The sequence below is a fragment of the Microplitis demolitor genome, chromosome 1 (assembly GCF_026212275.2).
Source record: "Microplitis demolitor isolate Queensland-Clemson2020A chromosome 1, iyMicDemo2.1a, whole genome shotgun sequence".
NCBI lineage: Eukaryota > Metazoa > Arthropoda > Insecta > Hymenoptera > Braconidae > Microplitis > Microplitis demolitor.
The window spans coordinates 21886903-22127808 of NC_068545.1; the positions used below are offsets into that span (position 1 = coordinate 21886903).

Sequence of the window (240906 nt, forward strand, 5' to 3'; positions counted from 1 at the left end):
CATTAATATTCTGCGATGAACAGCAATATAACCGCGAATGCAAACATTACTAATTTGCTCAGTATTCACTCAACCGAAATCAATTCAGAGTGTCAGACAAGACTGGAATTTTTTAAAAATCATTTTTAACGAAAATTATCTTCATTCTTAATTTTTATAAATATGTAATATAGTAAAGTTATACTGTAGGAATAAGTAAATAAAATAACCATACATTCAATTTTTATGAAGTTATGAACTTCATATAATTTATAATTAATATTTTATATAAATCAGTATTTTATATTTTAACACTTATCCTCTATACGCAGAGCAGTATTTAAATGTACATATGCAACATGTACATATACTACATACAAATAAATAATGAATATGAAGATATTTATAGAAATGAAAAGAAAATTGAATAAATAGTTCAAGGTAATTTGTTTATAATCCTCCATTGTTATTGTTTTTTTTTAAATTAACGTGTGAATAATCATAATGATTTTCCTTTCGAATAATTTTGACAAAATTAAATGTATTAACTTTCGATAACACATTACTGTATTACGGCAGTAAAATACACATTCCAATTCGTCAAGATAGCGGTCATTTTACTACTTACCAGTAAGTTACTGGCAGTAACCCAGGGAACACCGTGACTCGAATGTAACCTTTCCACACGTAACGAATTAAAAATTGCGTATTTTCTAGCCATTGGCTCTCGATAGAATTAAAATAGAATATTCCAAAGTGATTTCACTACACCTATCAAACGATAGATGACTTAATATTTATTTAACTCTCAATAATATCAAATTTAAGATTTTATTAAATATATGAACTTGTAAATGTTATAGAACAACTAATTCGATTTGAAAGACGTCAAAGTCATTATCGTTCTTGTGGAAAACGAGTTTATACCCCAAAGGTAAGACTTAATATATCGGCAGACGACGATATTTTAAAATTGAAATATCTTTAATATAAAATTATAATTATTAATTATAGTTTTTTTTTTTTAGATCACATTGACAGCTAGATCAAAAATCTTAATAATATATATTATTAAGAGAATAAGGAAAATTTTGTTCCAGCCATATCTATATATTAGATTTAGTTAATGTTATTAAATTTGGTATCGTTAAAGAGGTCTTGGCATGAATTTGTGCCTTTTCATGGCTTAAGCTCTTTTTTATTGTCAAGTGTTGAGATAAATCTCTTTATCTATATCATTCGAATCACATTTAAATTACGCGGGAAAATAAGACGATCGTATTTATTATTTTTTAAATAAATCAATATTTTAATTATTGTCACTAAAATGACTGAATATATATATATATATACATATAATTAAGAGAGAATAAAATAAATTTAATTTGATATCATTGAAAATAAAAGTTATTAAACGACTAATAAAAAAAAATTTTACCATGTGTAGATTTTTTCAAGAATTCTATGGTCATACAATCATTGAAATCAATAAGTTTGCGAGTTAATGATGAGATTTGTCTCACTAAATTCCAATCATAGTGGAAATAAACAAAAGATTCTAGAATAGATTTTAGAGTAGAAATTTTAATAAACAAAGAAATTCAAATTAAATCTATAATAAATTTGGCGGCAATATAATTCTCGCGCAGTCACGTAGTGACTGTGGTTTGCTCGCATATATTGTGTAAAATAGTTTGACGAAATTGAATACAATTAATCAACTTCATGTCGTCGAACAGTCTCATGTAACCTATTGTACGTTCTCTGTATTGATCAAGTACTCTATAAGATTGTCTGCTAAGTCTCGCCTTTTTATCTGGGTTTTTTATGTATATTCTGTTAGCTAAGTGAGATTGTTCCGATTGTATTGGAACATGTAGTGGGTACACTTTAATAGATGACTTACAATTAGCGAATGAGTAAGTTTGCTTTTATTTTTGTGTGTTGGGTTAAAGTTCACTATTTTATTGGTCCCTGTTAATTAATTAATACTAAGTACCGTCTCCCAAACATCTGCTTTGACAGAGTACTGACTAAGCCTTGCTCTACAAAATGATCTACTTGAATTCAATATATTTGTCATATGAGGTGATATTTCTAATTATGTTTATACAAAAAAAAAACTAAATCGTTATTTATTTATTTATTTATTTATTTTTTAAAATTTTTTATAAAAAACATTTCTACTATTGCTGGTTTTGTTTTGCATACTGGCGCTTTCAGTTTTTCAATAAAATAAAATTGAGGTTCGGTGAAATGGACAAAAAGAAATTATGACGTGAAATAATTTTTTCCAGTCGAAATAATTTTTCTACTCTATTGCTTTTTATAAAATAATGTCAATTATTAATTTTAAAATTAAAGAATAAGTTTTAAAAAAGGCGGGAAAAGTAAACGTTTCACGATTCATTGATACGTTACTTCTTTAGGTCGTATAAATGTATTCAAATTTTTTATTTATTTTTTTTTCTTTCTCCTTTCAATCAGAGATATTATAAAAATTTTTCCAACAGAATTACGATATTTTATTTTTTCTTCTTTTAACCTGATAGAGATTTTCATCTCCCCTTTATGATTTTTTTGTGGCTTTGATACACGGTAAAAAAATTATTCTCTATTAATATCGATTTTTATGATTATTTTATTTTATTTACAAGCTTTCAAATGCTTTATTTTCAATTATCAATATAAATTAAAATCAATTAATCATCACTGATTAAAATTTTAAAAAACTTTTCCAATAAAAAAAATTAATTGAATAACCCTACACAAAGTAGTGAATAAATTTTAACAGCGTCTATCAAGTATGTCAAAAACGATTTTATGTAAAATAAATATGAAACGGCAGAATAAAAAACAACAAAAAAAATATGATAAAATGATGAGCATTAAAATCACAATAACATTTAATTACTTTTATCTGGAATCTCCACATAGAATTTTAATTTATGACATGACAATTATAAGCCCAATCATTCGTTAGTTTATGCACAAATGCACGTGTGCAATGAGACCATTGAAACAGTAAGAAAAAATGCAGATTAAACAGGTTCCTTTGTCTCTACTAATTACTCTGTTTTAATTTTTAATCACCATAATTTTTTTTTTCTGCTTAAATTTTTTTTCTTTTCTTTGGTGCGACGTCAAGCTCAAAGAAACGACAAAAAATGTTTGTTTTATAATAAATTTAAAATTAATAATACAAATATTTACTTACCAAATAAACAGTATCATAAAACACAAAAAGTTTTTAAATAAAATTATTTTCATTTCAATCACATTATAAATTTAATTTATGAAAATTAATTATTAATGATCGAAAGGTAATTTAAAATAATTAAAATTTTTTAAAAATGATTTAATAACACACGTGAGAGACGCAATAGAAAATCAGGGATTTAAATCATAAGGGATTACTGGTGAATAAGAGCTTGTGAACACGTCGAAGCGCACGCGGCGACTGCAGTTCACCCTTTCATATTTCGAGAGAATTTTCTCTAACCCCTTTCCATCCCTCAAATGATATATATACGGGTAGTCTACCCGCAGTCGCACACTCTTACTCATGCCCACCAATCACTTACTTTTCTATTTCTCTTCACCCCCCACGTGCTGAATTATATTTATTTGGAATATATATGTATATATATATTAAGATACTCCTACAACTCTTCATTTTAATATGTATCTTTTTTTCTGTTCACTGATTTACTAAGTAAATTTTTTTTATTTTTTTTTCTTGAATACCTTACACGTGTGATAATACACATGTCTATTTGAGTGACATCTTGAAATTGATCTGCAAGAAAATTGAAAATTATTATTGTACTCATAATAAATATAATAAAGTAATGTGTTGAGAAAAAATGATACTTTAACGGCAAAAAAGCTCTGTTATACATTTCACTTTTTTTCTAAAAGTGAATTAGCGAAAATCACTAGCAAATAGTAAATATTCACCAATTTTGACTAATTAAGTTTTAAAGTGTATTAATAGGTACAACTAATATTTTTTAATAAGTATGATCTTCCTGTATAATAACCCTGTTAAGCATGTGTTATTTTTTAAAAATGACTAGAAGTTGCTTATTTTTCGCCTTATAATCGAATAATATTTAGAAACAGGAAAGTTAATATTCATTTTGGCATTAGCCTATTCCAAAACTATGAAGTCAAATTTAATATATAATATTGCTTCTGTCTAGTAGTAACTTAAATAAATAGAAAACAATTTGAAGCAATATTGGGTCCTTTTAGAAGTCCCTATTGGAATGTCCATCCTTCCCCGACGTCTCTTTTGATCCTCATCTATCGCGGTCGAACGTCACAGGATAAGGGTAAGTGCTGGCGTCAGAGGCATTGGGGCTCAAATATTGAACAAGCAACGGGCTGGACAATAAGGATAGAGTAGCTTACATAAGTTACCAATCATGTTTGATTGAGGGTTAATTTATTAATAATTATAGATAAAGTCCGAAAATTGATGCTTTAAATATATAGTAAAATATATGTATGAAGAAGTGAATATATATTATTACAAAATATTATATAAGCACGAGCTTCACGGCCTTGGTTATTAAATATATAAATAAACTTTTGAACCAACGGTATTTTTGGAACCTATTCGAAAAATTATAATAGACTATAGCGAAATTATTTTAAAATTCCACCATTAATACCTAGATTTTATGAAATCTACTGAAAAATGTTTTATAACGTAATAATAGTATCAATAAAGATGTCATAATTAACATTATATTTAAATATACACAGAAAAAAACTATTGAGTCATTAAATTTATATACCTAGTAATCGATTATCGGAAATGTTATGGATGTTATTTACAAAATCTTCAAGTTACAAATGGAAAAAAAATGTGAACTCGATTCAGTTTACTCAAGCAAACCATCTTTTGCTTAAATATTTGATGAATTCGTTGGATCAACGATTGCTTGAATGAATGGACTAAATCTTGTTTGCAACATAGATTTTTTTTTACAACATTTATTCTAATGGATTTAGAAAATGAAAAAGAAAAGTTTTCCACAAACTAGTTCAAATTTTTCTATCGTTTTATAAAATTAAAGATAAAGTATTTTGAGACATTAATCATCAAGTCAAAATAACGATACAAAAAATCATGTTTCCACATTCAAAAATCCCGGGTAATTTTCCCATGAACCCGTATAAGATTGTCTGTCACATTTTTTTAGTCACGAATAATTTGTATAACAATTTTGATATTTTTACCAATTAACGTAATAATATAATTATTTTCTAAATAAACAAAAATTTAATAAATTTTTGTTTTTTTTTTCTCAATAAAATTGAGTATTATAAATAATAATAAATGATTTCACAAGGTTCACAAATATATATATAAATACACGATTTGAATTTATGTCTCTTGTTTAAAACAATACTTGAAAGGGTATAATAGATTTCTCGATATTCAACAGTACAGAGTACGTCTAAATTACGTAATAAGCCTCGAGGTACTGAATGAACTATCGGAAAGGGTAATATGAATAAATAAAAGAACCGATTGATTTATATATTAAGAAAACGAGATATTGATCAGCTGTAAATATCATTTGTTCAGAAATTAATTTTCAAGATATATTTAATTGACACTTTAAAATATATATTTCTATCGTGAATAGTTTGTTTGCTGAACTATAATTTAAATTAAATTTATTTTTTCAATATAGCTGAAGTATTGATTACAACTAACGATAACTTATTAAATAATACAAATAATTACCCAATAATGTGTGTTTGACAGTGTTTAATTATTGTAAATATTGAGCTACCAATTCGTCTGTTATTAATTATAATTGATAATACTGTCAGATTCACAGTGTTTATGGGACGCGACAATAATATTTGTAGTATTACGTAAACTGGAAAAGAAACACATAATCCAAGTCACGTGGCAATGTATCAGTTACATAATTCGTACTTTAACCAATGAAAAAATATTTTTTATGAGTTTTAAACAAACTCATTTTAACAATGTTATATTATTATCAATAAAGTTTCATTGATCGTTCAAAAAAGATAGCATCTATTCTTTTTTCGCTTGTAATTATTCATTATTAATGAAAAAATCGAATTTTCTTTGTTGCTATTTAAATGCTTGATTGAAAATTCTCATTTAATCTAATAACAACATCGAAATTACGATTAATTTTAAAAGGCAACTGAATGAGAATCAATTAGAAATTTAATATTTTCATATAAAAAAAAAAGGATTTTTTGGCAGAAGAAAATTTTTCATTATGAAATGAAGACAAAAATTTTCTTATTTCTTGCACTAAGAATATTTTTTCTCGCCCCAAGAAAATTTTCGTATTCAATTTTTAATCTAAATAATTTCTGAGAGCCGTAAAAATTTTCTTGAGGTGAGTAAAAATGTTTCGCGCCAAAAAAAACCTTTTTTTCTGTAGATATGATTGAATGATAATTTTTTAAATTTTTCGCAGATGTCCTCATTGGATCAAAATTTTTAAGTGGTTTTTACTAAAAAATTACTTATTTGTAATTTATAATATATCCCAAGTCGAAGAATTGATTCTCTGTTAATATTTTTGATTCTCTCCTATTTTTCATAATTGAAGAGAACCAAAAGAAATTTATACGAGATACGACGTCCTCATTTAACGTCATGTAATTTTGATTGTATTCTGGTACTCCGCTGATGATACTATTTCCCGTTTTACACGTCAAAAATATCAAAAGAGAATCAAATACAAGATTTCCTAGATTCTCTTTTGACCCTCATTCATTCTCTTTTATTAAAGTTAATTTTTTTAAAAATTAAATATAAAATTTTCAGTAAATATTAAATATTAAAAATATATCCAAATTATGAGTATAACGGATATATTATTAGAATCATACCAAAAATATACTGAAATCATCTTTAGTACCAAGTTTAGATATTTTTTCTGTATAAACGAATTGTCTAGGGTACTCATATAATGATGCTCTATTGAAGCCAAGTGAAGTAAGTAGTCGGCAAACACAAACATTAATACTTTTTTTTTTGTACATGTCGTCGGCAGATGCTCTTGAAAGCGATTAGCAGATTTTTAATAAATTGATTTTTGATTAATCAAGATTTTAAACCTTCATTAATCTTGAGAACGAAGAAGAGTCAAAAGAGAATCATCGCACATAAATTTCTATTCAGAACAATTGTTAGCTCATAGATAACTAGAAAAAAAACGCGAAGAACATCAAAAGAAATGTAAGGAGAATGCAAGAGAATCAAAAATATAATTTCGAGAACTTGAGAGAACCAGAAAAAAACTCAAACTTCAACTCTGAATAATCAGATATAATTATGCAATCATGTTTTATAAAAAATTATATTTTTCTCTTTGCTTGTTGTTATTATTATTAATTTTATAACATAAAGCTGAAGCTAGCGGCCGTAATAAGTAGCGGCCAGGCAAAAAATTTCTGGCCGCTACTTATTACGGCTACTAGCTTCGGGTTCACATTTTGTACCCCCTTTTCGTGTATTTAATTGAATATTAAAAAATAATGAGCTTATGATAAATTAATAAACTATTAATTTTTTCGACACAGTAAACATCACATCGAAAATTATAATTTAAACATTAAATTAAATTAAAAGTTTATTTATAAATTTTCAAACAAAAAAATTTTTATTAAAAAAATAAATTGACATTTATAATCTATATATGTACTATGTACACAGTATTCATAGAATGAATTGATCAAAGTTATTATTTGAGTTTTATTCATTAAATTCCATCTATTTTTATATTGTTATATATTTTAATTTATCTATATATGCATAATAATTGTTATTAAAAGTAAATGCATAAAAATACCTACAATTTATTGATATAATAAAACAAACTAAATATTATGCTAGAGAATGCAGCAGGTAACTGCCAATTATTATTTTTAAATAAAAAATTTCAATTCTGACAGGAAAAAAAAACCTTTTAAAAATCTCTATGTGTATTTTTGAATAATACATTTAACAGTTTGTAACTATTATGAAAATAAAAAAAATAACCAGACGTCTGCTATTTTCAGCTTCATTAAATATTACTCTGTCTATATTATTCGAATACATATATCTATACAATTGAAACTTTATTAATATCCCGAGCTTTTAGAAGACAATAAAAAGTTTAGTACTCATATAAATAATAACCAACTGACCAGCTATTACATACACAACTAAATAATAACTTTTTCAATGTCACATCCACATTACAGATGATACTTACTCCTGTTAACAATATATCCTATATAGCAACCCAATAGATTCTGATAAATAAATTTATATCGAAATTAAGCGGCAAATTTAATTTTTAAATTTAATTTCTGTAACAACATAAATATGTTCTCATAGAGTAGAGGTATTGTTTTTCCCACTTAAGGGCCGGTTTTGAATACTTCAAAAATTTAAATAATATTGATTTTTACCAAGTATGTGTTTTAAATATTTTTTTTGTATGAACGAATTCGCTGGGTTCTGATGTAATGATGCTGTATTGAAACCAAGTAAATTATGTAGCCTGCAAACACAAACATTAATACTTTTTTTTTGGGTACGTGCCGTTGGCCAATGCTCTTGAAAACGATTGTCAGATTTTTAATAAAATCATTTTTGATTAATGAAAATTTTTAAATTTATTTTTTGAGAACGAAAGAGAATTAAAAGCGAATCATCGTACATAATTTTTTATTTCGGGAATTAAAAACTTCGGATAGAGAGCTCAGAACGGCTTATAGAGAACTACAAAAAGCAAAAAAGAAAAAACGGGAAACAAATGTAAGAGCATGAAAAAAAATGTAAGGAGGATGAAGGAGAATCAAAATCATAATTTTGAAAACTTCAGCGCATAGGTCCCAATCGTGTCGTGTGCGCATACCGTTTACTATGGGACACTTGTAAATTTTGTACCAGTTTTCTTATGGTCCGGTGTTACAATGCACCCATAGTAAAATTTAATGGAAATTTTTCACAGTGTAGTCTTATAACGAATTCCGACTGTATAATTATTTAATGTAACGAGACCAAGTCTGCCTACTTTTTACAGGAGACCATTTCCTTAATCTTTTGGGTATACACGCGAACATATAAAATTTATATTATAAATTTTAAAGGATTTTGTCCTGTTGCTGTAACATGAAAATCCTGCCGCTGCAACAGGATTTGGTCTTGTTGCAACTCCTTGTTTTTTTTTTTTTCGTGCACTAGTGTTTACCTAACTCAAAATTATGCCGCCACTTTCTCCAAACAGAAATTAAAAAAAAGATTATACATATTTACCTCAAATACATATTAGTTAATAATTAATTTCAATTTACTTATTACATAACTTGATAATTAATTCCCTTAATTATTTAATTTGACTCTGAATTATCGCATAATGGATTATAATTATCAAGGTTATATTATTTTACGTCCACACATGCATACATGCAAACATAGGTATAAGTATAAAGTAAACAATATTCAACCATTGGATTAAAGGCTTACTATTGGCTACATTCACACCAATGACCGATTTTCATTCTATCTAGTATTTGTACTAGTGTTAAAATAATAATAACAATAATAATGACAGAATGTGTAGTGAAAGAACAAACACATACATAATTTTTGTTGGGTAGTTGGGTCTGTATTGGTATCAGTGACAAGCTGCCACCAACCACCCATTTCAAGTTTTAGTTTTAGTGTTTTACTTGTACTGTACATCGGTGATTTTTAGTCTTTGGTTGTGAAATTTTCTCTTATTTTTTAAGCCACAAAAAAAAATATATATCATATTAAAAATTAATAATAATAACAATGTCTCATCAAACAGGAATAAAAGGTAATTATTGTATTTTTCATTATACGTTTATTGACATTGCTACGTACTCGATAAACTTAACCTCGAATACGCCCATAAAAATTTACTTTATCTAGTATGAACAATTAATCAATTAATTAATGATAAAATAAAATTAATAATTACAGCTAATGATGCTTTAAAAAAATTATTTGCCAAGTGTCGTGATGGGAAAATACGTGTGTTAAAAGTATCTATAGAAAATGGTATGAAAATATATTTTTTTTAACGAATAATAATGATGCTAAATTTAGCCGTCTAATAATTTTTGGATTTTTGATAAACGATAAATTATAAAAAAAAAATCAATACTACAAAAAATTGCACCTACAGTTTTTTAAATTTTCTACGTGTGCATATTTTTATTTTGAATTGAATTCCTAAAAAAAAAAAATCCAAAAATTTTAAACTGCTAATTTCAGGATCATATAATAATAATTAATAAGTGTGAATGTAGCAGACATCAGAGAAATTTAAAATTATAAATAATTTAAAAAAATGCACTTATTAATTTCAAAATTTTCAAAAAGCGCATTTTTTAAAAATTTTATTTTATTAATTATTTATTCTAGTTATTAATAATTTTAAATTTGATGTCTGCTACATTCACACTCATTAATAATTGAATAATTGTTGATAAATAAATTTTTTCAGAGGAATTAACACCATCGACGTCATCAAAACCCGTTGGTAAATGGCAAGATGACTATAATAAATTAGTAAAACCCCTTATTGCTGAGAATCAACCAGCATATATATTATTTAGACTGGATACAAAATCACCAGACTCTGGGTACGACTGGCTTTTTATTTCATGGTCACCCGACAATGCGCCAGTACGTCAAAAAATGTTGTACGCATCAACAAAAGCCACTTTGAAACAAGAGTTTGGTACTGCATCAATAAAAGATGAATTGCACGGTACGGTACTGGAAGATGTTACTTTGGAAGGTTATAATAGACATAAAAAGAATGACGCCGCGCCAGCCCCATTGACTTCCGCTGAAGAAGAATTAGTCGAATTAAAAAAAACAGCAATACATACTGACTACAATGTTGAAACAAGACATCAGACGCTTAGTGGTGTCGCATTTCCTGTTACCGATGAAGCTAAACAAGCAATAACTGATATGGGAAAGGGAATACACGAATATGTTCAATTGAAAATTGATTTAGATGAAGAAAAAATTCATTTAGTTATGACTGGTGATGTTTCATTAGACAAATTGCCTACTAAGGTACCTGCTGATTCTGCTAGATATCATTTATATAATTTTAAACATACACATGAGGGCGATTACACTGAAGCAATAGGTATTTTTTTTTTAATTTAATATTCTATTAAATAAAAGGCAACGTTATATTTTATTTTGATTAATATTTATTATTGTTGTAGTTTTTATCTACAGTATGCCGGGGTACAGTTGCAGCATCAAAGAACGAATGCTTTATTCATCATGCAAGGCACCATTGCTCGATCTCATTCAATCATTAGGTGTGACAATCGCCAAAAAGGTCAGTATTTAAATATTTATTATCTTTTTGGGTTTAATTGGTTAATAATAGTAATTATTTTATTGTATTTAATACAACACAATAGTATTCGTATAAAAAAAAAATTACTAGCCGAAAAGTCGACGAAATTAAATCTGTAGACAATTTTTATTGAAGACTTGAAGTTCGATATAGTAGTAATTTAAAATAAAATAGTAGGGTTTTATTTCTATAATTTTGTTATGGTAAAAAATTATTAGTAAGTAGGGGTGTGCGAATCGTATTCTATTCGAAATTCAAATCGATTAATTTAATAAAGTCGAATAATTAGAGAATATCCGAATTACTTGCAACTTTGCAAATTACTAAATTTTAATCGACAAAATTCTGATCAGCTTTCAAATATTTAATTTTTATTTAATGGAGTGCTTAGTTTTTAAATGAATTTTACGAAAAAAAAACAAATGATAACTGAAAAAAAATGTTTTTTACAAAATTTCCAACAAAAACATCAAAAATATGTATTTTTGAAATTCATAAGTTGAATTTACTCATAGAAAATCAAATTTTCACAAAATAATGAATGTATATCCTTAAATGCGCCGAAGAGTATTTTAAAATGGAATATTTATTATATAGAATTAAATATTAGAGTAGAATATTTTCAAAAAAAAAAAAGTTTAAAAATATGAATTTCGATTTTTTATGGCCAAAAATAGATGGAGCCATAATTGTAAACAATTACCAAAATTTGAATTATTGGAAAAAATATCCCTATTCATTTCCTTGAATTTTTCATCAAATGTCCGTCAACTTCGGGCTCTTCCATTTTTGACGACAATTTGCCAACCGAATTAGAATGCAAATTCACTTCAAAAGTTATATATAAATTGCCGTCAAAAACGGAAAATATCGTAGTTAACGGACATTTGACGAGGAATTTAAGGAAACTACTATTAGGGGTTTTTTCTAGTAAAAAAAAGGTTACCTCTAAATTGAGGAAAAATTAACCTCAAATTTCTCTTTCTACCTTTTGCTGTCAAATTGTCAGCAAATTCGAGCAGCAAATTTCGGTAATTTCAATTGTCAAACTATTGTCAATTTCAAGCTAAAGTAGCTATTAGGTATTTAAATTTTAAGTAGTTCAAAAGAAAATTTTGAAATCATTCGGAAAACGTCGAATCTTTCGAAAATTTACAAATAATTCGAGTTCGGATCGAATACTTCGATTCGATTCGATACGAAGAATTCGCAAATTCGAAGTATTCGCACACCCCTATTAGTAATCTCTAAGATCAGTTGATTTTTTTTTTATATAAATATAAATGTGACGTTGAATACGGCGGTAGCATTTTGTAATATTGCATATAATGCTTTAGTAATTAATATTTAAATTAAATTATATAAAACAATAAGTAAAGCGATTATGATAATGGTTGCATGTGAAATTATTAATTAATATATCACGTAATATACAATACTAATGATAACAATATCATATGGATATATTATGTAATTGGTACATAGGCGTTTTAATGAAATAATAAATATATTAATGACTTATAACGACAAACGGATTATAAATGCAGTTGGAGGTAAATAGTGGAGAAGAGTTAGCAGACATGCTGGAAGATCCTCCTACGATAAATGAAAAAAGCATCGTCTCGACCCCCGTTACCCCGACGACCAATATCCCGCAAGTTTTAACTGAGAAAAAATCTAAACAAAAACGCTCATGTGTTTTAAGTTAACAGGTTCGATTAACTGTTATCACATTCCATACTATACTTGGTATTTAAAAGATTTGAAATGCGATTTTCTTTTGGGTTTATGAAATATAAATATATATATTAAATTTAATTTAATTTTACAAGCTATGACGCACATAGATTTTTGTGATTTGTAACGTGTAACATGCAGTAATTATTTTTAAAAAATCTGGGCAACGGTTGGCCCTGCGGGCCGTCCCAACAACTTCCCGCTGTTTTCGAGCTCAAAAATACTCTTGCATGCAAATGCTTTTTATGAGCTTTTCAAGCTCAAACAAGTTACGTTTTAAGTTAGACTTTAAAAATTTAAGAATCAGAAATAATTAATGAATAAGCGTTTTTTAAATTCTTATTCATAATTATGTTCAATAAAATTAATGTATTCAGGCAGAAATCAATGTAAGTGATCAAAAAAAGAATTCAAATGAGTTTTAACTCAGATCAGAACGTTAATTTATAAAGTATCCGAGAAAAAATTAAAAAACCGATGTTTCTTTAATTTTTTTGTTGATAATATCATTTAAATTAAACAACGTATGGTTTTTGGGCTATTTGGTCAATTATATTCTGATCTATCCGGGAAAAACGAGATAAATTGTTATTTTTTAAATTTTTCAACGTCCATACCTATTGAACTAATTAACTGATTTCGACGTTCAATGTGGCAACCGGCGCGTTTTATTGAGTTCTAGAACTGATTAGATTTTAAAATCGATTGATTGAGCCGTTTCTGAAAAATAAAAAAAAAACGGCGGGAAAAGAGCGGGAAGTTTTTGGGCTGGCCTGCAGGGTCAACCGACAGACCGATGTTTTTTTATATATAAAATATTTAGCAAATTTTCCTTTTGTTATAGATTTAAAAATTTTACTCATGATATAAACAAAATTTTAATTAAAAGAAGAAGAATAAGAAATTAAAAGTAATTTATAAAAAATATCTAATGGATCACTGATTGTCCAACGTGATATGTATATTTGTTTAGCAAGAATAGGATCAATCGTGTATTTTTCTAAATTATCTTACAAAAAGAAAATTTAACGAAATTGTAAACACAATTTTTCGCTTTAAAACAGCAGCTTAAAAAGTTAAAGTTTGACGTTTCTGTGTTAATCAAATTATTCCATAATAATAATAATTTTTATTATTATTATATATATATTAATATCTATTAATTTTATTTTAAAATTTTTTGTTTTCTTAATTATAGTCAAAATTATAATTTTTGTTTTTTCAATAGTATATTACGAGTTGATGCATTTTATTCTGAGATTAATATTAGAGAGACGTAATTTCGTCTAGTCGGAAATGAATTTCAAGTCACGTCTCTAATGATTATTTTTTTATTTTTTATTACCATAATTTTAAAAAGTTTTTTCTACTCATGACTCATTTGAGATTTAAAATCTAATTGCTCACAAATAATTAAAATTTAATTGTTTATTTAACATCTGATTGTTTTGTTGCAAAAAAAAAACCTCAATGGCAGCACAAATATTTTTTATTTAATTTACATAAGGAAATTTAAAAAAATTATCTAAACTAATAAAAAATAAATTGTTATAAGATAATATAAATATTTTATTAAAAAGCAACAAAATGATCTTTATAAAATGAATGAATTTTTATTGTATAATTAATAAGAGATTAATAGGGGAGTTTATTCCTATAAGTTTGTTCATATCAATTATTAATTACTGTAACGTACAAAATAAACAAAAGACGTGGCTTTGAAATTCAAATCAGGCATTATATTAAACGATATAATTTATCGTTACATAAAAAATGATAAATTTTAACTGCAGTATATTTGGCTGTTTGGCCATTTGTGATTATTAGAGAGTTAGGAAAATTCCATAGGCTTTATCTCATATTAATTTAAATGCCACTCGCCTAACTTCTCTATTACGTATTTCATTATTATAACATATTAATTAAATAGTTGAATATATAAATATATATTAAAATTAAATATAGCAACAACGATGCAAGCCTGTTTTTAAATTATTACTCATTATTTTTATTTTATCTGACACATTGTTTTAAAAACAATAAAAAAAAAAAAAAATTTAACTGCTTTTATAATTTATAAATCAAATTGCGATTTATAATAAAATTATCAAAGCTTAGTATGATGTGAAACATATAAATTTGCGCTAAAAAAAACTACTAATACGTAAAACAAAATTAATTCATATTATTATGTATTTTAAGACTGATAAATAAGTATCATTGACTAAAAATTTGATAAAGTTCCGTTTTAATAATTTGAAAATATGAATCTCAATTTAGTACACTGAACTAACGATTTCCTGACTCAAGAAAAATTTTGAATTATGAAATGAAAACAATAATTTTTTTTCTTGCCCCAAGAAAATTTCCATTTTTAATTCATATCTGTGTAAAAATAATTCATTCCAAAATTCTGAACTTTAAGTTGAACATTTTTGGAACTTTAATTAAAAGTGTGAAAAATTTTCAACTAATGTGGACTTTTCTTGTGGATTTCTATTTTTTCTTTGAAATTTTTTAAACAAAATTAATTTGAATCGACAATTCTGTAAGTTCATAATTAGTTCCAATCACTCATTTTTTGAACTATTTTGGAACAAGCCAAAAAATGAAACAGAAACTGACCTTCCCAAAAAAAGTTCTAATAAAAGTCAAGAAATGTTCATAATTATTTTCAAACCACTTTTATTTTTTTTCCGCATACCGGAATCATTCTGATAAGAGCAGTAAATTTTCATAATTCCTGATTAATCCGTTTTTTTTTCTTTCTTCAAACCCAAAAAATTATTAATTAATAAAATAAAAGAACTAAAATCCGCAGGAAAAGTCTAAAGTTGAAAATCGTTCACTTTCTAATTTGTTCAAAGTTCCAAAAATGATCAACTTAAAAATCAGAATTGTCTCAATTTTGAAAGTTCACTTTCATGAACTTTTTTGGAACAATTTTTTTTTACATGGTTAAAAAAAAAATCTCTTGTGGAAAGAAAATTTTTTTGAAAAGAAATCCTTTAAGAAATCCTTTTTTTTTGGTGTATGAATAAATTTTAAAAATAATCTAAATTATTTCGATAAAAATATATTTTCTTCAGTATACAATAAATAAAAATTATTAATAATAAAATAGTTGTCTTAGAAAGAACAAAATACAAGAACAAAAAAAATAAAAATTAATAAACAGAAGGCATTATATTTTTCGTGATGTATTTTTTTAAATCGCGTAGATTTTTATAAAAATTAAAAATCATCCCTTTGACAAAAAAAAAACAAAGTAAATACTAAAACATCACAACTAACATATTAACAAACTTTTAGGCCTAATAGTTGTTAATAAAAATATAATTTTTTGTAACTAATATATAAAAAACAGTCTGATTTTTTTTAAATTTACAAATTAATTTAAAAAGTATAAAATCATGATAAAAGGCCAATTAATTATAAATTATAATTACTATTAATTGATTATTAATCAGCAATGCTCAAAAAAATATATACATATATCAAATTGTGTTCTTAATTATAATATTGTTCATTAATATAATGAATGCATGAATTTTTAAATTAACGTTCTTTAAAATTTTGTATTAATCATCGGCCTATTCTGTAAGTTTTTATTTTAATCATAATCAAATCAATTATTTTTATCTAATTATAAATTTATTTAAATCAGTTTAAAATGTTGAAAATAATTGTATACCTTGCCAATATTATTATTAATGATGCTATATGTATAATAAAATACTATGCAATTTAAATTTATCAAGTGTCTAACAATTATTATAAATAATCCACCGTTAATTAAAACGATCGTCATCTTTATTAATTTAATTAATATAATAGATAAAATTAGATGTTTATTTATTAGGTTCCAAGCGCACATGGCAATGGTTAATCATCAAATTGGTATGTAATTAGTAGTATTAATATAATAATTGCTTACAGAATAGGCCTGACACAAATTATAGTTTTAAATCCTTTTTTTTGTTTTATTATAATTATTATTGTTATTTATTTTATTTTTATTCATTTTTTTTTAGTTCATACTAATGGTGACCGAAGATTTTTGAAACTAAAATTCCCTGACTTTTCCAGATATCCCAGTCAAATAATTAGCAAATTTCCTGACCATATGTGGTTATATTAATTCTTAATTCTTTAATTCTGACTACTTCATTTTTTCGCTATTGAAATCAATTTCTGCTAATTTTTTTTCAAGACGGTATTCAAATCGCATTCGTGCCGCGCCACTTTTTGAACAATTTTGACAGAAAAAAAAATTTATCGAATTTTTTCAGTCAAAAAAAATAAAGTAAAAATTTTTTCAGTATTGTAACGAAATTCCCTGACTTCCTTGATTTTTCCAGTATATTTATAATTCTCTGACATTTCCAGGTTTTCCAAAAATGTGGTCACCATAGTATTTTTAATAATTTACGTATTAAATAAATAATTTACGTAATTTAAATAAATAAAAATATTATTCAATTAATACCGTAGAATAATTTATTTGGAATTTCTTGAATGTGTAGCTAGAGATAGATGATGCAAAGGAATTAACCGAAGGATTTTTACAAGAGGAACTGCATCCAAAAGTCAATTTACATCGGCCGAAATTTGCTAAACCAAAAGGACCTCCTGGCAGAGGCGCTAAACGCATTACCAAGGTCCAGGATTTAGATAAACAAGAAGACTAGTAACTTGTTTTTTTTTTTTTGTCTGTGTTTTTTTTTTCTTTTATTTATTTTTTGTTTATCGTAATATCAAACAGGGTGGTAGGGACTGCAGTCTTATGACTATATGAGATTATAGTGCATTTTATTTTTACTTATAAATTTATTATTTATTTAATCAATTTGAATATTTACTATTTTGACTATAGTATTAAATTTATATTCACTTACTGAGTATTTAATCAGGCCTATTCTAAAAGCAGGATTGTTTGCTATTGCAAATATTAATATTTTTTTTTTTTTAATAATGAAAAATATATAATTATGTAAATGTCAATGTATTATTACATACAATAAGGTAGGTAATGTTATATTATAAATTTATTGACAATTATCTGAATCAAATCATATTTTCATGGCCTACTTGTAGTTTTTAAATAGTGTAGCAATAATTGAAAATATCAAATGCCGTTACAAGAGGAAAAATTTTTTTTTTTTGTAAATTATAAATGATTTTATGGCTAATTAGTAGAAATAAAAAAGTATACCAGTATAGTTTTGTTGTCTCATTTTTTTTATTTCAATAATTAAAGTAATCTATCGATAAAAATTAACAAAAAACTAATATGTACAAAAAAAACTGCATTAATTATATTATTTATTGTCTTCTTTTTTTTTTCCCTGATCAACTGCCAGTGGGTCTTCCATAATTTCATGTTGCAGTTTAGCATACTCTTTACTCATTTGTTCGTCCCTTTTTTTTTGTATCGCTCTAGTAAGAAAAAAAAAATTTATTATTAAATGTTAGGCAGTGTTACATGCCTACTCACAACATATCTACTCAAGGGAAATGATTATAATTCTACTCACTTACTTCTTTACTCAGTCTTAACTCTACTTAAATATTTTTTAACTCAACTTTAACTCTATTCGGTTATATCTTTGCTCATCGTCAACTGGACAGCTAAAACTTTACTCAGCTAAAAATCTACTCGGTAAGCAGGAAAATGCTTACTTTTTCTCAAAAGGTTGGGTAAAGTTGTCTTGAAATGATGTAATGGAGTAAAGAAATCTTAAAATCAAGCAATTTTCCAGCTAAGCTATTATGGCTAACGATTTTTGAATAAACTTGGTACGAGGTAGTGAGGATCTGAGTAGACATGGCAATCTGCTTCATTTTTCCACCTAAAACATGTCTATCGCAAAATAAAACTATTCTTGAACTGATTACTTCAAAACATCTCCATCCAGAATAACTCTCCTCAACCTCAAGCTTTACTCCGAAACTTTTCTACTCAATGCCAAGACTCCGAAATAACACTATTCATTATTAACTCAGATAAAAAATCATCGGTAACTGAAAAAACACGTGAATTTTCATGTTAACTGACATGTTTTCTCACGTATTGATAATTTTCAAGTTAAATCGATAACTAATAGTTATTTCAGATAGTCTTGACATTGAATAGAAGTTTTGAAGTAAAGCTGGAATTCAAGGATAGTTTTATTTTATGATAGACATATTTCAAGAAGAGAAATGCTATAGTCTGAGCATAGAGAGGTTTTGGAGCGAGTCGTCAGAATGCTTAAAATACGTGAATAGAATTTTAGCTGAGTAAAGTTGTTGCTGAGTCTAGGTGAAGATGAGTAAAGATATAACTGAGTAGAGTTACGGCTGAGTAAGGAAGTAAATGAATAAAGTTATAATCATTTCCCTTGAGTAGAGATGTAACTGCCAAATTGTAAATCACGGATATTATGACTAAAAAACAACAATAAAATTATAAACTGTGAAAAAATTCCTTAACATACGGCCGTGCTAAACTCAGAAGTAGTAACATTGTGGTATTTATGTACAAATTACCACTTCTATGCTTAGCATGGCAGTGTCTCAACGCTTCATTCTTAACTTAAATTTTTTAAAAGATCCAAAGTCGTTATTCAATATGTCAACGTAAATTACAGTACAGTCTGGTTATGAGCACCGTTTCAGTCTATACTCTTGTTAGTCCTTGTATGCGGAAAATAAAAAATGACATCTCTTGTTAATAAATGAAAAGATATAATTATCAATTGAAGTAACATACTCTTCACGAAGTTCATAAATTTTCTTCTGTGTTTCTTGTAAAGATTGCATGGATGTACCAGTTATCCAAAAAATACTATCAAAAAAAAATCCAGTTAATGAACCAACAAAAGCACCAACTACTGTACCAGCTATAAATCCTTTCAACCCCATGTTCATTTTGAATGCTCCACCAGCAGTTATACCAGCTATTACATATTCTAGTATACCATTTTCACCTCTCCATGCAGCTACTACTGTACTTGTTGTTCTGCAATAAATAAATTAAATTATTTTAAATAAATGAGTCCGAATAATTAACTTTAATAATAATTATTGTATGCTTCGATTATCGGTGATTAGTTATAAATAAATAATATAGTTTGGACTAACTGATATTTATAGACTGTTTTTTTTATTTAATAAGTCATGATACGGCGTTTCGATGACAGTAAGCCTGTGGTCAATAAAAAATTTTCAAATTTATTAATGTACTCTTATTGTGGCTTAGAGAATACTGAAGTATTTATTCATAAATTCGCTTCGCGCTCAAGGCATGCAATAATTCGACGTTCTAATTAGTAAATTGTCTAACTCCATTTCAGAAAATCTTCCATTTATGAGAAAAAAAAGTAATCTAAAAATTTTTTTTTCATTTACAAGTAAATTCCATATCTAGTGTATAACATTTTTGCCTAGGTTACTCAAATAATATTTTTTTGGCTATTAGTATCTGAAAATTGCACAGAATCACCTACTAAAAAATATTGAGTTAGACAATTTGCTAATTAGAACGTCGAATTATGACATAATAATAACTATCAAGTAAATTTAAATTATGTACTGTAATAAACAAGACTGTAATAATAACTTTCTGTTTTATATTTGTTATTAGTAGGAGTTTCCAATATTCTGACGTCAGAAAAAACCCTGGTTAAAAATACTGATTGAAAATAATTGAGAAGCGGTCACAATTATTGAAAAGAATTCGAATTTCATCATTTTTAATTTTTTTTCAATCAATATTTCTAAACATGGAAGTTTCGACGTCGGAAAATAATCATGGTAATGAAATTCTATGATTGCTCCCTTTCATCAATAATAAATATTCTATTTCCTTGTTTAAAAATATTAATTTCTTGATAAACAAAATTGTTAATTTACTTATTAATATTTCACATAAAATATCTGAAGATACCACGAGCTCACTGTTGGTGAAACGTCGTACCATGACTTATTACATAAAAAACAGTCTTTAAATATCGGCTGGCCCTAACTAAATTATTTATTTATTAATTTTAATATTTGTGTTAATATTGAATTGTCTTACAAGAAAATTGTTGAAAACATTCCAACTCGGAAGCCCCATTTCCACGCTCCTTTACCTAGACTCAAGGTAACAGTATGTTGTAACATCCGTTTAGCTTCTAGATGATTAGCGAACTTAGTCGCATCATTGGTTTCAATAAATCTAAGGAAAGCAGAACGTGCGTTCACTGTTGCTCCGTACATTGCTCCTAATAAAGCGCTACTAGTTGTCATGGTTACTAATGTTACTAATTCTGGTGATAATTCTCCATATTTTCTGTTAAAATAAAAATAATTATAATCATACAACCATCAATTTTTTTTGCTAAATTATTCAACTATTTTTTGTTATTGCAATTGTAATAATTACGATGGCCAAAAGACACGACGAATTCCGTCCATTCCTTTTTTCGGTTCATCAAAATCATCGGGATCATAACCTGATGATGTTGTTACTACATCATAGTTTGTTTCTCCTTGTGTAAATAAACCAACAAAAGCTAACCTTTCGATTCGTACTCGACGAAAAAAACGTGACATTATATATTTTTCTTCACTAACTTATTAATTAGTATATTAATATATTTTTAGTATAATTATAAAAAAATATCACATGGACAGAAAGAAAACTTATTTACTAATTACTTTGTCATTTTTGACATCAGGTGGCGTTGTGTTATTTTTTTTTTTTTTACTTCCCTATTTGCTTAGCAAAAGTTTTCTTTAATTTTCCGTCAAATTCAGGCTTTTCAATTTTTGACGACAATTTGTATACAACTTGCTATACAATTTGACGTAAATTTACTTCCCGAATCAGAATGCAAATTCACTTCAAAAGTTGTGTACAAATTGCTGTCAAAACCGGAAAAAGCCGAAATTGACGGACAATTAACGAAAAATTCAAAGAAACTTTTTTTAGGGTTTTTTTCTAGTTAAAAAAATTACCTCTAAATCAAGGAAAAATTAACCGCAAATTTCCCTTATCGATGTCTGTTTCTTTCAGTATCATGTTTTGAAGGAGGGAAAAGAGACCGGAAAATTTATTCTACTTACCTTATTTTAAAAAAATTTTATTTATAAAATAAATAAAAAGGCTGAGAATCAGATCAAGTACTTCAGATGCTAATTGTTTCATAAATTTAATTTCATAATAACTATAATTCCTGATAGAATATGATAGAAAAATATTTTTGAAATAAAAAAAAAACACTTGAGTGTTTGAACAAACCTTGGTGGGAAAATAATATGCAGAAGGGTGTCCTAATACACCTGGAGATTTGAATTAAATTGCTCCAAGTGTATTCCAGCTAAAAAACGTCACTTAACTGCTATTTCCCACCAGACGATGCCAGATGATTTTGATCAGGAACTTGGAAGTTACCAGCATCAGCAATCAGTAACACTTTACACTAGCACTGAACACTTAACACCTTTCACTAACACTGAACACTCAATTACACTACAGATACTTTGCACAATTAATATTAAGAAAAGATAAATTTTATAATCACTGCACAATTTTACACGGTGCCACTATAATACTGTGTCTCAATTCAAATGTTAAGAACAAAGAAGGATCTGGACTACTACTGAAGTTGTCGATGATACTGACTGACGCTATTGGACCGCCAGTTGATATAAAATAATCGATTTTGCGATTCTCTCGCCCCCCACATAGTCAACATTTGACCGTTGAAATAACGACGCACAGTAGCGCCAACTTGGCGCGAAATTTCAAAATTAAAATTTACTAATTTTATAGAAATATATATTTATCAATAATTATATTAATTAGTCTACAAAATATACTCGAAAATTTTTATTTTCATCAATAATTTATTAAATATTCTCATTACTAACGGGGTAAATTTAAATATTTGAAAAATAAATTATTAAATATTAGAGAAAACTAAAAATCGTATGTCAAAATAAAATAGCGGCAGAATATTATAGAAAAATATTTAAAAAATAAAAAAAAACACTTGAGTGTTTGAACAAACCTTGGCGGAGAAATAATATGCAGAAGGGTGTCCTAATACACCTGGAGATTTGAGTTAAATTGCTCCAAGTGTATTCCAGCTAAAAAACGTCACTTAACTGCTATTTTCCCACCAGACGATGCCAGATGATTTTGCTCAGGAACTTGGAAGTTACCAGCATCAGCCATCAGCAACACTTTACACTAGCACTGAACACTCAAAATTTAACGACACCATAAACACTTTGCACAATTTAAATTAACAAAAGATAAATTTTATAATCACTGCACAACTTTACACGACAACTGCAATACTGTGTTTCGATTCAAACGTAAAAAACAAAGGAGGATCTGAACTATCCCTGATAGCACGAGTTGATCGTGAAAAAGTTGGTCATTCATTAGTTTCCGACCAACTTGACGACAAGTTGTCAACAACTTTAGATTTTGCAACTTTTGGCTACAAGTTACCGCCAACTTTCTCAGAAAGTTGGCGCCAGTATGGAGCCGCAACTGGAATGCATGATTTTGAGGAAATTGAAAGTAAACTTACCGTCAACTCATGATCACCAACTTTTGCAAGCAACTTTTGCCACCAACTTTCTCAGAAAATGTCTATCAACTATTGGAGGTACCAACTGTTGGTGGTCAACTTAGTGTCCAGTTGCGGCTGCAAGTTTCTCGTCAGTTTCTCGCCAACTTGGCTATCAGGGATACTACTGCCATTATTAAAGATACTGACTGCCGCTATCGAACCGTCAGTTGCTTACAAAGCAATCGATTCTGCGATTCATCAACCGCCCCCACTTTAGCAAAAATTTGACCGTTAAATACAACGACGCACAGTAGCGCCATCTTGGCGCGAAATTTCAAAATTCAAATTTAATAATTTTATTAAAATTTATTGATGTCAATAATTATATTAATTAGACTAAAAAGTATACTCGAAATTTTGTATTTTCATCAATAATTTATTAATTATTTTTATTACTTGCGCGGTAAATTTAAATATTTGAAAATTAACTTATTAAAAATGGGAGAAAAATCGTAAATCAAAATAAAATGGCGGCAGAATATTATATGAATATTTAAATTATTCAGAGTATTTTATGATTGGTCAGCAAATCACGGGCATGCTCTATCACGATTGGATTTAGAAATCAGTAAAGAAAATAGAAAAACTCATTATATTAATTTATTATAATTTTCTTTAGGATAATAATCAATTAACTTTATACAAAATTTATAAATATATAGTACTTATTTTTCAGTTCGTTATACTTGTCATTACATGGAGCAAAAATTATAGTAATTTTTATTCATACTAAAATTAAAAATTAAATATTAATTAAAATTAAAAATTAGATTTACTACTTAGTTAAATATTAACTAAGTAGTAAATATTGCTTCAATTTTTTTTTCAGTGTAGTCATTAGTCATCACTATTATTGTATACCGTACTCACGTCTTCATCGCATTTAATTGTTATTTTACGAACACAGACAAATTATTGTTTGTTTGTTTTTGAGCTAAGCTCAAAGTAAAGTTATTAGAAAACACGTAGTAGTGAAAATTTTGTAAAATTATTGATATTAGTATATATATCTGGATAGCAAGTAATAAATTTAATATTTCTCCTATTGTGATCTCGGTATTATTTGTAACTTGGTTTTTATGGCAACTAATTTTTAAAGTTAAATTGCAGTAAAGTTTTTAAGTGAAAAAAAAAATGGAAGATGAAACATATAAAAAAACAAAAGAACAAGAGGAAATTGTAAATTTATTAATAAGTATTAATCTAGACAGTGTAAATGAGGTATTCAATAAAATTGCTATTGAATCGTTAGCTACAACAGTGCCGGTATGGAGTTATAGTTTTTAAAATTTTTATAAATTTAAAAAATAAAATTTATTTCTTTATTATTATTTTTGAAATTTATTATTTAAATATATTTGATTATGATTATATTATTAAATCACTTTTTAGCACGTAAGTCTTTTAAAAGATTTGTTAAGTAGCATTAAAACTAAAGGAAAAATTCGAAACCATTGTGTAAGAGTAAGAAAAAACTTTATTAACTCTGAATTAATTGACGAATTTAAATATAAACCTCATTATCTTTTTGCACGTATTTGGCGATGGCCTAACTTGGAAAAGTTTGAATTGGAAGCCATTTCGACCTGTAAATTTCAAATAACTACACACAGTAAACAAGTATTTTGTATTAATCCTTATCATTATAAACGTCATGTGCTATCTAGCAGCGAAGGTATGTTTTTTTTTTGAATAAATACTTTAAATTTATGCTTAATTTGATTAATTGTATGATAGATGATGAAATACTAGATGATGTAATAGAAGATAGGAAACTAGAAAAAGAACCACAAGGAGAAATAGTACAGAAACGAGAAAAAGACTCACAACAAGAAAAAGATCTACGACAAAAACTAATACTGAAACGAGCAAAAGACCCACGACGAAAAATAGTACCACAAGAAAAAGACTCACAACCAGAAAAAGATCTACGAGAAGAACTAATACTGAAACGAGCAAAAGATCCACGACGAGAAATAGTACCACAAGAAAAAGACTCACAACAAGAAAAAGATCTACGAGAAGAACTAATACTGAAACGAGCAAAAGATCCACGACGAGAAATAGTACCACAAGAAAAAGACTCACAACAAGAAAAAGATCTACGAGAAGAACTAATACTGAAACGAGCAAAAGATCCACGACGAGAAATAGTACCACAAGAAAAAGACTCACAACAAGAAAAAGATCTACGAGAAGAACTAATACTGAAACGAGCAAAAGACCCACGACGAGAAATAGTACCGAAAGAAGAACGACGAGAAAAAGTACCAGGACGAGAAATAGAATCACAACGAGAAAAAGAACCACGAAAAGAAAATGACCCACGAAAAAAAAAAGATCCACGACGAGAAAAAAATCCACGACGAGAAAAAGACTCACCACAAGAGTTAGTACTGAAACTCGAAAAAGACTCACAACCAGAAATAGTAACACAACAAGAAAAAAAAACACGGCAAGAAAAAAAAATACGGTGGGAAAATGACACACGACGAGAGTCAGTACTAGAAATAGAAAAAGATTCACAACGAGAAAAAATACCACATAGAGAAAAAGACTCACGACAAGAAAAACTACTAGAACTAAAAAAAGATCCAAGACGAGAAAATGACCCACGAAAAGAAAAGGTACTCCCACAAGAAAAACTACTAGAACTAAAAAAAGACCCAAGACGAGAAAATGACCCACGAAAAGAAAAGGTACTCCCACAAGAAAAACTACTAGAACTAAAAAAAGACCCAAGACGAGAAAATGACCCACGAAAAGAAAAGGTACTCCCACAAGAAAAACTACTAGAACTAAAAAAAGACCCAAGACGAGAAAATGACCCACGAAAAGAAAAGGTACCACATAGAGGAAAAGATCCATATAGAGAAAATGACCCACAGAAAGAAAAGGTACCACCACAAGAAAAACTACTAGAACTAGAAAAAGACCCACGACGAGAAAATGACCCACGAAAAGAAAAGGTACTCCCACAAGAAAAACTACTAGAACTAAAAAAAGACCCAAGACGAGAAAATGACCCACGAAAAGAAAAGGTACCACATAGAGGAAAAGATCCATATAGAGAAAATGACCCACAAAAAGAAAAGGTACCACCACAAGAAAAACTACTAGAACTAGAAAAAGATCCACGACGAGAAAATGATCTACGAAAAGAAAATGTACCACATAGAGGAAAAGACCCACAAGAAAACGTACCACGTGGAAAAAAAGACCCACGCCGAGAAAACGTGACACAACACAAAAAAAGCCCACGACAAAAAATGGAGACGGAAATAGAGTTACATGAGCTGAAAGATAATTTGGAAGAAAAAAGGCAGCGATTAAAACAAACACCGTCACAATCACAATCTACAGATATCTATAATTCCAACGGGTGTTTATCGAAAAATTCAAACCTAGGAAAATCATTGCGCCAATTTCGCTCCATTGATACATCAACGTTTGTATTCAATCCACTAAATGCAGAGGTCAGATCTTCAATAGGAGTAAAAAGTAAGTTTCATAATACACTTATAACTAGTAATTGATTATTTGTAATATTTTAAATTCTAAAAAATCTCTTAAAACCGTTGATTCCCATAAGACATATGGTACAATCGAAATTTTGCAGCATCCGAGTAATCTATAATCAATAAAACTTATTTATACATTAAAATTTATCGATACCGAAAATAGTAAAAGTCAAAAATTTTTTTGTCTTTATTAACACAGTATATACTATCAGATAAAATTATTTAAAAATTTGCTTATAAAGATTTTAAAAAGCCCTTTGAATATTTAAAAAAAGTTATTTAAATTGATATTGAATTCGTTTATTAAAAATAAATAGTATTTTGCAATACACGTGGCAAGGGATGATTACCAAGACTATATAAGGCGAAAGTGAACTTGGTTCGGCCGACCACCCAAAGTCTGAAATCGTGTTTTTACAATAGGTCAATAAATTTTAGTCTGCAAAATTTCGAATTATTAAATTAACATGAAGATTTAACTGGAATTTATTAACCAAATTTCGTTCAACTCCTAATTGATAACAACGTCGTCCTATTTTTAATTAATTAATTTATTCTCTATCACACTCAAGTCGACGAATGATATTATTCTTGTTGCACTTGCGCAAGAAATTAAAATTTTATCCACGTTTTTCTCTTAAACAAATGAGCATTTTTAAAAAATGAGAACGTAAATTGTTAGATTATAGTCCTAGTAACACGTGTTTGAACAACATTCTGGAGTAAGTATCTTGACCAAACTCCTAGCTGCTAGTGTGTTTTTCTACTCATGTGCCTTTCGCAAAATCGTGTATCAAGAAACCTACGTTCAGATTCGTGTCTTGCTCATGGTATTGTACGCAAGAATATTGAAGTTATTTTGAATATGATGCAATAAAAAAGTGTATGACGCATTTCTTGCACCAGTAACGTACAGTAGGTACTTACGTATGGCTTGCTCAAGCTCTGCTCAAGGCTCAAGGTCATTCAGAGCCTTGAGCAAGTCATGCGCAACTATTTTCAACTATAGCCTTCCAAAAATGAATTATAATTTGGTACGAATTTTTTGTGTAAGGCTTGCATTAGGCTTGAAATTTAAATCTGGTCAGATACGAAGAAAAAGACACTAGCACTTATCGACCTTGAGAGGAGACTCGCTCAAGAATTAAAAAAGATTGTTAGATGGAAGAGAAATGCATCGAGCTTCGTTCTTAATTTCGTGTTCAGAGATTTTCTTTGAGAGAAAAACGGACAAATTTTAATTAATTGATTGAATTTGAATACGGTTATGACAACTTAAGGTCATTGAATATTTTTAAAAAGGGGAAGTCACTGTCTGAGAATACCCTTAATATGATTTAGTAGTTAAGATAAATTATTAAATTTATATTTTAGGTGGTACTAATCAAGTTGAAGATCATGTAACTCGATTGTTGGGCATGCGTGAAGCATTTGAGGATTGGTGCTCTATTACTTATTATGAATTCGATACTCAAGTAGGTGAAGTATTTGAATTAAGAACTTTCTCTTACATAGTTAATGTTAATGGCTGCAAAGATTTAAAAGATGGTCATAAGTTTAGCTTGGGTGATTTAATTAATAATCCACATCCTGCTCAAATACGAAAGAAAATAGGTAGGTTAAATTTCTTGATCTCAATCTCAATTGTGTCTTTTTCTATTAATCCAGTGAATTTTTATTTTTTGCGATAATTCAGGTTCTGGTATCGTTCTGAATTTGGAAACTAATGGTGATGTTTGGTTGAGACGAGCCTGTGATACTGATATTTTTGTACAATCAAAATATCTTGACAGCCAAGAACTACAAAAAAATGTTAAGTTTGTTCACCGAATTGATTTATGGAATTATATTCACGTGTTCCGTTTGAGACCATATTATGAAGAAATAAAGCGACGAATCGCTGCTAAAATTAGAAAAGGAAAAACGATTAATAGTAGTGATTTTAAAGAATTTTATAGTCTACGCATGAGTTTTGCTGATGAATGGGGACCAAGCAGTACACGAAAAAATATTGAAGAAACGCCTTGCTGGATAAATGTAAGGATATTATTTATAAATTTTAAAAACTAAATAATCCTATATTTAAATAAAATTTCCATGTAAAAGGAAATCGAATTCTTTAATACGAAAATTTACTTACAAATCATAAATTTAATTATTGTTTGTTTTTTTTTAATTTTCATTAGATAATGATACGCCCAGCATTGATACTACTCAATATGGTACTTGACGAATTACCCTACTCTCTATACTAAATCTGAAGCAGTGAATAATCACTGTTTCAAATTTAGAGAGTAATTAGTTAAAAGAAAATGGTTGCTTACAAAAAAACAAAAATTTATTCTCAAAATATTCACTGGAGAAGAAATTTTTTACAAACGAGATCAACGAGACGACAGGGTCTAAGTAACTAAAAGTGATTGAGTTAAAAGAAGAATTCAATCATCGAGAAGAGACTGATAAGATATAAACAAAAATTATGTTAACTCATTTACCAGGTAACTATTCCTGAAATTAGACGTGACCCGATTTCTGACCTTTTTACAATTTTTTTAAAATTTTTAAAATATAGATTTTACATCAACAACTAAATTGTAAATTTTATCATTAATATTTGTTTAATAAAAATTGACAGACTATCTTAGTTTTTAGTTTAATCATTTTTGTTTTAGTAATAATTTGCATTAAAAACTGTATCATTTACCGGCATTTGATTAAATTTGAGGAACAGTACATAGCTAAGTATTTACACGAAAAAAATGAGTGGAAAAGTTATATGGATATCCAAGATTTATTACAGTTTCAAATATCAACAAAGTCCCTCTATAACAAACTGTAAAAATTACTTTACTTCTGACTTCTAAGACGTAGCAATTATTACAGTTTCATATAAGACTTTTTTCAGTCCTTAATAGCAAACAGGTTTTCAATCTTCAAATTTCATAGCAAAAATTAATATCTCACATTGTAATTTTTTCTATAAATTCATTTTACCTCGGCTTACATTCTCAATAGTTGAATTTACTATTTCATATTAGCAGCATTTTAAATAAACTCGAGCAACAGAGTTTAAAAATTACAGTTTAAGATGTAATAATTCACTAAATAATTATCATTCGTGAGAATTAGTAGCTCATACTGTAAATTTTATTAATTAATAAAAGATTACATTTATTTCATATAACAATAAATACACTACCCATAACCCTAGTGGCAATATTGGTCAATTCTGGAGCAAATCTTAAGCAAGTCAAAGAGATTACAGCGAAATATATCTATATTTCAAGATCTTGACTAAGCTACTAGAGAAATGGCAATTTTTACAGTTTCTTATGTCAACTATAAATTTTTCATTTAAAAACAATTGAAAAATAAGTAAAATAAAAGACCTAGTACTCGATCACTCCATGTATTTGTATAGATATATTTAATAAAATTTAGTATATATAGATATACAAATACATGAGTGATTTGGTACTAGTTCTCTGATCAGGTACTGGGTCTCTTACCTTAACTGACATTTTTAAGTTTCATTCAACTAAAAATACATTAGAAACTGAAAATTCGGTATTTATATTTGTAATTACAATGCAAATTATGAAACTTTCATTTTTTTATACCAGGGCAATGCTTTTGCACTAAAAACTGATTTTTCCACTGCTCTTTTTTCCGTGTAAAGGGTCGGAAACTTAAGCAAGTTTATTTTCGAGTCACAAACTGACCCTTTTTTGAAAATAAATGAAAATTATTTATTTATGTTCAACGATAATAAAACTCATTAAAAATTTATCGTAAAATATGAATGATCTTGAAGTTGGTAGACAATTTTAAATTTTTAAATTTTATTTTTAATAAATTGTCTACAACAAAAAGAAAAACTAAAAATATGTTCATGTAAAAAATTTAAAAAACTGTAAGTACAATTTTTTCAAATACTTTTTTTTTTAATCGTTTTTAAAGAAATCCAAAAATTATTAGACGTCGGCTAACTTCAGTATTATAAATATTTAACTATGTACTGAAACACTAGATTTTGTATAATTTACATTATTCAATCATATATATATTTTTTGTAAAACGTCACTCGTAATCTTTAAAAATTTAGAAACTGGGTCACTTCTCATCCAATTTCTTACAATTATTTGAAATTAAAAAACTTTTTTGTTACAGAAAAAATGATTTTTAATTTTCAAACGAGCGACTTAATTATTAATATAAATTGCAGTTCTGTATATTTTTGCCACATAATTTTTTTTATTATCAGATTTTAAAATTATCAATTTATTTGAACATAATTTTATAAATAATTTTAAACAACGTGACTAAATCTATTAATTAATGGAGAAACACGACATAATTTTATAAATTCAAGATGCATTATTTTACTCCATTTATTTATTTAATTTTTAATTTTTTTTTTTATTGGAAACCTTCATTATAACAAAGTCGCCAAGTCGCCATTATTCAAAACAGTTCATTGCTTGTACATGTGGAGTTCATAAACGCGCGCTTTCTTATTCCGCCCATTTTATGTATTTTTCTAAGTAATAATTATAATTAAACATTAATAATTAAATAAATAAGTTGTTCATTTTTTTTTAAATTAGAAAAAAAGTAATTATTAATAAATTATAAATCGTAAAGATTATTTTACATGTTCATGTTTATTTAAGTTATTGAATTTTTTGAGGTTATATCAATCAAAACAGCAAACAATTTTTTAAATATTATTATTGTAATAACATAAAAATGTCATCAACAAATGAAATAAATCACGAGTCCAAGTGCGATGACAAGGGAAAAAATAAATCTAAAATATATTGCCAATTTTGTCCATCAATTATTTTAAATCCAAGAGTCGGCACTTTTGTTTCTCGTGAGGTAAATATAATTTTTTTCATTTATTTAATTTTAAGTGAAGTATTTAATGACAAGACAAATTTTTCATATGCATTTTTTAAAATTATTGCCTGCCAGTATTTACTTTACTTATTTTAAATAGATGAATCTTTTGAATGACTGCTACTTTCAATATCATAATATTAATTTATTTAAATAATAATGATCATAAAGTTAAAAGACAATTAACAGTTTTTAGATTTTTTAGTCAACAATTCAATAAAAAGAAACTAAAAAAATGCACATGTAGAAATTAAAAAAAACTATAAGTGCAATGTTTTTGAATGACTGTGAATGTAGCAGACATATGACAATTTATAAATTTTAAGAGAATGAAACAGGTGATTTTCAAATGAACCGTTTTCATAGATAAAGGCCCAAATAATTAAATAAAATATGTCATTCGATGCGTAAAGTTATTATTTATCGAATGAAATGCTTCTCGTTTGGAAATTTCAGTTTATATCTGAAAATGGCTCATTTGAAATTTTCAATTGCTAATGTAAGTGCAACAAGGACCGTTTCGTTTGTTCACATGTGTGTGAGAAAGAAAATAGATGGCAAACCCTCTTTATTGCTAATTGTTAGCTACGTTGACACTCATTTTTTAAAAAATTTTTTTAAACATAATTTATCGTTTTGAAATAAATCCAAAAATTATTAAATGTTGGCTAACTTTCATATCATAAAAAATAATAATATTTTTTTTTTTAGTTTTCATTGCCACTTATACACAAGAAAAAAAATGTCAATGATAAAAATACTGATGATCAACCTGAAAATGTAACAAAGTCATCATCTATTGAAGTTGAAAATCTGAATGATTATTGGCAAGTTGATGATATGTTTCAATTTGAAAACATAAGTGTCACACAGACAGTTGATCAAATAAAATATTTAGCGTGTGCTGATTGTGAATTAGGTCCAGTTGGATATCATGATATTGCTACCAAAATTTCTTATATTGCTTTATCACGAGTAATGTATAAAGATTGATGATGAAACTCAATGATTTTTTTATACTGGATATTTTTTTAACTTTTCACTAAAAAAATTGTCAATTTTTTAAAATCAATTCTAATAAATAAAAACAAAAAGCAAATATTTGAATTGCAATTCAGAACAAGGTAAATGAACATACAATCAAGTAAAATAATTTTTTAAAACTAGAATAATGATATTTTAACCATAGATTAAAGTCTAAGATTTTAATTCTGACAATCTCTTATTACTGAAAGTTTAAAAAAATTTTCAAACGAATTCGGTTATTTTATTATTTACAGAAGAGATTGATACTGTTAATTGACAATTAAATACTTATAGATGTATGATGGAAAAAATATCTTAACTATATTTATAAATACTTTTTATACTGTAAAACTTCAATGAATAAAATATTTACTTTTATTAGATGTGTAATTAAATTTATAATTAAATAGAGTAGAGTTATTTCGTCCGCAAATTCAGTTTAAATACTTAAAGATAAACTCAAATAATGCCTTCCACTTTTTGAAAATATGCAGTGACTTTCAAATGTCATAACCGTATTCAAATTATTTGAATTTATGAAAAAAAAATGAAAACCTCAATTGAAAAAGAGACAACGTAGTCGTAATTTCACCAAGATATAGAGTTTTAAAAAAATTACTCACAGCTGTTATCAATTAGGCGTTGAACAAAATTTCGTCCAACTGCCAATGGATATTAACTGTAAGTTATTTTTTTTTTAAAATCAATATCGTTCTTTTAAATCAATATCTCAACATAATTGCAAATTCGCTGTCTTTTTTTTCAATTAGTACTGTAATTTTTTTAAATTGATTGATAAAATTTTGATACACTCATGACAGCTAAAAGTCATTGAAAATTTTTTAAAAGTGGGAGGAGCTGAGAACGGGGTCAATAAAATAGAGTGAAACGAGTTATGAACTGAAATGATAATAAACTATGTCGCAGTTTCATAATTCGAATATCGAAAAATTTTTTGAAAATTAGAAAAAAATACCGCCCCCGGGTGGGCTCGAACCACCAACCTTTCGGTTAACAGCCGAACGCGCTAGCCCATTGCGCCACGGAGGCTGTGTTAAAGAAACTCAATTAAGTGAGTTTCATTCTTCACTGCGCTCGCTAGTTCATACTCCATTATTTCAATAATTCAATTACGAATACTATCAACCAAACATTTAAACATTAAAATTTTAAATTCAAATACAATTGATTTTTTTCTGTCAACCAAATAAAACTACTTAATCATTCCATGTAAAGTAGAACTAATGGTCCGAACATTGATAGTTTATAAGATGGTTTATTTATCTGCTGCACGAAATGATCACTGAATTTTCCGACGTATTCAAAGATACTTTGATTTCACTTTTTATAGCAAAGATATTTTGTATATACCCCATATATTGTAATAAATATAAATATAAGCTGTCCATAAACTGTGTGATGTCCGAAACTGGTGTTTCTTTATCGCTATTAAATTAGTGCCGCATTTTGATATTTATTAATAATTGATGTACCAAAAAACTGTTCTTAAAATGCTCTTTTAAAATCCACAATTGCTTCAGTCATAAAATTAATATTTAATTAATTATTTGCAATTTAATATACAAAACTATTTTTTGTAAATAACTCAATAAATAAATTTTATTTTTAATATTCATCGCTGTCATTAAATTTCTCTTCTTTCTTTCTGTCAACATCAATGATTTATTTAGCAAATTATATGAATTTCATGCTAATAAATTGAAATTATAATTGCAATGGAAATTTTAATTAAACTGACGTCACATGTGGATGGAGGGGAAGGGGGCGGCGGTCGTTTACATGAGTACGAATATACTCTATTTTTAAATTGTTGATGTCGATATTAAAGATATTCTGTAATTAAATGAATTATTTATTTTATAATTAAATTTTGTTAATAAATAATCGGCCTTTTCATTTTCAGTGCGCATGTCTCAATACCCGCCATGTTTTATACGGCTAAGTGTATGTGTGCTCAGCAATTTGTATGAATCCAAGTATACTTGGCTCTATATATAAGATATCAGTTTTGAGGCTGTTTTTTGACATATCAATGAGGCACTAAAATGTTGACAAAACGATCAGAAATTTATATCACCGAAAAAATGTCTACTTAAAAGACTTAACAAAAGTGACAACGAAAAGTAAATTACAAATAGTGGTAAAATAAATTATCCAAATGATTTTTTAATTGAAATGTCCTTTTAAAGATAGGAAAAATAACATGAGGGTAAATGTAGCAGACATAAGACAATTTATAAATTTTAAATAAGTAAATAAATAAATTAAAATAATTAAATTTGAAAAAACGCGCGTATTAATTTTTCATTTATCTAAATACGCATTTTTTAATTTTTACTTATGTTATATTTATATAAACTGTGAATGTAGCAGACATCAGACAAATTTAAAATTAGCAATGAATAGAATAAATAATTAATAAAATGAAATTAAAAATAATGCGCATTTAACAAATTTTGAAATTAACAAGTGCATTTTTTATAAATATTTTTTTTTTATTATTTACTCTATTTATTTATCATTTTAAACTTGTCTGATGTCTGCTACAATCACACTCATTTTATTTATTTATTCAAAAATTTTAAAAATTGCCATTTGTCAGTTACCTTCACACTCATACAAATAACACAAATATTCTGTCTCCTAAGACTCACACCTGTAATGTTTTATTTATATAAAAAAACTTGACTTTAAGACAAAAAAAAATTTGTCCTATTAAAAGAAATCTTGAAGTTGTCTCTTGTCTCTCTGCTACTTGGGAAGTGTCTGAAACTTTTAAATTGCCGCCTTCACAATATGGCGGATGCGCTTGCGCTGAAGTTGTCGTAAAAAGACCTAATCCTTAATAATTTGTTGTGATATGTGGAATTCCAAGTTATAAATTATAACCTAAAACAACAAATATATATAAAATATTTTATGTAAATATTTTTTATCAATAATGCGTCCCAAAAAATTTTCAATACCATGGAATCAGGAGGAATCGCCGGTATCAGGAAAAGTGATAATTGTTTCTATAATTGGAAAATCACAATATCGTGCAAAAGGGTGTAAATCAGAGATGATCGGTACCAATCTTCTGGTAGATCTTCTTGATCACCCCACTGTTAATGATGACACGATGGTATTTACATAAATAAAAATAAATAATGAATTTTACATAAATAATATATTTACTAAATTTTATTTTTACAGTCGGAAATTGAAGGTTATCATGATGAAAAAGAAAGAGTTATTTATTTACATTTGCGAGGGTTGCTGGACAGTCACACGTTGGTGTCACAATATGACAGTTTTATAGAAAAATCAGGGTGCAAAGATTTTTTGAGCGCGTGGGCATGTATGAGAGAAAAATACGCCAAAGCTCTGCTAGTTCTTTTTCACATTTCTCATATCGTTATTGTCAGTCATCCAACTCATGCTTTTGATTACAGTTATTTGCATCTATTTCGAGCTCTTGATAAAATTAGGTAATTAATAATGATACTGAATTTAGCCATAAGTGTAAATGTAGCAGACATACGACAATTATTTAATTACATATAAAAAAATTAAATTAAAATAATAAAATTCAAAAAAATGCATGTACTGAATTTTGAATTGTCTAAACATGTATTTTTTTATTTTTATTTTATAAACATTTTAATTTATTATTCCAAAGCTTTAAAAATTGTCAGATGTTCGTTAACTTTTACATCATAATGTAGCCTAGGTCTAATAATTTTTTATTTTTTTTTTAAAAATGATAAATTTTAAAGAAAAAAATATTTTAAATAATTGCACTTATAGTTTTTTTAATTTTCTACATGTGCATATTTTTAGTCGTTTTTTTTAACTGTTGAAAAAAAAGAATCCGAAAATCATTATTAATTTAAATTAATAATATTTGTATTAAAAAATTCAAACTCAATTTTTTTTAGACAAAAAGTATCAACACAATTGTCTAGTTTACTTGGTACCATATCAGGACTACCAAAAAACTGGGTAACTAATTGCAGACCTTGTCCTCCCCGCGTCTTATTTTATTTTGAAACTGGTCCAGTTGAATTGAAGCAAACACCAGAAAATTTACCAAATATAAAACAACTGGAGCACTCGATGGAAGATCAAATTTATGATATTCTCAAAGAAAATCATGTCGTACATAATATAAGCTCCTATTGTCTCTTTGCTATTCCAGCAAATCAAGAATTTGTTTATATTCACACTGGATCCACTGAGTCTCGTGACATGTATGGTTACATGATGGGAAAATTAATAGAAAGCTGTAAAATCAGTTCAAATGGGTCAAAAAATAATAAAAATAATAATAACAACAACAATAATTATAATAAGAGTGATAAAAGCGAAGGAATTTTTAATTTTGGACTGACCAACGAGCTACGATCATTCAAAACGTTTTTACATCAGCACGTTAATCTAGCATTTAGTAAAGGTTTCGATGATAACAGTAAAGTTGGACGTCATCCAGTTCCTTCATATTTTGAAATACCATCAGTCTCGTTATTTACAAAAGTTGCCAATGTAGTTTATGAATTTTTTATGCACAGTACTGACAAAGAGCTGTCAACTTTACACGGTCTGCTAAACACAGACGTAAAATTTAGTAAAAGTAGATGTAGTAAAATATTACCACGTGCATTGCAAACTTATCAAGATAATTTACCGCAGCATTATGGCCGCGCTTATCATGAAAGTAAGCTGGCTCATGCGATGGCGGTATTTGAAATGCACGCACGTGGTCCGCTTTATGATGAATTCAGTGAAAAATTACAGATGGAGTGTGACAAACATTGGCGAACTGGTAAACAAATGTGTGAAGTTTTGTCATTGACAGGTAATCCATGCACCAATCCGTTGCATAAAGGTGGCAGTGAAGGTGCAGGTGGCGGTGAACTTGGTGATAAACGTGAGGATGACAATGAGTTACCAATTATGGAGCATTGCAGTGGAGTCAGATATGTTTGCGCTTGTAATTGCGGGCAATGTCAAGGACCAAGAGAAGATCCTTTTAATTTACGACACGCTAATTATGATTGGTTTCAATTGATGGCTAAACAATGTGGCTGTTCGCAGTTAGAAAAAATTGAATTCCCTGTTTTTCAACCTAGTACTCATAATTTTAGGTGGATTATTATTTTTTTATTTTATTTATTTTACAAGGTGGCCACAAACCGGGAAAGTTGGAAATTATCAGAATTTTAGAACCGGGAAATATAGAAATGTCAAGAAATTTCGAAAAGTATTGCGGAATTTTATTGCGACAGTTGAAAATTTTTTAATTTGTCAATAATAGACTAGATACAAAAATTGAAGGATATTAAAAAATTTGAAAAACTTCACTAAAAACCGGAAAATATCAGGGAATTTTCAAATCATTTCTTTGTGGCCACCCTGCTTTATTTATTGTAAGTAATAATTATCGTAATTTATTTAATTTATTGCAGGCCAGCACAACTTATTCCAGATGTCCCTAGAAAAGATTCCTGTAGTCGAGTCGATATTTCAACCTCGCAAAATCAAACACTTGCGTGTGGATCAACCGACAGTCATTTGCGTGGTATTAGTAGTTACTTTTATTTATTTAATTTACATGAGATTTGTTTGAAATCGTAGTTAATTTTTCAACAATTAAATTATTAATTAATAGATAATATTGAAGAATATGAAAGTGGTGGACAATCGCAATTGGGAAGTGATTCTGAGGGTGAAGAGACTCGAGAGCTTGATAATAAAATTAATCTTACACAAAGTGAAGCTCATAAAGTTGTAATACAAGTAACTGACACTGACTCAGAGAATACCAAAGGTAGAGAATAAAAATTTTATATTTATAATGTTGTTAATTAAATTATTTGAATAAATATTTTTGTTTTATAGAAAAATCGTTAGTGAGACAACCATCAACAACTGAATATCTACCAGGAATGCTGCATACTGAGTCTCCAGCTGGTCTTTTACCTCAATTTTCAAGCTGGTCGCTCGTTTGTCTAGGTCCCAGTAGTTTGTACTCGCACAATCTTGGCCTTCAACATCAAACTGGTATTCTGGCTACATCAGCATTTTTACTGCCTTGGGATGTAACAGTCAGACTTGAGCATCAGAAAGAGAAAGGATCGTTTTGGCCTATGGTTGGCGACAATCATTCCTCTTACAATTACAATAGTCGAGGAAAAAATTATCAAAACTCAAATGCACTCAAGTGTAGAAAATCTAAAGGCGGAAAAGAATTTGTTGTTAAAATATTCGTGGGTGTAGAGTACGAGTGTCCACGTGGTCATCGGTTTATGGCTTCTGCTCCTGATAAAGTTCTCAAAGCAACTGGAAGTGGAATTGTTAAAGACAGTGGAAACAAAGTAACTTCAAATACTGCCGATATGCCACTATATTTTCCTTGTCCTTGCAGGTTTGTTATTATCTATATTTATCAAATAAGACACTTGGCTTTGTGACATCTCTAAGATATCAATTTTGAGGCTTTTTTTTGATATCAAAGTGTTGACAAAACAATCAAAAATTAATGTCATCAGAAAAAAATCAGCTTAAAAGACTTGACACAAATGGCGGCTCGGGATATATTTATAATACTAAAATCTTAATGTTTCTATTTTAGGCAACCAAAACCATTGATCGCTCAGTTAATGAGAATTCATGTCGTAACACCCAAAGCTCCAGTTCATGTTACACTTAATCCTAGAGTACAACCAGGACCACCACCTTGTCCTATTTTTGTAACTGGTGCTGAAGAACCAATCAAATTATCACAAAGCGCTTATTGGGTTTTACGATTGCCGTATCCTTTTTATTTATTCATTTATTTTTTAAATAATACAACAATATTTTTTAAATAATTTAATTCCTTAGCTGAAGTTTAGGTATGTTTATATGGGGGAAAAAGGACCTTACCTTGTACCAAAAGAACCAGTTTCCATTTCTCATGGAAGATTACTTGCTGGAATGTATGGAATCAGTGAAGTTGTTCCAGAAAAAAAACTTAATGTATAATATAGGTAGTAATAAATTTTTTTTCATTAATTTAATCATTGTGTTAATATATATAACATATAATTCCGCAAAAGATAACAATACATACATATCCCTGCATATCCATACAGCCCCCACCCCTTAAGAAACTTTTTTTGTCTTTTAGTTTAATTTATAATAATAAGAAAATTAATAATTATCGGTCTTAAAATTAATTTATTAATTAAAAACACGGGGGCTGGTAGGGAACTGGCAGTCAGGTATCTAATAGTACACTTCGTTTTGTGATATCTAAAAGACGGCAATTTTTTCACGCAGATATTTATTCGGTGAAATAAATTTCTGATTGTTTTGTTGACATTTTTGTACCTTATCGATGTCAAAAAACAGCCTCAAATTTCTATCTTATAGACATCATAAAGCCAAGTGTCCTACTTGTGTACTTGAGTATAGTATTTTGAGTAATTTTATATTTTTCGCGGGTAACCTTGCGCATGCGCATTACATAAAATTTGAATTTCTCCAATTGGTCAATAATTTGAAATCTAACCTTACCTTCAATGCTTCTGATTGGTTGATCGTGTCATTAAATTCTTAACCGAGACCTTCAAAAATCAAGCCGTTAAACGTTTGTAAACAGGAATGAACTTGTCGCATTGAATTTATACTCCAAAGATAATTTTATGAATTAATTAAAATTAATACATACTCCAATCATAAAAATATACCTGGAAAAAATAGAAACACATCATTGTAATACGATAACATAAAAACAAAACATCAATACTAGTAATTTAAAAAAATTTCTGTGAGTAAACGTCAAATTGCATTGGTTAAGTAATTTTACATAAACATATTTATAAATATCTATTTTTAATCATAAATTATTACGTATTACGTAAAAATTACTTCTAAACTAATTGATCTGTCAAAAAAATTAAAATTAAAATGCATAATTAATCACAATTTTATTTTAGAAATATTTTTGTGGTTTGGGTGCTGATATAATTTAAAAAATGAAGCACCTGATAATTGTAATGCCGCTGATACTGTCCTGCGTCAGTGGATCATCACTTCTGAGTTGGTTTTGGGACAAACCATCAGATAACACCAATGTACTTGTAACTGATGGCATTCCATTGGTAGCGATACCTTATGAAGCAATGACTGAAGATGAAAAATTTCTTCAAGAAGCTGCTAAAATAACTGATATTCAATTGTCATCGCCATTAGAAACTTGTCAGCACAAAGTTGTTATGAAAATAAGAACTTCTTGTAGTGGAATGACTGAAGAAGAGTTGGCTAAGCTAAGTGTTAATTTACTTAACTGTCAGTCAAGTGTTGAAGGACGTAAAATTTTTCCATGTACTGAAGAAATGGTGAGAAATAAATATTATTTTATTTAGCAGTTAAAATCACTGGTGATTAGACGAAACTGCCAACTGTATTTAATTAATTTAATTTAATGTGTTTTTTTTTGAATTCCATGAGTAAAATTATAAAAATCAATAAGTTTGTGAATTAATGACAAGCCTTACCTTTTTAAACTTCAATGGTAATAAAAATATTTGAAAGTAAATTGATAAAGCTTCAATAAACAATTAAATTTAAATTATATCTAATAAACATAACAGTGATACTGGGCAGTCATATAGTGACTGCAGGTCGTTGTTATTATTATTTAAAACAAAATGTAAAAAATTTTAATTACCTGGGATCTTGTTTACTGTCAACACCTGGTGAAAGCGAGAAATATGTCAAATGATTTAATTTATTGTATACTGATTATATTTTATTTTCAATCCTCGAGATAATTATAATAATTCTTTGTTGGATAACTGATTTAATGCAAAGATATATGACAAATATTGAGTACATGGTATATAATAAGCAAGCTCGGGGTTGTATATTTAAGTGCGAGTAAAAAAGGAGTATCTACTAGTAAATTTTAAAGGAGAGGGGTGACTCATGCAAGTCTGAACTTGTATATATATACTCAATGTGATTGGTAGAAATAAGACCCCCTCAAAGGATTTGGGTCCAAGCCCATTTTTTATTTTTTAAAAATGTCACTTCAAACTTATAATTTGAATACTACTGAATTTAATTAGTTTATTTTATAAAATAGTTTTTTTAAACCGATTGTTATTAATAATGTGGATTATTCCAGTCATTGAAACAATGTACTACAGATATGGACGCAGATATGTGGAATGCTTATCACTTGATGAGCAATCGTGCAAGAGCTGTATGCTATACAGCACGTAGTACACAATTTCGTGCACTTACTGAACTGACTGTAAATAAATTAATGCAGAGTGCTCGTTCACAAGTAGATGCGTTGGCTCATTTGAAGGTAAATTACATTTTTTTTATTTACTTACTCCTTATAAATCGCTGCTATCCGTCCTGGTCCCCCGAACATGTTCTGGATTTCGCGGTATCCGAGGCAGTCAGTAGATTTTTTTTTGTTCGAATTTTTTTAACGTTGACTTCAAATATTTAATAATATAATAATTTTCATGATTTTATTTGATACAAAATTTAATTTCTTTAACTTTATTATTATAAATTATATTTTTATTTTTTGTAATTTATTGTATGTATCTACAGTGTTAAATAGTGATGTTAAAAATGGACTCAATTTAATAACGCGCGGTGTTCAAATGAAATAACACCAGTGTAATTTTGCGGTATGTGACTGTAGTGATCGAGTAAGTCAAAATATTTTAACACCGGGAAATTTTTTTAACACCAGTAAAGAATATTTACACCGGTGGCCGTGTTATTTTTACACCGCTTTTGGTGTTGAAATTTAACATCGAAAATTTTAACACTTACACCTCTGGACTTACCCCGGTTTTTTTTTTTACAGTGTATATAAAAATATAAGTATAAAATTTGTGACTAATAAAAAAAAAATTACTAGCAAAAAATTGATAATAATTATAAAAATTAAAGTCTGTTTATATAAGAAAAAAAGTATATTTATTCTATCACAATATTTAAATTTTTTAGTTCGGGTTTTTCAAAAAATTTTTAGACTTGATTTTTGATACCCAGATTTAAAAAAAGAAGTTGTTTTGGTAATTTTAGTGGGTCCTTATTAGTAATGTTAGAAACTTTTTACTTATTTATCTTAAGTGCTGATCTATAAATTATCAGCAATTTTAAGATACAGTGTCGTCAGACTTTACCTCCAGCATGACAAAAGGTTCACCTCCCACTAAGCGTCGAGAATGACAAATTTAAAGCACTGACTAATTACTGAGTAAAAAAACACTTATGCCACGAGAACGTCTTTAGAAAAACGAGTGTTTTATATTTTATAATTATTTATAAACGTTCAGTAAAAAAATATCATTGATACATATTTTAATTAGGAAAGTCACGAAAAGTTGGAAGATAAAACACTCGAAGCTTTGTCTTCACTGTCGCAAGGAAATAAAATTTTATTAGAGCAGCAGCAGTATCTCAAGAACGCTCAGTCTTTGGCTCATAAATTTGTTGCCAATAATATTCGTGAATTAACCAACGAAAAGGCTTTGATACGAACTGGTCACCTACAATTAGCAACCATGACTGAAGATATAAAAAAAAAATTAGGTAAAAAAATAAAATTAAATAAAATTTAATTATTTCTTTATTTCTCATGTATTATTAACGATAACTTTTTTTAAACAGAGAAAGCAAGTGAACAGCTGCTGTCCCAAGCATCAGAACGTCAAGAAAATCACAAGGAATTGTTGGAAGATTTGGAAAATATTCAGCAACAAGCCCAATTAATTTGGGATAAAATAGAATCAAGTACAAATCGCATCGTCCAACAGAATGCCGAAGCAGCTGCACAGTTTGAACAAACTCTTGAGAAATTGGAAAAGATTAATGATACTATTCATTTTATTTGGAATTTAACTGAGTCAATGCGGACGGAAGTTGAAGAAAAATTGAGTTGGATCACTGATTACATTGGAAATACCGGTATATTTATATTTTTACTTAATATATCACTTTTTATATATTTAATTAATTTATGATTTATTTAATGCAGGTGAACAGTTGCAAAAAGTTTATCAAATATCCCTGCACATTGTTTATTTACTTGGAGCAATGATTATCGCGGCATTTTTAAATGCACCATTTTTAACGAGAGCATCAATAATGGGATTGATTCCGATGAATCTAGTGTCATTTTTAAAACATGGAATGAATGCATGCTTAGATTTTACTTCACTTACCATGTTAATATTTTTAATAACCGGAAGTAAGTATTTATATGTTGTAAATTGTTATCAATATATCAAAGATTTTTAATATATAATTAAAATATTTAAAATGCAACTCAAAAATTTGAAAAACGGTTGATCCAGTGGGCCAACTCCAAAACTTCTCGCTGTTACCGAGTTTAAAGAATTCGAAAATCTTACTCTTCGGATTAACAAAACGCTTGTACCAAAAAAAAAAATCTACTTCACTGAAAAAATGGAATTTTTGTCCGATGAAAAAAAAAATTGAACGATTTGTGGCAATCTAAAGTATTTTTTGAGAGCTTTGATTGAATTTTAAAAGAAATCGGTCATCTTCTACGAACAAACTTCAAAAAATTAATTTTTTTTTTCGTATAACTCGAAAGCTACTCGACTGACCGACTTTAAAATCAAATCAGATCTAAATCTTGATAAACCCTTTCAATTGTCACCAAGTAAATTCAAATCGGTTAATTTGTTCCTAAGATATCGTACGACAAAAATTAGTTCACAAGCATACGCGCGCGCGCGTCCACCCGGAAATAGAATAGTTTTCTAGGACTTCAAAACATCGAGATCTGATAAAAACTCGATTTTCGAAAATCGTACCGAAACCAATAATTTCCTTTTTTTTTTAAACTTTCATAGAGGTAAAATATGTCGATAATTAAAAGATAATTTGGTAAATTAAAGAGCTCAAATTTCCGGAAGCGTAATATTATTTTATCGTACTGATTATTATGTTTATTAAATATTTATGTAACAGACTAATATCGTATTGATAATTTAAAACTGAAATGACTCATTTGTTTATATTATTATAAATAATTTATATAATTTAATTATTTATTTCTTTCAGTGCATTTTATTATGGTTGGTATTCATGCAATCTTTGGTGTTGCTCGAGATAGAAAAACAAGAATAGAAAAATTATCTGGAGAATTTAATAATAAAAGTAATGGTCATTTACCATCACAGCCATCCCCGCTTCCGACTCCTGTAGCGCGAAAATATTTTAAAACCAATTTTGTTACTCGTCTGTCCAATACGTTACAAGATACTTATAAATTCATTGTAAAACAACTATCGCGTTGCAAAGGTACAACTGAATATTACCAGACACTTCAATTCCAGGAGTTTTATTATTTTTAATTAATTTTACTATACAGTCATAATTATTATTATAGGCAGTGTCATAAATTTGTGGCAATATATGACAGTGTGGTATGGACAGCATAATTTGCCAATGGAAGAGCTCTCATGTTCATACTTGCCCTCAAAAAAAAGCCGTGAAGATGTTATCGAAGATTATGCGCGCGAGCATCCAACAGTATCAGAAGATGACAGTGACTTTGATCGTTCTTTAAATAATGAAAATATAATTGATGCTTCTGAATTGAGATATCGATGGAATCATAATGAACGTCTTACACCTGCCAGTACTTACTCTGCTCAATCATCGCCATCGCGAAGGTAATTTACTAAATTTACTAATTTTTAAAATAAAAATTTTCTAAACTAATTGCAAATATTTTTTAGTGTTTCGCCAAATTTAGTGTCATCACCAAAAATCTTATGCTCAGCGTTCACTAAAACCGGCGCTAAATGTCGCAGTCGCGCTCAGCAAGGTCGATATTTTTGTAGTCGACACAGTCAAGGTTCGTCTATCTTAGGAGATTAAAATTGTCACGCGTAATTACGGGTGGCGTTTTTAGCGTTAATGTAATTAATTAATATTTATATTTTTTAAAGCAAGTAAGAATTTTTTTTTGTAACTAACATTGATGGCCTATGTGATGAATTTTATTTATTAAGCAATTGTAAAATAATTTTTTAAAATGATATTTATTATTTTTTGTTTATTTAATCAAATTAACCATGACATTATGATACTTAAAAATAATTGTCTAATTTATAAATTTAAATAAAATGTAGATAAACTTTTTATTTATTCATTTTTTTATTTCACACCCTCGGAAATTTTACAAAAGAAATTACAAATGTAATACTAAGTGTAAAGCATTTGCTACATTAATAACTCAATCTATAGTGTAAAGAATCGGGAGTGAATTCGGAGGAATTACGGATTTTATTTGAAAATGAATTCACTAGGAGTTCCGGAGTTTTAGAAAAAATTACTCTGTATATGGAGTAAATAGAGAGTTTGTTTTTCCAACAGAGTAATTTTGGAGTGATCTGGATTTTATTTAAGTAATAATTAACCCTCAGAGTACACACCTCCGAACAGACCTTCGGAGTACACACGGGGTCAAATTGACCCCATCACTTTTGAAGAGTTATATCTCAAAAACTATGCATTTTATCGGAATGCAAGTCATGACGTTTTTTATAGGTAAAACAATGCTCTTTCGAATACTACTATCATTATTTCGAATTAACTAATTTTTAACGGTGAAAAAAATTAATTAAAACCAAACCTAACTTGAGAATTATTTTAGGATAAAAATAATTCTGAGGTCAAAATGTTCCCCAGTGTACTCTGAGGGTTAAAAGACTATTACAAAGTAATCAAAGATAGAAAATCAAACATTAAGGGAGGAAAAGGGTCTGAGATACAAAAAAAAAGAGCATATTTTTTATTTTTTTTTTCAGAGTACCTTCTTAATTAAAATTTTTTAAATTTCTGACACTATTAAGCATCATTCCAAGAATATCCTGCTAAATTTTCATAAAAAACAATTGAAAAATAAGCCAGTGGTAGTGGGGAGAGATGAATCTCCTCAAAAAAAAATCTCCATGCGCTAGTTAGGATAGCTTATGACTGCTTCATCTGAAAACAAAAAACCAAAAAGATTTCTTTAGTACATAAGTTTATCTTACATTTGGACGAAGAATTTTTTTTTTCAATAACTCCTTATTTTTTAATTAAACAAAACGAGCAATTATTGGCAAAAATAAAATTTTTTTGATTGGACCGTTACCAAAAATTCAAAAATGAATATTTTGTTCAGTCCTTCGTTCAAATCCAAGATAAACTTATATATTAAAGAAATCTTTTTGGTTTTTTGCTTTCAAATGAAGCAGTCATGAGTTATTCTGCTTATGGCATGGAGACTTTTTTTTGAGGAGATTCGTCTCTCCCCACTACCACTGGCTTGTTTTTAAATATTTTTTTATGAAAATTTAACAGAACATTCTAGGAATAATAATTAATAATGTCACAAATTTTAAGAATTTTAATTAAGAAAGTACTCTGAAAAAAAAATCGAAAAAATATGCTCTTTCTTTCGTATCTCAGACACTTTCCCCCTTGATAACAGTTGATAATCCATTTGCGATGGAGAGAGAAAAAAAAGGAAATATAAAAATCACTATGATCATTAATTATCACCAAACATATCAGTTTTTACACTGCAAAATATATTTATACTGTAAAATATATTTAAATACTTGTGGAAGTTCCTTGTCATTCGTTACTCTGCGTAAAGATGTACCTAGCGGTTTAGTTCAGTACAAAGTATAAAATATCCACATACGTTTGCATACATTGGTGCATGGCTGTCAAGAAGCCTGTCAGTATCACATCGCGATGTGTATACGTAAAGATATGAACAAAAAAAAAGAAACACAAAATCAGTAGCATCAACAGTAATCCTACTTGTATTGCTTGTATGTCGTCGGCAGAGAATGAAGAAGAGTATGTAGAAGAATACAAGATGAGAAAAGTCAGCATCAGCAGAACGCATGACGGGGTATAGTGGTTTGTCGTTCCGTCACGTCGTCACGCTATTTCTTCTTTAACTTCTTAAACTTCCTTTCTCTTCTTTACTGCCATACTCTTATGTACCTCCTAACTCTTTCTCCCTCTCTATCTAAATTCTCTCTGTGACTATTTTTGTCTCAAGATATTATAACTGCAAAAAAATTCCGTCTGATGTTCCCATGAGAATTAAAAATCGTCATAGTCTTCAAGGGGACTTTTTATATTTTTTTTAAAAAATAATAAAACAAAACTGCAGTGGGAAAAAAAAATTTATGTCTTGGTGAGTTTTTTTTTGTTTACTTTTTTATTTTATAAATGTTCAGTAATTTTTAAAAAAATAATTATTATTAATAAGAATCGATTGCAGATAATATTAAATAAGCGTTAAAAGCTTGACAAATACCACAAACCAATCCGGACACTTGACGCCTGGCGATCTTTTTGTCGGCAACTTCAAACCTGGATCCAGTAGAGTCTGCGATCTTTCGGCAACTTGAGAGCCCCAGGAGTTTCGGGTATAAAAAATAATACCAAATACATGGTATATATAATAGTAGTATAGCAGACAACTTACAGGGAGGATCAATTCCGCGAATGTGGGTCAGTTGAGTATAGTAATGAATGAATGAAGCCAGTGTTTTTCTTACAACACTACGTTTGCTAATGTTATCTTTGTTAATTTTTAAGTATTTTTTTTTCTATATATGTTAATCTTATGTACAGAAAGTAGCCTATACCTAATTTTAAAATTATAATTGCTGAGCCAGTGGATTACGTATTTAACTGGGGCGTACATTAATTATCATGGGTATAAACATATCATGAGTATTATGAATAAGATTGTGGGAAGTGGGATTTGTAGATGGTCCGTAAGATGAGGACAAAAAACAGATAGTGTAATGTAGTATGTAGTTATACTTTGAAGGCGTGAAGATTTCTGTGTGTATTAATGTGTGTCGGAAGAAGATTCGAGTCACAATTCAAACTTAAACTACATCTATAATATATATATGTGTATAAAATAAACTGAAGAGACTTGTAAGGTCTAAAGCATGTTATGTGAACCGGATTCTACCTCGTACTTGTACTACTCAGCAGCTGCAGAACTTGACAACACTCGGCAATAGATCGTATACTTGTTGCAACACACACTGCACACCCTTAAAGACATCTCAGTCATAATAATCATTCATTTCTCGGGTTTACCAAACGTCGACGTTCATCACCGTCTTCGTTTTTATTTTATGTGTGTAAACGTAAATACATTTATTATAAATTGTTTTAAAAAGCTCGTATATATATAGACAAATACATTTGAATTGAGAAAGAGAAACAAAACCAGAAGATGGTTCTACGAATCAGGGACGCCGGAAAGGAAATGTCATCGACAATTTTAACGGTTTGGGAGACCACCGAGAGATACTTGGACCGTATCTCCAGGGGACGATACGTTTTTTTTTTATTAAAATTTTTTTTATTTAATTCTGGCAATAAACACTTAATTTTAAGATTCAAATAAGATGTTAAAAACTTACACTTATTTTTTGATGAACAAAGGAAATAATAATAAGCAAGGTAATGGTCTAGAACTGAGGCTGCTTCATATACTTTTGGTCATAATTTATAAAAATACTTGTATCAGGAATTTTTAAATTTTATTTTTTTTAAATTGTTCTACTCCTTTCTGCAATATCCTTTCTTTTATATAGTTGAAAAATATAAAAATAACAGAGGAAGTTGTCGCAAATGAAATGATTCGTACTTCCTTCTCTGGTTAATTAAAAAAATATATAGGCGCCTGTTGGTAGTCAATTTCCGTTTCTTTCTGTCCAGCCTTACTTCGGTAATATTAATTTTTCTCTTCACATTCGAGTAGCATGACCCCCTAAAAAGATTTCTCATAAAAAGATGGACCGAGGTTTAGTTTCTTATTTTTTTTTTTTTTTTTTTTTAAATAAAAAGTATATTCTGTTGACAACGCCTACTCGTCATCAATCATAGGCCAGCTGTCCAATGTATGCTCGAGTATTAAATGTTTATTGGTGTGATCTCTCTAGACTCGTGATTGCTAGACGTTAAATTAAAAATAAGAGTACAGAACGTGAGCATCAAGAAGGTGGAGTTCATAATTCCATTAACGCAACGTTTTAGGATGTGCCAGAACGTGCCTTATTTTAAAAGCCCGGAGCTTCTATTCACCCAAAGCACTAACTATTATCAGCGGCGTGTTCGTCTCTTCTGCTTATACTGCTCTCTACAATAATCGTTAAAATCCTTATGACATATCTTTGGTGTAACATTTTACAAATTTTATCTCACACATCTTTTACGACCAAGATAATGTGATGTACACTAGATTTAAAGTGCGTCTTTCAATACAAGAAGAATATGAATGTTAAAAATTAAAAAAAAAAAAATTTAACAGCTTGCTACTCTCGATTTATATTTCAATAGCTGATAAAAAATGATGACCACTCTGCATTCTGATGGCTGTGCATACATATACTATAAATATGTATATTTTATATCCATGTATTTGTATACGAGAGATGGAAAAAAATCTATTTTTGACGTTGCTATACTGCTCAATACATTAACATGAGTCGCGTCTTATATTATAACGGTTAGTACATACTACGTAAAGAGAGATTTATGAAGAACGGAAGAGAACACACTTCTGTATATACCTATCCTTATATATTATTTTTTAAAAATTTTTTATTAGTTTTTTTAAAACATACTTTAATGGTTATCCTTTTAACTAACGTTTCACCATCAATACACAACACCATTAACCATTTCCACGTCTTTACACCGATCATATTTTATTTAAATTACTCAATTTAATGATCTTAATTATACTGTAAAAAAAAACCGGGGTAAGTCCAAGTGGATGTCGGTGTTAAATTTTAACACCGAAACCGGGGTTAAAATATTTTTTAATGTTGAAAATATTTTACTTTATGAATATTTTTCTTTACTCGATCACTAGAATTAACACAGTCTTTTTTATTAATTAATAAAATTATTGGTGATTGAAATAGTGGATGCAAAATTGTGTAATTTTTAAATAAATTACGTATAACATAAATAATTATTTAAGTAAGTAGGTTAGGGAGGGGCAAATCGGGTACTTAAGGAAATACCAAAATTTCGAGGACTCAAATACACTAAATCTTTTTTTTTTAATGATATTTTAAGTAATTAGGAAAAATTTTCAGTTACCATTAAAAAAAAATTTTTTCATTTTTTCGGGCAAAATGGGGTACCCCCTAAAAAAAATAAAAAACAAAAATTTCTGGATTTCAAATGAATTTGATTAAGTTGAAATTTTTGGCAAGTAATTTACCAATAAAATTTTGGCAAATAAAATTCAAAATAACGCTCAATTATATTCACAAAAGTGATTTTGGCAGGGTTAAAAATCATTTAAAATATAAAATTTTTTTTCACAAAATTTTGGGGGTACCCCATTTTGTCTACCCTACCCCCTCTTACCCCTTCCCTTTTTCCCTATATATCAAAATTGAAATTTCCTCCAGATAATGTTCATTAAATTTTTATATTTTTTTTTTTTCTAATTCCTATACGTGGAATTTTTTTTTACACCGATATTTTTTCAGTGTATTAGCGTAATAATAAATAATTAAAATAAGCTGAGATCATTGAAGATGCGGTGTGAGAAGTGTCGGATAATTAATATAATATATGGGATTTGTAACGCTTTAAATCAACGTAACGTTAAAGAAGACAAAAAAAATGTAAAAATTACTGGGATATAAGTACGTGTACAAGATACGGATAGAATCGAGCCGGAAGTACGCTACAAAGTCGGGCAATGTAAAAAGACTAAGGTCAAAGTTATATAGACCGAGTTTTTCGTACCGCCTTTTTCTTATTTAAGTCTCGGGTCTTCTTGAATCTACGCAAGAATAATGACTGAAAAAAACGCCCTTAACTGATTAGACTCAAGTGAGACTTCTTTACTGAGTTGTGTATGTCTATATATGTGTCTATACCAATCATAACTATAGACAGCACGTGTAGTGGTCCATAAAGACGGAGGATGCAGTATTTTATGTTTGCCGGTTACCAGCAGCCATACCTGTCTTTTACCTGTGCGTCGTTGATTTTAAATCTACCAATAGCAACAGGTGTTTCTCTGATTCGTCGACAGACACTTGTTTGTTGGACTGGTCTTCATTTTAAAATTTTTTTAAATGGCGGTTACCTTTAAACATCAAGAAATATAATATCATTTATTAAAAGCATTCATAGACAACATCCCTCCCCCCTCCTCCCTCCCACTTTTTTAAAATTTTCAATGACTCTCAGCTGTGATAATTGTATTGAAATTTTATTAATTAATTTAAAAAAAATTGGAGCATTAATTCACTGTAAAAAATTTGCGAAGTGAACGCGGATTAAATCCGGAGTGAATGTAAACCAGATTACTTTGTTTTTAATTAATTTTCTATGAATGAAATTCACAATGAAGGAGAGTTTATTTTAATATGGAAACTCCGGATCGGGGTAAATGCGGATTTAAATAAAATCCGGAATCACTCCAAATTCACTCTTGATTTTTTACAGTGTGGAAAAATGGACAACGGAGTTGCAATTCCACTGAACAATGTATTTTTAAAAAAATTAGTTGAAATTGTCATCAATTAGGAGTCAAACGAAATTCGTTAAATAAATTTCAGTAAAATCATGACAGTTTTCTAATTCGAATTTTTAAACTTATAGGCTAAAGTTTATTTAACAAATTTCGTTTGACTCCGAATTGATAACAACTGTAAGTATTTTTTTTTAAACCGATTTCTCAGCGGCATTGCAACTCCGTTGTCTTTTTTTCCAATTAATACTTTCATAAAATTTTGATAGTTATGACAGTTCAAGATTATCGAATTTTTTCTTATAATGCAAGAGGAGACTATTGTCTAAGAATGTCGTCAAATTCTTCATGTCAATATTAAAATTCGAAGTGTCAAATTTCGGGTGCTAAAATTTATTTACCAAATTTCGCTTAGCTCCCAATTGATAACAACTTTAAGCAATTTTTTTTTAAAATCGATATTTCAGCGCAATTGTCTCTCCATTGTCCTTTGTTTCAATTAATGTTTTAATTTTTTTTTTAACAATTAATAAAATTCGAATACACTTATGACAGTTCAAGATCATCGAATATTTTAAAAAAAGTGAGGGATATTATCTGAGAATTCCTTCAAAATAAATAAATAAAATTAAAAAAAAAGTCATCAAAATACTTTTTTTTTGCAAATAACAAGTAATAAATTTATATTTGTCCTTAACTCCCATGTTGCAACTACATAAGGAGTATTTTGAGCCATAGAGTGTGAGACCAATGTATAGGAATGCCGATTGTGATGTTATGGGGAATAGATCCTTGAAGCTCGACTGTTCCGACCCTCAGAGGGACATCCACGCAAAGCTGTTGGACAAGGCTCCATATTCCTGATGACGTTCTCCGCTGCTACATACATGCTAGGGTGTACTGAGTGACGTACGTAACAAATGTCGAGAAGAAGAGATAGAAAAAAGGGCCTCACGGATCGCCGTTGAGGCCCCATCGTGCCTTTTCTCAGCGGGGGCCACCAGCTCTTGTTTTTATTCTGCAGCATCTCTTTTGCTTCTTAATTTTTTTTCTTATTTCCCTTTTTTTATGTTTAACTTAGCATAATTTTTTTAAAATCGTACGTCACATACTTTTTTATCTTGTAACCCACAGTATTTGATATATTTATTTTGTTATTACTGTAAGATAAATGGAAGTTGGCGGGTGTGATGAGCTAAAATATATAAGATGAAATACCAACCAACAATAACCTTGCGTACATCAGGTCAATTCTAAGAAATTTTCGAGTAGGTATATAAAAACACATGTGTTCCATGTTTTATTATCTCTGTAATGCTGGTCCAAGTTTCCCAAGTTCAAATCAATTGTTTTTTTCTTGACAGACACACTTGGAGTCTTCCGGTCCCCAATATATAATTTTTTTTCTACTTAATTTTTTTTTGCGATTCTCTTTAAGGTCCAGCCGTTGAAATTCAGTTTTTCTCATCCAATCCAACAAGCCTGGGATGTTAGAGGGTGTAATAAAAATCACGTGTTGGCTGACATAGAATAACTATAAGTACTTCAGGTAATAAATGGTACGGTAGGTTTAACTGCATGACAGAAAATGTGTTTGCTGAGGAACCATTGACGAAACCGGTGGCCAACACGTGTCGTTTGATAAACTTTGTCTTGTCAATAGGTATGTCCACATGTTGAGCAATAAACGCAACAACAACACTGACAACTACAGCTACAACCAGCTAGGTATGCATGGATGGAATAACACTCAGTTATTTTACTATTTTTACTTCAAACATCAGTTTATGGCATAGGTATATCCTTCGGTGTTTGTCACGTACATTTTTCCACGGTTTTTACACCACCATGTGTTTGGATGTTAGCTTTGTTTTGCTTTACATTTACTTTAAAACTTAACTTTTATGTTATTTTTCAGAGATACGAAATAAATTAACAAGATTTGTTATGATATTTTATTTGTTTCAAATATTTACAAATATCTATACGTGATCTATGTACTTTTAAATTATATATTTTCAAACAGGAAAAAAAAAAGTTTTACTTTAAACTGTGAAAACCGGGAGCGAATTCCCGCGTAAAAAAAATTCCTTCAAAAAAGATTCTAAGAAAGTTCTGCACGTGGAACTTCTACATGAGACAGATTAGAACTTCGAATGGAACTTTTGCGGAACGTTTGTAATTTTAATGTTAAAAAAAACGTTTTTATGAGCAAATTTAAAGTCAAAAAAGGACATTGCAAAAATTCAAAAGTAGTGATTTTGGAATGCGTTTGGAACGTCTTTTTTAGTTCTTTCTTATCTAAATTTGCTCATAAAAACTTTTTTTTACTATCAATATTACTAAAGTTCCAAAAAAGTTCCATTCGAAGTTCTAATCTGTCTCATGTTTAGAAGTTTCACATGCGGAACTTTTTTGGAATCTTTTTTAAACGAACTGTTTTTACACGGACTCGGAAGATTCGGATTTTATTTCAATCAGAATTCATTCCGCCATTCAAAGTTCCGGAGTTTAAAAAAATTACTCTGCATAAGGAGTAAATAAGGAGTTTGTTTTTTTAGCGAAGTGATTTTGGAGAAATTTGGGTTATATTCAAATTCAAATTTACTGATTTGGAGTTTTAATATTTGAATAAATTTTCCTTTGGAGTGAATTTCACTTCGAAGGGGTTCAATAAATAGTCATCCGCTTTGCAATCACTCCGGATTTAATCCACATTCACTTCAAAAATTTTTTAGTGAAATTACAATACTTAGAATAAAATTCAGTAATTTTTTTTTTCTTTCCTACTGTTTAAAATGAATTATTCACATACTGAGAAAGTGGTCGATTTATAATGTGCACAAGTGAGCACATATATAGTATTGAAACAATATACAAATCCATGAATGACAGAGGAAGTCGTCGGTGAAAGCTCTACTGAAAAGCTTCCCGACTATGTTTGTTTCACTTCATGTCTTCTCTTATTTCACTTTATCTTTTTCTTATTGAAAAAAAAAAATAAAAAAAGGAAAAAAAAAGATTGAAGATCTAGACCACCCTGATCGTATCTTCATATACATATATATTTATATATTATTTGCAACTGTAAATGGAAATACAATTAATTTAATTATTTAAATGAAATAAATAAATTATCAGGATCATTATAAAGATCAAGTCAATTTCATTTTGTAATTTTGATGATTTTTCATTTCACTTTTTTTCATAATATTTTAGTATATACCAAAAATTTGACATTAATCTTTGCCATTGATATTTGTATGACTTTTATAAAATATTTTATGGCCCGGTTAATAAATTAACGATTCATTAACATGAGTATTTTTCTTTGATATTATATTAATTAAAAATTAAAATCTAGCATAGAAATTTCTATAACAGCATTTTTTACTTTATTTTGCCCAAATGAGAACTTGTTTTTATTATTTTGTTTTTCATTGTGTTCCTATCCTGTGAAGATGAATAAGTGAATATTCACTTATTCATGTTTAGAGAGTATCAAAGTAACATTTACGTCATTGATGGTGTGATCGTTCTAATTCACGCAGTCAAAAGTTGAACAGCGCGCTTCTTGAAATTTTCACACCAGTGGTGTTAAAAATTTTCACACGAAATCATTCATACTACAGCGCGAAATTTTTTAGTGTAAAAATATATAGACCTATAAAAGCACATGAATCAGAATTTTTTCATTCGGGCCTCATTTGATTCCCTTATTTTTTCTGGTGAATTCACAGAAAAAAACATTTCTTGGCGCAAGAAGTTTTTATTTACCCTAAGAATTTTTTGGCATTATATATGACTTGAAAATAAAAATTTTCCTGGGGCGAAAAATAGAATTCATGCGCCAAGAAATTCTTTGTTATCAATTTATAATCCGAATAAAATTTTCGCGCCAAGAAATCTTTTTTTTTTCTGTTTAATTGATTTCATGGAAAATTTTAATTTTTATTTTTATTTTAAACGTTTACATAATCGTAAATTTGACATATTGTAAGGAGTAATAATAATAATTGGTGATGTCCTAGGTTCTATAGTGTTTGGGTACAGGCCACCAGTAAAATACAATAAAGGTGGCAACAACTGAATTTAAATATTTTTGAGAGGTGAGAATTGTGCTGGTAGTTGTACCTTTGTAAAATAAGAATAATAAATAAAATGACATTGGGATATACGACCGACTCTTTGGGATTTTCCCTCGGGGAATTCCCTTATTTTATTGCTAATAATTTTCTCACCTATATTTTATTTATAAACATATTTTTGAATATTTATGCTCTTCAACTTTAACCCAATTAATTTTTTTCCAATAATAAATTTTATATACAAAATTGTTGTCGTTAAAATTATAAAATAAAATTTCCATTTACACTAAAATTTGTTTAAGCTCCTGACTTTCTTAAACAAAAATTTTTTTTTAAAATATACACTATGTATAAAATTATAACTAATATATGATTAAAAATATACTAAAATTATAAAGTGATAGAAATTGATGGTCTATGCCACAATTGTGAAAATACTACGCCCGCATTTGTCCTCGTCTCAGGATTACAAGTAGCCAGTAAAATTTCCATAATCCCTACTCTAAGAGCCTTGGGGATTTTCAACTGGTGGCCAGGTATTCATTTATGGTTTGAGCACGAGCCATCAAAAGCACCCGCTGCCATGATTTTTTTTCCAAATTACCAAATTATCCTTTTGTCCTTTTTTAATTGTTATGTACACAGAAAATTTTTTGTAGAAAAGTACTTCAAGTATTGTAAAATGTATTCCTTTATATTTATATATATTTTTATATTTTTATATAATTAAAAAAATATAATATTAAAAAAAAAAAATGACAATTGCTATTTTATTTTTTAAATTATTAAAACTCTTATAACTCGGAAACTATGGACTTTAGCGACTTGAGTCATAGGACTTTTTTTGAAGGGAATAAAATTTCCTATAAAATTCTCCTTTACATTTTTGGTGTGCATTCATTGGTTTACGTTCTACAAACCAATAAAGGACAATTTGATACGAAAAATGACTTCCTCAGCGGACATCAGTGAACCAGCTGGAATTACAGCTAAGTTGCTATGGGCACTTTTGAAGAACACCAAATGCCCTACAGTTTGCGACCAAAACCGCGTCGATATTATAAAACGCAGCTGAGTATTAGAAAGTTAAAAAAAAAGTAATTTAATTTACGTGTATTTTAAATGGGAAATTTTGGAAATCAAATGGAAGGGACTTAGGATTGAAACTAAGAGCTCAAACTTGGCAGGAATTTTTGTTTTAGCATAAAAAACAATTTTTAGCTTGATAAGTAACAAAAAAAAATACTTTTGCCGGAAACGAAGTACCCTAATATATATATTTTTTTATAACACAGAAATATAATAAATAAATATTTTAAATTGGTGACAATATGGATGGAATCTCATTAAATGTAGACCTGGATATACTATTTTGCCACATGTTTGTAACACATGTTTGCTAAATTTTTCCACGGTAGGCCATTTACTGAAGGACGCAGGTATGGTACACATGTGTTGGAGCCAAAGTCGTGCGAACCAAAATATATCTATACACATATATTTGTTCATCTCTTAAAACACTATGACTTTTGCTCTTATCACAAGTATTGAAATGGATATCATTTTTTTTTTAATATAATAGTAATTATTAATTACTTTTTTTATTGTTTTGCTCATAAAACAATTATTTGAATATAATCATAAATTTTTTTTTAATATATTCGGTATTTGACATTAAAGTTTGATTTAAAAGTTGACTCTGTACTCTGTCAAGTGATCCTTTGTTGAATACATATGACAAACATATGAGAGAAGCTACTAGAAAAACGCTTCCAAACAAGTCAATGTCAAATCCACGTCAGGTATTTATGATAATAACAAATATTTACACTATTATTATTTAAATAATAATTTTTAAACTCTACTCAGAAATAAAGGATTTTTTGGCGCGAAAAATTTTTTGCATTATTAATTGAATGAAAATTTTCTGTGGACGAGAAAAAATATAGCGCCAAAAAAAAATTTTTGTTTTCATTTCACAATGCAAAAATTTTCTTGGAGTAAGTAAAAATTTCTTACACCAAAAAACTTTATTTTTTCTGTGTGCAACATAATGTCATTGATTTAAAAGTACTGTTGATGGAAACTTATTTTGAAACTCTTCTAGCTATCGTGCGGGCTATAATTATTGTAAAAATTGGGAGTAATTATGGGCTTTATTTATTTATATCCAAATTTACTCCGTCACGAAGTTTTGGAGTTTTTCAAAAATGACTTTGCATGGACAGAAAAAAAGGATTTTTTGGTGCAAAAAAAAATGAAAAAAAAAATTTCTGAGGACTAGAAAAAATTTTTCGGCGCAAGAAATTATTTCTCATTGCAAAAATTTTTTTCTTAGCCCAAGAAAATTTCGTATTGATTCATAAAATTTTTTATAAGAAATTTGAATTTTTACTTGTCCTATAAGACAACTCAAAATTTACTCGGCGCGAGTTAAATTTTTTTGCACCAAGAAATCCTTTTTTTCCTCGCAGAGCTGAAAAAATGTAAATTGTTAGCGTTAATAAAAGTTTGAGCAATAAAATTTTAGTGTGAAGGTAGTATATAATGGCAAAAACATATGTTTGGAAAGTAGCGAAGCTTTGCAAGTGGCAGACACGTTGTTGCAGCGCTGCCGTAAGCTAAATAATATTTAAGATGAGTGTCTAATAGTCAGAGCCTGTAGCTTGCTTATTCACATCATATACGCTGAATATGTATACAGTAAAGTAATATAAATGAAGTATGTACAGTCCCACGGTTGCATTGCTCCGTATGTTCAACACATGCTGGTACCGTAAAGGTATAGGAAACATTGGCGCAAAATGTCTTTGAGTCCTCAATCATAAATCATGCTTTGGTAAACAAAACATACTATTATATATATATTTTTTATTTTGCAATAAACATCAAGTACTAGATTATAAAAATAATTATAAACTTATATTTATGTGACAATTATTTTTTTTTTATTTATTTATTATATTTCAGCCTGGTAGCTTTGAAATAGTATTCGTTGCATTACATGGATTTTACATATATTAAATATATCGACTTTCGAATTAGCAAATCGTCTAGCTGATTATTTTTTCTAGGTGCTTCTGTGCAATATTTAGATACTAATAGTCGGAGAAAAAATCATTTAAGTAACCTTGACAAAAATACTATACATATCCTTGATATGGAATTGATTTTTAGATGAAAAAAAATTTTTAACTTCCTATTTTTCGCATAAGTGGAAGATTTTCTGAAATGGAGTTAGACCATTTGCTAATTAGAACTTCGATATATGAATATACTTCAATCAACTACTAATATAGTCTATTAAATTGTATTTGTCTATAAATTTATATTTTTTTAAGCTTTAAATTATTTAATATATGAGTAGTTCTTAACTCAATTTTTTTTTTTTTTTAGATGAAATACTAAGCAGTGAGATAAAAGTTTATGTACCCAGGTAAATATATTTAAATCTATTTAATTACTGGGAGTTCCCAGATCCTGCAGACTCCAGACTTAAGCCTAAAAGATCATTGGGGTTTTCCGGGCAATAAACCCAACCCGGATTGTCACCAGTAGTAGTAAAAGTAAATATAATGTAGCTGCTTTCTTTGACACTCAACATTTTGACTATTCACCTGGAACCTTGAGCTACACCAGGTACCTAAATAAGAACATAATAACTTTACTGGTGGCCACTCAAAATTTTTCTGCATATATTTATGTCTTTTATTTTCTGATAATTTGGAATCAGACCTGATTGACGAATGGATGCCAGATAAATTTTAATGAAAATTTCTGGAGCGCGATTCACAATGAGGTGAAAAATAAATTTTTTATTATCACTGAAAATATAAAATTAGCTGAGTATCAAAGTAAATGACAGTAATCATTATTATGATATCAAAGTGACATGGCTGGTAAATTTTATAAATATCTCTATAGTATATTATAGTTACTCTACGGATGAGATGATACGATGATGCGGTGATGATGATGACGGGCAAATGAGACGAAATCCACGCTAGTCTTGGCTTTAATCCAATATTTAATCTTTAATCATCCAGGAGATAAATAATCATCATTATTATTACCGTGATCAAAGAAAATCTTCGTCATTTATTAAAATCAACTGGCACAAAAAATATCTGAAAAAAAAAAATATATCAACATATAAATAAATAAACAAATAATTTAAAAATTATAAAAATTAAATTAAAAAAAAAAAAATAAATAAATAATAATAAATATGTTGAAGTCCAACTAATTGGATTCTTCAACTATGATATAAATATTCAGACTCCCTTCTTCCAATACCATTGGCATGACGAAGGCATCATCATCACAGATCTTATTCTACATTAGCTGGTCTCGATGCTGCAGACTTAGCTCTGGACCCCGAGGTTCCAAACTGGCGTGTGTGGGTGGGGACAACTGACAGCAAGTTGGGATCGTCGGGATAAAAGAAAATGTTCGGGGTGGGGCTAAAATATGAGTGAGAGAGAAGATGGAGGCGGGCTTGTTCAGCTAACTGACATCTCCTGAACTGAAGATTCTGGCGTCAGTTTGCTAGACCGCCAGACGAATCAAGACACGAGTCGAGACGAGACACAAAGATCTTAGCGAGCTTATTGTCCATTTGTGTTTTACGACGTCAAGTACTTACACTTGTTTTTACAACTTTAGCCACACGTTTTCTAGTTTGAACAAGTAAAAGCTTAAGTGTATCAGCAGGTGTAGTAGCAAGTGGTGATCAAGTGTTTTTATAACAAATTTAATTCAAGTGTTACAATTTAGATAAATATTAAATTAGTACCAATGATGCAAGCACAGCAACTGGTGGCTTTACAAACTCCAAAGCCTGTTCCAAATCTTTACTATCTCGTAGATTCCTCTGGTGTTCCTCATAATGGAGGAGTTCTACAAAGCGCAGGGATTCCACACAGCGCGGGAAGTTCTGCAAGCAACTCACCCGTACAATTCGAACGATTTTCACCGCCAAATCATTTGGTAGACTTGAGTAGTCCTCAGGAGCATCGAATGCAACCAGAATATCATCCTCATCATCATCACCATCATCATCTTCATAATCCTCATCATCAGCATCAACTACAACAGCAGCAGCAACAGCATCATCATCATCATCACCTTCATCAAGTATATCAATCTGCGACGCCTAATTTTTATAATTACTATGATTCTTATGAAGATGAAAAAAGATCACAGGATTTATCACAATCTCAGCTTGATTACGATCGACATGATTCACCAGGATTTATTTCAGATCACAGTCCAGAACATGATCAAATGTATGTACCAAACTCATCATCTCCTTTGCAAATGTATAATTCACCCGACGGTGCTGGTAGCAGTGGAGCTGGAGATGAAATTTCTTCAGGATCACCTCAACTTCAAGATTTTAATAATTCACAGAATGATATTGTCGAATATAAACCAGTGATAGGAAATAAAAAAGTACCATTAGATATTATAAATGTAACAAAACGTAAAATAGTAATGGAAGAAGCTTCATCATCTTCGAAAAATTTTGATCGTATTAGTGAAGTTAAAAACGCGGGTGGTTTAAAAAGAAAAAGAAAAGTAAGTGTCAATGATGAATCTGAAAATGAAAGTATTGCCTCTTCATCAGGATCAAAAAGAAAAATTCGACGTAAAAGTGGTGCTAGCTATGAAGAAATTCAAAATCAACGAGTTATGGCAAATGTGCGTGAAAGACAAAGGACACAGAGTCTAAATGAGGCATTTACTTCTTTAAGAAAAATAATTCCAACTTTACCAAGTGATAAATTAAGCAAAATTCAAACATTAAAACTTGCAACAAGATACATTGATTTTTTATATCACGTATTGCACGGCGTAGATAATTCGGATAATGGCAATTGTCCTGATGACAATGATGGTAAGATTCAAAATGTAAGCTTTTACATATTTTTTAATTATTTATTTATTAAGTTCATATGCCAAGGCAATAAAAATATAAAATACATTGTGAGGAATAGTTTAAACATAAATTTAGCAATACAATAGAATAAACAAGCTTAGTAACTACTATTTTATTGAAGATCTAGGAAAAAATTTAACGCTTTAATTTGTTATTAGGGTAACCCTTGCCATAGACGAATAGCCGATACTTATAATAATAGTACTAATATAATATACAACATATAAGAATTGGAATAATAGTACACAGAAAAAAAAGTATTTACTGAAAGTAAATATTCATGATCCAAGAAATTTTTTTTTAAAACCTCAATGTTATCGAATAAAGTATAAATTTCCTCTGATTGAAACAAGTTCTCTTATTCAAAAAAATCTTTACTGGGTTCCCAAAAATGTTTGTCTTCAAAAATATTTTCTTGACTCAGAAAAAGACAACTTTTTTTTCTGTGTAATAACAAGCACGCAAAAAAAAATAGGAATAAATAACTAGAACATAAAAGACTTGATTGATAAATGTTTACCTTGGATATAACAAAGAATTTACTTTACCGGGTTATTAAATCATGGCTCAGTGAGTCAGATGAGTACGGCGGTTGACGCGTGTAAAATGCAACCAAGACAGGCGCCAATGCTCAACAAACGTCTTCATAACTTCATGTGACTGATAATAGACATATATATGATATTTTAAAAGCGCCATTTTTTTATACTAGTTTTAATATCAACGCAGCGGTAGTAAAATTACGAGACAAAAAGATTCCCGAGTTTTGATGAGTTACTGTCGCTTGATTTATGAAAATCTCTGGATATTGAAATATATATTAAAACATATAAATAAAAGGTTATAAATTATATATTATTATATTGCTATACTTATGTATTTTACTGTGGCCCTGTTATTGGCCATCTGGCTGTTGGGTCTTATTATAAATAAATAAATAAACATATTATTAATAATACATTTACTTATTTCTTTAGGTCACGTGAGTCCGAGAAATCCAATTTTGGAGGCTCGAGAAATAGCAGCGTCTACCCCGTGCACATATATGGCACACCAGAAATTATCAGATGCATTCAGATTTTGGCGAATGGAAAGTGATTGGCATCCAAATTAATTTTTAAAAAATTGTGCTAAAAATAGTTATTTTAAGTACATTCTTTATTATTTTTTGTTTTTCTATTGCGTATATCGGCTTATTTCCTATTTTCGCTGGACCGAAAATACTGTGAAATGCCAAAAGAAGATTTATTTGCGTATAAATGGACAATGGACGGAAATTTTCATTGTTCAACAGAAAGGTTACTGGGTATAATGCCATTGGCAACAATGGCGGATTATTACTATTGGATTTTCCAAAGTACCTTTCTTATAATATCATATACAACTTTAGACTAACCTTAAAATCTGAAGATTGGTTTTATTTGATTTTAAAATTTATTATGTTTAGATTAGGGTCTTAAAAATTTTCGTGGGAAAAGGCAAATTAGTGTATAGTGTATATTGCATTGGGGATATTCCCCGACAACTTTTGTTTTAAAAAGTTTTAATATAAACAGAGGAAAAAAAATGAAAGAAAAAAATAATTATGAGGGGAGATATATGTGGTAGCTGTCGTCGTTGGCCGCTAGTGGCCCGGAAAAATATTATTTTTTCTTAAGATGACTCTGTACTGGATGGATGGATGGATGGATAGATGGATAGATGGATGGATGGTGGAGCCTTGCTGAGTATGCAGCCGGCTAGACATGCGTATAGTTTATATATATGTATTAACTTCTTCTCGTTCTTGTTCTTTAACTTCTTCTTGCTCTTGTTCTAAATCTTCTTTATCTTATTTTGCTTGTATGCTTGGTTAGGTGGCTAAGCCACTAATACACAACATATATATAATATAACACAGAGTAGCAGCAGCAAAGTCAACTCTTAACTTCTTTCTTTATATTCATACAGCAGTCGCGTCAATTTCTCTCTCGGGGGGCCCACGAGACCGACCCCGTATCGTGTGAATATTTTGGATAGCTTTCGTGGTTATTTTAAAACCACGGCCAAACCAAAACTCACAACTAAACGCGGTTTACAGTTTTGCGGTATGAGTATTAACAGATCTACGATTTACGTTGTTTTTATTATAATTACAAACATTTATTACTTTTATTCACCAAACGTCATAATTTATTTATTTTTTTTTTTTTTATTTAAATCACATGAACACTCTATCAATTATTTTAGAAATTTTTTAAAATATAATTATGATTAATATTTTTTAAAAATTAAACTAAAATAAGACGTTTTAAAATTAGCTCATTAATATGTAAATTAATGATTAATAATTACCCAGTAAATTTTATATACTTAGTTGGAAAAAAATTAAAAAAAAAAAAAAAAAAAAAAGAATACATAAGTTTTTTGTCAGCAGATAGTGAGTTTGCTGACCATAAATCTCGTTGAATTCAATTAAAAAAGACAACTCTAGTGAGACAGAAAGTCTCCTGCAGACTACCAGTGACGTTTTTGGGGAGTGAAGCTATGCTATAAAAACAAACTTAATAAATACAGATTTTTTTTTTTAACGCCACATTTTATAAACTGGTATGACAACTAAAGCTACCAGATTTAATTTTTATTTCCTACATTTATTTTTATTTCATTTCATTTCATTTATTATCTAACACTTTTTAATCATTTAAATTTTTCTCCACTTAAGATTTAGTTGACGTAATTTAGGTAAATAATTTATAAAAATAAAATTGAAAACAAACAATATGACGTTTAATTCACTCTGATAAATATATAGTTAAATAATTAATTATAAATCTATAGTAAAAAAAAATATCGCGCGCACTAACACTGCTGCGATCATGCAGTTATCAATCACCAAAGATTCAATATTATAGATAAATAAAAAATCCAACGATCATTTCAATTTAAAATGTAATGTATATAAGTAATTAATTTAGTCTTGACTCTAATTGATGTAAATTATTTTTAAATTTATTATAACTATTATTAAAAATTATTTTAAACATAAGCTGCACTTATAGTTATCTATAGTGTAATAAAGAATAATGTATATATATTTATTATCATGATGATAAACCGTCGCTATTTTAAATTACATAATTTTACAATAGTAAAATTATTATGCAGCCGGTTGATGCAATAATTTATTAATTAATATATTTATATACTTACTATTACTGCAAATGATTCAATCACTATGATATGTCTATTAATATATATTTATATATATATATATATATATTAATTAATTGTAAATAAACATTTTATACGTACTATTAATATTAATCTGTAAATATTTTGCATAGTATATATATATTTTTTTTAATTATTATAATTAAGTGTAAAATAAAAATGTCATTCCTTAATTCGTATGCTATGTCAGCAGTCGATACTCCACTATATTTATAATGTAATGCCCAGTATTTTTGTAACTAATAGAAATAATAAATTTTAATAAATAATCTTTTAATAAATTTAATTATTTTTTATTTTTTTATTGTAAAAAATTTGTGTAGTCATTGCGGAGTAAATCCGCAGAAGTGATGCAGAGTGATTATTTTTTACACAGAGAAAAAAGATTTCTTGGCACAAAAAAAATTTTGTATTATGAAATGAAAATAAAAATTTCCTTAGGATTAGAAAAATTTTCTGGGCCTTCGAAATTTTTTTCTTATCCTAAAGAATTTCTTAGGGCAAGTAAAAACTTTTTACGCCAAAAAATACTTTTTTTCTGTATACGAATTTCAATTCGCGAGTTTGAAAATATTAACTTCTTACCAAATATTTGTGAGCTTGGAGTGTTCAAAAGTAGTAGTATGAACAAGATTTCAATTCCAAAACCCGAAAAGCTCAAAAATATTCTCAAAGTAAATAAATTTCACTCAGAAAAGGAGTTTTAGAAAATATTAATTGTAATAAAATTCCGCAGAATAAAATCGTAATAAAAACTAATTAATTTTTTATTCAAATAATTATATTTCTGATTAAAAAGTTATTTAAATAAAATATATATTCAAGAATATATGAATTCAAGTGTTAAAAATCCAGACCGGCGCGAATGCGAATTGAAATAAAATCTGCGTCGTTCTGAAATCCCTCCGCTGAGAAAAAACCTCCTTATTTACTCCACATGCGCAGTTTTGTTAACTCCGGAACTCCAAGTATCGGAGTGAATCCGAATTGAAATAAAATCCGTATTCACTCCCTATTTTTTACAAGAAAATTTTATTCATTCAGATTTTAATTATTTTATCAAGGATGAATATTAAGAAAAAGGTAAATAATTTATGAGAGACTATACTTCTAGTATGTGTTTTAATATATGGCTTTAATAAACATCTTATATCTCCGCCCAGTTAGCGATGCAGTTGGCTTAAAAGATGTCAACTGCATCCAATAGTTAAGCTTCCATTTGCTTCAAGGCGGTACGTTTTTATATTATTTTTTTTTATCATCTTCTCTATGACTAAGACAGAATATTACATACAATACCGTTTTAAAAAAGTGCAATAATTATCATAAAATAATATTTAACGTAGATAAAAAATTAATTTTGACTTTAAATTAATTTAATTATTTTATCAAAGATCAAAGTGATGAAATAATATAAATTTTTGTGTTAAAAGTAAAGTAAGCGATAAGAAATAAAAATTAAAATTAATGATGATTAATAATGACGTTAATGCGATGTCGCTGATTAAATTTAGAGGAAATAAGAAAAATATGTCATATACATATGTATACGGAAATCAATTATTTTAATTGTTTTTCGAGCATTTTAAGATATCAATGACCTTAAAATGTGTTTGTATGAATTGTGTACTAGGACATAGAAGCAATAACTGTTGTTTAATAGATTTATATACTTCAGATTATATTTAGATATTTTTAGAATTTATACGTTAATGAAAATAAAAATTGAGTATTAACATTTTCGCATAAAAATTTACCACTTTGTCATTATCTGGTTCGATCAGATTTAATAAATTTATTTTCTAATACAAAAATATTATTTTATAAATAATTAATATCTTTTAAATGTTACTGTCAAATCAACACTTAATATTCCAACATTTACTTGTATTGCTTTCAAAATTTATGTGTCTAACTTTTTTACACATCGATGTACGTTAAAATAATATCTAAATGAGTGCAGTTTCACTGTATGTTCAATTAAATTTCAAAGCTACTTGATTTTGTTTATAAATATCAGAATAAATAAATGAATGCCAGAATATCGATGTTATAATGATGACTTACTGCATGCTTTGTTACCAATTTTCTAGCTTCACTGCACTGTATGTTATGTATAAAGATCTAAAAGTCACGTAAATTGTGAAGACTATATGGATTTTAAACGATCATATACTTGAAGTAAAGCACAAAATACGAACTTGCAGACCTCCTCTTTCGTCACTACCCCTTACATTTAGATCGTAAAACAGTTTCATATAGTAGCTTTTTGGTAGCTAAAGAGACCTGTTTCGTTTGCCTATACGTCTCTACTTTAACGCATTTAAATATTTTAGAGAATCAACACTAAAACTAAACATAGATTTTATTTAAGTTTAAAAGCCAATGCACCAGTTATTTATGTAAAATGATAAAATTTTTTATATTGTTTTAAACATATATAAACTTCGTTTTTTATTGTCTCCAACGATTTTTTTATAAAACATTTTATGATAGAATTTAAGCAATAAATTTTTTATGGTTATTTCATACAAGGGACGTTGGAAAAACCTTCGTTGTTTTTTTTTTTTCTCATTTTCTAAAACGTCTAGACAAGAGTATTTATGAAAGCTTATTAAAGCCAGTAATGAGCTTGTCTCATAGACTAATTATCTTGGGCCGCCATACCAAATCAGGGATTGAGCAGGATAATGTGACATTTAAACACATGTGACGTAAAGGGATTCCTAGAAAACATTTTGAAATATTGATAACTCCTTTTGCTTAACAACAACCAAATGGACAGTTATAAATATTTTTTTGTAAACATCAAAATTTGTAAAACGATTGACCATTGCTCGTCACTAATAATGACGTATCGATGCCACGAATTTTAAGATTTTTATACACTATCAAATTAATCAGTAGATAAAAAAATGTTCTGAACTTAAATTTGAAATGAATTTTTTTTTAAAGTTTGAAAATAATCCAATATAATCATTCATAAATAACTAAACTAATATTAATGTAAATTACTTAAATAATGTTGTTAAGCAGAAAAGTATGTGTTCATCCACACATACGGGAACATATACGTGAAACGTTCCACACTTTCGTATTGTGGGAAAGGAGAATGAAGATAGTAAGGGATTGGGCAGGATAAGGAAGAAACCTTTTCAACGAAAAATTTATAAATAAATTGAGAAAAATATAGATAGTACGAACTGGGAATTGAACAGAGACCAGTCGGCTACGCACGAAGTAGGTACTCTTCCAGTTGAGATATCCGAGCCTATGCCATATTCTGTTTAATTTATCTGTTTCCAAAACAATAAAATAATCAAGTGTTAAAAGTCAATTTTCTGAAAAATTTATTTATTAGCTTTTAAGATGAAATAAAGTAATAACCAATTGTTTGTTGATTTCTTAGAAAACCCATTTTGCCCCAAATTTTAATTTTTTATTTTTGGAGCATATTGATTACGATTACATGGTAGAAGACTAGAAAGAGAGGTTAAAAAAATTCAAATATTAAAACTTTTTTTTGGGAGGCCTCCCATTTTACCCCAAATTTAAAGATTTTTAATTTTAAATAGACGCGGCGTATTGAGACCAAATACATGGTAAGAGGCTGGAAAAAAGTAAAATAAATAAGAACAACTTTTATTAAAGGGCCCATTTTGCCTCTCCCTCCCCTATATCAATTAGAAAATTATAATAATACAAAATATGTAGTAACAGCTGATATTAGCAAAATAGTAAGCAACTGGGAGCTATGACTGGATGCACTATTGTAATGATCATATTTCGGATTCATTATTCCGGCGAACGAAATCCTTTTAGCATTGGTATCGTTACGGTCACGAGTTCCAAGGAGTACTTCTTCGATGATGAGTTTCTTCTGAGTCGTATCTTCTGATGTACTTGGTGGAATCGTAGGCTTGGTTTCAGGTGCTTCAGTCGTATCTTCCTTTGGTGGTAACGTAGGCTTGGTTTCAAGTGCTTCAGTCGTATCTTCCTTTGGTGGTAACGTAGGCTTGGTTTCAAGTGCTTCAGTCGTATCTTCCTTTGGTGGTAACGTAGGCTTGGTTTCAGGTGCTTCAGTCGTATCTTCCTTTGGTGGTAACGTAGGCTTGGTTTCAGGTGCTTCAGTCGTATCTTTCTTTGGTGGTATCGTAGGCTTGGTTTCAGGTGCTTCAGTCGTATCTTTCTTTGGTGGAATCGTAGGCTTGGTTTCAGGTGCTTCAGTCGTATCTTTCTTTGGTGGTATCGTAGGCTTGGTTTCAGGTGCTTCAGTCGTATCTTTCTTTGGTGGAATCGTAGGCTTGGTTTCAGGTGCGTCAGTCGTATCTTTCTTTGGTGGTATCGTAGGCTTGGTTTCAGGTGCTTCAGTCGTATCTTTCTTTGGTGGTATCGTAGGCTTGGTTTCAGGTGCTTCAATCGTATCTTTAAATTTACTTGCTTGCGTTTTTACCGCAGGATCTAAACACAATTGTTTTCCGTCAGCCTGTGGCGCACTGAATAGTTTACATTTTCCTGGTGTGCCTTCACTTTTACCAGTTTTTGCATAAAGTACGCACACGCCATTATCGTCGAATACGACACACGGTTGTTCTGCAAATACCCCTGGAAAATAAATGTATTTTTTCTTAATTGGTTACGATAATTTGGCTTAGAAAATATTGAATACTTTAAACAGTGATCTATTAACTAATATTTCAATTACATTTTATCAATTATTTACAAAAGGGAATACTTATAGGGACATAATTAAAAATTGTTTTTTACTATCTCTTTCCATATTTAAATAAAATTTAAATTGAATAATAATAAGTCGCAGACTTTAAACCGTAAATTCACACCAAGCAAGCCGTACAAAGTCTTCGGGCATCATTCTCACACCTAAAACTCTTTACGGCGTAAGACATTTTTTGCTAAGTCAGATTTTATATGCTTAATAAATACATTATAAGGTAAAAGCCCCTATACCCGCTCAATTTTTATTGGAGTGAGATTAAATCACTCAATATAAATGATTAAATAAAATGAAAAACCATATTTTTTTTATAGTTATTTTTTGAAGTTTCAAGTTTTAGAATATAGTTTTAGTTTGAAGAATAATGTTGATAATTAATTATTATTAATTTTTTAAATAAATTTCTTGAGGGTATACCCATAGTCTTTCACTAAAAGTTGTCATGTACCATTACTTGATCAACACATCCTTATAGTGGCTCAAAGACAGTATCAATTAAACTATGATAAGTTTATTGATTTGGAAAAAAATTTATAGATTTTACTACTTTATTCTTTCATAATATAAAATTTGATCAATTTTAAAAACGTATTTAATAAGTTATAGTTATAACAATTCTTAAAAAATTTGATGTAACCTCAATTTAATCTAACGAATGAACGTTAAAGTAAAAAATGCCCGGCTGAGCTCGATTTTGAAAACAGTCACTTAATTTAAATTTATAATCCATTATAAAATAATTTGATACATGATATTTTAATATATTTAGATTCTCAAATAATTATTTATCAATAATAATTTTTTTAGTTGAAATTTTTTTTTTATAAAAATTATAAAAAACACATTAAACAGTTAAATTGAGCGACGAATAGTCTCTGAGCGGGTATAGAGGCTTTTACCTTATGTGATTCTTCATAGATTTTTCGATTGGATTTGTTGTTAAAATCGTAAATAAGACAGTGTATTGCACGCAGATAAATTTTTAGTAAAAATCACCCAAAAAGTCTGTTACTGTGAGGACTTGTAGTAAATATATAAATTTTTCCCATGCACATTGTAAAATATACTACTCGATAGCATGTAAATGAAGTGCGATTTCTACTAACATCATAGTCAAAATTTAGTTACTGGTTAGATGCCCATTTAAATGTCACTAAATAAATGAATTAATAACACGCAATTTTTTTCTATACACAGTAAAAAAGGTATTTCTTGGCGCAAGAAATATTTTGCATTATAAATTTTCTTAATAGAAAAAATTTCTTGGCGCAAGATTTTTTTTTCTCACCCCAAGCAAATTTCAGTTTTTAATTAGCAATGAAAAAAATTTATTGGGGCGAGTAAAAATTTTTTGCGTCAAAAAATACTTTTTTTTCTGCGTAATACCTGATTTACATACTTGTATATACTACTAATTAAAGCCTGAATTTGTAATGATGAATAAATCTTATGTAATAATCTACGGAATACTTTTACCCTGATAGAAGGATTTGTTTAGGAGTAATAAATTGATTTATTAAATTTATCTCAACTGACTTTTTTGGATTTAACAAATATTTAGTAATTATTAACAATATTTATTATAATGAAATAAGTAACTTCTTTATTATTAAGAAATATTTTTAACGCTAACAAAGTCTTATTAACATAAAAGAAATATTTGTTAGCACCAAACAAGGCTTGTTAATATTTAATAAATATTTCTTAGACGAATTTGTCGGTAGAGGGCTACACACGAGCCTGTAGTGGTGTACATGTATTAAAAGAGCTATATGTGTGTGTCGTTGCGACGTCATATTTTTTACTCCGTTCTAGCTTGCATTGTTGGTTAAACGTAACCTACAACTGAAGCTCTCATATACTTAAATAATATTTATATCAGAAGTGTTTTGTAAATTGTCATCCATATTATAAATATGAAAATATGGAAGCCTTGTTAATTATATTCAGTTCAATTTTAATCAAATATAAAACCATTAAAAACACATGTACTATCAAACGGATTTTATGTTATTTCTCAGCGTAGTTTAATATAAGAAATTTTAATTTGTTTATTCTAGTTATAGTGTTAATTACTATGAAATTGTATTTTGAAATTAAAAGAACAGAAAATTTTATACGATGGTTGTTTTAGTTATTTTTGTTTATAAATATAAATATTAATGAATGTGTGTAGCTGCATGCAAAAACATATATAGATATATATTCTTGAACTGTGTGATTTTATGAATTAAATTTTAATAAATAAGTTAATAGATAATTTCTTAAATATAAAAAAAAAATTTGTTCAAATAATAAAAAATATATTAAATATAAAATATTCATTTATTAATTATTAAAAAGTGATTCATTAAATGTTAAAAAGTGATTTATTAAATACTAATAAATCATTTTTTAAATGGAAAGAAATCGTTTATTAAATATTAACAAATCGTTTATTAGATGCTAAGAAATATTTATTAAATACAAAAAAATGATGTTTAAGAAATGATTTGTTAAATATTAATAAATATTTCTTAAATCAAGCTCCGTTAAGAAATAATTTGTTAAATATTAACAAATCTTTTTTAATACTAAGAAATCCTTCTATCAGTGTAGGTGGGTGTAAAATGTCAAGACATCAAAATTTTTTTATACTTTATCAAATAACAAATTTTTATTTCTACTTACTTTGATTAATACTAAGAATCACTAAAGTACTAAATACTACTAATAAATTTGTATCCATCAGCCTTAAAATCATTTTAAAAACTATGTATTTTATTTAATATGTTATATTCTTCCACTGCACTAGAGTAGACTACGTGGATTTTTTTATTAATGTCTTATTATATACATTGCTATGATAACCACTAAAATACCGATAACATTTCGATTCCATTAACGTTGGAATTTCTTAACATTAAGATCCATAAAATTAATTAATACCTTGACTTACTTTATCTTTTTACTACTAATTGATATTTTTTTATTACATTCGAGATCTTAGTTAGAATTGGATCATCAAAATGCTTTTAACTGTAAAAAAATGAGTCAAATGTTATATTTCTATATAAATATATATACATATATTAGTTTAAAAGTATTGAAAACTTATAGTTGTATGGGAAAAAAATTGATTGCCCCTAAAACGGTGATTCTCCGAGCACTTAGCACATAAAATATAATGTGTTATATCAATTAAATTCTATTAATTCAATTAATTAATATCATTATCTGAAAAAAATTTTTATTCTCTATAAAAATAAATTAATAACTAAATTTATTTTATTTCGAATTAAATTTATTAATTATTTATAAAATAAATAATATTTTATAGTTTCGCATTTGATGAATTTTCACATAATTCAGACTGTAAAAAATTTACAGTGAACGCAGATTAAATCCGGAGTAAATGCGGAGCGGATGACTTTTTTATTTAATCCCCTCGTAGTGAAATTTACTCCGAAGGGTAGTGATTTATTATTAAAACTCCGAATCGGAGTCAATGCGGATTTAAATAAAATCCAGATCATTCTACTCGAAAGATAAACTCTCTATTGCATCTGTATGCGAAATAAATTTTTTAACAACTCCGAGACTCTGAATGACGGAGTGAAGTCAACTGATCCCAACAAATTTATCCCATCGACATCTAATCTCATCAACAATTAATAGTCAATTAATTTTTATCAACAACTAATTAAACTTTTTATGTTGATAAAAGTGAATTTTAATAACTCATGTCACAGTAATTAATTAATTATTTTGTGACATCGTCTGTGGGATCAATTGTCTAGGATCAGTTGTCATGAAACCTCAAGTGTCGAAGTGAACTTGGATTTAAATAAAATCCATAATAACTCTGAATTCACTCCCGATTTTTTACGGTATAAAAGATATTTTCGATCTATAATTGTTGTTATTTAAAAATAAAAAATCTTAATCGCAAGAAATGAGTACTTGTTAAAATATTACATTATTATTGTTATTTTTATCAATATTTTTTTTTTTTTCTTAAATAAATAATGTTCAAATGAAATTTACATTAATAATAAATTGTACGCAAATATTTTTTGTTGTTCAATAATGCAGAAAAATTCAAAAATTCTTTGGTAGACAAACTTTATAAACCTGAATAGTGTTGGAAGTATATTAACAAGTAATTATAACATTAATGTGAACGAAAAAAAAAATATATATATATGTATATATATTTTTTATAAACTTTTGTACTGAAATAATTGATTGTTTTAATTTGTAAATATGTAAATTGCATCTTAATGTTAATATTATTTATTTACAAATATTTCTACCGATGGCCTCATTTATATTTACTAAGTTAAAATTTTATACCTATATTCCGTTGACCATTGGTAATATAAGTGACAATAAAGTGATTATGATCGTAAAACTTAAAAATACATATGAAGCAATAAAATATCTTATCAAGTTATTTCTCGGTTTAAAAACTAACAATGAAAAAAAACTGACAAATAATATTTTTTCATATTAACTATATTATTTTTTGAATAAAATTTTTAATAACCTAAATCATTAAGAAAAATATATATATTTTTAATAAACATTAATTAATGTTAATTTTTTTTCTCTGATAAATAAAGGAGAGTGGGCAAAATGGGCTTATATTTATATTGAATATAAGCCTTTTTTTTAAGGGGTCCATTTTGCCTCACTAGCCCTACCTAATTTAATAATTTCATAATTTTTATTTTAATTATTTGAATTTGAATTTTTTCGTTTTTAGTAAAAATTATTTTATTGCAAACTGATTTTAGTTTTTATTAATTAAATAAGCAAAAAAAATTTATGGTATTTAATGGGCCACCATTGAATAAACTTTATTCATAATAATTTATATATATATATATATATATATTAGACTGATTCAAAAAAATCAACTATTTTTTTTTTTTTTAAATTATACAGAAAATATTGTTCGCGATGACGAAAAAAAAAAATACTGTTAAAGTTCGAGTTATTCATTAACATTAAAATTATTTGCATCATCGCAATTTTCGATTTTCCATTTAAATATCATGGGAAAATATTTTTTAGAAGTTTGGTATTTTATCACTCATCAGGGAAACAGTAGGTCAGAAAAACCAATAGATATTTTTTTTTAAATTGAACGCTCTACAAAAAAGGTCTGTTATTATTTTTCGATAAATTTAATTTTTAAAAAGTTATTCGAAGTCAAAATTTAATACATAGTAAATTTTAATATTATTTGACTTTTCCGGAGAAACTATTAGACTTATCTTGAAATGTTATGAGACATTTTTTGTAGATTATTTCATTTCCTACAACTTATTCTATACAAAGCTTTCTAAATTCCTGAAAGCTCTTTAGTTATATGCATTTAAACGTCGAATTGTTCTAAGAAATCGTATTCTGGCCGATATTAATCATTTACTTGTAAATACAAATAACTAAAGAATTTTCGAAAATTTCGGAAACTTTATGAAAGATAATTTGTCGGAAATGAAATGATCTACAAAAAATGTCTTATAACATTTTAGAGACCTTTTTATACAGCGTTCAATTTTCAACAAAAACGTATCAATTTTTCCGATACACTGATATGCTTATCAGTAATAAGATTCCACTTTCAAAAAAATTTTTCCTGTTATTTAAATGAGATATCGAAAATTTCGATGTCAGTTGTTAGTTTTAGTATTAACAGCTCAAAATTTCACAGTTTTTTTTTTCGTCATGAACAATATTTTCCGTATAATTTTTGCAAAAAAATAGTCGATTTTTTTTAATCAGTCTAATATATATATATATATATATATATATATATATATATATATATATATATATATATTCACAATAAAATTAAAACTTTATGAATGTTAGTAAATTAATGCATCGTTATCTACTTCACAACGCGTAAATATCAATTTCATTAAATTTATAACTGCAGCAACTTTAAGTAACCCTTCTTGAATATTTTTGTAATTTTTAAATGAGTTATCTTGCACCAATCAATCGACTTAAGGTTATTTATTTAATTATGATTTATGATATTTTAATCACCAAATTATGTTTTTTTTTAAAAACTTTTTTTTTCTCTAAGATAATTTATTACCTTAATAATTTTATTTACTTTTTTTAATATCACTCATTCCATCGCAATACTTCTTAGTACATATTTGACAGTATAAGCAAATGCAGCAAATCCTACAATAACTGCTAAATTTGTTAATGCACTATGAATAGGACTTTGTTCTCTATTTAATTGATTACGAATTAATGAGGATACTTCAGATGTTGTAGATTGATGTCTTGTTTGCATTTCTCGTTCCTTTCGGCTTTCCAATTCGCTGTTTATCTCCTAAACAAAATTTATTTATTTATTCATTAATATTCAACTAAATAAATATAATATATAAGACAGATATTATATAAGACTCTCAAATTATTTATAAAATCTTAATAATATATAATTATAATTATGAAATATTATAATTATAAATTTTATATACAGATTAATAAAAAATTTTTAATATTAAATTTCATTCAGCTCAAGATCTCGAAAACGTTATTATTAGTAAACTTTTGAGCTCAATTTTTGAAAATCCGATCGAAACCAATAACTCAAAACTTCCCTTTTTTTCAAAGATTTTCAATTTTCACAGTGAGAAATTTAAAAAAAACTTATAATAAATATAAATATTATCTGGTGTAATAAATAAAATAAAATATTTATAGTTACCGTAACTGTGTCCGGAAATAATTCACAAAACGTTTTGTCTTTTAGATTAAACTCTAAACTTTGATATGCCCATTGTTTTTTTTCCCAGTCGGATGTATTTATACTACCAAGAGTAGGACTTTTTTCAATCTATAACAACAAATTATTTGTGTCTATAAATAATTTGTATAATTTTATATGAAAAATTCATTTCTTAATAATATTATACTTTAAATCATTCGTGATTACAATTTATTGACCTGTTAAATTAAAATTTTAATACACAACAACGTTTTGGTTTTTATGATCTAAACTATTACTAGATCTGTAATATTTTTTCTATCAAAATATTTTCTCAATATTTAAATTATCAAAATTTTCTTTATAATTCGCGCCCTTGATAAATTATGAATTATTGATTCTTAGGAAGAAGGACTTCTTATAAATATTGGAATTTAGTTTCAATTTCCGTTGAACGTTTCGTCGACTTTATCGCGACTTCCTTAGTAACGACAGTAAATCAATACATAAAACAATAAAGCAGATGTAGTAAATTTTATTCTTTTATGTATTTATTTAAAGTAGTTGCCGAGGAAGTCGTAATAAAGTCACTGCAACATTCAATAGGAAGTAAAACTAAGTTTTAATGTTTAGAAGTCCTCCTTAAGAATCGTTAATTCATAATATTAATTATGATGTAATCTATTACACAATCACTAAGTTTTGAGTTTAGATTTTATGTCTTATGTGTAAACATAAAATACTATAATAAAAAAAGTATTACAAACCTGAAAAATTTTTTAAAAATCTAAGCAAAAGCGTTGTCATGTATTAAAATTTTGTCTTAATACATCAATAAGTTGTAATTATAAAACGTTTGGATTGAAATAAATTATAAATAATAATTATAGTAACACGTGTAAAAAAAATTAGCATTAAAAATAAATAAATGTTTAGATTTAAAATAAATGTACCATAAAACTTAAAAGACCCGTAAGAATAGTTGATACACTCCAAGCAGGATTCCACGTATCAGGATGAAAGTCAGATATCGATAAGCACAATCGTGTATTGACTTTAAATCTACCGTTTGGTGTTGTCATATATATACTTGGTGGTTGAAATGGAAATTCACCAGGAAATACTAATTTACCATGATAATAACCACCTTCATATGGTGTATTTTCTGGTCCTTTTACGACATAGTGCCTGAAATAAAAATTATATTAACTAGCAACACATAAAAAAAAATATTCTGAAGTAAGTCACCGTCTAATAATTTTTTGATGTGCTCTAACTTCAGGATGATAAAAAATATGGGTGTAAATGAATAAAATTAGTGGAATCAAAATTAAAAAACGCGTATTTAGATAAATTAAAGATCAGACCGCGCGTTTTTTTAAATTTCATTATTTTAACATGGTGACCACAGATTTTTGAAACTGACATTCCCAGACTTTTTGAGGTATCCCAGTCAAATAATTAAAAAAACTCCCTGACCATATGTAGTAATATTAAATCATTGGTATTACTTATTTAATTCAAAATAAAATGGTATAAGTCAGTTCAATAAATAATCAATCGTTGTCATTAAATGAAACTTTACTTAATTATGAGTCAATGATCATAGGTTTTTTTTATTTATTAAATAAATATTTTTTTATTTTTTATTTTAAATCTATGTTTTTAAATAACTTACTCTATAATAAAATATAAATTAATTTTTCATTTTCACTAAAATAAATTTCATTAATAATAACGTTTTATAGAATATTAATAAAATATTAATCAAGTACGCGAATAATAAATATAGTGAAACTTCTTAGTTCAATACTTATGTATATTTTTAATGATTTTGGATTTTTAACTTGTCAATATGCATGTTAATAGCTTCAAAAACCTGACGATTGGTTTCTACTGAGACTTTTTTTTCTAACAGCCTTTTTAATTCTGACTGCTTCATTTTTTCGCTATTGGAATCAATTTCTGCTAATTTTTTTTCAAGACGGTATTCAAATCGCATTCGCGCCGCGCCACTTTTTGAGCAATTTTGACAGAAAAAAAAATTTATCGGATTTTTTAAGTCAAAAAAAAAAAAAAGAAAGTAAAAATTTTTTCAGTATTGTAACGAAATTCCCTGACTTCCTTGATTTTCCCAGTATATTTATAATTCCCTGACATTTTCAAGTTTTCCAGAAATGTGGCCACCATGTTTAATTAATTAATTTATTTATTTAAAATTTATAAATTATCTTATGTATACTACATTAACACTCATAAAAAATAAATAATAAACAATTTTTCATTTACCATTCGAGAATATTTGAAGGAACTGGTTCTGCAACAACATAAGGTACTGGATCTTTTTTTAATCTCAAATAATCTTGTTTTAATCTAGCGGTTGCACTGTTAGTCTTTCTCGCCATTATGATTATCTATTGAAGACCTTAAAAATAAATCACAAGTCACTACATTACGATCATTTAAATTGTACAACAATATTTCATTAATCATCTCAATTGATAAATTTTATTTCACTCCGTTACTATTATTATTATTATTATTATACACAAATGTCAATGTCAACATCAATCATTGATAATTTTCCTTCTACATGACAATTAATAATTTGAATAATAATAAAAAAAAGGAAATAAGTAGGTAATAAACTTTAAATATTAATAATAATAATAAATATATGAAATAAAATAGGAATTGAGTAAATAAAAAATATTAATTATAAGTTAACAGCACGAACTAATAAATATTATTGTATTGTTAATATGAATATTTAAATATATACTTACATAAAGTATAAATAGTAATTTATTTTTAAAATATTTGTTAATATTATGATAATAATATTAAATAGTAATTAATTGGTGAAATACCATATATTTGACAGAACGTATTTGTGCGAGACACAAAACATATGACGATGAAATCGTTTTGACAAACACGTTCTGCCCTCTGTTATGTAATTATTTAGTTAATTAATTGTCGATGTATTGTAAAAATTATCTTAAATAAATATTTTTATTATTAAAAAATGATTACTGAATATGGTAATTATTTTTTTTTTTTCATTTTTTAATAAAAAGACTTTTTTTTAATTATAAAATATTTATGATACTGAAGTTAGCCGACGTCTGATAATTTTTTTTTTTAAACGATGAATTGAAACAAAAAAAATATTTTAGAAAAAAACTGAATTTGCCAGAAGGAAAAAATCATAATTATTGTGTATATTTAATATTCTTACTTCATAAATTATTTTCTTAGATTGTAAAATTAATTTTGACGAAATTAAAAAAAAATGATTTATTTTTAATTTTTAAATTTCGCGCCAAGTTGGCGCTACTGCGCGTTGCTGTGTTCGACGCTCAAACTTTGCTAAAGTGGGGGGCGTTCGATGAATCGCAAAATCGATTGCTTCCTATCAACTGGCGGTCCAATAGCATCAGTCAGTATCATCGACAACGGCAGTAGTAGTTCAGATCCTTCTTTGTTCTTTACGTTTGAATTGAAACACAGTATTACCGTGGTGTCGTGTAAAATTGTGCAGTGATTATAAAATTTATCTTTTGTTAATATTAATTGTGCAAAGTATCCGTGGTGTAGCTAAGTGTTGAGTGTTCAGTGCTAGTGTAAAGTGTTGCTGATGGCTGATGCTGATAACTTCCAAGTTCCTGAGCAAAATCATATGGCATCGTCTGGTGGGAAATAGCAGTTAAGTGACGTTTTTTTAGCAGCAATACACTTGGAGCAATTTAACTCAAATCTCCAAGTGTATTAGGACACCCTTCTGCATATTATTTCCCCACCAAGGTTTGTTCAAACACTCAAGTGTTTTTTTTTTATTTTTTGAATATTTTTCTATTATATTCTGCCGCCATTTTATTTTGACGTACGATTTTTATTTTCCTTCAATTTCTAATAATTTATTTTTCGAATATTTAAATTTACCGCGCGAGTAATAAGAATAATCAACAAATTATTAACAAAAAATGAAAAATTTCGAGCATATTTTTTGGTCAAATTAATGTGATTATTGATACATATGAACTTTAATGAAATTATTAAATTTTAATTTTTAAATTTCGCGCTAAGTTGGCGCTACTGTGCGTTGCTGTGTTCGACGCTCAAATATTTGCTAAAGTAGGGGGCGGTCGATGAATCGCAAAATCGATTGCTTCCTATCAACTGGCGGTCCAATAGCGTCAGTCAGTATCATCGACAACGGCAGTAATAGTCCATATCCTTCTTTGTTCTTTACGTTTGAATTGAAACACAGTATTACAGTGGCGTCGTGTAAAATTGTGCAGTGATTATAAAATTTATCTTTTGTTAATATTAATTGTGCAAAGTATCCGTGGTGTAGCTAAGTGTTGAGTGTTCAGTGCTAGTGTAAAGTGTTGCTGATGGCTGATGCTGATAACTTCCAAGTTCCTGAGCAAAATCATATGGCATCGTCTGGCGCATATTATTTCCCCACCAAGGTTTGTTCAAACACTCAGGTGTTTTTTTTTTTTTTTTTTTCTCAATATTTTTTTTATCATATACTGCCGCCATTTTATGCTAACATATGAATTTTAATTTGTCTCCATTTTTTAATAATTTATTTTTCAAATATTTAAATTTACCGCCCAAGTAATAATAATGATTAATAAATTAATTACTTCGAGTGCATTCGGAAATCCTGTAGCTCTAGCCAAGCGTTGCCATATAGCGAGAGCTAGAACTAGATCATTTCTTTATGCACCCTCAACATCATAAATAATTCTAGATAATTTAAAAGTTTAAATCTCCGATTATTCCATTTTTTTTTCTTTACTCTTCTCTTTTCTACTCTACTCTACTCTACTCTACCAACATTTTTCTTTACACTTATTCAAAAATTGAAAATTTTTCCCGCCGCTGACAACCATATTGTAAATTTTCATTTGCCAACAACTGTTCTCCATACGGTGGCGCCGCCATTTTATTGTGCTGTTGATAAGTAGAATCAGACGTGAAAAGTCAGACAGACAGCGTGTTAGCAATCTTGTGAATCGTGTAAAATGTTACTTGTGTTTTTGTCAGTTCAATGATAAATAATGTTAGCCTGTAACATTTTTTAAATAAATGTATTTAGATCGTAGGTTATTAGTCAAAAAAATACATTTTTTTTTTTGTTCCATTTTTTTTTTCTTTTTATTTTTTTTTATTCACAACAATAACAAAAACGGTGAAAGTAAATATAAATATGAAAATGCGTAACAGACTTAGTGTTCTTGTGTAAAAAAAAAAAAGTCAACCGGCTCCGGATGTTTCATCTTCAAAACAATAAAATCTCGCGTTGTAATACGAGCCTGAAGAATAATAAACAATAATTGAGATCATCAGCGACAATAGAGTCAGTACGACTGCTCCAAGGCCACATCATCAATAAGATTCATCTCATCATCTTGCTGACTCTGGACCTCGAGCATGGACGGGTGAGACTGTGTACCCGTGGAGTAATTTATCGACGACGAGTGTGGGTGTATATGTTGTCTGTGTATACATATATATACATATATATATATATACATCTATACATAAATGTATATATATGGTCCGACGTATACATGTATGTAAGAAACGAGCACATGGGTACTGAAGTACGTATGAGTGTAACGTAATGTAAAAGTAGGGGCTTGTTATTATTTTTAATTTTTAATTTTGAGAAAAATTATTATTTAATAGATAACCAGCACACTGATAATGAGAAAGAGAGAACAGAGGCTTAAATGAAGGAAGAAAAAAAATTTAACAGTTATTGACGTCTTTAATCACTTGAATTTTAAAAAAAATTTATTGTCAAGTCATCACGAAATATAATTTTATTTTTATTATTTTTCGTTGCCTAGTATCGAAACAATTAAGAAAGCAATTAATAATACAAGAGAGATAAAATAACTGAGAAAACAAATTTAATCAATAGATATTATTTAAAATTTATTGCGGACTGTTGTATTAATTGAGAGAGCGACAGTGAAGATAAAGAAAATATGTGTATTTAGCGAGTGAAAGAGATGGAAAATTCAAGTTTATCATGAGTGTGGTACTGCCCCCGGGGCGGCAATTACCCGGTATTCATAGTGAACGTTACGTATCATATTCCTCTTCTCTTTTTAAACTTTACCCGAAAAACATAATTACGTTGTCATGCGCCTCAGGCTTATAATAACGATTCAATCGGGTTGTTTTAGAATATTCAATAGCTTTTAATATATTGTTTTTTATTTTATGTTATTGTTTTATTTGAATTCGAAATTTTTATACGATATTATTCATTTACGTTCGTATAAATATTTTTCGTTTATTTAGTTAGTTATTTAAAAGCTCGAATATTATGGCGTCATCACGAGAGCTCAGAGGATGGAGAGAAACAAAGAGACTATCAGCGGGATTAGTCGGGGGAGTTTTATCAACAAATGTTACCTCTCACCCTCGGCTATATGAGATCATTAATTAAATCCACGTTAATATTATATACTACATCCATAAACTTCATTTTTTTATTTAGTTTCACTGTTTATTTTTTCTTATGGCGGAAGTAATAATAATAATGATGATAATAATTTTATTTTAATATACTTCAATCTCAAGTCTCTATTTATACAGAAATAATATTAAAAAATTCACAACGTTTCTGTAGTAATTGCATTTTCAAGTGGATCTCTTTGAACGATACTCATTTATTTATATTCCGTATCTTGGATTATGTCATTTTTTATTATTATTGTTATTATTGTTATCATTATTACTATGATTATTATTATTTTTCACTAATGTCAGCGTAAAATATTTTAAGCTCGGAACTCTGACAGCTATGGATACTTTTAGCTCTTAAAGTATATTTTAATAATATATATATTGTTATGATTTAATGTAGAGATGATAATGATAACGATTTTGATGAGGATGATGATGATAACGATAATGATAATATCATAGAATTGAATGTTTTACCAAAAAGCTATTGGTTGTGCATTAGCATCAAACAAGAGTTTAATTCTAAAAAGCGGCATCCTCATTTATATATATATATATATAAATTCACGTGCACATAATACTTGATCTATATAAATAGATTTACCATAGAATAACATTAGTAATTTGGTATAAAATGTATAAGTGTATATACATATGCAGAGGTATTTGTAAATGTTAAAATCGAGAAATGACAGAATCGACAATTGAGAACGACAATATGCAATAAACGTAATTAGTAGTTCAATACCCGTGACTGACATTATTATTACTGCTATAGTATTAATGCTTAACCGCTCCAATTATAAATTAATTTAAAGGAAATTCATTGACTAAAATTTTCTCTTTGTTAGCATTTAATTACACAAAATTGTTTGGTTACATTTTCTCTATTGATTTTGTATTAAAACAACAAAAAAAAAAAAAAAAAACAGCAAGAACTGGGAAATGGATTCTGGTGCAGTATACATGCATCAGCAATAACAACAGAGGAAATTAAAAATAAATGTTGTATAAACACTTTTATAGCGGTGGTGAAAATAAAAATTTCGAACGAGCTTGTATTTTATAAAGCTCTCTTTTCTCATTTTAAAATAGTAGGGGTGAGCACCTAAAACTCCACCTGATGAATCCAGATCCCGGTTTACTGTTATATATAACAGTGGTAGCATCAGCAGCAACAACAACAACCGCCACTACTATCACCAACCCGGGGTGTAGAGTGTAGCGCTTAAGCTTCTATATAACGTTTACGTGAACGCTACTTTTCTCTAGCCCCCTTTTAACGGATGCTTCAACAAATTCCAATCATTCTATAACCGTTTGTTATCGATCGATAATCCTGGCTTGCTCGTCGATCGCAACTAGTGTTGAAACCACCGCCGCGGCAACCCAGTATTTGTACAAAACTACCGCACACCCAACGGCAATACCCGACTCTGATCCTCCTACGGGGGTTAAACTCTAACCAACCAGACTCAACTATATTTATATATATACATCCATATACAAATGTATATTTATATACCTATATATATAGAGATATAATGTAGTATACTATAGTAGTTCCTCGGAGATGGTGCCGCGGGCAATGCGTTTGACTTACGAAGACTTTGAAAAGTTAATTTATGTTTAGATCAATGATAACTTTAGAGAGAAGGTTCCACAAGTTACTTGTCTTTACTAATTAAAGTAAAAAATGACGGACAGAGTAACGAGACGATACAATTAAGACAATTTCGTGAGTTATTGTTAATAAACTTGTTTCAGTTCCAATTGTTGTAGTTGTTGCTGTTGTTGTGGTGCTTTAGTTTATGCTTATATTTATGTATATAGTTTGCATTTGTGTAGGCGGTATATCTATGCATGGATTTGTATATAATTGTGCGAAACGTGAAACAAGTAAACCTCCGGCCTCTTTCAATATACAGTCGTATTTCCAACTGTCCATTCCCAGGCTGGTAATCCTGACACGGTTTCCGGCCCGTACGATGTCCCACGGCCTTCATTTCGCCCTTTCCACCCCCTTTAGTTACCACCACGGGCAGCCCGTTACGATAATCCGATTTAGTCCTCCCAGTCGTTCAATTCCAATAACATAATAAATTGGAAATTTCGTCCTATTGGATATTACTTGAGCCATCTTCATCAATCATCCGTCCGAGTTTCGAATATGTCTTAATCTTAACAAGAGACTATTACTTTCTATAAATAATAACGTCTATTTCAACTATATAAATATATTTTCATTAATGATTGTTCAATAAAACGTTGATTAAAAAAATTTATTATGAAATTTGTCTTTCTCTGAAGGGTAAAATAACTTTTTGTTAGAAAAATCCCTCAAGTAAATGTTTGAATCAATTTAACTTTTAAACTTTTGAACTCATTCATTTTTAAATTCAGTAGTTGCTATCATGTAATAAAACTATGTAATATATTTATAAATCTATTAACAAAACTAAAATCAAAGATTTAAATAGATCATTTCGCTGACTGAGGTATGACCTAGTTCGTAGTTTGTTCTTGTACTATACATTTTCACTGTAAAAAATCACTGTAAGAATTCACTTCGTCATTCGGAATTACGGAGTCGAAGTAAATAGGGAATTTTTTTTTTCAAAGGAGTGATCTGGTTTTTATGTAAATCTGCATTCACTCCGAAGAGATTAAATACATAAACAGTTATCAGTTTTTCATTTACTCCGAATTTTATCCACGTTCATTCCGAAAATTTTTTACAGTGCATAGATATATTAGACTGGGCCAAAAAAATGATTTGTACATGGAAGATAGTTGAATGTGCTAATGACCGTAATTTTCGGACAATTTATCGTTCCCCCGAAGCCAGGAAATAATTATTGGCACATGTCGCCGACACATCACATGTGTGTTGGCATCCTCGCAGAATATACGCAACCAAGTTGCTGCTGCTAATGTAGCCGTTGTAGAAACGAAATTGCTGTTTCGTGTCACTCACTACTCCCGAGGGCGCCTTTATATCTACTATCTCTTCATTGCCTTATATATAACACGACTATTCGTCAGTCAGGCATAGTCATAAGTATAGAAATTATAGCCTATAGTTATTGTAGATATATCAGACCTGCTGTGCGGTTGATGACATACTTTAGCTGCAGGGATCAAGTTTTTTAAACAGAAAAAAAAAATTTCACTGTCGTGAAAAAAGTGATAATGAGTAATAAGCAATGCTATTTTAATTTTAGTACCGATAAATTGTTTAAGTTAAATTCTTTGAGCGACAAAGTGTCTCGATCCCGTAATTTAAATCGTATGAATTTTTAATTTAATTTAACTAAGAATGCAGAGGATTTTTATTTAAATTTTTATTGGAATTGCGGTTTATGAAATTAACGAGTATCTTTAGCATCTTAAATATTTAATGGAATCAGTATAAATGAATATTCTCTGTTAGATAATTTATTGAATGTCTCGATAGAAATGATACTCAACCATCTGTAAAATCGATTTACGTTTTACATATGTATATAGATTCCACTAGAATATATAATATACATATATATATATATATATATATATATATATATATTCAATATTTCTTATGCTCTGTACATTACGATTGAAAAAGCAACGATGAAATAAAATATTTAAGATGCAATTTAGTAATGCACCTCGAGTTGAAATAGATATATAAAAATAGATGAGTTATTTTTCTTTAAGACATTGATAAAAGACTTGACTTGTTATATTAATTCATTGACATTCAAATACTACTTAATAAAAATTTATTTTTGATAAAAAGAAGTTTTATTTAATTTTATAAATTAAAAACTTATATAAAATAAATTATAAAACTAAAATTAAAATTAAAATAATTTCCGTTTGCGAGTCTTGTTAAAACAAATTGCAATGCACAACAAAAAATAAAATATAAATAAGCATCAAAGAAATTTTAAAAAATAAATAAATTTGATGTCGGAATTTTTATTTTTATTTTTTTTTGAAAAAGCCAACGATTTTTATCTTATATAAATAAATTAAAAAAGTTGAAAAATATGTGACATATATACATGTATGCATTTATGATTCGGAGCGTAGTATTTATAGGATAAGATAAAATGCAGGTTTAATTTATTGAATTCATCCATAAAATGTCAGTTTAAACTAAATCTTTTTTTATTTAAACATTGAGTGAGCATATGAAGTAAATTATGAATCAACGTAAAATTAAATAGTATTAAGTTTTAGTTTTCTCTATAATTTTGCGGTTTTCAAAAAAATTTCTTACTCATCCTCATTTTTCGAGAGAGTTTATTTTTTTTTTTAAACAGTGAAATTTGAAAATTTTCATACTCGATTAAATAAATCTTTTCGCTACCTTAGTATACAATTTAGTGTAGTCTGTTTGTAAAGCGAATTAAAATTAGCCAGATGAGAGAAGAGAAATGTGAATTTTATAAGGGATAAAGAAGTCTAGAGGAAGGGCTTTAGTTGTGTTCTTTTGTTGTTTACGGATTATATAAATGATGCATCTGTTAAATCTTTTGTTTATTCATGTACTATTATCATTATTATTATTATTATTATTATTATTATTATTATTATTATTATTATTATTATTATTATTATTATTATTATTATTATTATTATTATTATTATTATTATTATTATTATTATTATTATTATTATTATTATTATTATTATTATTATTATTATTATTATTATTATTATTATTATTATTATTATTATTATTATTATTATTATTATTATTATTATTATTATTATTATTATTATTATTATTATTATTATTATTATTATTATTATTATTATTATTATTATTATTATTACATTAGAATAATTGTGGTTAAATTATAATAAAACAATATGTAATTATATGAAGATATAATTACGTTTGCGGTTAACCAATTGTTTTTGTCAATTATAGCCGGTGGCAAAGGTAAATTTGAATGTGCAGTTGTGAGTATATTGAATATATAGGCCACGTAACGACTAACAACGCCTGTAGGGCCGCAAAATTGATGATCTTTGAGGATGAGTCGCGTGGCGATTCGATCGATCAAATCAACAGTTACAATTGCTTTCACTGGTGGGTTTAATGGGTCTGTAAATGTTTGTCGACAAAGATCAAACGGAATATCACGTGATCGTTTCACTGTACTATTGTATTTCCCCAATCTCATGATAATTACGTTTCGTTGATTTATCAGTAAATAATTCAATTATAAAAAAACTTTTCTTTCAAATTCTCGGATTAGGAAAGTAAATTTTTAAATTTATATAACATATATATAGTTCGCCTTTTCGTGTTAATTTAATTAATCACATAGATGTTTGTTTATTTATTGTACATTTTGGACTCTATTGTGTTTATGGCATTCGAATAGACCAACAGAAAAAAATTTAATTCATAATTATATTTTATATTTTGACTTTGATGGTAAAGTCAATCAACTTGATATTGCATGAATGATGTTTATTACAATGTTCTCTAATAATGTACACGGAGAGAATTGTTGAGCAAATATTTATTTAGTACTGATGAAAATTAACTTGATTTTGGCAAACATGAAATGTAATTACTTGTAATTCTCTTGTTTTCAAACATACTCATATAGAAAGAATTTTTCTTTTTTTTTTTTTAATAAATGACTAAAAATCGTATCGGAAATTTACCACTCGTTTTAAGTCAGCTGTCCCGAGATTACTTTAAATGACAGGATAATTTCTACTAAAAAATTATCCCCGCGTATTTTTAATACTATTCAATTACTCCATATTATGTATGATTTAAAGTGAATACGAGTTAGAGGCGAGGGAAAAAATTTTTAAACAAAAGAAAAAAAAATTAATTCATATGTGAAATAGTTTTAAATTCAAAGGTTATTTTAATTTAAGTTATACCACAGTAGGCATTGTACATGGAGTGCATATTTTTATATATGTCAGGTATATTGAATATATATCTTCATATCATTATCCATATCATGGAAAATAGTAAAAAGTATATGATGTGTATGTCAGAGTGCGTATGCATCGTCGGTGTAGAGATTGAGATCACGAGTGTGTGGTACACTGACAGACAGATACACAGTACGATATGATATGATATGTATATAAATATATGTATGTATGGATGTATGCATCCACGGACGTAGGATGCATATAGGGTGTATGTTGTGTGTAGAGAGACGGTACTCTGGTACAGAGAGTATAGAGAAAAGCAACGAGCGAATCCGCAACATCCTCGTAGGAAGCCTCAGGCTAGTCTGTACCTGACGTACTTACGGTGCACTTGCAAATCCCGTGATGCGCGTCTTTCGCCTCAAGCTTCTCATGCTTCTCCGTACCACCATGTCTGTGCTATCTTTTTCATTTATGTTTTATTTTTTCAGTTTTTTATTTTTTTTCACTATTATTATTTTTATTTTTTCGTTGGATTTTTTTTTACTATACGCACTATGGAAACTTTTCCTTTAGCTTGTCTCATTTTACGTCACTAGCATATATTATCCTTCGGCATATAATATGTATATATATTTTTGTTAATTTTTTCCATATAATTAATAGTTATCATTTTTAATTTCTTCATTTTATTTTTTTTTATCTTCGCTATTACTTTTCTCGTAAGTAAAGTGAATTTGTTTTAATGCAACAACCAAATTAACTTCAGAACAAGTAATTTGCGGTTGTATTTTCCAGGCATATGCCAATTTTATAACATTCTATTTTTATTTTTTTTTTTTTTACTCGTATTTTATTATTATGAAATTAATTAACGCATTGCCATAGGATATTTTGAATCAATACATTTTGATTACGTATACAATAGAAACAATAAACTGAATATTTTGTAAAATAATATATTGTATGATACAAGTATTGTTCGAATTGGTGAATTTGATATGGATATTTCATTATAAATAGCAAAGGAGGCAAACGAAAATATCAAATCAGTTTTATTGTATTTTTTTACAAACATGAAATTATAGTATTTACAAACAATAGACAATTAAAATTTATACTGCTAACTAGAGTCTATTATTTTACCTAACGAAGGATCAATTAGAGATAGACAAATGGAAGGTAAAAATATGAAGAAACAAAAAATGGTAAAAAAAAAAAAAAAAAGTATTTCGGGGTGAAATTTTCCATCGTAGATTTTTCACAATGAACCTAAATCTATCATACCCTCAAAATCCCTATATTCGAACCGTGATTTTTCATTTTGTTTTTATAAAACTTTTTTTTATGATTTTTTCTTTTTTTTTTTACTTTATTTTATTACCACTTTTTTTATCTCCGTAACTCCCGAACTCTTCGTGTTCTTCGCCACTCTGTCCTCTGTCTATTCACCTCACTCTCGATCTTCCCCATCTCTACACTGGCTCGCTGGTTGGTGGTTGGTTGCTTGGTTGTTAATTTGCATTCACGATAGAAAAGTTGAGCTCGACTCATTAACGAGATAACCGAGCTTGGGATCCGTCAACGACACAGACGACTATTACGAGACGCGAGAACCAGGCTACATTTAATTTTAAACTCGAATATTGACAAATCAAATTGTATCCGATAAAAAGTTATAATCGTTTATATAGATTTTCTCAAGAGATCTATATATTATTTTATTATAAAGTAAAAAATCAGTTAGTTTCTTTCATCAAAACAGACTTTTACCATATTATATTATAAAACTTTAGCTTCATCTCTTTAACAATCATCAAACTCATTTATTACCGCACCACTGAAAATACAGTGTAAAAAAGTGGGAGTGAATCCGGAGTGAATACACTGATAGAAGTATTTATTTGATATTAATAAATGCATTTATTTGAAACAGATTTGCAGCCTTATTTGGGTGAAATAAGCATTTATTTGCCTCAAATATGGATTTATTAATAGTTAATAAATCTCATATTTTAGTGAACATCACTGTGATTTTTTACTAAAGCGCCACTTTCTGTTTACAATACCTTTCAGTATACTGTCTAGTGTAACAAATTCAAAATATAAGCAACTAAATATTGTTTTATAAATAAAAAAAATCGGTCTGTCGGTTGAGCCTGCGGGCCAGCTCTTCGAGCTCGAAAATACTTTGGTATGCCTTTGTTTTCGAAAGAAAACGTTTTTTACTATTTTTTTTCAAATGATATCTCTCGAATAAACCGATTGAGACGTTCAAGGCGGCGATTGACGCGTTTTATTGAGTTTTACAACTGATCAGATTTTTAAATTGATTCATTAATTCGTTCTTGAAAAATTTTCAAAATACTAAAAATAATTTTTTCTTTAAATTCTTTCGACAACGGTTTCTCTTGAAAGAATTAACCGATTTTGATGTTTGAGGTGACACTCAACGCGGCTTAAAATTAATATTCTCCGAAATTCCCCTTCGGAGTGAAATTCACTCCAAGGAAATTGAATAAATAAAAAATCATCCACCCCGCGTTTACTCCGAAAATTTTTTACACTATCTATTTTATTTTTTATAAATCAATACCTTCTTCATCCACCATTACACTGCTTACGATTTTTTTTCTATTTATTATATAGATTAAAAAAAATATTTTCAATCACACAAAGTAATATTAATAGACGTATGACGAGTAATCAATTGTCCATGACGATATTAGTTCATTATAGATTGCATGGTCTTATAACTAGTGGTGCATGAATGCATTAGATCGGTGGTCAAGCATCCAAGCCAGGCATATAACCTTGCCAGGCAGGTGCTTAATAACCGGCTAATTGAACTGTTCGAGATATTGGCAACAACGTAATGTTATGTTGTCTATACACTCGACAGTACCAGTACCCGCGTTAGTAGCAGCACTACAACAACAACAACAGCAACAACTATAACTAGTGTTGTACGTTCAAGAGTATACTCTATATCGCTGAGCTCTTGATCAATCATCACTACTTACAATGACATGCCTCAAAATTGTTTCACCGGGACTAGTAAACATGTTACATTAGCTATTCATTTAACATTATGTAGGTGGATTCCTAATATCGCCACACTTGACATCACTAGTCATTATTTATTAAACGTTATATAGATTCCTCACTTTTCATTATTAAATTAACGGATGCATGTATCAGTAAATAACTTATATATCAGCATCGATACCCTTCGGCATTATCTTAACTCACGGTCTGACTCACAATAAATTATTTAAATTCAATAATACATGGTTTGAATTAGGTATCGTTGGAAAAGTTATGTTTTAAGATATTTTTGAGTAATAGTTAATTTTATATGAATTTAAATTTCGCGCGAAAAAATTCATATTTTTGTCTGAGCGATATAAATATATATTGAAGAAAAAAATGTAATGTAATCTAATAAATTTGAGTAACTGTACTCTCTAAAAATGAATTAGTAAAATTCACTGGGAGTTAGGAAATATGCACTGGGAAACAGCCATAAGCATACCACTGGTTAAATTAGTGGTATGCTTATAGCTGGATAAAAAGTAAAACTATTGGAATTTTTTTTTGGGCAACAGATTAGTAAAAAAAAGCCGGCTCCAAGCAGCCAGAAAACTCTTGAAAACTTTTCGTAGGGATTTTAAGGGCTGTGTGTCTCGAAGTATTTAAACTAGAGCAGTCACGTAGTAACTAAGAGTTGCTCATCATCATTATCGTCATTATTATTATTATTATTATTATTATTATTATTGTTATTGCTATATTGTTAATACTAACTTGGTTTAATGGTTAATAAACAGTAGAATAGACACTTTGAATGGTAAATATTTGATGGATTGACTAATGTAATAGGATTTGTGTAATGATTTAATTACTCTACGTTACTATTATATTAGGTTTGGCTATTTCTCTTGTAGAATGTTGTTAGCAGTGCAGTGCAACCAAGCTAGTTGTGATGTGTTGTGTATAATATAGATGCCGATAGAGAGTTTAAGGAGAATGAGGCGTAGAAGGAGGTATAGAAGTATAAGGATTCACGTGGTGTGTATCAAGCATGATTCGGATGCCACGGTTATAACTTGAAAGCATCCCTCCGGCCGTTAAGCCTCGTGTACCGTCTTCCTCTTCTCACCTAGCCTTTTGTACAAAGCTTACCACCAACCCTTTTCCTCTTCCTCTTCGCTCTTCCCTCTTTGCCATAAACTCAACTCAACCCCTTTATAACCATCCGCATAACGTATCCTCTTCGTCCTTTCCGCTCTTTCTCTATCCTTGTCGTCTTTCTGCTCATAGTTATCCTACGGTTATTGTCATTTTCTGCATGCTCACTTACTCACTTACATACAACACAACTTAAACCCTACATCGTCATTACTCGTTATCGTTATCACAACCAGATAGTCAACGTACGTTACTGTTTCACCGTTTTATTAAATTTTTTACCCAAGTAACAGCTACTTTTTTTTTTTTAAATGTCATTTTATGATTAATGGCGCAAGAAATATTTTGCATTTTAAAATGAAAACAAAAATTTTCTATGAACTAGAAATGATTTTTTCTCGTTTTAAGAAAATTTTTATTTTCGATTCAAAATGTAAAAAATTTCTTGGAGTAAATAAAAAGTTTTTTGGGTCAAGAATTGTAGTTTATCTATCGAGTGCGATCGCAGGCGAGGGTACCAACACATGAGCGTTTTAAACTCGATTGTACTAAATATATACATTAGTTTTTGTGACAGATATTTAAAATTTACTACATTTAGTGCCTATAAATGGCAGGTTATAAATCCACGTTTATTTATTTGGTAAGATTGTTTTAAGTATTTGTTGAAAATGACAGAGAAGTCGGTAAGTGTACGAATTAATATGATGATAAATTTTGTCACGAGATGGCTCGTTGAGTTACTTCGATATTTTTTGGTCGTTTGCTATCGCACATGTAACCAAAAAATATTTTTTGTTCGTTTGCTATCGCACATGTAACCAAAAAATATTTTTTGATCCGATGATGACGTCACTATTAGAACGATTAGATATCTTTTTTACCAGCTGTATCTTATCTAATATTTTTAACTGCCGTTTCTAGGCGCTAAATGTCGTACATTTCAAAGGTCTGTCACAAAAATCTTTTTTTTCTGTGTATGGTCGTGTGTGAATTTGTTTTTATAATACAGTTCTTTAAATGACTTTTCATCGAGTAAAATATGTTTCATATTATGTATATGTATATATGAGTGCATAGTTAGATACAGATGGACATTAAAATCTTATCATCAACACGAGTATAGTTGGAATTGTGAGAGAATGTGATATTTATAGGACAACTGGGAAGAGACCCAACGGCATGTCCGTTGGAAAATTGCATCGAGAAATATGTATCTTACATCTATATGATATTTTTCATTATAAATAGCCCAGACAAAAGGGAGCTTCTGTCTCTATGTAGAATATACAATAATTATTGACAATGATATTGGATATAAATAAATATATAAATGCATACAATATAAGATTATAAAAATAAATATTTGAAGACTAATTGTAATGTATTGATCATTTTTACCTTCAATAGCACACTGTAAAAAATTGGGAGTGAATTCGGAGTGATTACGAATTTTATTTAAATTTGAATTCACTGTCATTCGGAGTTCCGGAATTTTTAAAAAATCGCTCCGCATATAAACTTAATAAGGAGTTTTTTTTTTTTACATCGGAGTGATCTGGATTTTATTTTTTCAATCTGCATTCACTGCGAACCGGAGTTTAAATTTTAAAATAAATCCCTCTTCGGAGTGAATTTCACTCCGAATCAGAGTTTCAGTAGTGAAATAAATTTCACTACAAAGGGATTAAATAAATGAAGAGTCATCCGCTTAGCATTCACTCCGAATTTACTCCGGATTTAATCCTCGTTCAGTCCGAAAATTTTTTACAGTGTACATAAATAATAATGTACTTAAAACTTTATACAGTAATAAAATGAAGTTTAATTAACTAGTATAAAAGTACTGTGGATTTATTAATATTTAATTTTGCAATAAAACTTTCAATTTAAAAATTTATAAAATTTTAATTAATAGAATAGATTGGGGTGCAGTTTAATCAATGAAATAAATGAAAGGTATATTAACAATTAATTACAAATATCAAAAACTCCGATCGCACATTACTGTCTGCAATGGTGAGGTCAAATAAACCAATTGAATCGTTAAATTATATATTTGTTTAAATTGATTTTTTATTAATCGTTACATTTAAAATTAAACTTGGTACCTTATTGCAGCAGGTAATAAATAAAAAGAGCTTTAGTGTGATTTGTAACTCAATCTCACAGATTACTTGGATTCTATAAATAAAATAATGTACTCTAGGATACGATCTGTATTAAAAAATTCTAGTTTACAGTATACATAGTGCGATAAAGTTGGGATAAAAAGTTACAAGCTGATGAAAATAATAAAGAAACAAAAGTAAATGTAGCTAGCAAGTAAGCAAGCCCGAGTTTGCTGAGGATTTTGTTGTCGCGCGTCGAAATGCCGAATAAATCGAAGAGGTATAAGGTATGAGGTGGTTTTGGTGAATACGCGTTGGAATATTCATATTTTTGTATTTGTCTGTATATATATAGGTATATATATATATATATATACAGGTCTTGTTCCATTGCTGGAGGGACATGGGCTGGTTGATATGAAGGCGGGGGTAAAGGACTCACGAATGCCCGGACGATATTAATATTCACGATAAAACGCGCGAGCGAGCATGTCCCATGCGATTCTACAATTCAGCGATTCCCCAGCTCGTGCTATTGGGAGACTAGCACGCTTGAGTGACTTTCCGTGACTCTTGGCGCTGCTGAAAACTCTATAGCATTAGTCTCTTGTTCTTGCAAGCTCTTTCTTTATTCTATCACTTTGTATTACTAAGCTCAATTCTCTCTTTCTCTCATATATGTATACATATATGTATTTTTTTCTCATTTATTTCGTTTTACTACTACTACTACTACTACTACTGCTGACACTACTATTGTTATTATGATTATGATTATGATTATTATTATTATTATTATTATTATTATTATTATTATTATTATTATTATTATTATTATTATTATTATTATTATTAGAACTTTTCCTTCAACATCTTGCTTCAGTTATCTTTAGTTTTATGTCGATTATATAAATATCTATGTACATTTATACTTGTTTTATATATCTACCTTTAAAATGATATTATTTTTCATGATATGTATACACTCTCTCTAACTTTTCTATTTTCTTTTTCACTTTACAGAAATACTCTGCACAGCGGGCATAAGGTATGATGGCCAGTTGCACTACTGGTTTTTTTTTTTTTTTATTTCATTTTATTTATTTTTTTTTATTACATCTATTTTTCCTCCACTTTCAAAATTTATTTTTCACGCGATAATACTCTTACATATTATCGATTACTTGATAATATACTTCTGTAAATGTCTGTTTAAATTAACTCTATATCGCTTTTTTGTCTGCTTAATTCTGTATCTTTGCTTTAAAAAAAAAATGATAGCGTTTGAGAGTAAAGAAACAAAAATCGGTTCGCGGATCGTTTGAATTTTTAAATAAATAAATAAGTAAATTAGTTAACATAAAATATATATAAAATTAAGTGTAATGGAACATACAAGATAAATAATTTAAAAAATTGATCCTGTCATCCTGCAACTTGATCAGTGAACGTAAGTAAATTTAAAAATATTTATTTTAAATTAAGTAGCATAATAAATAAAGTAAAAATTTAAAGTGATATTTTGATGGTCAGCAAAGTAAGTTGGGAGCGTAAACTATGGCCTGAACTTTAAACTTTGACCTTAACTAATGAGGGAACCTTAAAGAAAGGTATGGTTTACTCTATGGGTAGTACATACATATAGGATATTTTCTATGTAGATAAGAGAGGAACAAAGTGTACAAGTATACGATAGTTATAAAGGAGGTAAACTGATACTGTATGTCGGTTTTAGCTCGCAGCCACTCTGATCGCCGTCTTCTCTCTCCAGTATCCTGAGGTGATCCTTTCGCGAAACATCAAGACCAAACGGATATCCGGATATCCGCTTGCGGCGTTGAATCCGTTGGAATCTGAAATTCAAATTGTACGACTACCGTCTGCCTTGTCGTAATGCTCTTTCTATCTATATTCTATATATACATACATACATACATGTATATGTAGAGTACTATTCCAGGCTGGTATATATATATATATATATATATATATATATATATATATATATACATGTGGTATACATCACTCTCACTGGTGAGAAATAGTAACTGAATGAGTGAGTGATTGTACAGTTGCAAGGTAAAACGAATGATGCTAGGTCAGACTACTCTTTAGCTAACGGCATTGGTGTTGAGTAGAGTATAGATATATATATGTACGAGGACAAGTGAAGGTACTTTAAATATGCAGAGTAAAATACGCTTCAAAGGACGACTAGTAACACGCGAGAAAAGCCGAGCAGTACCGTACTGAACCGTAGAAGCGATGTGTGCGCGCGAAGCCGACCACGTTTCGAGGCTTTCGCGGCTAATCCGAAGAGCTTGATCCCTTCACGCTTTGCACAAGGAATATCGGAACAAACGTTTGCCTCTGCTATACGAACCTCTCACTCTGACCTCCACCCACCACCTGCCGGCTACCGGCTACCGACTACCGGCTACCAGCTATACCCTTTCTATATCGTGTGTAATGTATAGATACAACACATAGGGTGTTATGTGTTGTACGACTTTGCGGGTGCACCAAGCACGTTTCAGGTCTTTCAAAATGCTGTACATAACCCGCCCTTTCACCACCACGGAGATTCTGTGTGCAAAGACTCAGTAATTAATTTTCACGGTTGACAAGAAAAAGGGAGTGAAAAAATTTTTTAAAATAAATAAATTAAAAATTTGAAATGGAGTAAAATAATCAACGGAAAATTTAATTTCATCATGTCAAAGGAATTATTATACGAATAGAGAGATAGCGCTGGCTATTCTGGCGTCTTTTTCTTTGTACTTTTTCAGTAGAACTGTACAGTAGCCTCATCTCATCTCATCTCATCTGCTTTTTTTTTTTTTTGTCTATTATTATCCTTGGACTTTGACGGTTGTGTTTATAGTAAGGTAGATATTTAGCAAAGACTTTTATTCCAACGGTTTCAATTAACATAAAACAAAAGAGCCGAGTTTCAGTAGTTGTGTTAGTGGATGTACATATTTAGATGATGTATATAAACCTATAGAATGATCTAGAGATATATATTTGCATGTGTGTATGCAATCTGAAGCCCAAGAGCTTTCTATTGGACAGAGAACCCGTGTATGTAAGAGAGAGATAGAGAGAAATTGAGGGAAACGTGTTCCGGTTGGAGTCTCGGGGTTGCACGCTCGGACAATTTGGGTCAGATCCAAGCTCTCAGGGATGATCCTCAATAGACAACAATAGTCATTAGAGCATCGAACGTACGCCAATGATGATCGGTTCGACGGACAAACTCCCGTTCATCTGCATTTCGACAAAGGCGTAGTCGCTCTCAGCTTTCCTATATAACCCTATATAACCCCATTGACGTTGCTGTTACTGCTGCTTCTGTGACTATATACCGATCATATGTGTCTACATGTATGCACATTTGAGCTACTGTCTTGTCCTGTCCTGTACCATCAAGATTACGCACTTCATCATCACGATACACACAAGGTTAAGTTTTCCGTATAATCCTCTTGATGATTCCCTCAGCTTATTGTGTATTGAACGTAATACCAACTAGCATTCAAATGTTATACAGTATGGACACCCGCTAAACTAAGCCCAATTGCTTTGGGTTCACCAAAAACTTATAATCTTAAATTTTAAATTAATTCGCCCATTAATAGTTCATAAAATTTTTTTTCTTTTTAAATTAAATTACCGTCCAATGTATTATTATTTTATTAGCTTTTTTATTGCTGATGAAGAAGAAAATTGAAGTTGTTAAAAGTTAAATTTTTCTGTTTATGAATATTTCAAATATTCGCGGACTTGCGCAGTACAAAATCAGTAGTAGCTGCAGTACAGAGGATATAGTGTAGTGGAGAGTTTAAAGGAGAGAAAGTAGAATAAGTAAAAGTAGAAGAAGACATCGAGTCTTGATGGGTAGGTTGCTTAGAGTTGGCTTGAAATTACCCTCATCTTACGCGGTAATGCTCACTCGTCTTTCTCCCGTCTTGTGTGTTGTGCTGTGGGTGTAAGTGTGCTACTGCACACCACGTTTTACGTCTTGTTGGATACCGCGACGAGCCGACGAGCGGTGCAGGTGCGCCTCTCGTGGATGAATAAAGATATATATAGCGATATCGCGTGGTTCAGCGGCGAGAGAGGAAAGGAAAAATAGAGAGAGAGAGAGAAAGAGAAGTGACGTCGGTCTTGCGGAAAATGAAAGCCCTGGGTAAAGTAACTGGGGGAAGCAAGAGAACGAACGACAGAGCTTAATAAGCTGCGAAGCTCAATTTTCTAGAGGCTCAAGGATAACCCTGGGCAAACGGGGAAATCCCAAGCAAGCGAACAACCAACCAACCAACCAGGGCTTTCAATCCACAAGACGCCCGCTACCGGCTTTTCCCGCGCGACAAATTGTTCCGCCTCGTAGCGTCACAAAACCATTTCCAAACTTTACGTTGCTTTCTCTGCATGATGCGTGTACATTGTACTACGTCTGTGTATTGTATTGTATTGCCTGAAAATGATAATGACAATGATGGTAGGCAGATAAGGATACAATAATCAGATTTACGCACTTAGACCATTATTTGTCCAGGTATTGTTATGGTTATATATCGTTATTATCATAAATCTTATATATCCGTTTTCATATGTGGATATTTTTGTCGACAGATGGTATGATAATAGGCATAAGAGTATAGAGTATAAGTGATTGTTATCACGGACAAAAATTACTGGTAAAATGAACTCTTGACACGCAACAATACTTTGGTGATGATATGATGTCTGAGTCCATTATATCTGTGTGTAGTAGGTATGTTGGAAATATATATATATTTATGTATCTTAACCCCTGATGGTGCTTCATGACGAAACGACCGTGCTAGGATTGGTCGATAGGTCGTTAATACTCTGCTGCGTCGAATCCGCATTGATCCACATGGACAAGTCACCGGATTTAGACTGGATAAAAAATGTGTATTCCATTTGCGCTTATCCATCAATTTCTTTGTAAGGCTAAGTACATTATTATTATTGTTATTATTATTATATACCTTTTAGAAGTTATATATATTTGTATATGGAAATAGGAATTCACTAACAAGACATATTTTATTGAATAAATGTGTATGCGTAATATATGTCTGAGAGTATGATTGATCGATTGTAAATTGTGCGATTTGTTTTCTTCATTATGAAAGACGGTTATCCACAATCACATATATTTGTTTTACTGTTTTCATCATCATCATCATCATCGTTATTATTATATAGTGTTTGTTTTTATCAGTACAAAAACCATGGGCGTGAAATGGAATAAAAATTAGCCGGTGTTATTCACAATAAAACCCTAAACAATAACAACAGGAGTAACAATTCCCTGATGTAGAATCCCGCTCTCCGGGAATGATTAATGCGATCTGTCCGAGAGATGTGGGAGACCTTATTGTTGCCGTGTCTCGACCTCGTTGCCTAATAGATACAAATGTACATGCAAGCCTTGCGCTTTCTAACCGCGATATAATTACCTTTTAAGCCGGCGGATCTCGTCCCGACGGAGCATTTATAATCTCCCGTTCTTCACTATCTCTCACTCTTTTACTTTCTGCAACACACATAATACCTCCCACATTCATACCCAAGGCACACTATCTTCGTCGTTTTATTCACACAAAAGAGCTTTATTTTCATGGTAAATGAGAAAACAATTGAGTGATACGCCCGTACTCAAAGTACACAAAAAATAAAAAAAAAGTATTTTATTTTTATAATAACGTAAAAGAAAAAATGATTACTCGGTTTTATAAATAAATTTACTTACACACTTTGATTACATCAAAGTTTCTTTGTTACCATTTTAATGCTTAATGTAATTAATTGTACAAGCAAATTGTTTTGGCATACACAGAGTTATACGAGAGCAACAAGATAAAACCATAAGCCAATACCAATATTACGTTTTGTTGGAAAATTCCATTCCTCTGTACATCTGACTAATTCACCATGGGAATTATAATCAACCCACTTTGCTCTACGAGAAATGACAGAGGATTCTGGGAATTCATTCACTCTCTACTTTCAATATATATACATATACATTCCTTTTGGCTATATTCAATCGGCCTTTCTGTTAAAATTTGAATCGTGAATACACGCTAGTGAGATGAAAAACATGTATATGTATATGTATATATATATATATATATATATATATACATTGAAGTAACGAAAAGTGTGTCGCCAGAGAAATATTAGCCTGTCCGGTATGATGCTCATAGAGAATATGTTATACGATAGACTTGGGCTTTGATGTAGGCCCTGTGACCAAAGGATTATATCCCAGGTATGTGCTACCGCGTGTGCTACACTATCATCGCTGTTGCTGCTGTATATGTATGTGCATTAGAATACCTACAAGTGGATGAGAAACCTAACCAAGTGAACTGGAGATTATCTGTGTGCATGTGAACTATGAACTTGGTGAAAATTTTCTCTCGTACCTACTGCTGCGAACTGAAGTCACAAGAAAATGACCCGGCTCGTAACTAGTTTTTTAAAATTTTTTTTATCATCACTTTATATTCAGTCATGTATCACAAAGGTGAAAAAAGTCGGTGGGGGATTTTTTTGCTTGATACAAGAAACTTATTAGTCAAATTTTATCAGCAGAATTTGGTTTATCATTATTTTGATTTATGTTTTGACGATTGTAAGAAGTAGTTTTGATAGATCAGTATCAGTAAGTTTGTGATACTGCTTTGTGAAAGATATTCTATAGCTATTCTGGGTCTAGGTTGATAAAGTGTCTATGCAATAAAGCTGAATTTTGACACAGTAGCGTACGAAACATCAACCACAACAGTAACTGCATTTAGATTTGTAGAATTAAATTTACCGAGTATTGGTGTCCACTGGGATATTTCAAAGGGAATCCCTAAGCGTATTAGAGAATAGCCGATGCAGAGGCTTCTGGCATCGCCGTCTCGCGGTCGCTCTCAATCGCTGATACAGCATTACATTATATTATCTATGCAACTCTGAACAATTCTATTCCCTCTCTCTCACTCTCTCGCATATTCACTCATCCACTCATCCACTACCAAACTATCTATCTATCTATCTATACATATATATTGAGGTATATAGACGTCAGTCGTCAGTCGGATTACGTATAAGCTTAACTTTGCCATCAGTATTCTCATATCAGGCTTCTGATGTTGCGACCAGCATATCATAAACATCATTGTATGTCGTTGTCATCGTTGTCGCCGTCGTTGTCGTCGTTGTCGCTGTGTCGTGTTGTACCTTACTCCCCAGCAGAGACGACTACTGGTCAACCACAACGATCAAACACATGCATCAGCACCCACACCCCAGCCTGGTAATTTTCTTTGGTAATATTGTTTTGAAGGGTATATGTTGTTGGGTTAAAGCTTGTGTGTGTACATCACCGTGGTTTTACAAGTCTGTGGTTATTCTCCTGAGGCTTAAAGCCCGGTTCGTTCACAGTACGAGGTATATGCGTCACCAAAATATGCTAAACTCAATTAGACTTTTCCGTATAGGTGCTGATGATAATTAATTAATTAGTCCCAATTAAATATAAGTAATAATAATTTTGGCAATGATAATAATAATAATAATAATGAGCGAAACTAATTACTCATGATCCCATTCATCATTAACTGCTGAATAGAAGTTGTATTGTGCAATCTAATGGATTATAAGCTACTTCTGTTTTGTTGGAGCATAGTTTGCATATACTTTGTTAAAGGGTACTAACTACTGGCAACCAGGAACCATCTACCAGCTAATAAAAAGTTTATCGATGCATTAGCCAGCAGTATATAAAGTAGACTGGAATATTATATAGTTAGGTATTATTTAAACACCATCATCAACGCGGCGTTGGCGCCCCCATAGAGAATACATCTGATAATCCCCCGGCCACGAGGTTAAATCCGTGGATTTGAATTTGTCGAGCGGGAGATGAAGCTTTACCTACATAATTTACTAGGTATGTGCCGAGCCACGTAGTTGTGCTGCAAGTTCACCTCCGCTTCGTTATATACAGCAGTATAAGGGGATATGATATGACTATACGTTGGATGTAGCCAAGCTGTACCCAATGTCCAGTCACGCTATATCCACCAACACATTTTCGCACAACGTTACACATATTTATATGTATCTATATGTATGTATTTAGATGATATTGTGGTAGAGTACGTGGACGTCCGCGCTCCCCCATGAGACTGCGGCTTGACGTCAAAACGCGAAAGCACCGGGAAATTCCGCGCAAAGCCTCGGATTCTACTGATGCTCACCTCTGTCACTCTATGCCGCTTCAATGATCACGCTGTTGATGATGCATCGCATGTCCATTTAATACTATATATGTATTTACAGATGTTATCATTACTAACTAACTCATATGTATAATCTTTCATAAAATATTTTATCAATGATGAAAAATCCTTCATGTTTATATTTTTTATTCTCATGAATAATTGAAGCGACAAGTTGTAAATAATGTTGTAAAGTCTATGATTACAGAGTATACTTATTTCTCGATATTTTTTTAAAATTATTTTCCGATGTCAAACGACGTATTTTCTGAAAGAATTCTTTGCGAATTTTTTTTTTCTTTAAACTGAAACTGAATGTGTACTTAGATGTCATCGTTTTTCATTTTCTCTCGGATAGGAAATTTCTTCGTATTTAGAATACCGAACGTAACCGAGATTCTATTTATTTTGACCTTTTTTTCTTGTGTACACTTGACAAGATACGCGCGTATATGGCTGAAATGAAATAAATGTAGATAAGAGTAGAAAAAAAAAATGTAAATAAATATGAAGACATAAAAGAAAACTTTTAAAATAGAGGGAAACGAAATGAAGTGAAGGAGAAGTTTATAAAGAATAAAGGAGTAGATGTTTGTGGCAGATGCGCTGACAGTAAAACATTCGATTTCCGAATCTTTTAGTTCTCTTATTTTATACATTCTCATCGGCTTTTGAAGATGACACAATGCGTCTGTCTAGCGTGTACGCATGTGTGTGTAAAAATAAATATTAATTATTAGCTTCAATACTCTGGTCTGTATACTGTTAATTTGCGTTTTTTTTTTCCTCTTTCTTTATTTAATTGGCAAAGATAAAAGTGACAATGATGACAGTAGATTGAAAATATAAAAATTTAAAAAATAAAACACTCAGTACAACAATTAACTCTTCTTCCGCATCGGCTCTCTGTGGATATGTGCCGATGCACGAAATATAGGCGCGGGTTTACGGGAGAGTTAGAGGGAATGAGAGAGATGTCGAAAAATCCAGCGATTTATGCATGTAGATCTGCACTCCCACACATGCATACACATACATATATATTTATATATATGTATTGATAAAAAAAGGTGTATATTGTAGTATAGTGCAGGTTATTTTGTCTCGCTTTCTGCCACGCTCCATTCAATTCATGTAAATTTGAGCGTCGTACCGAAAAACTCGTTGGACCATTCGATTGCACAGACGCCTCGTTGTCCAGTTCAATTTTTGAACTACGAAAGATGTCAGGGGGCAGGCCAATCGATCGGATGCATGTATATATTCCGATTGATTCATTCTTTTTTTTAAAATATTTTTTTTAAGGCTACAGGCAATGGTATTTATGTTATTTTCAATACAATTGAATAGTCAGTTACGAAATTATTATTTTTTATTATGGTTCATAAAAAATTTATATGAAACTTTCATTACATCTAGTAAATATTTAATTCTAATAAGAGGGTAAACTTAAAGAGGTTGTACTTAAAAGTTTTGCCCTAGGATTATAATTCTACTGAATATTGTAGATATGTTCGTAAATAATTTACTTTACAATAAAATAATTAATTACGCTAACGAAAATTTACCTTTGAAGTGAATATTTATTCGAAATATTTACTGGTGATTTTTGAGTACACTGAAAAATAACTTGACAGTTAATTGACGTATTTTAAATTATTCGGCTGATAAATATCAAACAGAGCAAAAATTATTCTATTAATTTTATGTTTTAATTACTTTTAGTAAATGTTTTACTTGAAATTTTATTTAGCAGGATCAGTTTTTACGAGTTCTTAAGTGGAAGAAAGATTTCTCCAACGAGCAATAAAACTACACGGAGAAATTATTCTTGCTTGAAATTCTATGGTGTCATAGTAAGGCCAAGCCATACTAGCTACTTGACGAAAATGCAAATAAACATGTACAAAAATTTTTCTGACCATAGTAATTTGTGATGTTTATTTAAATTTCTGCATAACATGAAAATAAACTACAAACTATTTAAATTTTGAGCATCATTTTTTTCCGTGCAGACGAGCAAGATGGTCCGGATTTACTATGACACCATAGCATTTCAAACAAGAATAGTTTTTTCCTGTGGGTACGTCACAGACTCAAAATTTAGGCATCAACTTCCATAGAGACCAGGTATTAGATAGAATAGAATATAAAGAATTTGCGATTCAAATAATGCAGCTTTGATTTTTTAGTCTTAGAAAATTTTTTACAGAAACACCTTTGAGATGAGTCTTGAATAAAAGCAAAATATTTAAATAATTTTTAAAAATAAATTATTTAAGCTGAAAATCCGCGATTCTAAACTTTTTTAAATCCCAATATTTTTATTTTTAAAATAAGCGAGGTTAAAAAAAATATCAGCGGTATTAATACTATTTTATTTGCCTCCATATATATATATATATATATATATATATATATATATATACATAGAAATGTGTGGATGGTATATATAAATTTATAATTAAAGTTTAGTTAACTAAAAGACAGCTTTGCAATATAAATTTATTTTTAGTAAACTCAGTTACGTTTATTTAAGTGTAAGCTCATAAATTTTGAGTTTAAAGTAAATTAAAAATAAAATTGAAAACAATTTTTTATTTATTATAAATTTTTAAAGAGTATGCATTTAATATTTTTGTATGCAGAACAAAGAGGCTGGGTAAAAAAGTTATAAGTGTATTTTTTTTCTACTGCCTTTGCTACGAGCAGCTGGCCTTAAATATACCGCGGCCATCAGAGGAAGTGTTTTTTTTTTCAAAGCTACTTTTTACAAAGAGTTGAGACACAAAAGATAGGTTACGTTTTTTTACCAAAAAAAGTATGATTTTTTTTTGCGCTATTAATTTAATAATTCATTGGATCAGTAATCAGAAGATAATTTTTTTTATTAACTAAGACTTACTAGCTAACAATTAAAATCTGCAAAAAAAGACTAAAATTTTATTAGTCATTAAGTCAATTAAATGAAATTATTAAAACTTGAATAATTCAGATATTTTTATCCATTTTTCCAGTAGTTTCAAGCTTATGAATTTATACACGATATATCTTTATAATGTTAAAAAAAAACAAAAAAAAAAAAAAACAAGTTATAGATAATATCAGTCGAATTTTATCAGTGATTAGTTAAAAAAATTTCCCATAAAAACAATACTTTTTATCACGTATGCAGAAATTACTTGCGAGGGGTCGCGTCACCTGGGAATTTCACTTGCTTCTATGGTATCCACATATACAATATGGATGTATATATATATATATATATATATATATATATATATATATATATATATATTAGAATTTAACCCTCGTAGTACCCTTACCCATATATATATATATATATATATATATATATATATATATATATATATATATATATATATATATATATATATATATATATACTCAGCTAGGTTTTACCCATGAGACTCCTATATCGCGGATGTTGTCGTCAGTTTCTAGGCCAAGTGCCTCATTTCTCGATTAATCGAATTCTATCCGGTTATCGCATACATAACTGCGTCGCTTACTATCATCGTCGACGTAATAATTTTTTAAACGTTTATTTTAACGATTCTTATATTGTATTATTATTATTATTATTATTATTATTATTATTACTATTAAATTTAATAAGCAATAGCGTATGGCATTTATTATATGTTGCACATATATGTGGATGCATGTTCACAACTTGAAGATGCAAATGGTTGAGGTGAGGTTGAATTTCCAACAGAGTCTATAACTCGGTTGAAAGTCGTGTAGTGAGAAAGGGGACGAAAGCTCAACTTGCATTGTAATACGTAACGAGGGGCAATTTTTACTGCCACGAACAATATGTCGCATTAGCGCATTGTGCGATTTATGCCCGGAGGCTACTATCATATACGATATGCAAGGCCGTACAAGCCCGGTATCGTGTTCCCGTAATCGATGCTTGATTTCCATCTGACTAAAGTACGGGAAATGCATCATGCTAGTTGCCAACTAGCCTACCGGTCTATTTGCATTCTGATTATTTATTTTTTTTTAAAACCTATATTTCCATTTTTTATTTATCATAATTCCCCTGTTCGAATATAGGGATTTTACTGATTCCATGGACGTACGCGCTATTATTATTATTCCACCGCTCATTAATACAATTAATAGTAAAGAGGAAAAATTTATCCGAGTAAAATTTCATTTTTAATAAATAAAACCATTCAATTGTGTTTTTGATAATAAAATATTAACATTGTTCTGAGTTTTTGAAGAGGAACAAAAAACTGTGTTGTGAAAAATTTTTAATGAAATTTAACATAGGGTAGAGTAGATGTAAATTTATGTAATAATGAAAAGTTTATTTTTATTAATGAGCGGGTTTTTTTCTACAATGCGGCATAAAAAAAAATTTAAAAGAGTAAAAAAAAATATAAAAAGTGTTTTCCGGATTGTTAAATGAAAACAATTATTCGACTGCTAGGTAAACACACACTCTCACCTCATCAGTACCAAACTTATTTGTATATGCAAATTGTCAATCAATGTGTGTTGCCCGGTTTACGTTTGCGACCGCGTAACACTCGACGTGCGCGTGAATGCAATAGAATAATCTCTCTCTAGGGGCCATTTTCACCGCACTCTGCATCGCGGGTACACTCTTGATGCCGTTTGAAACGACGACGCACAACCCCACCGTTGGTTTATCTATTTTCATTATTTTTTCTATTTCACTTTATTTATTTACGTTTTTGTCTATTTTCGGGCTCTCTCATTTTTCCCTTCCTTTTGTCTGTTGTATTTTTTTTTCTTTGTGTTTTCAACGAGCAACACACAGGTCGCTCGATTGCCGTTTTTTTCCGACTGTACGCCTGCAAATTGCCCAACCATTACTACTTCAGTGAAATGGGACTGAGAATCCTCGAATTCCCGATGTTGTCCTGTTCTATACTCGTTCGCTCATTCGTTGCTTCATACTCGTTCAATCAGTATCAAGTTGAACGACAAAGCCAACCTTTTATTCTCTTCTGGTCAAATGGTCTAATAGTAGTAGATGATGAAGAAAAGAATGAGATACTAAAAATAAAAAATAACAATGAAGAAAATAAAATCTTGGCGATATGCTGTAATTAAATTCACTCTGTATTTATATGTATGTATAAAGTCAAAGCTTGCTTTTGTTTGAACAATTTATTTGATTGGATCTTATTCAAAGTAAGAAATGTCGGTAGATATTACTGCTGTTGGTGTTTCTGTTGCTGCAGCAATAGTTCCCAGTGTTTTTCACTTTAAGCTACGCTCCGAGTTTTGACTAAGACTAAAGTTTATAATACGATTGTAGTACGTGATTAACAGTTGGAGGGTTCATAAACTTTAGTTTAAGTTTGTAAAAGCGCTTGAAGATGTGAATTTCCGTTTTTAAGTTTACACATTTCCGTCAATGAAAATGTTTCTGATTCTGTATAGCGTTGGCAGGCTCCCTACAGTATACTATACTTTCTATATATTTATATATACAACATATAATTTAATATAATATAATATAACATAATACAAACTAGAATATTTACATAAATATATAAATGATGAATGCGAAACGACAAAAAATATAACTCATCACTAAAACATGCTTTATTTGTACATAACATTATTAACAGATTCAAATAAATAGAAGCATTAAAATAAATTAAATAACAGCTATACAATTAACTAAATTATTTTTAAAACTATTTTTATTTTTATAATTTTTTTATTACGCTCTAAAAACGAATTAGTGAAAATCACGTGACAGTGACTATTTGGCAGTTAATAGTATACGACTATTTGAATTAATAATGTATTTTTCACTAGTAAACAGTGAATAGTCAGTATTTTCACTATTTCAAATTTAAGAGAGTAATTACTTTATTTGTTTGTTCGTTTCATGGACGATCTATCAAGTGGATATGCACCAGTGAGGCTCCAACCCATTGAAAAAATATTTTTTACGGGTATAAGTCAAGCTTGTTGGTCATAACACAAAATTATTTTAATGCCTTCGACTTATAGATTAATATTTTTGGGTTGGAGAATAGACAAGTCCAGCGATGATCTGTTTGATGATCGCCGGACTCGGAGGTGAGGTTGCACCTGCCATGCCGAACTGTCTAAATGCAGTGGAATTAACTACAGAAAATATAAATTAAATTGACTATTGAAAGTATGAGACAGGGATGAAGTAAATTTGGATAAGATTGACTGGCGGCGCTTGCGTAATGATCATTGCCGTTATTCTTGTCATCATTTTTCTGAGGAGGAAAAATAAGTTCCATGGGTGCTGTTACACTACTCATGAGATTGCGCCAGAATTTCATTCTAATCGGCAGGAAGCCCTCCTTCATCGAAATATCCGGCGATCTTCCCATGCCAATCTTCATGAATCGGAAATCCTCTCGATACGGTTCCCAATCTGGTGTTAGCCGTGCGCTTGGTATTCTGTGAATAAATGAAGGAGATCACCGGATATCGTTTGATCGATCAGCCAAACGGTATGACGAGAATGCTACTAAACTAAGTACCCACGTTTCACTCAAGTATATTCTACTTAATTTATGTCTATCATCATCATCATCATGAGTCACGATAATCATCGATCGTTCCAATCGTTTAATCACAATTAATAACTAAATACAACACATACTCACCCATCTTTAACAAAATTAGTCCACATTTCAACCATTATGTTTATCATTGTTTCATCTTTAGCTGTGTTGTGCAATTGCAGATCCGCAAATTTAACATTATTTATTGGGAACAAATAATTTAAATCGTCTGTATGATCAATACCTATTGAAAATAATTTTCATTCAATATATAAATTCACTCTTTTATTGAAATAAATTTTTTAAAAATTAATTACCATATCGCTGAGGATATTGATATGCATAAGTTGAGGTGTAAGTACCCTCGTATGCAAATTCATAGAAAAAAACATTTGATTTCATCTTCGGAGCCTGAGCATTTAAGGCTTCATAAATCCAATAATTCATTAATCCATCACCTGTCATCTAAAGGAATATAAGAGAATTGAAAAAAAATAAATCAATAGAATCATAATAAACCTTTTAATCGGTAAAAAAAAAAAAATTACCGCTGTTAAATTGCTAGTGAACTCTTCATCAGAAATATTGTCATCGAATAGAGAATAAAAGTTTATTAATTCCGTTGCGAATTTCGTGGTATTCATAACGATCTCTTCAGTTTCTAGATACAGTGATATCACGTCACCAAATTTAGTTTTAAATTCATGGAGCAATTGTTCGTCGGTCAATAAACCTTTTAAAAAATATTTTTCAATATTTTAAAAATAATAATAACTTAATTACAGTTTAAAAATTTAGCAGAGTAAATCCGGAGTAAAATTCACTCCCAAGAGCAGTTTAATGTGATATTGAATCTCTAGATCGGATTGAAATAAAATCCTTAATCACTCCGAATTCACTCCAAATTTTTGACAGTGTACAGAAGAACAAAAAAAAATGAACTAACTCATTGACTTGAGTAAACCTTCGTCAGAAACCACTCCAACGATCCAAGGAATATCACGGAATTTTCCTTGCTTAATAGTAGACAGTGGATGTCGTACGACAATAGCACCTTCAGAATCACTTTCAACTGTTGGTCCAAAATTACAGTACGAATTCTTATGCCATACTTGCTGAAAAAAAATAGTTTTAATGGTATTTTTCTGACAACTCTATTCAATAGTTCCACTCCACATAACATGCTATGAAAAAATATAATATTTGCTTAAGGTTGATAAACATACAAAGAAACTGAGCTGTTGAGTGATTCGTTCGGAACTCATCCGACGTAGGCATTTTATTATGTCCTTATCGTCACCGGTGATGGTCTCGTTGGCTTTCCACTCGCCAAATGCGTAGTCGAAGTCGGTAATTTTACGGACAGGACCGCATCCAAGTTGAGCAGCTAGTGCAACGAAAGTGTAACGGGTTTTCGCGTGATGAGTTGGATGTATACCCCAAGGTGCACTTGCTACACCAGAGTGAGTGATCAGCTTGTCAAAGAGACCCTCTGTGCGTTGAGAAAGTCCTAAGTGGTGAGCTATTGAAGCACCAGCACTCACTCCACTCAGTGTTACTGAACTTGGATCACCACCAAAGTTCTCGATATTACCTTGTATCCACTTTAAAGCTTCAAGTACGTCTTTTATACCATAGTTACCTGGTGAAGCCTCATTGCCACTGCTTAGAAACCCTTTAAAATCATAATTCCAAACGATTTACACGATGAAAAAAATTTTTATTTATCTATAATTTTTAAAATAAAAAATGACAATTAAATAAATCAATAGCTTTGTGTTTATAAATATTTAATAACTGTATAAAACTTTGATAGATTTGTTATTGGGGATGAGATTTAATGTACAGTAAAAGTAAAAAAATTTATTATTCAAAAGTAAATTATTAATTTATTTTTTATTTATGGAAAAGCTGAATGGAATATGACTTGTAAATATAAATTAATTTTTAAATCAATTATTTAAAAAAAAAAAAAAATATAAAAACTTGGTTTTTATCTTTTAATTATTAATAAGAGATTAAAATGGAAATGGAAATAAATTAGTAAGTTTAATATGCAAATAATAATTAATAAATTTTTCAATTTCCCGCTTGGAAAATTATTCATTTTCAGGGATTATTATTTTAAATTTAGAGCTCTGATTTTATTAAGCTGATACTTGCCAGTGATTATTTATAAAATATTAAGTACCAAGTTTTCGAACCGGTTAAAAATTAATACTGCAAATCAGGGTTCAAATATTACAGTCGCTTTTTATTTTTGGAATAAAAATGATTTTATTGTAATTTAATATTTACCTAATATACCAAGTCGGTAATTAACTGTAACGAGAATTAATTTTCGATCCAACAGATAACTTGGCGCTAGTAATGTACTATTATTACTTCCAGTAACAAATGATCCTCCGTGAACAAACACCATAACAGGCAATTTTTCCGAGCTAGCATTCTATAAAATTATCACTAATTACTAAAGATTATTAAATAATAAAAAGATCATAATAAAATAATTTTTATTTCATTGAGCTCTCCTCTTATCATTTGTTATCTGATATTTGCATATGAGAAAAAGAAAAAAAACATTTTAATAAATTACGGCAGCGCAGAAGATAATAATTTAAGTAGTTAGAGTGGGTATGTTTTTATCACATTATAGAGATTCAGCGTAAAATTATCCATGCAATTTGTTATACACGACCTCGAGGTTTTTTCTTTTTTCATTAATTAACGTACGGCCTCCGCAGACAATAGAGATCGTGTTACTTTTACCGCCACACATAATACAACCTCTAGAATGCCCAACTTTCCCATCTATAATAAATTACTTCACTTTATAGAATACCTAATGTAGGTGAACAAAACTTTATTTTTAATTTAAAACTTTTTATTTCCTATGTTTTCTTTTATAAATATCGCGAGCCACGTGAACAAAAAACAATAGGTTTAAAAAAGTTATGCGCAATACATTTTCGGATCTTAAACGACTCAAAAGTTTACATTAGATTTTTTCGATACTTAAAAAAAATTCATTAAACATTACGGAAATTTTCAAATTTAAAAAATAATAATTTTTGAATTTTTTTTTTTCAACACGTTAATTAAAAAAAAATATACACATGTAAAAAATTTAAAAAACTAGAGGTGCAATTTTAAAAAATATTTTTTTTTTAATTTGTCGTTTTCAAAAGAATCCAAAAATTATTAGACGTCGGTTAATTTCCGTATCATAAAACCTAACTTTAATTTCCGAGTCATTTAAAATTTTCGATTTCTTTATTTCCAGAGCAGCTTTTTTTTATACGAATGTATTTATATTTAAATTTATAATAAAGTACTTACTTCAGGTACAAAAACATTTAGATGTAGGCAATCTTCATCTCCAACAACGATTCCGTCATCATTTAATTGCGGACACTGAGGGCCGTCGACCGTAGCATCGCGGAGTTTTGTCCAGCTTTGATGCCACGGTTGCGGTCTCTGACATTCATAAAAATAGTCAATTTATTATTTTAAATTATATGTGTATATATATATATATATATATATATATATATATATATATATATATATATATATATAAAATTTACCTCAAAACGAAGGGAACCAAGTGGTGGTTGAGCATAAGGAATACCCAGAAAACCAGCAATTCTGTATCCCCAATGACTTGACATCCATTTACCCAGAACTGGACCAAATGAAGTTCGAACAATTGGATCATCTAACGCTTTAGTTGTACAAGCAAACGCAATTAAAAAATAAATAACGGAAACAAAATTCATTTTAATAATAGTACTATTAATCAAATAAATAAATAAGTAAACGAAAACGTATATTTATAAAAGCGTGAAGTGACAATTTGAAAACTCCATCAAGCGGTCGTTGATTAACGACTGTTGGGAGTTTTCAGCTTTTGCAATTGTTACACTTACTTTCGGGTAATTATCACGATAGTATGCGCGCGCTCTGGGGGCTGATAGCACAAGTAAACAGAAGGCAAAGCTTTAATTAAACTGCGCTTCTCATTTTGTGAGTGATATAATCATCTGACAACTAGACTCAGTGTGATGACTTATTTATTAAACAATTTATTACGTTTAATATTAAACAATCATATGACACATTACTGTTATTTTTATTTTGCATTTATTTAAATATATTAATAAATGCATAATGATAAATATTTAAATTTAAATTAACTATTTTATTTTCAATTAATATTTATAAACAGAGCTATCAATTTCATACATATATATTTCATTTTAATTAAAAATTTATTTTTATTTTATTGAGTTTATTCTCAGTGATAATAAATAAATATATCCTGTCAATGTTAAAATTTAATCACTAGGTATATAGATGTATATTTAGACAGATAAAAAAGGTCAATGAGTCGATGAAGATCTTATGAATGAGATTTTCAGATATACCAATTTCAAATGCAATTACTAAAAGGATTGCCGAGTTTGTTGATTCGACTCTGTAGCAGCATCGAGTGGTGGCAGATCCAGGATTTAATTTACCTCGTAAAATTGAGAGAAATCATGATACCACTCTCTCATGGTTATATAGAATTCACATGGAAAAGGTGGTTTAGATGTGACTAGCAGCACAAATTAATTCCATTTCTCTAGTTTTCCTACCCAATACACCATTAAATCAAAATCATCCTTCTCTTTAGTCCGCTCGTCTGCCATCTACGTCTACATAAATTCACATACTATTGATTATCTGCTGATTTAGTTTATCTTGTGTATCACATTAACCTATTAATGATCAAAAATATCAGATTACATTTATCAGTACCAGTAAAAAAAAAAAACAAAAAAAAGAAAAAATTTACTGAAACACTAAATTTTAAACTGAAAATTAAAGGTCATGAGTTCAAATCCCACTCACGGTTCTTTTATGGAAATAATATATATTTGGAATATGGGAAAATTTACTCAATAACTTTAGAAATTATATAACAAATTTATAACTTAGGTAATAGGGTAGAGGTACCATTTGTGGCCACTGCTCCATTTTCGGACATTTGATACTTTATTTTAATTAATGAAAAAAGTATCAAATAAAATTTTTATTTCAATAGTGGAACAAAAGTATCTTTGAACACATTTTAAAAAAAAAAGTTATGTCATTGCGTTTTTTATAAATTGTTTTATTTAAACTTTTCAAGTGTCCAAACTGACCCTGAAATGACCAAAAACGGTATCTCTGCGCTATTTGTACATGGTATCATTTGGAAAAAAATATAATTATTGAAAGTGAGAGGAGAGGAAGAGAAAATTTAAATGAAACAAAATTTTTCTTAAAAGTAGTCTCAAATAGTCATTTTTTATTTTTATATTTTTTTTTTAAACTTCCCGCTATGAAAATTAAAAATTTCCGAAACAAGGGAAATTATTGGTTTAAATCCGATTTTCGAAAATCGAGTTTTTATCAGATCCCGACATTTTGAGCTCCTAGTAAGCTATTTCCGGTTGAACTTTCTGGTGTGTGTAGGCCACCGTAAGAAAATCTGCAGAAAATCGATCGAAAATCTAGACCCAGGGCTCAGTGTTGTGAAAAAAATGATTTTCCATTCACTTTCGTGTGTTACTTTTCTTCTAGAAGACTTGTCTGATACCCTCGAGGCCTTCAAGCATCCATCGAACGCCTTAATTTTAATCAGGGTCACCATCGAAGAAAATTTATAGAAAATCAATCGAAAATCTAGACTTAGCTCCCCGAGTTCGAAAACATCAGAAAGTTTCGGGGCAGCCGAAGTTTAAATTAAAAATTCATTTTTTTTATAAATAAAATTTATTATAGGCCATATTTATATGAATTGGGGCTTTCGTCGAAATTCCAGCTAAAAAATAAAAGTAGTTTCATTAATAATAATTAGCTTGGCTTGTTAATTAAAAATACAATAGAATTAGCGGTTGAAATAAATGGTGTTTTAATTTTTACAAAGAGCTTTTTCTTGAAGGTTTGACGAGAGATAAAACTGCAAGTGCAGAATAGCGAAGGTGATTTGAATATCTTTTTACGGTGGTGAAAAGATTTAAGAAGACAGATCACCTCTTATAAATACACTCTGATGCATTGTTGGTACGAGTTAAAAAAGAAAAAAAAAACAAACCCCAGAGAGTAAAAGAAAGAGAGATATGGTAAAACGCGTCCGTAACACAGTAGTGGCGCGTTGCCTACCGCTGCGATTTAATGAAAAATTCCATGCATCCGCGAGCGTTAACCGTACGTTCATCGTTGAAAGACCCGAGGGGTAGTAGTTGCAATGCCTCTGCCAGGTTCACTACGTACATACTCGACCGAGTAGACGCTGGCTCCTATGCTGATGTTGCCAGTGTATAGCTGCTGCAAGCGCTGCTGAGAAATTAAAATGGATGAGGTGTACTCAGTTTTCTTGCTCGTGCACGCGGCCCAAGAATATCCCAAGTCCATTCAATATCTGGTTATAATAGTAAAAAAAAGTATAAATAATATAAAATAACAGAGAAATTGTACAAGTTTGAATAAATGTAAACATACTGAAGAAAAGTAAATAATAATGATGTATGAATAAAAAAGGTTTATTGAGATAAATTTAAAAAAGAAGAGCAATAATTAATCTCAGTCCATCGATTCCAGTATAATTGCACCCGCAGCTGTCTTGCTGGTTATTATTTTTGATACATCAAGCGTGTTTTATAGGTATGCATGAGTTACCGGTTAAAATACGCGGTAAAATATTGCAAGCTCTGATGAACAACCCAAGGGCGTAAATATATAAAAGGGTACAACGCGACGACGGTAATATCATCGTCATATATGCAGTAGTTGTAATATTATGTTTTGATTTTACTAGCATTTTAACGATAAAGCCATTTTGTTCAACATCATACATAATCCTTTGTATATAAGCCTCATAATATGCATGCACATGTTCGATGATCGTATTGAATGAATTGCACAAATTTACATCAGCCAAGGTAAATCATCGAGGATCTGAAAGCTTTTCCTCCTACACATACTCATGGAACACACACGTCCATATATATTTAACATTTATATAGATATATTGACTAGTGAATGATGGTGACGCAATGACCACGTCGTTCTGCCTCAAGAGTCCTATTCACCGTTCGCATGATCACCTAAATATATTACCGATGCTTTGGTAAATAGAATGTACAGTGAGTTGGAGAGGACACACCAATAGAAGTTGAGTCTGGTAGATGAGAATGAGGTGCTGGTGATGGTGGTGGTGGACAGAGTTGGACAGAGTTGGACACAGGGTATAGTGGAAAATACTGGGCCCGCATAATTTCAAAGCTCTGGTACGCATGCAGGGGTGCGTTAAGGGTAACGTCTGCTCTCTCGCATGATGTCGACCGTTGACCCGCACTCGCGTATTCGCGGTGTGCAATGCAAATTTTCCTATGCAAAATCCGATCAACCGAGGGCGCCCATACCACCACAGCTGTACAGATATATACGCCTGTATTATCATGTGTGTCATTTATATACACATACATACATATATCGATATATATGTTGATGGTATGTGTGAAGCCTCTGTGTACTGTACTGTCATTCGCCCTCTTATACGGTACACACACGATGAGATGCTTTTACGTGGCTGTCATGTGTAAGTATGTATTTATATATATATATCTTGACGTGGCGAATGTGTGCGTGTATATGTGTATGTGTGTGTAACGTTCCACGCGACGTAATATTGGCTCGTTCAAGCGAGTCAAGATAAAACCACCGACAATAACCCCCATGAATATCATCAATGCCACGCAAATATAACCTGTAATAAGTAGTTGATAAACTCATTCGTATTCTTACGCGTATTTTTATTATATCATTATCACACACATGAGTTATTTTTATCTAAAAAAATTTTATTTTTTATGGAAATTTTATTTTATTTTTTTTTTGTTATCGAAATTCGATCATTGGACGGAGAAACGAGCTCTGAGAAAATAAAAATTTGTTATGCAAATCCGTGTTGCTCACACCTTGATGATTTGGTTGATTAGGTTATACACGTGGTGTGAAATAGCTTTTCTTCCTTTTTAAGCTAATATAAATGCAGTGTCGTAAAGTAGGACGACGGACGGTCGATTTTAAATGAGTCACAGCAGTAGTAACACGCAACACAATTGCTTCCGTATATTATGTATATATGCATACATGTACGTACATATACTTAATAACTACATAGAGTTATAAAACCAAGAGAATGCGATCTATATATGCGTCTGCCTTATTCTTTTTATAGTCTCTGATTGTTCATGCGGTTGTTTTTAAATGTCTTTAGCATTATATTGTGGTGAGTGTAAATTATGTTGCACTCTGTTCTGAAAACAAACAAAAAAAATTGTTAACTAAATTAGTGAGTACATAAAAAATGTAATGGAGTGATATATTGTAATCGAAAGTTTATCCCTTCGTAATACATTTTAAAAGTATTTGTACACACATATGTAGAATAGGTATTTGGATAAATAACTCACCAAAAGTTAGAATAAGGTCATGTGAGTTTAGGTAGCAGGGGAATAGCAAATCGTTTTTTTTAGTTTTTTTCGCAGTCGTAAACTCTTCGTGTTTACCTTCCATTCCGGAGCACCGTCACCTACGCCCGCGACATTCGACGTGATAAGCTCTCGTCGTTGAATCGATTCTGTAGGTTTTTCAAACTTGTGAGTCTCTCGAGGTATCAGTAGACACCTGCCGATAATATCACTAGCGCAGAAAACAACTATATTTATATATACACATGTGAGAGTATTCGTGAACAAGAAGCAGAGTATTAGATCGGAAAAGCTTGTGAATATCCGTACGAAGTTGGCAAGAGACACGCAAGCTTCCAATTCAATAACTTATGTTATGGTGTGTTGAGATCGTTAGACAAACTTTACTTTCAGACAGTTGAAATTTAGTCGGTGCATTATCTTATAGTAGACTAATTACGCGTTATATAATTTAATTTTATGTAATTATTTATTATTACTACACATCATGATATCATTTAAACACAACATTTACAATAAAAATTTTTTTTTAATTTCCAAGTATAGTCATGATGATTGTGTGCCAAATTTGCGAGTTGAAAGCAAAGTACGGTTATAAAAATTGACAAGTAAGAATTTATAGTGGGAATTTTATTCCCTTTGTGTCTCACCACTCACTTCATGTACTCTATATATATCTACACGTTGCGTTGTGTATATGTATATAAAAGTGACTGTACAAATATATATATATATATATTGTATTTATAACAACATCGTGGATGAGAACCCACCGTCACTTTGTTCTCTTCGACCGTGTGCCCCAAGTTTACGTGCTTCAATCATTGGAGGCTCTCCTCTTCTCTGCTATACTACTACTATATTACTATACGTACTTGCAGATGCATCGCCGACTGGCTCATAAGCGTCGACTACTATTTCCTGCGGCTTACATCACGTTAAAATTTATATATACATGTAAAGTGTACAGAAATTAACAACGTCGTTTCGACAGAATCTAATTATTTTTCACTCTATGAAAATTACACTCGGTACATTACCTACAAATAAAAAAAAAATTTTTAAATTAAAGTCATACATACCCACGGAAAATCTATTACTCTTGTATACGTACATGCACTGCAATGGCAGAGGGTGAATGAGTAAAGAAAGAAAGTCTCGACGCCCATGGATTTCTTTTCTTCTGTTGTGTTCTCTGGTAACCGGAGGGAAGGGAAGCCAGCGGCGACGACAAAGGCCCCAAGCGCGACGATCGAGGGTTTTCGAGCGTCGTAGTAAGCAAGGTCTTGTCGTCGTTCTGTGTCTTTATACTACTTGGCTCAACGATTTTTATTTTTTATTACATCTCCCTTTCTTCTCCCCCCTCAGAGCCTTCCGCGACCCTCATCGTTTTTATTTATTTTTTCCCGCGTCTCGCATTCTCGTGCCCGCCGCGAGTGCAAGCGCACACTCACGTGCACTCAAATATCAATGTGTGTGTTGAGCACGTGCGTGCAAGACACACGACAAAGAATCCCACATGACCTCATGCCAAAGACAGAGAAAGCATTCACTACACCATTCTATACTACCATATATATTTTTTTTTTTATATACGACATATAACATCAAGTGCTATACTGTGCAATACAGTACAGCTGAGTAGTAAATTTAAAAAAGAATGTGCATATACATATATAATAATATATGAGCCATACATTGATATAAGTAAATATAAAGAAAAGTCTCCAACTTTACTTGACTTGGCTTTGGTTTAGTAACTTGGTTCAGTCTTAGTGTCGAGTGATGACGAATTTATACGAGTAAACCCGAAGTGTTAGTCACGTTAGTTTCCAGCTGGCCTGCTTGCCTCCCCACCTCAGTCGCGGTATCTCCAACTCCGACCACCTTCATCAGTTGAAGACCAAACCAGCAGCCAGCATTCGTTCTCCCCTCCCCTCTCTCCAATTCTCCATTCTTCTACTTGTACACTATACTTGTACACTCTTGTGCGCGGCAAATGCTCAATTTTTCTCTGTCCTCGTCTACTCCACGTGTACTAGACTATATATAAATCCAGTGGTCTCACTCCCACACCGGCAATCACTCGACTCCACACTCTTCATACTATACACAGTCTACAGTCTACACTCTAGCTGGCGCGTAACTTAGTTCCCCTCACCGCCGCTCGGTCCATCCCCACCACCGCTGACTTCTTTCCCCTCCAGCACATTCATTGCCGAGACTCGTGGCCAAGTTTTAGCGTCGTTCTACACTCGTGGCGTGCCTACAACTTTGCCGGATCTATTACGCGTATTTTTTTAACCACGCCAACTTCTTTTTTTAAGTTTATATATTTTTTTATATTTAATAATCATCTGCGATTATTACTGACGTTAGTAAACAATAAATCGTGTGTTCAAAACCTCGTGTTATTAAAAATTATTAAATCTTGGTTAGGATTTATCGCACTCGGACTCGACAACGCGATTTGAATATTTAAAAAAAAAATATTAATATTAATAATAATAGTTTTTAAACAATTGACAGCATTCTATGCTCTATCGTCTTTATTACGTCGGTTGATAACACCATTATACACTAGTGTAGTTTATTTAGTACAGTGGCTGTCTCAACTCGTCTTTATTTCATCAATTCAGTCGACAGTCGAGCTGTTGCGACGTTGGAAATCGCACGTACCAGACACCTTCCATTTTAAAAGAAACTATAGTACTGTGGGTATTTTAAAAACAACCGCGAATTTAAATCTATTGTATTTATTTTTAAATTTATTGTGGTGAGTGTTTTGTTGTGTTAAGTGGACACTTGGATTTTTCTGCGCTGCCATTGGTATGTATCTATTTTTAAACTATATTTAAATAGTTTATTCATTTATTAATTACTTCATTAATTAATTTATTTATTTATTATTTATAGATAATTATTGTGACATTTAATTATGGAATAATCCGCGTGTTTAGTTTTATAAAACCGGGTATGTTTTGTGTACTGTAGCGTAACAACCGGCGTCGTTTTTAAAGCGCATGTCCGTTGACGTTAACCAACAAATTTTTCGACGCGCTTTTTTTATCATTTTATTTTTATTTCGCACGCGCAACTATACATTTATATATTACTCACGTATGTATATATAAATATAAATATATATATACTGGAAATTTACGTGATCAATGTAATACATAATGAACGCAAGTTTTCATCCGTGAGCACGTTTATTATATATTATATATTTATTATTAGTATTTAAAAATATTTAAATTAAATGATCCTGAAGTTAGCCGATTATTCATTTTTTAATTTTTTTAAAGTCGATAAATTATAAAAAAAAATATTTTAAAAAATTGCACCGGTAGATTTTTTAATTTTCTACATGTGCATTTTTTTAGTTTTCTTTTTTTTGTAATTTATTTGCTGAAAAAAAAAATACAAAAATTTTTAATCGTCTTCTAACTTGAGGATCATTTAAAATAATTAAAATTTCCATATTTAAAATAATTGGCATCATGATCAAGTCGAATGTCCTGTATATTAAAAAAAAACCATAAACTTGTCATATATATTCATATGTATAAAACATAAACATGACAATGTGATATGTGATAGAAATATATATCAGGAGAGATTAGATTGAATCCTATTACAAATATTTGTTTATATATTACGTCATGGTATGTTTGACTGTTGAATTCAAGTTATATTTCTGAGAAGTAAACGATTATGTCGGTAAATGTATGTTGATAGTTGCGGTAATGTATATTAAGGACAGGAATGGGAAAAATAAAATATATAATATTTGTTGGTTTGATGTCTGGAGCTTTTAGTGTCATTGATCTGCTCTATGTTTTTTATATGAATACAGATATAAATATTTGTAGGATTATATATATGTAGGGAGGCGGATGTAGGAGTGCCATCGCGTAAATTTGCTCAGTCGAGGCAAAGCTATACCCGTTTGTTTTCCACTATCTCGAACTCAGCGCTTTATTTTTATTGGCTATTTCATATATATTTAATATATATTGTGTAGAAACTACTGATGATTTTATTTTATTTAGACAAAGTGTTGACTGAGACCAGTAGCTCGGCTGTCGTCAATGACACGCGACAAGTCGATGAAAAATCATCTGTGATCTGGAACTGAGTCTGTGTCTGTCTGTCGCCAGACAAAACTTCTAGACCTTCGTTAGAATGATAGAGGAGAAAAATGCTGGTAATGGTGGCAAGAAAATTTCCGAGTTTTAAAACTAAATACTGAGATGCCTGAACCAAAATTGTCAAGGTTGTGGCAATAAATTCGTATTGGAAATGAAGAAATATTTTTCTAGACCATTGCAAACCTCTGTCTACTTTGCTGAGTTGTCCAACCGGTTTTGGAACCCTTGGCATTGTGTGGACTCAAGACGGCTTTGTTCTTTTATCCAGCTAAAGTATATGTATATATATATGTATATGTATACAGTAGAATTCATTGCAATACAATAGTCCGTCAGTCCCTTGGGTCTTATCTGCAGTAGGTTTGCCCGCATGAAGCCTCATTATACTATTATACCTTTAGTAATTTAGCAGACAGGTGAACATGAAGTTCTTTCAAAAGATTTAAGTACTCGAAATCACGTCTTGCATCTGTTAAAATTTCTTGGTAATTTTATTTACATTTAAATGCTGAGTAAATTTATAATTATTTAACTTTTAGTATCTGTCGCAATGGCACACTTTTAATTTCACAATGAAAATATACGTGAATATATTTTATTTATATTTATATTTGTTTTTTTATATAATGGAGAGTGATAAAAATTGGACAATTAATTCACGGTCGTGACTCGATGTTTTTAGGACGAGTCGACAGAGATTCGCATGTATACAATACTCGTGTTGTATAAAACGAGAGAATATGGAGGGGAATAATATAAAAGGAGTAGGAGTATGGTACCTGGTTCCCCTACAAAGAATTCCTTTTAAAAGATGGGTAGTCAAGTTTCAGAACCACCTCCCTCGGTCTTACTCTTTTATATTTTATTTCATACTTATTTATATTTTTTTTATTAAACTACTTGGCACACAACACAGCGACTTTGTCCCTCTACCCCACTACTATACGACTGATGATTGCCGCGAGGAAAGTTCGAAACGACCACGTGGAGAGGCACTAGTTGCGCATTCTCAAGGTTAACCGACCTTCGCCACTCGTTTACAGCCATCAGGGCCTTGGTAATAAATTTCTCCATCAGTCTTGTCTTTTTTTAAAATCTTTGGCTTTAATTTTATTATACATTTAATTGTATAATATAATTTCTGGTTATTTCACCTCATCTCATCTCATCTCATCTCTAAAATCAATCAATTATTTTTTTGCTCAGCTGAAAAGAGAAAAAAAAAAACTCACATGCGTTATTTATTATTTAAATTTATAAGTGTATTATGTACACTAAATATTAAGTAGGAATAAAATTAAATAATTTATTTCGTAATAATTATTTCAATAGCCTTGGTAGCATCCGGATCGACTTGTTTTCTTACCATTTCGGCTATTCCTCACACTCTTATTCTATTAAAACCCAAGAGATGGTGAGGGACCGGATCGGGTACACTCGGTTCGGGTTACTGATTAATTTTTATCCTGTTTAAAAATTTATGTTAACTCTCCGGTTGTCTTATTGATTCACCATTCGCAGTAGTGTCAGGTAAATATTTTACCTGAACTGGTGGTTTTAAAATTAATTTTTGATAACCCTCGGTATTAATTTTAAATGAATTTAATAAAATTGTCCTTAGACTTGACGATTTCTAGCTCATGTTATATTAAACATTAACGTTCCTCTAAATGCGTCTTGGTATTATATTAATAAATTCGAAGAAGACGTTGAAGCAGGTGCGTTTTTACTTTCCTCTGGACTTTCGACACCATCTGTCTGATGTGCTCAGTCCACCGGACGTTAAACGTATTTTATTGTTTTATTTAAACTTTAACGACTATCCATTTTGTTTTTACTCGACAATTTAATGTCTTTTGCGTCAAGCACAATCGATATTTACACAAACTATGAGTTATGGTATGCTCGCGACTGTTAAATCTTACATGTGCGGTGATTTAATCTTTTCATTGACTCTGTTCGCTCCGTTTTGCTTCACTATTTGATTCTATTAAATTCATACTGCTGTTGTTGTTTACATATATTGTATACAAATATATATATCGCGTTTGCGAGTTTACGATGCAAGCAGCGCTGCAGGAAATGGAGAAAGAATAATAAACGATTTTCTAGATTGATGTATATGTATGAACAATACAACCAAATGAAATTTCCTCGTTGCGATGTCGTTTTTTTTATAATTACTTTTTTTAATTTGATGTTATTTTGATTTTTTTACGGTTAAAATTCACTTAAGGGTCACCGCGTATGAAGGAAAAAATAAAAAAAAATTTCAATTAACCGTTGATTACTTTCTTTTGTTACTTTTTATCTTTTGTGGACTGGAATAAAATAAAAATGATGTATTAGAACACACAAGTTATGTTTGTGCACGCTATTTACTTGTTTTTGATGACCAATTCAGTGTTATATGTATAGAGGATTGCGTCAGGGACAATACATGAATTCCTCGAGCAATTATAGTCACGTAACGAGGAAAAGGTACGCGATCAATAGTCATTTTGTGTGGAAGAAAAAGTATTATTTTGTATTTATTTGGATGTGGACGACTTTTTTTTTACTATTAATTTCTCTTGATAATAAGTTTTTTTTTCGTTTTCTACTGTTATTATATTGTACTCGGGTGATTAAATAATTTTTTTCTCACCACTCACACAATTCTGATGTTTATTTCTGGCAACGCTGCGTCGTCGCGCGGTCGCAATCAAATCGAAGGTATATTTACATGCTTCCAAACTATTCGGGTCATGGTTCGGTTCACTTGGGTCACCACAAAAATTTTATTGGATTTTCATGTTCCAGTGCTTTATTAAAAATTGATTGCATGTTTGAGTTATTTAGTTTTTTTTTTCTTCCACTTTTTTATTTCAGAATTATACTTTATTTTGTTTTGCTTAAATATACGTGACAAATATTTCTATTGCATTTTATGTTCGTGGTAGATTTTTTTTTATTTTATTTTTTTGGAGTCTTTTAACTTTAACGTATGATGTATAAGTCTCGTGTCGGAGCTTAAGAAATGAAAACAAAAAACAAAAATCTAAGATACAGCATTTTTAAAATGATTTCAACGAACGGTATATTTTTAAAAATTTTAAACATAGTATAATGTTACTTTTTAAAAGTTGACGAAAGTAGGACGCGAATGTGCTTTTAAATATTCGATAAAAGCTTTTTTTTTTTTTTATTTTTTTATTTTATTTTTTTTTTTTTTTTTTGACTTTTTTTTTTTACTCACAAATTATTATATAGAGAGAATGAAGAAATGGTTTGAGAAGAATAAGTAATTCTTTTATGTGCGCATGCGTCAAATAGAGAACAAAGAAAGAAAGTTTCGCGGGGCAACTTGGTAGGTAGCAGCTGTAACAGCAACGCCACTCGTTTGTATATATATATATATATATATATATGTGTGTATGAATATGTATATGTATGTACATATGTATATATAAATATGAAAGAGAGTCGCAAGAGAAATACAAAGGACAGAAGAAGGGTCCAGATGCTTTTGCACACGAGTTTTGCGAATATGGCTCGTTATTGACGTGACAAAACGTCCAGTTGAAAAATGTTTGTAAAACGTGTGGACCATTTTCAAAATGTATCTCGCTCATTTTTAACTTTTACATTTTTATATGCAAAAAAAATTTTCATTACTTATGCATATAATACATCAATTTATTTATTTATTATTACATAATCTTCAAACAGTACCATGGAAATTTATTTGAGTTTAAAATTTCGCGTAATTATTTGAACATCCTACGGAATTTAACACATAATTGTTTAATCACATGAAAAAAAATTTCAAAAAATTCTTGAATAAATATTATTGTTTTTATTTATTTATCGGTGAAAAAAAAAATATTTGTTTAAACTTTAAACTCGAAAAATAAAATTTTATTAATTATTTTTTTAAATTCAATATTCAAAATAAACACTGAAATAATATTTTTTGTCAAGTGCGTTGAAAACGTTTTATAGAAGTGTTTACATTAATTGAAGACTTTGGTCATGGTTAATTTAAGAAGACGTTAATCATACGGATGAGACGTTGACGCGTACATTTTCCAGTTTAGTTCAGCGGTTCTCATTTTATTATTCGTTAAATTTACTCCATATTAAATGCAGCAGTAAATATTAGGTGCCTTTGTGACTCATATTGTTTATATATATTATATATTTACGTATACATGTTGAGTTGAGACGGTACATGGGTATGACGTGTTATATTTGTTATCGCTTATCGACGTTGAATCCATTGCACAAAGCAGACGTAACTTGGGCTGCAATTTAAACTGCGAACTGATAGGCTTATCGCTGTTGCTATTGTTACTTTTGTAAATAAGAAAATGACTATACAGTATACATTAATGTATATATATATATATATATTTATTTGTAAGTGTTGAAGGTTTCTAATTTACTGTTCGTTTAGTTAAATGCAAGTGTTATTTGAGAACAATATAATACAAGTGTATATATTTTTTCTCACTTTTATATTACGTAAAATATATGTTGACGTTTTTATTATAAAAATCTTTTATCATATTCTGCGTAAATAGTTATTGTTATTTTTAAATTCTATATACGAGGATAAAAATATAAATATATGTTTTTAAAAAACAAATTAAATCGTTAAAAATAATAAATTAATTTTAAAATTTGTAAAACTCATTATAAATCAAACTTGAACAACTAAAGCAATACAATTATTATTATTATTATTATTGAATCATTGATAATAAATATTTTTTAATAACAAGGCGCAAAACTTATCTTGTTAAAAATTCACTTATATTTACAAATATATATATATGTATATTACGCATTATAAGGAGTACTTGTAAACGTATACCATTAAAATTACTTAACATTTCTTCCTCTTGAGTTGAATAGTACAATAGTGTTCCATAAATGTCGGGAATATAGTACACTAGTGAATGTATTTCATACAATATTGACTCTTTTCATGGAGGATTTTCCTGGCACGGGTTAAATTCACAGTAAGAATGGAGTACCGTATAATTACTCGACAATCCGGGTCCCTTCTGGCAAAGCTCCAATTGGGCGTACCCTCTAGCTTACATGACCCGCTAGATTTTCTTTTATCTCACTCTCGGTTTCCCTTTTTTACGTTTGTTATTCTTTATTCCTCATCCTTTATCCAGCTCTTCCACGTCCTTGAAGTAACACACAAGTACCAGACTACTCACATCACCCACATATCTCACATTCACCCGCAGTTAACTTGTGTTAGTTGTTGCTGTTGCTTTTGCTGCTATAACGAGTGCCAGAATAATAGTATAGAAAATAGGAAAGAAAGAGAGAGTAGAAACGTCGATCACTCGATCCTGGATCACCGGGAAATGGCTCCTGTGGGTATGTGTCGGATATACTATGCGATTCGCGCTTCAACGAATTCTTTATCTAAAGGCCGGTATTTCATCCCCTAGGAATTCGATGAGTCCGAGTAAAGGCAAATTACTCCCAAGGGTTACATTTACAGTCGGATTTCAAGATCTCCGAGATGTTTTCCTATATACAGATTGACGTTAAGGATTATCTTGCAATTTTTTTTTTTTAAATGTATACATTTTTTTTATGTCTTATTAAAGCAGCTATATATAATATATATTAACAACTTTTTTATCAAAATCTATAAATATATCTTATAAATCTATATATATATTTTTTTAATGAATTATTTATCATATATTTTATCTCAAGTTTTTATTAAAAAAAAAAAAAAAAAAAAAAAAATCATTCATCGATAATATCTTAATGAACAGACTTATAATCGTATTTTAATTGTTGGCGTTATAAGAGTATATATATTTTTTCTCACGTACATGGGATTTAATTACAGTGACTATTACGAAAGACTAAACTTTCTGTACATGTGTGTGTATATACAAATACAGTATATATATACGTTATGGTTAACATGGCAACGTCGCTCGTCAATTGACAATTAGGTGTTGTCGGGGTCAATTGGACCCACGCTACCCGCTGATTTCTAGTTTACTCACGTTTTCCACGGAATTAGTCGTGTGGTACGCACTGCCGATGATGCTTCAGTGTCGTCTCTTCAGTCGCCGTATCGGCTAATTTCCAGCAACGTACTCCAATACGCGACTACTCAACAAGAGAAAGACAAACAACATTTTCTCTCCCTCTCTCTCTATAACATACTCTTTAATACCCGTAATAGTATTACGTACTTTAATCCTCGAATTAACTTTTTCTTTTTTATTATTTTATTTTTCTTCTTCTTCTTCATTCGCCTGTTTCTTTATTTATTTATACCACTTGTATACTTTTACTTTCACACCCGGAAACTTTTTCGGATGGATCAATTTCGCTCAGGTTTAATTTATCGTGAGTAGAAAGTTTGCCCAAATTGTATGTTTGTGATTACTTTAGTTGAATATACATATACATATACATATACACATCAATACATATTTATGTCTAAATATGTATAGGTATGTGCCAAAAGAGATGTAATTTTTGTGAGTGGCTGTACACACGCGGATGTCGAACGAACCGTATATACACACACAAAAACACAACACACACGTACACACATTATGGTTGAAGCCACACATGGCTGCGTTCGCTGCTGTGACGGTCTTCAACAAGTGGTAATGGTGGTTGTATTCATCTTCTCATGAACATAAGCGTGAGACATTACTTCCACTCAAGTTAAAATAATAATTATGATAGTGATGATAATAATAATAATAATTTTTCTATTATTATTATTACATAAACCAGAAATTAAAATAAAATAAATAATTCATTTTATTAAATAATTATTAGTTGATAAATTATCGTAAAGATTGTACATTATATATGTATAAGCGAACCGGTTAACGTGGGAAATATTCATTTCGTGATTTGTCGAGACTTATTCAGTATACGTATGTACTAATTTATGCATATATGTAGATATGTATGTGTAATAATGTGTAATGTTTGTAATGGATTGTAAGTTATGGTAGACACTTGGCCTGTGAATGGTAGACATACACGAGGAGAAAAGTACGACAGTGAAAGAGACGAGTATAGTATACAATAACAAGTATAAGTTGTGTGTGCTGTGGATATGAGTATAGAGAGGTACTGGGAATAAGGCACGAAGGTCAAGGCTCCAAGCTGTCGTGCCAAGAAATTCACGCTCCGTTACCGCATTACTACATATCTCTTTTGCCAATTTCCTGTAAATAATGTCTACTGTTTATTAATTTTATTTAAATTTATATTTAAATACTTAATTAGTAACTTTTCTTTCAATCAACGTCGTGTTAATTTTAATATTTTTTTATATTTTTGTTCGCACAAATGAATTGTGAGAGTAAATTTTAGATACGTGGTTTTATTGTTCCGTAAGTGATTCAATTGACCCATCAGTAATTTATCCGTTTATCTAATTCATGATACGTATGAAAATTTTATTCAACATTTGTAGGGTGTTATGCAATATCGCGTTGCAGTCACCGGGATTATTGGTGCGATTTTATTATTTCAACGTGCGTTGAATTTAATCAATTTTTTTAACAGTATTTTTATTTTTTTCAATATGGTTGAGTTTATTGACGGGTACGGGTGTGTGTGTGTGTGTGTGTGTGTGTGTGTGTGTGTAGGTCTTTTTTTTTTTTTTTTTTTTTTATTAGTTATATTGTAATTTTTCATCCGTTGGATACCAAAGGTGGGTAACGCAAAGTTACCTGAGAATATGGTTAACGAGACGCGAACTCACCGGACGAGACGCCAGGATGCACCGATTGTAATTCAAATCGTGGCTCGGTATGTGGCCGCCGTGGTACAGTCACGTTCAAAAAATATCTTTATACTATTCAGTGGTTCTCAGTTCCTACAATTTAATATTTAAACAAATAAATAAATATATATTTTAATTTATATATTCATCACTAATTAACTAACATTTGAATTTTATTTTTCTTGGATAAATTTTAAAAATTGGATTTTAAAAAAAATTTTTAGTTGATTACAAAATTAAAATTTTTTTTTATAATTGGGATGTCAAATTTTAATTTAAAAAATTATTTTTATTTATGAATTTCTGAAAAAATTGAATTATTGTCTCAGAAAAAAAAACCGAATATCGATAATTATAAAGTCCAATTAAAGAGATTTATTGATAAGTAAAAAATGAACAGTAAATTTACAATTTCCTCAGTTATTTAATCGTCTGACAGCTGATGCTACTAACACACTATTTTAATAAAAGTTGTTTTATTTTTTCCAAGTGTTGACAAAGTTACACACCTGCCAGTTGACGCGATTCGTCGGTTGCTTTACATTTCAATAGAATCTACGGGTTACTATTTTTATTTTATTTATTCCCGAACAAATTTACAATTCTAATAAACTTTATTTCACAATCATGTTTGTAAATCTAAAATGTCTTTGTATAGGTACGTAAATATAAATATTACCCGGTATATACTTAATAATTTAAATATCAATGAACATAAAAAAGTTTAAAGTCACTTTAAATTTATTTCCTCATTTATTATCTACATTATTTATTTTCTTTCTTATTTGATAAATAAATTTTATATATATATATATATATATATACTCAGTAATATCCTGATGGACTGCTGAGTATTTAGTTCTTGTTGTTGTTGTTGTTTTGCTACCGCGTCTCGTTGACGTAAATTTATCGACGGTACCCTGGCGGTGTCGAAGGTGTCGAGGTAAGTCTCGAAATCCTAAATAACTGATATCACCCTTGGGAATTTAGTGTCTGGTGCACATCTAACCATTTCTACAACTACATGGCTAGTTTTCGACTCCGGTATTCCACAAATTCACCAGTCCTCCGACTCAAGATCGAATAATTTTAAAAAATAAATTATTTATTTAAAAAAAAATTTAAAGTTACCTTGAAGAAATAATTTATTTAATTTTGTTGATTTAATTTAAAATTCGTGAAGTTGGAGTAAAAAGTTTTATTAATTAAAATTCAGATTTAATTTATTATAATAATAATAAAAATAGTCACTTTAAATTAACCAAACATCTGAAGTAAAAAGAGTTTAGTATGTAAATTAAAGTGATTATAGTCAAAATTAATTATTTTATGCTGTTGGTACGGTCGATTGCTCGTCTTTACCGCGGCATTTGTGCTAAATTAATGAGAGTAAATTCGGTGGATGGGCGAATGGGGAACGAGAGACGCTAAACGAAAATTGTGCTGGGACGCATAGACGTACTACATCTATGTGTATGCCACGTTGATGTTCACTCTGATGCTTTGGTGATGTTGGTGGTAGTAGTAGTAGTAGTTGTACTTCTACTGGTTCTGCTACTGCTACTATTGCTGCTACTGCTACTGATGCTGCTACTGCTGCTGATGTGGCAGCACGCCCGGTGCGTGGATATTTTCCCCACCTGTTGCCAAACAATTCCCATGGAAACCGAGTTATGGTTATGATTTCCGTCAGATAAATAAAATTTAAAAGTACTATTTAAATATGTGGCTCTGCTGTTCTAGAATACAAGTATTTTTCATATTTATATTGATACACAAAATATAAAAATAAAATGAATAAATGTAGACACGCTCTACTGTAGGTATTATTGAGCTGAATTTTATTTTATCAATTGGAAAATTTTCAATTGATTGAATTTAATATTTAGTAGTGTTTCACATCACTTTCATCTTTTAAATTATCTACATAATTTAATTATGTGGAAAAAAAAAATCCATTTGGTTGAATCTAAAAATAAAATTTAAATTCTAACAGTTTTATTAAATACTGAAAATTGAATTTATTACTTTAGTTTAATAATATTTATACGGTTAATTAGTATTGTGTAGAGGGAAGGTTTTTAGGTCGACAGTATCGAGAGACGAAATTTTAATTATAACGGTCGTTTCTTTATCACCAAAGTCGCACAACATAAAACATCACTACGGGGATTCTAATATAACACAGCAAGACGGCTAAAGGAACACCCGGGGTATGATGATAACATCCCTTTTTCTTTTTACCCTCGTTTTACTTTAATACTTACACCTTACCAACGTAAACACCCTCTGTGTGGGTGTGTGTGGGTGAATGTATGTGCGCACCAAAAGCACAACAACTGCTGGCATCAGTACCGACAACCTACCAGTCACACATCCACTCACTCACTCACTCACTCTTTCATTCTCACTTACTCTCTCTTTCACTGCTCAGTATAAATCCAATAACTGATTTTTTTTCTATTCGATTTAATATTCAATGAATAAAAAAAGTTAAACTCATTCTACATTATTACCTATTTTATAAATATTGCTTTTTTAAATTTTATTATTATTATTATTATTTTTTATTTTTCAATAATAACTTTGATATTTTTTTTTTCTCAAAGTTATTTATTGAAAAACTGTTAGAGGCCAAATGAAAAGTAGGCTTATCTAATAATTTACGATAACACCGGTTTATTGAGTAATAAAAAAGCTGTATATATATATATATATATATATATAATAGACAAAGCTTTTAACTATTTGGGTTAAATTTTCTGGCGTTAAAGCATCACCGCGGTGCTGCGGTGCACAGGAGGTGCAACGCCATTTAATGTTTGTGTTCGGGGTAAAGTAATCCCGGAAAAAACCGCACAATGTCTTATGGCTTAGCATTCATTATGGCGACATCAAGTTGAAAAACGACCGGTAGTTTACATTTTACCTGAGAGCACCTTCTACCTTCTCATTCTATTCTTGAGTCCTTTTAAAGGCTTTTTCCGCGAGCGCACATCAGAACAGAAAGACTCTTCTGGCAGTTATGCCATCTTGCAAACTTTATTTCTTCTCTTATTATTATTATTATTACTATTATTATTCTTACTCACTCTTTATCTACTGGGTTATTTTCTTCCGACGCATCTGCATGCAATTATTATTTTGATCTTCAGTAGAAAAAACTTTTCCCGTTAAGTGATTGCCTTCTGTATTATATGTTAATTATTATTATTGTGCTTTAGATTTTATTTTTCATTAGAGTAAGTACGCTATTGAATAAAAATCAAAAAGAAAATATAAATATTTTTATATTTTTTAAATTTTAATTAAGACGAAATTAATTTATTTTAATTAGCAGTATCAGTAATTTACTTATTGCGAGAGTTTGTTAATAATACTTGGCTGTGATTTTACTGTTGAGTTTGAATCTCAAAACTTTAATAATTGCTTTTAGACCCAAGTATAAACACACGTTTGTATGATTTTACGTTTTACACCTTGATCCTTATTCAAGGACTCGACTACCACTCAGTGCTACTTGATTTCACCCGCTCTAATAGAGTGAAATATTGCTTTACTCTCAACTCGGTGAGCTTACAAATCACCGACGACTATTGTCTACTAATAATATTTATCATCAGTTTACTGTAAAAATTTTCGGAGTAAATTCGGAATGATATGGTTTTTTATTTAATATCCTCAGAGGGAAATTTACTCCAAAGACAAGTTTATTTAAATATTAAAACTCCGAATTGGAGTGAAATAAAATCCAGATTACTCCGAAATTCGCTGGAAAAATAAACCCACTATTTACTCTTCATTCGGAGTAATCTTTTTGAAAACTCCAGAGCTTCAAATGACGGAGTAATACTCCCGATTTTTGCACTGTAAAAAATTTGAGGACTACACAGAAAAAAAGAAATATTTGTCCCAAATAAATCAATTTATTTGTGACTTTTTTAAAAATATTTCTTAATGACAAATAAATATATTTGGTACAACTAAATATGACAGTTGATTCAAATAATTTTATAATTTGATGAAAACATATCATTTATTTGTGGTAAAGATATTAAATTTTTGACAAATAACCTGAAAAATTTGGTGATACTGTACATATATTTGAAGCCCTAATTTATTTGTAGCAATTGAATTATTTCTTTACCACAAATAAATCACTTATTTCACGCAATTAAACTACTCAAATATATTGTATATTTCTCACAATTAAATATTTATTAGACCATATCCAAATATATGATATCTTTGGTTCAAATAAATCTTTTTCAGTGTAAACGCGGATTAAATCCGGAGTAAATATGAAGTGGGTGACTGTTTATTTGGTTAATTCCCTCGGAGTGAAATTTACTCCGAGTAGCTTATTTTAATATTAAAATTTCTAATCGGAGTAAATGCGGATTTAAATAAAATTCGTAATTACTCCGAAATTACTCTGCTGAAAAGACAAACTCCCGATTTACTCCGCATGTGGAGTAATTTTTTTTAAACTCCGGAACTCTGAGTGACGAAGTGAATTTGGATTTAAATAAAATCCGTAATTACTCCGAATTCACTCCCAATTTTTTTACAGTGAGAACTTCAATAACAAATTATTTATATATTTTTTTTTTTCTCTTAAATTTTTATTTCGTGCACATGATTTTTATCTTACGGCAAGTGTTTGAAGTAATTATAGTTAAATTGGATGAGATGTAATGAAAGTGAAATGGGAATGCGTTTTTGATCAATTAAGAGTTCATTGAAGCTTAAGTAATTATATTACGAAATGAAAAGCCAAAATAGCGTAAGCGAGGAGCCAGTTGAGTGGATGGGTAAGTTCTTATTGAGAGAGCAACAAAGAGAGAGAGAGGGAGAGAGAGTTGTGGTGCTTGAAAATCCGGAAAGTAATTCGAGTAATGGGCTCTCGATAGTCAACGGTTTGAAGCTTTTGAATTAAGAGCTCTCAAAATTATTGGCGAGTAATATCTACCAATGTTTGAATTATCAATCGCCATTAGAACCGCGAGGAATCTATATATACCCTCTCAAAATAGTTTGTTTGTAAACATTCAATTTTACCGGCTTTTAATTAATTTATTTCATGTTCATGTTAAACATGAGCACATAAATTTAAAATTAATAGCTGCTACACATGCACACAGTTGTCATTTTTTTTTTTTTTATTTATTATTTTTTTATTACTATTTACTGTAATGTAAAGTCAATTTTATTCGGTAGAATTTACATTGGCAATATCAGAAGTATGTTAAAGTTTGAATATAATATTATCGACTTTGAATATGGTCGGTACGTGTGAGATCCATTTAGATGCATCTCGAGTCTCTGGGTCTCATAGACAATCCGATTGGTATCGAAGTAGTCGGCAATAAGAATAAAATATTATAGACTATATTCATACTGATACATATATAACATTTATATATATAATATAATATTTTTAGTTTAAAAATAAAAGCTAACTAGAGACAAAGTACAGAAGCTTACACAAAGATGATCAAGTTTTTAGTAAAGATTGATTCCCCATGTCATAGAAATCAAAATTTCAAGTGAGAAATTGAATTGAGCGCAGGTTTCTTTAGCCGCTGCATCGATCGTCACTCTATACAGTATACCAGGCATGTCCAACCGCTCCATCGGCTATCCCAGGTCGCGGTTGTTGCCCGGCGACACTTGACCCTCTTTGCTATCGTCTTTTTAGTTTTTTTATTTTCCTTATGTTTCGTGTGTGCGCTCTTTGACACATGGCATCTGATGATTCCTGTTCTATACAAAATTATCATAAATTTATTTCAATAAAATTTTCTCCTCGTGATGATAATAATAGTTCAGTAAAATTAAAAGCTGCAGATATCCTTTACTGAATTGTGTCGTCAATATCCCAGTCAGTCTTGTAAAGAACGAATGACTGACACAAAGACATTGTAAGAATCTACAGTGAAATGAGAAAAGTGATTGCGTAAAAGTTTGTCGGCTGTCAGAAAGATTGAGAACATGAAGAGAGACGAGTTGACACAATGGCTAATTGTTAGATCGACATCGTCTGCTCTTCTGCTCTATTGGAAATTATTCAACTAGTTTTCCAGCTCTGTAATACAGAGCCAGTAGTAGTACAGTAGCAGTACAAAAGCAAAAGCAGTAGTAATAGCTACGATTACTGCTACAGCAAAAGCAATAATACCAGTATATGCATGTCTACTACTACCCCATGGTATTCTGGCTGGTATCTATATGGGTTAGTTCACACAGCAATGTCAACACTATTTTCAAAGGGAATTAACTACAATTCAGTCATCCAAAAGGGTTTATTCAATCTAATCTATATATGATCAATGAGTACGGCATCTCATTGCTCTGTCCCTTTGTCAATTAAATTATTCAAAATACAATGTTGATACTTGACAATACATAATTATTGTAATTCGAAACCTTGTGCTGAAAGGGACTTGATTATTATATTTAAATATTATTGGTGATGAATAAAACAACAACAGGAATAATAGTTATAATAATAATAATAACAATAATAATAATGGCGACAATGGAAAAAAAGAAAAAATGTTTGACCTTATTTGATATCTTTTGGCGAGTTTTTGCTTTGGTTTGCGCCAACTTGAGAGAGGTGCGGTGGTGAATGAAAGCGGCAGATGAAGAGATTCAAAGATAGCAAAGAAGGCTAAAGAAAAAGAAAAAGAAGTAGAGGTAGAGATAGAAGCAGAACAAGAACAAGAGAGTAGACTATAATACACACAAGTGAGATGAAGACAAGTTCTCTCGGTTGGCGTTTTCCATTCCTGAACCGGCGTTGAATACGTGGCTGGAAACAATGGCTGTCGCGGCCCGACTTCTGTAACGATATCGTCGTCGTTCCCTGACGATTGAAAAGATGCTGGAGATAACGAGGGAGCGAGTGAGCGAGTAGAACGAATAGACTCGTGGTATACAGATAGAGCCACAGAGTAGTGAGGACCGACAGAAAGTTTTCTTCATTATTATGATTATCGTCATTAGAGTGCCCGTATAAATAAAATGATCGCCCGGACGATTCCTTTTGTTCGTGTTCAAGTAAACCAACGTCTATGTTCTCGTCATTTTTTTTATCATTCTTTTTTTTCCTCTTACTCTATTCTCTCCCGAGCTCTTAACGCTAAATATTGTCAACACTATTTTTATTACGTTATTTTTCGTCTGGTTGCCGTCTCAACGACGCGCTTCGTTCATTCATAAAAGTGATTTAGTCACAACACTCAAAAATAACACTACTGCTAATACTATTAATAATAATAATCATAAAATATTTTTAATAATTTATGCATTTACCTTCGTATCGATTCGATCAGGGGTCGTGTAGTGTATAGATGTATATGGAGAGCAGTTTACCTCATGTTCGATTAACCCCTCAGCAGAGTATGACAAGAGGTCTCTACTACTACTTGCTGCTGGCAGTACTGGCACTGGTGCTGGTACTGGTACTGAAACACTGCTACCTACCACCTTACTCAAGCTAAATTGCAACTACTAAACTACTTGTGACAATCAGCAATAACTAATTAACCATCATAGACAGAGTGTAGGTGAAGCAAGTGAGTGCGGCGGATCAACTCTCAGTTCGCTTCATTTTACATACTGTGGATGAGTAAATATATGTATGTATATACACACATATATATATAGATATATAAACTAATACATGAACAGTAACTCGCCCCGTGACTCGTGCCAACAAACTTCATAAAGTAGTTGGTTAAATTAAACTAACTTATTCTTCAAACAAAAACGTTATTTACATGAACTAATAAAAAATAAACACACAAAATATTTATGTGTTAAATATTAATAAATGTAATTATTAAGTATATCTGCAAGAGTTGCTGTTGTTGTTAATGTTATTGTTATTGTTATTTTCTGTTTTTAAATGGCGGACACCGAGGAGTTGAGCCGAAAATAATTTAAAACAAAAGACCGAGTGCGAATCGTTAACTCGAGTAAACACAACACTCTTTTAAGAGGTTAAAGGACCAAGTAGGGTTAATCTCTTGCCAGCAGACTTTTTTTTATTTAAACATAAACAGACGGTTCTCTTTTACAAGCTCTTGGCTTCAGCTCATTTAATACCCGTCTCCGTCTTGTTCTTTTGTACATAAAGAGAGCAATAACTCTAGCTCTCTCGACTAGGCTTGTGTCTTATCGAAATTCTTAATTAGAAAATTTTAATTATGTTTTGAGGCTGTGCAAAGGCCAACCGAGCGGGGTTCTTGGGTACGTTGCTAGAGAAAGACAGGTCAGGTTTCACTGGCTCCTAAAGATAGTGGATTTCACTGGGTTGTTGGTTGTTGCTTGCTTATATATACATGTACACATATATATTGTGTGAGATGGTACGGTTAACGTCAAGAAATACTAGTAGAAGAAAATGAAGAAGAAGATGCGCGAGTATGCAGCGATGGTAAACGAAGCTCTGAAGGCAATTAAGCTGAAGCGTGCCTCGTAAAGATGCTTCAGGGTTGATGTCTCGCTACTGTACAATATTAAATTTCGATGTTACCTAGAGTCAGTAGCTAGTGATGGTCCTGGTGGTGGTGGTGGTGGCAGTATAGATAGTAATCTTTTTCTATATCGACTTGAATTGTGTCCGTGACCAAGTCAAAGTAGAATGTGAATTAAGATTATAAAAAATGAGTGATTATGAACGTAGAAGTGGTTTCATCGATATCAAGAGCGACAATCGTATCCCCGTAGGCCGGCCCCATTAACTGTTTAACGGACCGCAATTTATTACATTATAAAGTTGTCGCCTATGCTGAGACCAAGAGTCACGGGTTGTTTGACGCTTCACCGACGGCACTAGAAGCCATCAGCTACCCTCAGTTTCTCAGTCGCTGGTGGTGCTTTCTGCTTCCTGACATTTAACGATCGGGAAATTGGTAAAATTTAAAACTAAACCACGGCCGCTATCTACTTCCAAGCTTATAGATCTTTGGTTTTATTTTAAATTTTATTTGCTGTATTACTTTAAATTTAATTTGACAGTTTATCAAATGACAGATAATAAAGATAATATATGAGATAAAGTGAGACGGGGATCGTGTAATAAAGACGTGAGTTATTTCGAACCAGACAATAAGAAAGCGGTTTGGGTAGAATGATGACTCGGAGGATGCAGTTTTAATCTAAGTGTGTGTGTGGGTAAAATAAATGTATGTGTGTAGAAAGGTGGTATAAATGCGGTGGTGTAGGTGGTTGGTCGAATCGGGGCAACAGGTCTCCGTGGTCTGGCGTCGTGGCGTCGCGACGCGATGCGAGTAGAATCAACGCCGAGTTACTGGGAAAGCCTCAGTTTCAGCAAAAGTATTCGAGGCACGTGCGCGATTACCTTCGGGAGAGGACTCGTCGTGCGTGACGGGGCCATACCCGAGGGATAGTCGGTGCGCTTGAAAACGTTTGCGATTAGCTTCTATATCTAGCCATACATATATGCAATAGCTTTTTATTTTATTTTATTTTTTTTTAATTTTTTTTTCTCCATACTCCGCTCTCGCCACCCAGTGCTTCAATTTCACGTCGCAGACATGAGGAAAAAATTGCATCTTCATCCTTTGCATTTATTATAGAGTAGAAGTACAGAAAAGGAACAGAGTAAAAAATAAAAAAATAATAAACTCGAGTGTCGCGTGATGGGCTATCAGAAACACTATTTAATTTAATATAATTTTGAAAATTAGTTTTTGATGGTCCTTGAAGTTGTAATTAATAAATAATTAGGTGTTCATATCAAAGAGATAAAAAGGCCCGTCATTCCAGACTAGACATCATGTGTTAATTTTGGTGATGGACTGTGTGCAAAGAGATACCATCGACTCTATAGACACAGAGAGGTCAGAGGTGCCGAATATAAATAGAGGGAGAGAGTGATGGTCGGCAGATTGGTAAAACACGAACAAAGAGATGAATAGATCGATGATCAGATCGATGAGTAGAGGGTAGAAATCGCGCAACAGGTTTCATTCGCTCGTTCATTGGCATAACGATAGGATTTGATATTGAAAATGGTGGTAGAATAGGCGTCTCTATGGTGAAGGCACTACTGTGCTGCTACCCTGCGTCACGGTCGAATGGCCGAGCGAACGAATAAACGAACGAACGACTAGCTCGGCACACGAATATTGGCTAAAAATGTAAATTGCCGTACAGCATCCCTCGCTTCGGCAATGTTCATTCGTTTCTATGTGTCCTCCACCTCTCTCTTACTAGTGTCGCTGTCCAACGGCTGTGAAGTAATTGAAAACACGCGTCATCTCCGGTCAATGGCTTGCCATCGTGCATCACTCGCTTTTTTCTCGTCACATTTTACACTGCTTCTTTATTCTCATTCTCGTGTGTCTGGTTCTCGCCCGTTATTACTTGTCCCATAATTCGTCACGTACCAGTTAAATATTGCCTTCAATAATATTCTTTGGCATTTCATTGAATTTGTTTCAGCAAAAGAAGCTTTGAAATAGACAAAAAAAATAAATAAATAAATAGAAAGCTAGAGTACAGGAAGTAAAAAAGAAAAGAAAAATAGCAAATGCAATATGGCATTTATGTAACGATTTTAGGTGTGCGAAATGTGAAATAAAATATGGAGAATTTCATCTAGCTTTTTTTTTTTCTTTTTTTTTTTTTTCATTTATTCGCACTGCTCTCTCATAGAGGGCAAATACCCATTCACTCTGTACCTTTGCTTGAGTGGATTTATGCAAGATGCATGAGGCTACAGTAGTAGTCTAAAAGCTAGGGGTTGGAAGAACCCAGAGTGTCCCTTGAATAATATATATCCTACTACTACTACTACCAGATATAAAAAGGAAAAAACATAATGTTAAAAAAAAGGGAGATAAAGAAAAAAAAGCTACCGGTTGACTCGATGACTTGATGTAGAATATATGACTGGGAATTTAACGTTAAAACATTACTGGTGGTGGTATTGGTGTTAGTATTAGTGTTAGTGTTAGTGGGAACAGGATTGCCGTCGACAACGGCAAATCGAGTTGAAATGAAATGGCCTCATGTGGATTAGGTGAATGTTGCACGCGCGGTCATACTACCACTGGTTTGGCGATGGCAACTTGGAAACTTAGATTGCCGTCACGTGAGTGAGGATGTAAGGACGTAACGTTGCTACCGCAATCTCGTTGACGTCTTTCTTGTCCTTTGTAAAACTTTCATTCTATATCTACACCTACACCTATACCTATACCCTCAAGTTTAAGTAAAAGCTAAAGAGGTCAGGCAGGTCCCTATTGCAAGTGCTAGCACTTTGCCAACTTTATATAAATAGTTACACAAAGATATATTCTTATATACATTGGATTAACCAGTTAAATCTGAAGGTAATACCAAAAATCCCCAATCTAAAGCAGCCCTTTTTTCCTCCATGTTAGCTTACTTACTCGGTTCCTCGCTCTCAGTTATTATAACAACAGAGTATCAGAGACTTTAGCTGCGGGATTCACCTGGAACTCACTCACGCACCAGCACAAATCGAGTAATGGATTAATTCTATAATTGGTTGGCGTGTAATGGAGAATTTGTACAGCTATATATGTGTATATGTCCATGGTATATAACCTCCAACATGCTTATGGATAACTGTGATGATGGTAGTAGTCCCTCGGCGGAAAGCTACCTACTGTACGAACGATGATATTCTTCTTCGTTCCGTGGGTACATAGCCCACGGGTAGTTAGCGGTGCAGCTCAAGCAAATAGAGGCTATAGTACTACCACTAGTAGTAGTAGCAGCAGTAGTAGTAGTAGGAGTAGTAGTATTAGAGATCCTCTGGGAATAGGCTCTAGATTATAATACTTGTGCAAACTCACGTCATGCACCCAAAGTTATTATAACTAGTACCATACTTTGCTAAGACGTTTTAAACTCATAACTGATTATTAAACATTTGAATAAATAAATAATTTATTATTTAAAAATTTAAAAAAAGAGCAATCTCTAAATATTTTATTTATTTTTTTGTTACAGGTAGGTCAAACTCTTGAAGAGTTTATTTAATAAATACGCGCGACGTGTGACAAACTGCGAAGAACACTCGACAGAATGATGATGGCCAACTTACCTCCCGTTATGCTGCCGGCTTTACATCATGATTATGGGATTCTGGCGTCTACAATGGGTATTAAGGTGAGTTTATTGTTTTATATTACCAGGGCAGGCATCTTATGGCAATGGACATCCCTAGAGACATATTTTTGCTTTTAGGTCATTGCAAAAAAAAAAAAAAAAAAAAAAAAAAAAAAAAACAATTGCAATAAAACTCAATGACTTTATACAATACATAGTAACGTAGGTAGGATTTTAAGTAGAATAGGTATGCGTTGCGTCCGACGACGATCGATTAACAAAACTTTTTGTGCAGCGATATTCCTCGTGGAATCGGTGGAAATTTTGTTTTTTCTCGGTGCTCGGATTCGCCACAGTCCAGCTGGCAGGATGCCAATGGACCGGTGAAATACGATTAAACTGTTTTTTGAGCCTGCTATGTGCTCTTCACCTGCTTTTTAGCGTTTGCGCACACACTTATATGCAGACAGATTTATGATACACGTGCATATAACCTTTACTCTATAGAAGGTATATATTAAATATTTATATACATACATATATATACTGTTACTGTGTAGTTGTTACACAGTAGCGGCATCAGGTCGAGTTGTGCGCCCCCTCCAGCTGATAAAAATACTGATACGTAGCTATAAAGCCTATTTGATGCCACAAGCGAGAGCTAACTCTTTCTCTGTGTATCTTTTTTTAATATTTTTTATGCTTTTCTTTTGCGCTGGATAGCAGGTATGATTGCGAGTACTGGTATCAGAGTAGATGAGCCGGTCTTTTTAATATTTTTTTTCTTCCCACTCTTTTGTTCATTGCACGGTACTATACTGCGGGATATTAATTAAAATTCCTCTCTAAATATTCCAACGCCCGATTCTTATAGGACTGAGAACTTATTTAATTTACTTTCGTGTCCTGTAGCTGCTACTTGTAGCTCAGATTAAAAGTTGAAAAAATATATTTTAAATATGTTAAATCTCTTGAGTAAGTAAAGATAAAAAATTTAAACAAAAAGGGATGATACTTATCACACGATGTTTGAACAAGAAATTTTTATTTTAATGCCGACTTCAATCATCATTAACTTTTTTTTTTTTTTTTTTTTTAATTTTACTGTCAAGTTTTTGTTAATTACTTGTAGAAAAATAATTAGTTTTTGTTATTTATTTTTCTGTTGACTCGAATATTCGCGTTATTTATTTAGTAGTTGAATTAAATAATTAGATGATTAAAAAATATAATGATAATAATAAGCAGTAGCAGAATTAAATGTAGAAATAAATTAAAAGAGAGTATCAAGCAAAAAAATTTATACGGAAAAAAGAGATGGTCTGGGTGGGGAAAAGTGGTGGGTAGATCAACTGTTACTACTACTGCTGCTGGTATAACTACTACTTGTACTATTTCTAGTTATTCCCGTTAAAAATACTAAAGTTTTACGAAAACGGTCTACTCAGCTAGCTCGGTTATTTTGTTCTGTAGATGGAGGAATGAACCGTACGCCTTAGGGGCAATTTAAACAGTAAGTGCGCGGCCGCCTCGTGTTCGTTATTGTTTTCTTTGAATTAATGAAACTGAGTGAGGACTTTGCCACTCACTCAGTATTTTATATATATATATAGTGACAATTGCGTGTGTTGTAACCTTTTAAATTACCGGTCGGAAAGTTTACATACGTGAGTGGTAGAGGTCGATTACTGCCGCGTCTATTTTTGTCCGAATGACACACGTGCCGTGACATGGTCATGTGTGTTGGTGGTGATAGTGCTTTCCGCGTCCCAGTATAGTAGCAGCGCTGATGAATTTTACTTTTACTTGGTTTTACATCTTCATTTGCATACTATACATATACAGAGAAAATTAAGTGACACACTGTGAAGTTGCGTCCCTTAATATACCGCTCTGCTATTTTCTCACTATTCCAGCAATACTTCATTAACTTTTAGTATTTTTACATTATATATTTTTTTTCCCGTTAAATTATTATTTTAATTATTTATTTTATTTTTATTTTTTTTTTATTTACATGCGATAAATTTTTTTAGTCGACGTAAATAATTTTTGACTGATGTAAGAAAATTTAATTAGCTTACAAAATATAAATTTTAGCTCCACATTAATTTGAATATTTGATATAATAAATAGATGATAGAGAAAAAAAAAAAAAACAAAAACGTAACAAAATAAAAGATAAAATTATTCAGATATTTATTTTTTTTTATGCATTATATCCAAGCGTGATTGGCAGACTGAATAAAAGAGCCATTGAATATTTCATAAATGAGAGTGTACTTTCAATACAAAAATCCGTACTTCTTTAAGGTGAATTCACCACCTCATCACTCACTGTCATGTCTCAAGAGGATTCAAAGCCATTGAACTGAGATGAAAAAAAATACAAAAAGAAAATAAAAAAAAAAAAAAAACAAAAAAAAAAAAATTGAAAATATAACAAATGGTTGAAATCACAGAATTTAAAAATGTAAATTTTCTATCGTTTTGTTTCGCATACTAGCAATTAAACGCCATTCTACAGGTCCTGACCTCATCGCGTAGGGTAGTTTTTACAGAAACACCCGTGCAAATTTTATTAGCCCCGTTGCTGTGACTAAAACAATAACCATTGTTGGACTTTGGTTGTGACGGTTGTGTGTACGTTTGGACCCGAGAGAACGGGGGGAAAGGGTGGTCAGTTTTAGCAGTGGGTGGGGTCGCTCTTTGTTTATGAGTCTCGACGAATTGTTGCTCGGTACCGGGGACTAGTATAAGTACACTAAACCCTGTACTAAACTCAACATCTACATAGCAGATAAAGATCTAGTTTCATTTATTTGAATTAAATCTCTTGTCGCACATACTATTACTATAAATTGCCAATTTTCTTCAAAGTATTTTCAAATTTTTTTATGTAACCCGCGGCCTATTTTATATATTTGATTTTTTGAATTTGGGTCATTCAAAAATCCTTAAAAAAAAATTTAATTTAAAATCAGTCTGGCCAAAAATTAGATTGGAAATTTTTTTAAAAAATTTAATGTCAGAATTATTTTAATTATGGGAAAAAAATTAATTTGATTTTAAAAAGAAATTTTTAAATTTTGATTTTTTCACATGCGTTCATTTTGCCCCACATTTTTTATAACTGTTATATTGAGATCGAATATTTGTTTAGGGATTAAAAAAAATGTGATTTTTTTTTCTACAATGACCGTTTCGCCCCTCTTTTGATATTTCATTCATGACCAAATTTCGCTCGTTATTTTTCATATTATATTTACTATCTATCATTTTATTTCAATTATAAACTCGCGTATATTTTTCCTCCGAAAATATTTAACAGTAATTAAAAAAAAAATAATGCTTTTTATCAACTGTTTGTTTGTTCGAAGAAAAATTAATGTTTAAAAAAAGTCTAGTGCCGAGTATATGAATTTTCTTTACCCATCTCGTTGATATATTTTTCCATCAAGTAATTAAACTAATGGAAGAGCGTCGCGACGTTTGTGGGATATGCGAACAAACCAATGGGAGCATCCGTAGCAGCAGCTACGTAGAGTGATCCATTGAAATTGCACAACCGAGTACTTTTTCTTGGCAATATAAATTTTTGATGTCTACTCTGGTGCGCATTTTTTATTAACATATTTATTTATTAACGTTATCTATATACATTTAGTTGTTAATTTAACAGAAATCCATTATTTATGTTATTCCTACGTTCACTTGACAAATAACGCGTATGTAATTTGTGGGAATGAAATTCTCATTGGTGAATTTGCTCGGTGTTTCAATCCTCTCATACCTCATAAATATAACCCAATAGATCAAAATCTATTATTGGTTAACTAAAGTGAGATAGCTGTGGAATATCATCGCCAGAGAGTATTCAATATTGATTATTCAACGATTGAGGTACACGATAATCATAGTTTGATGATGAAATAATAATTGAATATTTATTACATCATTTTATAATGTGACATTATTGGGATCCTGATGAAACCGTAGTACTCTCTGTTCAATGTCTATTTTAAATTTATTGAATTTCATAAATTATTTTATTTAATTTACTGCAATATAATTACTATTTATATAATTATGGTAATCTCATTCATTAATTTATTGTTTCACTTAAATAATATGATATTTATTTCAAAAGTATGTACACTGTAAAAAATTTACGGAGTGAACAAAGAGTGGATAATTTCACTCCGAAGGGGAATTTCGGAAAATATTAATTATAAAAAAAATTACTAATATAGAGAGTTTAGGTTTTTGAAATTTTGATATTTATATCGAGTTTGGAAATAATTAGCTCCCTTTCCATATATTCACGCGAGGTGATTTTTAAAAATTATAAGCAGCTGATAATAAAACTTTAACAAATATAATTATACTGAGTCACAAATTGTGGCATGACTTACATCAACCATATCACGAGATATTATTTCATTTTGTATCGAAATATAAAATATTCCCATAAAAACTATGCCACTATAGCTGTTCAATAATTTTATATTTTCACTATGCATTATATATATGAAATTATAATTGAGTGAGTTGCTAAAACATTTTATTAATTAAAAACATAATATTTTAAGTTTAATTATTAATATCTGAATGAATTATTTATTTAAATAATTATGTTTCTAATTAACAGCCGCTTCTATTAAATATTAATTTATTTAAATATTAAAACTCCGGACTGGAGTGAATGTGGATTGAAATCCGCCTCACTCCGAAATCGAGTATTTTTTTTTTTAAAACTCTGGAACTCCGCGTGGGAGTAAATTCGGATTGAAATAAAATCCGTATTCACTCCCGATTTTTTACAGTGTATAAACAATAATAACTTTAAAATAGTTTGAAGGTTAATATAACTGAGTTAATGAAGAATTCTTAATTTTGTTTATTATATTTTTTAATCTCGTGTATTCATCCAAGAGGAATGTACATTAGTAGTCGTAATTTTGTTTGTAAGAGTCGTCGAAGATTCATCAGCCAGCGATCCATCCAAGTCTCAGAGCTTCAAAGGAAAATACTCATGTTCTTGTTGAGTCAAGTGAAAAATTACCCCTGCTTAGCTCTAAAGTACTACGTTACATTATTTTAAGCCGTGCAATCGTAAAAGGAAGCATCAAATATAAATATAAATAAAAATAAGCATAAATTATTTTTTGAAATTCAATTTTAAATTTTCGTCGTTTAAAATATTTATCTCTTGCGAACGAAATCCCGAATAATTTTTTATTTTACATCTAACGGAGTCGGTGAATCGTTAATTGTCTATTTAATAACAATAATACTAATCAATTGGCGTTATGAAATTCTTCCAGAAGATCAGGTTTTATTGTTAAGTATAAAAATTTATATGAAGGAAATAAAATAAAAGGCTATTGGTAGAATCACTTTTTCTCGTTTTCTACAGTATTCGAATGAATAGTCTGGAGCTATTATTTCAGTGTGCTGTACATACCCAAGTAGTTGTAGTAGTACAAGTAAAGTAGTGCTAGGATAAGAGAAAGAGTGCGTTTGCGTCGTTCAATCGGCAGTTAACCTTCTTCACGAATGTGAAGGCGCATTTGGCGCTACAGTCCGTGGTCTCATCAAATGGAAAATTGAGTCCTCGTACAATTTTAGTGCGGCACGTGTCAGATCCTGCAGAGTACGTTGCCGGTTTTGTGTCCCGCTTTTTATTTCATTTTATTCTTTTGCCTTTTTATTTTTTTTATTTCCTATTCTCCCTGCGTAAAGACACAAATTCACTATACTACCGACGTACAAATACAGGTATATCGTATCGTATTGTTAAATCGGTAAAGCAATAATAATAATAATAATAATAATAATAATACTATCACAAGACCCGCAAAAGCTTGGTCTACTTAATGCGTGCTTTCGAATTCACATTACCGTAGATGAAAAAGTTTTAATATCACGACAAATATGTTTAAATTATATTATACATAATATATGTTATTTTAATCCACTGCTTAGAGAGTTCTATATATATATATATATATATATATATATATATATATATATATATATATATATAAATATGTAGATAATGAGAGTGGAAAAGAGAGGGGGTGGGGGAGAGACGACATAGTAGGAAGTAAATTGGAATGGTCCTCGTCTACTAGTCAGTGGACGTGTATACTCTACATCGACGGAGATTTAACCGCGTGAGTCTAATTCAAATGGGGTTTTCATGATGGGTATGAGCTTCATATAGAGAATACGTATATGTATCTATGTATCTATGTATCTATGTATGCATGTATACGGAATACCGGATGAAAAGCCCGGGGGTTCCACGCACGAATGTGCACGCGGAATCTTCCTACGCCTCGCTGGACCCACCTCCTCTAATTTCGTTTGCACCAAACAAACAATTCGCTTACAGTCGTATAATTGTTCGCAATTCGATCAGCTAACGTAGTTTAATGCAAAAACTATACATCGGATCATACACACTTTTACTACCACCGTCACAATTGCACACTCGTGGCACCCGCCCACTATTTCGTTAATTGTGCATGCTAATTACGGCTTTTGTGCCTTCATTCGACCAAAAAGTATACAAAACAGTCTAAATTTTAATATCTAGGGTGTTTCTCACTTTATTATTCATCATTTGGAGTTTTTTATTGTCTTGTTTCCGTGTTATTCTATCTTCCGAGGGATAAATTAATTTTCCTAAAAAGATTTAATCCTATTTAATTTATCATATTTATACCCAATTTTATTTGGTTGCGAGAAGAGAACAAATGGGGAAATACCTGAAAAAAAATTTTAATTTATTTTTGAATGACTTTTTTTATTTTTTTTTTAAATATTAACTTATTTTTTTTCGTCAAAGACTTTGAGGCTTTCTAAACCTTTTCACTTGATAAATTTAATCGGCCACGGCTTTATTGGATTTCGGGGATGTGGTTTAGCGGTTGGTAAAGTGCACAAGGACCGTAGGTAGAGTGAAGGGGTGTGTTATGGCCGTCTTTTCGTCGATTTAGTCCAAGTCCTGGCCCTAGCTCTCGTATGTGCAGAAGATAGCTCGCACCATAATTCAACCGAGGTTAATTTTTTTACAAAAATTTCTCACCACTTGATTGTTATTATTATTATTATTATTATGATGTTGTGAATAGACTTACCGAGGAGCTATTAGCTCGGGAATTTTTACTGGCGTAATAAAAATATCTCACTTCCAGTAGATCATGAAATTCGGTTGTTTTTTCCTCACCCTTGTCATCATCTGTTTTCTTCATCAAATTTATTTTTATCTCCCGTTTTTTATCTCGCACCTCGATTTTATTTTTATCTCGCTTTTATACATCTATATAAAAAAGTATACATTTAGATTTAGACAGCCGTAGAAAAAGTAAAAGCACTACAGTACAGTATAAAAATAAGAAAAACCACTGGCGCACTTTCAGCGATCGAGTCTGCGAGCTTGCGATTAAAAACTTGCCGAGCTATTGTACAAACCCTTACATTCTTACTTCACTTTCCCCTTACTGCCAGATACTCGTATACTTATTTCCTTCCCAACATTCGGTTCTCCGAATCACGTTTCCCTTCGTGGATATCAGAAATTCTTCACGTTCTCTCGCGTGTCTATATATTTATTTATTTTTATTATTTTTTATTTCCACCCTCTTCGAAATATGATTTTGTATCATACAACAATTTTCCATGCTTTTATTTTATTTTTATACAATCTCATAAAAATATAATTTACAATATCAATTTATAAAATTATATTTATTTACATAAATCTCCAATAAATTTATTTTTCTTTTCTCAACCCAATAAAATTATCGCGTTAAAAAAATTTTTATCACTTCAAAAAAAATGTAAAAAAATCTATCCAGCCAACAGATTAAATTTAATCCGTTAAACATGTGTTTTGTGTGCTACAAGTACTATATAAATACAAATAGTTGCCGAAGGAGGTAAGGAGTGAGTGAAAAACTGGACGTGTAACTCTTGAATGGTCACGTGTACACATCCATACAATACAATATACGTCACTCTGTATATATATATACACATATATAAAGGGATGCCTTTTCCGGGTTGAAAAATATCCGAGTTTGAATCTGCTGACCTCAAAGTACACCTACATCACACAGTGTGTACTTGGCTCGAGTATCCTCTTCTTCCATTTCTGCTCCCATTCTTACAACACGCACACATATTATACAAATAAAAAATATATATTGTGTATGATATGTGGGAACTACAAGTGTGTGAGAACGGGTCATTGAGTGTGAGTGAGTAAAAATACTCGGAAGACGAGAAGAGTATTAGCGGCAAGTGAGAATGAGAGATAAATGTAGATAGAAGGAGGTTTGTAATTGGTCTGCTGGGAGTAGAAAGCAAGTATACCGTAGATCGCGCGTTTTGCTACACGTCGGATACGAAATTTAGTCGAGGGAAAACAGTAATATTTCTTACTCACTCTGGTTCGGAGATGTAGAGATCTAGGGGATGTAAATGTGGAGGAGAGAGAGAGAGTAAATGAGAAGAGAATTTGAGAGACGGCGGATTGTTAGAGCGTCGAGCCAATCTCTCATCCCCTTCACACATCCCTCATTCGCTACATTCGAAAGCTGTTGAGTTCCACCAGCACCAGCATCACCACTAGCCTCAATTCTTACTCTCAGTGTTTCAACTGCCCCCGGTCTTCCCTATTACGTCTTTCACCACGGTCACTCGGGACTCTGAATAAATAAAGAGCGTTTCTCGTGTTCTCGGCTCTCAACAAATAAAAGGGGAAGAAGCAAGCAACAAGAATAAGAAGAATAAGTATAAGAAGAAGAAGAAGAATAGGTGTAAGATCTTGCTGACAGACGAGTCATGTATCAAGGTCTATTACCCATGACAGTACAACTATTGGCTTTTACCTTCGTTAAGTAACTAAAATCTATTGTTTACCTTATCCATTATTAAACTAATCATTTTATCCAACACTCACGTGTTTTACATTCGTTCCTCTACTTTTTCACCCATTAATACTCTATGTGATGACACTCGTATATATTTTTCAGTAGTAATTGAAGTGCGCTTCATTACATCCAGACTGTCTGGATGATCCTAAGGGATTACTAAAAATCTATCGCACCAATGTCACCATTGACATTATATTTTTATCAATCCAATCCTCGTTTTTAGACTCTAGAGAATTTAAATTATTTTTTTCATGTTTTCGCTGCTCTATCTCCGTGTTTCCACGTCAATTTATAAATTATTAAGAGCACACTCAACAATATAGATTTTTTTACTACCGCAATTTAAACTCGGAACCCTAAAAAAAATAATAAAAAAAAAAAAAAATAATAATATATGTATGATTTATATGCATAAATATTTAAAGCTCTAGTAGAATAAAATATTTTTTAATATACTGTAAATAAAGTATATATAAATTAAGCTAACTGCTAATCGAATTATTTTTAGTCTTGATTGCCAAGTGAGAATTTGCAAATGCATATCGCTAAGAGGCACCTGGTGGCTCTTAAGAAGACCGAATTTAATCCCAAGGCGTATCGCAATTTCACGATCTGCATACTGCTTACTCGAGGGGTAATTTGTCGAGATCCCGGTTGCTTCTGAGAAGTAGTAGCAGCCGTAGTATAATATGTAGTAATAGTATGAACCAGCAGTGGGTGATTCTAATATTAGCTTGCCGCATTAACACCCATTTCTATCTGCTGTTAACTCCGATTACTCCGCTTGGTTAACATATTATTTTATTATCAATTTGTCAAACATCACACTCGCGTGTGCAATCCGGCTCGACATTTGCGCTCCTGTCATAACCACAACCCCTGCTACAAATACAATTATAACTGTTTTATATCCATATATGTATACATAAAATAAATATATACCGGTTGTAAATGTGGCATATCTAAGTACATATTATACGGGAGCTTTGTTCCAGATCGGTGGATCTAAAATGTCGTAATTCTCTACACGAACGATAGGCCGAGTCATTCGTTTACCCTCGGCGAGAATTAATGATCTCAAAAGTTTCTTCTTCTTCTTGTACTTATTCTTCTTGGAGGACATGCATGGTTTCCTTACAAGCAAGAAAATTTTGTCGTTAACTTGGTGGTTCCCCGACAAGTTTCTTCGGATGGTTTCCAGTCGCTCAACACACTGGAGGGCAAACGAATGAAAACTACTACTTACCTACTACCGTGTGATGCTGTAAAGTGAGGAACATATATTTGGTAGATCGACGTCTCGTGGGAACGTCTTCAACCCTCTTTGGTAACTCGAGCGATGGATTAATTACGTTACTCCAACAGTAACTGTGCTCTAAGTACACATCCAGAGTTACGAGTTTGCGATTCCGGAATTTTATAAAAATATATAAATAAATAAATAAAATAATATAAAATTTATTGGGGTATTTTTTCGAAATTGCGAGAGATGAGGCCGAAAAAATAATTAAAAAAAAAATAATGGTTTTGATGAAAGGTCAGAGTATGAGAGAGGCATCGAGCGAGAGAGAAAAAGAGATGGTTGTCAAGCCTCTCGTCTGTTTCCTGCTTGCTACTTGACGCAGGAACGAAGTGATTACGTCCGAAGAAGCCTCTTCCGCTTTTTTTTTATCCCTCACCATCATCAGGCAGCGAGAGCAATCTCCGTTTAGAACAAACACTCGTAACTTTTTCCCCGCTAAATCACGTCCAAAGAATAAGGGTTAATAATCACGCCGATCCAACTTGGATTCATTTGGCCCATAATTTTTTATAATCCCTGAGCCGGAGCTGGCTCACCCACGCTACTGCCGTCAAACAACTTCGCATTAGTTACAACAAATACACACACACACACACAAAATATCAGAGTATATAAAGAGGAAAAATTTCAGCTATATAATGTAATAATAAAAATAAAAAACTAAACAACTCAAGGAAAGAAAAAGAAAGTACAGAAATATAAGAAAATCTTGGATGGGCTCAGAATCTGTAGAGACGGTAAAGTTTCCTTCTCGTAGTCACAACTCCAGTTAAAAAAATATTGCAAAGCCAGTAGAAAGAAGCGGTGAATAAAAAGTAGAGGAATTATTAATTTCTGAGCGGGTGGAGGTGTAGGATGAGATTGAGGAGATTGTAGGCTCGCTGTAGGTCGTCGCAGTCTTGCTCCTCATCCGTGTTGTACTTGATGACGTCTGTAATAGACAGAGACCGCTTGCTACTCAGCTCTCCGTAGCTTTGGTGAGAAAGAGACAAAAAAGAGAACGTAGTACAAGTTGGCTGGTAGAGTCCATACCAAACAAGTGAGAAAGGGCTAATTTTTTAGTCGGCTGGTAAAAAGGGACGGATTGCGCGTGGGTCGCGGGATACTGCTCGAGCGGCTCCACTTGGCTGCTCAAACTCGGCTGTACTCTCTACTCTGTACAGTACTGAGACTCAAGCTTGCTCGGATGTACTCGGGATGGAATGAAAGAGTGCGAAACGCGGATGGGAGGGTGAGAGGGTGATTCTAGAGTGAGAGGTTTAGGAGCCAGTTGAGTAACAGAGAGGATCCATCAAATATATATATATATATATATATATATATATAAATGTGAATACGGATATCACAAGGGACGCAGACTCGGGTGAGCTCGGCCGGCTTCGCGGCGATTGGCTCGTACTTGATAAGTGGGGAAACGCGTTTGAAAGCCGCGTCCGCGGCCCACCGAGCGCTTCCTCCTTACAGCTTGCGAGATCCGTCAGTTGTGTCAAGCTAGGCGATCGAGTAGGACGCTTTTTAATCGTTCCACCTCCAAATCTATCTCCCAACCGCCCGCCTGTTTGCTAAACTTGAACCGGAGCCACGCGCGCACAAGTCTCATATTTATTAATATTATTTATTTTAATTTTAATTGTCATTACTATCGTTTAGTAATAATATTTATTACTCCAAATAATATCTATATATATATATATATATATATATATATATATATATATAAATATATATTTGTATATATATGTATATATATAATGTTATTGATTGACTGATTTTACCAATCTGCTACAACTTCCCGTGGTCACGTCACTATCACTAAAAATCGTCGTCCACCGTCATCCCGAGCTGTCATCGTCATCATCATCGCCGTCGCCGTCACACTCATTAACTACACTAGTCTTCTTCTATGCTACAGCAGAACCAATAATAATAAAATATAATTAAAAGTAATAAACTAATTAAGAAAAACTAAGTCAGCGAGGGTAGTGCGTGCACATGTGAGGACAAACGTCTGTGTGGGTGACGTGAATAGCTTGTTGTTGTTTCTCTTAATAACTGAAAGACAAGTCGCGTGTTCCATGTAATCACGTGTCACGTTTCAGTCCTGCTGGACATTGGTTTGAGTAATCGGACGCTAAAATTACTAAGTGGAAAACCGGACACACGTATCATCATCAGGTTACTACTGATTACTCTCTTCTCTTTCTCTCTTTCCCGCTCTATCTCTCTCTTTCCCTGCTCTAGCCCTAGCCCTCGATCTTTTTCTCTCAAGCTGTTCTGGCTGACATTTTAAAACCATGTGTGTAGTGCGGCTGTAAATAATTTTTTTAAATTGACATTCATTGACTATGAAGCTCGTTTTAATCTTACATCATGAACAATAATATTAATAATAATAATAATAATAATAATAATAATAGTTATTACAATAATAAATAATAATAATTACTATATCGATATCATACCAATTGAGTATTAAGTTAATTATTTATTTGGCTACAAGAGATTTGCGTCCAAGACAATCAACGGTATCACGTTTTTTAACTTTCAAAAAAGTTATTACGTATACTTATATAATTACTGTATAATATATAAATAATAACCTAGAGATAAAATCTAAATATATAAATTAATTATATCAATAATAATTAGAAAAATAATTTAGAAAAAACTGACGTGAAAATGTAATGATAAGACGTCGCCTCTACTTTTTCATCGCCTGCTATTTTTCCGTAAACGAAAAATAAAATTATATATACTATATATATATATAAAGTACATATAACTGTAGGTTTATACCTACGAATAAATTTGCACACATATATTTATGTACTGTACTGTAGCGTGAGGAAAAGTTTTAAGAAAATAAAAAGTTTGAGGATAAAAAAAGTTTGAGAGCCATAAAATCACTGATTTTATTTAATTAAATCAGTTTGCCCACGTAATCGATATCTCGAATAAAGTTTATCTGTTTGGGTAAAGAGTCTTGTCTTGTTCTTGTCACTTCCTATCTGGTGTATGAAGTAGTGAACGCGTGGTCTCATTTGCGAGTGACCTTGCATTGCCTGCCGAAGGACAAGTAGAGAAGAGTCAAGAGTCAAGAGAGAAAGAAAGCTGTACACGCAACCTCGTGACAATCATTTATTTAATATTTAGTGTTCCCAGGTACCTCCACCACCGACAAGCTCAATCGCACGTACAAAAATTAATTATTTATTATTATCATCATTATTAATTAATGATATTGGTAGAGATAGACATAATTATACGTAGATAGTAAACGTGTTAATAAATTAGCACACGTGTTGTGCACATATCCTACCAAGGTTACTTCAAAATTGTACCTACGCCGTTTCAATTAAATCATTCGTGATCAACGACAGCACACATTTGTTGCTCGTTATCAATATTTATTATTTAGAAGAAAAAAAAATAAATATATATAGATCAGACTCATATCAGAACTCGTACTTTTTAATTTATCTCTAGTCTTGTTACTGATTTTAATCCTAATCATAATCAGAATCTGCTGTTTGTGCGGCGTTACGAGGAAAAATAATCTGACAGACAATCATTTGAAACGCTCACTTACATTTGTAAATAAAAGTAAAATAGTAGAGTATAAGACAAGTTACTGATGAATGTCTGATTTGAATAAATGATTTTAGCTTGTACGCTAAATAAAAGATAAAGTCGACGGAATTTTAAGATAGAGAAAGAGAGCAAGGAATTGACTGTAAAGTTTGTGTGGTAAACACAAAGAAGGAGCTGAAGATTGCTTTGTCTTTTACCGGGACAGGGTTTTACGGTGAGACGTAAGAGGACAGGAGAGAAAGAAAGAGAGAGAGTAGGACAAGGAGAACAGGCCAAGGCAACAATTCTTGGGCGACCGTACAGCGACTTTGACAACAGCAAGCTGTGGTGGCAAACAACAAGTGGACCACCTCGAGACTCTAAAGTAAGGATAAATTTACTGGATAATCTGAGGCAACGAGAGCAGCAGCTCATACCGCTGCACAGTAGACAGTTGGACGAGTGTGGAACAAACGTCGCGGGAATTGCAGCCCTATTTAGAACACGGGCGCTGTTCACCCGCGGCTATAATCATCACCAATACCAATATCAGTATCAATATCCTAGCCACAATCACTATCAAAATCAATACCATACTGGTGGTCAGTACAATCCGTCATTTGTCATCAGTAAGTTAGAATTCGGCGAGCACGACGACGTGAACGCCGCCGAAAGAGGCTCTACCGCCATCACCACGTATTTTCATTCGTACTCGTTTGTGCCGGGAGGTGCGGTACCCCTGCCACCGGCCCTGCACTCAAATCACCCAAGTTTTACCGGCGGTCATCACTTGTTCGGTCAGCAGGGCTGCAGTCTCGCCTGCACCTGCACCTGTACCTGTACCGCGAGCATCGTTTCTGCCGCAGCCGCGGCTCATCATCCTCAATTACATCAGCATCATCGTGCCCTTGGCACGGCTTCCTCCGCCACGGTTCTCCTCCAGCCCGTTGATCAGATCAAGGACGCCATGGTGAGCAATATTTATATTTTTAAAACCATAAACTCTTACTTTTTATTTCATCATAAATTTAACTACCAACTTCACCCGTAAATATTCATCCTCAATTTTTTTTAATGCTCGTATAAGTATACTAATTATTGATTTAAAACAGCCGAAATTACTTTTTTTCATCGCGAGAACTCGGGTTTTCTCGTTATTTAACGTAAAAGTCTTTAACGCGAATGAGCTTTTGCCAGTTGAGAGTCTATTGGATCTTGATCATGATGTATAGCCGCAAGCCAAAACCCAGTCAAGCTGAGCTCTAGTGTGGATCTTGAGACAGCAGTATCTTTAATCGATGTAGAATCGACAGGTGTTGAATGGTTGAGACGAGAGATTGAAACTAAAAAAGATTCCTTAGAACGTGCTAAAGTATACCAAACATTGTTATATATATATATATATATATATATATGAAAATAAATATTACTAAACTGTTTTACAAATCGATTTAGTTGAGTTTATTTTATTATTTGTTTCCACTGACAAGTTTAAATCGCAATCTTGTTCTTCCGCTGAGACCAGCAGAGTCCGCAATGAGTGTCTTGCAATTAGCAACGCTTCTAAAGTTATCGTTATCTTCTTCTCTTTTTCTCTCTCTCTCTCTCTCTCTCTCTTTTATATTATTCCCCAGCTCTCGGATATTTCTCTCATTTTATTCCATTCTCAATTTCCTCTCTTTTTCCTACTCGGTAAATTCTTGAGCACTTTATCTCACCCGCTCTCGGTTTTATCTTATCTGTCAATCTACCTGGTGTCTAACTCGTCGTCGTTCCCGTTGTCGCAGCTACTCGGCACTCTACGGAAAAGATTGCACAGGCGTCATTTGAATTCACAACGCGGCGTGCGCTCGACGTCACGAATTTGCAACTTTAACGACGGATTTGCAAGCGCTTAACATCCGTTAGTAGAGCAAATTGAGAACATCCGAGGATCTTTGGTACATTGAAAAAATTATTATGATGCTACCGGAGAAATTACTAGTCATAAAAAAATAAAATTAAAACTACAATTAAATATTAATAACAATAATAATAATAATCCATTAAATTATATACCATAATTAATTTTTTGCATGAATAAATTTATCGTAATTTACTAGTTAACTATATTATAATATAATTCATTATAATTAATATGTACGAGTGATTATAAGCGATAAATATTAAAAAATGAAATAAAATCTAAATTGTTGAGGCTCATTGGTAACGCGTCGACATTGTCTCTTAGGACTCATGAGAATCCCCTTTTACTCAAGTAGTAAGAAGACTTTTCAGGCTTACTCAGTATCGAAGATTAATTCCTCGGGGATTTAACTCCTCGGCAACGTGAGTTAAAGCACCTAGACTACGAACATGGCAATAAAAAGAATAAAAGAATATTAAAGAAAAGAAAAAAAAAAAATTGAAAATAAAAATAAAACGATACCGTAAATGCCACGTGAATGGTTCATTAGGTGTGACGAATCAAAGTAGTAGCAAATGCTTCATGAGAGTTGATAGCTGACTTAAATATGACTTTACATTCTCAGGTAGTGTTGGTGCAAGTAGCAGTACAAGTAATGATAGTAGTAGTGGTTATGCTTATTTCTTATTCGCTGGTCTTTTTACGCCTACTCAAAACGACGTCGGCGTCGACGATACTACTACTAGTGGGATTCGAGAAGTAAGATGACTGCAATGACGGGTAAAGTGTCGTCATTATCACACTTGAATTATTTGTCGACAGGGCAAATCACGGCAAGATGAGTAGTTACTGTTCTCTATCTATTATACTCTCCCATGAGAAATTTACTCATTGTAATGTAACGTACTGTTACTACTATTGCCGGTACTCTACTCAACTGCTAGACTGTTTCTACACCAGCTATACTACTTTGCTGAAAACTAACTCTCTGACGAGTTAGACGTAAAGATTAACTCTGTTATATGCTGTACGTTAGCTGTAACTGCTTAGCTTAAATGTTCCGAGATAAATTTTGGACATACGTTGCATACTCAGCCACTCGGGAATTTAATTCACTGAATTATTTCAAGTAATGTACGTTGAGAAATTTTATTCGTCAAGAATGACGTTTTACCAACGTATATAGAATATTTTCATCATACAGCTTTATGTTAAACTTGTAATATCTTGTAAAATACTAAATTATTATTATTATTATTATTATCAAGTTATTTATGAAAACATAAACAACTATTTAATGTGAAATAGTAAATAAATTCAATAGACGTGGGTTAGACGTGCAAATATTGCCTCAAAAACGGGAATGAAGACAGGCAGAGATGAAATGTAGTGATTAAAGATACAAACCCTTTGAGAGAATTAATTGTCCGCACGCAAGGGCCGGCTCGGTTAGCACGGAGGCTAAGGAAAACCACATGGAAGCTCATTATGTATCACACATTAATACATCTCCGAGTTTGCTGAAACGCGAATTATGGTGGAATACAACTGGTGTATTTAGTAACTGGCAAGAAGGTCCATTGCGGTAAGTTAAATTAGGTCGAAACGCGCGTATCCTTCGTTTGTCTTGCCGCATAAACCTCTTTGGTGGTTCCGGGTTTCCTCGACCCGCTCAAACATTCAAATGTACACAACTTTACCGGACTAACAAAATTATACATAAAAACAGCTAAATCCTTATTCTCAGAGCTCATTTATTTTTAAAACATTTCCCGTCATTTAATTATACTCTGCCGCATTGCACGACCACCACCAGACATTACTATGTCAGATGACAATTTAAACTGTCAATTAAATCTCTACCGACGTATAACTTATTCACATAATATATATACATATATATTTATAAGTGCTATCAATAGCAAAATTTATACTGTGGTAACCCAGTTCATCAGAGTTCAACAAACTCTCTTATATGTGAAATAAAATTTTTAAATTTCATACGTTCATTACTCAATTAATTGCGCTTGAATTAAACCCGCTAATCACAGCACGCTTTTGTTCTGTTCACTTACTTTTTGAACTGTTGTAATGACGACAGTCGTGTTGCAGTAGTACATAGTTTATATACATATACATATATATTTTAGCAAAGTATACGCATTTTAGGAGTAATATAGACAGTACTTTGTTCCTCATATATATATGAACACATAACATTCGGTATATTATAGAGAAAAGACTTTCTTCCTCGCCCGAGGCGCTCTCTCACTCACTTACACTCTCGTCCGCTTCGGCAACTTCCGAGCTTGCGGCTCAACTCGACTCGGCACGTATCTAATTACCTAATGACGTTAGTTAGAGTCAGATAGCTGAGGATTCACCTTGAGTCTCACACCAGCGAAACTGAGCCGAGTTGAGCTGAGCAGAGTAGAACCAACCAATACTACTTATACTTATACACTATATATAATCCAAGCATGGTTGTTACAGAATGTCGGTGGTATGTTCTCTATTTTATTTTCCTCTCTCTTGTGCACACCATCCTCATCAACATCTTCTTCCCCGTCCTCTTACTCTTCCTTATTCTCATATATATATAAATATACAGAGTACAGTATAAAGCGGCAGCCTACCCTAGTCTATCTCATTCATTCTCTTTTTTCGTATTCACGGGTCCACTTGAAGTCTCGGTCTCGTTACCTGGTCATCCCTTGTTTCCCAGGGACTTGTGCTCAAGAAATAAAACACGCGCTTTACGCCCGTGTAATTAGGAAGACTGAACAAAGAATCCAAAGAATTTTGTGCACACCCAAGTCGTAGTTGTACGTCGGAGTAATATGAGTAGACAAGTAGTAGTTGGGCTCGTTTCACTTGGACTCTTTTCATCCTCAACTACTCGTATATACCTCTCAATTCAAAGGTCTACGAGTCTTTAGACACTTAAATGCATGCTGGGCAAGCTCGTAAGCTCGTCGACGAGTCAAAGAACTCGGTTTTTAAACAAAAAACTGATAAAAACAAGATTAAATAAACTCAGAGGTTTAGAAACTCGCGGCTTCAACTTTCTTTTCATTTTTTTTTTTTTTTTTTTTTTTTACATGTTTTAGTTGTACTTAGGGATGATCGTCTATTTGCAAGAGTTGCTTTCTTGTTGCGAATGGGCACCGATGGCAAGTCGTTACGCCACTGCTACGGAATTACGGTGCGGTACCGAGCCGTCAAGTTCATATTGCCGGTTTCCTGTCATTAACGTACCACCGCATTCAGCCAGCGTGCGTGTTGGCTTTAATACAAGTATATACATATATATATTCATGTGTATCACACATCTACGCTCACGTCAATTGTATAGGTGATATATGCGTGTATTGAGTTAGCTAGAGCGTATCAAAATGTATGTATATGTATATGTATATAGATATATATATTTCTATCCGCACTCTTGTACCGATGGTTGTATACTTGTACGCGTGCTTCGTTGTCTATTTGCGTCAGTTAATCCACCGCAGTGTTGGCGACGTAAACCCATCAGTTTATCAGCTCGAGGATTGTGTGATCCTTCACCGTCAACGACTAATCGGGTTCCGAGATATCCGATTCACTGCTGTACTTGTCTAGTGAGCTATTGAATCTTCCGGAATAACGAAAAAAAATAAAAATCTATATATATTTTTATAGAGATAATAACTCTTGAGAGCCAATGGCGAGTGAAGCGTTTTATTATTTTTTTTTTTTTATTATGATTTTTATTCTCCCGTTATAATATTTTTTTCTTCAATTATCGATAATGGCGGTGGTACTCGGAGACGGGGACACTGCAGCAACAAGTGAGTAAGGGACACTACTTGAGAAAATTGTTAAGAATACGAGGTAGATCGAGTATTATTCCTTTTCGTAAGATCCTCGAATACAAAAAAAGTATGAGATTTAAAGGTTTTTCCTCTCCGTCTCCTTTACAACTTGTAAAAACATCAGTATTTTTATTTTCATGTAATTTCGAAAAGATTTATTATTCTGGTTTTAAATTATCATTTAATTTTTATTGAGACATTATTTTACAACTTTGAAATTCGGTTTTTTAAACTAAAATGAATACATTACTCTTTGAAATTCTTATTTTAATAAATACATATATTTTTATCTCATAAATTTCGATGTAAAGCAGGTGAATTTCATGCGAAGATTTATTTTATGAATAAGCTAATGAAATTTTCTAACGAGTATAAAATTAGTTTTAAAGATGAAAGGAGAGTTAGGAGTCTAGAAAATGAATTCTTATCGTCACGTAGATAGATATGATCCAGTTTTACGTAGTAGATAAAATTTTTACTATAGAAGAGAAGAGAAGATTCTTGCTACCGATAGCCTGTTGATCTTACTTAACTTACACTATTCTCCCAAGTTGTACGACTGCCTTCATGGGTTTCACAAGGTGGTAATGGGTTCTTAATCAACTGCAGAATCTTGATTAAAGTACATCAAACAGACATAACCTAGTCGCTTGCTTGATAAACTCACCTTCAGGATAAAGAGAAAAAAAATCAAGTTTGAAAACAGAAATGAAAATATATATAAAGAAGTAACTAAGCGTTAAGCATTTCTTCTTCCTCTATTTCAACGTTTTCTGTAACAATTATATATATATATAATATCAGGTCGGAAAAAGGACGAGGGAGCGACACAGAGTAGAGGGCGAAATGTTTTTCAGCTGTCACATTAGCACGACAGTCACGCTTACTGTGCCAAGCTGTAACTTTCTTCGTTGGGACTTAAAACAATCATCCGGTGTGAACTTTTAAAACTTTCCTTCTCTGTAATAAGTATTACACCCGTAATTTATTATTTTATTTTTTCCCTACGCTGAACCAAATTAATTTATTCAATCAAGCTAATAAATAAATCACATATTTGAATTGAATTGAAAAAAAAAAAAAAATAATAATAATAAACTAAATTACAGAGATAAAAATTTTCCATTAAACAGAAAAAGATTTGATAGAAGGAATTTTGTTCATTTTAGTTGCAATAGTTTACGACAATAATATTTTCAATTTAGTGTCGAGTTCTCAAGTTGCTTGTACAGAATCCCCTCATCGAGAACGCGACAATGACATCAACAACTGTCTCATCCTATCTTTTCTCACTAGTCGACGTCAACGGAATTAGTGTTAGAATGGAATAAACTCGGTAATCCTACTGGATAACTATTGGTTGTAGTTGAATCCTCTTTAGCAACCCCATTGAACTCGCCTCAGTGAAATCCAATGAAATCCCCCCAGTTTTCTCGTCGTCGTCTTCATCGTCTTTGCCGTCTTCTTCTTGTTCCTTGATGTGGTATCAAGAGACTCCATCTCAGAGGTTTCACCACGTCACCACACTGAGATGTGAAATACCGCAGTGGTAGCTCTGCCAGTAGTTTAATACTGTTAGAGTCCATCGTAAGATTTGCGATATCTTTGATACCATATACATAATACATAAATAGTTTAGAGTAGAATCAGTTGCTGGGGAGTAGACAGCAGTGTATTGCCAAGTTTCGATATTGATATCACATGAATAGAAACCACCACCAGTTTCGACTATAAACTGTGATTGAAGTGCTCAGAGAGATCTGTCCTCCTCGGTTTCCTATTCTGATGCTTCCGCACTACCACAACTAGACGGCTAGCTAGCTAGCTGCTCTGCTCCAGCTGTGGCTTCAGCAGCAGCAAAATCAAGCTTAAACACGAGGAGATATGCATAAATGCGGTATAGCTGGGATGTTGCCAGCGTCCAATAAAAACCACTCGTAAATCTTGTGGTATCGATCGTTGGTCACCGGTCGTCGGACCTCGGTCAGTTGTTGCGTAGAGCTGCGTGTTCGTGATATGAAATTGCAACTGTAGACATGTGGAAATGTTTCAGCGATATCCCAGTGGACGTTGTTATACAGCGATGAGGGCCAAGCTATATTAGAGCTTCAACTGGCTTCTCTTCTGCCTGAATATTGTACGGCTATGACCATCTGAAAATGTTTACACATATGTATATATGTACAATCACTCGGACGTGTACAGCGTACGGCTGTTGGTTTAATGTGCGTATGCATGCAGGTGGACGCAAGTATAATATTACAGAGGTGGATGTTGGCCATAAAAATGGGTAGAAACGGCAAGCTGTAAAACCGGTTGAAGGCTGCTTCGTCCGAGCCACGTGGCGGATAACATCGCCCTAAAAAGTAAAACGAGCTGAGTGCACATTTGATGCTACTGTGTTCTGGTGCTTCATTTTCAGTATAATTAATTCTACTTTATTGCTTTACCTTTACTTTCTGGATCATTACTGAGTGCGCACATCTTGCTAGTTGTCTTGATGGATTACGGCTAGACACTGCAACAAAAGTTAACTACTTATTGTTTCCTTTTTATAACCAGTTTAAAAACGTCAAATTAAATTTTTTTAAACGATAAAATATTGCGTTAAACATTATTGAATATTTAATATAGATTGCACAGCTTATACTTGAATCCATTGTATGAAAATTTTCTTTGAGTATCCGTCAACAGGTTGCTGAGAATTCTGTTTTAATTAACGCCCAACAAATAGTATGAGAGATAACTCCGTTATGAACCCCCCGCAAGTACAACATGATAGTAGACAAGCACACCAACGAAAGCACTACAGAGCAAGCACAGTAGTGAGAAGTTTATATCCGTAGCAGCAGCACCAGCAGCAATAGCGGCGGCGAAGCTCGATAGTCGCACATTTACCGCAGCGGTAAAGCCACACCAAATGGCCTTATAAATCGGTTGCACAAGTACAACTATCCACAGCCTACTACCACCACTACTAATTGCTGGCATACTATGTTGTGTCACTAAATAAATTTAGTTATACTGTGTATATATATATACTTGCAAGGTGGGTACTGTCTATGTATTGCTGTAAAGTACATGAACTTAAACCTACACACACATCTAGGCTGATGACGTTGACGGTTAGGATGCCGTGCGACGACGACATCACCACCTAGTGTAGTGTAGTATAGTTTAGCAGTAGGTATATGTGGCATACCTCGACCTCAAACGCCCATTTATAGCGCAATGACGAGGACGTGAGACGGTATAACAGCAGAACCAGTACCAGCAGTTGAATACCCCCGACAGCGTAACTTTGCTCCTAAAGGACGTCATGTACTTTAGCGTAGATGTGCGGACACTTTAGTTGTTGTTAAGTTGACGCATGTCCCGAGATGCGTGATAACATTGAACCAGAAGTGAAGAAAAAATTTTTTTCGTCATCTTTTATTCAACTCAAGATTAAGGTACACAGTTAGAAAAGTACATATATATATATGTATGTATATATGTACGTATGAAAAGACAGTAGCTAATATGCAATGAGCATTTGCCAAGAGATTTGCGTATTATCAAGAGCAAATGTAACTTGTGAGTGAGCTAGACGTTATAGTCGTCGACGTAAACTTTCATACGCAAAATTCCCAAAAGACTTGCTGGTATATATGTATGTATATTTATATATATACGTGTGACAATCGACTATGCATCAGGCGAATTCCATGTCGTCGCGAACGAATAGCAAAGTAGATAGAGCTACGCTGTGAAATAGTACGTCAGTGAGTTTATATAAAAGAGAATGCATCTGAGATTGTATATTCTTATAGAATAGCGGTGACGGTAGTGCCAGTAGTAGAAGAAACACCTGAGGATTCTCTTTAAAAGTTAAGTATTTTTATTTGCATTATCAAGTTTTAAATTTAACGCAAGCCTGAAGCTGAGATATTAAAGGAGTTTTATAAGCTGCTGGAATTTTTTTATTTACGGCGACACCCAAGACGACGACGACGACGAGGATGATGATGATCACGTAGAAGAATAAGTTAATGATGATGACGACGTCTCTAGATGATGTGCTGGTTCGTAAATGTTGGGTTGTGGCTCCAGGCACCACACAGGTCGGTTTTAATTAGAGCGTGCATTGGATCCGACGACGTTACCGCGTACCACCGGAACAGGCTCTTCGATTAAATTATTAATTAACGCTCTCTTGGAAATACCGCACCACACACGCGTACCAAGTCTCTCTTCCTCTTTTCCCGGTGTATACACAGATATTATTCACACACATGGCCAACATACACAGAGGACATTGCGGCTCTTGTACACCCTCTCGGTTGGTCTAGGGCTCTAGCCAACGATTTATGGGGAGTCGATAGACTACTCTTAAGCATAGAGTACTGGTACTACCAGACGAGACGAGGAGAATACTGGCGTTGAGTTTCAGAGCCTCGTGTATCCAAACAAACCCGCGAGCAAGTGAATTTTGGTTTTACCAGTTTGGACCACATGAGAGAGTAACATATACGTATACACTTATCCTTTGTCGGTGGTACTGCTGGTTCCACTGCCTTCACTATCACTTGTACCACTACTCCTAATAACTTTTACCTCAAAACCCTCGGCTAGTCTTTCACATGGATTAAACTTTTCAATGAACCCAATACATTGTAACTAAAACGTTTCTCATTTAGCTCATTTTTTTTTCCTCCCTCGCATTTTTATTTGAATTTTATTTTTATTTTTCAACGCGGACTCACATTTCACTCGGGGCGCCGGGAATTTCAAGCGAAAAAAGAGCTCCAAGTGAGGAGCCCTGTCGCCTGAGGGCGACTCTCAATGAGAGGATATCGAATAGCCTCGACATTCACAAAGTGATGGCTGTCCCATAGTTGAAGTGAGACAAATACAGCTGCTACTGCTACCACTGCCGCTGCGATTGATCGATCGTCGAGACTACTCTACACACCAGTCGGGTTGCTGCGAGTTTAAAGCCTCTCATAAAATCTACGTTTAATATTCACAGTTTAATTAACACCACCAGGTGGATAATTCGCCCTCTCTTATACTTCTGCCTCCGCCAAAATGTTGATAAATTTTCCCTCGTCTCTGTTCAAATGTCTTAGCTTAATTACTATTATTATTATCGTAACTAATATTGATTTAAGGTGTGCAAACTTGGTCAACTTATAACTAATATCTATCAAAATATATTGCATATATATTATTCATATATGTATAGCTGTGCCTGTAACTTTGTTGCGTGTGGGGGTACGTCGGCAACGTGGCGTTAATTGGACAAGGAAATTTACTCTGAATTTCGACATGCCGTAGCACGTCACCAGGTGTACGAGAAAGGGGGAATAGTTGGATGTAAATTGTGATGGAGGTTAATTCATTCAGTGCTGTTGTACATATATATATGTATATATATGTATTACAAAGAGAAGGAAGCTTATAATGGCACTATAGCCCAGTGCGATTTGTTTAGTTGAGGTTAAGATAGATAAAGTGAGATGTATAGATGGTTTTGAGACTTAAAGACACGATACCGTTCTCGTCCTTCCTTTAAACAAACTCTCCACTGCTTAAAGCACCCTTGTAGTCAACTGCCTCGAGACGATTTCAAACTCCTCATAATTCTCGTCCTCACCCTCGTAACCGTCCATATGCTGAATGTCAAATCGGGGCAAGTTTATCTACCGATTAGACATTTATGACTTAAACAGCAAGTGAGCGCTAAAGACACTAATTATAAACTTTAGTGTCAACTTTCTTCACTCGTACTATTTTACTCCAAGTAAATGTCTTTATACTATTGATTAATACGACTGCTGAAACTCAACTGCTAATTAGTCAGTTTAATTTTTTTTTTAATCCTTTAAAAAAAAATTTCATATTTTATAAATATTTTAATTAATAAATTTATTTATGTATTATTTATAAATCAGATTTCATATTAAATGTAATCCATCAGAAATTGATATTATATTCATATATCTTGAATTTAATATGCACATAATATTTTTAATTATATATTTATGTCCATTCATTTAGTTTTAATTTATATTTTATATCAAAAAACAAATTTTCATTATTATTATAAAAAATAATTTTATTTTACAAAGCAAAGCAAAAATAATATCAAAATTATATTTCCAAAAAGCTTTTATACGTCATCATTTAATTTAAATCATTTAAATTTATAATTTAATGCATAGTGTATTTGCAGAGAGATAAAATATATATAAAAGGTGGATGAATTAAAAAAAATATATATATGGAAATAAAAAAAAAGGCTTTTTCCTCCAGTTTAGTATTGGATACTTGGGAAATATATGCAAGTAAAAATGTACATTCTGGCGAATAGGTCCAAGGGTACTCTATTCTATCGAATGATAAAAGGAAGTAGGTATTCCCCTTTCACAAGAAAGATATGTTTATCCTCATGGGGAATCCACACTACTCACGAATAAAAGAGGGCTTCTATTATTTTTCAATTGGCCAAGCATATACGCCCAGGAAGCCACCCACCCACCCACCGACCCAAGTCACCTCGGTCTACTACTGCACACAGAAACTCTCTATCCCGAATGTAATTGGACGATGCTTTACTTATACTCCACACAATTCTATTAAATTTTTCTTTGTACTGAAAATATTAAAACTTGAATTTATATCCGTTTCCATCTCAATCATCCCTGCCTCTATCTTATTCACTATCTATCTCCTGTTTACTTGAATCGAGTTTGCTGTAGCGAGAGCACGAGCACGAGAACGACAGTTCTGTTACTTTTAAAATAACTTAAAGCTTGTTTTAATTATTATCAAGGGCATTAATTGGTACACGTTAATTTTCCTCAACTATGACCATATTGTCTTTTAGTTTAATTAAACTTGTATGCATTCAGACTCGTATTAAACCCAGAGTACATACAAGTGCCTGATTCGTTCTCCAGATACCCGACAAATCTACTTATCACTTTGGGAATTTGCTTAACTTATTTAATAGAACCTATAAACATATTTCTATCTCGATCTCCATAAATGATGATGATAAAAAAAAAAGTTAATTATAAAATTAAATAACGGGGGTATTAATTTTGAAATATAACCGTAATATTTATTTATTAACTTTAATTTTAATTCACTACCACCACCTGGTTCTATTTGTGTTTATTCCCTTTCCATTCGTAATCACGTTCAAAACTCGCTTGGGGATTCCCAGGAAATTGAAAAAGCGACATCGCTGAGGTAGCCTGAGCCCGTTTGCTCTGCCTCTTGCCCTGTCTGTTTGCCTAGCTGGCTGCTACTGCCAGTGTAATAGTGTTGTGTTGTAGTCTAGCTACGGAGAAGTACTTACCGACGAGTAATTATTGTAAGAACCCCTGTGCAGGTTAGCATTACTGTCGAGCGAGCCAGAAAGTGAGAGAGTGACAGAAAAGTTTTTTAGCGAGAGTTAAGAAGTAAGAGAGAAACGGAAAGTGAATGAGGGTAGACGCCAGGAGAAACTACGCCGAGTTCCTTTTATAACGTCCGACCATATCCCCGACCGACTCCACTACTCTCTTTTGTCCGAGCAAAGTGTGCAGGTTTCTACTACTCTACCGCTGCTGTTACTCTTTGGCTTCTTCTCATCTCGGATCGTTTCGTTTCGTCTCTACTCTACTTTAATACTTAACTTGTAAAAACTTATTTTATTATATACCTTTTTCAGTTATAACTTGCGAATCATTCCAAGTCGATTAGGTTTTATATATTATAGGATTATAGTTGAAATAAAATTTTTTTCTCTGATTATTTATTTAATTTTTTTATTATTATTATTTTTAATATTAATATTAATAATCATCTGCAATTACAACACTGTAAAAAATCGAGAGTAAATTCAAATTTTATTTAAATTCAAATTTACTTGGAGTCTAGGAGCTTTTTTTTTAAAGTCACTCTGCATATGGAGTAAAGTCGGAGTTTGTCTTCTCGGCGAATTTTTTACAGGGAACAAATTTATTAAATATTTGAATTAGAGGCCATCTATAAATTACGTCACACGTTAATGGGGAGGGGGGTATCACCGAAATGTGACAAGGAACATGGGAGGTCAATAGTTTTGTGACGTCACATGTTAAAATTAAAAAAAATACTAAAACGGAAAATTCAGATGTGAAAAAAAACTTTAAAAATTTATGAACTTGATTTATATTTATTAATAATTTGGCATTCTCGCTATGAGATTATCTGTCATGCAACGTCATTTAACTTTCAGAGCGGCGTTGTAATGCAAGTGAGACGCTCAAATTCACGGGAATTTTGAGTGGTGAGGGTTTGAATAGGTTTAAGTAGATTATTTAATAAAAATAAGTGAAAAAATGAAAATAGCTGTTTTCTCTCGATTATTTTTAAATTCATGCATAAATTTAAAAAATGTGTGACGTCAGGAGGGGGCTTATGAATATGTGACAAGGACGAGAGGAGGGGTTCAAAAGTCCTAAAATTCGTGTGATGTAATTTATGGATGGCTCCTTAATTATTCAAAAATTTTTGAACATTAATTTTAAATTGTCTCTGCTGTATGTTTTTTCACTTTGAAAAAAATTTCCAAAAGTCAAAAATTAAAATTTACTTCAAAATCAAAACTACAGATAATTACTTTTGTTATAAATCGTAAAAAAAGTCGAAATTGTGAAAAAACTCAAATAGAAGTTAAAAGTACTCTAATGATAACTAATCTTATCTAATTTGATTTTTATCTGATGATAACGATATCACTGGTAAAAAATTAATTTTATTTCCTTAATAAGAAAAATTATTATTTTTATAAGTATTAATATATACGTAAGCATTTTGTAATTTGTTGCGGTTTTTTTATTTTTTTAATTTCAGTTTTCACTTTGTCCTCTTTATATCTCGTTCATTTTTTAAAAACTTGACATATATTTGTACGTTATGCAAATCCGCTTTTCACACATTATATTTATTTCTCCTTTGTAACAGTTACGGAAAACGTGTGTACGTTGATCCTTTTTCTCGGTTCATATCCGGACTACGTGCTAAACGAGTTTTCGTTTGAAAAAGATTCTGCCAAAGAAGAAATGATGATAATTTTTTTTCATCATATATATATATATATGGGGGTGTCATTTCAAGTAAATTTTTTTTTCTTGTACTTAAAAGTTTACAAAGTGAAAAAAAATGTTAATGAAGATAAAGATGCAGCAATACATCAAAAATCGTTTATTGCAAACTAAAAAAATAAAAAAAAAATTTCAAAGTGAGTTTTGAACTAAAAGTTTAAAAGTCAGGCCAGAAGATTAAAGAGCATTAAAAAATTTTTTGATAATTATAAAAATAAAAAGTATAAAATGAGTTTTATATTTGTTGGTGATTTTTTTAATAATATTTTTTTAGTTGGCAAGTAAATGAAGTTTATTTTATGTATCTTGGAGTAATCAAGCGCAATGAAGGGGAAGAAGTGTAGTCTCGGGAATGTAATGTAGTCTAGGGGAAACTGTATCTAGATAGTGTAATAGTCATATTAATATTTTGAAGATGCAGGTTTGAATATGCCCACTCAGCCACAGCTTAAATTTAACGTTATCGCGGCCTGCAATCGCCGTTGCCATCTTCCCTAACAGCTTCTACGTGTCCATGAATATATCGGGATACTTTTTTGTTGACATCGTAGGCTATTTAACACACTAACACTCATATTTATAATACAAATTTTTTTTTTTTTACTAAATTAAACATTGTAAATTTTTACTCAAAAAAATGTATAATCAAATAGAAGAAACCCCTTTTACAATTATAAAAATTTTCATATAAATTCATATACTCATATAATTTTTTAAAAAAATTTTTCTATGTTAATTTGTTATTTTTTAAAAAAATTTACATTTAAATACTTAATAAACTCATTTACTCAAGTTTTTTTGTAAAATTTTAATTGACGAGAAATATAAAAAAAAACTCTCTCTTACATTAATTATATGAATAATTATAAAGTAAATTAAAATGTAAACTAAAATATAAAAATTAAAAACAAAAAATAATAATAATTAAATGAAATGTTATTTTTCTTTTTGTTTTAGGTGAGTGTCCCCATGAGTGAATTTCTGCAACGAGTAACGAGCACATTTGACCTGCGGGTAAGCGAAAAATTTCAAGTAAACGAATGTAAAAGAAAGTCAGTGCTCCGCAGGTACAATTTCCCGTGTCTCCATTTATTTATTCTAGTTATATATATATTATAATATAAGTTGATTATTATTATTATTATGATTTATTTACTGATATTTGCACAAGTAAACGTATGCTTTTGGTGAACACAAGCAAGATGTAATGGTGTGAGTAACAAACACGATGAAGCGATTGGTGCAACGATGCTCGTTGAAGCGCGACGGCAATGGATGAGGAAGTGAACGAGGAGCTGGCACGAGTGCTAGCTAGTTGGAGAGAGTATTCGTTATATGAGCCTATTAGGCGATCGGTATGCATTCTCGAGTGCACCCTCGGGAGTCGGCGTCTGGGTGGTGTCTCCCTTCTCCTCATTCTCCCATGAATTTCAAACTAATCGGGCGAATTTCCGAGACTCGAGTCTGGCAAATTAGCCGACACGATCGATTTTGTCAATGATTAAATGCACGATTATAATGTCAGCTGATATCTCTTTTTAATTTTCACATTTTAATTTACATCTTTGATTATTACAAAAAAAATTTCATTTTAATTATTTTTATTACCAAATAAACTGACAGTAAAAATTTTTTTTTTTCTAATGAATTACCGTTGAAAAGTTTTATTTTAATTTTTAATGAAGTTGCCATAAAAAAAAAAAAAAAAAAAAAAAAAAAAAAAAAAAAAAAAAAATTCAATAAAAAAAAAAAAAATTCATTTGCATCTTCCGAGAATTTATTTTTCCGTATGAATATTCAATCATATGTAGAAAGGAGAGGAGAGGGAAGGGAAGGGAGACAAAAAAAAGGTTGAGAGTACTGTAAATTCAAAATGGTTGGTGTTGTAGAGTAAAATTCATCTGGTTGACTTGAAAAAGAGAATTTTGATTATTGAGTACGACACAATCGTGACGTAGAGTGGATGAAAAGCGCGAGACACGCAGTCAAGAGCTGTATGTAGAGATCTACCGTTGGTATCTATGCATTACATGTATACACACATACTCAAACACATATATATGAAGTCGTGAATGCCACAAGTCTCGTGGGGATGACTCGATTTCGACCGCAATTCGATTACGTTATTCCCCGTGACGTATTTCCGGCAATGGAGCGACTCCACAAGCAAAAGCTCGTCTTACTTTATCAATATTTCTTTTTTCTTTTTTTACTTAACTTTTTTATTTCGCTATAACCATCCAGTCTCGGCTCGATCCTCCTCCAACTTGCCGCCTAACGTCGGCGGAACATCAGGATGTCGCGCGCGCGTTTCATTGGGCCAAGAGGCGCGTAATAAATTCGTTTTGCCAGTAAACTCTGTAAAGCCTGTAGATCTCAAGGAGATCCTCAGCCAACGAATTTAGGGGTTATCTGTGAGAAGATCGATTCGAGCTTCAAACGATATCTGATAGAAAGATATATAGATATAAATAAAATAAAATGAGGATCAGGATGTGAATGAGGATGAGGATGAGGATGAGGACGAGGACAAAGAGGAGAAATAAAAACAGGCTGACAGAAGGAACAAGTAAAAAGAGGAAGTCTCATCTGGCGTAAAAATTTCGTTAGAATAATCAAATTGACAGTAGTCGAAAAGAGATGAGCGGAGAAAAGAGACCGGTACGCTCGCAGTTATATTTTATACAAAGGTTTTATATGGGGGTGGAGGTAGAGTGAGAGAACTGGATGTAGCTTTAAGTCGTATTATGGATAAAGTTGTAAACTCAAAGTGTAGGGTAATCGGGAACGAGATAAAACGAGACTCGATCGTCGTTCTCACACATACACACCTAAAACCACCGAGAGAACACGTAACGCAACGGTGTTATCTATTAGCTGAGCGTGATAAACGATTTGGTTCCTTCCTACGAAAACTTGCCACGTAAATTCAATACTGTGTCCGTGTTTCTGGTCCTACCCTTGTCCGTACACTAAACACACAGCAGAGTGTCTCTTGCTCGGAAAATTTGCTATCAAGTTTATAAAGGGGATCCTCTTCAAAGACAAAGTACCAATTGTTAAATATTCAATTTATATCATTTACACTCCCATTATAATCGTCGTACCATTGTTACTGTTGAAACAAGTCATCACTATTTAGATCCTTTACACAGTAACTTTAAAGTTTTTCAAAAAAATGGTGATAAAAATCACAGATATATTCGTGTTCATGTTCCTATTTATTATTTTTTTTTTTTACGTTATAAATTCAGAGCGAGAAGAGTACACATAACACACGGACAATCGTATCGGTTTCTCGAACATGGGAAGAGAAGACTCCAGGTGCTCTAAAAAGATAAGCACAAACGGCCGATGCATAGAAGCCTCTCGCGTCCGGTTGTGCTCGATGTCACTGTGTTGTTATTCATACACACACATATACACATATATATTATATAATGCGGAATTGAACAGAACAGAACAGCGCTGAACAACTCTAGATGATGAAACGAGGGCATGACGGCGTCTAGTCTCCGTCATTTAGTAGCTTCGATTTTTTTTATTGTTTTCCACGCATATCGACAAAAGCATTGCCGTGTGTTGTATTGAGATGAAGGAGACTGTCGAGATATAAGTTGAGGGGTAGAAGTACCAGAAGGCTGAAAATGAGTCGAGAATCGATGTCGCGGTAGTGCTTTTAACGGTTTCAATTAATCGGCCTCATTTCAATGAACTTTAAACGGAGCTTATGTTCTTGTTAATATAAATCCAGTCTTAAATTAAATGAAAGTTAATTTTATTGCTGCTGATTTTTTTTCTTTCTCTTTACTACACGTAATTTATTTTGCTGCGCTTTCAATTTGGATCAATCGTCTGACTTGTTAGTGGTGAATTTTTTTGGCTTTTGTTAAATTTAATCCATGAAATGTAAGCCACACTATTGGACATGGGTTGACAAAAAATTCCACCTACTCGGGGGAATTTAGTGCGGCAGGTATGACCGACGAGTAAGTTGTCTAGTGTGTGTGTGGGTTTATGGATGTATTGTGTATGCAGTAGAGTGTAGTACAGTACGTGAGGACAATACATCGAATCAATGTTGTCGTATGTGGATCCTTTGAGCTTAAGCTTCGGGTATACCAGGTTTTGATTCACGTCTTGCAAAAGCAGCGCAGGTGCGAGAAGAAACTCGTGATATAAATCTCGTCATTTCCGAGGAAAAAGAACGCGCTGAAGAAAAATCCTATGAGTAAAAAAGTGTGAGAGAAAGAGAGATAGAGAATAGAGGCAAGAATGTCAGTTTGCTGAAAAAGAAACGTTAGAGGATTATTACGGTTTTTTTTTCACCCCTTTCTACTACCCTTTCCACCGTCTGGCTAAACCTCATCTCACTCTCTCCCTCTTTTTCTCTCTTTCTTTTTCACTTTTACGCTTTCTCTCTCTTAGCATTCGTGCGCTTTCACTTCTTTGTAGACTCGTTTTTCCTCCAGCATTATCCGAACTGTTCGCTTGTACCTTTTTTTTTTTCTTTTAATTTCTTTCTCCTTTTGTGCCTTATTTTTTTTTTTTTTAAGGCTTTTTTAACGACGACCAGCTAATGGCGAAATTGCAGCGGTTAATTGCCAACTGGTTGTGCCCTTCGTTGTTGTGAAATGATCCGCGTGAAAAATACCGAATACCTATGGACTAAAAAAGTTAAATTATTATTTTTTATTTTTTTTCCTTCATTATTATTATTAGTATTTGGGATGGAAAAAAAATTTTATTACTATTTTCTACGGTTAATACGTGAGAAAAAATTGTTAACTTTCTTTATTACTCTGACGGTAGATATAAATATAGCAAGTGAGTGAAAAAATTTAAAATAAAAAGGTTTGAAAATATTGAAAAAAAAAAAAAATCGATAATAAAATAAGAGAATTATAGAATAAAATAATAAATATTGTCGGAATATAGCCATAAATTTTTTCGACTCGACGGCTCGGGAGATTGGAAAATTGATTCTTATCCCTGTTGCTTTATTAAAGGATACTGGGGGGTCTATACGATACATAAAGTGAATCTTGGCTCAATCCTCAGTCGATATTAAATAGAAAAAAGAGTGTAGACTTATTTTCAAAGTTAAAGTATCAGATAATTAGCGTTAAAATATTTTCATTTATAAATTATGTTCAAGTAGAATTTTTCAGTGAATGCAAATTGAAGGTACAGGCGGTAGAGTTTATGTGGTGGGTACATGTACACATGGTAGTGAACATCAAAAGTACAACTAAGTCATACATACCATCCAAGTGTCCTTTTGAGAGATATCACTTCGGAGCTTTTTGATGATGGTGCTCCCATTAGTTGGGATAGCGGCCTGTGAAAAGGAGAATGAGCCGACTGTCACCTCGAGGGATTTTCTCTTAGATTATTTCCCGTAAATCGTCCTATCTCTACATGATTAATTACTACCAATTATTTAAAGTATTAAATTATATTTTCTACGTGTAATTATAATTGTAATTAATCAAAAGTTAATCCTGCAGTATTAGGTTTTATATTTTGCCAATTTTAAATATATATTATTTATTTTGTCGCTTGTAGGGGAGCTGGACTAGATGAATACTTAAATTTTATGGATAGGGAAGTTATTTATTTCGATCTGATTTTTTAAAACTGATGAGTTTTGAAAAGATCTTGAAGTTTAGATGTCCTAGGAAGCTTCTGACTATTTTTTAAATAATGTATATACTGGTGTCAACCGGTTTTCATTCTTTTTCATCAACTGTCCCCAAATAAATTTGAAACCAAAATCGGAGTAGAAATAATGAAATTAAATCCAATTCGTAGGTAAAAAAAATTTTTACGCGGTTTAAGATGAATAATAGCAGCTCATAACACAAAATTGGTCATCTGAGGGTCTGACCCACTACCAACTTTTTTTTTCCCAGACCTATTGCCACCAAATGAATTGAACATCATCCGTGGGCACGAAAATAATTCAAATAAATCCAATTCGTAGATGAAAAAAAATTTTTTTTTCGACCAATTATCTCCAAATGAGTTTTAAATCATTCGTAGTTACCTGAAGGGAAAATTTTGAGCTGGCCCGCAGTCAATCGGTTTTCAGCCATTTTCAAATTTTTTCCACAGAAATTAAAAATGTATCTCTTGTTTTTTTTTCTTAATATAAGCTAAAATATTATAGCTTTTGCATAATTGAAATTTAAAAAAATAAATTTTTTGAGCAGCGTCTTCGTTTACTCGCGAAATATAAAAATTCATCATAAATTGAAGTATAAAAAAAAACGTAATACCTGTGAAAAGAGTTATAAGCCAACTCATTTGTACACTAAACTCCTTGATCGACTTTGAGACTCTCAGAGCTTAGCGCAAATGCATTCGCGTCGTGTCAGGTGTTGTACAGAAGGAAAAGATCGAACGAATATATAAGAAGCATCACATAGAATAGGTCTACCATGCAAGTAAAATATTAATACGAATGCTCTCGAACGTAGGTGGTGAAAATGCGATACTCAATGTACCATTCCCAATGCCATCGTCTCTATATTCGCTTTCCCCCATCACTTCCACCTCTTTTACTGCACCACCACCTCTAGTGTACATAGAGCACAGTAGTGTTATGTAGCGGCGTAGTGTGCCGGTAGAAGCAGCATCAAACCGACAACTACCATCAAGTAATACCGGTGTACTCGGAATGTACTGTGAGAGAATATTCAATGGGTCGAGCCGAGTAAATATTGGATGAGTCGGCGACGAGGTCGTGGGTATCGAGTGTCGTGAAATTTCACACCAGCCAACCCTCTAGTTCTATCTCTATCTCCATCTCTGTATCCTCCACCTTCATCTTCAGCATCATCTCCATCTCTCCGTCTACTAACTCCTCGTAGTCGTCGTCGTCGTCGTCGTACTTCTCGCCAGCTCAACACACCACCTACATATATATAACTATTCCGCGAGATAGCTTTTGGATTAACTTACTTTTCACTCTTTAATATCCAGAGCTAATCTTCTTATTCCTCCGTCAACGTTTCCCACATTTTCGTTACTGCAAAATAATTATTTTAAAACCCTATAATTTATTATCGTCATCAAAAGAATAAAAAATACATTTTTCATAGTCATTAAAAACCTTTTTTTTTTTTTTTTTGTTTTTCAAAATTATTTAGTAATTATATTTTTATTAAAAATAAACAATTGGGATCCAATGTCGTGTAATGTAAAACTATTATCTTAATTACGTTACTCTCTTGTGTCAACTTCTTCTCGGCAGTAATACGAGCGACTATGAGGGGAAGTTGCTTCTAAAACCATATTTGACGAGGCTGTTAATACGGAAAAAACAATTTTACTTTTTATACAACAATAACATTAAAAATATAAAATATTTAGCATTAAATGAAAAATAAAAGTTAAAAGCTTTTTGGAAATGACATTTTTTATATGGCAGATGCTGATAGCACTGCAACCAATGTTACCAATGTTGACATTAATTGATGGATCCATCGATGGCTCAAATATCCATCACATCCATTTATTTGTTTATTTTTTTTTTGTTCTTCCATTAATTCATTCACTTTAATATCGTCATTATTATTTTAATTTTATGGATTTTTATAAAAAATTCATGGTATTTTTATAACATTATTTTGTTATGTTTGAAGAGAGAGCGAAGCTAAAATAATTACCAGTGTGAGAAGTACACTCGGCAGTAGTATATAAAATTGACGGGCGACCACGGGCACATTCGTGCGCCGTGGGATTTTTAAATTTGATTTACTTCTCTCGTGGCACTCGTAGATCCTACCACACTCACTCTCCTTCTCTTTTTAAAACTTTTTTTTTATTTTTTTACCCATCCCCGTCTACCTCTAACTCGCGATGATTCGGGTTGCCGACCGACATATGCCGGTACCCTCTTCCCTCCTCTTACCTCCATATATTCCATTTCCGTCTCGATAATGCACTGTTTTTGCGATCATAAATCTTTATATATCCTAACTTCCATATCCAAATGTATTTCCCTACCGTTTCATATCAATAAACATTATCCTTCTTGTCAGTTAAATCATTAATAAATATATTTTTATGAGACTATTATCAAGTTTATGTACACACATTTACATACAACATTATTTATTTTTCTCTCGAACAAAACATCCATCATATTTTATACTTTTCAATTTTTTTTTATTTAAATATCTTGTCACTTTTACATATACTGTTATATTTTTTTCGTGAAATTCTGATATTTTTTAATAAATATAATCATTATTAAGTATAAATACTATATATTTTCTTACCTTAGTTCAATAAAAAGTTTCCTTAGTGAAGAAAACATTGATCGAGTGAAATACGTGATAGCGTTAAAGATTAGCAGTTTTGCAAAGTTTAATACAAAAATATAATATCAATTTCAAGTTTTATACAAACTATATATCTATATATATTTATAAAAACTGAAATAAAAATAAATTTATCAGAAGTAGCTGTAGGACATTATCAACATCATAACTTACTCTGAAACATAACACACTTGCACACATATACATCTAATGTGTGTGCTCCAACTTGTTTGTATGTACACACACACAAACAACCCTTAGCACATACCCACTAGCCAAAATATACATTAAACTTGACCCTGTCGTCGTCTTTGTCATGCTAGCCCGTCGTCGTCTTTGTCATGCTAGCCTGTCGGTTGTTCCTCTCTTGTAGCCTAAACTATGATTACCTGCCTTCTATATACACTCGACAACATTTATGACATTCTGTTTACAAGAATAATAGTTCAATTAACTACACGATTCGCAACCTGTTTCCTGTGTTACTGCGATCAACCAACACACATCTCACATACTTGATGTTCGCTAACAAATTACCCACGTTACTGCCAATAAAAATATATATTTCCGTTATATATAGAAAAGGGGGAGGGAGGGGAGGCAAAACAGGATACTTAAGTAAATATGTAACTGAAGATTGGAACGTTTTTCGTGCAAAAAAAATGAAAAAATTCATGTAATTTAACTGCTTAGAGGTGACTTAAGGTTTTTTATTTTTCATTTTTATTTTTTATTTTCACTCCGCGAAAAACGTTCCGATCTTCAGGAACATAAATAAATACTAAGTTTTCAGGGATTCAAATATTTAAAATCTTTTTTTTTTTTTTTTGGTGATATTCGAATAGAAAAACTTTTCAGTTGCCGTATAAAAAAATAATTTTAATTACTTGCGAGTCATTAAAATTTTTCGTCTGACTCGATTTTTGAAAAAGTTTAACAAAAAATTAAAAAAAAAAAAAAGAATTTTTTTTTTTGTAATTTTGGAAGTACCCCCCCCCCCTTTTACATATAAGTCTTTTTCCGTGAATAAAACCCATAAAAGTAAATATATATCTCATCCATTATATTTTCCCTTACAGCTCCCAGCTCAAGTTATTAGAAATAATAATTCCATTTAGCAGACAAAGAAAATATAGACAATAATTTATTTTTAATTTAGCGTCAATAGTATGTAAGTTGTCAGAGAGTAATCTAACAAGTTATATCCCTCGGAATAGCAGATAAAACCCTTATCTATGTCGTATTTCGGGAACCGCCTGCCAAATAACCTACAGTTGAGCATTTCAACCCTCGTTGTCTTTGTTTTCTTTTGAGCGCCAGCGTGATCCCGTCACGTTAGGGTGTTAGTTCAAATTTCTATTACACCCAGTAAATTTACCTTCTATATAATAAGCCTCAGCATTACGTCAACGTTTAATCAATATTAAATTTTATCATTATAAATAAATAATAATAATAATAATAATAATAGTAGCAGCAAAAGATATAGAGGCAGAGAGCATCAGATGCTCGTATGTGTACAGAAGGACAGCAGGGGCAGTATTGTGGTTAAACACGGTAACGTTTACCCTGCTAACCAACCACCCCCGTGTGTACCATTGGAGGACACGAAGCTTCCTGCTCTTTTATAACTGATCGATCGCGAATTCACATCAGCATCACCAGCACCAGTGGCATCAGCATCAACCATGTGTACATTGAACCAACTTTATTTCGGTTTCGTCTTTCGCTTTGATTTATGTTCTTTTGATATTTTCTGCTATTGTCAAACAGGCTTGTACTCGGCGCTGTTGTTATTGTTGTTGTTGTTATTGTAGTTGTAGTTGCACTCGTACTTGTAGTAAGCTAGTATATTCATTCGCTGTAGAGACAAAGGAATTTCTAGCTTAGCAATTTCACGTATTTCCGACCTTATTCGTCAACCTAATTAACCAAGTCTCGAGTACCGCAAATGAAAATTACTCCGTTGAGCTAACTAGAGATTGTTGTATACAAATATATATACATAGATATATATATATATATATATATATATATATATATATATATATATATATATATATATATATATATAGACTCTGAAGTAATGATGATCACTGTAAAGACGCGAGAAAAGCAAGTGAGAAACCACGAAAGATATAATAATAATAATAAGAAGATACACATGATAATTGTGTAATTAAATTATAGAGTGTTTCAATCATGGGCTGTCTTGACGCGGAAACAGCGTCAACAATTTTGAAAGATCATCATCGAATGTAAATATCCTGTGTGTGTCATAGTATATGCCAGGCATATTGTGCGCGCCGTGGATTCTTTTATCTTGTCAGTGTGAGATGAATTTGAAGCTTCCAAATAACTTGTGCAGGAGTCTAGGTATAATGCTCGAGAAAAGGCGGAGAGAAAAGATGTATAGATGTATATAATGCGAGTGAGAGCGTAGATTTAACTCGGCTCCCCTGTAGAGGGTGTGTGTCGAGAGTTTTGTTGGCACAGGAAGAAAGATGGGGAGAGATGAGTACATACAGAGTTAAAGTATCAACTATATAGACGTGAAACGACTCATCCACGCAACATCATTTTGCGTCTTATTCACTTTATTCTTATTCTTATCCCGGTTGGTTGTACGCTTGCTTGCTTGCTTACTTAGTTATTTTATTTTTCATTTTCTCACTCTATCTGAGCCGGTTTTTTCGTGCACTCGCGCTATTTGGGTCTCGCGGGCGAGCAAGTGAGTGAATATCACCAACGAACGAACAAACGGGCGAGCGATGTTTAGAAAAATTTGAAATTCATGAAGTTGAGTAGTGTTGACTCCATGACGCCGGAATTGCCAGGGGGATACTAGCGATGGCGATACGCGTTTTTGAAAGCTTCGGATCTTGTTTGAGTTCTCATACTATTATATATGTATATGTGGGAGTATACATGTATGTATGGATTTGTGTGCAGGATAGAAATGGGGGTCGATGAATTTTATAACAGTAAACAACAGCAGACTGAGTGACGACGCGACTCACTTCAAGAACCTGAGAAATATCGAAAATAAATATTTACTGTTTAAGTAACGAAAAAATATATATGGATGGATATGTATATATGTACATATGAAAAAAACTTTTGCTATTCCAAGTTGGTAAAAGAGTTTATGGAAATTTTCCGTAGGTAGTACTCGGGTTTTCTAAAGTATTGATCGTTTTGCAAAAATTTCAAAATTGAATCATAGTACACTTGCTATTGAGGTCGTTTATTTTTTTTTTTTTTTTGTTATATATATACATATACATATTTTAACTTGTATTTGTTTGACATTTCGTGTGTACTAAAAGGGGAAAAATAATTAGAGCGCAAAAGACTCGACATAAAATATATATTTATGTTTTTTCCATCTTTATTTTATTTTACGTTTTTTGTTGGCCGAAATAATTTACAAGTCTATGCTTAAAATTATTTTTTTAAAAGCACTGAGAGTACACAAACTCTGTTAACTTTTAAGCAAGATAGTAAAATACCGATTAACTACGTTCACTTGACTTGATACGTGTCTTTTTGAAAATTCTCTTGGAAGTTTACCAAAGTCTTGAGGAGTTCAAGGGTTCGGGCAAAAAAACGACGAAAAAAAAAAAAAAAATAATAAGTTTAGAAAAAAGTGGGAAATAAAATAAAAGTAAAACAGCAGAATGGATGACGTTAAAGAGGCACAAGAGATGAGAAAATAATGACAGAAGAACAACGGAAGAACCGTGTTCAAGGAGCCAGCCATGACGACACAAGTCGTTGAAGAGTATATAAACTTGCATTTACTTGTACTAAAGAAAACTTTTTCCACTGAGTAAACATTGTTTTTATCCAACATGCGTGTACGTAAATGTTCATTTTACTTTTTTATTATTTTCAATTGCAAAACTTTGTCAATTGTATACAGAGTCTTGACGTCTTTCTGAAACAAACGTACTGTTTTCGTAATAAATCACACAAATGTACCAAACTTTATCCATATAAAACCATATGAACAAAAAAAACAAATGAGGAAAAGTGAGTTAATAAATGACAAGGAAACCCGGACGAAACTTTGTTTTAATAAAACTATGTTTACGCCTAATTTCGATCCTATGCACAATTAAATTTTCAGTCACAGATATTATTTTTCAAATTATTAAAATTCATTTGTAACTATATATATTCACCGTGTAACAGAAACCTTGACGTGCGCTGATCACGCGTCTTCATTATTCGATGTTTCTAGTGCAGTGTATGTTGCAGCACGCTTACCGTATAACCGTTCTCATGTACGGATCGTTCGCATCGTAATAACGAGCATTGGTTAATGAAGAGTCTTGCCATTAGATACTCACAGACCATAATTATTCAGTATAATAACATCCTCATTAGTAAGAGAGCACAACGTGTGGAAATTATGTGTATGTAACAGTCGACAACGATAAAAAAGATGAAACGTTCAACTTCAAACAATCAGACGTTCTTGATTATTATTATTATTACACTAAAAAATCAGGAGTGAGTTTGAAGTGATTAAGAATTATATTTAAATTTGAATTCATTTCGTGACTCAGTTACGGGGTTTCAAAAACAATCACTGAACATAAGGTAAAAGACCTAGTACTCGATCACTCCATGTATTTGTATAGATATATGTAGTCAAATTTAGTAAATATAGATATAAAAATACATGGATGATCGGGTACTGGGTCTCTTATCTTATAGAGTAAATAAGGCGTTTGTATTTTTAGCGAAGTGATTTTGAAGTTTGGATTTTACTTCAATCCGCGTTTTTGAATAAACCACCCTTCGGAATAAATTTCACTCCAAGGAGAATAAATAAATAGTCATCCGCTCCGTATTCACTCCAGATTTACGCCGCGTTCACTTCGTTATTTTTTTACAGGGTATTAATATTATTATTATTATTAAAATAGTAAATTTGAACAACTTGAGGAAATTTGTTTGCATCAACTTTATTATGAAAGAAAAATGAATGAAAAAGAAAGTGGCGGGACAGTAAAGGTTTAAATTAAATTAGTTTAAAGTACACGACGGTAGTGAGAGTGGTACAATAGCTAGCGGTACTAACCACTTTGTGGGCAAAGCTTTATCAGCAGCATCAACTCTTTGAATATTTTTAGGTCGTTCAAAGTCCTTACTCTTCTGCTATAATCCATTAAGACCAAGTGAACGAGTGAACGTCGTCGTGCTTGTCGTTTTCAAGTGGTAAAGTTGGTACTCTTCGTCCTCTCGAACCAAGAAGACGAAAGCGTAGTTTCCAAAAGACTCGTCTGAAGTAAGAGACCCAACTTCTTCCCCGATTGCTGGCTCTCTTTACTTCAGCTTGTCTTCTTTATGAAGCTACCGAAATGTTGTTGGATGTTGTGCTTGTGTACAGAAAATATGACTTTATCGTTTTTGTCGTCGTTTTCCTTTTGGTCTTGGTCGTTTCTACAACCAACCAACCAACCAGCGAACCCATTGAGTTCCCATTGAACGCGTTTCCACTTCTCTAAGTAGACCCCGCCTGTAAAACTTCTTGTGTATTTTCGCACGAGTGACCGGTACTACTTTTCATCCATTATCCAGCATTGGCTGTATAAACCCATAACCACTGGCTCGTGTATTATTTATTTCTTGTGGATCTATGTATTATTAACTCATGTCTGCGGTACTGAAAATCTTCTTTACTTTTCTTTAGCTTTTACTCGGACTCAAAAACTCTACCCTCTATCCTGACGTCTCTTTAAGACTTCTTCGAGTTGGCTGGACAAACCACGCGCAAGGATCACTTCTGCTCTTCTATGAAAATAAAATTCACATTTTAGTATAAAGCTTAGTCGGCTATTTTGTTCTCTCTATAAACTTAAGCATCAGCACAATAAGCTTTTATTTATCGAAGCAAAATAAATCTTCTTATATTCTTAAAACAATTAATCAAATATAACTTTCTATTTACAATTAATTGTGCTATTTATTTATGCAGTAAACATAACAGAAAATCTAAAAAAATTAGTCAAATTAACGCAGACTGAGGGAAAAAAAGGACTTGGTTACATTTCAATTTTAATTACACAATTTTAAATCCACTGGAATGTATTAATTAAAGTTGTGGTAATACTTGAAATAATTAGTAAAAAAAAAAATACTGTGGAAAAAAAATAAATGAATAATCGACTGTAAAAAAAAATTTTAATGCTAACAAATTATAATAAAAGATTTACTGGTGTACAAAGAAGTCTCGTAAAAAGATTGAAAAAAGCTTGTGCATCTAATCGTTCTGATATAATATCATCCATGCATGTAGAAAGTATTGGACAAAGCTCAGCAACGACAACATTGGGGTCTACGACCTAGGATTTCTTTAGCATCTCAAATGGGCGCTTTGCTTTGCTCTCAAAAAAGTTACCGAGCTGAGGTAAAGAGAGAAGGCCATTCCTTTCCCGTTTCATAACTTTTTTTTTTTTCACAGACTACCTAGTTATTTTACCACATTATTATTATTATTAATCCATATATATTTATACATATATATAGTAAATTTTTCTTTATCCAAATGTCTTATCCATCGAGCCCAAATCCTCAGCCGTGCTTTTGATCTGTTATTCCTTCTTGGGACATAGAGACTACCGTTTTCCCACTACGTTTTCTTTTCATAGTCCGCTAAAAAGTAGCCGGTTTAAATTATTAACAAACTCTCTTTCTCTCCACTATAAATTAATTCATACATTACTTTCTTTTAAACCTATTTCCTCAGCTTACGTTTCATCTCCACTTCAATACTATGTTTTTCCTTATCCTTAAAAATTTTCGACTTATCCAAACCAATATCCTCACTGGGTCACTTCGTCGAGTAAAAATTTTCCAGTCAGCTTTTTATTCAACTTCTATTGATACTTTTTCATTATCTGTAACATTTAATTATTGTATTTGAATAATTAAAACTTTTCAGACTGGAATTGAATTTATTGACCGAAAAAATGTGAATGAGTAGTCACGTAGCAGAAAAATTAATACCAGCAATAGTTAATAAGATAATGGTCGATATTTTGATAAATTTAAGTATCATGTCAGACGTGGCAGACATATGACCTTATATATATTTGATGTTACCATAAACAAAACTATTTAAAGTACTTCCATAAACTAGACTGTAGTCGTCGAGTTGTATATTTTTTCATACGCAAATTGATGGCCAGTAAAATATATTATTTTTTATTTTATTACTTTATTTATATATTTATACTTATATTTACATATACATACATATACGATATGGCGTACAAAAGATGTGTACAGTTGAATGACTATTTAATTTTTATTATATCGACGCAATTGTGTGTGTTTCAGAGAGGAAGTGATGAACTCTTGTCTCAAAGTGGTGCTGTCAATAATGGTGCATCGATGAGTCCTCAACCCCATCACGCGACTGACAACAATAATGATGCAAAAAAGGTAAGTGACGTAAACAAAAAACTCATTTCCTTTTTATCATTTTATTTATTATTTTTTTATTAACTCGCGGAATAAAAAAAAAATATATATATATAGATATATGTTCAATATTTTACGTGAAATATAAGCCTTGGACATGGAGTTAGTCAGTTTAAAAGTTGGGACTCGGGAGGTTGTCTCGTTAATCACTTGTTAGAACAGATACACGACCGCTCTGGAATAACCAAAACCGCGTGTCCCTCGAGCTTTCTTCTCGTGACCAGACTCGAAACTCCCAAACCACTAAGCGACTTCAACGCCGTGAGACTTAAACTACTAACTAAAACTTATTCCGTACCGTCTCTTAGCTTTAACCAGTACTCAGAGATCCTCAAGTCCGTTGGCGCTATAAAACTTGGAGCAATCAAATAAATGTCATGTGATAGATCTGAATTATTTATAATTTATCCATTAGTTCCGTTACAGGAATGTATACTATATTTATACCTCTCTCTATATATATATATATATACATTAAGACAGAAGGAAAATAAATGTAACCTTTTGATGGAAACATCTGTTAAACAGTAATGGATAAGATATCCAGAAAGTTAAGTTAAATACGTTTAAAATGGCTCACTTACAGACATCATTTCAAGCTCTGGATCGATTTTACTCGAGCAACATTACGTTAAATATTTCATGGCTGTCTCTTATTTTACAACTGCCAACAAATCATTTTCCGCTGCCAGTTACTCATTTCATTGTTTTTATATTATGCAGTTTTAAGATTTATTTTATTATTAATCTTTTAATCCTCGGAAGGTTCATATTAAACCCAGATCTAGGTGAACTTTATTATTGTAGACGCGAAAATAATAAAACTCAAGACATCGAGGCAGTGATAAATTTATCGTAAAAAAAAAAATTTATAACAAAGTTGTTGAGCTAAAAAAAAAATACATGAGGGAAATAATATTTTGATTTTTGCTGAGAAAGTGATCGTCATTCACGAGCGATTTTGCAGTTCTCAAGACTGCCCTGGCCCTATATACCTCGCTGACCATTAATTCTTGGGGTCTACAGCCTCGGAGTTGAATAACGATCATTGGAAAAGCTCCAGAGCCCAAGCTTGTCATTTGCCATACAACCGACGGGATATATCGGCCATTGATCCTGTGCCCAGTATTTTTTTCTTCTATTTCACATTTAAAATTTATTTATTACTTAAAATATTAATAAATAAATAAATAAATATGAAATTAATAATGATAATAATTGGTATCGATAATTAAAATGATGGGATAAAATAAATAAAATAAAAAGTGGAAAACATAATTTTTCAATAAACCTGCAAAAGTGCTGGAGAAATGGAAGTAAATGTAGTGAAGCTGATTATAGGTGATCAAATGATTAAGCTTACCCACGGATGAATGGGCTTTGTTGAGTTTTCAAATTCAAAGAGATTAGACGTTCATCTCTTTTCGCAGACCGTAAAAGGAGGCCAGATAGGAGGGATGTTCCTCGTTCTTCTCTTTACTCTTCTTTTACTCCTTCTGTTCCTACTCCTGGTTTCCCCATTATCCGGATTAGTGGCCGCTGATAAAGAATACCAAGTGCCCACGATAGTCGGTGAGCATTCATACGACGTCGACAATAGGATACTGTCAGCCTACTCACGTTTTTTTGACTTAAATCTTGTTGCGGGGATCCAATCGATTCTACTTAGAAATTTAGTACTTTCTCGGATATAAAATTAAATCTATACCTCTATTGAGAGACCAGAAACATGAAAAAAATATTTCCTATAATATTTTATAGTAAAAAAAAAATAATAATTTTGTCAATAGAAAATCGTAAATTGGATCTCTCATTTCTCGGTAAATTGAATATTAAAATAAATTTATTGAGGATAAAAAAGAAATGAAATATAAGGAGAAAATATTATTTAATCAAACAAGTTTTATAAAGCTGTCGAAATGCAAATTTTTAAACAAGTTTAATAAATTAAATAATCTTTAATCTTTATTAATTTAACTTATATCTGTATATGAAGAGAGAAAATCTATAGTGGATTTTCTCGTTTGATAATCGCTGAAACTAAAGGCCAACAAATTGGGTTATAAGAGAAAAGCCAATAAAGCAATAGATGTCGCGAAATAGACACGACCCGATTTATTCCTATAAGCCAATTATACTCTATCGATTTTATTGTAAAATAAAGAAGTAACTAAAAATAATCAACGCGAACAACTCAATTATTCAGTAGACGTAAATGATCCCCTATCTGATTTCAGCTATCGGCTGCTACGGTCAACGTTTAACTCTAGTCTATTTAAAAAACAAAATCGTCAATGAAAAGATAAAATTTCATTAAACCTTTTTTCCCACTCCTACTCTCTTTTCTTTTATTTAAAATTTAATTTACAACTCTTCGCTGGAGCTGCCATCAATTCAAACTCTCTGCTTTCAATATTGAGTTGTAATTAATCGTGAAACTTAATTTACGGAATTTACAGTTTAATGATTTTGTTTAGAGTTGTTGTTGAGCATTTGTATCTCTATCTATATCTATATACACTCATACATATATACATTTATAGCAAAACAACCATTTATCCATTTTCAATCAGTTTCATTAAAGTTATCCACTAGCAGAACAATAAAAAAGAAGCCAACAATCCGAACGCAAATATGATTTTGATTGATTACAAACACATCGTAGTGTATTCGACGTATCAATATACCTTTTTTTTTATTATTTTTTTCCTCAACAAACAGCTAGTCAGCTTATCCATTTAGCGATGCAGTTGCTATAAAAATGATTTATTAACTTTTCCCCAAATATTTGAGTTATATCGATACCTAAAATATGTTCCGCTACAATATCTCACCATGTATACACTGAAATTCACAAAACTTGGTATCGTCACAATCTCACCCGCCGAAATAAAAAAAAACCAATTCATCGAATAAAAAAAAATCATTTTTTATAAATAAAATCAATGTGAAACTGATGAATGTAATTTTAAAATGGTGACTCTTTATATGCCAAGCAAATAGCTGACAGCTTGGTCAATCAATTATGTGGTGTAATGTCACGTTAGGGTCACTGCTAATCTCCTATCCACATATAAATTTTTAAAATAAAAAAGTAAGAATAAAGTGTGTCGGAGTATAAATATAGTCAGTGTAATGTATGAAGCTCGACGGTTATTGATGAAGCACAAGCCTCGAGTCTACTTTACAGACTCCAGTGTACCCACATGACATGGGAAATGCCAAACAAACTCGGTCTCGTTTGTACGTCCAGGTGTGGGTACATAAAACTCTCTCTCAAACTGTATCATGTGGTATATACATATATATATAACCATAAATAGAGTTAGGGATGGTGCGTACGTGAACAGAACGTGTGGCTTAGGTGATTAATTGCGCGGTCTTATCTGTCAGTGTATCACTTTCAAGCTCAACTACAGAAAATCCCTCAGCAGTTTATGTAATTCTACTGTATGTACATACAATACTATCTGTAGTTACATAGACTGACTCAATAACTGCACTACTAGATTATTATTGTCGGATAGGGTTCATTTTGTCATTTAAACTTACATTCGAAATTAGGTTATGTTAGGACTGGAATTAGACACTTGTATTATATAGCGAACTGCTGGTAGTTATATCGTAGTTTGTAGTACTTCCCATTGTCCAATTATCCGTGTCTGAAATAATATACGCGTGATATTACCATACCTGGTTAGGGTTATTTGTGATGATATGACGATCGTATCTCAGGGCCGATGCTTCAGAGGATTATTGTGGCCCGTTAAAGATTTTATAGTTCACACTTAAATCTCGAAATTTGTCCAACTATCTTTGGTGTATAAGTTGACGCAAAGTTTGAATTTTCAGTGAATACTCTACACACATTGTTGTGCCAAGTTATATAGTGTGGGATGTATTACTCACTTTAAACTGTCAAAGGGGATGTAAAACAGTGTTTGTACATCGTAAATGTATCTCTGGTATTTGGGATTCAGACGTTGGCTGTACAAACTGCAATACATATATTTTTTTATTTATTTTTATGTAAATAATTATACGTACGAGGTATTAAGAGTTTAGTATAATAGATAGGAAGGAAAATAAAAGCTGAAAATTAGTAAGTAGGTGAAGTAGATGGAGAAGACAAAGAAAAAATAAATAAATGAAGAAAAAGTACCTGGAGAAAAATAAAAGTCATTAAAAAAAAAAAATGATAAAAGAAAAAATTTTATTCATGAATAATACTATTATATGAGAGATCCAACAATTATACTGTAGTAAAGAATTAAATGGCCGGAGGTGGAATAAAATAGACGGAAAAATAATACTATACTTGTACAACGTTGTAACTTTAAAAAGGTAATTCGATCTGGTGCTTTTTTCTTCCTTATTTATTAATACTTTTTGTTTTTCCTCATTCATAATTACATTTGGTCGGTCTTATAACTTTTTATTTTTTTTAACATAACGTTAAATGTCGTATTCATTAGGGAAGTTTTATTAAAGTTCGTTGCATGCGCGTCAGACAGCTGTCTAAAGTAAAAGTATAAAAATAACTTGCCTGAATAATAACAAAGACCGCATTTAATGGAATATTGTTACGTTGAATAAACTGGTGGTTAGAGAAAAAATAAAAAAGATAAACATTAATTGAATAAATGGATTTGTTGTGTGGCAAAGTAGAGAAGAGTGATGGTTAAAAGAATTGTAGAACGAGCTTACTGGTCATGGTATGCTGGACGAACTGGAACAAAGTGAGCTGCAATAGTGGCTGGTACTGGTTCTGATGCCGGTGCTGGTGGTGATCCTGGAACTGGTGTTAGTGCCAGTGATGCTGGTACTGGTGCTGTTGCTGGACTTTAACGACCAGTCGGGTAATGCATATTGACGTTTTGCCGATAATTCAAGCGGCACCCTGGTGGGTAAGAGAAGCGAGATACAGCTGAAGCTGAAGCTGGTATAGTGTGGCGGTGGGTTACCAGTGACGCCTATCTACCTCGGGATAAAGACCGTGCAGACGAGGACGACAACCAACGGATGATAGAACGCGAGGGTTAAAAAAAAGTCCTTGTTCCAACGGACACTTGAGACACTTTGCTTATCCTACGGATTTGCTACGATAAAGATGAATCAATTGTTTACTTTCACGTTGATACATGACATTAAATTGCCAATATTATTTTTCCTGCTCATCCTTACTTCCAGCCACTTTATTATAGAAATATTATTAAAATCATCTCTTGACTTCTATCAAATTTATTATAAAAAGAATTTGAAATATTTTATTCATAGTTCAGATATTTTGGGTGCCGATTTTTGAATTCCTGCATTTTTTAAATTATTATTAATTGATGGAATCGTTGCTTTAATTGATTTTGATTAAAAATTTTAATAATATATTTTTATTTTCACCGTATTGTGAAATTAACTATATTTTCAAGCCTCGCGCTTGCGATTAAGTGGAAAAATGTATATATACATATATATGTGATGCAGTGTGTCAGTGAATGTACGGGCTGTATAATGACGATTTCGAAACCAGTTAGCAAATAATTTATTATTTACGTTAATTAATATTGAAATAGACGATACGCTTGTTTATTATCGATTCAATGAAATATTTTATAAATAACGCTTGAGTATACGCGCGCATTCATTTATATTGTATTATTAATTTCATACATATATACATATATATTGTAGTTATTTTTAATTTTCATGTTAATAGTAACTTTTTAATTTCTGTTTCTTTTGTTGAAAACAATCGACACGTCATGAAACACGATTGCACACGTCCGCGCTTTATTTGACCACGTATGACCAATTGTAAAAATGTATAAAAATATTTTGTTTATTTTATTTCATTTATCAACATTTTTTTTTGTTTTTTATTTACTTCAATTTTTTTTTCCGTCATAGTTTTTTTATTTTCGACACTGCCGCATACCCTCAAGGGTACGGAGACCAATTAACCGAATGGTTCTCGTTTCGTTACCGTCCGTTCTTTTGATTGTTTACGGCCCGAAAATTGAATCATCGTTCGCTTCGGGTGTGCAAAAACAAAATATTTTAAAAATCTATTTCGGTTGAGAAATAAATGCAATGTACAATTTTTAGATGTTTATTTTTCTATTTCAATACTTTTATATCCTTTTTTTTTATTTTCACATTTTTATTAAACTTTTTTTATTTCTATCAATGCTTTCGACATTTTGTATAGAGAACAGTAAAAAAAAAAATATTCCGAGTATCAATCAAAAGATAAATGCAGAAAATATCGCGAATGATAGTTGAATTGAAAAAAAAAAAAATTTATTATTTTTATTTAGTTTTTTTTAGTACGTACGTGTGAGAAAAAAAAAGTATCGGACTATAGAATAGTCACTTTACTGTACATACACATCTATCGTCGACCGGTACTCGACCATTTCCCCATAATCGATTTTCCACGAATTGCCTCCATTATGAGCAATTATCGACAGGGATGAAAAGGGTTGAATTGACGTAGTAGTATGCGTACACTAGTTCTAGTCGCCCTAGTAGTGGTACGGAAGAAGAGACAGTCGGGGAAAGCTGGGGACCACAATCACGAATTGGAGGAAGTACCTCGTGATTGCCATTCGAAAAGTGAGAGTGACAGAGTACCGTAAAAGCTCGAAAAATATCTCTATCTATCTATCTATTGATCTCTATCTCCATCTCTACCTCTGTGTGCATCTCAATCCCTTCATTTCATGTTGAATTAGATTTATCCAAACATACTCAGCAAGTAAATTAATTCGTAGGTTGATTTGAAACGCTAAACTCTGTAATAACGTAACAAACCAAAATTAATTACTTTTGGTAAAAACTAAAAGAAATATAAATAAATAAATAAATAAATTAATTAACTTATTAAACAAACACACAAATGAACGAACGAACGAACTAAATAAAAAATAACAAAACACCAGTAAATTCGGTGAGCCAGCATCCTGACCTGTTGAGCTCCGTTATAAAGGCTAGTAGTTTATTTTTATTTATTCTTTTTACAAGTCTGCCTACGAGAAATCAGCACGAATAGAAACAAATAGTCGTATAAAAAGTAAAACACGGGTAAAAAAAAAAATAAAAAAGTGAAACAGGATTAAAAAATCGAGTTAAAAAAAGAAAAAAATCGGTTTGATGTACGGCAACGACAATCGATATAGACAGAGTTGATATGGCCAACTATAACTCAGCACTTATCAGATTTTGTCTGTACGTAGTTTACATCCCTTGAGATTAAACTCTTGATGAGTCGTAGACGATACACACTGAGAGCCAAGAAAAAACTATTTCAAGACTATATCCTTGAGCGGTGCTTTTTGTAAAAAATAAAAAAAAAAATAAAAACGGAAAGGAAGAAAAAAAAAAGACGATACATAGAAGAGTTCCTAAAGTATGAGGGGAGTCGACTAGATTGAGGCGTGATTGAAAACTTTGCCTGCGGCAACAAGAGTCGATTGAAATATATAGTCTGCCTAAAAGAAATATATTTGCATAAAAATTTTTTTATTCTATACCATTATTGGATCACGAAAATTGCATTTTAATAAATAATGGGTAACTTTACATTTTTATTTTTATCGTTATTATATTTTTTATTCTTTTTGTTTCATGTTCAACAGGCTAAGCTGGACAAGAGTCACAACGGCAAGCCTTCAAGGGTAATTCACATACGGAATATCGCAAGTGAAGTTTCTGAGTCTGAAATTATTAATTTGGGAATGCCGTTCGGCAGAGTCACCAACGTTCTTGTTCTCAAGGGAAAGAATCAGGTAAATAATCATTGTAATTTTTATTTATATACTGTAAAAAAATCGGGAGTGATTACGGATTTTATTGAAATCTGCATTCACTCCTATTTGGAGCTTTGACATCAAAATAAACTCCCCTTCGGAGATAATTTCCCTCTGAGGAAATTAAATAAATAAACAGTCATTCGATCCGCATTCACTTCGGATTTAATCTGCGTTGATTCTGGAAATTTTCTTGAGTGTAATAATAATTAAATACGTAGATAAATAGCCGAAGAAACACGTAAGCTACGAGAAATCAATGATCGGTAGATAGTTGTCTGTAGATTTCTGAAAAGAAGTATCTTTTATATTTAAACGGGACTAGAATAGAATGTGTACGCACGGGTACTCACTATTGTGATGCATCACCAGAAACAATCGAATCATCCGACCACACAGCAATCGAATGACCAACCACCGTTTACCCATTATCTCGGTGAGCTTCAGTTCGCTTTGGAAAGCAGCTGCGGTTTGAAAAGGAAGAGAGAATTCGCGACAAAGGCGACCACAATATCGACACCAGAGTCAACCAATAATCGCGGGCTCATTCCTTCCTACACCAGTACTAGTAACCGTGTTGATAGTTTCCACCAAATATATATATGTAAATACACATATATCTATATCACTAAATAATCAATTACTGTCCTTTTATTAATTCAACTCTCAGCGTAAAAAATTTTTAAACAGAAATTTATTGAGCACGAAATCCGTTTATTTTTAAATTCAAATATTTTTCATTCGTTAACGATCCATTAAAATAATTAATTAATAATAATTATCAAAAACAACAAATATTTCGGTTTGAATTTATCAAATTAAATTATATTTTATTTTGATACATATTGTTTATTTTATTTATATAGCTTTGATTAATATAGTTTTCATTAATATATGTACATATATATATACATGTATATATATATAAATACGTATAAAATTCAAAAGACAATACACCCTCTAAATAATTGAACGAATGCTTTTAACATGAAAACATTTGTTAATTGATCCTAGATATATATATATATATATATATAAATACATACATATACACACCTAGTGTAATTTGTTGGAAAATTTAACGAATGAATGCGACCACCAGAGTAATTTAATTTTTGCTGTGGTACACACTGCATTATTTCCTGCATCGGTATTTATATTTTTCCTCCTCTCCCGGCATCGTTATCGCGTATTGCCATGTAATTACTTGTTAATTATTAACTACCCGAGCGTTATTAATGGTTTATTGAATATAAAAATCTAATTAATAACAAACATACCTAACATATCACAAATTATTGTTTATAAAATAATTTCCATATCGCATACATAATATATTATATTTATTATTGATAATGATATTAATTATTAATTTACTGTTTATGATTATCAACATCATCATTATTATTATTATTATTTTAAATGATGACATTATAAGTTGAATTAGTTGTTTTTTAAAATTATTTAAGTTAGAAAAATATTTTTTACCCGTCAGTCCACTCGTGTTAGCGCGATATCGAGCACACGTAATATTCGATATAGTGTCAATAAACAGCATTAATATATTCGTATGCGATCGAATCGCAAATAAGCCTGGGTTTTGTTTATGCTGGCCTGGATTAAAATAATGCACCGATGCCCGCTATTCACCGCACTGAGCCAGATGAAGAGATTTACCTCGCGGAAATTACGCGCGCATTAGCGTCGGAAGCGCAGCGGGGGGTTAAGCACAAAGGGGATGAATGTGTGTGTTGTGTGCATGTGCGTTGCAGGTTTTAGTTGGGAATATTTCGTAGTGAAGAGGTCACAGGGTCCGCGCACGGTAATATTCGGGTCGTCGGGGTTGTTATGAGAGAGAAAGACCACAAGAGTTCTGTTTATATATATATATATACATACATATTCTGTATCGTACATATGTATATTTATATACATAGACATTATCTGTATTCTGTCTTTCTCTGGCATGTAACCATCGATATACATAACTGTTGACCGGCCAAATTGTGCAACCGAGAATACGACCCGTATATTCCTGATGGAAATTTTACGAACCATGAGAGCATGCGGTTGGCTCGCCACCCGTTTAACTTTTCTACTTGCTATTGTTTTTCTCTCGTTCGATTTTTATTTTATTTTATTTTTTTTTTTTTATCTATTTTCCACGGTAGTACAAACAATGATCGTTAATTACGGATCATTTACTCTGGCCTAGTGAATCCTGACGTTAATTGCTTTAATCACCGTTTGTATTTGCCAATTATTGTTTTATTACCCGCTTATTTCTTAACAGAATCTCAAATTTTAAAAATTATATGCACTCACATACACATTTAATTATTCACTCGTGAAAATATTTTATAAAATAAATTGTACAATTAAATGATAAATTTATCGGCATAGAAAATAAAAATTTTTTAATAAATTCATAGAATCAATTTTCAAATAAATATTTAAATAATCCTGATTAAATATTATGCAGAAATTTTTTTTATTTTCAACAAATATTCAAATACATGGAATTTAATATTCACAATTACAAATATTTACGTGAGCAACGGATTCAAAATTAAAATAGTTAAATTAAATATTTAATATATATATGTAATTACAGTAGATTCGGTCATATCTAAAAGCACTGGGAATATATAACTCAATCGTCTAATAATTCGGGTTAATGTATCGTCGGCTAATTTATCAGCTGGATGTAAACAGTTGGTACGTAACTCGCGGCAATCGAGTTTCGCGGCGGTAATATTGCTTGTTCTATACAGTATAGCTATAAATATATATATATATATATATATATATATATACATATATATATGTGTATGTATACATGTATATATTTGTATACATATTCATGTACACGTTGGAGTCAACGAGAGACAGCGAAATGAGACAACTGACCCCCTAAGGGTAATTTCACTATATTTGCTTTGATTTCAAGTTTCAGGCAAGTTACTCAGACGTTTATATACATCAAGCTCCTTTTCATGTACTCTACTCCCTCACTAACTTACTAACTCTATCTACCTCTATCTCTTTCGTCCCATTCTCATCTTGTGTCGGTGGGTATCGTCTTTAGATGTACATTTGAATGGCATTTCTCGAGGTAAATCGAGCCCCGGCATTCACTGAAATTCTAACATAGTTTGTCAGTTAATCCGCAAACGACAAATCAGAGACAACATTACCACTCCATATAACTTTCCATTAACAAATAAAATATTTATATACATGCGCATCCGTTTAAAAATATTAAATTACATTAATTAGACTCCATACTCTTCTGTTATGTAAATTAACGAAATTAACTCATCTTAAAATTTTAAAAACAGGTAAATTATACGAGTTCTTTATAATGTATCACAGAGATTACGTGTTTGATACTCAAAGAATTTTTTTCATTAATTAGTTAATTAATTAAGCGTCAAAGGACAAAGGCGTGTGTTACCGGGGCTTGGCTTGCTGCTGCTACTCTGCTGTTGAGGACATTCACTCTCTTTCTCTCTCTCTTACTCACTCACTCACTCACTTACCCTGCGTTAAGGGGGACGTCAAGTGTCGATGAAACGAGTGGATAGCGTCTAGTACACTAATCTCCCAACTGCGTGATATACAGACTCGTGATATTAATATTTTAAATTCAATTAAAACTTTTCATCCCCCTCAGGAATTGGCAAGAAATAAGGACAAGTTAATTAATGCTCAGTAGCTCATTTTTTCGGCTTTCATTTACTTTATTTCATCTCAATTAACACTTTTCATACTTTATTCCCTCGCTCCGGTTTTATATTAAAGCATGTATACATTTTTTTTATATTAAAAAACTTTTCCATAAGCCTCAACTATTTAACGTAAACAATCGATATCCGGTAATTATTTTCCTATAAAATTTTTTTTTTTATTATTATTAATACATTGTTGTGTTATTAATTTTATTATTTTTAGTTATTGGTCATTGCGGGATTTTATTATCTACTCAAACTTTATTTTGCTTTAAATTTCACGCTGCCTGTTTATATTTTATACTCCCAGCAATCTTTTAACTCATAAAATTTAAACCTTGAAGCTGTAAAAAAAATTTTTTTTATTTGTTTTATTTTTTACCGCGGAAAATTCAATTTTACAAAATACTTCAATCAACTAAATACCTTTTATATCGTTTGTTTAATATAAATAAAATTTTCATTCTATTTCAATTTCACGTACGTTAAATGCAAAAAAAGTTAGATGTGTTTTTCTAAATTTTTTTCCTCGACCCCCAACTATAACGAGTTTTAGTTGATAACAGTTACATTTCTGTTGACACACGCAGTCTATTCTAAAATTTACACGCGAGGTCTGCGGGTGCATTTATAAATTTTTTTCCTCATCGTAAACTCATCCATCCGGTTCGTCCGTCCGTCCGTTCATCCGTTTGTCCAAACGACGATACACGTATGAATTTTGCAGCGAACTTCACTCTCGAATGCGTAATAACGGCAATTCGATGAAAACTCAACATCATACTGCTGTGCCCGGTATTTTTTTATCTTTTTTTACCTACGGTCATATCATATGTCACACAGTATGTATCATATCATATATATAACAGAGTTCGTTGAGGGGATAAAGGTACAGAACATAAAGTGGTTAAGGGAAAAAAATACCTACATATTTATTTCACTTGGAAAAATGAAAAAATGAAATTAAAAATATTTTAGTCATTAAAGTCGACCGGAATAAATGCTCTGCGCTGTAAATAAGATTTAATAAACCAAAATAATAATAATTATTATTACAACAAAAGAGTATTCATCAAACAAATGGTATTAATTACTCACGTAAGATCGTGTGCTCTAGCTAACCGACTATGTTACACATTTTAATCGCTTAATGCAGTGCAAGCACGACGGAAAGAGCATGTTCGTGACCCGTAACGATAAAATTTAAACCCATTCTCGTGGTTGTTTATCCTCTTCTTGTATTCGTGATGTCCTGGTGAGGGTGTGCAACACACCTGGAGTTTACGACGTGTCACACGGCTGGACGTTGGTGCCTTATGTAGGATCCAACATCGAGCAATCTATAAAACATACAAACGCACACATGTTCCTCACACACATAAGCACAAAGCTGGTTTCTGCTTCGTTTGTTGTCCTCAGTGACGTTACGTAACGAGACCAGACACGAGCAGACGAAATGAGATCTGTCGAATTTAAAATCCTTTGCTATACTAAAGGATACAGAGATATAAAAAAATAAAAAGAAGATACAAAATAGAGAAAGCAAAAAAAAAAATAAGATAAAAGAGCAAGTCAAGCACATGAGACTTCTGACTTTCCGCTTTACCTCATGCAAATTTATCGTATTTCACGGCGGTTGCGTCTCTTTTTCAGTCGCACATACTGCCTCGTGTTTCACAGCTAAATCATTACTTTTAGCATGCCAGAAGTATCAGATTCTCAGTGTATTTATTCTCTCTATTTTTATTTTTTATATTTTATTTTATATTCACCCATTTTTTATTCCAATGCACTCACACTTGGCATTACGGCGGGAGCATTGCCATCTGAATGCATTTCCGGCTGGTGTATCGAGCGAAGCTGCCTTTTTCCAACACCATCGCCGCTACCCTTCCACCAATCCTCATCTACACCTTCTCAAAGTTCCACCCAATACGTCCGCATACATGCACACACATGTACACACATCTTCTCTCAACATATTTTATATTGCGTTCTCTCTATTTTGGCGGGATCAGTAAAAAGAACGAGTTGACGAGCAGTGGGTCAACTATCTCACTTACTCAGTGTACTTACTCCCATCCATACTTATTCTTTCTCGCTTTTCGGTCCTTCCATTTCGCATATATGCCCATAGTCGAATTGAAAACCTCTCGAGTCTTCTCTCGGCCTCTCATTTCCACACAACTGGCTGCTTCTACAACTCCCGCTGCCATTCCCGCTGCTATGCTGCTCTTGGCCTCCACACAGAATTCGATCGCGATCAACGTATATAGAAACGTGAACAAGTTGAAAGGAAAAAAGATCGCCCGGTACGGAACGAATAACGTCAAACCTATACGAGCTTATTCAACCATGAATGCACCCACTCCTACCTTTGGCTATTGAATTTTTTCTGTTTTACTTGGTTTTCAATTTTTTAATTTCTTCCCTTTCTCACATTCAGTTATCCCATTTTTTTTTTTTTTTTTCTACAATATCTTTATTATTATTACTTTTATTATTTTTACCTAAAATTTACCAGCCTGTGTATACACCAGTAGTAAATTTTATCGGAAACTCGTGATAAATCCAGCGACTGCTACAAGATACGGAATCGCCCGATATCTTTCTTATCTCGAGCCGCGGATTTCTTGTTTAAAACCGGACTGAAGCTTAAACTTTTTCATCACTATCATCATTAGAGGATTGAGAGCCGGTCGGTGGCGGAGTTGTATGAGTGGCTCACTGTTAAAGTAAAATGTAAATTTTTGAAAAGGACGTTTTTCGGATTATGGCCGTGTGCAAGAAAACTCCCGAGAGAGTTTCCTCCTCGGGAGCTTTTCGAACCGTAATAAGCCCTCCGGCTTATTCGGGGTAAAGTATAAATTAATTAATTCCAGACTACAGTGAGCTGTTCACATTCTGGTTGTATATTATTCACACGTTAAATATAAACTATACAAAGTTTTATTGTTATGTGAAGTATGGTTCACAAAATAGATTGTTAATCATGTTATTCATTCTTCAGTCTGACTATTGTGTTTTTATTCCACTAAACAAAACAAAATAAATAAATTTATAAAACAGTATAAAAAAAAAAAATACACACATTCAAGAGTAATGTAAAAACTTTAAATGAAAAAGTTTACAAAGAAAATTCGGTACAGCAAATATTTTCTTTTGTGTTTTTACAATCAATTATATCAACAGCAAGAGAAAGACAGACGATAGGTATATTGAGTTAAAAATAACCAAAGGATCGAAGTGAATTTTTATGACTTTTTATTTTATTTTATTTACTCAAACAGACAGTAGTCCAACGAGACTCCACTTTTACGCTGTAAAACTACCGCGCAATATATTTGTAACCGGCACATACATATGTGAATGTATGTGGAATGTGTACTCGGAATATTTTTGTTCAGCAGCATCGAGTTCATGTAAAAGTTGTGGAAACGACTACCGGTAAACTCGACAGTGAAAAGAGGCTTTTCATTACATACGCCCTCGTCCTCGACATTCCCTTTATCATTAATATTTTTAGTAACTCGTTGTTTTTCTAAAAAACATATTAAATCACCGACCACTATGAAAAAAAAAAAAATTTATAATTTAATACCAGAAGCATTGGAATAAATATTGGATTAATAGTTTGAGTATACTTATGCATATTTAAATCAATTCATACAAAATTTATAAGTATACATGTAGATATAAATATGAATCAGTTATTGAATGAAATGTTTTTAAACAAAGAACTCGTACATACAGTAAATATATAATATTATAGCAGCAACAGCGGGAAAACTATAATAAACACCCGAGAATTTCGGTATGCACAATATCTCGGTGATGTTTTCCAAACGAACCTATTCTCTCTAGCAACTAATCCGCTTTTCTCTCTGGCGTATTAATTTTACCACAAAAGTAGATGTGTGGAAAGAGACGTAGAAGCCGCGTTGTAGAACAAGAGAAACACCCTGGTGGGAATGGGGGTTAGATAAAGAGAAGGTGATTGACGATATACTCTTCTATATCTCACAGCTCATGTTCCGTTAGATATGAGTGAGTGAGTTGAGAGTGGGTGGGTATGAGTCAGAGGAACAGGGGTAGGTGCTAAAGGTGGTGGAAGTGGTGGTGGAAGGAGAGGAGGGAAAATTTAACGTAAATGAACCGAGTAAAAATTCCACAGAAGAGGGAGTGAGTTTGAATACCAGAGAGATATTATAGGCTCACACGCTTGGATTTCAATCGACGAATAATCCGCCAGCTGAATCGATCGATTTATATAAATACACATATATAAATTCTCACATTTTTACCTTCCTATTATTACCGCACACACAAATATCTGCTACACATTTTTTATTATTATTTTTACTAGCCTAATAAATAATAATCGAAGCCACCTTTGCGCACATCCATTACGGTTACATACGACGGTGCGCAGGTGCATTACACCCCCAAAGAACGAGCCTATAACCCCATAAATAGTGATTATCTCCTCGCAAAGACGTCATATTATTGTGATGTATCTGTGGCAAAAGCTGCTGCTACTGCTCCTCTACGTGAGTTCACTGCACTCAAATTAAAGCTTCTTCGTATAATAACGCCGCACGTACAAGAATATTTATAAGACCTCACATTTATTTTTTAATCCACTAAATAAAGAAAATAATTCCATGCAAGCCATTAAAAAGTGGACATAATATTTTCATTTTATTCACCATTTTATCCGCTCCCTCTTCTTGACAACTCAGTCTCTTTTAACAACTTGTTACTTTAACTCCTTCTTTATATTTCATATTATATTATATTATATTATATATGTACGTGCATATATAATATATCTCGTATACCTTGAGGCAGTCTACGACCAGCCCGCATTAACCAGCAGACTTCAAAGGTACCTTCACCAATGCTGGGTAAAAACGCGTTTCACATCCCCCTGCTATATATACAAAGATATATACAACGCAGGTAAATTATATATTATACTAGCGCTCGGTCCCACTTAAATGAATGTGAGTATGAAGACGTTACCTTAAATCACAAATGAGTCAGCTCACTTGACTTTAAGTCATATGCCCTTCACTCCCCTTTTTTCTGCGTACATAAATTTGTTCCCGTTATTTTTTTTTTTATTTATATATTTACTTGGTTATTTTTTTTTTTATTGTCATATTTAATTACTTCTTTTCAATACGAGTCTTCATGTTCTTATTTAATGAGTTCTTACACTCTCAATCTGTACACGGTTTCTTGATCCCATTCTTGTTGATGTACATGTAGGTTAGCTATCTCTCACGAATTTTGGCACTCACCTCAGGGAAATTTTTTTTTTTTTTCAACCCGGTTGGATAGCTCTTGTGATACCAACAATGTGTGTACAGTTCAAATGAGCAACCAGCCGTGCAGAGAAAAAAAGCCAACGCATTCACAATGAACTGCTATTCCTGCGGGCTTAGAATTATTTCTACATTTTTTTTACTCTAAACATCCAGACAATTGTGTATATAGATACAGCGAGAGAGAGAAACAATGTTGTTTGATATAAAATTCAAAGCCGTAGCATGAATTTTTCGCTTGGAAGCAGTAACGGTTTTAAAAGCGAACAGTAAACTGCCAAATCGATATTTGTTGAAAAAATGTTTATAAAATGGAATAAAAGGTTTGATTTTAATAATTGGAAAATTCTTTATTTAAAATCTGTATTCACGTACGCATAATTTAAATTGGCAATAATCGATGAGGAATGTATATGAGAATTCATGTATGCAGGAGCTTAAATAAATTTCCCACGCGATTATTGATTCATTGCGGAAGAATTGTTGAAAAATGAATGAGTAGGATGTATCGTCGGGTTGTGAGTCTAGATGTATGACACGACCAAGAATTATATTAAAAAATTCCAGCTTGCAAGTGATCCTTCAAAGCTGATACTGTATGACCACCAGCTATGAATCTTGCGTGCTTCAAAATCCCCTTGAATCTTTTACGTCCACTAAAAGAATTGCATCCTATTTTTTTACCTTCAAACAAATAAATAAAAAATTTGAATTACGCGGGCAATTTTTCTTCTCTTTTTCTCTGTATTAAATCAATAATTACACGCGAATAATCAGCATTGTGTAATTTTTACCAATTGTTGGATTATCATTGTCAGCAGTAATAGTCAGCAGAATTTTTTTTTTTTTTTTTTTCGTTAAATGAAAATGTTTTAATAGGGACTGTAATTTTTTATTGAAAATTTATGGATTTGTTTAATTTTCTTTTTAATTAATTTTTCATGATACTGAAATTAGCCGACGTCTAATAATTTTTTTTTAAAATAATAAATTTAAAAAAAAAATATTTCAAATTTTTATTTTTTTGTAATTGATCTGTTGAAAAAAAATCTGAAAATTATTAATTATTTACAAACTTCAGGATCATAATTTTATGATACTGAAATAAGCCGACGCCTAACTTTTGAATTTTTTCCAAACGAGTTGTAAAAAATAAAAAAATATTTTAAAAAATTGCACCTACAGTTTTATAAATTTTCTACATGCGCATATTTTTATTTTATTTTTTTTGTAACTCATTCGTAAAAAACAAAAAAACCAAAAATATATAATTATCTGTTAAATTCAGGATCATAACTTTTCTTATACTTTTTCGCCGTGTAATTACTAATAATATTATAATTAACAAAAGCGTTGTTGTGTATAGACGTAACTAAAGATCGTGGTGTTGGGTAAACACAATTTGAGTTTCTCTATGCGTCATTAAGGGTGGAAACACGTTAACAGCGTTTGTCCAGCAATTCGTCGAGCCGGGACATTATTCACGAAACGCCTCTCTGTTCATCTGTACTCTATATAGTAGTATACAAAATGAATATATATATACATATATATACGAGGTGAACAGAGAATACTATAGAGAATAGTGGGTAGAGTGTCTAGCTTCTACTGTCGTCGTGTGTCTCGTGACCTGGCGTGGAGCGGATGCGATTTCGCCGCAACTGGCTTAACCCGATTTCGTCGTACAAACTGCCAGCGTTGTCGTTTCCACCCCGGGCCGACAATTCTCCATTTCCCGATTAATGCATGTCCTTCAACCTCTATATAATTATCGTAAAACATTTATTTTTATTTTATGTAATTAACATTTTTATTTTTGCTGTCGTGTATTATCAGCTCATTCCTTTTTTTCTCTACTATCTATACCCGCCTTATTTTTCGTAATATAAAATTAATGAAAGAAGAGACAATAAAAAAAACAAAAAATTTATTTGAATTATTTTCTGGATTATTGATAAGTGCACTGGAGATGTGGATGTGTGCTGGTGCATATGGACCAGAGACTAGAGCAAGCGAAATTCAATTTAGGTCGTTGTGTTACGACTGCAGGTCAAGACGGAAATGGAAACTCTGGTTCGCGTTAGTGGAAAGAGACAGTGAGAAAAGAGAAAGAGGGTGAGGGAAACGAGTGCTTGGTAGCAATTGGAAAATTATGCAGATTAATTAAGCGATGATAAAGTCTACTAAGCTGTTAAATTGAACAAAATTCAAATAATGATAATAATTATTATTGTTGATAATAGCTGTGGGTTATAGAAAATTATGAAAATAAATAGAACCTCCTCTTTATTTTTTGATTTATTATATGAATAATTTTTTAATTTTTGTTACAGGCGTTTTTGGAAATGGCTGATGAAAATGCTGCGACGACGATGGTCGGTTATTATGCATCAAGTGGCGCGGCACTGAGAGGACGTGCTGTCTACGTTCAATACAGTAATCACCGTGAGCTCAAGACTGACCAGGCCCACAGCAACGCGGTCAGTAGTCTCGCTACAAACACCATCGTCAATAAATTAAACGTCAGTTGAATACAAAAACACATCTTAATCATACCTATTACCTCAAACTGCCTCTTTAACTTCGTAAACTTTTTTTTTTTTATTTTTTTAAATAACTTTTAAGTCATTCATAGACAGCGTCCACTTTTTAAAAATATTCAATCACTCAACTGTCATAAATGTATTGAAATTTTATTAATTAATTAAAAAAAAATTAAAACCTTGATTGAAAAGAGGACAACGTAATTATTTAAAAAATTACTTACAGTTGTTGTCAATAAGGAGTTAAATGAAATTTGTTAAATAAATTTTAGCCTGCAAAACTTGAGAATTCCCAATTTCGTTTAACTTCCAATTGATGTCAACTGTAAGTAATTTTTTAAAAATCTTTATCTCAGCGAAATTTCCCTTTTTTCAATAAATGCTTTAATTATCTTTTAATTAATTGATAAAATTTTGATATACTTATGACAATCGAGTCATTAAAAATTTTTAAAAAGTGGGAGGCACTGTCTGTAAAGACCTCAACTACAAAGACACTTTTCGCGGAAAAATATTCAACTCTACCTGTAACATGAAACAAAAAAAATTGCATGCGCTACAATATTTTCGAAATCGAATATTCCCAAGTAAGAACCTTGTCCGTGGTTTCTAAGGTCCCACGCGATGACCCACGTCAATCTAACACAATCTCCGCCTAAACTCTATTATAGTTACCGTAACGTATAGCTAATTTATGAATGAGCCCCAATGGTCCTTACGGTCCTTGTTAATATTGTTGTTGTAGTTGTTGTTGTTTTGGTCAGTAAATGTATTAAAATAGTTAGAGCACATCGATAGATAGAATGTGATAGTGGGCGGTGGCTCTGATGTAGGTTGGGTTGGTCTTGAGTCTAGTCTCGACAATTAAGGAATTACGTTAATATAATTTACAATCGGCTAATTGAGAGTAATGTTTTCTCCTGACATGAGTTTACCAAAGCAGACTGGAGAATATAAAAGAAAAAATAAATAAATAAACGAAAGTAAAGTCGTATTGCGTAGTAGAATAAAGTGCCGTGTAAGATAAGAAAGGACTCGATACGAGTGCACCACATGGACGTGTTGGAATGAAAGTATGTAACAAGTAAGCTTTGCCACTGGGCACACAGAGTAACGTTATCCAAAGCCAGTAAAGGGCTTCTAATAAAGACACTTTGGTGACTTCCATTCTATACTCGAGCTCACTCTATACTTTGGCCTTTACTTTGTGTGTGAGTACTACAAATTAGACACTTTACTTTCTTCGTCGTCATTCCACTACTTTAATCTTTACCTTGTCTTTGTATCTCGAATTTATTTTTATTCTTTTAAACTATTTGTGATCATTAATTTATTTCATTACACGAGTTGAAGTTTTTTTTTTATTTTATTGTCTACGTTTTATGTCCACTCTTTGTTCTTCAAGTTAGTGTCATTACGCGGATTAAACACATTGTTTTTTTTTTTTGTGTTTTTTCTGAGCTGGATTGAAAAAATTAAAACTAAATAAAGTTCAATCATTATCGTGTACGGCAATAAAATGTTACGTTTTAAAAACGATGGTAATCATCGAGCCGTTACAAACTTGAGGTTATCAACGAATGAATGAACGAGGAAGGAAGGAAGACAGTGGGATTTCATCTGCTGGGAAATTCACGTGGAAGCTTCACTGAAACGTTTTTCCGATTCCCGAATGCAGACGGGGGATTTTCCAAAAAGAAAAAGAAGAAGGAGAAGAAGAAAACGGCAGAGGCTCGAGGGCTATTGCTCTACTCTACATCTCTGCTCTACTTTTTCTCGCGTGCTACTCGTCTGTCTGTCTGTCGTTGCTGCTGCTACTTCTTCTTCAAATCTTTTCGCTTTATAACCCCTTTTAAGAGGGAGTGTAAGCAGAGCCACCGCAACTGCTCTGTACGTTAGATTTCATTTTCACTCCATAAAATTATTTTTATTTAATATATTCTACTTCTCAGCAAGATTGTAAGCGGACAAGAGTATCCATAACTTGTCTTATAAATTAATTTACTTGTATTTTATTTCTATCGTCGTTGCGACCATTTTAGTCCACGCACTTCTCATATATTTAAGAGGAAAAAATTAATGCCTTTGTTTTGCCATTACTCCGCTGTCAATTCAGTTACAGTCAGAGTTTTCGAGCTGGCAAATAGAAAACAACGAGGTATCCATTGTTATAAGTACTCGAAATGAAATAATTGCGCATAATAAATCCTTACAATATTTAATTTATATTAATACATTTATATATATATTTTCCATTGTTTCCACAAAAATAATTAACCAAAAGTTTGTCTAATAATCCACCGGTGGCGTAGTAGTAAATTAATGCTTTATTTTTTCCAACAATTTCGAGGTAAAAAAATAGTAAAAGTAAAAAAAAATAAATGAAAAATAAGACTGACGACTTCCGCAATTATTATCGCAATGATCGTTCATCCACAACGTCCTGCTGTTCTTCCCATTTCTTCCTGTCACAATGTAGCCCTACTACCACTACCAGGACCGTCGTCGGCACTTGAACTATTACTTATACTATTGGATACATAAAATGAGAGAGACTCGGGCTTCTTCCCCTCAGAGTCCTTTTCCTCATCCACAACAATGGGCATCTTCGTTGGCTTTCTCTCTTGACGCGAACGAGCAAGTTTGTGAGTGAGCGAGGCTGAGACCAAAACTGAGCCACACTACTGTTGCTTCTACTTTTACTTGTGCTTCTGCTTCTGCAGCTTCCAGCTCGGATCTTAACGGCTTGCATATTTCACACCCCCGATGGTGGATGTACAGCCAACAATGGCACATTGTTATTCGGTCTAGTCGTGGCGACGGGTGAAAAAGAGAGAGGGAGAGAGAGAGAGAGAGAGATGAAGATAAAAGACGGAAAGGCCTTGGTGGTCGGGTTGTGGCGGCAAGGGGTTGTGAAGGAAAAGGTGAAGGAGCTGGTACTAGTACTGGTACTGCTACTGTTATTGCTACTACTAGTGTGCCAGTACTGCCGAGTAAAGAGGGTGGTTACACCGCCAAGATGGCGTAATATTTTTAATGGAGGGTGTCCTGGGTGATCTACGACGGCGCATTGTTTCCCCGAGACGCCTCATATATTATTTTCTCGCTCCTTCTTCGCCTTACCCTCGTTGTTTTTCATTTTTTTTTTTACCTCTACTTTTTATCTTTCTATCTACTTGTCTTAGAGTCCTTCTGTTGCTTTTCAACATTTCATCAGTTCCTAAAACTCTATAAAATCACACAGAACCCACCAACTTATTACTTATTGTCCCTATAACTCTAAAAAACAAAATTTAAATCCCGTAATTTTCCCCGGTAGAAAGAAAGTTATTTATTTAAATTGTAATGATTGTGTTGTAGGAACAAACTAATGGGATTAGCACTGGTAGAAAGCAAAGCTAAAAGTTACAGTTTCGTTCGTGATGACCTAAGTGTTAATTCGACAACGAAAACTCGCCTAAACTCGTCAGCACTAAGGCACTTACTCGTTAGCCGGGAAATAAATTTATGCAATTGTTCGCGCTCTTTCCTCCCATAAATTTTATCACCAAAGACTGAAAACCTATTGAATTTATAAATTTAATGTTCACGGCTAACTGGACCATGCAGTACACCATAGTATTATATGTGAATTTGTTAGATACTTTTATTTATTTCCCTCTCGACTACCAACGACGGCAACGTCGACGACGTTGAATTAATATTTATTACGTCGTTAATATATTATCACTGACCCGAGTACTCCACTTTTGGATGCTTGTGGCTAGTGAAATTATTATTTCAAAGGGTGAAGCTGTTTCCACTTGGAGCCCCTGATAGCTTGTAGTAGAAATTAATAGCGATGCCATCAGAGTACACCAAACATTACCATAACGTACCATTTATGCTTTCGCCAGCTCATATATATATATATATATATACACTAAATTATTTTCTTGTTCGTTATGCTGATGTCTATATCGCCATCTATTCTCTTCTTCTCTCATCAAAGCCCATTAAAAAAAATAATTTACAAAGATTCATAAAAAAAACTTTTATCCAGTGAAACTCGAGGAAAAACAATTAAATAGTTTGATCTTATTGTTTTATTTAACCCCGTCTTTTTACAACTTCTACCCTTAGCCGGTGCACAAAGACAGTAAACGAACGATTCCGCGAGCTCGTTTGCGTACTTTATCTTAATGGGTGTTCTTAAGCTGTAAGTTGAATTTTTAGTACGAAAGAAGAAGAAAAAAAAAAAAAATAGGAAATAGTAAAGAGAAATATAATAGAGCTGGGTGTGATGTTGTACCCAATGTACAGTAAAAAAAAAGTTTAAACGGTTTTTATAACTATCGGTATTCGTTCAGCGATAAAATCCGGTACTCAACGAAGCGTCAAGAGTTTTAACCCAAGCACTCCCCGATTAACGATCCTCGAGATGGAAGAATACAAAGTAGCCCATTTAACCTCCTGCCATTATACCGAGTAATCAGAGCTTTTTATATCCATAAATTATTAATAATTATATGGTTTTTAATATTAGTAATTCTCGGGGCTCTCAATTTTATTTTAATTACCGGTATTATTTCGACGTTAACTTAAAATTTTTAAAAATCTTTAAGAAGATTTTTATTTACATACACAATCGCCGTTTATTTAATGTATGTAAGTAAGATAAAAAATATAAGCATAAAATAAGAAGACTTCAAGTGTCATGAGCATACAATAGCTACTTACGTAGCCGGAAGCTGAAAGTTTATACGGGAAGTTGAAGGGCCGAATCTGAGTGTTGGCATGAAAAGGGGATTATGCGTAGAAAAGAAGCCTTACTATTACAATCTACTGCACTACTGCCATATAAAGTACAAGTTATGAGAAGAATGAGTGAGTGAACGTACAGTGAAAGTAAGTAAGAAGGTATAGAGAGAGAGTGCGAGAGGGAGAGACAGTAAATGTACGGATTTTGTGTGCGGCAAGGGAGCCGTTAAAAGCTCGCTGTTTCGTGCGGAAATTGCGTGGTATAATGGCTCTACACTGGCATGTAACGATCGCATTGCCTGAAGCAGCCCATCAAAAGCTCCATGGAATGTAGATGACTGAAAACTGCTGGTGACTGTTACTTGTTACTCTCTCTTGCAATCCGATATGGGCCCAAAGGGTTCTTCTTCTCCAGTTATATATACTGTTTACTATACAATATACACTATAATGTATACAAAAGTACTGTAACAGTTGCAACGACCTAGTCGCTTATATTATACGTCCCAACGATGTACCAGTGAAGGAGACTAAAGTGAAAATAAGACAAAAAACCCAACAGTTTTGACGTTTTGTTGCCGAAACGAGTGGTTAATGCTTTTTACTTGTCGCGGACAAAGCTGCTTCATGATAATACGGAGCTTGCATTTAATACTCATATAAAAGTAAAAAAGTCATGGACATGGTCTACATGGTACAGGTTGTAAATGTAAGAAAAAATTATGTAAGTAAAAAAAAAGCGACGGGTTAACTAAATTAGAATATAAATTGAGAAAGTCTAAATGAAATCAGCTCTGTACGCGAGTTCCTTTTTTCATTCGTCATACCACACGCCTTATACCTACGACTATATATATATGCACGGATATATATATTGGTAATTCAATTTTTAATCGCTGGTTCGTTTGCATAAATATTCCAAGCTTTTTAAATTTTATAATTTTTCAATTTAATCTAAATTATTTAATTTTTTGCTCTATATGCATATACTATTTTACTTGCTCCATTGATATGTATATACATACAAATTAGTTAATTTATTTTGATATTTTATATTTTACCATGGCCGTTTTTTCATTTATTTCATATTCAAATCCATAAAATATGCAACTAAATCCAAAGGAACCGATAAAAAATTTAAATCGACTGTGAAATATTTTTTTAACATTTACATAAAACAATAAATATTAGAAAATATTTTAAAATTTTGAGTTTATGTAGCTGAGAAAATTTTGTAAATTTCATCAGTGACTTGAGCTTGAGTCCAGTGACTAAGTCGTAAAAGCGTTACGACTGTACGAACAAGAAATTACTTTCCTACATACAGACATACCTATCTAGCGAACTAGAGTTACCTCATATATATATATATATATATATATATATATATATATATATATAAGCTCAACTATACTCCTTACGCGTTAGGTCATAAGGGAGAAGTAAAATTGAAAAAAATAGCCAGCTATCTCGTTAACTACTTCCATAAAAGTGTGAGTGAGCAATATATATATGTATATAAATAGACTACTCGAGCATACATATATATATCCTATAAATAAATATATACAGAACAGAATGGTGGCATAACCAGCAGTGGACGCACCTGACGCTCGCGTGTATATTCGCGCTTGCAATTATCACTGTAACAATATTGATATAATTTATTGACGTTAGAAACAACATATATACAAATACCTACATTTATATATGTACATGCGTATATATAATATGGTACTCACAGATTGACATTATCCATAGCTTACATTAGTTGTTCATGATAACATTTGTATCTACAATATAACTATTCGGTACACCATCAAAAGTATATTATTTTTTATTCTGGTTGTAACATCAAGTTAAATAATTTGTGTGTGTGTTAGTCTTTTGTGAATGTGCCCGCGTACAATTCAAGTTGATTAAAATTTATTAGGCCATTAATAAATTGCTAAAAACTATTAATAAAATATTCATGAATAAAAATTATCATATATCTGAGAACACATCCGGGCGTACAACTGTTTCCATTCCATATATAGCGTGACGTTAATTCTTTTTTATTTTCTATATATATATAATATATGTACACATATATAAAAATACATGCCGTTTATTTATTTCTCTTGTAGTGATTAACATTGTACTTTATTTTCACAGAACTCAAACACGCAAGTGGCACTGCAGGTGGCTCAGGGACAGAATATTCAGAGTCCTGGTGAAACGCAAGGAGGACCTAATACTGTACTCCGGGTCATCATTGAGCACATGATCTACCCTATTTCCCTGGACATTCTTTATCAGGTAATCTATCGTCTAAATAAATATACTAGTGCACTACAAAATATACTATTCTCACCCCCACTAAATATATAGAAATAATGACCGATAACGATAATGTCATGATTTTAATGACATTTATTTAACCTGCCGTTATTTTTTCTTCTTAAATTTTTAATGTCTCATCATATATGTAAAGCCCCGCTAGAAGTATCACAAAACACAAATTGTTATTATAAAAATACATATGTTCAGGACATTTACCTAGGGTAGATAAAAAATAAGAATAAAAAAAAAATCTAATCGATTTGACGAGAGTGGTAAATGACTAGCTTAAATATAGCACGGACAGTAAATTTTCCTCACCTAAGTTTAGACTCAAAGCCAACACAATTTGTTGTATCTGGAAATAGTGGTCATTGCTGGTTGAAGGGTAAGAGCAAGAGGAAAACCAACTACTGGTTTATTGCTAGTCGTCGATGTAGTCCTCTGGTTGTGTAACGTTTGGATAAGTGTATCGCGCGCGTGGGTCGTCATTAGGGACGTCGAACGGAACCCGCAACGACCTGAATCCTCGAGGGAGGTCAGCAGTGTATGAGGATCGCGAATAGGAAGACGAGCGAAAGCAAGATAAAAAGAGATAAAGGGAAGAGAGAGAGAGAGAGAGAGCTTGCTTCCGGTTTGAGTTGAGTGGTCCATGCATTTTTAAACACTAGACGCTTTTTCCCCTCGTAGTTTCCTTCATCTCTTACCGTTCTCGTCAGGCTCACTCCCGTTTTATCTCTCTTGTGCACCGCAAGCAGTTTGATGGGACCGTACGTGCAGCACACAACCCTACCAAACTCAATGTCATACTACTTCTACAGCTTGTTCTGTAGCTGATGCTACTTATGCTACCGCCGTTGCCGCTGCCGTTGATGCTGGTAAACCACTCTAAAGAGTCAACTTTAATGGCAAAAGAGAAAAGAACATTAGCGATATTAGATAGTGAACTATTAGATTGTACATCACTCGATGGGGAAAAATAAAGAGACGTGACTCTCAAGAGATCACGGATGATCCTACATTAATATCAACATCGAAAGTACCTCCTTCAAGCACTCTTTACTCTCTCTCTATTTTTCTATTTATTTTTATAATTTTTTCTCAGCCGGATAATCAGGCTCAACTACGAGATGACAAAATGTTTTTTGCCTTTTCATTTATTTATTTATATAAGCTACGACTCTTTATCTCGTCGAGTCTTTTCACTTATTACCTTCTGGCCCCCAAGCTCTTTGGGATTTATAATATAACAGTAGCAAAAAAAGTACAAGTAGAAGCAGAAGCACCACGTCACTCGCTGTTGTTGTTGTAATGCATAAGACATAGGGATGATAATAAATAAACGGACGAAAAGTGCAACTACTGGCGGGCTGTATGACCACAAAGCTACTCGTACTACTTAAGAGGCCTGACTAGTGTAGCGCTGTTGCAGAATAATGTATACATGTACAGCACAGAGAGTACCGCATGTGCTACTAGATGACAGAAGTAGACTAGCTACAGTCCACAGCTGCGGTCGCTAATATCGACGGCAATTTCTAATCCCACTTAAACTTGTCCTGCACTATGACTACTATACTATTAGTACACTACTACTACTTCTGTTGGGAACGACTACTACCAACCTGCTTGTTCTATAGAGCAGGGAATAGAGTAGTGTAGCTTGCAAGGAGAAGCTGCGGCAAGCCTTTCTCGTTAGGTATAATATGTAGACTGCAGGGGAAATAACTTTGCTACGGTTAAATAGGGCGACCCCACCTCGATGAGCTTCTTCGATAAGTAAAAAATAAAAATAAAAAAAAAAAAAAATTCAAGACGGAATTTATTTCTTGTGCTCTTTCTTTTTCTTTATCGAAACGCCATTCTTAATTGTGAATTTTTTTTTTACTTGGAAATGAGTACTTGTGAATTATTTTTTATTTTTTTACGTCTACTTGTCTTAAGCGCAAGTTCTATCGCCTTCTCCAGTTACTCTCTTATTTGCTTTTCGAATCTCCGATATCCAACTTTTACGATCACTTCGCGCTTCGTTGCGCACTCTCCGTGCTCAAAAAACCTCCAACGAGGGCTTCTTCCTTTCCTATTTCTTCTTATCCTTTAGCTTCTGCTACTGCTACTTCTTCTTCTTCTTCTCCTTCTTTATTTTATTCTTTTTAATTTTTTTCCTCTTCTATCGACAACTTAAGCAAAGAAGGTGCTGAGGCGAAGCCCCGATCAGGGTTTTCACTCTACAAACTTGACAATAACTAACAAACTCACCATGAAAAGCCAAAAGTAACTTTTACTGTTTCACTTATATTATTATATTATTTTTTTTATTATCCGTAATGTAAAAATGATGAAAAAAAATTTCTATTTCACTTGATTTTCATTTTATTATTATTATATACCCATTATATTTTCGTTTTCGACTTTTCGAGGGTCCAAACTAAAAAGTCTGACAGTTTGTTGACGTTTGAGAGAAATACGAGCATTAAGTTAATGCAATGGCTTTCAACGGTTATGGAAAAGTTATAAGTGAAACAGATAGACTGTTGGCATTTATAACTCGGGTATTGTGCCACCTTGCCTCCCCTGTGGTTATATACGCGTAAAATAAAGTGACACTAACAAGAAAAGGACGTTCTTTGGTCGTACCACCTGGGACTACTCACTGATAAATCCCACATCGTTAAAATACTAAAGACAATAAAAAACAACAAACTCTGTCCCGTCTCTCCCTCTCTCCCTTGCTGCTACTTGACACTCAAGTTCTTTACCACCCAGCTACCATTTGATTGGTATTTTTTTAAACATTCCCGCGCAATAATATTTAAGTAAGGAGCACATAAACACGACACATTGATTGATATTACACGGTGGGTACCGGCTACTACTCCTTACTCAATTTACGACAAGACATTACTTGTGGTAATCGTTATTGCCACCGCGGATCCCCTCGACACCATTCCGCAATTATCGATCACTCTGAGAGTTCGGCTGGGGAACTTGAATTATTTCGTGAAATCCTCATGTGTTACTCTCCATCCTCATATTTATTATTAATCCACCCTTTTTTATTTATTTATTTATTTTCTTCTCTATTTTTTTTTCTTTACGCCCTATATCCAATAAAATTAAATAATCAACATGCTCAAATAAATAATCCGTTTTTTAAAAAAAAAAAAAAAAAAAAAAACCCGCGATCAATAACAGACAATTATTTATTTAAACTTAAATAAGTTAGTAATTTAATAAAACCCAAGTAGTATTTTATTTAAATTTTAACTTTAAGAAGACGCTTTTACAATTTATGTATTAAAGGAAAATTTTATTTTTACATTGACATTTTCCTTTCCAATAGGTCGTAACCTATAAGATAACTTTTTAACGATTAGTAATTTCTAATGTTTAAAAAGGTATGGACCATAAATAATGATATATTATTATTTAAAAAATTCCATCTCGATTAATATTTTTTTAATTGTCATATTAATTAAAAACGGTCGATTATAATTTCTGGAGAACTGGGACACGTTTATTGAAAAAAGTTGTCAAGTGTGACAAACTATAAGTATTAAAATAAAACTATATTGATTTTGCAATGACTCTTTCCCTCTTTTACTCCCTTTCTCTCCCTCTATACATATTATACTCAGACTATTGTAAGTTGAGCTCGGTCGTTGTTATTATTATCGCTATAACATTTTACAATATAAAGAAAAGTCGAGAGGTATTATACATAAAAGTGTGATGATGATGATGACGATAATAATAAATAAAAAATATAAAAACGATTGACCATGTATTATAGAAGAAGGGATCAAAATGTTGCATTAATCACACATAACTCGTGCTCTACATGATTAATGGATTGGTGTCGTGTGTTATGACGATATATATATACATACATATACATCATCCCGATGTTTCCATTCGATTGTTCCAGTTGCTCTCGTTCCCGCTTTTACACGTGACGAACTAAATGGACTTTATGACCATCACCATCATCATCATCATGATAATCATCATCACAACCAATAAATGAATGTACAATCTTCAATGTACATATTATTTTTACACATACATATATATATGTATGGATCCCACGTCAAATTGATGGAATTGTATTGGCATTGTTATTGTACATCAGGGCGTTATTGCATTAGACCCAAGTACTTGATGGCTCGGGAGAGAGCCATGTCGATAATTGAACACACTGCACATACTCACACAAATTAATAACTGTTGCTGCAATCAATAACCAACGACGACATTGACGTAACTTGTGGTGTGTACGTGCAACGCGTACCCGCAAACTTAATCCCCAAGAGTCGATTATTTTACAAATCCATCGGTCTCTCCGTCTCCTTCTCGTTTTCCATCAGCATCTGTACAACTTTGGCTCTTTCCATCACACACACACACACACACACTCTTCATGACTCTAATATCACATCACAAGATGACTGGTCGTCGGTAATTTTTCTAAACCAATTTCTCATGATCCGGAATCCTCAAGCTGTGGAGCAGAAAATCGACCAAAGTATTTTTATTTTATTATTATTATTTTTTATTTTACTTTTTTTTTTTTTTTATCTTATAGACGAAAAAAAGATAAAGTCCCTCGGCTTCACTTGACCGAGGAAGCTTTTTTTTTTGCCAAGATATAAATAAAATGGCACAATTAATTTTCGATTGAATGACTAGGGATGAAAAGGATATAGCGGTGTATTATATTGAGAGGGTCGCTCGGGTGGATTTTTGTGAGGATGATAGCCCACCACGTGGTACGATGTTCGATGAAAATATCAAGAGCCGGCTCTGGAGGGACCGCCGAGGGAGGTTTGACCGAAGAAAAGCGAGCACCAGTTTCGGATAGGAAATGAGAGAGAACGCGCCGGCAGGAAGCTATCGAGTCCGGAGAAGATTGCTCGCGTGCCGTTGGCTTTCGTTCGATTTGACGGAGGGGCCGAGTGAAAAATTCTTAAGCGAGCATCTCCGACCCCGTTCCATCTACACAGGACCTATACTTCCATACTTTTCCATCTCATATATATATATCTATATGTATACAACAGTTTGAACGTCTACGTCCGGCAAACAACGAGCATGCTAGCCGAGTGGAAACAAAATGACACGATAAAACCATGTGAAAATAAAATATTAGAGCTTAAGGGTCATGTGTGTGCTCGCTTTTATTTTCATAACCAACACTAGCCAAACAGGCGGATGTATGTGTGTTGTAGATATGCCGAGTTCTTGTGATACTGCAGCAGCTATTCCGAGGTACCACCCTACCGCAAAAGGTAGAATCACGCTAGCATACAGACATAGATGTCCGGTGCTCTCTCTCTCGACTTGTGTGCGCGTTTTTCTCTACAAAGATGATTTCCCACGGGATTTAAAATGGGCACTGCCGCCACCACTGCTAGTTCTGATGCTGATGCTGATGCTAGTACTGGTACTGGTACTGATGCTGGTTACACTGGTAGTAGTAGATATACACGATACCTGAAAAGAGAAAACGGAAGTGTACGTAAACGGAAAGTACGCTGTGCTGCCCTCGGTTACTCAATTTTGCTGAAGCCAATTTTATTGGGATTTTAGTTTGTTACAGTAGGTCGCAATGTTGTTACTGCACATTGTACTTGTGATTTTAATCAGTAATTTTCATTGTTACATTTAAATCAATTCAGTAAATTTATAAATATATTTAATCTTTTATTATTTTTTTTGTTTTTTTAAATATTTAAATTACATAATCGACAGTCAGTTGATTAATACACGCAGAGTTTAAACTAGCGGTTGACCGATGAATATTGAAAATTATTATTGAATTGGATTTATCAGCACGTCATCGGGCACAACAGAAATACGATGGTTAAGCACTTTGATTTTACCCGCACGTAAATTTAATGTCATAAATATACCAAATAAATTTAGAGTCATGCTGATAATGCTGCTGGAAAATCTGTTTGCTCTCAACTGATATTTTTGTACTCCACCGCAAACAAAAAAAAAAATAAATAAATAAATAAAAAAAAAACCATCTGTTATTTAATACGATTTTAAAACCAGCCTACGTACTTTTTCACCCAACGGTTTGTTATATTTTTTTTTCATCCCGAAATGTATACGCAGAGGATAAACTTTTCACGTCACTCTCAATATAACGGTTGCAATAATAACGGGCAATATCGCTAATGACTGGCTTTATTTGCCAGAGCGTCAATTAAAAACACACACGCTGATATAATTGGATGGTCCAAATGACGATTGAACAACCAAAGTGAGACAGTCAAATATATATATACATATATATATATATATATATATATATATATATATATATATATATATCCCTTGTAAAAACATGTTGACACTTTATGTCGTTTTGTTAGCTTTATTATTTTTCATTACTTTATTCAAACTCTCTATTTTTTACGCGCCCACTATCACCAGCATCCCATTTATTTTGTTTAGTATATATTCGTGTCTCCATTAAATATTTAAGTAATTAATCAATACACAGCATCAGTTGATGTTAATTTAAAATTATTAACAGTTCATGTTGATTTATATCAATGTATATAAATTATATACATATTTATTAAATTAAATAATAAATATATAATGAGCAAATAAATAAAAATATTCATACATATTCAAATTACATGAGCATCCATTATATTATATTCTGCACTGAACATACAACAATTATATGCTGAATGTAAACCATCATTCAGTGATGGTTTCATGATAAATATGATAAACGATACGTTTGTTAATTTTGTTTTGAACTAAACTCATCGCGTCCCGGTTGCTCGCTCGCTCTCTCTGTACACCAGGACGCGAAAGCTCATATTAGGACTGGGTGAGCTATTTATACCACTCATATGTGAAGAGAGATGTAGAGGAGAGACAGAGTAGGAGCTTGCAGCTCGGTAGTTAGAAGAGTTGGCAGGATTTATAAGGGAGTTTCGGCACAGATGAAAAGACAGAGATAGACAGCTAGCAGGTCAGTCTCTGCGGTCTTGCCTATGAACAGTTTGGTTGATCCATTCAACCAGTTTCCACTGTACGTACGTCATTTCCACTCTCGTCTGTCATGCATAATCAACCTCGTTTTCCATCACCGACCGAATCCAAGAATAATCTCTCTCCCACTACTGGTTTTCATAACTTTTTTCATAGATTTTTAATGAAAAGCTTAATCCTCTTTTTTTTTGTTTCAGATATTCACGCGCTTTGGCAAAGTATTAAAAATTGTTACCTTCACTAAAAACAGTAAGTATTTTTTTTATTCATGGATTTTTATTAAAAATGTAATAAATGGAGGCGATATTTTTGCTGGATTTTTTTTTTCTAAAATTTTATTTCATGAAAATAATTAGTCAACAAAAGAATTTAATAAAGTTTTTTATTTTTTTAACTGAAAAGAAACTACGAAAAAGTTTTGTATAGAGTTAAAGTTGTTTAAATTGGTGTTGAGAACTGACACAATGATTTAGAGCCTCTATATTTTATTTTATTATAAATAATATTAATATTAATAGCATATTTTTAATTAATTAAAGTATAAAACCCATTATAAGATACTTTGAAATATCACTTGCTCTTATATTATTAAATTTTTCACGTAAATTAAAACCCTCATCTCCCCTAATTGATTCATTGATCCCAAAAACCTTTAAGACTGGGTGATTGGTCGATTGGTCCCTTGCACAAATAACTTTAAAGCGATCAACATAATGAACAATTAAGATTTAAAAGTCAAGGCGAGGGTTGAAAATGCCTGGGCCTCAGTAACTTCGAACTGGGCTAAGATTTGACATTCAATTTTGACAGTTTAATGCTTTCTAACTTTAATACTACGTGGCAACTAAATAATAATAATAATATTTGTTTGTTTTAAAGGTACGTTCCAAGCACTGATACAGTATTCGGATACAATAGCTGCGCAGAATGCTAAAGCAGTAAGTATATTCCATTTTGTATTATACAGTTTAGCCTTTTCAAGCCCCTTAAATTTCCGGTCTGCACACACGCACATCCAGTTTCTCCGGCAGCGGATTCCTTTGGGAAAGATATATCAACTTGGGAATATTCTTCCGACTCAAGTGCGCCTCTACTCGTGCGCGTGACGTGAATTATCCAGTATCCAACATTTTCGGGCCTCACTTCCGCAAATCGTGTGCAAGAATTATCCTATTAATATTTAAATATTAATTTTCTACATGCCAATTTTTAACAATTTCTTTTCTTTTCCTTCTCATTTTTTAGTCTTCGTTCCTTTTTACCCACCGCTACCAACATCCTACTCTTTTTATTTCTTTATCTTTTAAAAAAAGTTTTTCTTTATTTTTTTTTAATCTAAATTCGAAATTATTGTCTTCGTACCAACAAATTATAACAAACGAGTCTGCCCTCTAGCGTTTCTTCTCTTCAAAGATTTTAATAGTCTCCAAGTCGAGAAAATTTTACCTTTTACCTTATAAATATATCTATACATATATATTTTAACTAACCAAGTTGCAATGTAGACTCGTTGTTACGCATTGCCCAGAGCTAACTTTTCTTTTCTCCCTTAACTCTGGTTCATCTTTACCTATAGAATAAAATTCTTATGATCTTGTCATTATTGAGCATGTACACTTCACTTACTTACTTATTTACTTACTTGTTTTTTGATCCATAGAAAAAAAAAAAAAAAAAAAAAAAGTTATCTCATTAAAAAAAATTGAAATAACGAAGTAATGTAATTAAATGTAAATAGAAATTGTAACAATGGTCATTTAATTAGACCGGTTGGGTCAATGTAAAATTAATAATGGCAATGCTTATTATATGGAATATTCATTAGCGCATGTAAATATGCAAAATGGCAGTTGATGGCCGAGCGAGAGTAGACCGTCGAGGGAAAACGCGCCAGCGGTATAGTAGCAATACCGGGCAGTAGAGAGTACAGAGCTGAGTACTGAATACTAACATTAAAGTATAGTTGAGTCCACATATGTAACAGAGAGCATAAGTCAAACAAAGCCCGGCTACACATTGCTCGTCATATTAAAGGACCACGAATTCGCCCACGCGTTCGCGTCATTGTGCGGTCGTCGGTCCGCTACTGTATTATTAATGAAAATCAAATATTCCCATGTACACCCGTTCACCCTCAATGATATTGTCCATACTTGCCGCTGCCACCGCCGATCCTTTTCAAATTAAAATTACATTAATAACATCTCCGTAACTTATTAATTAATTAATTAATTAACTTGCTAATTAATTTTTATTTTTTAAATTTTATTAATGAATTTGTTTTTTTTTTTTTTACCACAGACTCTAGATGGACAAAACATTTACAACTCGTGCTGTACACTACGCATTGATTTTAGTAAAATGCAAAGTTTGAATGTTAAATACAATAATGACAAATCACGTGACTACACAAATCCGACGTTGCCGACAGGTGATCCAAATTTAGATGCCGCATCTTTGGCACTTGGTGGTGAATTACTTCCTCAGCTTCTTCTTGGTGCTGCTGGCACTCAGCCACGCGCACGTTTACCTGGTAAGTATTTTAAATATTTATATTATTTTTTTTTTAATTAATAAAACGTCCCACTTCTTTTACTTGGTCTTTTTTTTCTTCCTCTCCGTCTTCTTCTTCTACTTGTTCCTCTTGTTCTTATTTTACATCTTAATACTCGGTCTTAATTTTATTCTCATTCGCGTTCGCCAGCTGCTAAAGCATTTAATATTCACGTCAATCAATCAAGTGGGTTCTGTTTTATTAATGTAATCTCATGAATTACTTTAAATAGAGTCAATTACAGGAGCTCCGAGCGTCCTTGCGTCGCCTTTTGCCGCAATGCACGGGCTACCGTCGCCACTTGGAGGACCTTACGGTAATGGTGTGGCACCAGGTGCCGGACTTGCCGGTCTTGGTGGTTTTAGTCTTGGAGCGGGTGCACTTGGTGTACGTGTACCGGGAAATCCTCAGATATCCTCAGTCTTGCTTGTCACCAATCTTAATGAAGAGGTAAGTCTACCATTATTCATTAACATTTTGAACTACAAGTACATTTCATTATTATTATTTTTTTTATCATTATTTACCCTCCTTACCCCCCTCCCCCACCCCTACTCCTCTCTACCCATAAAAAAATATAAGTAATTTATAAATTGTAAACTTCCCGTCATTTTATGCTAAACTACATTTTAATTTATCCCAAACTTTTTTTTACTTCAATCCTTGTTTTTTTTTGTTTTTTTTTTTTTTTTTCAATTTATTTTAAATACTCGAGTTGATTGGTATGTACATTAAAATAAAAAATAAATGTAGAAGCTCAAGTAGAGAATACTTTGCAGTATATTTTCAAAAATATAAAATAACTAGAGAATTTGAATTTCCTCATCGAATATAAATTAGTTTTATTATTTCCACAATTAATGGATCTGAAGATCGGAAGGTTTTTCGCGGAATGAAAATAGAAAATTTTAAAGCTACTGGATCTAATTACTGGATAAATTTCTGAATGTTTCGCTTGGATGCTACACGGGGAAAAATGGGCTTAAGAAATTTACGAATTTTTATTATATAGACCAGACTTGAAACAGGAAATTGTCAAAAATTATTATGCTGCACTATAATTATTATTGTGAGCCTCTAAAAATTTTTTATTTTTTACTGTAATTCATAATTTAGACAAATAATATTCGTTACAATTCATCAATACGTTTTAAGAGTATAATATTTTTGTAGTGTAGCATAATAATTTTTGACAACTCAACTTCCTCTTTCATGTTTGACTGACAGCATAATTTCATATATTTCTGAAGCCCATTTTTCTCCGGGTATGTCAGCCGAAAATTGCAGACCATCCCAACTTCCGGAACTACCCCTTAATCCGGCTGCCCAACTTTGAAACACAGTGAGGGACAAATTTTTAAAAATCAATTTTTTAGTATTTTTACTTCCGGTGGAGTCTTGTGGACATGATTCAATACATACTTTAAATATTTTATTTTTTTCAGCTACTGTGTTTTCAAATTTATCAGGAATCGAATTACATACATTTTTTATGAGTGTAAATATAGCAGACATACGACAATTTTTTAATTACATACAAAAAATCTAAATAATTAAAATAAAAAAAATAAAAAAAATACATGCACTGAATTTCGAATTGTCTGAACATGAATTTTTTTATTTTTATTTTATAAAAATTTTAATTTATCATTTCAAAGTTTTAAAAATTGTCAAATGCCCGCTAACTTTACTATCATACATTTTTTTAATTTTCGTTGCGCGAAAACCTTTCGATCTTCAGGGACATCACAATTAACAACTCGTGTTAAATTTTTGTTTTAAATAAATAAAAATTCAAACTTTGATAAATATTTAATAACCGATTAATTTAAAAAAAAAAAAAAATTTGACGAGGAAATCGATTCTTAGTGCACATGTAATCCTCGTATATACCCAGCATAGATCCGATATATAAATACACGCATTAAATAAATCACCTAGTCATCACAATCCTATATAGATCCTCCGATTAATCGTAATTCCATGGCATCTCAATACCTCGTGATGCCCGGTCTGCCAAAAGTCCGTTTTATATTTTTTCATTTTTATTCTCTAAACAAAAAAAATAAAAAATATTAACGATCTATTGTATTGTAAATTTGTACATATTCATAAAACAATTGTCTAAAAACAAAACTAAAAACTAAAAAAAAATATAAAAAACCGACCGGGCATGAGGATTTAGATCGCCAAAGATTACACATATATCTCGCAGCTGCAACTTGTCACTATACTATACTTACTATGTGTACTACTATTCGTCGTGTTTGCGCACAAACTTTGCAATTATTTAAATTATTTATTTAACATTTCTCTTATACATTAACAAATTTTTTTAATTCACCTAAATATATATCATGTATAAAACCTATTACTTATTATTAACATTCATATTTATCTTTGTCTTCAAACAACACAAAATTAAATCACATTAAATAAATTAATTAATTAATATAATTTAAAATAATAAGTTAAGCTTGTGCGCAATCACTACCCGTACTATTACATTGAAATCTATGTACTCGCTGACTACTGACTGGACTCTGTCTGTTCTCTGTGTAGATGGTCACGCCTGACGCTCTCTTTACCCTGTTTGGTACGTCTCCACATTTATATTATTAATTATATTACATTATTAATTATTATATTTAAACTACTCACATACTATATCAAATCACCGCTCTCTACATTATTACCATAATAATAATATTAATAATAATAATATTAGTAATAGTAATAATAATAATAATTATAACTACAATTATGAAGTGATAAATTAACGCGTATGCAAACAGAATTAAGTGAAAATAATTTTAATTCAAATGAACGCATATCAATATCTATTAATTAAATACATGTATATTTAATTGAATGCGTTAATTAATTTTTTTTTAATTCCACGAATTTCGCTGAATTAACCACAAAAAAACTAAATATGAGAATAATTGAAGCGGATAATTAATGATTAATTATTTTAATTAAAATCTACATTCTTATCTTTTATTAATTAATTTTTAATTTGATTTTTTTTTTAATTTTATTCCACTAAATTTCCGTTATTTATTTTATTTTAAAATAATATATTAATTACGTTATGTACTACAAATTCTATATGTCTATTTATCATCGTCATATAAACAATATACACATAAATATATATACTTTTATATATATTTATAAATAACGTTCACAATCCTCTATTTCTAAACATATTTTTACCTGAGATTCTTCACAGTGATTAATTAATATAAATTATTTATTCATCCATTTATTATTTATTTATTTCGTCGCCTTCATATTTACATAAGCTTTTGCTTTAATAATTTTTTTTACAAGTAATTCCATAGGAAAATGCCATTTTGTTATTAATATGAGTTTATGAGGCACCTGGTATTTTATATTATCATTATAATTATCATTATTAATCTCATTATCATTATCATTATTGTTATTAGTTATTTATACGAAATATTAATAAATTCATTTATTATTTTTAATGCTCATATATAATTAAATTAATTATTTTATTAGCCGGGTGCCTCTTGCATGATCTAGACCACGGTCCGATCGTACCCCGATATTCTCATATATTTAAACTTTTTTTTTTGTAAATTAAAATAAACAAGATTAGTTTTAAATAATAGATATTAATTATAAACTTGATATATTTTATTTATTTAATATTAATGTTCATAATTTTTTATAATAAATTAAATTATGAGGATGAAATTAGCAGATAACTGAAAATTTTTTTTTTTTTAAAAACAAATTTGATATTAAAAGAAAAAAAATTACGTACGTATGAGTTTTCATATGGAGTATCTCTGCATTTTTAAAATTATTTTTTAAAATATTAAGTAGTTTGTTTTTAAAAATAATTAAATTTTCGGTTATCTGCTATTGTTAGTATCACATTTAATTAATGGTAATAATGTATTGCGAATATAGGCGTTTATGGGGATGTACAACGTGTGAAGATTCTTTACAATAAAAAAGACTCAGCCCTTATCCAGATGGCCGAGCCTCATCAAGGTCATTTAGGTAATTTTATAAATTCATTTTATTTTAATTAATAAAAAGTCGATTTTATTTTTAATAAAACTTAAGAATTTCTTTTTTTATTACATTCAGTTATGATACGAATTTTTTTTATATTACGCATCGAGAAAAAAAGTAGGACATTGTAACCCGCGTAATTATCACTTAAACCCAAGGCTTAATGATTTTTTTGTTAAACCAGGATCCAAAGTTCGATTAAAATAAAACTAAAAAAAACTGATATTACATTATCAAGTATTTTTTTTTTATATTTTATGTACCAGGAACGTTGCAATTTAAAATAGTTTTTCCGCGGTCAAGTTCTAAAACTGTAAACTAAAGAGTAAGGACCCGTAGTTTACTCTCATTAAATTTGTAATGAATAGATTAAGTAATTTAAGCCACCTCATTTATAAATGCTTGTAACTTTGTCAACTTTGGTTCAGATCTCAAAGTAAAAATAAATTTAATTTTTAATCTTACAAAGTAACCCAAGTTTTACTGAAAGTTTAATTGACTATTTATTTAAATAAAAATATCAGCACTGCAATGTAATAAATTTTCTCATATTTATATAATAAAAAATAAAAGAGCTAATTAATGAATGATTAAAAATTAGCAATGACTCACATGGACAAACTAAAAGTCTTTGGAAAACAAATCAGAGTGGTGGTCAGCAAACACCAAACTGTCCAATTACCAAAAGAGGGACAACCAGATGCGGGTTTAACTAAGGACTACACCAACAGCCCTTTACACCGATTCAAAAAACCTGGCTCGAAAAATTACCAAAATATCTACCCACCAAGTGCAACTTTGCATTTATCTAACATTCCGTATGTATTTAAAACTTTGTTTTATAACTTAACTTTAATCAAGTCAATTATTTTCAAAAATTAATTAATTAAATTGCCTTGACAAGTCATTTTAATTTATTCAAATTAAATCATAAATTCAATATAGCCAGCTAAAACTTTTCTTTATATTAATAAACACTTATAAGTTATAATTTATAATAATAATAATAACAATTTTAAATTTATTAAATACAATACAGGGCAACTGTAACAGAAGACGAGATAAAGGATGCCTTTACGTCGAACGGCTTTACAGTTAAAGCATTTAAATTTTTCCCTAAGGACAGAAAAATGGCCCTTATTCAGATGCCCAGCATGGATGACGCAGTAGCAGCTCTTATTGTATGTACTTGACATAACTATTAAGTATAATTTTATTAAAGTAGATTCTATTTAAGTCAATTTTTTAGTTTTTGAAAAAAAAAATTTTTATAATTTATCACGTGTGTGTTAAAAATTTAACTTTTAACATTAAAACCAAACATTCAAATTCGAAAATTCACGAATAATTTGAATCCTTTAAATTTGAACTCAGTACTAATTTTCTATGAAAACACTAAAAATTTAATTTTTAAATTTGAATCAAAATTTTCAAATTCAAAAACTTACGAATAATTTGAATTTTTTAAGTTTTATAATTTGAATTTGACTTAAATACTAATATTCTACTAAAAAACTCAAAATTTAATTTTTAAAATTAAAACCAAATATTCAAATTCAAAAAATTAATGAATAATTTGAATTTTTAAAATTTAAAAATAATTTATCTTCTGATTTGAATTTGAACTGAGTACTAATAATAATATTCTATAAAAAATACTATAGGAAAAAAAAAAAATGTTGTTGAAAGCTAACAATCTATAACTTATTTCAGAAAATGCACAACTATCAATTGAGTGAATCCAACCACCTGCGAGTTTCATTTTCAAAGAGCAACATCTAACAAGAGCGATCGTACATCGAGTCGCAGTGGTTCCAGCCATACGCTCTTGTTCACTATTGGACTCACTCTACCCTCTATGACTGATAGATCCACTGACTCTGCAATCGCTCCGATAATGGACTACCATTGACACACACACTACACAGATACTGCGATACTTTAGCCATCTCTCAGCGAATAGAACCCAACAAAACTCGCTCTCATTCGTCAACGTCCTTCAGCCGTAACACTTGACAATCCAAGTCAGGAGGAATGAGTACCAGGATGAGGATGAGGATCCAAAAAATTACTAAAACTAAAACCAAGCTTGCTATTCATCCTCATTCCGCTCGCGGTCACGTCGGTCAACTTGTCACATTCCTAGACACAAATATCACCGCCAGTTAACGAACACAAATATTAATTAATTAATCTAATTATTATTATTATTATTATTTTAAATAATTTTTAAAAAGTCTCGCCTTTATCAGTGGTCACTTAAGAGCCAATTAATCGATAAATTCTGGTCGGATCTTAATATATAAGAGTTTATTCTCCGAACTCGAAATTACTGCTCCTGCAATTGTCTCATTGAACAAAAATAATAATAATAATAATTTTATTTGCTAGAGAAGTTAATTAACGAGCTGAGTTTTCGATTTAAATGTGTCAGTTACGGCGACCTAGAGACTATTGTCTAGATTAACACAATTATCTATAGTCTATACTCAATAGTTATAAAATAATGAAAGGATCTGAAGACTTTGAATATTTAAAAAAAGTTAAGAAGGGCTTGCCGAATAAATAGCAGTTAAATAATTACACTCTTGTACAGAATCCACGTATCGTAAGATATTTTACAAATAAGCCGGCCGCATTAGCGTCCAATTGCTGGTGATTCATATATTATTAATATTATAATATTAATTATAACTATAATTATTATCATTATTAGAGTATAAGAATTTATAAGAACGCAAGACGAGATCTTTTTGCATAAATTAACTTTAAATTCATTCTCAACGGCTTATCGGTGCTACTATCGTCCAAAACATAAATTATTAATTATTCCTGTTATGTCTCGAGCGATAGCCTCACACCCGCCGAGAATGTTTGGATTTAAAAAGTTTATTAGCAAGAGATAAATTGTGACATTAATTTAGAGCACGAAAGAATGAAAATAAAAACGAATAATAGGTGTCCAGTATTCAACTAGTCGGTCGTAGCCATTACCGTTGACAGCGATAACAAAAAACAAAAATGAATATGAAAAATATCTAATATTAAATATTAATAATAAATGCGAGCTAAACGCAAGACAATCGTGCTGTGATTTTTGCATGAACCAGCACATCAGATGTACAAAAAACTTTATTAATTATTAATTAATTAATCAATTTTTTTAAAGTCAGATCTTTATTTTTTAATCCTGCTTGTGGAAATTTTATTTTTTCTTACAGCTGTCAACGCGCGCGATTCAGACTGCATTTTTTAAAGAAACAAATACATACATATATATATCGCCTCACTAATTCCAAAAGGGCATTTTTTTTTTATTGATAATTAGACTGTAGAATTTTTCTGAAGTTCAAAATTGGAAAAAAAATTTTTAGCTTTGAGGTAAAAGACCTAGTACCCAATTAGGGCATTAATACTCGATCACTTCATGAATTTGTATATATATACTTAGTAAATATAGATATACAAATACATGAGTGATCGATTACTAGTTCCCTTATCGAGTACTGAGTCTCTTCCCTTAAAATAAGTCTCCAAAATTGGCAATAAAAAAAAAAATTAAATGCCCTTTTGGTTTCAGAGATTTTCCTAAAGCCAGAACATATAAAAATATGTCCTTTTGAAATTAGTATCGCGATATATATCCATATATATAACTAGTTTTTTAACTATAATTTTCAATTGCATTGAACAAGTATTATACGCACACGATCGCTGATATATCCACAAATTATACATTAACATGTTATATTAATTTTAATCTAAGTTAGTTATTATTTTTTTTCCTTGTTTATTTCATACTTCTTATTTACAAACACGCATTTTTTGTCTAATTGATAGCATGTAATTATTATTTAAAAGGATAAGGATCGTTTAACATATCGCTGTTTCATATATTTGAGTATATTATGAATTATGACTAAGATAATTAATTTAAAAAATAACAAACAAGAACAAAAAAAAGAAATAATATGTAATGTATTTTACAGATAAGACGGGTTTAAACTGACAAAGATTGAGGGATTTTAATTTAATTAAGCTCATGCTAAGTATATTATCATTGCCTGTGAGATTGATAATATTAATTCTCATGATATGGATTTATGTAATGTGAAAATTGTCTTCCATCGGCAACTCGATCGTTCACCTCAACATTTATAATAATAATAATAATAATAATAATAATAATTATAATAATAAATAATAAACTAAGTTATTAAGGCCTTCAGTCTTTGTTTGTTTCATGCCCGTTAAAGTAATCAGTTTATTGATTATTGATTAGTTGTAAGAAAAAAAGAAAAAAACCATAAAAAAAAATATTGATGGTAATTAAAAGTAATTTAAATCAATGTTATATATTGATGTAAGATATAAATGCATTAGATATATATGATAGGTAAAATTAGTTTGCAGACTGTAGTGTTATTAAAGACAGGCCCAAAAGTATATAAAATAAATCATGATATATATATAAATAATAAATAACAAATATATTTAAAGTAAGAAATGAATGCCAGCGAAATAGCAATTAGCTGGTGTTTTATTTTATTATCAGCTGGCCTGGCGGTATATAAATTATTAATTTTATTTTTTATTTACTATTTTTGCCCCTCGAAATCAAAGTCTCGAATAATAGATAAAGCTATCGATTTATAGTAAATTTAAAAAAATAAAAAAAGAAAAAGTAAAGAGAATAAATTAAGAATGATATTTAAAGTAAACAAACAAAGTATTGATGTTTAAAATAATATTGATTGAATAATTATTAAATTTTAAAGTTACGAGTTACGCGGAATGTCGTTTTTGACAGTTATTGTTTTACAATTAAACGGAAGGACTCGATTTATGTGCCGCGTTTAATTAGTTTTCATTTATCATTGACCCAAGTATTTTTTCACTATTTAGTTAACTACTACTACTTTTATTATTATTATTATTTTTATTTTTATTATTATAATTATAAATAAACTTGTGTACATTTTATCTGAGGCATGACGCTTTGGAGTCAATAACATTTCATTACTGTATTAAAAAAAAAATAGTAAGCAAATGCGTGAAGTGAAAAAAATATCAGGTCGTGTTATAAAAAAATATTTTATTTAAATTCCCAATAACTTTTTTTAAACTCAATTATTGTTTTAATATTTTTATACTTTTTTTTTTGTATGCAAAGTAAAATTAAATTTTAATTAAATTTTTTTATCGCACGATTTGTTAATTTAAATAATTAAAAATTAAATAAGCGAGTGCCGGTCCCGGGCAATTTGTATTTTGTGCCAAACTAGGCTTAAATATTTAATTTAATAAACAGAAAAAAAGAGTCAACTGTAAACATGACGATAGGAAATTAATTTTGGTTAGCAAACCAACGAACCCAGCGAACTGAAAAAAAAATTTAAGCAAAGAAAATAAAACAGTTGAATATATAAATATATATTCGTATAACTCAACAATATATAACATATATAATAAATAATAATAATAAATAAATGCATTTAAACTACAGCCGGCATGAGCGAAAGGGGCCAGTTTGAATCTATGAATCTGTATTAAGAATCTCCAGTAATTGTTTTAAATAAATAAGAGCCAATCAACGGCGACTAAATTATTAGAGTTCCGCAACAAATATATTAAATATTTAAATTTCCACGCAAAAAAAAAAAAAATAATTATTGCACACGCACAAGTAATTATAGTATTAAAAAATTGTAGACAGCGATTATTATTATTATAATTTTTAATTATTAATTTTTAATTAAGAAATTTTTTTTATGCATTTTTATTGCCACTTACTGTAACTGCTTATGTTTATTTTATTTAATTTTTTTAAAACTTACTATTTTTAAATCATTTGAATATTAATTTTTAATATCCATTTTTATTTCATTTTATTATTATTATTATTATTACAATTATTCATTTTTTTGTTACACCTCTGGTGCACTTTCATGCTTATTTATATTATACATTTAATTAATAACAATTAATTTTTTTTTTTTTTCGGTGCTTCCTCTAAAGATTTAAACTAATCCTCGATAAAAAAAAATCCACTCCAATTCCTCTCCATTATTTTTATATATTTATTTACAAATAATAGTATAATTTATTTTTACATATATTTATCATATACATTTTATTTTATTTAATTATTATAAATTAATGATAACAGGGTGACTCGAAGTTCTTCCGTTTTTATAATTTAAAAAAATATTTATTACAATAATAATTATATTATAATAATAATAATAGTAATAATAATAATAATAATAATAATTATTATTATTATTATTATTATTATTATTATTAATAATATAAATAATAACCTGGTTATAATACGCGAAATACCGCGTGTAAATTTATTAGCTGGATTGAGGGGGGCCGAGGTGAGACTGGACTAGCCAGCGCTTACTAAGTGGTGTCACAAAAATATATATAAATATATGGATTTAGGTAAAATAAATTTTATGTATCAGCCGAATCAATCAGTCGTACCTAAAAAAAAAAAAAAAAAAAAAAAAAAAAAAAAAAAAAAAACAATTTTTAAAAATTTATTTATCACATAAATGAGACATTCAAATAAAAGCGCGCGAAAAATTTTGACAGGCGGGAAAATAATTTTTTTCTGTATAAATTTAAACTGTAAATTCATATCACAGATCGGTATTGAAAAAAAATATATAAGCGCGTAATTTGATATATATTTAAAAAAAAAAATAAAGTCTCAGGTGCGAAACGGCTGCATTTCTATATCATAATTATATTTTATTAATAATCGATAAGTCTAGGATTTAATGATAACAAAATAAAATTTTAAAAAATTATTAATTGATTGATTAATGAGTAATTAATGAATCAATTAATTATCATGAATATATATTAATTGTATATGAAGTTGCTCGCATATTCACACTTATCATCCAGCACAAGCATGTTATATATTTGACTGAAGAGAGATAGAAAGTATCAATAAATAAAATAATAATTCGATTGCCTCTTTAAAGTCGTAAGCTAATTATTTTATTTCAAAGAACTTAAATATATACATACATATATATATATAAAATTTATGATAACTGCTTTAATGAAAATAAAAAAAAAAAAATCGCGCTTACGACTTTCGAGAATTAATTAACAGTAAAATGCGCGTCAGGGTACAGAGACAAAAGTTTTCTAAATCTAAAAAATAATAAATTAAATAAAAAAAACACTTGACAGTGTCGGTCGCCTAATTAACAAGGTGATATATAAATATATATATAAATAAATGGATAAATATAAATATTTGAGCGATAATTTTATTCGCGTTAATAATTAAGTGAGAATTGGTAATCAAACTCATTGTGGATTAAGAACAATTAGTTAAGATTTATTTGAAAGGAAGTTGACCAAAAGAAAAAAATTGATTGATTGATTAATAATGTATCATACAATACATGAGAATTTAATTTGTAGAGGAAAAAATAATTGTAACTAACGCTAATGTAATATCAATTATGATAATTTAATTATTAATTAATGTTACGTATTATGATGTTAAGAAATAAGAAGAAGAAGAAGAGATATAAAGTAACTTAAAAAAAGTAACGTAGATAGCCTAGAGAATTTTTAAATGTATGTGGACCCTAAATGTTGTACATTGTACTCGAGTTTTGTCGTTGTCCCACTTTACTTCTTTATTCTTTACCCCCCTTTTAAAAAATCACAAATTTTTAGTTTCTCTTGTAGATAAATGAGAGAGAAGTTTATTTTAAATTTATTATTATTATTAGCAGCAAATTGGTCGAAATTTGAATGTATTTAATTTAACAATATTAATATAATGATTTATTTAAAAAAAAAGGCGCGAAAAAAAATACAGTAAATTTTTTCGACACAGAAAAAAAATATTTCTTGGCGCGAAAAATTTTTAATCGACTAAAAAAATTTTTTTGAATTATAAATTGAAAACAAAAATTTTCTTGAGCTAAGAAAGAAATTTTACTCGTCTCAAAAAAAATTTTGAGTCAAGAAAACATTTTTTAAGGTGAGAAAAATTTTCTCCCGCTAAGAAATTTTTTCTAGTCATCAGAAAATTTTTGCTTTCATTTGATAATTCAAAATTATTTTTTGCGTCAAGAGAGTTTTTATGTGGAGGTGAATAATTAATTAGAACATTGATATTGTAGGATTTGATGGAAATAGAATTTTGACCAATTTCGCGCTAAAAATTTTGATATTTAAAATTATGAACACTAAAAATTAAAAGTTATAACTATTAGTAAAAAAATATGTAGATTTATAATTTTATTATTCTATGATAAGAAAATAATATTTTTGTTTAGAATAGCTTCTTTGATAATTATAAAATAACGTGCATAGTTAATGACAATCACTCTATTGACAAATTGACAATTAAGAAAATCCTAAAACTGTTTAAGCTGCCACGCACTAACACTTGCCTATTTTATTATTTTTTTATTTTTGACGGTAATTAATTTTCATTCCCATTTAATTTTTAACTTTTTTTTATTTTTATAAAAAAAAAAAAATCGCCCAAAAATCTTCCATTTAAAAAGTAATTGCCGTCATTAATTAAAATTTCTTAATTAACTCATCCTGCTGCCCTTCTTTTTCCGTACCGACAGTTTATCGTCTTTAAAAAATGTGACTGCTGATAATTTTTAAAAATTAAATTTTTTACGTAAACGTCATCTTACGCGTAAATAAATATCGGAAGAGTTGCATTAATTAAAGATAATTAATATACATTAATTATAAAATAAATAATAAATAAACTGTCGGTTTTATCCATTGGATAAATAAAAGACTAAAGTAATAAAAAAAAAAGTAATAAAATAAAAAAAAAATCTACGTTGAAAAATAAAAAAATAATTATTGGGCCAGGAATTGCGTTGCAAATCACAATCAGCTCAGCTCCGGCAAGACAAATCGACAAGAATTTTAAAACGAGAACAATTGTCAGAGCGGGCGTTTTACAATTAAGCTAATTATGTATAAGTTTATTATTAGATTTAGTAAGTGACAAGAGAATAATAAAAAAAATATAAATATTGAACAAAAAAAGATCCTGATTAACGCGTATCTCACTAGTAAATTATTTTAAATAAAGTACCTCTCGCAATCAAAGTTTAAATATATATATATACAAATAGTATATTAATTTGTGTATTTAAAATAAACATTCAATTCACGGATTTAAAAATAAAGATAAAAAATATTTCTGCACATATGGATTGGAAATAGGGACTAATAAAAATATTTAAATGCCGCGATTAAACTTTGATGATTGCGCTTGTACTGAGCAAGTCGATTAAATAATTAAACAAATAGTAAAAAATAAAAAAAAAAATATATAAGAAATATCGACAGATACGAAAAATAATTTGAGTGATAGAAATAGAAAATTCACATAAAATTTTAGAATGTGAGACTGCGTTACATACATATATGTATATAATATATATATGTAGATGTATATTTTTTTTAACAGCTCTGTTGATTGTAAAACATCAATAACAGGCGTACGCGTACAGACAGATGTATATTAACACGAATTCATCTCTACAATTGTTCTTCGGCGATCTATATACATATATAGATATATCAAGCTCTTGCATGATTAATAATCATGTTAAAACTCTGCACGCTAGTACTATCTTGTACATACTAAATTATTAATGACAGGAAACTCGTTTGAAACTTTATTAAGCTTCACTACTCTTTTATTGTACCCTTTTTTTGGATAGTTATTTTTTTTTTAATTTGTTAATTTTATTTATGAGGTTTTTAAATAATTAAATTTAATAGTTACACATATATATGATTAATATAATTAAAAGGGGGAATTATTTATTTTTTTTTTTTAAATTTTGTGTAAGGGCACTAATTATTTTTATTTGATAAAATTTTTCGCTCTATCGATGGATTGAAAAAAAAAATTTTGAAGTTTTAGTTATGAGTTTACACTGTAAAAAATCCAGAGTCAATTCGGAGTGATATCGGATTTTATTTAAATTTGAATTCACCGCCACTCGAAGATTTTTTTTAAAAATCACTCCGCATATGGAGTAAATTCGGAGTTTGTCTTTTCAGTGGAGTGATTTCGGAGTAGTCTGGATTTTATTTAAATCTGCATTTACTCCGATCCGGAGTTTTAATACTAAAATAAACTCCCCTTCAAAGTAAATTTCACTCTGAGAAAATCTGCTCCGCATTCACTCCGCAAATTTTTTACAGTGTAAAAATTTTAATTTCTCGGAGTTGGAATTTTAATTTTCGCGCCAAAAATTATGGCTCTATAATAAATAACAATTTAAAAAAAAAATAAAAGGCCCTCAGAAATGGAGCTTACTTCTAATTACTTTCTTCCTCTAATTATTTGCTCGATAATTTAAAAAATTGCTTGAATTTATTGCTTAAAATTATTTATTTTAAGTACACTTACTTATAATTACTATTACTATTACTATTATTATTATAAATAATATACTTTAAAAACTATATTCTTGTATCTGCGACTATATTTCGTCTTCTTCTTAAAAAACTATTATTATTAATTACTATAATAATTCCATCTATCTAATTAATAATTATACTATTATATTTTATTTTTAAAAAAATTCTTGTATTTAAGAAACACTAAATCTTATACTATTATCTTATACTATTAAACACATGCGCACACCTGCGTGTTATTATTTTTCTCAATTATTTCCACAAATGTCTGCAATATTAAAAAAAAAATTTCAAATTTGTCACCTCGTTTCTTACAATGTACATAAAAAAAAAAAAAAAGAAAAGAAAATATATAAAATTATTACAAGGTGCGAAGACGCACATGTTCGACCGAAACAATCGTTACGAATTGTGCCTACATAAATATATTTATATATGGGATCACGTAACACTATTAGTCAGAAAAAAAAAAATAAATAATAATAAAAAAGATCAATCGATCATAAACAAATGTATCATACTAAAAATATTATATGGAAATATCATAATTTTTATTTTTCAGTATCAAGGGATAACGCATGGAGTAAATAAAAAAACAATCAGTTTTATAAAATAAAATAATTAATAATTAAAAGCCAAAAATAAGACAATCCAACTGTGATTATTGCAGTTGATTATTATTTTAAATTAAGACGTTATCCTTGATACTTTATTTTTTAAAAATCATATCTTATGTCTATGCTATACTATTACTATTACTACTACTACTACTACTACTACTACTACTACTACTACTACTACTACTATTATTATTATTATTATTATTATTATTATTAACTCTGTACCTCTATAATCCATGTACCTATATAGTACTGTCTCTTTACTTGTATCTGTATCAAAAAATAACGCATCGTAGTTATACATATATGTATATGTAAACATATATCCATATATATATACATAATCTATATTACAAATATTTTTTTTCTTTCCTTTCATCTTAATCCATTCTCTAAAATGTCTATTTATGCATCCGCTGAATTTTTTTTTTTTTTAAACTAGAAAATTTATGCTACTGTATGTTTCATCGAATGTTAACGGCCTATCAATTTTAACTCTTTATTCTGTTAATTAATTAATTTTTACACTGTCAAATTAGTGGAGTGAATGCGGAGCGGATGACTGTTTATTTATTTAATTCCCTCGGAATAAAATTCAATTCGAATGAGAGTAAAACTCCGAATCGGAGTGAATACAAATTTAAATAAAATCCCGATCACTCCAAAATCACTCTGCTGAAAAAATAAACTCCGTAATCGGAGTGATTTTTTTTTTAACTCTAGAACTCCGAGTGATGGAATTGATTCAGATTTAATTAAAAATCCATAATCACTCCGAATTCACTCCCAATTTTTTACAGTGTAAACACTTTTTTTTTTTTATTACACAAGCACGTGAACGCGTGCGCCTTAATTGCAACAGATGAATAACTCGCGTATGTTTTATTGTAATAAATAAATGTAATAAAAATAAAATAAAAAATTATTTAAAATAATCGATAGTGTAGTGAGTAGATAAGATAAGAAAAAAATTTTATGAGCATAAGATCGTTAAAAAAAAAAAAAAATAAAAGTAACACGCGTTAAATCGTGAATATCCGAATTCATAAAATCCAAAAGTTCCGACAGTCAATTTTAAAAATTTATTAATAAGTAAATTTAAATATTAAAATGTTTTAAATAAGGGAATACTTTAATAAATCAATAAATAATAAAGCTGAGGGAAAGGCGTAAAATTAAAATGACCACGCGGTATTAATTATTTTTTTTAACCCGCGAAATTTTAAATGAATAATAAATATATATATTCATTGTAAGAATAAAATAATAAATTCAATAAACAAAGTCCTTAATTATATGAAGGAAAATAATTAATCAATGATTATTGATAAATTATTTAAATAAACATGAGTTTATTATCATAAATAAATATGTAGTTAATAATTCGATATTAGAGAAAGTTAAATGTTGATATATTTAATATTTTATTATTAAGATTCTTGCTTTTCATTTTTATTTTAATTATTGGCGGAACAGGATCGACTGTTCTATGGGATAAATATAATTATTAATTAATTAATTAGTTAATTAACAAAGGAATTTAAAT

General features: G+C 31.0%; 10 protein-coding genes and 1 non-coding gene across 25 annotated transcripts; 6 read left to right on the forward strand and 5 right to left on the reverse strand.

The window, feature by feature from the left end:
• The first annotated feature begins 9613 nt into the window (after positions 1-9613).
• On the forward strand, positions 9614-18361 carry LOC103576417 (twinfilin). Of its 3 annotated transcripts, XM_008556624.2 has the most exons (6): positions 9614-9848; positions 9995-10072; positions 10521-11180; positions 11263-11381; positions 17002-17039; positions 17666-17743. In XM_008556624.2, the coding sequence occupies exons 1-5, from the start codon at positions 9824-9826 to the stop codon at positions 17026-17028; spliced, it is 909 nt and encodes a 302-aa protein (XP_008554846.1). In that variant the 5' UTR covers positions 9614-9823; the 3' UTR covers positions 17029-17039; positions 17666-17743. The 3 variants fall into 3 exon arrangements, with proteins under 3 accessions (XP_008554846.1, XP_008554845.1, XP_008554844.1); XM_008556623.3 differs by lacking the exons at positions 17002-17039; positions 17666-17743 and adding an exon at positions 12950-16532; XM_008556622.3 differs by lacking the exon at positions 17002-17039 and having other exon boundaries at positions 9615-9848; positions 17666-18361.
• On the reverse strand, positions 18360-21844 carry LOC103576416 (RPII140-upstream gene protein). Its single transcript, XM_008556621.3, has 4 exons — positions 21550-21844; positions 21202-21456; positions 19894-20142; positions 18360-18578 (listed from the first exon to the last, which is right to left on the reverse strand). Exons 1-4 carry the CDS (start codon positions 21717-21719, stop codon positions 18461-18463), a joined length of 792 nt encoding a protein of 263 aa, XP_008554843.1. The 5' UTR covers positions 21720-21844; the 3' UTR covers positions 18360-18460.
• A 2779-nt stretch (positions 21845-24623) lies between these two features.
• On the forward strand, positions 24624-29771 carry LOC103576456 (trichohyalin). 2 transcript variants are annotated; one of them, XM_014440754.2, is made up of 7 exons: positions 24624-25018; positions 25145-25216; positions 25316-25427; positions 25490-27253; positions 28648-28887; positions 28970-29310; positions 29460-29771. In XM_014440754.2, the coding sequence occupies exons 1-7, from the start codon at positions 24887-24889 to the stop codon at positions 29526-29528; spliced, it is 2730 nt and encodes a 909-aa protein (XP_014296240.2). In that variant the 5' UTR covers positions 24624-24886; the 3' UTR covers positions 29529-29771. The 2 variants fall into 2 exon arrangements, with proteins under 2 accessions (XP_014296240.2, XP_014296238.2); XM_014440752.2 differs by having other exon boundaries at positions 25145-25427.
• Positions 29772-31725: 1954 nt separating this feature from the next.
• On the forward strand, positions 31726-33512 carry LOC103576415 (guanine nucleotide exchange factor MSS4 homolog). 2 transcript variants are annotated; one of them, XM_053740124.1, is made up of 3 exons: positions 31726-31887; positions 31964-32154; positions 32887-33512. In XM_053740124.1, exons 2-3 carry the CDS (start codon positions 32023-32025, stop codon positions 33166-33168), a joined length of 414 nt encoding a protein of 137 aa, XP_053596099.1. In that variant the 5' UTR covers positions 31726-31887; positions 31964-32022; the 3' UTR covers positions 33169-33512. The 2 variants fall into 2 exon arrangements, with proteins under 2 accessions (XP_053596099.1, XP_053596095.1); XM_053740120.1 differs by having other exon boundaries at positions 31726-32154.
• A 665-nt stretch (positions 33513-34177) lies between these two features.
• Trnan-guu (transfer RNA asparagine (anticodon GUU)) lies at positions 34178-34251 on the reverse strand. Its single transcript has one exon. It is a non-coding gene; the product is annotated as a tRNA-Asn (tRNA).
• A 1592-nt stretch (positions 34252-35843) lies between these two features.
• LOC103576413 (nonsense-mediated mRNA decay factor SMG8) lies at positions 35844-46400 on the forward strand. 5 transcript variants are annotated; one of them, XM_008556612.3, is made up of 9 exons: positions 35844-36346; positions 36418-36692; positions 37143-38348; positions 38670-38779; positions 38873-39031; positions 39103-39628; positions 39836-40015; positions 40098-40232; positions 41184-41271. In XM_008556612.3, the coding sequence occupies exons 1-8, from the start codon at positions 36164-36166 to the stop codon at positions 40225-40227; spliced, it is 2769 nt and encodes a 922-aa protein (XP_008554834.1). In that variant the 5' UTR covers positions 35844-36163; the 3' UTR covers positions 40228-40232; positions 41184-41271. The 5 variants fall into 5 exon arrangements, with proteins under 5 accessions (XP_008554834.1, XP_008554833.1, XP_053594632.1 ...); XM_008556611.3 differs by having other exon boundaries at positions 35846-36346; positions 38670-38782; XM_053738657.1 differs by lacking the exons at positions 35844-36346; positions 36418-36692; positions 37143-38348; ... (2 more) ...; positions 39103-39628; positions 39836-40015 and adding exons at positions 42377-42562; positions 43590-43812; positions 43891-44187; ... (2 more) ...; positions 45641-45926; positions 45993-46400 and having other exon boundaries at positions 40144-40232; positions 41184-41585.
• Positions 46401-61448: 15048 nt separating this feature from the next.
• LOC103576412 (protein twist) lies at positions 61449-65018 on the forward strand. 2 transcript variants are annotated; one of them, XM_008556609.2, is made up of 2 exons: positions 61449-62782; positions 63802-65018. In XM_008556609.2, exons 1-2 carry the CDS (start codon positions 61681-61683, stop codon positions 63936-63938), a joined length of 1239 nt encoding a protein of 412 aa, XP_008554831.1. In that variant the 5' UTR covers positions 61449-61680; the 3' UTR covers positions 63939-65018. The 2 variants fall into 2 exon arrangements, with proteins under 2 accessions (XP_008554831.1, XP_008554832.1); XM_008556610.1 differs by having other exon boundaries at positions 61449-62796; positions 63802-63888.
• A 4345-nt stretch (positions 65019-69363) lies between these two features.
• On the reverse strand, positions 69364-73626 carry LOC103576454 (mucin-2). The gene is made up of 2 exons (XM_053738492.1): positions 73443-73626; positions 69364-70642 (listed from the first exon to the last, which is right to left on the reverse strand). Exons 1-2 carry the CDS (start codon positions 73513-73515, stop codon positions 69729-69731), a joined length of 987 nt encoding a protein of 328 aa, XP_053594467.1. The 5' UTR covers positions 73516-73626; the 3' UTR covers positions 69364-69728.
• A 2962-nt stretch (positions 73627-76588) lies between these two features.
• LOC103580161 (ubiquitin-conjugating enzyme E2 J2) lies at positions 76589-80413 on the reverse strand. Of its 2 annotated transcripts, XM_014440659.2 has the most exons (5): positions 80280-80413; positions 79783-79918; positions 78447-78681; positions 77494-77622; positions 76590-77112 (listed from the first exon to the last, which is right to left on the reverse strand). In XM_014440659.2, exons 2-5 carry the CDS (start codon positions 79896-79898, stop codon positions 76900-76902), a joined length of 693 nt encoding a protein of 230 aa, XP_014296145.1. In that variant the 5' UTR covers positions 79899-79918; positions 80280-80413; the 3' UTR covers positions 76590-76899. The 2 variants fall into 2 exon arrangements, with proteins under 2 accessions (XP_053594477.1, XP_014296145.1); XM_053738502.1 differs by lacking the exon at positions 80280-80413 and having other exon boundaries at positions 76589-77112; positions 79783-79901.
• Positions 80414-82725: 2312 nt separating this feature from the next.
• Positions 82726-234230, forward strand: LOC103580160 (polypyrimidine tract-binding protein 2). 5 transcript variants are annotated; one of them, XM_053740405.1, is made up of 16 exons: positions 82726-83114; positions 97218-97242; positions 143559-143717; positions 188041-188145; positions 195819-195968; positions 207384-207572; positions 214491-214634; positions 221873-221924; positions 222555-222613; positions 223977-224208; positions 224462-224679; positions 226792-226825; positions 228178-228270; positions 228887-229103; positions 229325-229466; positions 229999-234230. In XM_053740405.1, exons 3-16 carry the CDS (start codon positions 143634-143636, stop codon positions 230065-230067), a joined length of 1788 nt encoding a protein of 595 aa, XP_053596380.1. In that variant the 5' UTR covers positions 82726-83114; positions 97218-97242; positions 143559-143633; the 3' UTR covers positions 230068-234230. The 5 variants fall into 5 exon arrangements, with proteins under 5 accessions (XP_053596380.1, XP_053596388.1, XP_053596379.1 ...); XM_053740413.1 differs by lacking the exons at positions 82726-83114; positions 97218-97242 and adding an exon at positions 121779-122429 and having other exon boundaries at positions 207384-207530; XM_053740404.1 differs by lacking the exons at positions 82726-83114; positions 97218-97242 and adding an exon at positions 121781-122429.
• On the reverse strand, positions 110210-115044 carry LOC103580159 (esterase FE4). The gene is made up of 9 exons (XM_008561822.2): positions 114663-115044; positions 114415-114552; positions 113374-113524; positions 112302-112750; positions 112022-112190; positions 111624-111808; positions 111393-111540; positions 111178-111319; positions 110210-110968 (listed from the first exon to the last, which is right to left on the reverse strand). The coding sequence occupies exons 1-9, from the start codon at positions 114852-114854 to the stop codon at positions 110656-110658; spliced, it is 1887 nt and encodes a 628-aa protein (XP_008560044.1). The 5' UTR covers positions 114855-115044; the 3' UTR covers positions 110210-110655.
• Positions 234231-240906: the final 6676 nt, after the last annotated feature.

Coding starts and splice junctions, on each gene's coding strand:
- LOC103576412 (XM_008556609.2), top strand. CDS start 61,681: ATGATGCAAGCACAGCAACTGGTGGCTTTACAAACTCCAAAGCCTGTT. Junction 62,783..63,801: donor TTGTCCTGATGACAATGATG/GTAAGATTCAAA, acceptor TTATTTCTTTAG/GTCACGTGAGTCCGAGAAAT.
- LOC103576415 (XM_053740120.1), top strand. CDS start 32,023: ATGTCATCAACAAATGAAATAAATCACGAGTCCAAGTGCGATGACAAG. Junction 32,155..32,886: donor GCACTTTTGTTTCTCGTGAG/GTAAATATAATT, acceptor TTTTTTTTTTAG/TTTTCATTGCCACTTATACA.
- LOC103576413 (XM_008556611.3), top strand. CDS start 36,164: ATGCGTCCCAAAAAATTTTCAATACCATGGAATCAGGAGGAATCGCCG. Junction 38,783..38,872: donor AACCGACAGTCATTTGCGTG/GTATTAGTAGTT, acceptor ATTAATTAATAG/ATAATATTGAAGAATATGAA. Junction 39,629..39,835: donor TATTTTCCTTGTCCTTGCAG/GTTTGTTATTAT, acceptor TTTCTATTTTAG/GCAACCAAAACCATTGATCG.
- LOC103576416 (XM_008556621.3), bottom strand. CDS start 21,719: ATGTCACGTTTTTTTCGTCGAGTACGAATCGAAAGGTTAGCTTTTGTT. Junction 20,143..21,201: donor ATGTTTTCAACAATTTTCTT/GTAAGACAATTC, acceptor TATTTATTGCAG/AACAACAAGTACAGTAGTAG. Junction 18,579..19,893: donor ATTTATGAACTTCGTGAAGA/GTATGTTACTTC, acceptor TTTTCTTACTAG/AGCGATACAAAAAAAAAGGG.
- LOC103580161 (XM_053738502.1), bottom strand. CDS start 79,898: ATGGCGAGAAAGACTAACAGTGCAACCGCTAGATTAAAACAAGATTAT. Junction 77,623..78,446: donor CGGGTCTTTTAAGTTTTATG/GTACATTTATTT, acceptor TTGTTGTTATAG/ATTGAAAAAAGTCCTACTCT. Junction 77,113..77,493: donor TATTTCCGGACACAGTTACG/GTAACTATAAAT, acceptor AATTTTGTTTAG/GAGATAAACAGCGAATTGGA.
- LOC103580160 (XM_053740405.1), top strand. CDS start 143,634: ATGATGATGGCCAACTTACCTCCCGTTATGCTGCCGGCTTTACATCAT. Junction 143,718..188,040: donor CGTCTACAATGGGTATTAAG/GTGAGTTTATTG, acceptor TGTGTGTTTCAG/AGAGGAAGTGATGAACTCTT. Junction 229,104..229,324: donor TTGCATTTATCTAACATTCC/GTATGTATTTAA, acceptor AATACAATACAG/GGCAACTGTAACAGAAGACG.
- LOC103576456 (XM_014440752.2), top strand. CDS start 24,887: ATGGAAGATGAAACATATAAAAAAACAAAAGAACAAGAGGAAATTGTA. Junction 25,428..25,489: donor TGTGCTATCTAGCAGCGAAG/GTATGTTTTTTT, acceptor ATTGTATGATAG/ATGATGAAATACTAGATGAT. Junction 28,888..28,969: donor TCAAATACGAAAGAAAATAG/GTAGGTTAAATT, acceptor GCGATAATTCAG/GTTCTGGTATCGTTCTGAAT.
- LOC103576417 (XM_008556622.3), top strand. CDS start 9,824: ATGTCTCATCAAACAGGAATAAAAG. Junction 11,181..11,262: donor CGATTACACTGAAGCAATAG/GTATTTTTTTTT, acceptor TTATTGTTGTAG/TTTTTATCTACAGTATGCCG. Junction 11,382..17,665: donor GTGTGACAATCGCCAAAAAG/GTCAGTATTTAA, acceptor TTGAATGTGTAG/CTAGAGATAGATGATGCAAA.
- LOC103580159 (XM_008561822.2), bottom strand. CDS start 114,854: ATGAATTTTGTTTCCGTTATTTATTTTTTAATTGCGTTTGCTTGTACA. Junction 113,525..114,414: donor TAAATGTTTTTGTACCTGAA/GTAAGTACTTTA, acceptor ATAATTTTATAG/AATGCTAGCTCGGAAAAATT. Junction 111,541..111,623: donor TCACTAGCAATTTAACAGCG/GTAATTTTTTTT, acceptor ATATTCCTTTAG/ATGACAGGTGATGGATTAAT.
- LOC103576454 (XM_053738492.1), bottom strand. CDS start 73,515: ATGATTTTAAGGCTGATGGATACAAATTTATTAGTAGTATTTAGTACT. Junction 70,643..73,442: donor GATTCTTAGTATTAATCAAA/GTAAGTAGAAAT, acceptor TTTATTTTCCAG/GGGTATTTGCAGAACAACCG.